Below are 288,358 nucleotides of genomic sequence, written 5' to 3'. Positions count from 1 at the left end.
GAGTCTTTGGTTAGACAACCTTCCATTCTTGTATTGGATGCTCTTCCCCACCTTACACTTACCTTTTCATTTTCCAATTTTAGAAACCTTGTAAGAAGGTTGGGAATACCAACCTATGAGATCTCACATCCTTTCCAAGGAGTTGGGAAATGTGAGGAGAGTCTACTTAGGTGAAGAAATTCAAACTTAGATTTTCATCACCCACTCTCCAATTTTGGAGACCAAGAATTGTTGAAGGGTTTTGCATTATGAGAAGAAAATTTTAGCTAAGGATTCTTGTCGCTCATTGCATTTTGGGCTTGGTTGGGATTGGAAGCTCCTCATCAAAACACAATCCATTGCAGCAGTTGAGGTTAATCTTGTATTTAATGTGACAATCCAAATGTAAATATGTGTTTAAGTATGTTTTTAGAGTTTTATGTTATTATGAATTAGGTTGATTTGGTGATTATTTTGTATGGCTTTCATTTGAATTGTTGTTTGTGGGAGTCAAGACCACACTCACCCTTGGGAGGGCACAATAGTCTTGGGGTGAAGAGAGTATGACAGTCATAGGGTATAGAGTCTCTCTTCCAAGAAGAGAGAGAAAACAAGGATCTGGTATCCTTGATGCAATTTATTTATTTTTTGTAAATTTTGGGGGTCATAAGGGTTTTGTGTTGGGTCATGAGAGATCAAGTGAGAGAGAAAGAAGAAAAAGAAGAGAGAGAAAGAAAATTGTTGTTTATGATGAAATTGATGGATAATGCTATGAGAGCATTTTTTAGTTCAGTTATATGGCATATCTCCCCTTGATGTTTGGTCCACCTTCACCCCTAATTTTAAATGTCACTTTGATGACTATATGTTAAGCTTGGGTTGGGAATTTTGTGTTGAATGCTTTCTCTATGTAATCTGGAAAATGTATGTGTGTTTAAAGGATGTGTGTAACTTGTTTGGTATCTAGTTCTCCCAAGCTCGGGGGTGGCCTCTTGTAGGCCTAGGTTGGTAGGTGAGCCTCCATGGTCACCTATACAAATTTTTGTATTGCAGGACTGCATGAAGATGAGACGCAAACTCCTAGGAAAGAGAAGAAAGTTTCAAATCTATGTGCAGAAAAAAAGAAAAAAAAAAAGAAAAAGAAAAAAAAAGAGAATGTTTATTATTCTATATGCCTAAATGATTTTCAGCATGTGTATTATTTCCCCTAAGTCTAAGAGAAAGTTGTGGTCTAAGGATGTAACAACCATTTTGCTTGTATTTCTACCTATACTTGCTTCATTTAATTGCAGAACTATATTGTGAAAATAAAGACACTTGTTACTCCATTATTCATATCATTGTGTTCACAAAAAAACTATGTATCAAAGTAATGTATTATCCTTACTTCTTGTTGTTGTTAAATCATCTATTAGTTAAAAAAAGTAATAAAGGGAATTAATTTTCTCTACTCTCCATCTACTGTAATCTTTAATTTAAAAGGAAAATAAGACTGAAAATGAAAAGTTGAAAATAATATTTCTTCTCATTAGCATTAGGTTGTTCATTTTAGATTTTAGTTTAGCAAAAGAGTTTAATGAATCTATAGTTTTATTGGACTAGAAGTATTATTTCATTTATGTGAAAACTTTTAGTTTGATTCAATTCCAATGGCAAACTTAGTAAGAAGAAAATATTTCCTACAAATATGCTTTTTCCATTAATGGGTAGTTAAGTTCTAGCTTGAAATAGAACCATATATAAACCTGAATATGCTCCTATGCATTAGTACTGATTTATTCTAAGATAGAGAGATTTTATTACAAAAAAATATAATGGGAATACATTTCACTTTCTGTTATCATTTAAAGCATTTTAGTTAAATATCTAAGTTAGAAAACTATTATTGCAAAACAAAACATTAGGAAAGAATGAGTTAACCTGAGCATTACACTAGTTGCACATGAGACAATAGTGAATTGGATTAAAAAAAAAAACGGAGCATAAATTCAATTTTTGCACTTAATGGAGTTAGTAGAGGGAAACATTTAAATAAATCAGAATATCATTTTATGAGAAGTCTAAAATAAACATGGTGTAGTACCCCTCCTTGATTGAATTTATTAGACTCATATTTTACTATTGTTTACTTTCAGTGGATACATTACCATTATGTCTTATTCAAACTTATATGACATTATTTCATGCTTTATCTAGATATGGGATGCATACTTTATTTACAGTATTTCAGTACTTGTAATTTGTGGTATTTTATGGATTATTGTTATGTACTGACACTTTACTTTATCTATGCAATGTGTAATTATATGTTGTGTGTCTACAAGTGTATTGGATGCGAGGGGGTGATTTTCCTTCACTCACTCTGGTGAAACAGGGAACGTCATGATTTTCCTTCATCGGTGTGTGTGTCGTGTATTCTATATTTGTATATATGCATGTGTGGCTCGATGATGTAGGACATTACAGGTACAAGTACTAGGTAGGTACGTGGTATCATCTCCACCTAGCTTCACAGGTCTGAGTGTGCCTTATTTGTCCAATGGGAGTGGAGGAGATAGTGGTTGACCCTAATTGTACCTCAGTTACACTCTTGTGAGTGTCGTCAGTCGGTCGTCCTTTTTGGTTTTGTTCAGTCGTCGAGTTGGTTTGTCTGACCTTTTCAGAGTCTTTGTTTGGGTCTTCTCGATTTGTGTGCCCTAGTAGATTAGATTAATTATTTGAGTTATGGCGTCAATTTATAGTTAGCATATTTAATTTATGAATTATAATGCTTTAGTAATTATGAATTTAATTAATTAAGTGAAGTGATTAAATTTAGTTGCAAATTGCATTATATTAGAAATATAATTTTATTTAAATTTAGTAGAAAATAAATCAATTGCATTTATTGTTCTCTATATTATAAAAAGAAAATTACTTTCCTTAATTAGTTTGCAAATTGAATTATTTTAGAAATATACTTTTATTTATACTTTAGTGGGAAAATAAATAAAATTAAATGCATTTATTGTTCTCTAGATTTAAAAAAAAAAAATAGAAATAAATAAAATAAAGTTAATTTACTTTCCTTAAATATTTTTTTTAGAAAGTTAACTAAACGGGCATGAGAAAAGAAAAAAAAAGGAAAGTAATGATTTTTGAGAAATTGCAGTTTCATTTGCTTTTTGTGGAATTAGAAAATAAAATAAAATCCTTTTAGTATTAAAAACTGGAATATTATATTTTGGAGAGAAAAATATTTTCAACCTAAAATGTTTAGATTAAATATATTTTTCAAAATTATTTTTGGGAGTTCACGGGAAGGAGGGGCAGTCTATAGGAAGAAAAAATTTAAAATTTCTTGGATGCATGTTTTTTTTTGGAGAAGGCAAATTCTGGAAATTGTTTGGGAAGAAGGTTGGGTTTTGGTTTGGAAATCTGTTGCAGGATAGAAGCTCTCCAACAAATTTCTTCCTGGAAAGCTCCACAGTTGGTTAGCCTCTACCTTGTTTGTTTTAAAAATCTATATTTCTTTCCCTTCTGGATGTTGTAAAAAAAAAATTGATTAAATGATTGCAGTGTTATTGAATTAGTTGTTATGAGGTTTATTGAGAAATTTCAGTCCATTTTTTATAAAAAATGCAAGTCCAATCTCTTTCTGATTTATTTCATGTTAAGTTTTTGGTTTAAAACTTATTCTTTCATTTTTGTTTATGAAAATAATTTGATTTCCTGTTTAGTGTAGTTTTTAAATTTGTGAAATTGGGGGAGTTATGCCAGCAAAATTTTGCCAAAATTTCCCCCTCGTGCTTCCATTTGATTAAAATTTCTTTCTGGTAGTTTTCAAATTTGGAGGAAATTTTGAGTTTAATTCCTCTTCTTCCATTCTTGTTTTGGCCCAAAAATCCAATTGGGGATTGTCAATCTATTTAGTTTCCAGCCAATTTGGTTTTGTGAAAGAAATTGTTTGGTTTATGGTGCTATTCTCCATCTCTGTTTTGTCTTGGAGATTGAGTTTTATGGTCAAATTCTTTGCCATTAATTATTTTTGTTATGCTAGTTTTATTCTTTTTAAAAACAAGTTTAATTGACTGTGTTTTTTTAGACTCTGTTGTCTCAGAGTGGAGGGAGCGGAGATTTCATTAATCACTGTTATTAAAAAAATAAAATTGAATATTAAAAAAAAATTTGATTTTGCAATGGGAGGGCGGCAGCCTACTACCACAGTAGCAGTGCTACCCCACGGTAGCAGTGCTATCGTAAGGTAGCAACTGCTACCGTAAGGTAGCAGTGCTACCCTAGGGTAGCACCTGCTACCGTATGGTAGCAGACTACCTTATGGTTAGCCAAGGGCTTTAGCAAAAAATAAACATTTGCCTTCCCCTTTTTGCGTGCCGGTAATTTATAATTCGGCTTTTATTTTTTTATATGTTTACAAATATCTCTCTCTCTCTCTATATATATATAGAGTATTTTTCTTTAGTTATAATATCTTATTTTGGAGTATTAAAATTTATTTTATTGGAAAATTAAATCTTCAGTTTATTATATATATTTTAAATATGATAGAATATAAACCATGTAATTATATTATATTATTATATATATTTTTAATTTGGAATTTAATTTATTTTATTGATATCATTTAATTGGGTTTATTTTCAAATGAATCATGAACATAAGATTAGGGGGTTACTTTTAATGTGATTTAATTTAGCCTTATTGGACAAATGACAACATTGAATTTCTTTTATTAATATAGTTGTATTTTTTAATTTTCTGGAATATCTTTAAATGCAAGTATTTTATGCTTTTGGCTGTTTAAAGAAAAGATTGTCTGTATTAGGATCTTAGTGTAAATGGTATTTATAGTCAAAGCTTATTTTCGTTGCAATTCTGGTTGAGTTGTCGTTATGTCATGTAGTTGTTATACCCCTTGGTTAAGTGTTGTTATGTAATCCTGTTGATGTGAGCCATTGTGTGTTTTATTCCATATGGTCAATCCTAGGTTAATGATTTGTGTATCCTTCACCTATAGTTTTGTCAGGATTAGATATGGCTGTCAATTTTGCCATAGAGTTCTCGTAGAGAGACCATTCCTGTTAGTGTCCTATGTGAGAGAGTGGCTTTCGAGTGGGGGCCGCACCCAAAGTGGATGGCAGGATAACCCCTCGAAAGTCAGTTAAGAAGTGATAACCTAATAATTGATTAGAGGGTGGGTAGCTGAAATATTTAATTAAGATAATGTGCCTCGCACATGGTTGAGTGCTTGTATAGGCTCAGGATGTTGTGAGAAGGCCTGGAATGGCAAACCTACCACCTTGTCTTCACGAAGGGATTGGTAGGGTCCGCATGATGCTTAGATGGAGCCAGGGGTTCGGGAGAGGTTACCAAGATAACCCAAAATGGGGGCCAAGACCTATGGAGGCCTACCTAGGGTAACTGATAATACAATGATGAACAGTGAGTACCAAACCAGTACTGAGAGGGGGGGGTTAATCAGTATAGATATAAAAACTTTTCTTGAACCGGTTTGACTGTAAACATTGAACTTGACTGGCAATCACTAACACCAGCCATAAACCAAATTACTACCAGTTAAACACAATGAGATTGTGAAGATACAAACCGGAAACACTTATCTTACCACCCAACCTAAACCCTCATTTCCACATTATCCTTGTGCATAAACAGGTAATCTATCATCAAAAATATAATAACATGCTAGATCAACATGATTCACCACTTGACAGAAAACAACAAAGCATCACATGAAAAGGACATCACACATGACACACATATTTTTCATGTGGAAACCTAACTGGGAAAACCACGGTGGGGATGAATACCCACAAGCTATTTTTGAACTCTTTAGAAATCTACTCTGTTAGGAGCCTTGTCCGGTTAAAGACTGTTACAACAGTTCTATTAAGAACCAATCCTGTTAGGGATCACCCGGTTAAGGGATGGCTAGAATATCCAGTTAAGGGTTAAACCCTGTTAGAGGTTACCTTGTTAGAGGATTTCATGAACCCAATGGCTTTGAGTCACCCTGTTAAAAGATTTATAGCAAGCTAGTTAAAGCTACCCTGTTAAGGGATTTTCCAATTGTCGAAGTGGTTAGAGATCAATAGGTATTACAATGATCTGGTAATAGAACTTCAATGCCAATTCAGATCCACTTTAGTTCCTTTCTTCTGCATACACACTCTGCAAGTATCAACCCTCTTATATGGTCTGGCAAGAATCACGTATCTTTGCACTTAGAAACACAAACAACATTTGCCAACAACTTCAACATGAAACATAACATCGACCTTAGAGGAAACAGATAGGTCGGTAACATAAACCCTAAACCCTAAACATTTAGGTTGAGCAATTCAGTCGGTTCAATCCTAACCATTGAACACTTTATATTTGAATACAACGGTCTTGAACAGATCTCAAGACATTCTCCATCGTTCGTTCTTCACCGCTTCTTGGAGGTGATAACCCATCATGCGTTCTCCACCGTTTGCATAGACTTCGCACATTCCCGAGGTAGATAGGATCAATCTCCTTCATGCAAGATCCTTCATGTGCACGAGGTTGACGTGGCAACATGATCTGATCTCCATTACAATGCTAACTCATCACACAATGCCATCGGTTGAATCACATAGGCTTGAAACACTTCAACTGGAAACTTTGAAGCTTCAACCGGAAACCCTGAAGCTGAGACTACCAACCAGTAGTCATACCATATTAAACCTTAATAGAAAACATTTCATAAACTGGTTCACTTGGACAAATGTACCGCTTCACCTTTTGCACATATACCAGTTCTCATCATTATACCGATTCACTTTGTCAGTTGCTTAACTTCAATAAACCTGTTCACTCTTCATCATATTATCGGTTCACTCTTCAGCATATTATCAGTTCTCTCTTTCAGCATATTGACATCAATGACAACACAATATCATAATGTCAACATATTCTGCACATATGCCAACAGTAACCACCTTAAGCCATGCGATGACACTCTCTCCTTAGGGTCACTAGTATTTTGTGAGTCGAACCACATGAGTATAGTGGAGTCTTGATGTACTGTTGTACTTGTCTCGTTTGCTTGCTTGAGGGTCTTCTTCTATCTCCTAGCACGGTGGGGTGGTTCCATTTTGGGATCACATGGTTGGGTGGTAGTGCCACTTCCCATCGGATATCTTTGTTCATACCTTCATGCGAGAATTGGCTTCGCTGGTGTTTCTTGGTTCATGACTCTTGTATCAGCTCATGTTCGAGATTATTGTATATTTGAGACCATGTAGTCATTGTATTAGTAAACCATGTAATTTTGGCATTGTAACCTATGTATTTCATTTGTATTATTGGAAGCCATGTAATTATTAATTATTGTAATATTAATTCATTTGAATGTATGCCATTTTAGCATTTGTATCTTTATGTGTAAATGAACCATGGAAAGTAAATGTATTGGAACACTTTAAATCTTTCATTGTGGGATTTAGTTTTATGGTTATGTTTTAATTTAAAAGCATTTAAGTTCCTAACTAGATGGATAATTGGATTAACCTTGATGTTATTATCATTATTACGAATTAATCTTCATTGGTAACCCTTAGGAAATCATGTGTTAAACTTCTGTTGTGTTAATAAACGTGCACTGTGATAATTAATGCACTTAATCTTTTTAAAAAGAAATATTTCACCCTTTAGTTGCCTAGTTGTGTTGTTTTTCCTTTAGGGTTCCTGGCGAGGCATTACATTTGGTATCAGAGCCCAAGTTTCAACACTGGGTACTCTGGGTTTGTAGTGAGCCCATTCAACTTGACCTTTTTGCTTAGGTCTTAATGTTGTGTTTCCCTTGTTTTATCCTTGCCGTAGATCTGAACCGTTTTCTCTTTTGTAGTGTTAAGTCATGGCTAGGAAAGCCAGGGGAGGCAGCCGTACGGCTGGTCGCAATAGAGGCAGAGGTGGAGGATGAGGCCGAGGTTCTAACCGTCACAGCCCTTCACCACCACCCACGCATGTGAGTGTCGAGTTGGAATAGTCCGTTCATCAGGATTCATAGCATGCAAGAGAGCAGGTTCCCGAAAGGGAAGAGCTGAGACAAATGTTTCAGGAGGTTCTAGCTAGGTTAGGCCCCAGGCCTGAGGTTGATCAGCCTATTCATGCTCAGGTTGAGGAGTTGCATCAACAGGTTCTAGAGGAGAGAGGGAGGGAGAGATCACCCAGGAGGAGGGAGATCCTAGCTGACCGAGATCTAGCTCCCGTGGGTCACATAAGGGACTTGATGAGGTCCAACCCTCCCTTCTTTGATGGTAAAGGTACCGGTCTCAAGGCAAAAACCTGGCTTATCAGTTTGGATTGGTTTTTTGCCATGTTCCCATATAGTAGCAACACCAAGGCGAGATGTGCTATCATGTGTCTCGATAGTTTTGCTTTGATTTGGTGGAGATTAGAGGAGGAGAAGATCAATGTGTGCATTAACGCCGTATCATGGGAGATATTTTTGGAGAGATTCAGGGCACAATTTCTCTCACCCCAATGGAGGCAAACTCGGGCAGACAAGTTCTATGCTTTGCGTCAGTATGGTATGTTAGTAGATCAGTTTGAACATAGGTTCTATGAGCTTAAACAGTATGCCAGAATTGGTAATGATGAGGCAATGCTTGTTCAACACTTCTTGAGGGGTCTAAATGACTGCCTCAGTGGAGGAGTGAGAGTGTTTGAGCTAGCTTCAGTTGAGGTAGTCATGGCGAAAGCCAAGTTGGTAGAGCAAAACCTTAGTCGTGCACATGGTGGTCAATCATTAGGAGTGCAAATTGGGAGTGTACCTTTCAATGGGTCCAGAGTTCTTGGGAACCAGTCCCAGCCAGCTGCACCATTTAGGAGTCCTCAGGCACCTGCTAAGGGTGAACAACAACAACAGCATCAACCACCGAGACCAAAACAATTCCAGGGCCAACAGGGTGGCAATTCTTAGCATAGGAGGAACAGGAACTGGCAGAGGAATAGACAGGGTCCTTCAGGGCAGTCCTCTCAGGGTGCATCTCACGCCCCTAGCAGGGGAAGCTTCCAACAGTCCAGTGGGCCGACAGGAAGTAGAGGACCAGGTAGGGGAGCTTGCTTCTCTTGTGGGCAGTTTGGTCACATAGCCGCTCAGTGCCCTCAGCGTTCCCACCAGTAGGTAGTCAGAGGCCAGCAACATCAGAGCCTACAGTAGGGGATGCAGGTAGATCCCATAGAGTGTTTGCAGCGGTTGATGACCGCCAGGCTGATCATCAGGGTACAGTTATTGAGACAACAGGTGTGTTGTGTGGAATTCCTATCTCTATGCTTTTTGATTCTGGTGCTTCGGATTCTTTCATCTCTTCATCCATTGTGGAGCGGTGCGGACTCACGTCTGCTAAGCAGGTAGATAGGTGGCAAGTACAATTAGCTATAGGTGTGCGTGTTTCCGTAGATGCCTTTATTCCTAGTTGTGAGTTGAACCTAGGTACCGTAGTTACTTCAATTGACCTTCGGGTCATTCCTTTGGGTTCTTATGGAGTTGTGTTGGGGATGGATTGGCTTTCATCTCACAGTGCTCATGTAGACTGTCGCAAGAAGATAGTGGAGTGTTTAGATGACCTTGGTAGGGAAGTGGAGATTGTTGGAGTTCAGAGACCAATATCCCTACGTATGCTTTCCAATATGCAACTTAAGCTGTGCATGTGTAGAGGGTGTCAGCTTTTTGCAGTTACTCTTGAGGATGTGGATGAAAAAGAGAATTGAGAAATCACTCTTGATGGTCACCCTATTCTTCGACAATATGTTGATGTGTTTCCGTTGGATATTCCTGGTATGCCTCCAAAGTGAGACATATATTTTTGCATTGACTTGGTTCTTGGTGCAGAACCTATTTCGAGAGCTCCATATTGGATGACTACTCAGGAGTTGAGTGAGTTGAAGTTGCAGATAGAAGAATTGTTGGCCAAGGGGTTCATTCGTCCTAGTGTTTCCCCTTGGGGTGCGCCTGTTATCTTTGTTAAGAAGAAGGATGGTTCTCTTCAGTTATGCATTGATTACCAATAGCTGAATAAGGTGACCATCCAGAATCGATATCCATTGTCTTGTATTGATGATATTTTTTATCAAATGAAGGGAGCCAAGGTGTTCTCTAAGATTGATTTGAAATTTGGGTATCATCAGTTGTGCATTCATGATGTAGACATTCATAAGATGGCGTTTTGTACTCGTTATGGTCACTATGAGTTCACAATGGTGCCATTTGGGTTGACAAACACGCCTTCAGTTTTCATGTGCCTCATGAATGGGGTTTTTTGCACCTACCTTGATCATTTTGTCCATATGTTCTTGGATGACATATTGATTTATTCTAGATCTATGGAAGAGAATGAGGGTCACTTACGACAGGTGTTACAGTGCTTGAGAGAGAATCAACTTTACGCCAATTTGGCGAAGTGTGACTTCTACCAGTCAAAGGTGAAATATCTTGGTCATGTGGTTTTAGAAGAAGGTGTATCAGTGGATCCTTCAAAGATCCAAGCCATTGTTGATTGGCCAACATCAACCAATATTTCAGAAGTTCAGAGTTTTATGGGTTTGGCCGGATATTACCGTCGCTTTGTTCAGGGCTTTTCTCGGATAGGGCACCTGATCACTTCTCTTCAGAGGAAAGGGAAGAAGTTTGTTTGGTCAGAGTAGTGTGAGTCAACTTTTCGTACCTTGAAGGAACTCCTTGTCAGTGCTCCGATCTTAGCAGTTCCTGATCCATCTAGAGATTTTATGATATGCATAGATGCCTCTTTAGAAGGTATAGGTGCAATGCTTATGCAAGATGGACATCTGGTTGCCTATGAGTCTCGCAAACTCAAGAACCATGAGTTGAATTATCTAGTTCATGATTTGGAGTTGGCAGTTGTAGTGCATGCTTTGATTAGATGACGACATTTTCTGTTAGGGCGTTAGTTTGAGCTGCATAGTGATCACCGCAGTTTGCAGTATATCTTCACGCAACCAAAATTGAATGATCGACAACGAAGGTGGATAGAATTCCTATGCGAGTATGATTTTGAGGTTCGTTATATTCAGGGGAAAGAGAACATGTTGGTAGATGCTTTGAGTCGCAGGCAGCATGAAGTTTCAACATTGTCCCTTGGAGTAGACTTGAGAGGGAGAATTCTTGGAGTCCTTCCTTAGGATACTTGGTATCGGGATGTTAGAGCCATGATAGAGTCTGGAAGGCCTTTAGAGGGTAGATTTTTTGGTTTTAGCATTAGGCAGATGGTCTTCTTCGTCATCTTGGTTAGATCTATGTACCTCCTTTGGAGGGTCTTTGCGTTTTGATCATGATTGAGGCCCATCGTGCACCTTATTTGGCACATCCAGGTGTCAAGAAGATGCACACAAATCTTAGCCAAATTTATCATTGGGCTGGCATGAAACGTGACATTGCTGATTTTGTGTTGAAGTGTTTGGAATGTCAGCGGGCGAAGGCGGAGCATCAGCACCCGGCAGGGCTTTTACAACCTAATTTGGTACCGGATTGGAAATGGGATATCATTTCCATGGATTTCATCATTGGGTTTCCTGTCTCTTCACATCATCATGATGCCATCATGGTCATTATTGATAGATTGACAAAGGTTGCTCACTTTGTTCCTATTCGAGCTTCCTATACGGCAGCAGTGGTGGCACGAGTCTTCTTGGAAGATGTGGTGAGATTGCATGGGATTCCAAGGCAGATCATTTCTTATAGAGATCTTGTCTTTACCTCAGCATTGTGGACCTCACTTCAGCATTCTTTGGAGACTCAGTTGAGATTTAGTTCAGCTTATCACCCAGAGACAGATGGTCAGACCGAGTGAGTGAATCGGGTTTTGGAGGACATGCTTCACATGTATGTTATGGACCAGCAGTCACACTGGGAGGATTATATTTATCTAGTGGAGTTTTCTTATAACAATGGATATCATAGCTTCATAGGTATGTCCCCCTTCTAGGCATTATATGTTCGTCCTTGCCGTACTCCTTTGAGTTGGGATTGGCTAGAGGATAGGGTGCATATAGGACCGGATATTCTTCGAGAGATGGAGCAGCAGGTTGAGCAGATTCGTGAGCATTTGGCAGCTGCACAAGATAGGCAGATGAAGTATGCAGATGCTCATAGGGTATATCATTAGTTTTCTATTGGTGACCGTGTGTTCTTGAGAGTGCGTTCATGGAAGAGTCCGATCCATTATGGAAAGGGTTCTAAGTTGGTGCCTCGTTTTGTTAGCCCTTTTGAGATCCTTGAGAGGATAGGACCTATTGTCTACCGTCTTGCCTTGCCACCGAGTCTATCCCACATCCATGATGTCTTTCATGTTTTAGTTCTTTGACCTTATCATCCTTATGTGACATATGTTCTTGATTGGAACACTTTGCAGGTCGAGGGTGGGCAACTTTCCATGGAGCCTGTGCACATTCTTCAGCATCGAGATTTGACCCTCAGAGGTCGTACCATTGACCATGTAAGGGTCCTATGGGACCCAAATGATGAGACCTCAGCGACTTGGGAGGATGCAGCGAAGATGAGAGAGTTCTATTCTTATCTGTTTTAGGCTTCCAGGAGTAAGCCTAGTTTTTGGGGGGAGAATGTAGTTACCCTCCTCGATTGAACTTATTAGACTCATATTTTACTATTGTTTACTTTCAGTGGATACATTACCATTATGTGTTATTCAAACTTATATGACAGTATTTTATGCTTTATCTAGATATGGGATACATACTTTATTTACAGTATTTCAGTACTTGTGATTTGTGGTATTTTATGGATTATTGTTATGTACTGACACTTTACTTTATCTATGCAATGTGTAATTATATGTTGCATGTCTGCGAGTGTATTGAATGCGAGGGGATGATTTTCCTTCACTCACTCTGGTGAGACAGGGAACGTCACAATTCTCCTTCATCATGTGCGTGTCATGTATTTTATATTTGTATATATGCATGTGTGGTTCGATGATGCAGGACATTGTAGGTACAAGTACCGAGTAGGTATGGGGTATCATCTCCACTTGGCTTCACAGGTTTAAGTGTGCCTTATTTGTCTGATGGGAGTGGAGGAGATAGTGGTTGACCCTATTTGTACCTCAGTTACACTCTTGTGAGTGTCGTCAGTCGGTCGTCCTTTTTGGTTTTGTTCGATCGTCGAGTTGGTTTGTCTGACCTTTTCAAAGTCTTTGTTTGGGTCTTCTCGGTTTGTGTGCCCTAGTAGATTAGATTAATTATTTGAGTTATGATGTCACTTTATAGTTAGCATATTTAATTTATGAATTATAATGCTTTAGTGATTATGAATTTAATTAATTAAGTGAAGTGATTAAATTTAGTTGCAAATTGCATTATATTAGAAATATAATTTTATTTAAATCTAGTAGAAAATAAATTAATTGCATTTATTGTTGTCTAGATTTTAAAAATAAAATTACTTTCCTTAATTAGTTTGAAAATTGCATTATTTTAGAAATATACTTTTATTTAAACTTTAGTGGGAAAATAAATAAAATTAAATGCATTTATTGTTCTCTAGATTTAAAAAAAATAAAAAAATTAGAAATAAATAAAATAAAGTTAATTTACTTTCCTTAAATATTTTTTTTAGAAAGTTAACTAAATGGGCATGAGAAAAGAAAAAAGAAGGAAAGTAATGTTTTTTGAGAAATTGCAGTTTCATTTGCTTTTTGTGGAAATTAGAAAATAAAATAAAATCCTTTTAGTTTTAAAAAATGGAATATTATATTTTGGAGAGAAAAATATTTTCAACCTAAAAAGTTTAGGTTAAATATATTTTTCAAAATTATTTTTGGGAGTTCACGGGAAGGAGGTGACAATCTATAGGAAGAAAATTTTTAAAATTTCTTGGATGCATGTTTTTTTTTGGAGAAGGCAAATTTTGGAAATTGTTTGGGAAGAAGGTTTGGTTTTGGTTTGGAAATCTGTTGCAAGAAGCTCTCCAACAAATTTCTTCCTGGAAAGCTCCACAGGTTGGTTAGCCTCTACCTTGTTTGTTTTAAAAATCTATATTTCTTTCCCTTCTGGATGTTGTAAAATTTTTTTGATTAAATGATTGCAGTGTTATTGAATTAGTTGTTATGAAGTTTATTGAGAAATTTCAGTCCATTTTTTATTAAAAATGCAACTCCAGTCTCTTTCTGATTCATTTCATGTTAAGTTTTTGGTTTAAAACCTATTCTTTCATTTTTGTTTATGAAAAGAATTGTATTTCCTGTTTAGTGTAGTTTTTAAATTTGTGAAATTGGGGGAGTTATGCTGGCAAAATTTTGCCAAAATTTCCCCCTCGTGCCTCCATTTGATTAAAATTTCTTCCTGGTAGTTTTCAAATTTAGAGGAAATTCTGAGTTTAATTCCTCTTCTTCCATTCTTGTTTTGGCCCAAAAATTCAATTGGGGATTGTCAATCTATTTAGTTTCCAACCAATTTGGCTTTGTGAAAGAAATTGTTTGGTTTATGATGCTATTCTCTATCTCTATTTTATCTTAGAGATTGAGTTTTCTGGTAAAATTCTTTACCAGTAATTATTTTTGTTATGCTAGTTTTATTCTTAAAAAAAAAAAGTTTAATTGACTATGTTTTTTTAGACTCTGTTGTCTCAGAGTGGAGGGAGCAGAGATTTCATTTATCTTTGTTATTAAAAAAAATTAAATTGAATTTTAAAAAAAAAAATGATTTTGCAATGGGCGGGGGGGGGGGGGGGGGGGGGCAGCCTGCTATCATAGTAGCAATGCTACCCCAAGGTAGCAGTGCTACCGTAAGGTAGCATTTGCTACTGTATGGTACCAGGCTATCTTACGGTTAGCCAAGGGCTTCAGCAGATAATAAACATTTGCCTTCCCCTTTTTCCGTGCCGGTAATTTATAATTTGGCTTTTTTTTTAATATGTTTATATATATATATATATTATTTTTCTTTAGTTATAATATTTTATTTTGGAGTATTAAAATTTATTTTATTGGAAAATTAAATCTTCAGTTTATTATATATATTTTAAATATGATATAATTATATGGTTTATATTTGAAGAATATATACTCATGTAATTATATTATATTATTATATATATTTTTAATTTGGAATTTAATTTATTTTATTGATATCATTTAATTGGGGTTTATTTGCAAATGAATCATGAACATAAGATTAGGGGGTTACTTTTAATGTGATTTAATTTAGCCTTATTGGACAAATGACAACATTGAATTTCTTTTATTAATATAGTTGTATTTTCTAATTTTCTGGAATATCTTTAAATGCAAGTATTTTATGCTTTTGGTTGTTTAAAGAAAAGATTGCCTGTATTAGGATCTTAGTGTAAATGGTATTTGTAGTCAAACTTATTTTCGTTGTAATTTTGGTTGAGTTGTCATTATGTCATGTAGTTGTGTAATCCTATTGATGTGAGCCATTGTGTGTTTTATTCCATATGGTCAATCCTAGGCTAATGATTTGTGTATCCTTCACCTGTAGTTTTGTCAGGATTAGATATGGCTGTCGGTTTCACCATAGAGTTCTCATAGAGAGACCATTCATGTTAGTGTCCTATGTGAGAGAGTGGCTTTCAAGCGGGGGCCACACCCAAAGTGGATGGCAGGATAACCCCTCGAAAGTCAGTTAAGAAGTGATAACCTAATAATTGATTAGGAGGTGGGTAGCTAAAATATTTAATTAAGATAATGTGCCTCGCACATGGTTGAGTGCTTGTATAGGCTCGGGATGTTGTGAGAAGGCCTAGAATGGCAAACCTACCACCTTGTCTTCATGAAGGGATTGGTAGGGTCCACATGATGCTTAGATGGAGCCAGGGGTTCGGGAGAGGTTACCAGGATAACCAAGGATGGGGGTCGGGACCTATGGAGGCCTACCTAGGGTAACCACCTTAAGCCATGTGATGACACTCTCTCCTTAGGGTCACTAGTATTTTGTGAGTCGAACCACATGAGTATAGTGGAGTCTTGATGTATTGTTGTACTTGTCTCGTTTGCTTGCTTGATGGTCTTCTGCTATCTCCTAGCACGGTGGGGTGGTTCCATTTTGGGATCACATGGTCGGGTGGTAGTGCCACTTCCCATCAGATATCTTTGTTCATACCTTCATGCGAGAATCGGCTTCGCTGGTGTTTCTTGGTTCGTGACTCTTGTATCAGCTCATGTTCGAGATTATTGTATATTTGAGACCATGTGGTCATTGTATCAGTAAGCCATGTAATTTTGGCATTGTAACCTATGTATTTCATTTGTATTATTGGAAGCCATGTAATTATTGATTATTGTAATATTAATTCATTTGAATGTATGTTAATTTAGTATTTTTATCCTTATGTATAAATGAACCATGGAAAGTAAATGTATTGGAACACTTTAAATCTTTCATGGTGGATTTATTTTTATGGTTATGCTTTAATTTAAAAGCATTTAAGTTCCTAACTAGATGGATAATTGGATTAAACTTGATGTTATTATCATTATTATGAATTAATCTTCGTTGGTAACCCTTAGAAAATCATGTGTTAGAATTTCGTTGTGTTAATAAACATGCAATGTGACAATTAATGCACTTAATCCTTAAAAAAAAAAAAAACAACCACCCTTTAGTTGCCTAGTTGTGTTGTTTTTCCTTTAGGGTTCCTGGCGGGGCATTACCCATGGAAAATAATTTAATCACACCCAAACCCAACTGATTATGGCAACAAATCAGATTTAAAACTCAGAAAAGAATAAATAAGAATATGTTTATTGTTATCATATTTACCAGTATGAGTATATACCTATATAAACATATATATATTTCAAAAAAATTGTTTTTTAAACCCACCATAAACTGAGAATCTGATAATCAAATCAGATTTAAATTTACACCTATACCTTCATATAAATAGACATATTTGAATATATATGTCTAACTGTTTTAAGACAAAACCCTGTGTAGATATAATGTGATATATATATATATATATATATATATATATATATATATATAATAAATAAATAACATATTGTAGGTCTGGCAGGTGGGGGAGCCATGGCTCCACCCCACCCCGCCGCAGTTGGGAGTGACCCCCAAGGGCGACGCGGTCGTCACTATGGGCTGCGACCCATAGTGGACGACACGACCACCACTATGGGAAACCCACAAGGGAGCTCGACCCCCCCTTCAAACCCCTTGTGCTTACACCCCACCATGAAGCATTTTGTTGCCGCCTCCCAATTTCGGCCATCCCTGCAAAAAGAAAGATGATAAAAAGATAAGAGATGACCTTACTTATTAAGTTAGGGCATAAATAAAAAGGAGACGCATTGTTTTAGGGTTGGCAATTTAAAATAAAGAAAACATATACATATATTAATATAAATGAAATGTATATGCAGACATATGGATATAATAAAATAAATGAGTATGGGTATATGTATCATATACCTAGTATATATATATAATAAAAAGAATATGTATATATATCACATACATAATGTATGAACTTGTATAGATTTAAACACAAGTAATAACAAATGACTATATGTAATGACGTAAATCGTAATGAAATGCATTACATATAGTTCGTTAATTAATGTGAGTTAGGATATTAATGTAAATTAATAGATGGCTAAGTACATTAATATTAATATTCATATAATGGAATTATATTAACATTAATATAGCTAGGTTGATAAATTATAATTGAAATCATTATTAGTATCATTTTGTATTGACATTATTTAATTGACCCATACTAGCTTGAAATAGAAAACGTGATTCGAAGTTAATATGGTTATAAATATAATTCATTAGTAATTATATTTAAAGTGTATTGAATGGTAAAAATCACTTTTTAAATTTTAACAGTCATATAGTTAATTAAATTGCTAGTCAATTTGGGTATTAGAAAGTAAGTCAGGATTTAAAATAAACTGAGTGAATAATCAATTTCACTTTTAGGATTTAGTGTATTTGATTTTAGTAAAGAACCTTATTTTACTAGAGGTATTATAGTGGGATGGATTAGGGGGTTAAATTTCCCCGCTTAGGCAAAAAATATTACACATTACCCAGAGTAATAATGAACTTCGCCCAGAATAGGTTTATTAATTAAATACTTTTCCTACTCTAGCTCATTACATAAATGATAGGGTATTTGGGCTTAATTAAAACCATATTTTATATTAGTCCAAGGAGAAGGTTAAAGTAGGGGAAAGAATTAAACTCTACCTTTAGAGGGTGCTACCCCTCTAGTCAAAGGTTAATTATTCAATCAAGACCGCACACATTTAAGTACGTATCAAGATGTCACTAGAGTAGGATCAAATAGTGACATTAAGATTTCATACACATCATAATATTCCCTATTCCACATCATAATTGTACTTTAAAAAAAAATTGTCGTGTTTTTGCCTTAAAGTTTGGGCACTACATAAATACATTTGCAAAGAATCGAGATATGATTGGGTTTTTAAATTCCAAATCTGAGTAGATCAAGATGGTAGAAAATAGAAAAGAGGAATATGATGGTTTAATTCAGGTCCACAAATAAAAGAGAAGATCAAGAAGGTGAGATCAAAGAGAACATGCACATAGTGCCAAGTTCAATTATTCTTTTTTTGTTACTATTTTAATTATAATCAATTAGGTCATAAGGTAGTAGATTGTAGGAGGTTTTTTGAAGGGAGGAATAACTTTGTAAGAAGAAATACATTTACAACTTTGTTTGATTTCAATGTTGTTTAGTATAAGTGCAATAATTTTGGACATATTGCAAGACATTGTAGAAGTATTTTTTTGAATCCTTATAATCCATCTAAGGGAGAATAGTTCAACATATCAAAAGGATTAAATTAATAAAGTACGGAAAAGGAAAAAAAGGAACAAAGGTCTAAAATTTTGATGGTTGAAGAAGAAGAAGAGCTAAATCAATTGAGATAATGAGAATTGGTTTGCATCAGGACACTCTCACAATGTGTATGAGTTCTACACTCTAGTTCACACACTTCATCACCTCTATATTTCTCTAAATTTAGTAGACAACTTGCACAAATTTTGTCACTTCCACCAACCACTCCCACACTCGATTGAATTGGATCTACATTATATATGTACTCTATTATTAATTTCATCCTCAAGTCAACCTAGACCATATTTACAACATCTACAAGTCAGCCACAAGAATAATCCTTAAACCAACCATGCAGTCAACTTGATTCTAAATCTGTGTTACACCATGAGTGTGATCACGTTATGGGTTCCTCAATGCGAACTTAACTTGTCCCAAACAACCTTCACAAAATTCCTCTAGCTAGCACACATTACCATCCTCTGGAACATCCATTAGAAACAACAACATAGTCAATGAACTGGTATTGTGACCATTTTGTCAACTATAACTTTCAATCTTCTTAAGCTATGCCTCAATAAATTGAAAAGATATTTGTTCTGGTAGAAATATCAAAGGAAATCAAAATAAATTTAGCATTATTAGCATTTAATAACTTTAAGGTATATTATATGGAAGTCAAGTCAACATTTTTGAATGGAGAGTTAAAAGAAGAGGTGTACATTGAGCAACTAGAATGTTTTTTAGTTATCATAGAATCTAGAATTTGTATACATACTAAATAAATCTCTTTATGGATTTAAGAAATCCCATAGGGTGTGATATTCAAGAATAGACAAGCATCTATGGAAGCAAGGATTCAAGACAAGTGTTGCAAACATTAACCTCTACATCAAAATTGAAGGTGATCATTAGTTAATTATTGTTTCTAATGTTGATGCCATTATTTTTGGAGGTAGGAGTGATGAGATGTATAAAGAATTTTGTGATGAGATGAAAAAATAATTTGATATGTCATTGCTTGGTGAGTTATCATTATTTTCTGGCTTACAAATATTTCAATCAAACAAAGATATAGTCATATCACAAGCCAAGTATGTAAAGGAAATATTGAAATTTTTTAAGATGGAATATTGCAAACCAATTAACACACCTATGTTTATCGAATGTAATTTGATTAAATATGATGAGTCTTCCCCAACAAATTAGACTTTTTGTAGACCATTGATTGAAATTTTGTCGTATGTGCCTACTTCTAGACTAGATATAATGCAAGCAATAGGTATGATGGTAAGGTTTTGAGTAGCACCTAAGGATACTTATGTAAAGGTAGTAAATGGAATATTTATCTACAAGAAGTATAGGTTTAGGGAGAGTGTTGACTCTGTACAACAAGAAGACTTGGTGGTCTTATGGTAAAGTGAAGTATGTAAACAATTCTCGATTTGTATCAATTGAGGGAAGAGATGCCTTAGTGCAAGGAACCATGTGAAACTTTTCCATTGATGTCAAAGGGGGGGAAAGTAATTTAAAATGCTTTGGAAAGAGTATCAAAGAAAGAGAGCCAAAATGTCTCAGAGGAGCAAATATTCCACATAAAGAGAGCATTCAACATAGTTTGAAGTATTATTCATAAGGGGATAATTGTTTTGTTTTCCATCAATGACAAAGGGGCAGATTGTTGAACATTATGTTGTCATTCATATCAAAGATGCATGACAAAGGTGTTCTCAATGTTTTCATTGGCATTAAGGTATCAACGAGTTTACAATCATTTTAATTACTTTTGTCACATGACATAGAAAATAATTTTAGAACAATGGAGGACAAAGCTTAGTAATGTTAATGTTATCATCATGAACTAGTTTTAGTTAATTGCAAGGTTTAGAAGTCTCTGCATTATGTTTATGAGTTATGTTGCTTAGATACTGTATGTGAACCCAATTGCATTGGCATGATGTTTGGTATGGAATTATACCATAGTGATTGTGGCTTGTGATTTGGAATACAAGAAAGGGTACACATAGATATTTTCAATTTCTAGAGGCGTAGCTTAAGAAGAATTAAAGTTATAGTTGACAAAGTGGTCACAATACTAGTTCATTGACTATGTTGTTGTTTCTAATGGATGTTCCAGAGGATGGTAATGTGTGCTAGCTAGAGGAACTGTGTGAAGGTTGTTTGGGAAAAGTTAAGTTCACATTGAGTAACCCATAACATGATCACACTCCTGGTGTAACACATTGGATTTAGGATCAAGTTGACTGCATGGTTGGTTTAAGGATTATTCTTTTGGTTGACTTATGGATGTTGTAAATATGGTCTAGGTTGACGACATGGCTTAATCGCCTCCTATGGATTCTGTAGCATCGGAAATAGGAATCATCACAAACAAGTGAAAACATTAATCATTATTAGCTCAATCACAAATGCATTCATTGCAATGAATCTATCCTAAGACACATTCAATAGAGACATGAGATAAAAAGCATTCAAAAAATGAAAGATTATGCAAACCATAGACATGACTTGAACACTCCTTCATGCGGCTCCATTGTTCTTCTTTCCTCTTCAAATGGTTGGATTGTGGATCTCACCTACAAGTGCACACACACAATTGAAAGCAAGATGGATATTGATGATTGATCAAGAGTACTAGAAGCATAAATTCAATAGCATAATTAGGGATTCGGGATTGATTCAAGAAAATCATCCAATTTATAGAAGAATTGGATAAATGACAAGATTAGCATGATGCAATTCAAATGGAAATTGCAAATCAATATGACAAATTATGACAAATTATGCACTTTCCATGCACAATTTGATTGATTGATAATTGATGACAAATTATGACACATTCTATGTCAAAATTGATTGATTATCAATTATGACAAATTTATGACAAATTGAAATGTCATTCCCATGGAATTAGGAGATGAAATAGGAGGGAAAAGAAATTAGAAATTAAGAAAATTAGAAAATTGAAATTGATGACAATTAAGAATTAGAAATTGATGGAAAAATAGGAAAATAGGAACTAGAAGAAATTAGGTAAATTAATTAATAATTTGTCATTTATTAATTAATTTACAAGAGGAAGAATAATTAGCCAATTAAATAAAGATTTAATTGTAATGAGAAGACCTAGGATTAATAAATAATTTAGTAATCCTAGAGGAAGAAATGACAAATTAGGTTAAATGAATAAATCATAAAACCCAAGAAGACGAATTAGGTCTTGAAAGATAATTGACTCGATTTGATTTGATTTTGGATTGATAAATGACCAATGTGATAAACGATTTGACTGAAAAATGCGCCAATTGACGAGGAACAATGACAAATTGATCCAAATTGACAAAATTGACAAGAGGACGAGGATTGACAGCAAACTAGATTGCAAGATGACAAGATCGAACAAGATGACAAAGATTGATGACAAAATAGATTGCAAGATTGACAGGATTAAAAAGAGGACAAAACCCTAATTAGGATTGACGATGTCCAAAATGATGACAAATAAGCATGCACATTGATGCGGCAGGATAAAATTGATCAAAATCATGATTGAAGATTGTTGTCGACAAGACCAAATTCAAGAGTGAGATAAAGGAAGAATGTAGAAGAATGACTCGATGTTTGCAAATGATAAAAACCAAGTGCGTGACATAGGAGAAATGTTAATGCGACGCAAAAACCTAAAATGAGGCAATGCGCAAATGTTAAAGTATGATCTTGCAAGCGTTGACCATTTTTAGGTGTCTACAGATTCTATAAGTCTTGTGGTTGTATCGAGCATTGAAAGGTTGATCTTTTGGTGCAACAACAACCACACTTGTAACAAGAGAGGTTGATCTTTTGGTACAATGACAACCGCACTTGTAACAAACTCGAGGATGAAATTAATTTAATAGAGTACATATATAATGCAGATCAAATTCACTCCAATGTGAGAATGGTTGGTGGAAGTGACAAAAGTTGTGAAAGTTGTCTACTAAATTTAGAGAAATATAAAGGTGAAGAATTGTGTGAACTAAAGTGTAGATCTCATACACACTGTGAGAGTGTTCTGATTCGAATCAGGTCAAATAAATGTTGAATCTTGAGTTGTAAGATTTTTATTATAAATATTTTGTATCTCATGCTTATAGTTGAGGTTAAAGTCTCATTATTTGACTTGGTGCTCAAATTATTAGAGTACGGGTTTGGTGTCTCCATCTAAAGTTGTAATTTTTGTAGGTTGATGCCTATAAAATATTGTAAGTTATTTATTATCTTTGTGAGGTTGGATTTGGGTAGTAGATCCAAGCATCTATTCTCATCGTGGTTTTTTCTTTATGGATTTCCACTTATATATGATGTTCTCATGTGTTGGTGTGTGATTATGTTTATCATTTACATATTTTCTTTAATGTTCTAAGAATGGTTTTAATATTGCATTGGATTGAGGTTAAGTTTGATATATATTGATTCAATCGGGGCCCTTCTCAGTATATCTATGTGCTTAGCAATCATGAAGTATATAGGAGACTTCTAGTTCCATTTATAGACTCTATGTTAGATTGTCAATGACACTACAAATCCCTTTCACGTCCTAGTTGAGTACCATTTACCACTATTTTCTCACATAATTCAATGTCTCTTTCACGTATCAATTGATATCTCAAACTTCTTCCATGAATTAATGAGCATATATGAAGATATGTTATATCAAGTTAGCTAGTATATATAAGGGGAAACTTATTAGAGTGGTAAGGAACCAATTCATCTCAATTTACTAGCATTAATAATGCACCCCATTACAAAAATAAAGCTATGACCCTAACCCGAAAGGGCACTTGGTTAAAACAATCAAGAAAATTTTTAAAAACAATCATCTTCAATTATTTGTGTTATAAATGTGTACAATTGAAAGTGACCCTAAATCAACAAATCACAAAAAATTGCACACACTCAAGATTAGGCTATTAGAAGATCAAAATAATACAAATTACTAAATAACAATTTATATCAACCTTCTAGTTGCATTATAAAAGTGGTTTTTTCATATTGATTGTAGACGTAAGTTCTTAGTTTTACTTAGCATAACATTACATTCAATATTGCTAATGGAAATTATTTGGATGGTTTCCATTTTATAAAATTTTGATGATTTGGATGGAGAGATGGACAAGTGGTAAGAGGGTAGAAACTTGGCTTTACCTCTAAATAGCACTTGTCATGTTCATGCAAGTTTCTAAAATGACAATTGTCATCCCCATATGCACATGATTGGGGATTAATTAAATTATAATGGAAAATTATGAAGGGATTATGGAAATGGAAATTAAATAAATAAGAATATTAATTAATTTTGCAAAGAGAGGGGGATAAGGTTCTATATGAATAGTTATCAAATAATTATTCAAGGGCTATACCTTAGGGATAAATGGGAAAATGATTTTAAACAAAGAATGGAGATAACAAGATTAATGGGGAATATTAATTAGATAATAAAAATATTATTTAATTAACAAAGAGTTGGAAACGAAGATAATTGATCAAATTTCAATTTTAGAAGAAATAATGAGAATTGCTAAGGTGTCAATTTTAGGTGTTTACCTTTTGTCCCTCTTTGAAATGGCATTAAATAATGTTATGTTTCAAAGAAATAAATATAGGTCACTTGAAGAATTATAGAGAGAAGATGCCTTAGTGAGGAAGAAATGAAAAATATGGTAGAAGGGTTATGCCCCCTTGAGAGGGTAGGTGGGTGAAAAAGGGCTGAGGTAATCTCTTGAAAGGATAAAATTATAGAAAAATAAATAGAGGGGAAATGAGGATGAGTGAAAGAAAAACGGAGCTAGGAGGAAGAAATAGGAGAAAATTTGGCAAAGGTGGGTGAATAAATAGGGTTGTGGGGTAGAAAATATTTATTTATGAAGACCAATAGAGAGACGATGGACATGCCAATCAATTATCATCAATAAAAGTGGGTAAGGTGGAACAAGCATTTGAAGGAGGCAAGGCCAGCAATATGTACCTTTAAACTTGTCATTTATTATATTTTTATGTCATTAATGAGGGGTTAAATTAGGTTAAAGATGCAAGCATTGAAGTGATTAAAATGTACAACAATGAATCTATTCAAGGTTATGGTGGCTCTAGAAGGGGTCATGGTAGTTCCAGATCCAATAAGTGGCTTTGAAAGAAATGGGATGATTGTAAATCCAGTTAGTGGTTTAATAGAAAATAGGGTGGTAGTAGCTAAATCAATGATGACTACATATTGTATGCCTTGAAGTGTGGAATCCTACAAATGAGAAACAAGTCAAGCACACCAATGAAACATTATGTTAGAGGTTAAAATCATAAACAAGTAAATGAAACAAAATCCTTAAGCACATTGTTGGCATATGTGCAGAGCTTGATGACATGATGATATTGTATGTTGTCATTGATGTCAATATGCTGAAGTATGAACTGGTATATTGAAGTAAGCAAACTGGAAAGAGAACCGATATGATATTGTGAAACGGTATATGTGAAAAAGTTAAGCAGTATGTTGGAATGAGAGCTGGTATATGAGAAGTTTTGTATCGGGGTTTCATTTGGCATGACTACCGGTTGGTAGTCTCAGCTTCAGGGCTTTTGGTTGATGCATTCCAAGCCTGTGTGATTCAACCGATGACATCTTGTGATAAGTTAGCATTGTAATGAAGATCAAATCATGTTGCCACGTCAGCCTTGTGCACGTGAAGGATTTCCTTGAGGATCTTGCATGAAGATTGATCCTATCTACCTTGGGAATGTGCGAAGTCTCTGTAAACAGTGGAGAGCGCATGATGGGTTATCAACTTCCTGAAGCAGCAAAGAATAAACATTGGAGAATGTCTTGAGATCTATTCAAGACTTGTATTCAATGCAGTATGATTAACGGTCAGGATTGAACCGATTGAATTGTTAAACCTAAATGTTTAAGTTTTAGGGTTTATGCTACCGACCTATCTGTTTCCTATAAGGCCGATGATGTTTTTCATTTTGAAGTTGTTGGAAAATGTTATGTGTGTATCCAAGTGAAGAGATACTTGATTCTTGCCAGACCAGAGAAGAGTGTTGATACCTACAGAAGCAAAGGAGCTAAATAGGATTTGCCTTGGCATTGTGTGATGTTATCAAATCAGTGTATTATCTGTTGACTTCTAACCATTTTAGCAGTTGGAAAATCCCTTAACCGGGTAGCTTTAACAGGATTTTGTATAAATCCTTTAACACGGTGACTCAATTCAATGAGTTCTTCAAATCCTCTTGCGAGGTAAACTTTAAACGGGGTTCTAACCTTTAACCGGGTATTGAGCCATCCCTTAACCTGGTGATCCCTAGCAGGATCGGTTCCTAGCAGAACCTATTGTAAAAGTCTTTAACCGGACTAGGCTCCTAACAGAGCGGACTTCAAAAGAGTTCAAAGAACAACTCATGGGTATTCATCCCCACCGTGGTTTTTCCTAGTTGGGTTTCCACGTGAAAAATCAATGTGTCATGTGCGATGCCTTTCATGTGATGATTTTAGTGTTTTATGTTAAGTGGCAATGAAAGTTGATTCAATGGTCATAAGTATTTCTGATGTATTACTTGCTTAAGCTTTTGGGTGAAGTTGTGATAAGGTATTAGATCTTGAATTCATCTTGGTGTTACTGGTTTGTGTGTGTTTCACAGTCTCACTATGTTGTTATCGGTAGTGCTCTGATTTAGACCGATGTTACTGTTTACCAGTTAAGTGCAGTCTTTGTAGTCAAACTGGTTCAGGGAAAGTTTTTGTCTATACTGATTCACCCCCACCCCCATCTTAGTATCAGTTTGGTACTAACTGTTCATCATTATTCATCAATTGGTATCAGAGCATCCTCCAGGTCCTCTATGTTGTAAGCTTAACCGCTTGACGAAAAGATCCTACTCTAATGATGAAGAGGGAAGGTCCAAAGTTTAACAAAGATAAATTTAAAATATGGAAGGACAGAATGAAGATATAGATCAAAATCATGGGTACTCAACACTGGAGCTATGTTTAGAATACTTATGTTGTCCCTACTGGTACTCTCACCAATGATCAAAGAAGAGAAATTCAGGAGAATGGACAAGTCATGGAGGCTCTTATCAGCAGCCTTTCTAATGTTGAGTTTATTGATGTTCAAGATAAAGACAATCCTAAAGATGTATGGGATACTCTGGAGTCTATCTATGGCGATGATGAGCATGTAAAGCAGGCTAAGGAAGAAATCCTTAGAGGGAAGTTTGAAGATATGCAAATGGTTGAAGGAGAGACCATTCAACAATATGGGATAAGGATTAAAACCGTTGTTGGAGACATCAAGAGTGCAGGAGGCACAATGGATGATTCCACCATTGTCAGCAAAGTTTTGATAACCTTATTACCGGTCTATGCAATAAGGGTTGCCGCTATTCAGGAGTTGAGATCTATTGACAAGACAAAGGTGTCCCTTGATTCTATCATTGCTAAGTTGACCGCTTATGAGCTAAATAGTTATGATGGTAGTGTTTAGAAGATTGAATCAGCCTTTAGAGCATCTGTTGCACCATCTAGAAAGGGAAAAGAAGCTAGTACCAGTTGTGAACCAAGACAAAGAAGAGAAATGGATGATGAGGAGATCCTGATGGAATTTGAAGCTCTTCTTGCCAAGAGACTTCCTAAGGGAATTGGTAAATACAGAGGTAAGCTCCCTTTGAAATGCTTTTCTTGCAATAGGATAGGACACATTGTTGTAAACTGTCCTAATGGTGAAAATAAGGACAAACCAAAGAAGTTCAAGAAGTTCAAAGGAGGAAAAAGGAGAAACTATTTTGTAGCAGTTGATGAAGGTGTCACTGATGAGGAATCGGAAGATGTAAAAAGTGAAGACATTTGTGTTTGTAGCAGTTAAGGAAGATGTGTCAGATAAGAAGGCTCTTGTCTCCCGCTTTGATAATTCCAATGAGTGGATTATTGATTGTGGTTGTTCTCACCACATGACTAGTGACCGGAGTAAGTTTTTGTCTCTAGAAGAGTATGATGGTGGTGTGGTCTGATTTGGTAATGATGCACCATGTATGGTAAAAGGCAGAGGGTCCATCTCTCTAAATGGAAAAAGCAGTGCTGATAATGTGTATTGGGTAGAAGGTCTCAGGCACAACCTTTTGAGTGTTGCCAGTTGAATGATAATGGACTCACTCTGGAATTCAAAGATGGAGTGTGCAAAATAAAAGGAAAGAGTGGTGAACTAATGGCCACTAGTATGTAGACCAGAGGTAACTTATTTCAGCTAAATGCAAATATCAGTACATATCTAATGGCTAAGTTTGATGATAGTTGGATATGGCATAGGAGACTCTACCATGTAAACTTTGATAATATTGTGAAGGCCAGTAAGATCAAGGCAGTTAGAGGATTTCTTGTGCTGAGCAAACTGGAGAATCCTTTGTGCAGAGAGTGTCAACTGGGGATAATGTCTTCATCAACCTTCAAAGGTAAATCTTTCACTACAGATAATTTACTTGATCTTGTGCATACTGATCTGTGTGGTCCTATGAAAATTGGGAGTGTGTAGGGAGATAGGTACTTTATGATTCTCACTGATGACTGCTCAAGAATGATGTGGGTCACATTCTTGAAATATAAGTCTGAAGCTTTTGGAAAGTTCAAATCTTTCAGAGCACTAGTTGAAAAGGAAAGTGGTAAGAGAATCAAGTGCCTTAGAACTGACCAAGGAGGTGAGTTCACTTCTAGTGAGTTCAATAAGTACTGTGAAGAAAATGGCATCAAGAGGCAACTGTCTGCCCCCTAGACTCCACAGCAGAATGGCCTAGCAAAGAGGAACAACCAGACTGTAGTTGAAGCAGCCAGCATGATGCTGATTCAAGGGATGGTTGCTCACACCTTCTAGAGAAAAGCGGTGAGCACTGCAGTCTACACTATGAACCGGGTACTCATCAAGAAAGGTAAGGATAAAACTCCTTATGAGTATTGGACGGTAAGACACTAGTGGTAAGCTACTTTAGAGTGTTTGGTAGCAAATGTTATATCAAGAGGAGTGAACATCAAAGAAAGTTTGATGTAAAATGTGATGAGGGAATATTCCTAGGGTATTCCACCAAGAGAAAAGCTCTCAAATGTTTCAACAATAGGACTTAGAGAATTGTTGAAAGCATCAATGTTAGAATTGATGAAACCTCTGAGAAACCTGAGGAAACTGACAATGAGCGAGTGGTAGATGAACCAGTTGTAACCTTCTGCAAACCGGTTGCAAAACAACCTAGTACCAGTAACAATTCTTCTACACTGGTAGATGTTGATGCTGATGAAGATGAGGATGAAGAAGAAAAGCAAGAAGAAACAACTAAGATCATTCTTAGGTATGTAAAGTTGAATCATGATCCAAAGCACAAGAAGAAAGGTCAGAGAAAATTCTTGCATGATCTCTAAATTTGAGCCAAAAATTGTTAAAGAGGCACATAAATATGAAGACTAGATCAAGGCAATGGAAGAGGAACTTGACCAGATAGAAAAGAATGGTACATGGTCTTTGGTACCCAGACCTGAGCATAAAAATGTCATTGGCACCAAATGGGTTTTTAGAAATAAGCTGAATGAAGATGGTACAGTGGTAAGAAACAAAGCCAAACTGGTGTGTAAGGGATATACTCAAGAAGAAGGAGAAGACTATGGAGAAACCTTTGCTCCAGTAGCTAGATTGGAATGAGTTCGTATGCTTCTTGCATATGTAGCCTTCAAGGGATTCAAAGTATATCAAATGGATGTAAAATCTGCATTTCTGAATGGAATACTTGAAGAGGAGGTGTATATAGAGCAACCAGATGGATTTTCCCTATCAAAAGATAGTGACATGGTGTGTAGGCTGCATAAAGCCTTGTATGGATTGAAGCAGACACCTAGAGCATGGTATGAACGCTTACACTCCCATCTTGTGAAGATTGGATTTTAAAGAACAAGTAAAGATAGCAATATCTATTTGAAGTCAAAAGAAGATCAGATACTGATATGTGAAGTATTTGTTGATGACATAATTTTTGGTGGAGATGACAAGATGAGTCATGATTTTGTAGATGAGATGAAGAAGGAATTTGAGATGTCACTTATAGGGGAGATTAAGTTCTTCATTGGACTACAGATTCAACAAATGAAAGATGGTATCTTTATCACTCAGTCCAAGTATGTCAAAGAGGTGTTGAAGACCTTTGGCATGGAAGATAGCAAACCGGTTGTAAATTATCAAAAGAGGATGACTCAGCATTGGTGAATGAGAAGGAAAACCGATCAATGATTGGTAAGTTTCACTATGTAGTACATAGCAGACCGAACATTGCACATGCAGTAGGCATTACTACACGGTTCCAGAAAAGTCCAAGAGAATCCCACTTGGTAGCAGTCAAGTGGATTCTTAGATATCTGAAGGGAACTATTGACTATGGATTATGGTATCCATACAGTAATGATTTCAACCTGAAAGTGTTTACAGATGTTGATTGGGCTGGTAATGTGGACGATCGGAAGAGCACAATCGGTGGTGCATTCTTTCTTAGTGGTAGACTAGTCTCATGGATGAGTAAGAAGCAGAGTTGTATCTCTCAGTCTACAGTAGAAGCAAAATATGTTGCAACATTTATGAACTACACCCAGACAATTTGGATGAAGCATGTACTAAGTGGTTTCAAAGTTCTTGTATTTGAACCGGTGAGTATATTCTGTGACAACACAAGTGCAATTAATATTTCCAAGAATTCGGTCTTGCATGCTAGAACCAAGCACTTCGAGCTCAAGTATCCTTTCTTGAGGGAGAAGGTTCAGAACAAAGAGGTTGTATTGGAACATGTTTCAAGTAAGGAGCAGTTAGCAGACATACTCACCAAGCCTCTACCAAAGGCTACATTTACCTATCTAAGAGGTGAATTAGGGGTGCTTCCCCTTCAAGAGGTGAACTAAAGGTGTGTGCTCCACATCAGTCAGATATTGTATTGATAAATCTTTTTTAGGATTGTGTGTTGAAGGATGCTACTCCTTAGGGGGAGGAGCATAGTGGAACATAGTTGTTTGTGCCTCCACTTTGGCATTGTTGTCAAAGGGGAGAAGATGTGAAGCGAAGAAGATATCTGCAGTATTGGGGAGAAGATGTGAAGCAGAGATATATCTTTGTATATTGCCATCAATGCCAAAGGGCGAGATTGTTGGCATATGTGCAGAGCTTGATGACATGATGATATTGTATGTTGTCATTGATGTCAATATGTTGAAGTATGAACCGGTATATTGAAGTAAGCAAATTGGCAAGAGAATCGGTATGATATTGTGAACCAGTATATGTGAAAAAGTGAAGCGGTATGTTGGAATGAGAATCGGTATATGGGAAGTTTTGTATCAAGGTTTCATTTGGCATGACTACCAGTTGGTAGTCTCAGCTTCAGGGTTTCTGGTTGATGCATTCCAAGCCTATGTGATTCAACCAATGACATCTTGTGATGAGTTAGCATTGTAATGAAGATCAAATCATGTTGCCACGTCATCCTTGTGCACGTGAAGGATTTCCTTGAGGATCTTGCATGGAGATTGATCCTATCTACCTTGGGAATGTGCGAAGTCTCTGTAAACGGTGGAGAGCACGTGATGGGTTATCAACTTCTTGATGCAGCAAAGAATGAACGTTGGAGAATGTCTTGAGATCTGTTCAAGACTTGTATTCAATGTAGTATGATTAATGGTCAGGATTGAACCAATTGAATTGTTAAACCTAAATGTTTAGGGTTTAGGGTTTATGCTACCGACCTATCTATTTCCTATAAGGTCGATGATGTTTTTCATTTTGAAGTTGTTGGCAAATGTTATGTGTGTATCCAAGTGAAGAGATACTTGATTCTTGCCAAACCAGAGAAGAGTGTTGATACCTGCAAAGTGTGATTGCAGAAGCAAAGGAGCTAAATAGGATATGCCTTGGCGTTGTGTGTTGTTATCAGGATCAGTGTATTACTTGTTGACTTCTAACCATTTCAGCAGTAGGAAATTCCCTTAACAAAGTAGCTTTAATAGGATTTTGTATAAATCCTTTAACAGGGTGACTCAATTCAATGAGTTCTTCAAATCCTCTTGCGAGGTAACCTTTAAACAGGGTTCTAACCTTTAACCGGGTATTTGGCCATCCCTTAACTGGGTGATCCCTAGCAGGATCGATTCTTAGCAGAACCTATTGTAAAAGTCTTTAACGGACTAGGCTGCTAACAGAGCAGACTTCAAAAGAGTTCAAAGAGCAGCTTGTGGGTATTCATCCCCACCATGGTTTTTCCTAGTTGGGTTTCCACGTGAAAAATCATTGTGTCATGTGTGATGCCTTTCATGTGATGGTTTTAGTGTTTTATGTTAAGTGGTAATGCAAGTTGTTCAATGGTCATAAGTATTTCTGATGTATTACTTGCTTAAGCTTTTGGGTGAAGTTGTGATAAGGTATTAGATCTTGAATTGATCTTGGTGTTACTGGTTTGTGTGTGTTTCACAGTCTCACTATGTTGTTACCGGTAGTGCTCTGATTTAGATCGGTGTTACTGTTAACTAGTAAACAGTAACACCGATCTAAATCAGAGCACTACAGTCTTTGTAGTCAAAATGGTTCAGGGAAAGTTTTTGTCTGTACTGATTCACCCTCCCCTCTTAGTACCGGTTTGGTACTAATTGTTCATCATTATTCATCACATGTTCCATTGTCCTCTATCTTTAAGGATTCCTCATATTCAAGGTGGCTCTCAGCTTGGAAGAGCATTTGATCTTGGAATGACTACTCAAAGAATGAGAGATAGTGTGTGATCTAAGATCTAAATGAATGCAACTAAGATCTTAGTGATGAGCTAATGATATGCAAAACTAGATATATTACCAAAATGAGAGATTTAGTGTGAGATTAAACTAGCATGAGAATGATATGAAGATGATATGGAACTAGCATGATATATTAAGACATGATATCCAAAAACATGATATGAAATCTATGCTATGATGCTTACTACAATGATCTCAAAGAGAGGATAAAATGCTAAATGCTATGTGACTATAGTGTAGATGCATAAAAACTTGGATCCTTAAAATGGAAGAAATGGGCTCTATTTATAGAAGAAATGATCAAATGGATGGTCAAGATTGAAATTTATTCAATCCTTGTGAGGTTTTCAACCCAATCTCATGTTGACAAGTGTCACCATGAGGAGGCCTGAGAGGATGTTAGGTAAGCATTAGATGCTTATTAAGCTTTGAGGGTTAACCTTAAGAGGATGAGTCACTGGATAAAGCTATTATCCAAGGATGAAGGCTATTGTCCAAGAGTTAAACTCTTGTGCAAAGCCGAAAGATGGTCAAAGGGACAAACCATCATGGGTTAGCATGGTGAAGAGATGATGTCTTGTAAGAGCATTAAAGGGTCTTTGAAGACTTTGGAGGTTAACTTGTTGGAAGGTAGATAACCTTCAAGGCTTTTGTAAGAGCCTAATTACAAGTTTGGAAGACTCAACAAGTTAACTTGTTGAAAAAGGTTAAGTCTTCAACTTCAACACATTTTGAAGACTTTCCCCAAATTTGGAGATGTGACTCCCTCGATTTTAGGGATGTGACATGATTAGAGGAATTTAGGCTAGTTAAGTGGGATTTGAGGACTTCTAGAAGAATTATTAGGAGGTTAATGGAAAATGTAGGAGAATGCAAGTGGGATAAATAGAAATTTTATTTAAAATAAAAAGATTTATTTCAACTAAAATCAATGCAACTTGCATTTGTAGGAAGATGCAAGTGGGATAAATAGGAATTTTATTTAAAATAAAAATATTTATTTCAACTAAAATTAATGCAACTAGCATTTGTAGGAAGATGCAAGTGGGGGGAATTTATAAATAAATATTGATTTATTTATTTGTAGAAAGGATTTTAATTAAATGTAAATTCAACTAAAATGGTGGAAAGTGAATAAATATAATTTATTCACTTAATAGAAGAAAGGGGATATCAATTAAATGTTGAATTTAATTAATGGCTGAAATAGAAGAAATGGTACATTAATTAAACCTTAGTTTAATTAATAGGTGGATAAATGATAATTAAACAAATAAAATTTATTTATTTAGGTGTGTTGGTTTTAGGTGTCTACATTTTGCCCCTTTGAAGTAACGTGTGACCACATGTTGATTCAAAGAAAATCACTCGATATGTCGCCAATTTTTTTGATTTTGTTGTCATTGCCAAAATTTTTGATATGATGCCCCAGATATGGATATGGATATTGATATGATGTTGATATGATAATAATGCCCCCTTGGGAGATGAATTAAGAAAAATTTTCCACTCGGGGAGATTTTGTTGATTTTTGACGATTTTTTTTATTTTTATTTTTTAATTTTTTGATATTGATCTACCGATAAAATGTGTTTACAAATGGTGAAAAATATAGTGCGAACATGGCCCACACGTCCATCTAGGAAACACACCTTGCCTACATCACCATGGGCTATATAAGCCTTCAAGGGTCCCATTCCAGCTCATTTGTGCACTTGGCATTTGGAGATTGGAGCTTGGAGAGGAGAAGAGAAGAGAGAGAAAGATGACACCTCCTTATCAGAGTCACAGATTTGAGCGAGTTCGATAGTATGAGAGGCCAGAAACGTATGGACCTCCAGTAAGTGGATATTAGAACCTCTTTTGTCTGATTTTTTAGCATTTTTGTTAGATTTTTCAAAAAAGTTATCCAATTTTTTTGTTTTTTCGTGCCCTAGGTTTTAGGTGCAATTTAGTGCATTTAATTTTTCTCAAAGTGCATTTGGTTTTTTACGTAGCACATTTGAAAAGTATCATAGCACATAGGATGTTTTGTGTAGCACATTTGATCTATTCTTTAGTGCACCAATTGACTATTGTGGCACATACGGTAATTGATGTGGCGCATTGGTGTACTTTTGTTGCGCATACAAAATAGTGAGCAATTTTTTATATTTTTTGAAAATGTTGAAGTTGGCAAATTTGATATTTGAGATGTAGATGATGTTTGCTAGTTCGGTTGATAATCAGTAGGTCTTGTTTTCATTGGATTTTGTCAAGAATTTGTTGAAGTTTGATATTGATAGGACTGGATAAAGTGTCCGTGTATTTTTGGATAGATAAAGTTTATGATCGAAACTCTATATTGGATAACGTGACTTGTGTCACTGATAGGAGAGGTATGCTTGAAAGTATATGATCGACACTCTAAGTGGTTGATAAGGTCAATGAAAGGATAGGTTGAGATGAATCTTCCCTCTTTGATAAGAGTTTAAGATCGAAACTCTAAAATGATAGCGTGAATGTCGTCACTGATATGGGTCAACTTCATTTTCGTTATGGGATAATTTGATTTTGATATGGGTTCGTTATGGATCTCTTGAGTCAATAGGGGTTCATTTGATTTTTGATATGAGTCGTTGATGTCGATATGGGTCCATTTGAGTCGATAGGAGATAAATTTTGTGCTTGATATGGGATAACTATGATTTGATATAGGTCACTTGTATGTCAATATGAGTCATCGAGTCACTGATATGGGTCAATTGATGTGATAGGATAAGATGAATTGACTAGTATTTAGATAGCGTGACTTGTGTCACTAATAGGAGAGGCCGGTTTGATAGTTGAATGACTATGTCACTGATAGGATAGGCTGAGATGAACCTTCCCATGTTGATAAGAGTTTAAGATCGAAACTCTAGAATGATAGTGTGACGGATGTCACTAATAGGGGATTAATGAGATTGTTTAAGATATCACATTGAGTAGATAGAAGATTGTTTGACGAACACATGTTGATTGATCAATTTGATAGATAGTGTATGCGGGAAAAGCGGGTCGATAGAACTCAATATGTGAAAATATTCCAAAAGACTTGTCCACACACACACACAGGACTTCTTGGTGCAAGCTATGGAGTCATGAAGTATAACTCAGCTTCCCAAGGTTGGTCCCATGGTTCTCTATCTTACAATGTCCCTCAAACCAATGTTTTTGCTCTCAGATCACTGAGAAAAATGGTTTAGGGATGGCAAATGCAAGAACGAGGGATGCTTTGATAGATTTTAAAATGAAATGCATCCTAAGCTATGCATGATTCTAAAAATGCAATGAAGTAGATTATAAAATGACAAGGTTAGTATAAATACTATCCTAACATGATATATTTAGTCTATGATTGAGCTAAATGATAAAGAAAGTATTCTAAACATGCATATTTAGACTAATTCCTATTGAAAAGAGAGGCTAAATGATGAGCATAAAATGAGATATGAAAGCTTGAATGTATTTGAGCATAAGTGTGATACTACAAATTTGGGGGATATTCAAAATGGAGGAATGAGAGCTCTATTTATAGCAAAAACAGGGCAATGGATGGTCAGGATTGAAAGAGTTGATCAAGGGTTGAGTTTGAAAGTTGGGGATCCATGTTTGCAATTTGTACCAATGAAATGGTGACAAGTGTCAACATAGGGTTGGGTTGAGAGAAGGGGTTGGAGACATTAAATGCCTGAGAAGACCTTATGGTTATCTAGAGATAAGGGTCAAGCTTAAGTTAGGCTTACCCATTGGATTAAGAGTTAATCCAAGGATAAACCCTTGTGCAAATGATTAAGAGATAATCATGGTCAAAGCATTAAAAGCTTGATGAGACCCTTAGGTTGGATGAAGGTTAAGTTAGGCAAAAAGTCTCTAACCATGTAAGAGGGCTGAATTAACCATTAATGGTTTGGGAGACTTTGGGGATATTAAGTGGTTGAAGACTTGAAGCCTTTAATGGTTATCAAAGACTTTAAGGTTTTGAGAAGTGACCTCCCCTTGCTTAGGGATGTGACAAAGTTTAGAAGATGGGTTAGGCTAATTAGAAATGATTAGAAGAGTCTAGAAGAAATTAGGAAGGGGTTTAGGAAGGCAAGTGGGAGATGTAGGAAAATGCAAGTGGATGGAGGGATAATAGGATTTAATTGAAATAAAGTTAATTTAATTCAATTTGGTTTCAATTTGGGGAGATTAAATAAATTAGATTTATTCAATTTAGGATAACTATTTAATTAAATTTGAATTTAATTAAAAAAGGATAGGGGGGGATTTAATTGAATAAAATGATTTATTCATTAAATGGGTATAGTGAATTTAATTGAGTAATTTACCTAATTAAATAGAGGAATGCGGGTAATTTAATTAAATTGGATTTAATTAAATAGAGAAATGAACATAAAATATTCATTTAGGAATATGGTCATTTTTATACATCTACAGATAGAATTGATATGGTGTTTGATATTGTGGTGTAGGCTTGATTGGGTGTACTGATGCTTCGGGAGAGATACCTGAAGACATTGGTCATGCGAGGAGCCTTGGTCGATGATGATGAAGCTATTATTGTTGCATGTGACTTGTCAGATATCCTGCACATGCCTTCTTATTGGAAGAACAAAGCTCTACTGACTGCATTGGAAGAGAGGTGGCATAGTGATCATTACACCTTCCATTTGCCGACTGGAGAGATCATAGTGATGCCAGAGGACGTCTATAGGATCTTGCAAATTCTGATCATAGGGGAGTTAGTTCAATATGATGTGGAGGAGCAGGGTAGGACTGCTGCATTGCAAGAGGTGTTTTGTGATCTGCAACTCAATGGTTATTCAATGGCATGGCAGAACATGGTAGATCAGTATGCCCCACTGCCATCTATATTAGCAGGTTTGATCAATGGATTCCATTGTCCAGATAGGAGGTCTCATGGATTTTTCAATTGGATGGGGCTGAATATTATGGTAGATAATTCTATAGAGGACACGATATGCATGGGGTATCTGTGTTTTGGCCCACTTGTATCATGAGTTGCACCAGGTGGTATATGATAGGGGTGCGAGCTTAGGAGCAAGAGTCACATTGTTATAGATCTGGGCATGGGAGCATATAGCAGTGACCCGTGCCATGGTGATATCACGACTGACAGGATTACCCTATTTATTTATGTACTGACAGACAGCTTCCCATCCCATGCTTGGGAAGTTGGATTACTGGAGATAGATTATAGATGACATGGATTTAGTGATCTGGAGACCATACATGGATTGTGAGGGCTGGGTTGAGGATGTTGTAGAGATCCCAGTGCTATGTCAGAGCAGGTACTTGATAGGGAGGACTCCTTATGTTATTGAGAGATTCATTTTGACACGTGTGTACCAACAATTTGGTCGTACCCAGGGGATGCCTCAGGGTGCGGCCATATATGCCCAAGTGCATAAGGAGAGAGTAGACTAGGGCCCTACACTGGATTTTGATATAGCACAAGCAGATTTTGAGGTATTGTCATGGGTATGGTGGGATATGTGAATAGGACTGGCAGATGCAGGTATGACTGGGCATTATGCTCAGTATTTTGCGGAGCATCCCTTCCCACGACTGATAGGACCTGGGGAGCTGATACCACCTTTGGAGGAGGTAGATGATGATGATGATGATGATGATGAGGGAGGTCCTAGAGGTCGGTGAGGTGGTAGGTGAAGGCGGGGGAGAGGGAGAGGTAGGAGAAGTGGTGGTGTGGGTAGAGCTCAAGGTTAGATTGGTCGAGGTGGAGGAGGTGATGGTGGGGGAGGAGAGGGAGGTGATGGAGGACGAGGTCGTCGGGTTATTTGTAGAGGAGGAGGATGGCGAGAGGACATTTATCATGGAGGGCCTTTGTAGCTAGAGGATTTGGTAGGGGGGGGGAGTCTGAGGAGGAGGATGGTTCATCCAAGGAGATGGATTCAAAGGAGTCAGGGGAGGAGGTGATGGGTGGGATGGGTGGGATGGGTGGGATGGATGAGGAGGAGGAGGAGGAGGATATGTAGCCTTTGATTAGGCGAAGGAGGATAGATATGCCTCCACCTGCTACCCTGCACAAGTTACAGTAGCACAAGTAGGTCAGGATCCACAACCTTCACAGTTGCCCATAGTTCATATTGTTGTGCCCCCCACCAGCAATAGGCACATATAGCTACTCTTCAGTCCATGGTGCGGAACTTACAGGCACAATTGGTTCAAGCACAAGGACGGATAGCACAGTTACAAGGTGTACAGGGTCAGCTAGTGTAGGCACATGCACAAATTGCTCAGTTGCAGGGGCAGGTTGCTAAGCTATAGGGACAAGTCCTCAGTTGACCACTAAGCGTGATACCGAGATACAGTGACGGGGTCGTACAAACAAGCTTGAACAAATAGTCCAGCAGACGGCTGCCCGAGGGTTGATCAGTGATACTATTAGGGATCTCATGCGACAGTCAGAGAGGGCTGAGCACTATAGGAGTTTGTATCATCAAGTCATACCACTAGAGCAACGTGCACCCTCATTTTTACTTAGCTCACAGCATGGGGGTTCTCAGAGATGAGAGGGCAGTCATGGAATGATGGGGCCTAGGAGAGATCTCGATGGTGATGGTATAGGTGTAGGTCCTGCAGGTGGAGGTGATCCCAGTGCCCGCCCGACAGATTCAAGTGGCAGTCACTCCTAGATTGTGCTCTGATGACATATTTTGCTCATGTAGATGACACGATGTATATTTTGATATTTTTTTGATCATTGGATATGATGCACTTATTGATGTATATTGATGATTCAGAGCTTCTTGTTGATGCTCATTTATTGCTTTGATATGATATCCAAGGACATTTGGACATTTATTCTTTCAATTTGATTCATTTTTTACATGTATCAGTGCTTTTCTTTTGGATCGTCATGGGTCACATATGCATGATAATATGCTACTGACATGCTTATATATGATATGGATGCATTTACTTTTGATGATCTAGATGTTTTGATATGCAGATCTAGATGATTTGTTGTAATGCTTACTTTTTATATGATTGTGTGTGATGATGTGATGAGATAATCTATATTTTTTGAAGGTGATATATGCCTATGTGATGATTTCTTTTATGATATGCAAATGTAAATGTAGATGTGTACATGTGATGAATAAATGTCCTATTATGCTTTGATGATATATGCATGTGTAGATGATATGAAATGCATATGCAAATATTTTAAATGATATGACAAATGCTTTGATATGGTACTAAATGACAAATCATTTTAAATGAATTTTTTTAAAATGGAAATGATGCTAAATGATTAATGATATGTAAAATGAGACTAATGCAAAGCTAAAATGCAATGATATGAAATGATAATGAAACTAAAAAATGCAACTAAATGTAATTGATATGCAATGATATGAGATAATAATGAAACTAAATGATATAAAATATAACTAAATGTAATAGTAAATGATATGATATGAAAATGCACCTAAGGATATGGAATGCAACTAAAATGATTAATGATATGAATTGCACTTTAAATGATATAAAAATGATAATGCAACTAAATGTGACGTGTTAAATGATATGAAAAATGACAATGCACCTAAATGCAAATTTTTAAACTATATGAAATGATAATGTACCTAAATGCCAATTTGTAAACGATATGAAATGATAATGTACCTAAGTGCAAATTTGAAATGATATGATAATGAGATGTATCTTGAAAATGAGATGCAAAACTAATATGATAATGCGATGATACTAATGAACTGATCGATGATATGCAACTAAGTGGAAATGACTTATTAATGCATGCTAATAGAGGTGGGAGTGCATGCATATAAATAGTTATATGCTTATGAGGATTTATGAGTGCTATAGAATGTTATGCAGGAGAAATTCGGATCATTAGAGACATGTGAGAGGAGATCTAGGGTCATGAGATTGATGAGAAATATGGGAGGTGGAGAAGACTACACTATGAGTTATGAGGGTTGACTATATCATAAGGATGTCATTGGAAAATAGGTGGTTATCTAAGATGAGCATCTTTTATCTCTAAGTGGGGAAGATGATGGTTACCCTTGAGGATGTGTGTAGGATACTAAAAGTACCAATCAAGACCCAACTAGTGTACACATTTGGGATGCTCCAAAATTTGAAATAAAATTTTGCAAATATCTAAAGAACACCAACTATCTTTGAGTCATAATAAATTCCTTTTAATGGGCATTTAAGGTATAGTTCTTGGTCAACACTTTTCTACTAAAATAATTAAAGTGATTCTAAAAGAAATCAAAATTATAATGCAATGAGAATCACCATAAATGCAAACTAATATTAGAAATTTTATGGTTCATGTAACTAATATAGAAGGATTATAGAAAATTTTAGTAAAATTGTAACCCCCATGTTTCCTCTTCTTCAAAAAGATGTTGAATATGTTTGGATTAAATATAAAAAATTATTGAACGAATGAAATAAAAATTGATCTCTTATCATAGAAGTAGTTTTAGGTAAGGAAGATGAAAGAAAAAATGTGTCATTTATTTTATCAATAAAAAATTGACCCCTATAAAATGAAATTATATGACCATAGAAAGATAGTTCATTGGTATAATTTATGCCATTATATTTTTTTGTGCCACTACATCATAGGATATTAAGTCGCTATTTATACAAATCATTCTCCCATCAAATACCTTATGAAAAATATTTATTAAATCGACATATCATTCAATAGATACTACTATTGAAAGAATTTAGTATGATAATAATGGAAAAACCATGATAATATAATGTTTTCACTAATTATTATCTTGAATAAATTTTGTAGGTGGAACATGTGAACTAGTATAGGATGATTTTTCAGAAAAACAACTATCTACTATCTTTGTTCACACCCCATGGTTCATAGATATAGAAAAATACCTTGTTATAAAGGATTTCCCGTCTACCTTCTTTGATGAAAAAAATGAAAATGAGTGCTAGGGAAAGTGCAACATTTAAATGCATAAATGGTATATTATTTAAGCCAATACATGACCATGTCTTGTGTAGATTTGTTAGAATAAATTAAACATACAACATTATTAAGGCATGTCATGATGAACTAGAATGAGGAAATTATTCAACCAAATGAATAATACATAATATCCTTGATACAAGAATTGACTAACCATCAATGCATTGAGATATGAAGACAAATGTTAGACAATGTGATCTATGCCAAAGAATGGAAAGACCACCATTGTCTATTGAATTGTCTCTCTACCTTCAAATAGTTATCAAATTATTTGATAAATGGGGATTGGATTCTATTGGACTTATCAATCCAACATATTTTAGAAATGAGTATATTTGAATATGTATTGACTATGTGTGAACAAAAATGTGATCTTCAATAGTTTCAAAGAAAGAACAAGTTGTTGAATTTTTGTACAATATAATATTCATGAGATTTTGAGCATCTAGAGGTATTTTTACAGACCAAGGATTTCAAGTGGAAAATACTCATGTACTTTATACTTTTGTCCTTTACTAACCATTATCAAGTGATTCATAAGAAGTCATTTCATATCATCTTATAGGAAAATGGTCAAATAGAGGTGACAAATAGAGAACAAGAGAACATCTTAACAAAAATAGTAGTATCCAAAAAAAACACTCATCAAGAAGATTGCAAAAAATACTATGGTCCTACAATACCACTTAGAAATCACCCACAAAGGTCACACCTTATGAGCTAGTTTTCAACAGAAAACAATGCCCTTAAAATTTGAGTGATATACCTTTTAAAAGGCCATGAAAGTTGGTCTAAACTATAATTAGGCTCAATAGGAATTAGTAATGCATGTAAAGAAATGAGGCCAACTATGATTTGAAGTAGTGTAATAAATAGAGATAGTTCAACAATAATAAAAATTACGGAATGACTGCTAAAAAACAAGGATTTTAAGAAGGTAGATAGTAATTTGATGTTTTATTTCAACTATAATAATATCAAAGGTAATCTTGGTACATGTAATTTAGATGTATATGTGTTAATCCTATTAGGATCTGGTTAATACTGAGAGGGGTGGGTGAATCAGTATTAAGACCAATTGAAACTTTAACTCAAAAACAAACTTAAATCATATCTGAAACCATTTAACAAATATCTCAACTTCTTTAATCAGGTCTAATAACCTCTTTATCAGATTTTCTTAACACATTAATCAAATCATTTACCACAACTATCAATACTTTCACCACCAAAGCAATCATATAAACTTGATCATTTACCAACTCGTTAACCTTATCAATTAGATCATAACTTTCTCAAACAACTCCTTATCAGTACCGATAACCTCTGATAAACTTATGATAAAACATCATAACCGGTGTCTCATAAATAATGCATGAAATGAAATATAAACAAGAACATCACATGAAAAACATTCCACACAGGAACACCATAATTTTTTGACGTGGAAACTGTCATGCCCAAAATTTAGGGCAAGAACGGGATAAATTTTATTTTTTTAAAATTCCAACTTAATAACATTAAATTGCCATTATGAAATGTACTATCAAGTTTGTCTTAACTAAGTGTGAGTTAACTCTAACCACTAATTCAAGTAATCAAATTAATTAAAATTATATGTTGGATTCTAATGGAATAGCTATATTGTCGCATTGCTCTTTTTTAAATAAAAGAGGTAAAAACTTTATTGAAAATTAAATAGAAGAATTACAGAGAGAGTCGGAGCCCTGAGGCCCCAGACACAAGCCACAAAACCAACCCCATCTTAACCAACTTCATAACCATTCATGTCCTCAGTAAGAATCTTTTGCAAGTCCGGGCTGTAATCCCTGGAGAGATGTTCCCAACCTTCAACTTTCCAATTACTATCCTGATCCAAAGCCCACTTGGCCAAGCAATCAGCTGCTCTATTCCATTCATGAGGGATGTGGATGAAAGACACCTGTTCCATTAAAGTACTAATTTGGAGAATCTGCTGGACAATCCCAGCCAACTACCACTGAATCCCACTAACCTTTTGATCATTCAACAAGTTAACAATCATTTGTGAATCCGATTCACAAATCACCTTCCTTCAACCCAACTCCCAAGCCCTCTCTAGTGCATACAGAATCGCAAATCCCTCCATAATGTTATTAGACTACTACCCTTTATGCACTGAAAAGAGGAAAACAACCTCCCCCCCTGTTGTTCCTGCCAACACCACCAACTCCAGTCAAGCCTGGATTCCCCCTTGATGAGCCATCCATTTTAACCTTGAGAATCCCTTCCAGGGGTGGAATCCACCTTCCCACCCTTTGCACCTTCTTCATAGCCCGTCTACCTCTCCTGACACAAGCTAAAACAGGAGACAACTCCTGTAGGCCAAGCCTACTCGCCATATCTGCCTCATCTCTACTCGGCGGAAAATTCACTTCACATTTAGCTTCCACTGGCTCTCGGATCATAGCAATGATTCTATTCCAAACTTGTTGAACTAACAATTTATCCTCACGAAAGATCCTCCTGTTCCTCTCGAGCCAGATCTGCCACAGAATGAAGATGGGCCCAGTATACTAGACAGTCTAGAGGAAGGGGGACAAGATAGGAGGTCTGCCCAAACTATTCCAGAACTCAACTAGAGAATCAGCATGGACACAAGGATGCTTCCATGCCCCCCACCAATAATGTCAAATAAGCTGGGAGAAAGGGCATCTAAAGAACAAGTGTGAGGAATCTTCTTCCCCATAACCACACAAAACACAGATAGAGGGTCCCCAAAATCCCCACTTGCAGATATTGTCCCATGTTAGACATCTATTCAAAGCCAAAGTCCAAGTGAAGCAATTACACTTCGGCCAAGAAACATTATTCCACACCTGTTTCTACCAGCTCACCTCTCTTCCCTCAAGTCTTCGGTTCAACAATTCCCGATATCCACTAGCCATAGTAAAAGTGCCCCTAGGATTTGGAAGCCAAGCAAGCCCATCCCTACTCTTGAGGGAGCTAAAATGTCTACTCACCAAAATGCCTTGCAACATAACACATTCCTCCTCCATCTCAACAACCGGCCACTCATTAGGGACCTTCCACCGCTCCAACTCCAGTCGACCACACCTATAAGCAAGCTTAAAGTCACTCACCCTTGACCATCCTACCTCCAAAAATCTCTGGCACAAATTCCCAAGGTTAGGAAACTGGTCCAGGATAGGAGGATATCCATCCCAAGAGTCGTTCTAGAAAAGGACCTCTTCCCCCCTTCTGCATATCCAAAAAAGTCCATCCTTAATGAGAGAGGCCTCCCTCTTGAGAGTATTCCAGATTGAAGAGCCCTTTCCCTCCAGCGGATATCTAGGTATTTCCTCCATCGGGATCCTCTGCATATATTTATTGGCCAGAATCCTAGCCCAGCCTCGGTCCTGCTCCACACACCACCTCCAGTAAATCTTAGCCGCCAACGCTTCCCCAAAAAGAACAGACTACCTTAAACCAAGCCCCCCCGACTGTTTTGGGCTACACACGAGGTCCCAATTGACCAGACTCCATTTTGAAGAGGAAAGATTGCCTGCCCATAAGAATTGCCTAGCCAGAGAATCCAATCCCTTCAGGAACCACTTAGGAGCTACATGGAGCATACATCGGTAGATCGGAAGAGCCTGAACCACCGACTGAATCAGTTGAACCCTTCCAGCAAAGGATAGCCATCTATGAGTCTAATGATCAACCTTCATGCAAAATTTATCCAAGATACCTTGCCAGGTCTCCCTAGGAGGGTTTCCAAGAGAAATAGGAATACCCAAATAAATCAGGGGAGAAGCACCAACTTGGAATCTCAAGATAAGGGCAATCCTTCTTTGAATAGCAACATGAGTGTTGAAAAAGAGGATTGAAGATTTATCCTCATTGATCAACTGGCCCGAGGCCGCAAGATAAACATCCAAGACCTTACGCAGATTAGTAGCTTCTCTGACCTGGGCAAGCCCCATAAGGGTCGTGTCATCCACAAACTGCAAATGAGATTGCGGCTGCAAGTCATTACCCCATTTCCATCCCTGAATAATACCTAGCACCACATTATGCTTGATCAGCCTTCCCAGACCCTCAGCCAGAAGAATGAATAAATAGGGTGAGAGAGGGTCCCCCTAGCGAAGACCCCTAGAAGCACCAAACAACTCCGTATGGTCACCATTAATAAGCACAGAAAATGAAGTAGACGTGACACGACTCATAACCCACTGAACCCACTCATCAGCAAAACCAAAGGCCCTGAGGATCTTTTGAAGGAAGGACCACTACACTCTATCATACGCCTTAGCCATATCCAGCTTGATAAATATAGCTTTTTCCTTGGATGACTCCATAGAATGAATGGTCTCTGTAGCAATGATCACACCATCCAAAATTTGACACCCTTCCACAAAACCACTCTGCTCCTCAGAGATAACATTCCCCAAGCACTTCTTCAATCTATCCGCTATCAGCTTAGAGATGATCTTATAAATCACATTGCAGAGAGATATAGGGCGGAATTGGCCCAACCGGTCAGCCCCCTCACATTTGGGGATTAGAGCGATGAATGTTCATTCAATGCCCTAAGCATCTGCTTATTCCTTTGAGACTCCTGGACTACATCCACTAAATCTAATTTGATAATATCCCAGAACTCTTGGAAGAATTCAACCGAGAACCCATCCGGTCCAGAAGCTTTTCCTTTCCTCATGTGAAAAACAATCCTTTCTAGCTCTTCCAAAAAAATAGGATACAAAAGCTTCTCATTCATCTCCGCTATGACCAGAGAGGGAATGCAAGCAAGAACCTGATTCTCCACCACCACTTCTCCCATGGACTCCTCCCTGAAGAGGGTCTGGAAGAAATGAAGCGACTCCCTTGAAATATCCTGTAAGGATAGGCACTGCTCACCTCTATCGTTAACCAGAACAAGGATGGAGTTTACATGTCTTCTTGCTTTCACTGAGTTGAAGAAGAAAGCGGTGTTCTTGTCCCCCTCCTTCAGCCAATCAATATGAGCTCTCTGCTTCTAGTACATTTCTTCCCTAAGCTCCCATTCCTCAACACCCTTGACAGCCCTATCCTCCTCCCTAAGCAAGTACTCAGACAACCCCTGCTCTCTGATTTCACTGGTGATCCCATTCAGCACACTTTGAGCAACTTTCTTAGCATGAAAAATGTTCCCGAAACCCTGACGGTTCCACCATTTAAGCTAAAACTTAACAAATTGCAGCTACTTGGCAAAAGAGTACATGGTTGTGCCAAAGGCCGGCCTCCCTTTCCTCCACCACTCCACTACGAGAACCTGCAAAGTAGGATCCCGAAGCCACATGAGTTGGAATTTGAAAGAAGGTGAGCGGGCAACCTGAGCCAAAGAAGACACCAGCTTGATGGGCTAATGATCTGACCCTCTCCAGTCCAGAATCTCAGAACTTGTGGACCACCCCCCCCCCCCCCCATCCAAAAATTAGATACCAAAAAATGATCCAACCTCTCAACAATCCAATACTCTCCCACCCTCCTATTGTTCCAAGTGAACAGCCCATTGCCAGGCTTAATGTCAACAAGGTGCAACAAGGATATACTATCCTAAAAAAGGTAGGAAGAAGGTTCCAACCTCATAACCCCCCCCCCTTCTTCTCACTCAGCTCGAGGATTGCATTAAAATCTCCTGCCATAATCCAAGGGTGAAAAGGGGCCAATCTTCACACACCTAAAATATGGGACCATAAGTTTTGCTTGCCCTGAAAGTCAGTAGGGGCATATATGTTAGAAAACAAGATTAGTTCTCCAGTCTCGAGACTAGATATAACCCTGGATACCGAAGATCTGGAGGCAACCCACCAGACAAGGCAAAATCTTAAAGGGTTCCAAAGGCAGGCCACCCCTCCAGAAGAACTAGCTACCCCAACACACTGACACTCACCTCGCCCCCACAGCTTGGGCACCAGACCCATCATACTCTCTACTAAAAGTTTAGTTTCCTGCAAAAATAGGACATCAGGTGAATGATTCCTAATCAAGGCCCGAACAACTTTTTGTCTAGGGCCACTGTTCAAGCCCCTCACATTCCAAGAAAGCACAATCATTTAGGAGGATTGGAAAAGTGAGTATCCAAAGTCTTCACTGACCCTGACTCAACCAAGTTCTCCCCCATCAATTTGATCTTCTCCAGATCTTTCTTTCTACCCACCTTTGAACTCTTCTCAGAAGCGCTTTTCTTTATATCTTTCTGATGCAAACCTAGATGAATGGAAGGCTTATTACTTCTAACCCCAGCCGGATCCAATTTCAGAGCTATCGGAGACCCCTCCCCCTCAACCGAGTTCACCTCAAAGCCTGGAGTGATTTCCAACTGGGCCCCTACTGGCTGATCCATCTCCATCTGCTGACTTCCAACCACAAACAAGGCCTGGGTAGAATTCTCAATCACCCTTTCCGCCCCCCCCCCTGAAGCATCTTGATCCAAAGGGGTTAACCTCGGATTTACTTCTTGATGGCTAAGGTCATCCAGGACTTCAAATCTATTGAAGGAATCCCCCTCCTATCGCTCTTGTAAGGGCCTCTTTTGTCCTTAGTTCCTATTCTTTGTCTTAACTGAGACAAACCCATCAGCACCCTCGCCCTCGACCAACATGGTAGCTTTCCCCTTCTCAGCCCCATCTAGGCTCGGGTCTGACCGCCAGCTTATATCTAGGGCACTTATGCTATAAATGACCATACTCGTGACATAGACGACATCGAAAAGGTAGAGTCTCATAATCTAACTCTTTAACCCAAGAATAAGAGCCTGTGCACATATCTATAGCATCTGGCAAAGGTTTACTAAGATCAATTTCAACACAGGTACACGCAAAGGTCATTACCTTTTTCCCTGGAGTTTGTGTTGATGAACCCACATGCCTCCCAAGTAGAGCGGCAAGCATCTGGAGCACATCCTCCCGACAGCATTCCATAGGAAAACATGGTAATTGAACTCACACTGGAACCCTATTTGGGAGCTCCTCAGAGGGATTAAACCCTGCATGCCAAGGCTTGATGAACAGTCCCACCTGGTTGTAAAAATACGGGCCCCTTTCAAAGACCCTATTGCGATCCTCTATGCAATTGAAAGTAACCATGAAGTAGTTATTGGCCAACAGCATGATCTCCATTTCCCCTTCCAGTGCACAAGTCCTCTGCGCCCAGTTTTCCAAAAACTGCAAGGAAACGCTCATTCCCAAAAACTTGCAGTATAGCGAGTGTTTTGAAAAATAATCAATGTCTTCCGCTATCATCTCTGGAGGAATAACCAACTTTGGCCGCTCGCTGCATCTCTCCAGACAACCATTAATCTTCATCATGTGAGAACCGACACCACTCCCTAACCCTGAATCTGATGCATACAGATTATTGTTAAAGGTCTTCATACTCTGAGGTGGGGGTTTTGAGCCCACCGCAGCACAAAAATCCAAGGTTGGAGCAACCTGTGAGGCCTCACCACCAAAACCCGACATCGGAGCATAAAAATAAAATGAGGATGCTTAAAAAAACCACCCCCCAAAAGGTTGTTCAAGATGGCTCGGAGCCCAAGCACCACCGAAGACCAAAGCCAGCCATCTCCCCAAGCTCACGGGAGACCCTTGAGCCTCCCCCAACCAGAGCCCCACCCGCAAGCCACCAAAACCCCACCCCCGCACCACTGAAACGCCATCCCCGCGCTGCCAAAGCTTCACCCCTGCGCAGCCTTAGCCCCCCCAGCAACCCCCACAACACCCCCTGTCGTTCCCAGCCCAACACTATCTACCCTACCAGACCCCCGACTCCCTGCAATGCCCTCCCCTACCACACCAGCAGCGACGCCACCCACGAGCTAGGGCCATGAAACCCTAGCTCAGTCGCACGCAGACGCCCAAACATGCGACATCCTCACTCAATCATCCATCTAAATGATCATTGTCGCATTGCTCTTAATCAATAAATAAATCAATTAAATAATGTAGAAAAAAATTAATCTCCAATATCCATTCATTGTTCTTAGGATCTAATTAAACCAGTCCTAGCACTTAGTTTTATAAGTGTCTTTATGTTACTTAACAATAATTAAATAGTAGATTAAACTAAAACAACTAAAGGGTCGATTTTATTCGTAAATACATATTTTCCTATCAAGTTTAATCACATGCACCTACGTCTAGGAGAGCTAGAAAATTAAACCCTCTAGTCCAATAATTTACATTTAGAATTAAATTCCCTAATTGTTTAATTTCAAACATCTAAATTTATTTAATTAAAATTAAATATTATTTCACAGATTTTTAATTCAAAAATAACTCAATCTATTTAAATTTAAAATTAAATATTAACTTCATTAATATTTAATTCATAAACATCTCAATATATATATATATATATATATATATATATATATATATATAAAGGGTCTTACCCATGCAAACCCTAACCTAAAACATGTTATAAAAAAATTACCTCTTATCTTAAAACTTTCTCCTTTACTACCCTAGCCAAATTCTTAATTTCAAAATCTTTTTTTTTTTTCATTCAAAAATCCTTGTCTGCAAAAATGGAGAGTGGGTGATTACCTCCAAAATATCTCATTCTTGCTTAAGAAGACCCTAGTGAGAGTTCTCACAAGTTTCTAAAACTGAAAAGGAAAGTAAGGTAAAATGGGAAAGGGAACTCTCATTCAAAAGGGAAGGTTAACAACTTAGTTCAAGCCTTCTAATTTCAATTTTCGCACAACTTAGAAAAGTCACTTTTTAAGGTGTCTAAAAGGTCACATGAGAGTTGGTACATGCCTAAAATTACTCCTAACCCTTAGGTATGCCTTATGGGCTTTTGGAAACTCTATTAAACTACCCCTAGGTGTCCATTTAACCCTTTTTAAACCCCTCCAAAGTTAATTTTCGGGTCAAACTTAAGTTGACCATCCCAAAGATTCTTTACCCAAGGCATTTATGGAATCATATTAAATTAATTGAAAAAACTATAGTTAAACAACTCCCTCCAAGAGACAAATTTTTAAAAAAACTCAAACATAAATCAAAACATGTGTCAAGTGACACAAAGAAAATACTTTTACAAAATTATACGTGAAATCTTGTCTCTCGTTGGATTTACACAAATAATCAAAATTCAATTTAACATTCATGCAACAATCACTTTCACGAATAAAATACGATACAAACGGGGTGTTGTCTCTCCAAATTGACAAACCCTGGTTTTACGAACATACATAGGTCTAGGTTTGGTTCTCCATAATATTTCCATGGTCACATGGATAATTTTCCTGCGCATCTCAATTACACATTAGTAATTTCAAATAACCTCATATAATTTAAAACACATGATTAAGAATACACATCAAACATGATAGTTCTAATACTTAATATAAGTACAGATCCAATAGCCAACAAGATGAGAGGGGGGAGGGGGCGAGGGCGAGGGGCAGGGGGGGTGGTGAATCATACAAACTTAATCATCCATAAAAACATCAGATTCAACCTCGGTAACATATATATCAGTCATATAACCAAAAACTGTCAAACATGTAAACTCAAAAGCATATGAACAATATGAACCTCATAACACTAGATTTAATGTGGAAACCCAAATAGGGAAAAACCACTCTGGGATTTCAGACCCACTGAGAAATATACTCTTCTAGAGTATGCTCGGTTAAAAGCAAATCCTGTTAAAGATTACAAACACATTGCTAGATGTGACCCGGTTAAGGGATTTCGCTCGGATCTGTTAGGATCTTCACTTTGTTATAAGTGACCTTGTCAAAGGATTTCAAACACTCAATCAGAATGTCACCTTGTTAGAGGATTTTCATATAAGACTATTAAGTCCACTCGGTTAAGAGATTTCCTGTTACTTTCACAAAATAACAGTAATACAATCTATCTGCAACTTCACATCTAAAATGCTAAAGAAGATTCCTATTTGTTCAATACAATCTAGACATAGAACTAATCTTGTCTATCTGTTGGGCATCGATACTCTGTTATTATAACAGGTCTTCAAGCTTCTGTGCTCGATAATCACTATGTAGCATCCCTGTGTATACACTTGCCCGCATACATTGTTTATCAACAGTTTCCTATTTATAAACAATCTTCTAACCGCTTAATCTCCTTGATCACATTTCCCATGATCAATCATAGCCATCAGATCTTCAATCTTGTCCAGGTTCATTGTATCTTTCGATCTGAAAATGTTTTACCCCGCCTTGGAACTTGCACATTCACCTTGGAACTTGTGTTAGGGTAATGCGGTTCAATCTGAGCTGTAGATCTTCTTGCCGACTTTCCATTGCCTTAGATTCGTTAACAAACTTCTTCTACAGCTTACCAATCATTGATCCGCTCCAGCTCATCAGCATCTTTCATTAAATATCACATGTAAACATTTAATGCATTCTGTTATAGCTTGGTTACAACTCGGTGAATACTAAACTTCACTCGGTAGACATTTTGTCTTCATTAACTGACTGCGATAACCTTAGGGTTTACCGACTAGGTTCTTTGTTTGATAACATAGTATAGTATTAACCTTTACATTTTACAACATATGTATGATGTTAAAACAATCTAAAACATCAAGATCTCATCATTGTCTGACTCAGTAGAGTTGCCCATTGAATAACTTATCCCTTTATTCATCATATTTTTTCCTGTGTCTTTACAGACTTATTTATAATCTTCATATCATATTTCTTAAGATATGGCAACATCATACTGAATTAGAAAATCAATTTCTTGACATCAATGACAAAATAATAATATCAAGACAGTAAAACATCTTTAATCAGTTATGTCCATAATCATCAACAACCTTCTCAATATCCTTATAATGTAATATTGCCAACAAAACACTCTACATACAATATACATTAAATCAATAAATCTTGCATCCAAATAACTCAACATAAGCAATTATCATATTTCTCATAATTTCGATCCTTATAAAACATGCATCCTATTTCTATCATCATAGGAAAGTCCTACAAATCCATAAATGACATACATCATCTCAAATTTATCTTGTTCTAGAATCATATAGAGTTCTATAACATAAAGCATATAAATGAAGCATCAACATATAGCAATGTTAATCCCAAAACATGGAATAATATAAGTTCTAAATCCATAATGCATAAAAATAAAGCATCCATAATAGTCTCAACATAAAAATTACTGAACTGCTAGACTGAGTCAGGGTAGGACCTCACAGAAACCCAAATAGGGAAAAACCACGATGGGAGTTGGCACCCACAAATATTTGTATTGTTTTGAAGTACGCCCTGTTAGGAGCTTACAATACGCCCGATTATGAGCAAACCCTATTAGGAGTCACCCAGTTAAGGGATTTGCCTTGTAGCCCAGTTAGGAGCTTGATGATCCGTTAGGATCAACCCTGTGAGATGATTTAACACTCTTTTGAGAGCTTCCTTGTTAAGGGGCTTAACTGTTTAAGGCCTATTAGGACCTACCCAGTTAAGGGATTTAACCTGCTGCAACTGTTAGGGAACAATAGTAAGAAAATGATCTGTTTACTTGCACTTATTTGCTTGCTTGATCAGATCTAGTTATACACAACACTCAAAAACTCTCAGGCAAATCTCACACTTCACTTGGATGGCTTAACACATTCTCCAAGACCACTGACACAATAAACATCAACTGTGTCATCCTAAATAGCCATCTCAACTAGGTCGACCACAAAACCCTAATTACACCATGAATTTACAATCCAAATCATAAGAGATCATCATAGATCGTTATACAGATCATTAAAACAAATTACAATGCAATATCAATCGTTGGTTGATCATAACCCATCACGAAAATCTGATATGTACCAAAGTCAAACCCTCAAAACACTCTACTAAGTGTTTCATTGATTCCCAAGAAATTCTTCCTTGAATCATGCCAAAACAACAATTAAATCTTTCACACAGGTTGTGTCATGTTACCAACTTCATGCAAAATCATTATCGATCACCGTTATAACAAAAATCATTACCGGTTTGATGATTTATTCACCAGGCTTAAACCCTACTAAAACCTTAGCAAAACTTCATCAAAAATTTGAAACACGCCTTTTGGTAATCTTCACAAGTTTCAGTTCCAGTCAGATACACCTTTCCATGATACAAGTTCACCATCCAAACCTCAAATCACCAAACATCAATGATCGTTTGATTCAATCAAAACAACTCTGCTTTACTGGTTAAAGTCCTATTTCACAAACTTTATCTCTCTACTGGTAAACCCTGTCTTCCGATAAACTAAATCACTAAGATGACAAAACAAAACATCAGGAACATCAGTTGGCATCAATTGCCATCAATAACAACACAAATAACTGATCATGTCATCTATTCATAGAATCTCAATCTCTTCATAACAAATAGACTTTTATCCTTTACCGATGCAGTCATCTAGCTTCAACTACATCACCTGTATTTGTATCAATTATGTCAAATGCCAACAATATGAACTTATAAAATCTTAAACAATGGAGTTGTACAAATGATACCCATTAATGTAAATACTAGAACAATGATGATCAATAAACATAAAGTGCTTAAACCAAAAGTTGGCTAGCAAGGATGAATTTATTAAAATAGTCCAAGATTAGTCAAATATTTATTGTGTGAAGAGATTCCCTCTTATTTCATGAGAAAATGTTAGAATTTCTATTTTTAAAAGTTGAAAACTAGCAATTGGTTGCTCTTCTAAAAAATATTTTCCAAATAAACTCTTCAACAATGCCTTTGGATACCTTCTTCAATTCAATGTCTTTCTCCAAAGTATCATTTCAACAATACTCTTGAATATGTTCTTTCGCTCTAGAGTCACCTTTCAAGGATGCACCTAGATATTTTCTTTCATTTCTCATTTCAATGATACTCTAAGACATATTCATTACATTTATCTAGAGTATCCTTCCAACAATCCTCCCAAAGATATTATTTCAATTTCTCTAGAGTATTCTTTAAACAATACTTCCAAATTCATTTCTCTAGAATATCCTTCCAATGATAATCTTGGAGCTAAAGTTTCATTTCTTCATAGTATTCTTCCAATTATATTCTAGATTTGTTCATATCGTCACTTCAAATCATCCTTTCAACAATACTCCAAATTCATCATTTCTATTTCTTTGGAGTATTCTTTCGATGGTACTTTCAAACACACTTTATTTTATTCCTCTGATTCATCCATTTAATGATATATTTGGAGTCATTTCATTCCTTTCTTAAATTTCTTTAAATAGTAGACATCATCTCTTAAATGGAAATTTTACAATATTCATAAATCATTCAAAGAGATTTTGTGATGTCCACATCTTTAACCTAGAAAGTTAACCAACAATAAGAAACTAGGTGATCAAGGATGAAAGCCTTCATTAGCATCTTCGATTAGCTAAGAGTTAAAAGATAATAATTTGAACATAGTAGTAATAGATAGTTGCATATTTATATCAATAATGATATATAAACATTGTAGAAAATTGTCTTATTCTATAAGACTTCACGATTTTCCTATCAAGTCTCCAAGAGAAGCGCAATAGATCAAGATGTAATGAAGACAAGCAAGTCGATATGTTATCCATTCATCAAGGGGGAAAGGCTTCCTAAGAATGCGCCATACCAAGTAAGTGATGTCAAATGTGATCCATACTGAATCAGTTTTCATAATACTAAGGATTCACAAGTAGTGATGAAGATCACCTATATAAATCCCTCTTTATCATGAAGGAAACACATATCAATGCCTCATCGACCATACATACATCCATTCCTTGTTATCATTGTCATAAGGTTTTAGACAAAATACTTTCAGGAATCAACCATATAAAGATATACGATTTTCTCACTATCACCATCATTGGGATTTAAGATCCAATTAAGGTTTGAATGATAAATAATCAATAGTTCAGTTAAAGACCTTAAAACAAGCTACCATCAATTAATAACTTGATTTCCTATAAAGGGTGTTTCATAATAGACTATTCTTTATAATTCTTGGAGTGAAATGATTAAGAAAGTGATTATAAACAATAATAATGATTAGAAAACTTAACCAATAATGATGGAAATGTACGATTTAGAAGCATTAATCACTATTTAAGACAAGAGACGATTAAGGCGATATGTCTCTTCACCACCAAAGGATGTTACCCTCCAAGTTTAAAAGATATATAATGGATTTATAATCCATTCTATCATTGGTTGAATCAGTCTTATTTCTTATTCTTATCCTTTTGGATCACTCCAGTTGAGCAGTTGACCAAGTGTCAATAATTGATTGCATATATAATAATATTTAAATCAAAGAGAGCACCACCATTGTTGTAGGCTTCTACAATCATATCAGAAACAACATTGTTAATTATTGTTGCAAGCATATAGTTTTGGATCAAGGACAACAACATATCACTATAAATGATAGTAGCACATACCTCTACATATTCATAAAGAGCTATAAGGAACAATAGACCATCATATCATTCTAAAGTGATATTTGGAATCATAATTGTAAGTTGTTATTGATATATCTAGAAAGGCTTTACATCAATAAATTTAATGGGGTGGTACATATTTCTTTTCATATTTATCAATCTTTGATATCTAAGATAGCAAGATAATCTATCATTATTGTATTAAGTAAACCAAATCATCTTGCATATGAAATTTAGAACCATATCAAAGATGGCAACCATTTTTCTTTTCATATATCTTATAACATCAACAATATCACTTACGATTTGTGATAAGAATCATTTGTAAAGTGGTATCAACTCTATTATTATTACCTTAAGCATTATTTGAGATTATTGAGGAAAGAAGTCTCTTACAATTGATCATTGATAGATAATTGTCCCAATTTCCTAAGTTTGACCATAAGCGAATATTAAAATTTTTAAATAATTTGTTAAACACACTTCAAGACTGAGAGGAGAGGGGGGATGAATTAGTCTTGGTCAAATACTTAAAACTTTATTCCACAAATCAATCTCAACTTAACCTTAACTTTATCAACAATAATGAAAGATGAAACAATGAACACCATGCACAAGAGAACAATAGATTTACATGGAAAATACAAACAGAGAAAAACCACGATGAGAGTCAACTCACAATATATGAAAAATATTACAATATTGTTTTAGGATCACTACCGAGGAAGCTTGCTTCTCCTAGAAGTACTTACAGGTTGAGGTGTAGTACCCCAGGGCAAGATACAAGGGACTTGTAGCCTGAGACTCATTGCCTTAGGGAAAGATACAAAGAACTTTCTCGGGAGACATTATCTTTGAGAAAGGTACATGAATATATGAATCAAAAAGAATAAACCTTCAACAACACTGCCTCCAGCAACCTCTAGTATGAAGTTGCCTTTGAACCTCTGTTTCAAGTGACCAACTTCAAAAACAGTCACCACACACTACCTCAACTTCACATCATATACACTGCAATTGATATGATCATGTAAGTGTACACATACTTTGATCCACATACATTCTACACCAATCCACACTAATGTGATCTTCTATATATACTATCTTTGGTGAAAGCAGACCAATCTAGGAGTTAGAGAGGGCCAAAAAACATCATATCACATCTTTTTAAGCTACCCCAAATATTTCACACACTCATACACATCCTCCAAAGTCAACAACAAGGTAACGCATAGATAAACCATGTAGCACATAACCAGTCGGCCCAAAAACATATCTTCTAGATGAATAAACCCAATGTGGATTCTCACATGCCAAAGTAGGACCCAAATACATCATAGCATAATCTCTAATGCAAGCGGAAACACCCAACGATACACTGCAAGCAAGAGAACAAATTCAATCAACCAAACCACAACAACCACCTTGGAACACAAATACCAATCACAATGCAACACTAAATAGATCATCTAGCATCATTTGAAGCATGTACAAACATTCCTTGAACATCCAACAAAATTCCCAAATACTTTTTTTCTCATTGTCACACCAAAAATATGCTAGCATAACACAACTGATACATGTCACTTAATTTTGAAGGGCCAAAATACTCAGTCATGAACAAATCATCATTATCAACTCTTCCAAACCACATCAACACTTAAAATTGAACTGAGACACAAAACAAATATTATAAACATGTCCTACAAGCTGCAACACCTAAAATATCCATGCACAAAAATGTAAAACACTTTTTGGACCAATACTGTGAGCCAACCAAACTACCAACCAACTGTAATCACCAACCACATTAGCTACAACACTAGGGACCTAAAAAGATAGGAGCATAATGTCCATAGAGCATAAACATTATGTCCAAATATGCAATACTATATCATCAGATGCAAAGGAATGCAGAGCATTCTTCCAAACAATCTTCAACATACATTCCTGCAACAACTTACTTCATCAAACTTACAAGGACTAGAATGTCCTGAAAACATAATCGCCATCCTGTAGAACAAGATCAATACAAGAATCTCCATTTTATTACCAAACTTATATTCCTCATCTTAATGCTTCTCAACACATCTAATCCTCATCTTAATATGATATCACCATCATCATGTTTCAATACATCACACTGAGTGTAGATGTTAGACACCAAGAAGGTGGACATCCACAACACAAAGTAAATGCAACCATCATCAATCTGTACTCTATATTAGTGACAACAACTTCCAGCAATCTCACAAACTATAGGTTAACATCAATGACAACAACACAACAAATACCAACAAACAAATGTAACACACATTGTCAGAGATCAGGTTGACATCAATGACAACATATATTGCCAGCAATATCCCCCTTTGTCATTGATGGCAATAATTACCAATGCATACTAAATGCAATGTTCACTCCTTCCATATCTACATACACTCCCCCTTTCTCTAGTATACTATTATCCAATTGAGTTGTTGTGACTTGTTGTATTTGATGTCAACCCTATCTTGTGTTGTCATTGATGTCTACCTATCTTGTATTGATATGGAAGTGAGAATAGTACAACATAAATATTAAATTAGCATAGATTTGAACATCCAAATAATATAATAATGTTAATATAGAAAATAAATTGATTCAAGCTAAATCTAACAGATTTCAATAGCTCGCCTTGTAAATCCCTCAAGTACTACAAACCTAGATTGTTCATAATTGCTATTTTATAAGGTAGATAAGAGATCAAGTATCTTAATTATAGAAGCGGAGGGCAAGATTGAAAGCAAGGAATGAAAAATTAGAGCAAATTTGGCAAAGGCATGTAAAATAGGAGAGGCTATGTTTTCTTGCAAGAAATCTTCTCAAGTGTACATGATATTAAGAGAATAAACTTTGAGGTCAAAATTACTCCAAATTTATTAAGGCCTACACATATACTTTAATTATGATGAGGAAATTTCACAAGATTTTAGAACTAGCTCTCTAAAAAGTGTGACATTTATTGTGTGAATTCTTTTCCCATTTCCTATTATTAGGCTATGATAAATTTTTTATAAACATCTTTATAGGTGATATACGAATAAGTGTTGGAATCCAATAACACTGAGAAGGGTGGGGGGGAGGGTGAATCAGTGTTATACCGAAATGATTAATTTTAGCCTTATTAAAACATGCATACACCAATCGGTATACCGATATATACAGAATTGAAAGAAGTAAAGCAACCAATAAGCCAATCACATAAATGAGAACCATAACATACAGATTTATACGTGGAAAACCTCACAGAGGAAAAACCACGATGGAATTTGTGACCCACAATATCAATCCACTGGCCATATGAAGAGATATTACAAAATATGAGGGGCCTGCACTTGCAGGAAGGCTTACAGCTTAGAGCACACTGCTCAATCACAAAACGAGCCTCACTGAGTACATAAAATTCCAAACTACAATCTGGAGAAGTGTTGAACTACTAAGATAGCATCTTCTATGCCAGAATACAGTTTCGGTTTAAGCTCTGTCTGTTCCGATCTGAAACCCTAAACCCTTACATAAATTTCCTCACATACATGATCCCTCTGATATATTTCGCATCATATTACGTTCGCATATCCATAATCTCCTATCGCATGTCTCTATCAAACTGACCTATATACCTCATACAAATTTACATGCCTTATGTCGACTTGCAAAGATATATACAATATCAAATTATATGTCAACCATATAACAGAAATGCATAAATATTAAAACCAATTGCCGATGTCGGATCCAAGATATTTCGGACTCCAAAACCTTTACAAAACCATGTCGGCCTACATTGCATTGTCGGTTACCAAAGAAATCCTTTCTGCCCTACCGATGTTGGTGTCGGTGCCAGTGTCGGTGAAGTATCTATGAAGTGCCTATTGGTACACAACTAAATAAAACATGAAGCCGAAACACAATACCATGTTTTCATCAATGACAACATAGTGAAACCAACCAATTGAGTGTCAATTGCCAACAATCTCCCCCTTTGGCATTGATGGCAACACTCATGTGAAAAATGGTGTCGGTTTCATCCTGACCTGTTCCCCCTGAGCTAAATATGCAAAATACTCCAAATCTCCATAACTCCCCCTAATGTATACAACTCCTTTTATTCTTTTTCAAATCTATATCACTCCCCCTTTGACATCAATGCCATCAAAAATTCTAAAAAGAATGTCAAAGAAAAAGAACTATACAATGAATATCCCAAAATGTCTTACCAGAGCTTAACAAATTTCAAAATTTTTGGATAAGCCTTCTCCAGTAGCTCAAGATAAGTATCCCAACCGGTTTTGAATGTGTTGGAAATAGATACAAGTTCACTCAATAAATGTGCAAATGACTCTTTCTCATCTACCTCTGCCAGTGTGGGCTTTCCCATCATATCCATGCATTCTTTCTTGTGTACACTCAGTGAATCCAACCAGGGACTCACCAAGCCTCTCAGACTTCTGGCTCTTCTTATTATTTTGTCTCTTTCCTTCTCAAGAACAAAAATTTGGTTCTCCAAAATCAAAATTTGACCATCAATTGATGTAGTCAATGAAATCAATCCGTCAAAAGAATTAGCTATACTTGCAATTTTCTCTTGAATCTCTTTTATCTTTTTATCCACATTAGCTGTAAGTATTTCAGTGTTACAACATACCCTATAAATATTTGTACATTGCTTGAAAGAATTTTCTATTAGTTTCAGCTTCTCATCAATCTTCTTCTTCTCAGATTCAATTACCTGGTCAAATGTAGCTCTCTTAGCCTAAGTAAACCTCTCTAGTGCTTTGTCGGTTTGAGATTTGTTGTAAGGATTGGAAATCCTTTGAAATATGCTCAGTGATTATTTTAAGCTTGCCAGATGGGATCGCTTCATTATCAATCTTACACTCCGGGACCAGTGTGTAAAACATTTATTGATTGATCAATAATCCCTTTATCTGTGGATCCCTCCTTCATTAGTTTTTGTGTTGCCATCATCATGAGTTCAGTAGGACTCATCTCTGTGATGTTTTTCTTTTCGACCTATGAGGTGTCAATTGACAACAATGATGGACCAACTACCGGTTCCCTGTCAAATTCCCTTTCTTCTCTTCTGAAGATTTATCCTTTATAACCTCCTCACTTGCACCGGTGGCTTCGCCACTTGGTGCAATCTATGTAAATGTCGGTTCCTTTGTAGGAACTGTAACCTCAACCTGTACATTTGTATTCAGAGGACAATTATCCTCAATATTAGTATCTTGTACAATATTAACTTGCTCACTCTCTGTGTTAACTGGTATCTCAATATTTGTCTGTACATCTATATTTACTGGGGGCTCAATTTCCACTATCTTAATATTTTTCAAAACTGAGGGTGAAGTACCCATAATCCCCTTTCCTTTTCCTTCAACCGAGATATCTACACTATTTGTATTGGTTTCCGGTGAAGTAAAGAATCCCCTATTTTCTCCAAGAAATTTAACCCATGCTTTTTGAGTCTCCTTTATTATTTCATTTACTCTTCCTAGCATCAGACTAGTTATCCTATGTTTGCTATTGAAAATTGTTTTGTCTGCCACCTCAAGTGTCTTTTCCATTTCATCTAGAGCAATAGTAACACAAATAGATAATAGCTCTTGAATTTTAATATGTTTATCTTCTTGCATAGCTGACAGTCTTCTAGCATCTAACATATTATACAATTCAGTCGGAATTTGATTTTCTATTTCTATTAAGGTTTTCTTATAAATATCTAGGTATAATAAGACTGTTTCCTCTACCTCTCTTTGTTCATCATCCTCTAAGTGTTCATAATAAAATTGAACATTCTTCAACATGCCATCTTTAGTGATTTCATCTACTAATTCTGCACAAGTTTTAGGTGGTATGATAGTCTCATTACCATATTCAATTGCTAAGTCGATGTCACTCTTCTTCTTCCTCCTCTTTCCTATACCGAATGCAGTTGAAGGTGTTGTCTTTGGTGCTTGCTTTTGTGTCGGTATTTTGATTGTAGCCTTCCTAACCAGTTGCTTCTTAGCTTCTACCTTTGTTTCCTCTATTTTCTTTCTAACAACCCTCTTAAATGTCAACAGTGTGTCATCCTCAGATTTTGATTCTGCAGTAACATGCTAAATGTGAACTTCAGGATTCTTCCTCTTCCTGTCTTTCTGTGGGACAACATCAATTAATGCTTTGATGTCCTTTGAGACCTTCTCCACAAATTTGTTTGCTTTCCCTTCCCGTTTCTCTCTTTTCTTTCATTTGAACTCTGTTTCAACCTAGTGTTTTCTGTTGTGCAATACTACAGGGCTTCTCTGCCTCATCAATTGGTTCATCAATCAACATTTTTGCATAGGCATCAAGAATTTGTGCATCCACCTCATAGCCCATTTCCTCAATCCAAAATTTTTGGGGCTTAACTGCTTCCATAAGTGTTTCATCCTTCTTTACCATGAAGCATATGTCTGTTGAATATTTTTCTACAATATGCTCGAGTACCCTTACCCTAGACCTCATAGATTTCTGGAATGCCTTGAAATATCCCCATACTTTATCATCTCTTTCACTTCCTAAAGCAACAATTGTCTGTTTCAATTGTCTCCCTACTATGATGTCAAATGCCCATTGCCTCTTACCAAAACCGGGTGTATCATTCATGAAATATAACATCAAGCAAACTATCAAGTTGCCATATCGGAATGTACCCTTCTTTTCACCCTTAATTTTTTCTAGGTTTATTAACAACCCATCTAGCATCCAACCACATAGATCTAATTTCACATTCTCTCTCATCATTTTGTATGCAACCAAAATGCATGAACTAGAAACAGAATTCAGTCGGTTTGACTGAGTTACCTTATACCTGATGATCATGCTACCAAATTTGATGTATGTGTCGGTAATAGTGCTCACTCTCATGGATCTCCTGTCAGATGTCGCGTCGGTGATCTTTTTCACGAAATCATTTGAAACCTTCTTGTCTGGATGTTGCCCAATTGATGGTAAACCAGTGATTGCCCGAATGGCTTCCTTGGTGATTTTGTAAGGTCTGTTTAACCATATAAATTCCCCATGTACTCTGCTCAAAACATATCTGATTATCTCATCCTCAAATTCTGGAATATCCAGAATGTCGATAAACCCTAGGTCTTCAATATGCTTGAATGTCGATTTGATTTTTCCAGATTCTCCCATCAGCTCACTCATATACATACCCTTAATCTCAAAAGTTCCCAAGTCCTCAATGTGACAATGAATATATGCCCTAACATCCTCTACATAGACAACTCCTTCTGGAACGCGAGAAAATGCTCCAACCGAATCTTCTAGAGTAGCCACATGTGGATACCGCTTGAAAATTGGCCTAGGGTGGTCCTTGACCTCTACTACAGTCAGGTTTGCAACAAAAATAGGAATAGATGATGATCCCCCTTCCATGTTTAAAAATAAATACCTTTTGATCGCTTTCGGTGAAAACCTCCAACAAATTCTTCCAGACGTCGATGAAATCGCTCAAGAAGAAATCTGATTGCTCTGAATTGCCTTTGCTCGCTCCTAGTTGCTCTGAATCGCTCTGAAATCACTCTGAATGCAAAGTGATCAGAAATGAAGTCAATTCGACCTTTTAACCTTCGAGAAAAACCCTAAGCTTCCATTGACATAAATGATTGCTGGTGAAAGATATCGGATCTCGCACAGAACATATCCATGTCGGATAATCATCTCCAATCTCTGTAACATCTTTCAGAACCTCTTCCTGAGTCATATGCAGCATCTTCATGAATTTTTCCTACCCTTAAGGCATCTGCCTCAATTACCGGATGAGCTACCTGTCGGTGCAGGAGCAGCCTCTTCTACCGGATAAGTAACCGGAACATTCCCATCTAATGATTGTCCTTCAGTCTTCCTAACCCATCTCTGAGTATGATCTTGCCGAATTTCACTAACCTTCTCCTTTCCTTTCTTATTTGATCCTCCATTACCAACCGGTGGATTTTTGCTTCTACAGAATTTAGCAATATGTCCAACCTCATTACATGCATAACATGTAACATTGTTCATTTGAATTGCTTTGCTAAAACCCGTATGTCCAAATTTTCCATAAGCATAGCATTTAACATTCATTCTGCAATCTTTTGTTTTATGACCATACTTATTGCATTTAGAACATTTACTGGGAGCAGAATCAGGGTTCTGATTTTCTATGTTTCTACATTACCTAGCCATGTGACCAAATCTATTACAAACAAAACATCTACCATTGAATTATAAGCATTAAATTGCCTTACCGGTACCTTATGGTTTTGATCTTCATTAGCAGTACCAAAACTCTGTCCTTACTCAAATCCAAGTCCACTGGAATCTCTAATCTGCCTTTATCTCTTCAATAATTCATCTAGTTGTGTTGAGCTAATCTTGATTTTTTCTTTATACTCACTTGCAGTAGTTAAATCTTCTCTCAGAATTATCATTTGTCTCTCAAACTCTTGTTCATTACTCTGGGATTGTATCAAATCAGTTCTCAACATATCATTCTCATGAACCAACCTACCACATATTTATAACATCAGTTCTAACTATATTTATTTAAACATCCTCATAGTTATAACTTGCATTTCATTTTTCATAACCATGTTCTCCTAACTCAATTTTTGACATTGTTCCTTAGGTGCATCTTTCTCTTCATCATCCTAACTTTATAAAAGTTCCTTCCTCCTAGCTTGAACAGATAATAGCCTCTCTTGAAGGACAAGAATGAATTCCTTAATAGAATTCAATTCATCTTGTAGCTTTAAGTTCTTCAACCTTTCAGCATCATAATCTTCAAGTGCCATCTCAAGTTGCTTTTCGAAAGACATATCCATGGTTCTGGTTTCAGGATCTTCCTCAAGTTGTTAAACTTCCTCTGAGGCACAAGGCTCACACTGAGAGGGGGGGGTGAATCAGTGTAATACCGGAATGATTAATTTTAGCCTTATTAAAACATCCACACACTAACAGGTATACCGATATATACAGAATTGAAAGAAGTAAAGCAACCAATAAGCCAATCACATAAATGAGAACCATAACACACAAATTTATATGTGAAAAACCTCAAAGAGGAAAAATCACGATGGGATTTGTGACCCACAATATCAATCCACTATCCATATGAAGAGATATTACAAAATATGAGGGGGTTGCACTTGCAGGAAGGCTTACAGCCTAGAGCACACTGCTCAATCACAAAACAAGTCTCACTAACTACATAAAATTCCAGACTACAATCCAAAGAAGTGTTGAACTGCTAAGATAGCATCTTCTATGCCAGAATACAGTTCCGGTTTAAGCTCTGTCTGTTCCGATCTGAAACCCTAAACCCTTTACCAGAATAACCCTTACATAAATTTCCTAACATACATGATCCCTCTGATATATTTTGCATCATATTACATTTGCATATCCATAATCTCCTATCTCATGTCTCTATCAAAATGATCTATCAAACTGACCTATATACCCTATACAAATTTACATGCCTTATGTCAGCTTACAAAGATATATACAATATCAAATTATATGTCGGCCATATAACATAAATGCATAAATATTAAAACCAATTGCCAATGCCAGATCCAAAATATGTCGAACTCCAAAACCTTTACAAAACCATGTCATTTTGCATTGCATTGCTGGTTACCAAAGAAAACCTTTCTGCACTGTCGATGCTAGTGCCGGTGTCGGTGAAGTATCTGTGAAGTGTCTGTCGGTACACAATTGAACAAAACATGAAGCCGGAACACAATACCATGTTGCCACCAATGACATCATAGTGAAACCAACCAATTGAGTGTCAATTACCAACAATAAGACCTTTTATTTTCATTTTTTGAAACTAAATAAGCTAACAAAAAAAAAATAAGGAATACTATAATGATAAAAAGACACATCAAAATCCTTAAGTGCATGAATTTCATGGAGCATTCATCAAATATTATAACATATAAGAAAATGAGAAATAAATATAGTTAGAGCCTCAAATTTGGTTAAGGCTATTTAGCATATCATGCAATCAATTGTGGCATCTTGTGAGGAAAGGCACACTCTTATCCTTGTATAGTTAAAAAGAAGTAAATTATCTCCCCCATTTATCTACTATGATCACCATAGAGAGCAATGTCTCTAGAAAAAAGAGTACAAATATGAACGGATTGAAATGAAGTTCAAATCCTCTCTTATTGTGACCCTTATTGTACTACTACATGTAATAATTACCCTATTTGATTGGTAAATTTCTTAGTGGGGAGCACAAATCAAAAGGTCTCAAATTTTTGTGAATTTTGACAAATAAGATTGGGAAACATATCTAAGATATTATGATTGCAATGCCATTTGAAAAGGGCTAAACAAAAATAATGAGCAAGAGGTAGTAGTGAGAAGATAAGTAGCATCCTTTTCTCAATCTAACCAAAAATAACTTCTATGAAGACCTACAAAAACTTATGTCGAGGATGAATGGGGCTACTTACTACCTCATAATTTTATTATTTATTTTAAAGTAAAATAAGATGTATATTTTTATTTAATATTTTTCTATTGTATGGAAGTCAAAATTGGTGATGAATTAAAGAATGAAAGTGTTGTATGCTAGAAACACACCCTTTTAAGAGAAGATGGAAACATGTTGAAGCATTAGATTCCAACTCCAAAAATGACTACATTAACCTTAGCAAGAATCATATGCCCTATTCCTCTTGTTGTGTAGCAATCAAGCCAACCACCATAGAATTTATTGTCAACTATAACCTCCAACAACAAGATTTCCAATTGGACAAGCTCTAGAACTCCATTTTTCATTTAATTGTTAAAAACATTTATGAACTCCATATATTCAATTTCAGTTGCAAGCTCCACTGTTTGAATTATAGTCAAATTGTAGTAGCAACATACACATTGCTTATTTTTAGGGAATTCTTTTAAGAATATAGAAGATATACTAATAAAAGGGATATCATATAACTTTCTTAGCAATTACAGTAGTTCTAATTCTTTTCCAAATATACTCTCTTTTTTTTAAATCATTTAATGAAGTTCAATACAATTCAACATTTCTTTTTCTATAGTTCATGATTAATAGATGTGACTATGGAGGATTGTTCTCATTCTTTATATGGAGCTACCACTCAACTAAAAGAAATGGTTTTGTTAAAACAAGTTCATGATCATATATGTTGTTCATTATCCATTTTTGTTACTATTTATCATTCATTTTATTAAAATTGTGATTATTTATCATTAAATGTGAAGTTATGTCAATTTTTTATTCATTGTTGAATGTATGATTATTCTCCATTGTTGAATTTTTAATGTTGCATGTAAAATAATTATTGAAATATTGATTTTTTGTTATGTTATGTGGTTGCGAAGACTTTTTTTGTTTTTTATTTTGTTTCGATTCAAAAGATATTAGAAATTCAATCTTTAAATGATGTTTTAGAATATTTCTTATATAAAAAATTTTAAATTAAAGAATAGTTCTTTTCAAAACATAGAATAGTTTGCCTTATAGATGTTTCATTTTAAAAACATATGTAGTTTGCTTAAAATTTTAGTTTCTAAGAATGATTTCAAAAAAACAAACTGAATTTAATTAGATTTGAGTATGCAAATTAATAAGAAAACTCCTAAATGAGATTCCTAACAACCCCTCTTGCACACAGCCTTTACACACCACTCTAGTTTGACAAAAAATATTTATTAATTAAAGTGAATGAATTCAATGATGTCAACTTTAATAATTTTCCAGCCCTCATTGCTAATCTTTTAGTAATCAATAAGAATAAAGATCAATTAGATACAACATATCAAAGTGATAAAACAAAACATGAAAATGGGCAATGCTCTATTAAACATTAAAGTTCAATCTAAAAGCTTTAAGATGGCTAAGGGAAAATTTAAAAAAAAAGGTTTTTACCTTCGTATAGAGGTAGTAAGGGATTATTCGTTTGCAATTACAAATAGCGATTGGATTAAACTTGCCAAAGACAAGACAATTAAACCAATTGGGGAAAAGCTAGCACGAAACATGTCTAAATAAGTTAAGCCTTCAAACATAAGTTATGTAAAAATTAAGAAGTTGAATTTCTTGAAGTTTTCAACAATAAAAATCAATGTTGAGCTCTAGGCATACATATAAAAAGAAAAGAAGAAATTTAATTGTCACAATCTTGCAAACGATTCTAAATTTGTTTAAGAGGAATGATAGTTCAAGTAGTATAGTTAGGAAACAAGGGAGTGTTTTAGCAAAGGAAGGTAAGTGAGCTTAGGAGCATCCATATGATAACTGCTCTAAAATCCAACCCATGGACAAAATTCTTGTGTTACCTTTTTTTTCTCATTAATGTCAAGAGACATACTAAATGTCAAGAGACATACTAAATAAGGGGTGGAATGTATATTGGAGTAAATATGTTAATCACCTAGTAATTAATTAATCATCAATTAATTACTTAGGCCCCCTTGTACTTTACTACAGTTAAGCTGAACTTAGGAGTGCTTTTTTATATTTAGATTGAAATATTTGCAGGTCATGCTTTCTCAACTCATAAGATGAGGACACTTGTCATGATCTAACTTAATCTTCATGTAAGGTTTCAACTAGGGTTTTCCTTTTATAAGAATTCATTCATGCATTGTAATCATCCAATTGTATCTAAATGTAATTCATATACATTTCAATATCAAATTCTTCAGTGGAACAATCTCTCTCAAGGCTGTGTAACACAATCTTGGTTTTTTGTCTTAGATGTGATAGGTGTTTTGGTTGCAAGTGATTTCTCGAAGTTGTAGAATTCACTATCAACTCCACATGGTATCACAACACTAGATCTATGAGTTCCTATCTAAGTTTTGAGAGATTCGACCTTGAAAAAAAATGGCTCATAAAAAAATATTACCTGGGGCTTTGGATATAAATGCTTGCATAAAACATAGAAACGTAATGCATCGAATAAATCACTTAAAGAAGCATTTATAAGGGTCACTTTTCAGAGGTAGTGAATACAAATTCAATCAACTACCTATTCGGTCAGCAATTTGAACCTTTGCACTGCACTCTATCAGGACTTGAGATCAAATCATTAACACATTAAACTGAATCTAGCTAGAAGGCATATCATATAGCACCTCACTTTATACTCCATGAAAATTGTTTAAGGTTGGTAACATGTGTTATGTTCTGCAATAAAAGGAAACAGTTATCACCTACTGAAGTGAACCCTATATGTATCTAAATCTACTTGTTTTTCAAGGAAGAGGAAAAAAAATGCAAATATCTATATAAAAGCAGACGGTAATATAGCCTGCGTGAATCACTGAGTTTCGCAACATTTACCCTATCACATTTCACCCAAACCTGATCAGATCTTCTGTGTGGCATTTTCTTGCTCAACATTATATTGAAATTGCAACTATATTGTAGTTTGTACCACATGTATATTATTAACAAAGCCACTTGGAATTTTGACTTTGAGAACACCTTTTATCCCAAAGATCAATGATGCGAAAAACAACTATGAGTCTTCTTTACTTGTATTTTCAACCAATTTCTTGGTACAATAATGAACCATTCTATGTTCTTTAATCAAGACTATACAATACAATCAAATAAAAATATAAGACCAAAATTTCAGATTTAAGACATATTTGTGAATAAGACCTTGTGGAAACATGTTTTATCATTGAATCAGGCTCAGTATCTTACCAGTCTTCCTAAATATGGGAAAGAATGCCTTGACATGAGCAAGACCTGGATTAAAAAATAAGAAAACTTTTAAAATTTGTTAACTAATAAATAGTTTTCAATGTTCATACAATTTCTTACATAATGCTGAATAGATGTTGCAATGGTATCAATCTTTGGATAGTACTATATGAAGAACAAGATCAAGAGCTGCACAAAACTCACAGCAACTCCAATCCAGACGCACTAGGCAAATAATTCACTGTAAACATCCCAGGCATCATTGGTTAACTTCTAAAGGTAGCTTATAGTTTTAAAAAAAAGGAAATTCAAATTGAAATTAATCAAGATGCTTCTTTGTTAATATACCATAGATGCATAGCAATACTAGCGATGAACCTGAAAAAACTTGACTCAATTTACCTTGATTTTCAATGACTAAGATATGACTCCAAATCTTCTAACCATAAAAAGGTAGCAATATGTTTTTCTACTCTTTAAGTAAAAATTACAACCCTCCTGTAATAAGAAAATAGTTTTTATCAATCAACACTTGCTGATTAGGTTGCACATTGCGTGCTGCTTATGAATGCACATGTTGCCCACAAAGCAAGGAATCTAATAATAACACAACGAAAAGCTTGATTTCAACAGAAATTAACCCTTGCATGACAAAAAAAAAATAGCCCAAAATATGTTAACAGAAAAGCATGGCATATTGAAAAACTTACAGTGCTGACCAATAAGTTGTAAGAAAGCGTGAACAAGAGTAGGAGCACTAGGATCATAATCTATATAATGCAATTTGTATGAAATTGCTACACAATTTTCTCCAAAAAGTTCTACAAATCGCATGAACAAGAGTAGCTCACTGCATCATCTTGTCTGGAAAATATTTTGGACCATTTTGCGGGGAGACTCACGTGCTGCACTTTCCAATTCAAAAATTTCTTCTGAACTAAGGCGCCAACCAAGTGCACCCAAATTTTCTTGTGCTTGTTTCAGTGACTTTACTCCAGGAATGGGAATTGTTCCTTTGCAAATACACCAGTTTATTGCAACCTAGAATACAGTGATCAGATAATATAGTCACATTCATTTTCCTGAAAATGTACATCCAAGAAGTCAACGCTATCAAAGATAGAATGAACTAAATAATATATATTTCAGAATAGACAAATTGACATTATACATGACAGTCTCTAAAATTTTCATAATGAGAGCATTTCCAGTTCCTATGGAAAGGGAAGCTTCTAGCCCTTACAGGTTTCAATTATTAGCATGCCATTTTCAGTGCTTTTAATTACAAGCACACCCTAAGGAAAGAAATTCATCTCACATATAGGGCTAGAATTTTTAAAAGGCCCAGATTTCACTAGCTAAGAAATGCAGTATCAACTCAGTTCTATGATACTATCAATTAATGGATGCTAGTTCCCCACACAAGCAACTGTATTTAAATGCACAACACATTTCATATAGGAACAAAGTGAAAAGAGAAGTAACCGTCTGTGTCATGACCAATAAGCATAAAGCTTCCAACTTAAAATCTTACAGAGAAATTATTCAGTAGCCAACTAATATTGAGATGATACCCATGAAAGAGAACTGGGAAAAGTATTTTTAAGGAAATTAGTACCTGTGAAACTGTTCTACGTCTCTTGTTTGCAATATCTCTTAAAGACACTAGCAAAGGTTCCAGGCCTGGCAAAATTTGGCCAAAGAGTATGCGGCTGCAGCATGAACAAAGGTGGATAACTTATTTGTAGAGATTTGGCATGTTGACAAACAGAGTCACTAAGATAACCAATAACATTTCTAACAATACCCAGAATCCTTTCTTGAATCGCTAGAAGATGCATTATTCCCCAAATCATGAACATGGTAATTGATACATTCTAATTTGAAAAATTAAATAATAAAGTTAAGATGTATTTAAAATTCTATGGAGGCTATCTAAATTTCAAGGAGGATTTTTTATAAGCAAAAAATGGATGGCAAGAAGGCTTTAATGTCCAGCTAGATAAAGGGAAGGAAGAAACTTCTATTTACCGGGGTCCTTGTGGAAGTCTGGAAGTTGAATACTTTCCTGTAAGCATACCCAACCCAAGAGGGCTGTATGCTATAAGTTGTATCCCAAGTGAATCACATAAACTCTTTAGTTCCATTTGATCTTTATCCATACTCAATAAGGAAAATTGCACCTGCAGTTATGGAAGCTCGGTAAAAAGAAAATGCTGGATGCCAAAACAAAATGCTTATCAGACAGTAGAACATTATCACTTGATATTTAAGAAGACTTGCCTCAAAGCATACCACACCTGTGCAGAACTTAAAGGAACCCCTCTGGATTTAAGATATTCATAAATTTTAATCAGCTGCTGTGGCCCATAGTTGCTTACTCCAACAGCCCGCACTAAACCCTGCTATTTTTCGGTCAATTTGAGAAGTCATTATTCAATTCTAAAACTAAATCAAATCTCCTATTATTAAGCACTTATAACATAATTTACATACTGCTAAATTTCAAATCCACTAGTCATATATCATGCTATCTCAGTATGAATGGTAGGTCTCCTCATATTATTAAAGAAGCCTATGCAGTTACACTGCAACTAACATGAATTCTAAGAAATGGAAAGCAGTGAGTTATTTCACCTTCTCGTACATTTCTGAAAGACCATTCCATAGGGCCCTTTCCTGTAAAGGAGCATAATTTGCAGTGCTCCAGTGCAATTGACCTATTGCAAGTTGTTCAATTTGTAACCTTCCTAAAGAAGACCTGCAGAGGATTCACTATTGTGATGAAACAACAATTGGCAAAATAAATGAAAAAATAACTGTAGGCAAAGAAAATATTCAGATTCTCTACATTAGCAATGGCTATTTATTCAGAAACGAATGAGTATTGCATGACTGAAATTATAAAGCATGCAATCTTAGGAGGGAAATTACAACATAAAACACTATATTGTAGAATGCTGCAGAACATGATGTTAAGTTATATTTGAAAAATTCAGCATCCAGAAGATATACTTGCAAGCTTGTACAAACTGCCCAGATGTCAAGCGCCAGGGATATGCTGCAAATTTTGTGGCTATATTGATGTTACTCCGCAGTTTCTTAGGCCCTGGAAAACAAAGACCATCTATTTCAACTTTCAAGACATACTCAAAAGATTGAAGTCTATCAACAAAAAATAACCATAGTGGGATGATCAATAAAGAGCTATAAAACTTCTAAATGCTAAGTGTGCCATAAATGAGAACAAGATGCAAGAGCACATAAATAAACCAATTCTGTCCTTGCAGAAGCATTTATGCTGGTTGGGAGAATCCCAACTAGTGTGGCTTTGTGACCATCATCAGTCATTCAGAAGATGCATAGCTTGTTGAATGCATTCCTATATTTTACAGCCTCTTTAAGTATGTATTGCTTGATTTATACAACTAAACTAGTCTTAAGTATCTGCCCCAAAAGATCATCCTCGGTTCATCAAAGGCTCCCAAACATACATGGTTTTGGCTTGGAAGCATGTGGCATTTGTAAGGAGAAGAATTTTTTTCTATATCTAGCATCTACTATAATATCTTTATTTGGAATAAGATTGAGATGTAGGACAGAAGGTGCTAATAAAATTATTCTGATGTGTTTTGGAAGTAGTCCTCCATTTGTCCAAACAGGAAGCATCCATCCTCTATCATAAACATCTAGTTTTCTAGCCATTTAATGTGTTATGCAATGGGTCCTGAATGACACAGTGCCTCTAGAAAAGCAGTTATTTGAAAATGAAAGTAACAATCATAACATATGAAGTCAATGCAAACATGATTTTGATGGTCGGAAAAGCTTATAGTTTATACAGAAAAAGTTAATCATACTCTAATATTCTTAATCGCTTTGAGAGACATCGTGCGCATTTGATCAACACATTATTGTGGGCATTCAAAATCAAATGTAGTCATCAAGAACATAGGTCCCAACACTATAGTAGGTTTATTTATTTATATAAAATAGCTAAACCACATTTTAACCAATAACTTTAACATTTAAAAAAAATGGAAGACAGAACAGCCAAATACATAGTATAGTTCCAGACTTCTAGTACAGCTGCCTAAAAGTGTCAAGCCATGCACAAAGCATTTCAGCCAAAGTAAAATAAGAAACTTGGAATCACAGAAATCACATGCTCAGAGAAGATCAGAACATTAGGCCTTGTTTTGGAATTTGAGTGTCGTGCCTTAAATTCAGCATACTGACAGGTACATTACTGAATGTTGCAGACAACGAATGAAGCAAATTTTTAACTTTGGGATGGGCCATCTCAAACATCCAGGCATCTATTTCAGTGAAAATCATATGATTTTTTGTTATAGGATGTGCAGATCTTGCATATTCCCATCTTTTGTGTTCAGCATCTAGTTGAAGGGTTATATAGCTTGTTTTTGTTTTGTTGTTACTTTTTTCCAGTATACAATGAAATTATGAATTATTATGAAGCATAATGCTACAAGTCCAGTAAATAGTTGGTTTCTACTTTCCACTTGAACAGATTGCAACTGAATTTTCAAAATCAACAATGAGAAAGGTAAGAAATGAGAGTTACTGTGATATTTTTATGAAATTTTAAAGAACCAATCAGAAGCAAATGTGTTTTCAGCCTATTTACTTGCACTTCTCTAAACCTGCACCAAATAAATGCCAAGATGATAACATTCTGTACTTATTCTAACATTCCATGCTTATTCTAAAATGCCACACTGTGTAAAAGATAATTTTTTCCTTAAAAGCATGCCAAATAAAGATTACAACAGTCTTCTATATGTAAACCACTGTTTTTTATAAGTTTCTGAGAGACTTCATGCCTTATTCTTCTGAGCCCCTCCTTGCATGTCTTTTCTCCCAATCAATGCTCATAACCTGGTTAAGTGCCTAGAGGCCCTCAATTGAATGTTGATAAACTTAAGTATAATAACTATTACTAAAATTATTTTAAAATGGCTTATTAGGCATTCTTGGCCCCAACTCAACAGCTCCTCAAAGATTGAAGCTCATCATGGATTTGAAGATGACTGAGGGCAGCATGATGACCCAAGGAGAGAGCCATCTGGATCTCATTGATTTTCTTGTATTGTTCAATAGGTGGTGGTCAAGATAATAATGTGAGGTATACTATACAAGAAGAAAAGTCAAGTGATGATCAGGAATCATCCAATGAGTAAATTTTGCAAGAAATTTTAATTTAGAGATCATGGGTTCAAGGTAAAGGAAAATCATGGACTAGCCAAATCTCTAAAGATTTTGATCGTATCTTGATCTATGAAAAGGGTGAAACTTCAAACAAAGGGGAAGAAAAATTGCAGAACCAAAATAAGAAGGGTTCTAAGTTCTAACCTACTCTAGATCATGCATTCACTTAAGGAGAATGCAGGATGTGCAGCAACACTTCTTGGAAACTACAATAGCTAAGCTAACCTATCCTAACCTAAACTGGCCAAGACCATGCATCCTATAACAAAAAATTATATGATATTCAATAAAATAGATGCTCGGAGGTTTGAGATGGCCATTTTTAAACAAAGCCATTGATTGGCTTATCAAGGTATCTTTTTTTTTCTGGTCCGCCTGAGATGCTTTTCATGTTCATGGACAACCAGCTAGGAAAGAAAATTGATAGGCATACCACAAGCTGTCAGAGTGCCTCCCAAAGGTTGAGAACAAAATAGCTCACCCACTTATGAATGTCATCCTCTTGGAGTGAATAGGCAAGAAACTCTTGCCCTCCTTGATGCTCATCTTCATGTTTAGAAACAAACATGACCCATGGCGACTTGCGGATCTCCAGCTGAGCTAGATGCCTAATGAGGCATACTCTTGACAGTACCAAGTCCGAGCAATCAGCATTGAACTTAATGCTACACTCTACTTCTTTGACATCTTGCTGACCAGCAAGGGCTGGCTCTAGTGGCTCAAAAGATGGTATGGGAACCTGCTCTTGTTGTTGCTACTCATAAACCTCTAGCTTAGGAGATGATGGCCTATTGTAAAGGTATGAGCAGGAATCTTCTATCTCATCCCAAAATAGGTCTTCATTAATCTACTCCTTGCTACTTTCCATGAAAGGAATCAGCCTCACCTCACAGTTGTCCTCATGAAGGTTTGAATAAACATCAAGCTTCTCCCTTGTTGACATGTTTTTTATGAAACCTCGAACACAAAACAAAATACCAAGTATTCTATCTTCTCTTGAACAAGGAAACCTCAAATGATAAACTTTGTGATCAAATAAGGCAACCCCAAGGTTTACAATGCGACTTTTATGTTGGATAGACTCAGTGATTGATGTGATTTTCTGGATACACAAAAGGAACACTCTGCTGGAACTGGAATTTGAATACTAAACTTTGGAAAATAAAAGACAAAAGAACAAGGTTAGAGAAATCTAATCTAAACCTAAGGACAATGATGATAATAGATAGTACTTGGATAGATGGATTCCACAAATCAAGATTTTCTTCGCCATGAGGAAACAACTACACAAAACTAGTGTAATCTCCAAAGGTAACGAAGGATTTTCATATTGTAAACATTCATCCAAATACCCAATACTGGCACAATTCAAATGAACACCCACAATTGAATTAGTGCTAAATTAGGTTTAGACTAACCATACACTACAATTTGCAATCAATAAACTACAAATGGTATGAACCGGAATTCCATCGAATATCATCACATTTCTCCATTACAATCAATGAACTTCAACTAAAATCTGAGAAGTAGAAACCATGCAAAATGTTGAAAAAAACAAATAAAGATCCACCATATCTTTAATGAAAATCGTGTATTAATTCTAGCATAGTTTTGGCAACAATTTCTTGTCTCCTCCTACTATTACTACTACTTGCTTCTAATTATGAATTACTAACCTTTACAAATGAGAAGGGCAAGCCTTTTATAGAGCTCTTCATTACAAATCAATGGCCCAAAATGATTCTAAATCAACGGCCAAGATCATTCAAAGAAAACCCTAATTGGGGTAGTTACAACAACCACCACCTTACATTTAATGTCACCCAATGGGAAAATTACATGTCTTGAATGTACGTCCTTTGAGGGAAAAGGACCAATGAGAAAATAGGAGTTGTTGCATTCTATTTAGTGCCTTCCACATGTATAGTTGTTGATGAGTCAAGTTTAACGAATATGGATGCCCTAGCTTGGAATTATTTGATTTGTTGATGAGTAGATGCCACCTCAGCTCGCATATCCTGTAAAGATTCTCCATCATCACAAAGAAGTCTTTGTATTTCTTGATACTCAACATCATCATCTGGTCTTTGACTGATTGTGATGGTTTATATTCCCAAATTGCATCATCTGGATCAAGTTTCTAACTTTGATCACCCGTACTGAAACTATCGTATTTCCCTAATCACATTTCACTTTCACATCTTCATGTTCGGGAATCCACCTTGTGATGTCCCTGTTTCACCTTTCCATTCTCATCCTTGGAATTCTTCTTTCTTGGACATTCTTGACTTTGATTTCCTTGATGTCCTCTTGAAATGCAGAACATGTCCTTAATTCTCCTTCATTATGTGGACTCTTTCGTTCATTTATCCTTCTTCATGTCGTGGACCTCTTGAAATGTCCTCTATATTTTGGAATTCTTTGTCTTGACTATCCTTGATTTCCTTGTCGCTGTTGTAGAGTCCTTGCATCAAAACCTGAAAAGAAAAAGGATACCTTAAATCATGAAAGTGAATGAAACCTTTATGTTAATGAAATGCAAGAGATTGATAGGGAAATGAAAATTTAAAATCTTGCATTCTTGAATTTTCATGACAATAATTGCTTAAGGGAAAGTTGCAAAACAACATTAACAACAGCATCAATAATTCATAAAAATTGCTCCATGAACCCCTCCCCAAAATCTGGAATTAACACCTTAGGCTTTTTTGTTTCAAATCTGGAAATGATGTTCCAGGTCAGGAAATTGCTTGTAAATAATGAAAGAAAATACTCCGGTCTGCTTATAGATGACTTGTTTTCTGCTGCAAATCGCTTTCTTTCACTTGTGATCTGTTTCTTCAACAAAGTTAGCCTTCTTTGCTCAACACCTCTTTGAGACCTGATGTTCCTTACTAGACTCATCTCTACCTCTGCAGTTGAATTTGCTGCATGTTTGCTTTGATATGATTGTTGACACAATTTGTCCTCTTTTAGGTCTGATTCACTTTCCCTTTAGGTCTGATTTCCTCTCATCTGCCGGAATTTACTTGTTTCACACCTGAGTTTCATATTCAAATTCGCCTCTTCTTGGCTACAATTCGCTCCTAATCCTGCTGGAATTTTTAAACTTGATGCAAATTTACTTGACCTTTGCAATTCGCCTTCTTTCTGATGTAGATTCGCACCAAATTCTGCTCATTAATGTGCTTGGATTTTGTTTGAATTGATGTTTTGTTTTCCATATATATGTGTTCTGCCTATTAGAATCACAATCCCTTTGATAAGGCCGACCTAAGTGACATTTTGTGTTTATTTTCAAATTGCAATTTCGAATTCCCTTCATCCTGATTCAGGTCAGCCAGCCCTTTCTCTTCGGATTTCATTGCATTTAGAGCCAATTCTCTTGAGTGAATTGTGTCTTCCAAATCAGGTCAGCTGAATAAGCATTTTCCTTGTCATTTTACCAGGTTGGCCTTCTTTGCTAATGCATTTTACCTTCCTTAAAGAGGTGTTAACATAAAGTCAAGGGCCCTATTCCCCAAACACACTTCATGCTTGTAAATACATTTATTCTCTGCTCTGCTCTGCTTCACAAATTTGCACCTTATCTGCTTGAATGTACATTGAATTGCTTGAATTGTTTTAAATGAATGGTGCTCTTGATTTATCATATGTATATATGCTCCACCCTTAAGGAATTTCACTTTCTTAACAAGGCCGACCTAGATAGAAAATGTTTGCATTTTAATTTGAATTTCTTGATAACAAGTCAGCTATACTTGCAACCATTCATTTTGCTTTTTAAATTTTGAATTTTTCCTTAAGGCAGCTGACTTAACCACCTTAACTCCTCCTTGGTGGGTTTAGCATGTGTGCAAGGACAAGTTGAGCACATCTTAGGTGTTGTGAAGGACAATAAGGCACTAGAGAAGAGGAGCTCTGGATTATAGGACTCATGGCACCTATAGTTCCGGACTAGAGGATGCAATCAACATGTGGTCAAGGATTAGTTCCGGACTTGACAAGACAAAATGAAACCCTCTCAAGAAAGGCTAAAAGACAAAAACTATTGCCAAGCTAAGTAAACCACTAATCTATAAAGTGAAAAAGTGAGGGTCCCTGATGTGACGTTTTCACACATCACCCCATTGCAAATGGGGACCCCCACCTTTTTTTCTTTTTAGCTTAGTGCTTTAGGTCTAGTCATCTTTTAGCTTGGTCCTAGTTGTTAACCTTTGCTTATGGAAGGAGGTTGGTTTTGTTGGCCCGAGATTGAGGAGAGCTGAAAAATGATTCTCCCCCACATCTTGTAGTAGCAGTATTACCATCATTCCTTGCAAGCTGAATGTCAAGGTTGCAAAATTGCAAAAGTTGTCAAGTTGCTAATATTGTCAAAGGATGTTAAAGTTGTCAATCTTGTTAGGGTTGCTAAAGTTGTTGGGTGAGTTGAGTTTATATGTGATGTCAGTTTGCTTGTAGTTCCATCAGGACTGCAAGCATATCACCTTGAGGTCATGAATTTCAAGATCTATGTTGTGAGACCAAGGAGGGGGAGAATCAGGTAAAAATTGACTAAGCCCTAGACATGCCCCCACTCATGAATTTTGTGTACTTACATGCACACTAAACACCCAAGCTTCAAGACCTTAAGTTTGCTCAAGGAGATCCAAAACCTATCCTAGACTCATTTAAAGCGACAAATTTATCAAAAGGGCTATGAGATTGAAGGCAACATTTTGGAATTTTAACTAAGTATGCACTTAACTGCATTGTGCATATGTACTTGCACATTGCGCCCATTGGAATGCTTAGACAATAATATTATAATATACATTGTGCAAGCAACCCTGCGCCATGTGCTCCATTTGTGCATGCCTATATGCACAATGCGCCCAACAATACCCAATTAACTTTTGTGCACTTGTGTATGCACAATGTGCTCTTCATTCATCCAGCCCAAGCGCTCAACAAGCAAACATTTCAAAATGGCACAAGCTGAAGTTGGCCTACATAGCATTCGCTTGGAATTTGAAACAATAAAAAACATTTTGATTGCCAACCTGTTGACGTGTATTTTGTACGCTGCCTAACACAGAATAAAATACCCAAGGGTACCTTATCCTCTCTTGAATAAAGCCTCTGATTGCTGAAGATATCGCGAAAAAGGATCAATCAGGATGACTCCAAGGTTCTTGTATGTAGGGTCTCTACGTGTGGATAAGCTCTCTGTGGTATGATGCGATTTGCTGGAATCACAAGGGGACTTACATTCGATGATTGAACGTCTGATCTGCTTTGAATATTGCTGGAACACAGGATTTCACTAGCTTTGATTTGCAAAAAATGGAAAAAGGATGAGGGCGAAGAGAGGATCTAATCCTAATACTAAGAATGTAGGAGCAATGATTGATCTTTGATGAAACTCTAACTAGGTCTTGTTTTGACATCGCAGGACCATCTCCACAAGGCTAGTGCGATCTTCGAAGGAAAGTTTTATGATGTTCAAATCATCACTGCAAGCATAGACACCATCAGGTTGATGCATATCGATGAAGAAGCGACAATTGAAGTTAAGCTTAAGCTGAATGATTCCAGTTGACTACACAAGGCAAGTCTGCAATCAACAAACTGCTAGTAGTATGGATATGCGAATTTCACCATCAATCAAGCATATTTCTTCCACTCATCTAATAACATGAAATCAAATAGGAGAAGTATAAAGACCATGCAAATTGTCGAATCGACCCATAAATTTCACCATTTCTTCAATGAAGTTACAAGTCTTTTACAACAACCTCTTGGCAACAATCTTTGCCTTCTCTCTCTACTCTACTCTAATTGCTATTCTATTTCTATCTTCTAACTATTCTCTATTCACTAACTAACTCTAACTCTCTCTAATTAGCCTTTACAAAATGAAATGCCAAGGCTTATATAGTGCCCTCAATACAATTCGATGGCTTAGATCCATTCGAGATCAATGGCCAAGATTTTACAATGAAAACCCTAATTAGGGTTTGTTACAACCATTACATAACATTTAATGCTCAACCAATGATAAAATTGCATTGCTTGGACACATGTCCTCTCTGGAAAAATTGACCAATGGATAGCCGGGGTAGGTACATCGGAGTTTGTGCCACCTTCCATGAGTTAGGTACATTGAATCTGGAAATGCTGAGGTGGACCACACTGACTGGATGAGCGATGACTGGGATGCCACCTTGTCTGACACTTGTAATTTGGTAGATATTCAACTTAATGTTATTGAGAAGCTAGCTTTAATTAATTCATCTGGAACTATTTGCTTCCTCAACGAACCCTTGTTCTAACTTCTTGTGTCCTTGATTTGCAGGATGATGATGTACCTCGCCTTGGAATGCTGGATTGGAAGAGGCCGCCCTTGTCCTTGCTTGATCGTCCTTGAGGAGACCGTCCTTGATCTGGCTTGATTTTCCTTGAGGAGAACCTTCCGACCTGCAGATCCTTCGAGCTTGGAGTCGCCATCTTGATACCTACACAACATTTCAAAATTAGTAATATATTTTGCAACATGGAAATATAGACTAGAAAGAGGATTTAAGTTTTAAATTAGGAAACCTCATGATAAATCTTTGAATTATCATTTCCTAAATTTACTAAGCCACTTGAGAATTAATTCTAAAAAAAGGATGCAAAAATAGGAGAATTTGCTAGGCAAAATGTAGATCAAGACCTCCCTTGGATAAAATGCACCTCCTTTAGCTTGGAAAAGAACTCCACCTTCCTCTTCAAAAATCTGGAAATTCGCCTTCAAATGTCTTCAAAAATCTGGAAATTATCCTCCAAACTAGCAAGAAATACGCCTCTCCAATAGCCTTCAAGATGAATTTCGCACCTTGTTGTTCTTCTCCAAATCGCACTTGGAATAATGGATGAATGAATGATTTGAATTAAAAAAACACCTCCAATATATAGAGCGCTCACCTTCCACTTACCCATGAGGCCGACCTTGCAAATAAGGCAAATAATAAACAAAATTTTAAATAAAAAGGAGGCCGACTTTATAAAAACATTAAATAATACCCCAAGCGCTCTTTCTTTTTATTTAATTTAATAATTAATTAATTTAAATGCCTTTGTAATTAATAATTTCGATTTTTTAAAAGGCTAAATTAATTAATTAAATGCCCATGCGTTATTGTTAAATGCCATCTTAATTAAATATTTCAAGTTTTTTTTTTTAGCGAATCTAGCATTTAATGCAATTTGAAAATGATGTTGGCGCCTAGACATGGGAAGAATAATGAATATTAACCTCATCGCTCTGGTCCCTAGCAGAGGGACAGGAGCGCCTAGGACAAAATAGGCTTCACTGGCGTCTTGCACACTTCAAAATTATATTCAATAGACTCGTTATGCCTCCTTTTACTTGCCTCAAACTTAAAAAACTCATTTCACTTCGCCAAAACTTGTCTTATAAGAAAATCGCTCTGGTCCCTGAGAGAGGGACGGGAGCTATCATTGAAATTCGCCCTGGTCCCTGGCAGAGGGACAGGAGCGATTTTGCTTCTAGGGCCAATTTTCTCCTTCGAGGTGAAACCAAATTATATTCAATGAGTAAAATGTACCTCCCTCGTTCTTCTCAAATCACGAAATCGTTCAAATCTTTCAAGGACAAGGCAATTTTGGATTTCAAGCTCCGGTCCTTCAGTGAGGGACAGGAGCGATTTTTGCTCTCAGGGCCAAATCTTTTTACTCTTCACTTCAAATTTCCTTCGCTGAGGAAAATATCACCTCTTTACACGCCATGAATAAAAGTTGGAGTCCAAAGAAGGTCTAAAAATGTGCATATGAATAAAATCGCTCTGGTCCCTTGGTGAGGGACAGGAGCGATTCGCCTTGGACCCTTGGAGAGGGACATGAGCGCTTTTCGCTCTGGACCCTCAGTGAAGGTCAGGAGCGAAATTTGACTTTTCGAACTCTCTACCAGGACAATTTTAATGGAATATAACATTTAAGTATAAGACTTATACTTTAAGTTATATTCCATATATACTTTCAGGATGTTTGAGAGTGGTTTCAGACCTCCAGGAGTTATATTGCAAAATCTAGTTTTTTGAGGTTTTTCAGTTTCCAGACTTAGTCAAATTCAGGATCAGGACATTCCAGACTTAGCCAAATTTCAAGATCAAGACATCACTCAAAATGCAAAGGCTAACTAACAAAACCCTAAAAGACCTAGAAAACAAACCCTAAAAAGCAAAAAAAAGCAAGGGTCCCCATTTGCAATGGGGCGATGTGTGAAATGGTCACAACACAACCCTAGGTTGGCTAAGGGGGTGAAGAGATGTGTTTTTCCCTTCAGCACCTAGCAGAGAGAGGTGGGCATTTCATTTGCTCACCCACTCCAATCAGATCAAGCAATCTAATCAAGATCAAAGCAGAACAAACAGCAAATCAGGAGATCTAATCAAGCAATAAGGGCATTAAGCAAATCCTTTCACCATTGGAGATGGACATCCTCAACAGCAAGTTGGATCAGAACGGGAGTAAACTTCATCATCTATTTGTGTGAACTTCAACATAGAACCTAATCAATCAGCCTCACAACAACATTTAAGCAAACTCTTCCAATATTGAGGAGAAGATTCTGGAGAGTTTGCAAACCTGAAATGAAACTACGGACCTGAGACATCACACTTGCAAACCCAAATATCAAATTCAATTCAGATGAGCCCATAAGGAGTAGATTCCAACTAGGTATTAATGTTGCAACTTTGTGTAGTGGCACCTGCACAGTGCACTCTCCTTTGTGCAGTAGCACTTGTACCATGCACCCATTCCTAGATTGTGCACACAACTACCTCAAATGCACCCACTTGCCTTGGTGTATTGAAACAAATTGCATTTGTGTAGTCACTTATGCAATATGCATCCAAATCGAGAGGAAGGCTAAAATTGACTTAGTGTCCAATCGGATTTCAATTGTGCATATGCGAATGTACAGTGCACCCACACGTATTGCAATTTGATTTTGTGCAACTACATATGCACAGTGTGCCCAATAGAAAATTGTACAAGACAACATGTAGACTGCGCTCATGAGAAGTTTGTGCAAGCACATCTAACAAATCTGCCCTACCTTTCCAAGTTGTGTAATCACAACCTTCAAGTAAGCCGCCTTGTTTGTGCATATGACTATCTCAAATGTGCTCCCTTTTATGCACGTATGCTTGTCAAACCCACCCTTAAGTTTGTGCATATACACGTTGTAAATGTGACCATCAACTTTGTGCATGCAAACATGTCAAGACATCTCAAATGTGCTCCCTTTTATGCACATATGCTTGTCAAACCCACCCTTAAGTTTGTGCATATACACCTTGCAAATGTGACCATCAACTTTGTGCATGCAAACATGTCAAGTGCATGTATGATTTTGTGCAACTAACTATGCATTATGCGCCCTATCGAAGGAGGAGGCTGAATTTAGCTAAGTATAGACCCTAGCACATATTGCAGATGCACATGCACAATGCGCTCCACTTGTGCAAGCATATTTGCACAATGTGCCCAAGACAGGAGGACAGGAAAAATGTGACTAAGTATCAAAACCTTGCAACTTTTTGTGCAAGCAAATCAACATAGTGCGCTCAACATCAACTTAGTGCATATTACCTTGCACTATGCACTCTACCAGACATCAGTTGTATACCTCAACTTGCATTATGCGCTCAGCAATTTGGAATTGTGGGGAGAAAAAATCATGCATCAGACCTTGCAAAACAATGAAATCTGACTTATAAACCTTAAACTCATACCTTAAAACATCACATGATCTAACATGACAATCAGAGATCAAAACACCTAGAATGTAGATCAGATCAAAGGTTTGTAAAATCAGTATATATCATGTGCATTTGATAGCACGTTTGTTTATTTTGCAGGTGAATAAGGAAAAGGTGAAAGTGCAGGCTACCAACAACTTCAAGGGAACGTTGCAACAAGATGGAAGGCTCTCTACAACGCTTCAGCAAGGTGAAAATAATCAAGACCGGTTGCATGAGGAATACAACATCAAGGAAATCAATCAACAATATCAAGGAGCTTATCAAGGCGAAGAGTTTTCAACATCGAAAGGTGTAGAGAAAGATTTCAACAAGATGGATGATCAAACATGCACAATGATAATTTAGAGATGTTTTGTCACAATCTTGAATTTCCTTTGGAAATCCAAGAATAAAAGCCACTACAAGGAGGAAATCTTGGATGAGAAACATTGCAACATGGATCAAAGTGAAGGAATTTGAGTCTAAAACATGGATCAATGCCAAGTTCAAGGTGGAAGGGAAATTCCCAGACAAGAAAATTAAAGAATGAAGTGTGATCAAGGAGATAGTTTCAGGAAAGTTAATCAAAGTTAGAAGGTCGACTTGATCACTCCAAGATGATGTAATCAAGCAGTTGGACAATGTTGAGTTCAAGAGATATTGCCCAATCACAAACACTTCATAATGATCTACAAGTTCCAAGATGTAGCTGAGGTGGCATCCTATTCATCATCAAACCAATCAAGTTATGCCACATCAAGATGTCCAAGTTCAATGTACCTAATCCATCCAAGGTGGAGCAAGTGACACATGGCGCTTTATCAAATATTATTTTTTTTACCTAACCTCAATTCCTATTGGTTTGAACTAAAAGTTGGGCATGTGTCCAAATAATGTAATTATTTCATTGGTCAAGGGGAGTTTGTTGTAACAAACCCTAATTAGGGTTTCATTGTATAATCTCAGTCATTGATCTTGAATTGATCTGAGCCGTTGAAATGTATTGAGCTCTCTATATAAGGCTCAATCTCTCATTTGTAAAGGTTAATAGTTATAGTAAATAGCAGAAGTTCATAATTAGGAAGCAAGTAGCAGTAGAGTAGGAGGAAAGGAGATTGTTGTGAAGGCTTGTTGTAATAAACATACTATTTTCATTGAAGTTATGGTTGATTTTGGTGTGCTATTTCAATTTGTTGCATGGTCTCTACTTCTCATAGTGTAAATGTTTGTTAGATGAATGGTGAACCTATGTTCATAACACTTGGAGTTTGTTGATTGCAAATTGCAGTGTGGGGTTAAAATGAACTTGATCAAAGGCTTAACTTCAATTACTTAATTCTCATTGTTCGTAATGTTGGTGTGCATTGGTGATATGAAAATAATTTGCTCATCCCTAGGAGATTGCACCATCTTTGTGTAGTTGTTCTCGCATGGCGAAACAAAGCTTGGTTTGGTGTCACTAATTCAACAATCATTTCTTACATTGTTAGAAGTATAGGCTTTCTAGCCCTTGTCTCTTTTGTCAATATTTTCCAAGTCAATTAGAGTCTGGTAGAGTTCAAGCAAAACATTAGTCCCCTTGTGATTCCAGCAAAATCACATCACATCACTGAGTCTATCCACAACATTTAAGTCACATAGTTTGCATTGTAAACCTTGGAGTCATCTCATTTGATCACGTTGCATAGCATATGAGGTTTCTTTGCTCAAGAGAGGATAGAATACCTTGGTATTTTATTTTGTGTTCAAGGTGCATAAAAAACACATCAAGAGTCCCCATTTCCAATGGGGCATATGTGTTTACAACACAACATCCCCTTGGAAAGAAGGCTCTACCATGATATCATGCACAAGCTAGTCAACAACATCATGTTGGCAAGAGGGACTATACAAGTTGAGTTAAGTACTTAAGGAATGTTTTGGAGTTGTCATTGATGGCAACTTAGATCAGAAATCATATTCGGTATATGCAAAATTGTTCTACTGGAAGTTTGATATCCATTTTGCTTAAGTCTAGAATGTGGAATACAATATGTGGCAGAGAATGAGTACATTGAGCAGAACTCAATTTTGGTTGCACAGTTTTGGTTGTGGTGGAAGAGGTAGTTGATTGGATGTTCAAAACAGCTTATTTCGTAATCCTAGCCTCCGGTATTGATTCTCGTGCAAGATTGAAGATCCAGTGTCTCTGGAAGAATAGAGTTATTTTGGTGTAGTGTGTTATGCGGAATCTTCGGGATGATTTTGTTGATTGGTGTCGTGTTCGCAGTTGTTGTGTCGACTTGTGTGAAGCATTTAATCAATTTGTTTTGGTCCCCATGAACATTGGTAATTGGATTGAGCCGACTTCTTGTTACACGTTTCATGTTGCGTGTTATGCGGTTTTTGGGCTGACATGGAATTGATTTAATTTGTTGGTGTGGATATATTAGACCGACCTATTTGAGCATTTTGGGATTGGATGTGAGTGTGTGAAGATAGTATGAGCGTTGGTGCACAGTTTCACGTGCGCTATCCTTGGATTGATGCTCCGGTATATGACAAAGTAGAGCAAAAAAAAGCAGTGAGATAGTTCAATGGAAGAAGACTTTTTGTGCTTAACCAGAACTGCATTTTGGCATTTGTAGATGCTATTCATCAGTTCAAACAATCTGCTATCATTTGTAATCATTTGTAGGATAGAGAGTCCTCCAGGGGTTGCAACTCTCTTATTTGTAGTTGAGCAGTGAGCTCTAGGCAGTGTATGTGCATTCCCCGCTTGTAATATTATTATACTCCTAATCACAGTATTATAATATTGTGGGTCTCAATCCCACTGTGGTTTTTCCCTTTCCGGGTTTCCACGTAAAAAATTCCGGTGTTATGGTTGTGTGCTTGTGTGTGTTAAGTTTCTACACTTTGCTTTTATTCCTTTGCATCCGGTGGTTTAAGAATCAATTGAAGAAAGTTGTTAATTGCAGAACTGATTCACCCCCCCTCTCAGTGTTCATTGATTCCAACACATCATGCATGTCAATTTTCTCATCTAGGAGTGTAAGACTGTCATCATGATCTTAATCTTCCTCGGGCCTACTCTCAAGCTCATGTGGTCCACCAAGCTCCTAAAAGTCCTCTTGTTGCTGCAATGTCATTGCTGATATAAGCATAGGCATTTTCTCTTCATAATTAATGAAGCAAAGGAGCACATAAAAAGAATTGGCCAATTTTCCTATTTCACCATCATTTCCAACTTGCTCAAAGTCCTGCTACAATTGATTTTCTTTGATTTCTTCTTGTAGCAAGTTAGACATTTCATTCATGAGAGCATGAGAGGGTTTGTGAATAGAAAGTTGCACCTTCCTCTTCCTTTGCTCATTAGAGCAATCAGCCTTCCAAACAATAGGGCCACCTTGCTTGAAGCTTGGGATTTTAAACTTGTGAACCCCCTTCGCGAGCTGCCTCATTGTTGCAAAAGGAGCTTGTTTGAAACTAGGAAAACGAAAAAGCTCATCAGGTTTCTAGCCTTTGAACTTGGACTAGTAATAGTCTCATTTGCTCTTGTTTAGCATCAATTTCCTTTGCAAGAGAATCCTCATGTTGACTTCTTTTTATCTCCGTCTCCTATTAGTATTGTTGTGCTTGATAAGCAAGTTCCTGCTGCAGATTACACTCCCGATATCTCTTAATAGCCTTCAACTAATCTTGAAAGTATAACATCATATCTTTAATACTCAAATTAGCCACATGTTGGACCTGATTATGGGAATAACCGTGAAGATTTGAAAAAAAACAGCCTCCTTGGGGATGATTATGAGCATACATAGGCTGTCATGAAATTTGAATAGGGGTGGGAGGGTGGTATACTGTATACATATGGATAATGTTGATCTCCTGATGTAGTAGGGCTGCTTGGGATGAAACTAGGAGCATTATTAGTTTCATATTGTTGATGGAGAGTCAAACAAGTTGCATGTTCATGATATGGAGGAGAAACGAAAATATTCCCATACTATGTCTCCACTTTTAAACAATTTCAAGAAGATAGAACTTTATTTGATAATGCTCAAAAGAGAAAATGGGTCTGCTCAACAAGAGAACTGATAACATACCAACAAATCACCAAAACTTGACTATAAAGCCACCAGGTGCTTGAGGCATGCCTCTTCAAGGCTTTAAGATGCTAAGTAAAGCACCAATTTCTTAGAAAATAACTTAAAGCTTATCAAATTGGTACCGCAGAATATGCCAGAAACTATTGTCACTTGAAATTGTACCTTGCTAGACCAAGTCTAGAATTCCAATGACATAATGGAAACAACCTCAAAATGTTGGACCTTTGCTCAAGTGAGGTTGAATCTTTGAAGGAGGCTATCTTACTTTCTAACCTAGATGCAGCAATATTGGTCCAACCCAACACCAAGGAACTCTACTCTAATCCTACTCCATCAACTTACAAGAGGAAAGGGAGAGAGAAAACAAAAAGTAAGAAGGGGTGGAGATGCATCAAGATTAAAATGTGCTGCTTCCTACTTAACACAACACAATGCACCAATGAAAATAGCCTAAATTCACAGTTCTCTATTCCACTAGCTTCTTAGTATATATATGAAAGTTAGTGTTTGATAGAGCACTGGAAGGAAAGAAGATATTCACAACCAACACCTACAAACGTAATTAGCACAACATATAAATACAAAAAATAGCAAGGACACATCTAGACATGAAGGTATGAATCATTTACACAACATATAAAAAAGAGAGGAGGTAAAACAACTATTTTCAATCGATACAAAGGCATAAGCTTGTTTACAGTTGCAAAGTATATAAAATATAATGTCTGCCATAGAAACTAGTAAGAAGCAACCTCCTGCAATGAGGCTTAACAGCCTATTCATCATTTGTCAAGTGCCAAAAGAGATTGAGCTCAAGAGAAGCAAGAAGCACTAGCAACACGCATCCTTGGGAAAATCTAACAAGAGCCTCCAACAAATCCAATCTTGGGCAATTGAGGAGGCCAGAAAGACATGCTTGCCACTCAATCACCTCATGACATTAATGACTTCTAAGTTGAGTGCAATAAAGAAGGAAATCACCCCTAAAATCCACAATCAAGGGAGAGACAAGAGACAAGAATCTGCACTAGAACAAATCAATGAGGTATGGGTGCCATCCATATACATGGATCTGTTGACTCTAATTTTTACGTTGGAAACAAACAGCCTTATGGGAAATTCAGTGATGGGGGACCTACTATGCGAGATTCATTGAATAACTTCCGGATTGAGAAGCCGACTTTTCCTTGGGGGGTCTGGGAAAAGGGAAAAGAAGGAAACTTAAAATAAAATGATTATGCTATTGAGGCGATGCGCCAGAACATTTCATAAAAAGCAGATAGCATATAAAACCAGGAAACACATGGTTTCAAAGCCCATTCAACAATCTACATGCCCAAACAGAACAGAAATTAAGATAGAATTAAGATTCCTCTGAAAAAACATAAAGAAACATATATCATGCATCCACCAGATAACAAGTGCGGAACATAGTTTAATCGGCAGAGTATTAGATAGATATCTCTAAAGTCATCAAGAATACAGGAAAATGCACAGAAAAGCCTATTTATGCATCCAAAAGAGGTAATCACGAAGGCCACAGGCACAATCTTGATCGACCTTCCTCTTGAGAAACTATAACAGCTCGAATTATCTAAGATCCTTAATTGTTTTTCCTAAAATTTCTGAACCCCTACAACGGGGAAAAAACAAGCATAAATAGAGCCCGCGGCTCTGCTAACAACTCCAAAATACGCCAAACATGCATAACCACCCCTGAATGGAAAAAACCAAGCCGTGTCACCCCACGAGGTCACACCCAGCAAAACGGCCCCGACGCTTTGCTTCTTGTCTGCGGTGATCTTCGTACCGGCCCAAACGGAAAAGATTTCGCTAACCACAGAAGAAAATGCGGCAGGCGGGGAGACCTCTTCTGAAAAACCTCTTCAAACAGAAATGCATCCGCCAGCATGAAGGTGCCAAGTGTCCCTTTCCTGCTTGTGCTACAAGGTGGGCCGCGAAAAAGGGCCCAGTCAACAAAACTTCTCCATTTGTCATCATCGCGCTACTCCAATCCTTAAACGCAAAACATGGACCGCTAGGGGCAATGTCGAGCTGACAATTGTCCTGCACGCCATGCATTGCTAGAAAGATGAGAGGGAAAAGAAGATACTCCGGCTGCAAACCTGCCCCGGGGATTTTAATGTGAACAGGATCCACATCAAAATGCATTCAAGATGATTTTGCAGTTCCTAGGGCTCAAGAAATGTTGACTAGAGAATTTGTTGGGCCTTAATGGTGTCCCTATATCATAAAATCATGCTATCGAGCTTATTCCTGCAAACAAAGAGATCGCAAGTATCCATTCCTTAATTTAGTATGTTGATCGTGAATCGAGATTTAGTGCAACTAGATCAACAGTGATCATGTGCTAGACTAGATTTGAATATTTTGGCTTGGAAGATGTGACATGTTGAGAGATCATGTAGAAGTCAACTTTACAAATCATTAGTCTAACTTCCACTACAAGAAACCTCCTCTAAACAGGGAAGCACACACGTCAATCTATTGCACTCTCGCGATCACCGCTAGGCCTAGCTCTTTGTATCCTACAATATGCCTAGAACACGTGATAGAATGTCACATGGACCACAATATCAAATCCTTTGTTTGATCAAGCCTAAACATACTAGCAAGCTTAGGACATCTGTCATGATCATGCACCTTTGCAACCTTGAGGTGGGCCAACCCATTGGAGCCTGCAATATACTAAAATTGAGTGATACCTCGCCAAGTGGTTCTATCATTACAAGTTGTCACCTATGAAGCAGCAATAATAGGTGGGCCCAATACACATGTCAACATTTCACATCATAAATATATGCCTTATCGACGACCAAGACCTAGCGATAAGCAAACAATGTCCGCTGCAATGAAACGACGACAATTGGATGCCAGTTCAGCACAAGGTGGGGACCACTATCAGAGTGATTACAAGATGACTTAAGGATTGAATAAAGCATATGAACAATTGTTGATAAGTGATTGCACTAGGAGCAAGAGGCTAGTCACTTGATGATATGCGAGGCTTAAATTGTAACTTATGTGACTGAGAACTGGTGATAGCAAGTCAATGGAAAATTAGAACGTAAAGCAACCAGAGCCATAAGGGTTTAGGGTTTTGACTAGGGTAGAGAAATAGACCATCTTGGTATGCATGAAAGACCCTAGCTTCACAAGATTTTATACCAAGATACATGAAATGTCAACATTTTGGCGACATTTGTGTTATGTTTGCCTGGTAAACATGGAATTCAAGGGCCTTATCAATCCGTTGGGTACAAGGAAATGAAGATTACTACAACAACATGTCTACCTTAAGACAAAAAAAGGAAAATCAACATGTGCTTGGCCTACACTTGGAGGAAAAACAAAACACCTAGATCATCAATTCCCTTAAGGAGAATGTAGGATCTTCTTAGAAAAAAACAACTAAGCTAACCTATCCTAACCTAAACTGGCCAACACTAAAAGAGTTTTTAAACAAAGCCACTGACTAGCTTATCAAAGTAGCTTCCTTTTTTTTATCATCCTAAGTTGCTTTTCATGTTCATGGACAACTAGCCAGGAAATGAAAATTGATAGGCATACCATAGCCTGTTGGAGTGCCTCCCAAAGGCTGAGAACAAATTAGCTCACCCACTTATAAATGTCATCCTCTTGAAGTGAATGAGCAAGAAAATTTTGCCCTCTTTGATGTGCATCTACATTCCTAGGAACGAACATGACCCATGGCGACTTGTGGATCTCTAGCTAAGCTAGATGCCTGATGGGACATCCTCTTGACAATGCCATGTTCCAACAATCAGCATTGAACTTAATGTTACACTCTACTTCTTTGACATCATGCTGACCAACAGGGGTTGGGTCTAGTGGCTCAATAGATGGTATAGAAAAATCCTCTTGTTGCCACTCATAAACCTCTATCTTAGAAGATGATGGCCAAAGGTTAAGGTATGAGCAGAAACCTTCTAGCTCATCCCAAAATAGATCTTCATCAATCTCCTCCTTGCCTCTTTCCATGAAAGGAATCATCCTCACCTCAAAATTGTCCTCATGAAGATTTGAAGAAACATCAAGCTTCTCCTCCTGGAAAGAATGCTCTACTATGATAATATGCACAGGCTGGTCAACAACCTCATCCATAATTTTATCATCTAGGAGGGCAAGACTGTCCTCAAGATCTACTTCACGATCTCCTCATAATCTTCCTTAGGCCTACTCTCAAGCTCATGTGGTCCACCAAGCTCTTCAATGTCCTCTTGTTGCTCTAAAGTTGTTGTTGAACTTAGGGATCTCCTTCACAAGTTGCTCCACTATTGCAAAAGGAGCTTGTTTAAAACTAGGAAAACAAAAAAAGCTGATTGAGCCTAGTCTTAAAGCTTGGGCGAGGAATAGACTCATATGCTCTTCTTTAGCAACAATTCCTTTGCAAGAGAATTCTCATGTTGCCTGGTTTGTATCCCCATCTCCTACTGGTACTTTTGAGCTTGATAAGCAAGTTCCTATTGTAGAGTACACTCCTACTCTCTCTCAATAGCCTTCAATTGATCTTGAAAGTATAACATCATACCTTTAATGCTAAAGTTAGCAGCATGTTGGAACTGATTACAAAAATAACCATGTGGATTTGAAACAAAACGGCCTTCTTGGGGATGATTTTGAGCATACACAAGCTGCCATGAAGTTTGAGTAGGGGTGGGAGGGTGGTAAACATATGGAAAAGGTTGATATCCTACTGAAAAGCACACAGTTATACTATGAGGGGGTTGGGGGGTGAATCAGTATAACAACAAATTTTACCAATTTAAACTTTTTCAACTTCAATCACAAGTATGTAACTGTGATGCACAAAAATGGAACCAAGTGACTAAGACCTAATCCCACTCTCATGTACACAGTGGAAAATGAAAGAGCCTAGGGAGATATCTCGCTTTGACTACATCTTGTAGGGAAGAGAGAGTCAAGGAATATCTCTTAGGGTTTCTATTCCTTTGTTGTAAATGAGTAGATATGCAAAATATGATGCCACAATCAACTATGCTAGGAGATGGGAAATGAAGCACACGCAAAATGAAAATGCAGATTCTGTCTAAACTGAAAGTGAGATACAAAAAGAAAGACTGAGAAATGGACTCAGAGGTGCACCTGCTGCTGAAAACTGATGCAGATTGGGCAGGACCAGGGCAATGGGCACCTTGGTCCTTATGCTGATAGGAGGTAGGAATTCTGGATCTGAAGTCCTGAGGGTTTGAGATGCAAATCTAGCACAGAAAGTTGCAAAACCTTGGGGACCAGGGCGCCACACCCTGGTCCTGTCCCAAAGCGCCATGCCCTGGTCTTTATAATCTGAGATCAAATTCTGGCACTGAGATTGTGTCTGTGTCTTCCGTTGGTCCCAAAATTCGTGCATCCGCTAGATTCTTGTACCTGCACCTGCAACTTGAAAAAGGTTGTATAGGTGGCTATATAGGGTTTTGCCTTAGTCAAACCCCTTGTTTTGGTGGTTTCCACCTCCACAAATAGCCAATAATGTACTGAAAATGTGTGCAAGAATATTGTGTGTATGCAAGATCCTAAATGAGATAAATAAAGAATCTAGAGTCCTACCCTACTCTTTGGAGAGCAAAACCCTAAATGCTTGTAAATGTAAATGCAAATGCTTCAAATCACAAATGAACTAGAGATCAAAAGTATGAATGTAAATCTGAAAATGAAGCTCATACAAAGACATGAAACCATACCAAACCCTAAGGGAGAGATACAAGCCAATCATCAATCGATGATCTATTATTCTTCGATGTCTTCAAAGCTCCTAATGGATGTTGAAAATGCTTGATGTAGACTTGGTGAATGCTTGATTTGTTGTTGTAGACTTCATATAACCTGCACTTTCACTTCACAAGAGGCTCCTTCAATCGCTAGATCTTAGATCCTTCAAATGAGGAAAGAAAGGCTTTATGAGGAGACCCTAACTTTGTTTTGAGTCATAGGCCGACCTAGAAATAATATTTTCCGCCAACCTCTTGGTTTTGAATAGTAAAATACCGCCAAAACATGCTCCCGAAATTCAGGGAGAAAAAGTCGGGAGTCCGAACACACGGTATTGTGATTTTAGAGCGAATTCCAAGGGTATATGGAAATTTGAGATGTCTAGATATGCAAAATCGGGCCTTGAAGGTCGAAATAAGACATAATTAGGGTATTTGATGAAATGATTTATTGGAAGAATAAAATAAAAGGGGCACAGTTAATGTAAAAGGGCCCAATTTTATGATGTGTAGAGGGATAAAAAAAGACTTTAGATTTAATTAAATTAATTAATTAAATGCTTAAAAGGAATTTGAAATGCAAAATGCAAACATACTAAGGCGGGTGCTAACCTAAGCGTGGAATTGTACCACCCAGTTAAGGGTGTACAATTTACAATGCTACAATAACTTATATCATTAACATATTCATTGCATACCAATGTTCATATGTGATCTATCTACTATGAACACAAATAGAACACAAGATATATACATGGAAACCCTTACAGGAGAAAACCACGGCAAATTAACGCTTTTATAAATATCTTCTTTTACAATGTTTGTAGGCACCAACCCCTAACTTAGTTCGTGAGCACCAACTCCCAAATCTGATTTTGTGAGCACCAACTCCCAAATCTGATTTTGTTTCCACCTTATAAATATTGCTACTACAATGGATGAAGGATCCACATTTTTACTATAAATCTCCTCCACAAATTTGTTACATTGTCTTCAATAAATCTGCTATAGTTCTCTTCTTCAAATTGTTACAATCACCTTCTCAAAATGATCACAAGTCTACCACAAAACTCTCTTACTATAATGTCCCCTACCTGATTAACATAGTTAATCTATTTCAATATACTAAAATTGATTGAGAGACTAATCACGAAGCCAACTATTGTTATTCTTCAATTTATTAGTTATTAACAAGTGCTTATTTATCTTCCTCATTAGATGATTAATTTCATTCTTCATAGTTCTTAATATAGATACCAGACCCTGCTACTACTTCAGTTTTAAGTGAGAAGGGTCTATGTATGTTACCAAAGCAATTAGAGACCAAATACAATAGGTTCTCTCAAAGTTTACAGATCCAAGCCCTTACCTATCTTGGGTCTATACCCTCAAGGCTTATGGGTCATTGATCCCTACCCTATCTTGCGACTTAACCTATTGCTTGGACTTAGACTGCCCCCTCTTTGGAACATCTCATTCCCATCTTCTTAAGTACTGACAGTAATAACATGATTTAGACTATAAGTATACTAATTTCTTATGTATTATGAATATTTATGAAATTAAGTATGACTGTCATACATATTGCAGTCCACAGTAATATTACTATTAATTCTGCATAAGAACATTAGCGGGCTCCATATATTAAGCATACTTATTAAACACATCCCCATGCATACCACCAAGAACAAGGGTATTACTGCCTGTAACTTAATAACAGTTCTGATCTGATCTGATTGATGGTGATGACACTAGATGCTTTGATTCCTTCCCTTTATATCTCTCAATGTGAGGGAGAGGTCACACCTCTTCATCATGCATGCCCTTTGGCAAGAGACACACCCTTTCACCATTAGCACATTTTGAAAGAGTGCAACTCTTTATTATTTCTACCCTTTGAAAGGGACGTAGCCTTTCATAATCAGATCTACACTTATTTAAATCAGATGTCCACTTCTGATTTCAAATTTATACCCCTCCCAAATGAGGTTATCTCCTCCCTTTTATATCTCATTGTTGAGGGAGTCACAACTTTTCCTTCCATGTCTTATAACCATTCATTAACTTAATTATATTTTAATTTAATTTTTTATATTTATATTTTATTATTATTATTTATTATTAAATTCTATTTCAAAGTGGGGACATTACAGTCCCCCCTTCCCGAAATTGCTTGTCCTCAAGCAATTATTGTTTTAACTAAATCTTCTCAATGTGTAGATCCTTAAGTTTAACTAACCCTAGCAATGGTGATCAAATCATATCAGAACTGTTATTAAGTTACAGGCAGTAACACCCTTGTTCTTGGTGGTATTCATGAGGATGTGTTTAATAAGTGTGCTTAATATATGAAGCCCGATAATGTTCTTATCCAGAATTAATAGTAATATTAATATAGAATGCAATATGTATGACAGTCATACTTAATTTAATATATATTCATAATACATAAGAAATTAGTATACTTATAGTCTAAATCATGTTATTACTGTTAGTCCTTAAGAAGATGGGAATGAGATATTCCAAAGAGGGGGCAGTCTAAATCCAAGCAATAGGTTAAGTCCCAAGATAGGGTGGGGATCAGTGACCCATAAGCCTTGAGGGTATAGACCCAAGATAGGTAAGGGTTTGGATCTGTAAACTTTGAGGGAACCTATTGTATCTGGTCTCTAAACGCTTTGGTAATTGTTATCACAAAAGCTTGCACCCTTGCTGAGCAACCTTGTGAAACATGGAAACAACCCCGAAGCGTGGGACCTTGCGCAAGGGGGTTGAATCTTCGGAGAAGGCCGGCTTCCTTCTCAATCCAAGTGCAAGTGTTGAACCAACTCAACACTTCAAAACTTACTCCTAAGCCTATCCTAACAACTTGCAGAGGAAAAGGGAAGAGATAAACGCTTAAAATAAAAGGAGGTGATGCACCAAGATAAGAGACTGTTTCTCTCCCTACCCGAAATGACACAATGAATCAAATGAAATACCCAAGAGATGCACAAACTTCAGTTGTATGAGTGACCCCAATGCATGTATGAAGGTTAGAATTCGCTGAATGTCAAGAGGGGAGAAGGTCTCCCACAAGTCACACTCAAAAATAAATTAACATAGCATATATGAGACAAGAGCCACAAAACATACACCTATGATGAAGGTAAGGAAATATACACAGCATACATAAGTTGAAGGAAGGCAAGAATGGTGATTTCAATTCATTATAAGGCCAATGGCCAAACTTACAGTTGCAAAAATGCAAGATAAATACAAGAGAAGTGAAAGAGCATAGAATAGCTCAAGCCAGAAGGGAGAGAACCCTTTACAATGAGGCTTAACAACCTTTATATAGAAAATTGCTTACAAGAGTGATCATGACCCTTGTGTGTGCAGGGAAATGTCAGTCTGGGAGTGCACCTGACTTTCTGTACATGCAAGCAACCTAGCCAACCCTAAAAATGTAACCCTGAGAAGGGTGGATTGACTGACCTTCCCTAGTCAGAGCATGCAGACATGACATAAGTTACCACAACAAGCATGGCCATGTACCTCTCTTGATGGAAATCCTGCCAAAATCATTAAATGCACCCCTGTGGCTCCACAAAAGAAGGTGCACAAGCCACAAAAGTCATCGGAGCATTTAAAGCTTTGAGTGTTGATCACGCCATCCGGAAGTGTCGCAAGCCGGAAAGAAGTCTGAGGACTCCAGAAACACAGGTTCCCGAAGTGGGGAAGACAAGGAAGGAAGGGATCCGAAGTTCCAGGGAAGGGGAAGGAGAACTTTGGAACCTTGGGGTTCCGGAAATCTGGGAAAGGGAAGAAGAGACTAAGAAAAAGAAAAAGGGGAGACCTAGCAAAGGAACTTCGTAACCTCGGGTTCCGCAGTTCCGGGGAATTGAAAAAGGCTAAGGAAGGAACTTTGGAACCTCGAGAGTCCAAAGAAGAGGGAAAGGCAACAAGGAAGGGACTTCAAAACCTCGGGGTTCCGGAGTTCCGAAGAACAAAGAAAAGGCAAAGAGAGAAGGAACTTCGGAACCTCGGGGTTCCGGAGTTCTGGAAAATGAAAGGGGCTAAGGGAAAGGAACTTCAGAACCTCGGGGTTCCAGAGTTCCGTGAAGGAGAAAGGAGAGGCAGCAAAGGGAAGGAACTTTGGAACCTCGGGGTTCCGGAGTTCCAGGGAAGGGAAGAAGACGAGGAGGGAACTTCGGGACCTCGAGGTTCCGGAATTCCGGAGAAGAAAAGAAGAGAAGGCAAAGAGAAGGAACTTCGGTACCTCGGGGCTATGGAGTTCCGAGAAACATGAAAGAAAAGGGAAGCAAAGGGAAGGGACTTCATCGAAACAAGACAACACTTTTCACCTCATAATTCTTTTGCTTTTCTCCTCGATCAACTGGGGCAGCGTTGGTCCATGGATCATATCTCTGATCGCTTCTTACTGATGGACAAAGGGTGTCATAAAATGACAACATTTTTGGCGATTTCTACGGGATACTTGCCTGCTAAGCATGAAGTATAGCAGCCTTGAGCATCCATTGGGCACTGAGTCATTGAAAAGATGCGCCATCACTTGGAGGAAAACTTGAAACTAGAGCGCACGGCTTAAGGAGAATACCGCAGGTGCACAAGCACTTATGAAAGCAAAACAACTTCTAGTCTAATATTTACATAGTTGTAGCGTCCTAAAATTGCGACACTTGCAATTTCGACTGCATTTGGGTCTTCACGATGGCGGCGCAACGTTGAACCTGAATGGAGACCCCGAAACCTGTTTATAACACCAAAAACTACATTTTTCTGCACCTTGGCATGATCCCTCCTTGCACCCTGCTGTCCCGGGAGGTGGGACCATGGCGCCCAGCGCCCTGGTCCTTCTGGACTACGGCGCCTAGCGCCCTGGTCCCCCAGGGCGATGTCCCTGGCCCTATTTTGGGCCCGGTCTCTTGTGGGCATCGGGTCTTTAAGCTTGGAAATTGGAAAATAATGTTTCCTGGTCGGCCTAAGGTCGGGAAAATCAGTCTATCAACCCTAATTGACAAGTATATAAACTACATTTCCCCTCCCATTTGAGGAGGGAGAGAAAAAGGAAAACATATGTGAGCAAGACGCGGAAGCAACATTCAAACATTCAAGCATTCAAGCATTCCTTCAAGCAATTGAGCATTCTAAGTCTCCATTCAAGGCTAGGTGTTGCATTCAAGACAAGGATTCAACCATTGAAGAGGAGATCACATACAACATACAACATACTACATACATTACACCTTCGCATGTAAGAATACAAACATTCTTACAACAAGGTATCAGTACTTGTTTACATTACAAACATTTACATTTACAGCATTCTCATTTCTTGGTTAATTCCAAAACCGGGGTTTGACCTAAAGGCAAACCCCTCATCCCTAACCCCCCAATCGTCCTCTCTTTTCTGTGTGTAGGTTGCAGGTACGCGGCTGTAATTGAAGATCTAGAATCCTTGTGCAGAGACGAACAGATCCCCCTTCGTTTCGCGGATTTTTCGGAGGACCGTGTGCACGCCGGGCGCCATCGTCCCGTCAACTTTCGCTCAAATTTGCAGAACAGCACCGTCTCGACATTTTACTGCTAATTCTAGGTCTGCAGCTTCATCCCATATCCCTATCTCTGTTTATAAGCGAATCTTTCCTACTTTACATGCATTCCTAGTTCAATCTTCCTAGCTATATTCTTTACAAAAGAGGGTATCCTTGATGTCTTAACCCTTGAAACTCATTTAGAATCCAATCTTGCATTGCGTGGGATTGGATCTTGTGGGTTTCAACCCCTCTTTTGAATGTAAAGTCTCTCCTAAGTGAAAACCATCAACCCTAGTGACTCTCCCTTCTCTCTCCTTGGAGTTGGGGAGGGGAGAACAACTAGGGTTCGATTTTTTCCGCTTTACAATAGTCATCAACACCCTCTTCAAAAGCAAGGCTTGAGATGAATCCCATTTACTGGGATTGGAAGAACTTCGACATCAAGCCTAGAGAGATGAAATGCATTGGCCTCCTTGAAACTAGTGATGACATATGGACCACTCCAGATAGCATCAAATTTGGAGTGTCACCCAGCTTTGGCTCTATCTGCATCCCACTTTAGAACTAGATCTCCCTCTTTGAAGACTCTATTAGTCGCCTTTTTGTTAAAAAAATTCTTGACCTGCTCTTGATGAGTCTCAAGTGTATGCATAGCCTGACTTCTAACCTCCTCCAGCTCCATCAGCTCAACCAGCCTTACTGTCATGGCATCATTTTCTGTCAATTCTAGCTGATGTGCTAGGTCAAGAGGGTAACTCTAGGGAAATTGGGAGTCTTGCTTCCTTCCCATATACTAGCATGAAAGGGAAGTTGCCGATCGCTCTCTTGGGTGTGATCCTATCAACCCATAAGGTTGTTGTCAACTTAGTATGTCAGGATCTTTGGTTGTCTTCGATCGTCCTTTTGATTATCCTAATGAGGTTCTTGTTGGAGGATTCAACTAAGCCATTACTCTGAGGGTAATAATTGGATGACATCTTCAAGTATACACCATGCTTAATTGCACAAGAACTAATTTGGGTTCCAACAAATGCCTTGGCATTATCTAAAATGATGGTGGAGGGGACACCGAATCTTGTCAAAATTCCATCAAGGAATTCCAACACTAAGGCCTCACTGGCATCCCTCAATGCAACTGCCTCTGTCCACCTAGTGAAGTAATCTGTTGCGGCCAAGATCCACTTGTGGCTAGCACTAGAAGGTGGACTTATCATGCCAATGAAGTCTAAACCCCATTGTGTGAATGGTTGATCTACTCAGATGGGGTGAACAGGTAGGGCAGCTAGTCTTTGCTTTCCAGAGAAGAGAGAACATTTCTTGCAATTCTTTACCCATCTATGTGAGTCATTGAATAAGGATGGCCAGTAATAACCAGCCCTCATTATTTTGATAGTTGTAGTCCTTGCAGAGAAGTGGCCCCCTAAAGAGCCATCATGAAATTCCTCTAACAATTTGCTGACTTGGTTTTGCTCGATACATCTTAGTAAGACTCCATTAGAGTCTCTTCGAAAAAGAGTTCCATTCACTAAGACATAGGGAATGGACTGCAACCTGAAATGCCTTCTTTTGGTCCTGTCCAGACCTTGGCGGTATCTACCTTCCATTAAGAAGGTGGTCATGACACTTACCCAACTGAATTGAGTGTCTTTGCTAGTTGGTTGATCCTCTTGTAACACAAGGGCAATCGTTGAAGTAGTCTTAGAAGATGAGACAAGTTGTTCACATAAGCCCCTGCCTCTTACAAACTTGGTGATCTTGATGTTGATGTCGTACTCCATGACCTTGGTTATCCACCTGTTGACGTGTATTTTGTACACTACCTAACACAGAATAAAATACACAAGGGTACCTTATCCTCTCTTGAATAAAGCCTCTGATTGCTGAAGATATCGCGAAAAAGGATCAATCAGGATGACTCCAAGGTTCTTGTATGTAGGGTCTCTACGTGTGGATAAGCTCTTTGTGGTATGATGTGATTTGCTAGAATCACAAGGGGACTTACATTTGATGCCTGAACTTCTGATTTGCCTTTGAAAATTGCTGGAACACAGGATCTTACTGCCTTAGATTTGAAAAATGGAAAAAAAGATGAGGGCGAAGAGAGGATCTAATCCTAGTACTAAGAATGTAGGAGCAATGATTGATCTTTGATGAAACTCTAACTAGGTCTCGTTTTGACATCGCAGGACCATCTCCACAAGGCTAGTGCGATCTTCGAAGGGAAGCTTTATGATGTTCAAATCATCACTGCAGGCATAGACACCATCAGGTTGATGCATATCAATGAAGAAGCGACAATTGAAGTTACGCTTAAGCTGAATGATTCCAGTTGACTACACAAGGCAAGTCTGCAATCAACAAACTGCTAGTAGTATGGATATGCGAATTTCACCATCAATCAAGCATATTTCTTCCACTCATCTAATAACATGAAATCAAATATGAGAAGTATAAAGACCATGCAAATTGTCGAATCGACCCATAAATTTCACCATTTCTTCAATGAAGTTACAAGTCTTTTACAACAACATCTTGGCAACAATCTTTGCCTTCTCTCTCTACTCTACTCTAATTGCTATTCTATTTCTATCTTCTAACTATTTTCAACTCTCTAACTATTATCTAACTATTGCTAATTAGCCTTTACAAAATGAAATGCCAGGGCTTATATAGTGCCCTCAATACAATTCGATGGCTTAGATCAATTTGAGATCAATGGCCAAGATTTTACAATGAAAACCCTAATTAGGGTTTGTTACAACCATTACATAACATTTAATGCTTGACCAATGAAATAATTGTATTGCTTGGACACATGTCCTCTCTAGAAAAATCGACCAATGGATAGTCGGGGTAGGTACATCGGAGCTTGTGCCACCTTCCATGAGTTAGGTACATTGAATCTGGACATGCTGAGGTGGACCACACTGACTGGAGAAGTGATGACAACCCTTGTTCTGACTTCTTGCGTCCTTGATTTGCAGGATGATGATGTACCTCGCCTTGAAACGCTGGATTGGAGGAGGCTGCCCTTGATGAAGTTAGTCCAAAGAAGGCCGTCCTTGTCGATGCTAGGCTGGATCGAAGAAGGTCCTCCTTGTCCTTGCTTGATCGTCCTTGATCTGGCTTGATTTTCCAACTCCGAGATCTCCATTTGATGCCTACACAACATTTCAAAATTAGTAATATATCTTGAAATCTAAAAATTAAACTTTAAAAGGAAGATTCAATTTTAATTAGGAAACTTCATGATAAATCTTGAGTTATCATTTCCTAATTTAGGATTTTCAAAGCAAAATTTAAATCTTCAAAAATGGTGCCAAGGTGATTACGCCATACCTCCACTTGGGAATTGATTCTAAATAATGATGCAAAAATAGGAGAATTCGCTAGGCAAAATGTAGATCAAGACTCCCTTTAGCAAAATGCGCCCCCTTTAGCTTGGAAAAGAACTCCATCTTCCACTAGCTTCTTCAAGATCTGGAAATTCGCCTTCAAATACCTTCAAAACATCTGGAATTTATCCTCCAATCTAGCAAGAAATACGCCTCTCCAATAGCCTTCAAGATGAATTTCACCCTTCCTCCTTGTCTTCTCCAAATCGCATGCAAAGGAAGTTTGAATGATGATTTGAAAATGAAATAACTCACCCCTCCTTTATAGGCGCTCACCCTCTCATTTACCTCTAGGCCGACTTTGTAAAAATAAGGCAATTAAAACAAATTTCAAATAAAAATCAAGGCCGACTTTATAAAATATAATCCAAGCGCACCAATTTTATTATTTAAAATAATAATTAATTAATTAAATGCCATCGTTTTTTTTTTTTTTATTAATAAACTCGATTTTTAAAAGGCAAAAAATTAATTAATTGATGTTTTAGCGCAATTTTTAAATGCTACTTAATTGAATTTTCAAACTTATCGATTTTTAGCATTTAAAATAAATTCAAAAAATGTTTGTTAGCGCCAAATTTAGAAAAGGTAAAGACACAAACCATTATCGCCCTAGTCCCTGACTAAGGGACAGGAGCGAATTACCATTTTGATCTTGATTCTTGTGCCTTTGACGTTTGAAACCATCATCTCCATGTTGAAAGTGGCATGCTTACAAGGAACTTCGAACTTGAGTGACTTGATTTTGTAAATGAATGCCTTTTGTGACTAATATCGCCCTGGTCCCTTGGTGAGGGACAGGAGCGATCCTGATGTTTTCTCCTTGATCTTGCATCTTCGATCACCAATCCTCGTCATAAGGCAAACAATAACGTTGTTTCTTTCATTCCACACATACTTGTCTTTTACAAGGCAAATTTGATATTTGAATGTTCATTGCCCTGGTCCCTTGGTGAGGGACAGGAGCGAACTTTGAATCCTAGCTCAAATTTGTCATTTTTTAACCTCAACTCCTTGTTCATCACCTTTCTAATGACGTTTTCAATCTTGTGTAACTTTGATTTGATATGATCCTTTAGAAAGAATGATTGATTTTATGAATATCGCCCTGGTCCTTGACTGAAGGACAGGAGCGAACTTTCCTCTTTGCTCAAGTTGGTCACCTTTTGACGTTTGGTTCCTTGCTTATCATCTTCTCAAAGGCATTTTCGACCTTGTGCAACCTCGCCTTGACGTAGTTTTTGAAAGAAATGACCAGTCTAATGAATATCACCCTGGTCCTTGACTGAAGGACAGGAGCGAACTTTGGTTTATGGTGCAAATCTTCCATCATATTGATATCAAATTGTCTTCAAGGTGTAGAATGATGTCCTTTATTCCTTCTTGAACATTTGAAACGAACGTGGCCTTCAAAGTTTAAGCATATTTGACTATTTCGCTCTGGTCCCTTGGAGAGGGACAGGAGCAAACTTCATTTTCTAGGCTCAATCACACTTTGCCCATGTTTAAAATTATCTTCAACAGACTTGTTGTGCCCCCTTTCACTCATCCTTGACATGTAATTTGCTTCATCTTGGCGAGAGATTTGTCTAAGGAAGAAATCGCTCTGGTCCTTGGGAGAGGGACAGGAGTGCCTAGGACAATATGGGCTTCACTTGGCGTTTTTGCAATCTTCAAATTATCTTCAACAGATTCGTTACGCCTCCTTTGCTTGCCTCAAACTTAACACTTACTTGATCTTCGCCCAAAACCTGTCTTATAGGGAAAATCGCTCCGGTCTCTAAGAGAGGGACGGGAGCTATCACTTTAAATTCGCCCTGGTCCCTGGCAGAGGGACAGGAGCGATTTTGCTTCTAGGGCCAATTTTCTCCTTCGAGGTGCAACCAAATTATATTCAATGAGTAAAATGTACCTCCCTCGATCTTCTCAATTCGCGAAATCGTTCAAATCTTTCAAGGGCAAGGCAATTTTGGATTTCAAGCTCCGGTCCTTCAGTGAGGGACAGGAGCGATTTTTGTCCTCCAGGCCCAAATGCTTCACTTTTCACCATGAAATGTCTTTGCTAGGGAAGATATCATCCTGCTTCATGCTATGAATAAAAGTTAATGTCCAAACAAAGTCTAAAAATGTGCATATGAATAAAATCGCTCTGGTCCCTTAGTGAGGGACAGGAGCGAATTTGACCTTCTAGGCAAAAACTTCATCATTTCATCGTTTTTGATCAAGTCTGGATGCTCTATCACGTTCATTTTGTCCTCCACCATGCCTTTGATGTCTCAATTCGTCCAAACAAGGTCAGGAATGGCTCAAATAAGTATTATCGCCCTGGTCCCTTGGTGAGGGACAGGAGCGCTTCGCCTTGGTCCTCCTGGGAGGGACAGGAGCGAAATTCGCTCTGGATCCTCAGTGAAGGACAGGAGCGAAATTTGACTTTTCGAACTCTCTATCAGGATAACTTTTATGGAATATAACATTTAAGTATAAGTTTCTTATACTTTAAGTTATAGTCCATATATACTTTCAGGGTGTTTGAGAGTGGTTTCAGACCTCCAGGAGTTATATTGCAAAATCTAGTTTTTTGAGGTTTTTCAGTTTCCAGACTTAGTCAAATTCAGGATCAGGACATTCCAGACTTAGCCAAATTTCAGGATCAGGACTCAAAATGCAAAGGCTAACTAACAAAACCCTAAAAAACCTAAAGAACAAACCCTAAAAAGAAAAAAAGCAAGGGTCCCCATTTGCAATGGGGCGATGTGTGAAATGGTCACAACACCACCCAGCCGTCTTCTCACTGATGTCCTTGTTTAGAAGGAAATCCTCCACACTTACATGTGGAACTAAGAGCTGGATCCTGTTGTTAGACATGTGTCTGAACTTTTTTAATGCCCTTACAACAGTGAGGATTTGCTTCTCTACATAGCTATACTTAAGCTCATAGTCCTTTATCCCCTCACTAAAGAAAGCAATAAGTTGCTCCAAATTATCATCATTCAGCTGTGTTAGGACAGCTGAGATGCTGGATTCTCCTTCGAAGGTATAGAGGATAAAATCCCTTTCATAGTTAGGATTGACAAGGGTAGGGGCCTGAGCAATTGCTTGTTTGATCTCTTCAAAACCGGCCCTCCCCTCCTTGGTCCAACTGAAAACCAAGTTTTTCTTCAACATGGAAGTGAGGGATTTTACCATGGTGGCAAGGTTGGGAATGAACCTCCTCACAAAGTTGATCCTACCAAGGAAACTTTGCAATCCTTTCTTGTGACAGGGGAGTGGAAGAGAAAGAACAGCCTGACCTCACTCTGGATCAATGGTCAAGCCCTCCTTGGATACAATGTGTCCTAGCAACCTTCCTTGATCAGTAGCAAATACACACTTGCTAGGGTTCAAGGACACACCATACTCCTTGCATTTCATGAACACCTGCTCAAGATGACTAAGATGGTCATTTGTATGCTTTGAATAAACAGTTATGTCATCAAGGTATACAAGCACAAACTTTGCTAATACCCCCTTGAAAGCCATGTCCATTGCTCTTTGAAACGTGGCACCTGCATTGGTTAGCCCAAAGGGCATTTTGCAATAAGCATAGGTACCTGTTGATGTGCTTTCATGCACATGCAAACACAGAATAAAATACCTAAAGGTACCTTATCCTCTCTTGAGCAAAGATTCCCGACTGCTGAAGATCTCATCGAAGGATCAGTCAAGGCAACTCCAAGGTTCTTGTATGTAGGTTCTCTACTCGTGGATAAGCTCTTTGTGGTATGATGTGATTTTGCTGGAATCACAAGGGGACTTACACTTGATGACTAAACGTCTGATTTGTTTTGAATATTGCTGGAACACAGGATTTCACTACCCTAGATTTTTTGAAAAAAAGGAAAAAAGGATGAGGGCGAGGAAAGGATCTAATCCTGACACTAAGAATGTAGGAGCAATGAATTATCTTTGATGAAATTCTACCTAAGTCTTGTTTTGACATCTTAGGACCATCTCCACAAGATTAGTGCGATCTTCGGAGGAAAGCTTTATGATGTTCAGATCATCGCTACAGGCATAGACACCATCAGGTTGATGCATATAAGCGACAATTGAAATTAAGCTTAAGCTGAATGATTCCAGTTGACTACACAAGGCAAGTCTGCAATCAACAAACTGCTAGTAGTATGGATATACAAATTTCACCATCAATCAAACACATTTCTTCCACTCATCTAATAACATGAAATCAAATCTAAGAAGTATAGAGACCATGCAAATTGTTGAATCGACCCATAGATTTCACCATTTCTTCAATGAAGTTTTACAAGCCTTTTACAACATCTTGGCAACAATCTTTGCCTTCTCTTTCTATTCTACTCTAATTGCTATACTATTAACTGACTATTCACTATTTCTAACTATTCACCTTCTAACTACTGACTAACTATTGTCTATTAGCTAACCATTAGCCTTTACAAATGAGGAGTCAGGGCTTATATAGTGCCCTCAATACAATTCAATGGCTCAGATCAATTTGAGATCAATGGCCGAGATTTTACAATGAAAACCCTAATTAGGGTTTGTTACAACAAACTCAATTCTAGCCAATGAAATAATTGCATTATTTGGACACATCTTCTCTAGAATATTCGACCAATGGATAACCGGGGTAGGTACATCGAAGTTAGTGCCATCTTTGATGAGTCAGGTACATTGAATCTGGATACGCTGAGGTGGACAAATCCGACTGGAGGAGTGATGACTGGGATGCCACCTTGTCTGAAACTTGCAACTTGGTAGATATTCAATTTGATGATGCTGGGAAGCTAACTTTAGTTAACTCTTTTGAAGCTGTCTGCTTCTCCAACGGACCCTTGCTCTGACCTCCTTTGTCTTTGATGTGCAGGATGGATGGTGCACCTTTCCTTGGAATGTTGGACTGGAAGATGTTGTCCCTGATGATGCTAGACTAGAGAAGGTCGTCCTTGTTGATGCTGGACTAGAGGAGGTCGTCCTTGATGATGTTGGACTAGAGGAGGTTGTCTTTGCCCCGGCCTGGTCTTCTTTCATCTGCAAGACAAACCAAAAGATGATTAAGGACACATAATAAATTTATTTCAACATAGCATTTTCTACCTTAAATCATCAACAAGAAGATGTTAAAATGAAGCTTGCTCAATATTCTCCCCAGGGACAGGCCCTATAAGGATTTCGCCCTGGACCCTCTGGAAGGGTCAGGAGCGAAATTTGCATTCCTAGCTCAAATTGTTCTCACTTTGCAACCGTACTTGCTTAGATACATGCCCAAGGACGCCCTCATTCTCAACCAACACCAATCTTGATGCAAATTTGGGGCAAAAGAGAGGTTTTTAAGAATTTGGCTTTGGCCCCTTTGGAAGGGTCAGGAGCGAAATTCACTTTTTAAGACAAAATCTATCATGTTTCCTCTCCAAAATACCTTCCAAGGCGAGCACACACTAGTTTTCCTTCCTCAAAAGCCCAGGGATCCACGCCTTGACGTCTATCATGAGCAATTTGAGTGAAATTGGGAATTTTGCTCTGGACCCTCTAGAAGGGTCAAGAGCGAAATTCACCTTTTAGGTCACAACTCTTCATTTTCTTCACTTCAATTCATCTTGCAGGGCAAAGTAACATCATTTCAACCTCAACTATGCCTTAGGACTCCTAGTCTTGACTTGACACAAGGAGGAAATAGGTAGATGAAGAATTTCACTCTGAACCCTTCGGAAGGGTCGAGCGAAATTCTCATTTTGAGCTCATTTCTTCGTTCTTTCAACCTCAATCAACTTCAAAAGGCAAGGACACACCTTCTCACTCCCATCCACGCCATAAAAACCAAAAGTTTCATTTGATCCAAGGAGAAAATGATGGATTTGAAGAATTTCGCTCTGGACCCTTTGGAAGGGTCAAGAGCGAAATTCTTGTTTTCGCTTAATTCCTTCCAATTCATTGATTACTAGCAACTCAAGGTCATTCCTGACGACATCTCCAATCTCAACTTACTCCGATCCACACTTGACTTAGCATAAACTTGAAATAAAAGAGAGTCTTGGAGGATTTCGCTCTGGACCCTTTGGAAGGGTCAAGAGCAAATTTCTTCCTCTAGCCCAAAATCATCATTTTTGGAGACAACAATCAATTAAAGGGCAATCTCAAGGGCATCCCTCACCTTAGTCTAGGCATGGCTTGGCACAAATTTTGGAGAAAATGATGGGTTTTAGGATTTTTGCTCTGGACCCTTTGGAAGGGTCAGGAGCGAAAATCTTGTTTTAGGCTCACTCCTCCATCATTTCAACTTGAATCCACCTTAAAAGGCAAGAAAACACTTCTCTCACATCGAAGTTATAGAAACCCAAGTTTGACTTGATTTTGCTAAGAAAATAAGGGTTTTTAGGAATTTCGCTCTGGACCCTTCGGAAGGGTCAGGAGCGAAATTCACTTTTTAGACCAAAATCATCATTCTTTCAAAGCCAATCTTCATTGCAAGGTAAAATCTCATCTCTCTTCGCCCTAGGAACAAGGTTTTAATTTCAAGCAAGGTAAAAAATATAGGCTTGTAAGGAATTTCACTCTGGACCCTTTGGAAGGGTCAGGAGCGAAATTTCCTTCCTTGGCTAAAACACTCATTCCTCAACTCTTTCAAACGTCCTTAAGGGTTTCAATATGCCCATTCTCTCTTTCAACATACCTTGGACATCAAAATTTGGCCAAATAAGGAAAGAAATGAGGTCTAGGAGGATTTTTGCTCTGGACCCTTTGGAAGGGTCAGGAGCGAAAATCTCATTCTTGACTTGATCCTTCATCTTTTCAACTCCAATCTTTTCTGGAAGGTAACAAAACATCATTCTTCACCCAGGAGACAAGGTTTGTGGTCTAAGCAAGGTCAAAAAAATAGGCTTGCAAGGAATTTCGCTCTAGACCCTTTGGAAGGGTCAGGAGCGAAATTCACCTTCTTGGCTAGAATCCTTCATTTTTTCAAAGCTTTCAAACATTTCCAACGTCCAAACATGTCCACTCTTCCCTTCAAGATGCCTTACAAATCAAAATTTGGTCAAATAAGGCAAGAAATGAGTCTTAGGTTGATTTTCGCTCTGGACCCTTTGGAAGGGTCAGGAGCGAAAATCACCATTCGGGCTTGATTGTTCATTTTTCAAACTTCAATTTTCTCCTGGAGGCAAATATAGATCGTTTTCCAACTAAGGAGCAAGGTTTCAAGCTAAAACAAGGGAGCAAATGAAGTTTATAGGGAATTTCACTCTGGACCCTTTGGAAGGGTCAGGAGCGAAATTCTCCTTTTGAGCTAAAATCTTGATTCTTCAAAGCTTCTAACTCCCTCTCAAGGCAAAAACATACCCATTCAACCTCCATCAAGCCAACACCTAGCCAAAATAAGGAAAAAAACAAGGGTTATAAGGATTTTCGCTCTAGACCCTTTGGAAGGGTTAGGAGCGAAAATCATGTTTTGACCTTGATTCTTGATTTTTCAAACTCTAATCTTCCTTGGGAGGCAAACATAGATACTTCCTCATGCATCTCCATCTTGATCCTGACTTTGGCTAAAGGAAAAATTAGTGTTTTCAAGAATTTCGCTATGGACCCTTTGGAAAGGCCAGGAGCGAAATTCGCTTTGGACCCTTTGGAAGGGCCAGGAGCGAAATTTGACATTTTGGACTCTCCGTCAGGATCATTTTATGGAATATAACATTTAAGTATAAGAAAGAAATGTCACTTATGCTTTAAGTTATATTCCATATATACTGTCAGGATGTTTGAGAGTAGTTTCGGACCTCCAGGAGTTATATTGCAAAATCTAGTTTTTGGAGGATTCTTCAGTTTTCCAGACTTAGTCAAATTTCAGGATCAGGACATTCCAGACTTAGCCAAATTTCAGGATCAGGACATTCCAGACTTAGCCAAATTTCAGGGCATTTGAAGATCAGGGTGACATTCCAGACTTCATCACTCACCAACTTGACCTAGCTCAAGCAGAGCCTGCTATCCAGGTGATCCCCCTGGCGACACTCGAAAAGCAAAGGCTAACAGACAAAACACTATAACCCAGAAAGCAAAACCCCACAAAGCGAAAAAAAAGCAGGGGTCCTGTTGTGACCATTTCACACATCGCCCCATCGCAAATGGGGACCCCCTCTTTTTGCTTGTTTTTCGCTCGTTTTCGCTTTCGTTTTTAGGATTTTGTTAGTCAGTTGGTTGTCTGGATTTAGGGTCAAGCCTTAGGGTTTTAAATTTTGCCTTTTCAAGCCAGAATCCAGTCGTTTTTTTAGAGCTTTTGAGCTTCTTTTCTAGAATGCAAATTTTGAATGCAATAAATTCGCCAAAGTGATCTAATTTTCAATTGGAATGTTCATGCAAAGCTTAAATTTGTCTAAGTGTTGACCGTCAATGTGAATTTTTGACCGATTGAATATTTTGACCAAATTTTGACTTTTTTGAATTTTGATCCTGGGCATTGGAATTGATTTGTTTTCACCTCGTGAAGTGTTAAAATGTGAAAAATCTTGTTATTTTGGCCTGTAGGAGCAAAATCGCTCCTGTCCCTCAGTGAAGGACGGGAGCTCATTTTCAAATACCTCATCATCCTTGCAGAGTCCAAACAAATTTTACGTTTGAAGTGATGGAGAACGACGAGATCTTTCTATTGAATATAAATTGAAGATTTTCGTGAGCACAGAAATGCCTCCAGGAGGAAAATCGCTCCTGTCCCTCAGTGAAGGACCGGAGCTACAATTCAAATTTCGCCTTGTCCTTGCAAGATTTCGAGAGCTTAATGATTTGAGGACGTCCGAAGGCAGATACTTTGCCCAATGAATATAATTTGAGATGCAAAAACGAAGGAGAATGACCTATATTGACCAAATCGCTCCTGTCCCTCTCCAAGGGACCAGGGCGAGGTACCTTGTAGCTCTCGTCCCTCTCCCAGGGACCAGAGCGATTTCCTTCATTAGGCAAAATCCAGACAAAGGTCAAGGCAAGTTTACGTTCAAAAACAAGGGAAAACATGAGATGAATGCGTTGAATATAAATTGAAAATTTTTGGGACGTCCATAATAGTGTTAAATGCCTAGTTCGCTCCTGTCCCTCAGGAAGGGACCAGAGCGATTTTTGATATAATTGCTTTTCTTGCAAAGTTACAAATGATGTCAAGGCATGGACGAATAGAGTGAAGAAGGACGAGTCCGTTGAATATAAACTTGGAACCTGGCAAAGTGAGATAGTGGCCACAAGGGAAGGATCGCTCCTGTCCCTCTCCAAGGGACCAGGGCGATACAATGATGATAATACTCCCTACGCAAGTTCAAGGTCGTTCCTCCAAAGTTCAAGGTCGACACAAGTCAAGACAAGGTGGCGAAGGACATTTCAAGGCATCTTCATCATGCGCAAACACTCAAGGGACGTTAAAATGAAGAAATTGACACCATATAACATAGATCGCTCCTGTCCCTCAGGAAGGGACCAGGGCGATGTTAGATGTATTGATCATTTTGAGCAAGATTTACGTAAGGACAAGATTTCGCAAGGTCTTAGAGGGTCCACGGAAAGGTAGAAAGGTGATGCATGAAGATTTCAAACGTTAAATAATGACCAAAATGGACCTAGGGACCATATCGCTCCTGTCCCTCTCCAAGGGACCAGGGCGATTTGCTTTGGATTCCTTGTTTGTTTCAAGTTCAAGCTAAGTCAAGACGTCCTAAGATTGCATATGGTCCAAGGCATCGTTTGAAGATAATTCGCAAGGGTTTTGAACGTCCAAACATCGCCAAATAATGTAAAGGCCTCACATCGCTCCTGTCCTTTGGACAAGGACCAAGGCGATATCATCAAAAGCACGCATAGGTCAAAGCCAGGCGAGGATAAGCAAGGTAAGGGACATCGTTGGGAAGACGTTGCAAAGGAGATCGAAGTTTAAAATCGCCAAGATCAAGGAAAAATCATGGATCGCTCCTGTCCCTCTCCAAGGGACAAGGGCGATGGTCTCTTTAATACGTCCAAACACATAATGAAGACAAATGGAATAAGCACGAAAGGAATGAGCATAGATGTTATTCGCCTTACAATGGAAATTCGAAGGTCAAAGATACAAGATGAACGTGAAGATCATGGAGATCACTCCTGTCCCTCTCCAAGGGACAAGGGCGATGTTAGGCAAAACACATGATATTCTTTGAAAATCACGTTAAGACAAGGACGCACAAGGTTTTAAATGACATTTGGAAGATGATACAAGGAAAGGATCGTACCAAAATGGAGAATTTCAAGCAAAAACCTTAGGATCGCTCCTGTCCCTCTCTAAGGGACCAGAGCGATGAGGTACGTCCCTTTATTTTCATATTTTTGGCGCCAAATTAAACAATACAAAATTTCCTTAAATGCTAAATCGATTTTAAAATTTGAAAATCTTATTTATCTAGCATTTAATATGGCGTTAAACATTTATTAATTATTTTGCCTCTATTAAAAAATTCGAAATTCTCATTTAAAAAACGCAAGGCATTAATAATTAATTATTTAATTAATAAAAAATCGATTTGAGCGCTCAATTAAGCAAGTCGGCCTTGTCATTTCATTGCAAATCATTTAAAAAATGGTTTTATTTTTATCAAGTCGGCCTAAGGGGTGAAGGATGAACGCGCTATATAAGGGGGGTAAAAACTATCATTTCTACATCATTTTTACCTTTCTTCATGCGAATCAAGGAGAAGCGAATATAGTGCGAAGTGTGTTCGAAGGTGGTGCGAGTTTCATTCATCCAAGGGTGGCGCGCTTAGTTATCAAAGGGTGGTGCGAATCCAAACCAAAGGTGATGCGAAGTATATCATCAAGTATAGAGTGCGAATTACGTTGAAGACCAAGGGTGGTGCGAAACTTGGAGATTTATTTGTGCGAATTTGGAGACCACACCAAGGCGAATTTGAAGATCCATTTGAGACCACGTCCAAGGCGATAATTGAAGATCACGTTCTCTCCAGAGGTGGCGAAGTCAATTTTGAGGAGATCATATTGAAGATTACTTTATATCTCAAATTTTGCCTAGGCAAATTTTGTTTTTGCATTCTAGAGTTAGCTCTCTATCGAGGTATGGCGATTTAATTGTTATTGCTTTATTCATTCATCGTCATATTTCAAATTTTGAAATTTTGATTCTTGAATTTCTCTTGGCTCAATCGTTGTATTTTAGGAAATGATGACTCTAGAGACTTATCATGAGGTTTCCTAAAATTTATCTCTCTTATTTACGTTATTTATTGCAAAATCTATTTCTTATAATGGAATGTTGTGTAGGTATGGCAACCCCAAAGGCGGGAGCATCCACCAGTCGCTCGGCTCTCATGAAAGAAGATCAGAAGACCGAAGAAGTGGAGACCAAGATCGTGTCAAAGTGGAGCAACATTGGAGATACCAACTTGGGGAACTTTAGCACGAAGAAGTTCCGAGAGGTCCCTTACATCGGCAAGCCATCACCTGTCGCCCGGAGAATAATAGAGAGTGGCATCATCAAGGCAGCCGGTTTTCCTCCAGCCATTCAGTGCCACGAGTTGATGATCGAGTGTGCCCGTCATTACAATCCACAGTCCAGGACAATTGTGTCCAACGAAGGAAACACTTTGGCATACCTTTCAGAGGAAGCCATAAGTGAGGCCTTCCATCTTCCAGAGCACAGGGACATGATATACAAGAGCATTGAAGGACCCAGATCAGTGTACGATGATGATCCAGATGCTTGCCTAAGCATAATCAACAAGAACTGGCTACTTAAGAGTCGTCCCCGTCTGAGCAAAGTACCGAACACACCACACAGGATTGATTTCCAGGAGGAGTACAGAGATTTGATTACCATGCTCAACAGAGTTACAGGAGCACCTCATGCCTTCTATTTTGAGAAATGGATGTTTTACTTCATCCAGGTGATTGTTCAAGGAAAGGGTACAATACATTGGGCTAGGATAATTAGCCATTGCTTAGACGTACAGTTGAGAAGACTCAGGGCTACTAAGTCCTTCCACATGAGTTCATACGTCATCTATGCCTTAATCAGGAGCGTTGAGTACGCAGGACTACCTCACAGAGGAGTGATTGGTAGAGGACCCGGCGAGGTCAGAGTTTGTGAATCCTATACCTACTTGCATCATCCACCAGGGAAGAACTACAAGTTAATCAATGATACTTTCACGATGAACATCACAAGGACGTTGCAAGGAGGGATTCACAACAGATTATCTCAGGATGCCCAGGAATTCATCAAGAGGTACGGTGCTTGGTTCATTCAGTTTCCCAAGTTCACTTACATTAGAGTGTATGGATGTCCTTTACCTCCATACATGTTGCCGAGGTACCCGACAGACAGAATTGTGTTACTTGAAGTAACAAGGCAGTTGGCAGCATATGTGAAGGCATTCAGACACAGACATCAGAATGGAGTTCAGGTACCTATTATTTTGGGTAATTCAGTTGAGGTATGTCCTAATGTCTTAGTCATGGATGATGCAGAGAAGGAGTTAGCCTTGTATCCTTTTTCATCTTTTGCTTGGAGGAATAGTTTTGATCCACTTGGACATTTAGAGAAGAAGGTCGGTAGAAGATTTAGACATGAGCACCAGATTGAAGATTTTATGATGAATCTCCTAGATGATCTCGAAGTGAAACAAAAGATGCATTCTAGATTGCCTTTGGATTTCATCAGGAAATGTAAGATTTACAGAGTAGCCGACCAAGCTCAGGACAACGGCAGGCACATCCAATCTTCATATGATAAAGAAAGCAAAACAATAAGTTTGAATTGGAATGAGCCCGAGGCCGTGGATTTAGATGATTTGGTGGCACCAGTCTTGTCTTGTACTCGCAGATGGGTAGACGTTCAGCATCAGAAGTTGAGAGAACAGGGCATAGCCATGTCTTTTACTTTGGAAGAGAAACCAGCCGAAGGTGGAGCCAGTGTTAGTGAAGGCAATCCTAATCCTAGGAATTCAGGTGAAGGTAACCTTCGATGTGCCAGTGAGGGCAATCTCCATTCGAGAGGTTCGAAGAGAAAGGAAAGATCAGAAAAGAAAGAGTCTTCCAAGAAAAAGCAAGGTGCCAACAAAGATCAAGCACCTGGTACTTCTTCCAGACCAGAAGATAGAACAGTTCGAGTGGAAGAGTCCATGGAATCGATGGTACAGAATGATAGACAGGAGGAAGGACAGGCACAGCATGTTTCATCCGATGGGTCTCTCCAAGACTATGATTTAGAAGATGATAATGAAGTAACATCTCCTCCCAGACAAGAAGAAATGGTACATAAAGAAATTCAAGTTCAAGAGACAAGATCGAATATCCCAGATTGGTTGAAGGAAAGATTGACTAAGGTGATCGTAATAGAGGACGAGGACAGTGCAATTGATTTAGAGAGCCTCGTGGGACGTTCACATATGACAACAGAGAAGAAGAAGGCTACAAAGATGTCCAAGATGATTCGAGATGAGACTGGATCTAGAAAACTGCAGATAGCTACACCGGCAGCAGACAAATATGAGGGTGAGATCCTAGCAGAAGACTATCATATACAGACTATTGAGTTAGGACCATCCACAGCAGAGCAGACTTTAGATGATGCCACAGACACATTTGAGGCATTGAAGGACAAGTTTAGAGAAGAAGTAGAAAAGAATAGAAAGCTTGAGAAAGAGGTCGGTGCATGGAGGACATATTTCAGTCACATCAATGAACCTTTGGGACGTCAAGATCCAGTTAGATCACCATTGCAGGCATTGCCCCTTCAATCAATCAATGAAGCAGAAAGATTCAGGAACCTGGTCCAGCGTACATGTAGTTGGATGGATAGGTCTCACACGGTGGCCATTGAGTTTGTTACAAGGATGTCGAAGATCACCCATCAGGCTATCCAAGTTCTTGAGATTATTCACAGATTGATGGCAACAGTAGCTGCATTTGCCCATACCAAGGACGTTGTCATCCCTGTCTTGAAAGTTATAAGACACACATCCAGAAGAATTTTAGCACAAGAGAGGATCTTAGAAGGTGATTCTCACAGTTTGTTTCAGTGGTCAACCTTGCTCCATATAAAGAGTGTTCTCTTCGAGGACATCAGTGTTAGATGTGGTCAAGTTGAGGAGGTGATCAATCCGATCCAGGACAGAGTATTTGAGGTACTTCGAACCATTCTTGGCAGAAGGATCGAGGTTGAGACAGATGTGGATTTACAAGAATTTGAGGATAGAATCAAGATCATCTTTCACAAGGACGCAGATGTTACAGATGAGCAGTATGATCAGATGTATGCCACCATGCTCCTGATTGATAAAACAAAGGAACTTGAACCTACTTGGGACACAGCTCTTCTAGATGCATTTGATCAGGTTATCCACTTAGAAGAGAGTATCAAGAATCTTCCCGAGATTCCAATCACAGAAATCGAAGGAATCGTGACAAAATTCATTGCATATGCTAAGAAAGAGAATTGGAAAGGGAATAAGATTCTAGATGAAAGGTTGTTACAGATGACATGACATCTTATTTCTCATTGGTTGATACCTCCTAGATTTTTGTGCCAAATTTAATATTTGGCTATGTATTTAATGTTGTTCAGTAAAAAGGAGGTCATTTGTAACAAACCCTAATTAGGGTTTAGGTGTCATGATCTTGTCCATTGATTTATTTTCAATCTGGACCTTTCATTGTAACTGGGGATGCTATTTATACCCCCATTTTTCATTTCATTTGGGAATAGAAAATAGTGAATAAGTGTGAGAGATAATAGTTGATGTAATAGAGAGATTAGAGTTAGAAGCAATTTTATTTTGTAGCAAGATTGAGTCTTGAAGAGAGAAATTCAAGCAATTGTTGTATATGATGACTTGGAAATCAATAAAATATTGAAGTTATGGTGTTTTGTTGCAAATTCCTTAAGTTATCTTCATGGTTGTTGGATGTACTTGAATCACGCTCAATCAAAGTAGTTGTTAATTTGAAAGACTAAGTGTGAGATTTGATATTTGGTAGGATTCGCTATCCAAACCACTAGCTTCTTGCTGATTGTAGGAACGCCTTGCGTGGTCGACTGGAAAACATTTTGAGTCCTTAACCTTCAAGCATTTTCGTATCTAGGATATGTACTTTCATAGTAGTGTCCTTGGTCTTTGATGCATTGAACGCCATTATTACCTTAGAAGATCGCACTAATTTCAATTGAGTTGTTATCTTATGGCAAAATTGAAGTTGGTTGAGTCTTGCCAAATCTCATTCATGCTAAGTCGTTCATAGGGTTAGGCTAGATTAGACTTACTTAAACCCTGTCCTTTTGCCATTTTTTGAAAGTTCCTTTTAGATTAGTAAAATCTTCGAGCCTTTGAATCCGTAAGACGCCTTGGAGGAAACAGCAAATCACATCATACCACTAAAAAAGCTTGTCCACACGTGGAGATCCCACTAAAAGAACCTTGGAGTCTACCTAACTGATCCTTTACGCGAATCTTCAGCAGTTAGAGACTATTTTCTCAAGAGAGGATAAGATGCCTGTCGGTATTTTATTCTGTGTATGATTGTGTACAAAATACACGTCAACAGGTCCCCATTTGCAATGGGGCGATGTGTGAATACGTCACAACATCTAGCGCCACCTTGAATAAATGTTCCTGAACATTTTAGAGATAAAGACTCAATTGACACTTAGAAGCTCCGGAAGATTCAACCCAACTTATCAAGTGACTAGAAAGTATACTCAAAGAAGAAGAAGAATCCCTAACCAGATCAAAATGCTTAGTCTTTGATTACGCATGTGTGTGCAAGTGCATTCATTCCTCTTGACAAGACAATTACGATCTCCGGGTTCCCCTGTGATTAGCTACGTAGTTTATCTGAACTTCATAAGCATCCTGGATAGAGCCTCGTTGCCAGTCAGACGTCTATAGTCCCGACGAGGTTATCGCCGCAAGCTCACGAACATTGTTCCATTGCCAGCCAGGTGTCCATAGGCCTGATGGAGTTATCCGTATATTCCCATTAGCCAATTTAGGTATTTCATTTCATTTCATTTTTTTTTCTTTATTTTTTCTCTTTCATTTCTCATTTTTTCTTTTTGATATTGCTTTTTTCATTCCGTCAATTCCTTTGGCTCGTAAGCAGTGAAGCTTACTAGGGTTTGAGGATTTCGGTGGCGCTGAAGTCAGATTTTAGATTTTTCACCAATCACAACTTTGCTTGAAAACCATAATGACTTGGAGTCTATTAATGTGTGAAGATATAGTAATCAACAAATGTCGGCATCAAGATACAGAAAATGATTCCCTTCCAAGTCAAATACAGGTCCTGATCAGATGACAAAGCTGGAGAGGAACAACCTCGGATTCCAAGCACTTCATGAATAGATATCTAAGAAATGAGTCTAACATAAGATCCAGGATATTGTCAGTGTGTGAGCAACAACACAGACGCCTTTCTCACGAATGGAGGCTCCTACTCAAGACACCCAAACTAAAGCAAACCGACCGACAGACCGACTCAAAGCAAACTAAACTAAAGCAAACCAAAAGCTAAGACACACGAAAGGAAAACCTACTCTAAAAGCTATATACAAGAGTCCTAGACTCGACACGACTCAAGGAAGCGAAATATGTACATGACTTTACATGATTTCTCAGGTTGTGCAACAGGAGCATGACAAACGTGATGGTTCTCAACCGAGCAAATTCATCCTTAAACATAGAAAAGCAAGCTCTCACCATGCATTTCTCATACTCAAGCAAGTTTTCACTCAAAATGATCAACTGAGGTAATTCGTTAGGACCTTGATCAATCCAGATGCAAGTTGTTTTCCCAAAATCCCCATAATCAAAATCATAATAACTTTCAAAGCTAGGATTACAAAAAGAGACAACCTGACGTATTTCAGGCTCAGATGGAACTCCATTGTTGGAAACGAGATCACCAGCTTCTTCAGGAGGTCGCCACTGATAATGAACTATTCCACGAGCATCCACAATGTGTTGATCTTGATTAGGAAGTTCCTCTTGAAACAAGCTCAGCGCCCCTTCGAATAGCTCAACATTCTCTGTTTTCACTAAGATATCTTGCATAAACCAGGCATCTTCATGAAATTTTGTTAGCATATCCTCAAAAATCAAGCACTCCCTGATGGATTGAGCCTCAAACATTTCCTCTAGTTGATCAAAGATAATCTCAGGTGACGTCTCATTCTCGAGCAATGTCTCGGGAGGTCACAATTGATGATGGATCGCATCACTCACCATAGCTTGTTTATCTTGAAAAAATTTTGGGAGTGATTCCACTTGTGCTTCCTCTATATGGTCCTTCAGTGCTTCCTCAAATAGTATGATGGTGATGAATCTTTAAGCGCCCCTTTGAATTGTTCTTCATACCTGGGCTCACTTATGATGATTTGTATTTCTTTGTTTAATATGTCAACTTGATTGTCTTCTTTAAGAATGCCATTTGAGACCTCTTGCAATTCACTCTCAAGAATCTCCCTTTGTAGCATAAGTGAGAATTCCTCAAGGAATGAGTCATCTTCTTCTTTGATTTCTTGTTCAACTCTTGGATCTTCCTTTATCACTGCTTGAATATTCTCAACTGCTTCTTCAACTTTTGTTTCATGGTATTCCTTTTCAGGTGCATGGCATGGCGAGCTATCCACTGTAATACATTGCTCCTCAGGTGCATTTGTATTGTCAACGTACAATTGGTCCTTCTCACAATCAGATGCTGGAGCAATGTCCGTTTCATAGGTTCTCCTGAATTCAACTGCAAGATGTGCACCCCAAGATCTGTTCATAATACATTCTTCCTCGGACAAAGTTGGCATTCCAAACTGGTTTCTGACTTGATTGATAGCCATTTCACATATTGAGCAAGTAAATTCAAGAATTTCGCTCTGGACCCTTTGGAAGGGCCAGGAGCGAAATTCGCTTTGGACCCTTTGGAAGGGTCAGGAGCGAAATTTGACATTTTGGACTCTCCGTCAGGATCATTTTATGGAATATAACATTTCTTCTTTCTTATACTTTAAGTTATATTCCATATATACTATCAGGATGTTTGAGAGTGGTTTCGGACCTCCAAGTTTTATATTGCAAAATCTAGTTTTTGGAGGATTCTTCAGTTTTCCAATCTTAGTCAAATTTCAGGATCAGGACATTCCAGACTTAGCCAAATTTCAAGATCAAGACATTCCAGGCTTAGCCAAATTTCAGGGCATTTGAAGATCAGGATGACATTCCAGACTTCATCACTCACTAACTTGACCTAGCTCAAGCAGAGCCTGCTATCCAGGTGATCCCCCTGGCGACACTCAAAAAGCAAAGGCTAACAGACAAAACTCTAAAACCCAGAAAGCAAAACCCCACAAAGCGAAAAAAAAACAGGGGTCCCCATTTGCAATGGGGCGATGTGTGAATACGTCACAACAGTACCCCACTTAGTAGTTAATGCAGTCTTGTATTGGTCTGATTCTTGGACCAAAATTTGATTGGAGCCTGAATACCCATCCAAGAATGAAAATCTTTCCGAGCCACTGACTTTTTGGAGAATCTGCTCCATAGAGGGAAGGGGATAGTGATCCTTGAGGGAGGCTCTATTGAGATCCCTAAAGTCTACACATAGTATGATTTCCCCATTCTTCTTTCTTACAGGGACAAGGTTGGCCACCCAAGAGGAGTGCTTGATAGGGAAGATGAAATTGGCTTTTATGAGCTTGGTCAACTCCTTCCTCATTAGTGGCTCAATCTTGGGGTTTATTGGCCTTTTCTTTTGTCTAATTGGCTTTGCATCCGGGTTTAGCTCTATAGTATGCTAGCTAAGCTAGGGTCAAAACCCTTCAAATCTTCATAGGTCCAAGCAACTATATCATCGTATTTTTGGCAAAGCTCAACAAAGACCTCTTGTTCGGTTGAGGAACACACCTTGCCCGAGTTTAGAAACCTACCTTCGGCGACAACAACTGGCTTGTAATCGCCCTTCTTTGCAGCCAGGTTCATCTTCTTCTTCAACTGATCATCCGAGTTGAAAATGCCCTCCAAGGTAACTAGACCTTTGGGCAGCTTGTTGGAGTTGAGCTGCATGATTTGATCTCCATACTGGTCTTGCAGCTTAGACTACTTTTTAGCAGAAAATTTTGTTTCATTTTGCAAGAAGTTGACAATTTGCTGATCACTTTCAAACACTTGCCAATTTACTTGATTGTCTGGGACAGCAGGCCTCACAACAAGCCTAATGTGTTGTTCCTTCTCACTTGCAACATGCGCTGGTATGTCGAATTGAACACCAGCCGCTACAAGCCTATCAGCATCCTTGTTTTGACCTCTAGGAACACTTTGTATGTTGAAGGCCTTGAATCCTTCAATCAAATCCCAAACCTTGTGTTTGTATGATTTAAGTAGGTTGTTCTTTGTTATACTTTGAGCTCGGATATGGTTAACAACCAACTCACTATCTCCAAATACTTGCAAAGATCTAATCTTTCTGCTTTGTGCAAGTTGGAGACCTTGGATCAAGGCTTCATACTCAACGACATTGTTGGTGCAACCAAACTGAAGCCTAAAAGAGAAGAAATATTTCTCTTGCTCAGGAGAAACAAGCATCACACCAGCACCTGCACCGTTCTTGTTTCTTGGACCATCAAAAAACATGCTTCATAACCTCTCTGAGTCTACTTGTGTCTTGATAAGGTTAGGGATAGGAGTATCCTCTTCATGGATACAATAGGTGTTGAGCCCAGTCTCTTCAATCTCAGCTAATGGATCAAACTGAAAAGCATTGGCCTATTCGTCCAACAAACAATCAGGGAACCTCCTGCAAAAGAGTAGCAGGCTCACGGACAGTACACTCCTCCCCCTCTTCGTGCATAGTGCAATTCATGTTTATAGGGCTGGGGGTGTAGGGCTCAATGTGGTTTTGCGCAAGGGGTTTTGCCCTTATGGTAATCTTGGTACCATACCTTGTTTGAAATAGCATGTGGGACCAATTAGAAGACAGATATCCACCTATCTTGGCGGTGAAGTCTCTAGACAGGCAGATGGCAAAGAAGGCAGGGAGGTCGATGATTGATACGTCTTGCAAGACAGTGCAACCAGGGCATGCATGCAAGGTTAACTTCAAGTTTTTAACAACCCCTACTGTCTTAATAGAAGTGCCATCTAATTGGACCACCCCTTTAGTCACAGGTTCATATTCTATGCCAAGAAGATCAGCTACCTTCTAGGCATGACTGAGCTACTAGCTTCTGAATCTATCATGCAGTTTTGAACCAAGTTATCTCCTATGATTAAGGAGAGACGGAAGGGGGGAGGCTTGTTGGTCTTGCTTGAATCCTCTTGCTCCTTGGGTTACACCAAATTGGTGGACACTGCCTTTCCGCTGACTATTGCCTCGTCACATGACTGGTCGACGTCCTTCAGTGCCTCCTTAAGAAAATCCCTTTGAGATGGGATGGAAAGGGCCTCCCACATAGTGACGTTGAGATTGGCCTTCTTCATCTGATCAGTTATGTTGAAAGGAACACAAACTAATTTTAGAGGCCCCTTTGAGGCTACAAGTTCTACCTTTGCTCTTTGGACGTCTTGGGCCTCTTCCTACCTCTTGCTCCCTTGCATGGTATTTTGGCTTGCATCCTGGACAGCTATGTTGGGCGTTGGAGCTTGGGCTGATGTCGAAGGTGAGGCAGCCTCCATGGCTCTCTTCTTCAACCTTGTATATTGCAGCATAGACTCACCATTTGTTTGATTTAAACCACAGAATTCTGCCTCCTGCCAATTGACAAAAGTAGAATCCCCTTGCAAGTAAGCCTGAGTGCCAACACTAGGCTGATTCGAGTCATATTGCTGGGCAGAAGTGGTCGGCTCATCCTGCACCACTAAGGCTTGGACAAACCCTCCATTTTGGCATGCGCCTTGGTTGTGTGGCTGATTGCATGGTTGACACCAATCCTGCTCTTGGGTGAGGTTATTTTGCATTGGAACTATCGCTTTTGAGTTGCTTGCAGCTGTGGCGTTCACACTATTCAAAGACCTAGCGTTGCTCCATTGGTTTTGCCCTTGAAAGGGTGGCCTATTCTACTGATAGTTCTGATTTTGTGATTGATAAGGCCTGCTATGTTGGGCTTGTTACCTCTTTAGTGTCACCAACTCATTGCTAATATTTTGCAATAGAGCTTTCACCTCATGGAGCTCATTAGAGGATGTAGAGGGTGTGGATGGTTGGCCTACGGGCGCCATGGGGATAGGAGCCAAGGTGGGTTGTTGAGTAGGAGCTTCTAGGAAGAGAGGCATTGGAGGCCTTGGAGCTATCTTCCCAGCCTGAATCAAACAATTTTCTGCCCTTATGGCTATGTCATATGCATCCGGTAAAGAGGCTCCACCCATTGATTGTACCATGACAGCTATATCGTTGTTGAGAGCTCTAAGATAATACAGGAAGGCATGATTTGGAGATGGCTTCACTAGAGAAAGAATTCTATTCCATGTCTTATGGAATCTGAAATTGAAATCTCCCATGAACTATGAGGTGCCCTCTTGATCGTAGTCAACTGCTCCACAAGTGATATGTGATCACTTTTGTCTTCGAAATGGTTGCACAACCTCTCCCCCAATTAATCCCAATTGTGAATGGAGCTAGACGGCAACCCTTTATACCACTGCAAAACTTTGCCTTTCAAAGATGTGGCTAAGAGTCTGACAGCAACATCATCCTAAGTGATATTATGGACAGAGCAGATGTTCGCAATGTCTTGAATGTGCTCAATGGGCGTAGTAACTGTTTCACTAGTGAAGTATGGTATACTCTTTAACGCAGCCACTGGTATATCATTCCATTGAGTCAAAATAAGGGGACTCCCCCTATTGAAGGTAACAAAAACTTGATTTCTAGCCATGTGAAACAATGGTCTATTGATGAGTGGTGGGAGCCCTTGACAGTAATGGTCTTGTAAATGGAGGGGTAGAATGAGACCTGGGAGATGGAGTGTTTACAACCCTGACCTCCCTAACTGGTGATAATGAAGGTCTACCTCTCCGCCTTCTAGAGCCTGAAGATGAGAGTTCTTCGAACTGGAAACTACCTCTAGAGGACGCCCTTGTATGAATTATGGGCATGAAATCAGCAACAAGTCGTGAAAAGTAGTGGACCTGTGAGCACAGGGGTCCGGACTTAGGCACTATGGAACCTAGGGGTTCAGGACTTCCAAAATTGCAAGAGTTGCGATGACTTGGGAACCTGGGGGTTCTAGGGTCCCAGAGTTAGAAACTAGTCACGAACAAGAAACTGAACTTGTTGAGCAGAGTCACCAAGTGTTTGAGAAATAACTACCTCTAAGAACAGCACTAAATCCTTAGCCTGTATGTCGAAATTGTTGTCCTCATTTTTGTTTCCAAAAATGAAGGACCTTTACATAAAATATTTGTGAAAAAAATGAAAATTTACTCTATGGCATGCTTCTCGAGGCAAAATTTCGACTAATCCTTGGACTGGCTTAATCCTCAGTCCATCCTCGAACTACGTTTCGAATTTCGTCGCATTTTGGATTCGTTTGCTATGTCTTTCCTTCAATTTCGGGTTTCTTCTCCCTTACTGCAGGTGGGAAATTTCTTTTGAATTGCAAGTTTTAATGATTTCCATTGTTTTGGCCTTTGTAGGGAAATTTTTGACTAATTACAAGTGCACTTTATTGAAAAATAAAAACTTGTAATTTGCTTTTTATTTCCCCCTTGATGCTTTTTGGCTTTTTCAATTAAAATAGAGATTTTTTTGGTTAAGTTATAAGTAAACTTGTAATTCTTTTCTAAAACCCCTACTTTAATGGCTTTTGCTTGTAATAGGGATTTTAAACCCCTATTACATATGTGCAAGTTATTAAAACTTGTTGTAGGGATTTTATTTTCCCTTTACAAGTGAAATGTAATTTGCACATCTCTCTCCAAAACCCGATTTTGCCTAGAATTGAAATAAAGTGACATTTAAAACTTGCTATTTTGCCGAAAAAACCCGATTTTCTCTATAAAGTGCATTTTGGAGGATTTTAAACATGTAATTGCCTTTTAAAACCCGATTTTGCCTTGTTGAGGAAAAAGTGACAATTAAAACTTGTTATATGGGAAATAAAACCCGATTTCCTCTATTACATGTAAATACATTAATTAAAACTTGTATTTTCTTCCCAAAAACCTAATTTTCTTCTCCTAAGTCAATTTTTCCACAAATTCTTCCCAATTTTTTGCAGAGAAATTCAAGGAGTAAGGAGACGATTTTGTAGCAAGGCAATTTATGAGGATTGAAGAACACGTTGCTGCTCTGTGGTGGTGATTTACCCTCATTCTTTGCAAAAAACGGTTTACCACGTGGTCCCTTGAATCCACATTTTGGAGGATTTTTACTTTGCAAATCAGTAATCTCCTAAATCGTTTTTACCTCTCTTACCTAGGCGTTGAAATTGGGAGAAGTTTTCAATCATTCTTTGGGCCATTTAAGATGCATTTGATGCCACGTTTTTACCACGTAATCCTTCCTAGGCTGCGTTTTGGAAGGTTTTGATGCCATGTTTTCATCTCTTCCTTAGGTGTTTTGCTTTGGAACTCTTAGGCGTGGTTCCTCTTTGGCATTTTGGCCCTCCAAACTTGCATTTGCTGCCACATTTTTCAGCTTACGGTGTTTTGGTAAAAAACGTGGCTAGGGTTTTCAATTGCGGATTGTCTCTATTTAAGAGCTATTCTTCTTTCTTCCAAAGATTGATCATCTTTTGGAGAGGCATTTTCAGATTGAAACAAGGTATGATTTCTTTTCTTTTCTTGTTTCATTTTCTTGTTTTCTTGTTTTCTTATTTTCCTTTTTAGTTGTAAATTTGTAAATATGTTGTTCTTGCCCCAAAAATCGGTTTTGTGACAAAGATTTCCCCCCTTGATATGCAATTTTTGAATTGCATTGATCTTCCCCATTTTCCCTCTTTACTTGTATTCGGGATTTTAAATCCCGATTACAAGTTGGATGAAAATCTTTGTTCTTCCCTTACGGTTAAAAGAATTTAACCATTTTTTGTTAAAATTCCAAGTTGCAAAAATGAAAAATACCCATCCTTTCAAAATCGGGTTTTTAGAACCGGATTACATGTTGAAAGTTCTTCACATTTTCATGAAAATGACATTCCTGGATCTTCCCATTTTTATCCATTCATGTCACCCATATCCGTACTTTCCATTTTCGTCATTTTCCGCAAATCTAATTCTCATTTTCCACCCATTTCTCCATTTACAAATTTACAAGTGTATTTGCATTCGGGTTTTAAAAATCCGAATGCATGTATGCTCTTTCCAACTTGTATAGTTGCAAAAATTTCCCCAAGATCCGAAATTGGTCAAAGTTAAGATTCCCCCATTCCCATTTATTTCCCCTCTTTCTCTCACAAAGTCGTGAAGTGCAAGAATCGAAGTTCTTCCCATTTGAAGAAGGAAAAATGTTAGTAGCAGCTAATTATGATGTTGCCTTAACACTTTTAAGTCTTCATCACAATATTCCAGGTTGTCCTTCAATGTCAGATTTGCCGTTATCTCCAATTCCAAAAAAGATGAAGTATAAATATGACAAGTACCAAAACGAAGTTGCACCTTCCCAAGTTTCCTCTACTTTGGATCGCATAAGAGATACAGAGATAGGGCATGTCGACATGTCAGAATTTGTCAAGAGGGTTGAGGATCCGCAAGATAGCAATATGTAGCGGCTGTTGGACAGCCATATCCATCACGCATCTTCTTTCCCAGTGGCTGCCCTAGAACCTGAATTTGTTCTCGCTTGCGCCCATCACTTTGACAAGGAGACAAGAATCATTAAAAATGATGATGGTGAAGCAATAATCCACCTTGACGTAGACACAATTGAGAAAGTCTTCAGAATACCTCCTGCACCTATTTATATGGAAATCTCCAAAGATAGTGCAGCTGAGTACTATGTGAAAACGGAGAAAGACTGCAAATGTCATATCAACAGGTGGATCCATGAGCCACGAGCCGCCTTCTCAGGGTAGGCTAAGATGTACCTGTTGATGTGTATTTTGTACACGACCAAACACAAAATAAAATACCTAAAGGTACCTTATCCTCTCTTGAATAAATCTCCCGAATGCTTAAGATATCGCAGAAGGATCAATCGAAGAAGCTTCAAGGTCCTGTTATGTAGGATCTCTACTCGTAGATAAGCTCTTTGTGGTATGATGTAATTTTGTTGGAATCACAAGGGGACTTACACTCGATGACCTGAACTTCTGATTTGCTGGAATCACAAGATTTCACTGACCTAGATTTTGAAAAAAAACGAAAAAAGATGAGGGCGAGGAAAGGATCTAATTCTGACACTAAGAATGTAGGAGCAATGAATGATCTTTGATGAAATTCTAACTAAGTCTTGTTTTGACATCCCAGGACCATCTCCACAAGATTAGTGCGATCTTCGGAGGAAAGCTTTATGATCTTCAGATCATCGCTATAGGCATAGACACCATCAGGTTGATGCATATCAGTGAAGAAGCGACAATTGAAATTAAGCTTAAGCTGAATGATTCCAGTTGACTACACAAGGCAAGTCTGCAATCAACAAACTGCTAGTAGTATGGATATACAAATTTCACCATCAATCAAACACATTTCTTCCACTCATCTAATAACATGAAATCAAATCTAAGAAGTATAGAGACCATGCAAATTGTTGAATCGACCCATAGATTTCACCATCTCTTCAATGAAGTTTTACAAGCCTTTTACAACAACATCTTGGCAACAATCTTTGCCTTCTCTTTCTATTCTACTCTAACTGCTATACTATTAACTGACTATTCACTATTTCTAACTATTCACCTTCTAACTACTGACTAACTATTCGCCTTTACAAATGAGGAGTCAGGGCTTATATAGCGCTCTCAATACAATTCAATAGCTCAGATCAAGTTGAGATCAATGGCCAAGATTTTACAATGAAAACCCTAATTACGGTTTGTTACAACCAACTCAATTCTAGCCAATGAAATAATTGCATTATTTGGACACATGTCTTCTCTGGAATATTCGACCAATGGAGGACCGGGGTAGGTACATTGAAGTTCGTGTCACCTTTGATGAGTTAGGTGCATTGAATCTGGACACGCTGAGGCGGACCAATCCGACATGGAGGAGTGATGACTGGGACGCCACCTTGCCTGACACTTGTAACTTGGTTGATGTTCAATTTGATGATGTTGAGAAGCTAGCTTTAATTAACTCTTTTGAAACTATTGTCTTCTTCAACGGACCCTTGCTTTAACCTCCTTTGTCTTTGATGTGCAGGATGGATGGTGTACCTTTCCTTCAAATGCTGGTCTAGAAGAGGTCGTCCCTGATGATGCTGGAGAAGGTCGTCCTTGATCTGGCCTGGTCTTCTTTCATCTGCAAGACAAACCATAAGATGATTAAGGACACATAATATATTTATTCTAACATAGCATTTTATACCTTAAATCATCAATAAGAAGATGTTAAAATGAAACTTGCTCAATATTCTCCCCAGGGATAGGCCCTATAAGAATTTCGCCCTGGACCCTCTGGAAGGGTTAGGAGCAAAATTTGCATTCCTGGCTCAAATTGTTCTCACTTGGCAACCGTACTTGCTTAGATACATGCCCAAGGACGCCCTCATTCTCAACCAACACCAATCTTGATGCAAATTTGGGGCAAAAGAGAGGTTTTTAAGAATTTCGCTCTAGACCCTTTGGAAGGGTCAGGAGCGAAATTCTTGATTTGGCTCAATTCCTTCAATTTTAATGTTTCCTAGCAACTTGAAGTTACTCCTAAAGACTTCTTCCATCCCAATTCACCTTGGTTTGCAATTGTCTTGTCACAAATTTGGAAAAAAGGTGGTTTTGGTGAAATTTCGCCCTGGACCCTCTGGAAGGGTCAGGAGCGAATTTCTTAATTTAAGCTTATTCCTCCATCATTTCAAGTTGAATTCACCTCAAAAGGCTAGAAAATACTTCTCCTTTCACATCCAACCCAAGTTTGACTTGATTTTGCAAGGGAAAATAGGTGATTGAAGAATTTTCGCCCTGGACCCTTTGGAAGGGTCAGGAGCGAAATTCTCATTTTGGCTCAATTCCTTCAAACTTGATAATTATTGACCATTCAAGGACATGCCTAAGGACTTCTTTAATCATGATCCACACTAGATTTGGCATGAAACTAAGGGAAAAGTTAGGTTTTACACAATTTCGCCCTAGACCCTTTGGAAGGGTCCGGAGCGATTTTCCTTTTCTAGCCCAAAATCATCATTTTTTCAATCCCAACCTTCTTTGCAAGGTGAAATTTCATCTCTTTTCGCCTTAGGAACAAGGTTTTAATCTCAAGCAAGGTTAAAAATATATGCTTGTAAGGAATTTCGCTCTGGACCCTTTGGAAGGGTCAGGAGCGAAATTTCCTTCCTTGGCCAAAACACTCATTCCTTAACTCCTTCAAACGTCCTTAAGGGTTTCAATATGCCCATTCTCTCTTTCAACATGCCTTGGACATCAAAACTTGGCCAAATAAGGAAAGAAATGAGGTCTAGGAGGATTTTCGCTCTGGACCCTTTGGAAGGGTCAGGAGCGAAAATCTCATTCTTGACTTGATCCTTCATCTTTTCAACTCCAATCCTCTCTGGAAGGTAACAAAACATCATTCTTCACCCAGGAGACAAGGTTTGTGGTCTAAGCAAGGTCAAAAAAAAAAAAAAAGGCTTGCAAGGAATTTCGCTCTAGACCCTTTGGAAGGGTCAAGAGCGAAATTCACCTTCTTGGCTAGAATCCTTCATTTTTGCAAAGCTTTCAAACATTTCCAACGTCCAAACATGTCTACTATTCGCTTCAAAATGCCTTGCAAATCAAAATTTGGTCAAATAAGGCGAGAAATGAGTCTTAGGTTGATTTTCGCTCTGGACCCTTTGGAAGGGTCAGGAGCGAAAATCTTGATTTAGGCTTTAATTGCTCATTTTTCAAACTTCAATCTTCTCCTGGAGGCAAATATAGATTGTTTTCCACTTGAGGAACCAGGTTTTAAGCCCATTCAAGGTAGCAAATGAGGATTATAGTGAATTTCACTCTGGACCCTTTGGAAGGGTCAAGAGCGAAATTCCTATTCTTGGCTAAAATCTTCATCTCATCCACCTTTACTCACCTCCTAAGGTCAGAACATGTCAAAAATCCCCCAAACATGCCTAAGGAACTATGAAAATGGTCTTGACAAGTGATAAATTGAGGGGCATAAGGATTTTCGCTCTGGACCCTTTGGAAGGGTCAAGAGCGAAATTCCTAATCTTGGCCAAAATCCTTCACATTTCTACGTTCCATCACCTCAAAAGGCAAAGACATGTTACTTCCTTCCCAAATTCGCCCATGGAACAAGGTTGGTATCCAAAACAAGGGAGCAAATGAGGCTTATGAAGAATTTCGCTTCTGACCCTTTGTAAGGGTCAGTAGCGAAATTCCTATTTTTGGACAAGATCCTCACTTTTCAAAACACTTCTCAAGGCAAGAACACATCAAGACTCACACACAATGCCTAATAAACCAACGCCCATCCAAAACAAGGAAGGAAAATGAGGGTTATAAGGATTTTCGCTCTGGACCCTTTGGAAGGGTCAGGAGCGAAATTCCTCTCCCAGGCTAGAATCCATCATCCCAAGGTCTAAAATCTCCTCTCCAAGGCAAAGTTGCATCAAACCTTCTCAATTATGCCTCAAAAGTCTACAAACTTGGTCAAGCTAAGGAGAAAAAAAGAGGAAATATGAATTTCGCTCTGGACCCTTTGGAAGGGTCAGGAGCGAAATTCCTCTCCCAGGCTAGAATCCATCATCCCAAGGTCTAAAATCTCTTCTCCACGGCAAAGTCGCACCAAACCTTCTCAATTATGCCTCAAAAGTCTACAAAATTGGTCAAGCTAAGGAGAAAAATAGAGGAAATATGAATTTCGCTCTGGACCCTTTGGAAGGGTCAGGAGCGAAATTCACCTTAGGCCATGATCCTGACTTCATTTTTTCGCATTTCTTCATTCAAACAAGTGCTTTTGCCTTCATTCAAGCCTAGGAATGCGTTAGTTCTAGGTTTTGGTCAAAGTAGAATGTCTTATGGAGAATTTCGCTCTGGACCCTTTGGAAGGGTCAGGAGCGAAATTTGACATTTTGGACTCTCCGTCAGGATCATTTTATGGAATATAACATTTAAGAATAAGAAAGAAGAAGGACTTTAAGTTATATTCCATATATACTTTCAGGATGTTTGAGAGTGGTTTCGGACCTCCAGGAGAACTTCAATCTTCTCCTGGAGGCACATATAGATTGCTTTCCACTTGAGGAACCAAGTTTTAAGCCCATTCAAGGTAGCAAATGAGGATTATAGTGAATTTCGCTTTGGACCCTTTGGAAGGGTCAAGATCGAAATTCCTAATCTTGGCCAAAATCCTTCACATTTCTACGTTTCATCACCTCAAAAGGCAGAGACATGTTATTTCCTTCCCAAATTCGCCCATGGAACAAGGTTGGTATCCAAAACAAAGGAGCAAATGAGGATTATAGTGAATTTCGCTCTGGACCCTTTGGAAGGGTCAGGAGCGAAATTCCTAATTTTTGGACAAGATCCTCACTTTTCAAAACACTTCTCAAGGCAAGAACACATCAAGACTCGCACACAATGCCTAATAAACCAACGCCCATCCAAAACAAGGAAGGAAAATGAGGGTTATAAGGATTTTCGCTCTGGACCCTTTGGAACGGTTAGGAGCGAAATTCCTCTCCCAGGCTAGAATCCATCATCCCAAGGTCTAAAATCTCTTCTCCACGGCAAAGTTGCATCAAACCTTCTCAATTATGCCTCAAAAGTCTACAAAATTGGTCAAGCTAAGGAGAAAAATAGAGGAAATATGAATTTCGCTCTGGACCCTTTGGAAGGGTCAGGAGTGAAATTCACCTTAGGCCATGATCCTGACTTGATTTTTTCGCATTTCTTCATTCAAACAAGTGCTTTTGCCTTCATTCAAGCCTAGGAATGCGTTAGTTCTAGGTTTTGGTCAAAGTAGAATGTCTTATGGAGAATTTCGCTCTGGACCCTTTGGAAGGGTCAGGAGCGAAATTTGACATTTTGGACTCTCCGTCAGGATCATTTTATGGAATATAACATTTAAGTATAAGAAAGAAGAAGGACTTTTTATATTCCATATATACTTTCAGGATGTTTGAGAGTGGTTTCAGACCTCCAGGAGTTATATTGCAAAATCTAGTTTTTGGAGGATTCTTCAGTTTTCCAGACTTAGTCAAATTTCAGGATCAGGACAATCCAGACTTAGCCAAATTTCAGGATCAGGGCATTCCAGACTTAGCCAAATTTCAGGGCATTTGAAGATCAGGATGACATTCCAAACTTCATCACTCACCAACTTGACCTAGCTCGGACCTTCAAGAATGATACCCACTCACAAAGCAAGACACAATTAGCAACAAGAGCAAAACCAAGCCCTAAGGAAGACTTTCAAAGAAACCCTAATCTGGAGCACCTGCTGACTCCCCTAGCTCAAGCAAAGCCTACCATCTTATTGATCCCATGGCGACACTCAAAATGCAAAGGCTAACAAACAAACCCTAAACACCTAGAAAGCAAACCCCAGAAAGCAAAAAAGAAAAGGGGTCCCCATTTGCAATGGGGCGATGTGTGAATACGTCACAACAGTACCGCTGTGACTTCAAATGGGAAATTGGAGACATCATAACCGTCCTTAGCAGGATAATGGGCCTTGAACATTCTAATGTTTTTGAGCCCTGGATGTACCAGTTCATCATGTTCATAAGACAGTCCTATCATATATCATGGGGAGAAGTCATCAGCGATGCCTTGTGTGAACAACTTTCAGCAGTCTCTTCCACCATGACTTTCTACATGAACTCGTATTTGGTGTACTTGGCAACATCACTAAGACATTTCCCTAGTCTTTTTACCAAGGGTGATCGCTCGCTTATAACGGTATGGGAATATTATGATCAGCTGCCTTTGAGACCCAGCAGATTGCATTTCAGAAGAGTTCAAGATGCATTCTTCGGTTACTTCATGTGCGAGTTTGACAGAACTCTGAAGAACAAAAGGGTATCAGATGAGGCATGGGAAAGGGTGAATGAGTATGGATGTTTGTTTCTTCAATTCCCAACCTTTACCTATATGAGAATCGGATGCTATAGTGGGCAGCCATACATGCTCTCTAGATACCCAACTAATAAGATTATTCTTATGGAGTTGGGAAGACAGATCATGGCTGTCCACGCTCGTCAGTCCATCAGACATAAGGTTGGAATGGGGATCTCTACAACAAACCCATTAAAAATTGGTCGGTATTCTCTTGTCACAACCGTCAAAGCCAAGGCTATGGAGACCGAAATGCAAGAAATTAAGCTCAAAAGGTTTAAGTCCAAAGCTGATTTTCATTACCAGGGTATGAAGGAGAAGATCAAAAAATCCTTCATGCACGTGCATCGCATTGAGGATATCTGGGTAGATCTCCGTACAGAGGTCGAAGTTCTGAAGATGGATTACTGCAGGCTCACTGTTGAGCAAGTTGTTGATTTGAACTTGGTGGATATTCCACAAGGGATGATTGACGATGGGCATGTACTTGATCCTGAATATATTTCACGAAGGGTTGAGGAAGCTCCACTTCCTTCAATCCAATGGTCATACAAGGAGTGCACATCCATCCTTGAGAGATTTCAGCCTATCTTGGCTAACACCAACACTTGGCTGAAAAGTAATGCTGTCAGACTCATTAAAATCAAGATTGGAAAAGAAGATGATTCTACGGGGCCTCTTGGACGTAAATCTCAGATTCAGATTGACAACAAGGAAGGCGCATCATCTTCTAGCACCCGAATCAAATTGTGAGTTAGTCGGGCAGTAGTGCTTCCTCTTAAGGAGGCGACAATTCGTGGGAAGGAAAAGTCACATTTCCATGTTCAGGTGATTGATCTTGATAATCCAAAAGAAGTGCAGCAATCTGATGATGCTCCTAAGTCTCCAGCATCGGACTCGCCTCATGAGATCCCTTCCTCAGTTTCCATTGAGACGCCCCCTTTCTCCTCCTGACTTAATGGTGGATGAATCTCCTCATAATGTTGTTCCTATTTCAGCATACGAGCCGCCTCCTGATCATCAACAAGAGAGTGCTGGAAGTTCCTGAAGATACTCCTGCATGTATCCAGCTATCAGAGATTGATACCTCCACTTCTGGTTTTGAAGAATTTATAAGGCAATCTTCATGCCCATTGGTTACTAAGCAAAACGTGGTCACCATCCAAACAGATACTCCTCCCAAGATGACCACGGTTATTCAAATAGAAACTGCGTCTCCTTTGCCTACAGCTGCTACTGAAGGAGAGTTGATGGCTTTACCTCCATGGCTTAGTTCTTTTACTCCAAAAAGAAAAAGCAAGAAATCTCCCCTGATGCCTTTGATTATCAGCAACTTAAACAGTCTAGACCCAAGGTTGCTAAAAAAGCCAAGACTATCTCCAGAGTAACTGTTGACAGCAACAAGATGAAGGTAGCTGAAATTGTTGAACCCATTGCAGATAAGCCACTTGAAGAAATGTCAGCTGCTGATTACAAAGTTACAAGGATAGAATTGGGTAAGCAAACGCATGAGGTGATTAAACATGATGCTCAGCTTTTTGTAGCTTCACTGGCACAACGGTGTGATGAACTTCTAGCAAAGAAAGACAAGCTAGAAGAGGAAAAACGACAACTTATTGCAGTTGTTCATAAAATTACAAAACCTACTGCTCAAGGGAGTAATCCCACAAGTTCTTCCAGTTTCCAAGAATCAATTCGTAGAGTTGAAAGGGCTGCTCAGAAGGTACAAGCATTGGATTCCTGGGTTGATCAGCTTCATGATCTATGCGCACAAGTGCTGAAAGACATTTTTCAGATGATGTCTAAGTTGGAAACCGTTGAAGAGAAATTAAGTCATACCTTCGATGCTTTTAAGAAGAATCCGGAAAGTGTTGAAGGTAGTTTGACAATCTAGCGTACTATGCTGCAACAACAGTTGAGTGTTCTACAGGAGCATGCCATCATCTCTTCCAGAGTCATGTACTTGGAATTTGAGGAGCTTCTGGAAAATAAGGCCCTTGTTCTTAAATCCCTCATTGAAGAGATTGGTGATGCAATGAGATTACGGGGTGAAGTTTTTCAAGATATTGTTTCTCATTGTGAAAAGGCCTCTTGCAACATAATAAGTCAGAATGGAGAGCTGATTCCAGAAGAAGAAGTTCTTGCTGATTTACAGATAAGGATTCATAATGAAAGGAGGAGCGAACAATTCTCAGCTGCTTCAATTCAAATTTTGATGAAACGCCAAATCTTTTTGCATGAAATTCAATCCATCTTGGAGAAGGACCACTCTACGCTCCTCCGATGCCATGATACCATTGTGAAGACCATGGTTGTTGCCAAGAACACCCATGAATCGGATCCTGATGAACTACAAATGATCATCCAGAAGTTTGAAGGATTCATCTCTTCACATGCTGCAACTTAATTGTTTTTCAACACTTAGTTGTATTTTTCCAAATTTGTAATCTTTTAGTTGTAGTTTTTCTTTTGACAAGTTACATGTAAAAGCTTTTTTGTAAAATGCAAGTTAAGTCTTTACTTGCACTTTTGTAATTACATGTAAGGCAACTACAAGTTGTGTTCAGTTACGACTGTAGTTGGAATAAGTCTTAGTTGGTTATTAAATAAGTCTTGGCGGTTGAGAGAATTTCTCAAGTTAGTTGCGATCCTCCCACCTTTTTCTCAAGACTCCTCTTCTATAAATACTTGAGGGGTCTATTGTAATTTTTATCTTTTGGAAAGCAAGCAAAAACTCTGCCAAATTTACAGCAAAGAAGTCTTTGAGCTTTCATGTGTGAATTCAAGAATTGAAAGGAATAGAAGGAAATTGCTCAAGGTTTGAGTCTTTGTGCTACATTCTTGAGTTTGTGTTCTATATTATCTTTCTTGCAAGTGTTTCTTAAAGAGCTTAATCGCATTTGATTTGCAGTCTTTGTGCTAAAGTATTTGAGGTTAATATAGATTAAAATAAATATTTTGTTGAGAGAAGCTGTAAATCTTTGTGCTTTCACTTGTTCTTAAGAGAATTTAGGAGCAGATTTTGTGAGAAATAGCTGTGAGTCTTTGAGCTTATACTACTTCCCATTGTTTTATGTAAAAAAGAATAAGATATTGCAGTCTTTGAGCTGTTATAATTTGTTCTTGGTAGCATTAGTATAGAAAAGGATAGATAGGACTTCACATAATCAAGTCTTTGAGCTTTATATTGTTGTCCCGTCCCGAAGGAAGCGGCGGAAGTCTTTGAGCTTTCAAGAAACTTCATTTCCTTTCTCTCATTTCATTTTGAAAGTTGTTACTGTTGTTTTATATCAAATCGCTATCACTTTTCTGTGAAGAGAAAAGGATATTGTCTTTCTTGAAAGAAGAAGAAAGATTGTTGTCCCATCCTATTTTATTTTCAAAGTTGTAGTTAGATAGGGGGAGCCTTCCCTTAATTAGGAGAGTTTTACTCACATGTGGTTGAAACCACAATTTTGTATATTTCCCCAAGTGTACAAAATTTTCAACCAACACATTTCCACCCGATGTCGCGATCCCACTGGAAGAGCCGATGTTTATCGGGCGGCAGCCAATTGACCTTGTGGCTTCCACTTCTAGTTTCTTCCCGATACCCAATACTCTGTTGAAGGCCGATGTCAGAGTATGAGAAGCTTTCAATTTCCTTTCTATCAATTTCAAAGCCGACCTGCATCTATGCGGGCACAATTTTCAAAAAACGAATCAAAAGGAGATTTGCAAGTACCATCATCAATGAGAGGTTAAACGGTTAAGGACACGTAAAGGTGGTGGCGTGAGCTGTAACTTTTGATATTATTACCTTTTTGCAAGGAAAATTTAAAGCACTACCCTTAGGAACTGATCAAGTAACGCATGCCATCATGAGTTTTCTTTACCAAAATGGTTTCGCCTCGTAATAATCAGTTGTCGATCGATAATCTTGACCTAAATTGGTCGGAAAGTGAACAGGGGAATATTATTCAAGAGCTGTATGCTCTTGCATGGAAACAACGAACTGATTTTTCTGAAATAGAAAGGTTATCATCTTATTGGGAAAGATTGCCAGGCAAGCCAAAAAACACGAAGAGTGTCTCCAAGAGGAAATAATTGCAGAAAGAACCCCTAGTATCTAAGTGTTCACACAATTAAGAAGATGGTGCTTAAAGGAAAGGGCCCTATGATACAGCCAAATGTTGAGCATATGCAAGACGACATTCTCTTTGACCTAATCGATCTCGCTCAGGACCTCATAGAAGATGAGGATGAGTTTTCAGCAGTTCTCTGGGTGCTTATCAAAGAGGAGACAAAGGCGGAGATGATCGACAACAAAATCGCTAGTCGGAACCCAATGCCTGATGAAGAAGAAGTATGAAGTTGGTAGATGTTTATAATGCGGTATTTAGTGCTAATGATGGGAACTTCTGGTAATTTTTGTTTTATCTAAAATTATGTTTAAAACAGTCATTTTCAAGACCGTTATTTTGGACGGAACCGTTTCTTAAAAACAGAAAAAGGGACTTTTAGATATAAATAGATAAAAAATAGATGAGCAGAAAAGGGGGGAATTTTTTGGAAAGACAAACTTTGTGTTGTTTTCTGAAAGACAAGTAGAATATGGATATGGATTGAAATTTGTTGTATTGAAACTTTGAATAGTTTATCTAAATGACTGGACTTTGTGCCACAGTAGATGAGTTTCGTATTTTTCTTATGTGAATGCATTTTGTTCAAGTTTTCGTGCAATGAATAATTTAAGGTTTGTTTCCCTCTAATGTTCACTGTTGTATGATATTCATCTTTGCATGAGTACTGAATGACAGTGGTTAATTGATGGTTGATTGGAAAGATTCTTTCATTTTCTCTACTGTTAGTTACTTTTGCCTTTCTTGCTTTCTGGTTAAAAGCACATCTAGAAAAACCCAAATTCACATCATAAAAGGGAGCTATACCTCTAAAGTTCAGAGGAAAGTTGCAAAGCAAAAGCAAGTTCTCCAGCTGTTGTTAATAGTTGGTTCCCTTGTCCAAGGCTATGACCTTCCATACTTTGTTGGAGTGCTCTACCACTGAGCTACTGGCCCCTCTTGGACCAGTCCATCGTCGGTCCGGGTGTGGCTTATTTCCAACACCAACACCCCCCCTTAAGCCACACCTCTCGTGTGCTTGGGGCTCCTAGCCTGGACTTGGCTCTAATACCATGTTGAGACATGGACCAGCTAGGACTCGAACCTAGGACCTTCCATACGCTGTTGGAGTGCTCTACCACTGAGCTATTGGCCCCTCTTGGACCAGTCCATTGTCGGTCCAAGTGTGGCTTATTTCCAACACCAACACGGTGCTTCTCTCGTTTCAGACATTTAATGGTGCCTTCTCAAAAAAGAAGGCTGGCGACTCTATTTGTTTAAGAATATCTCAGAAGAATGATTCGAGGCCAAACCAAGCCAAGAAACCAATTTAGAAAAAGATTTGTACCAATGGTTGAAGAAATAAATGCTAAAGATGACCAAGAACTTCAATATCTTTGGAACACTTTCAAAGAAAGCATCTGTGAAGCTGAAAGGAAAAAACTAAATCTATCCGAAGATCACAAATCTGCTCTACTGTTAAGGAATGTGCATCATAGATATTATCAGCTCAAGAACATCAAGCAAGGAATTTACCAGTTACATGCTATAGTAGAAAGATTAAAAGAGAAATCAGAAAGACGAGCCAGTATCTTGTAACTTTTCTAATCTTGGGGAACGAGATTTTATACCAGCATTGGTTGAGCCATCAGTGCCTTGGATTCAAAATCAGCAACAAGAAAGAAGTTTCCATAATGTTGAAGTTAAGAAACCCGAATCTTTTCCAACATGCATGCAGACCGGGCTAAGTGAGCAATCATTCAGTTCCTCTGAAGAAGAGACACAGCCAGATGGACGTAAGACTCTTTATCCCAAATTGGTTCTTAAAAGGTTCAGGCAATGACTTTCGGTGTGGAATTATGGGTGAAGATGGCCATATTACAGAAGTTGATGTGAATGCATTCACTTGTAACTCTGGTGATATTGAAAGAGGTATGAATGTACCATTATTAGAATCTCTTGATAAAAGGGCCAAGGAAAAGGAAATATTAGAAAAAGAAATGCATGCATGTAAAAATAGTTCAATTGAACCATCCAAAGGCATAAATAGTTTATACTCGTGACCCGCTTGCTTTCTCAATGAAGAATTTGTTTGTGCAAAAGAAAAAGAAACAATTCCTGTCAAATTTGACCCTATGCTTTTAGAATATAACACCCAGGGGTCACAATTAGCAGCATGCACAAATTTTGTTTCAGATGATAGGTTAAAGGAAGAACCTTTGATTTTTTATGCTCCTCTTGTATGTCCAAATGAAATCATGGTTAATGCTGCATGTAAAAAGAATGTTGAAGCGGTGATGAGAATAGAGAAAAATTGGGAAGACCCTGAGAATAAGATTACTTGGGGCAAACTCAATGCACTATACTTGCCAGAAAAATTATGTGATGAATCAAAGGTTAGAAACAATCCTCTTTTTGAATTATATGATTCTCCATCAACTGATGGAAACTTGTTTTCTTCTCTTGACAAAGATGAGCTGGGAAAATATATTTTTGAGAATAGTTCTGAAAATGATTGTTTGAAATCATGTAGCAAAGAGAGGAGAACCACTTGGATATTAAATCTGATATTTTTGACCGCTGTAAACAAATGGAGAATGGTCATAGTGTTGGTATTTCAAATCAGTACCTGAAGACTTCTATTAATGATGGCTTACTGGAAAGTGAAATTGTTATATCGAGCTTCCCAACCATGGTTGATGAATTTTCAGCTAATGAAGAAGAAGATGGGGAGTTAGTGCTCAAAGAAGATAAACTGGTTGAATTGGTTGTTGAGGAGCGTAAATAGTAAGTAATAACCCTGTGATCGACAATGTTGATGACAATCATAGCATTTTTTATCTTTGTCAAGGGAATGTTGATTTGAACCAAGGCATACAATCTGTGTTTTTTCAAGTAGATGGTTCTCAGTTATCTGAAGCAGATTGTGAAGGTATGGCTGGTTATGTTCGAGAGTTGTATCATGAAAAATGGTTGTTTGGGCATGAATGTATATGCAAGAAATTTTTGCATTCCATTAATCTGAGATTTGGCATTGAAGCTATCGCCAGGTGGCAGTTGTTTTTCATCGCATCATATGGCCACAATCCATTGTTCCGCACGGGTGCCTACTTTTCCCAGCCTGTTGATGGATTCATTTGAGCAACCTTGAGCATCTTTGAGGTAGGGCCTTATGGCCATGTATATATTTAGGTGGTTTTGGTGTGTGGTTAGTTTAGTTTCCTATTTGCCTTGTCTCCTTTTTCTTTGTGCCCAGTCACCCCTCCACCCATCGGCAGAGCAACGCCCTTTCCTCCTGCTATTCTTTTGACTCTGTAGCCCAATATTTAATACATTGGTCTTGCTTGAGATTTCGGGTCCCTTGCTTTGTCCTTCACAGTCCTCGTCCCCAGTCAGAGCCAATTGTTACCCCCACCCATTTTTCAAAATTGCTTGTCTATATTAATAGGCGGGTTTTCCTTTTCTTTCTATCGCTCATGTCCTATTGGGAAAACCCTGGCATATCGGAATCATGTTTCAGAGTTCTCAAGTTCCATTTCCACTCGATGTCACGATTCCAGAGGAAAAGCCGATGTTTATCGGGCAGTAGCCAGTAGACCTTACGGCTTCCACTTCTAGTTTCTTCCTGATACTCGATACTCTCTTTGGGAAAGATTGCCAAGCAAGCCGAAAATCACAAAGAGCGTCTCCAAGAGGAAATAATTGCAAAAAGAAACCCCGGTATCTAAGTGTTCACACGATTAAGAAGATGGTGCTTAAAGGAAAGGGCCCTATGATACAGCCAGATAATGAGTATATGCAGGACGACATTCTCTTTGACCTAACCGATCTAACTCGAGAGCTCATAGAAGATAAGGATGAGTTTTTGGCAGTTCTTTGGGTGCTTATCGAAGAGGAGATGAAGGCGAAGATGATCGACAACCAAATCGCTGGTCAGAACCCGGTGCCTAATGAAGAAGAGGCATGAAGTTGGTGTTAGGGTTTCAAGCAGATCCGAAGCAAATATGAACTAACAATTATATGCAGATTTAAATACAAAAGATAAAGAAATAAAACAGGACACAGATAACACAGAGATTTAACGTGGTTCACCCAGAATGGGTTACGTCCACCATACACAGCCGTCCAATCTTTCTTATTATCCAGCAAAAATAGTACATCAACCTTACAATGCCTTAAGCATCCCAGCCACTTATAACATGCGTTTTTAGGGCAACAAACAAAGTCGGCCTTTTTAGGGTTTTATTACAATGTCGGTTTTCATCAACAAAAAACGGCAAAAAAAATTTTCTCGGGGGCTGCCGCCCCCGAACCCCTGCCCGGGGCCCGGCCCGGCCCCGGACCCCGGCGAGGATACGTGCTGAGTGTACAGTACTTTGCTGATCAGTCGCCACATTTCAACAGTTGGTAGTTTTTTATAATGCAGGATTTAGTGCTAATGATGGGACCTTCTGGTAATTTTTGTTTTATCTAAAATCATGTTTAAAACAGTCGTTTCCAAGACCGTTACTCTAGAAGGAACCGTTTCTTGAAAACGGAAAAAGGGACTTTTAGATATAAATAGATAAGAAATAGATGAGCAGAAAAGGAGGGGGGGGGGGGAGGGAATTTTTGGAAAGACAGACTTTGTGTTGTTTTCTAAAAGACAAGTAGAATATGGATATGGATTGAAATTTGTTGTATAGAAATTTTGAACAATTTATCTATATGACTGCACTTTGTGCCACAATAGATGAGTTTCGTATTTTTCTTATGTGAATGCGTTTTGTTCAAGTTTCTGTACGATGAATAATTTAAAGCTTGTTTCCCTCTAATGTTCACTGTTGTATGATATTCATCTTTGCATGAGTACTGAATGACAGTGGTTAATTGATGGTTGATTGGAAAGATTCTTTCATTTTCTCTACTGTTAGTTACTTTTGCCTTGCCTGCTTTTTGGTTAAAAGCACATCCAGAAAAACCCAAATTCACAACATAAGAGGGAGTTGTACCTCTAAAATTCAGAGGAAAGTTGCAAAGCAAATGCAACTTCTCTAACTGTTGTTAACAGTTGGTTCCCTTGTCCGGGGCTAGGAGTCATATTGTCATATTTTGAAGGGAACAAAATCAGTTAACCAACACAAGACAAGATTCATTTTAATGATGAGGTCAAGGGAGAGATGCGAAGGATGAAGGACATCACTACATGAAGAGAGGGCTACATGCTCCATGAGGAGAGAGATTTTGTAATATCCCCCTTAATTTTTTCCCAGTTTTTTCCACAATTACATTCAACACAACACTTGTTATGGTTAGGAAATGAAAACCAAATGCTACTGAAAGTAACCCTCCACTTTTGTTCACCGAGAGCCCAATTTGGGAGGGTGAGAGCATACAATGTTGAGGGGATCGTTAGATGCCAATAACTGAAAATGATTACAATCTTCGGGCGGCAAGCTAGCCCCTTCCTCTTATACAACAGGATATTGAAAACTATGCAATCACCTAGCGATCAACCAGCCAAGGACAAGCCAAAGAACTGAAGAATGCAATCACTCAACCGCTTGTGCAGCGGGAGGACTAGAAATAGATATTAATATCAACTCCACCGCTTATTCAGCGAGAGGACAGAATTACAAACTCAAGATAGGCGACCAAGCCAACCTCTTCCACTTATGCAGTGGGAGCCAACTAAGAAATCCGAAAGATAGCTGTTAGTACTACTAACCAGCTTTACAAATTCATTACAAGATTTCTGAATATAAGAAATATTACTAATCTAAGATAGGCCGCTGAGCCAGCCTCTTCCACTTATGCAGTGGGACAGCAAAAAGACAAAATGTTGTTGTTAGTACTACTAACCAGCATTACAATAAATATGAAATTTGATAGCCAAGTGTTGATTATGAGCTGACAACTACAACAACACCTCCAATCATCATCTAACCACCCAATCTACTCACACTCTCAAAAGCACACCCAATGACCAACTTTCGAAAATTTGATATTTATGATAGCAAGCTGGAAATGCATAACCAACAACACCAAAACACACCAAAATGCTCCTAACTCTTTCAAAACCCACTCAAATCACCCAACAACACACCCAAACTAATAATAAGCATATAGCGACTAAGAACCAACACGAAAACAGCAACAATATAACCCCAAACACTCAACACGCAACCCAATGCACTCCCTAACAAAAACGTCTAAGCTGAAAAGTTCAATTTGCAATTAATTGGAAACTCAATACTAGGGGCTATAAACTTACAAATCTTATCGCTGGGAGCATAGAAATCTTTAGAGCCAATCAAGAGCCCGCACAGGAATCTAGTAGTGAAAATACGCTTCAGCCATGATGCCATCCAACAACCCGGAAACACACAAAAATCTCACACCAAAAACAAAAACCCAACTGAAGCAACCATTCCCAATATGCTCTATCTATTCCTCTGAGTGAGAAATAGTCTCTCCGCAGCTAGGTGTTATCTCTCAAGCACGAAACTGACATAGGCTAGGAAGCTCGCAACTTCGAAACACGAATCTGGCACCATTCTGGCAACACTTCGTTATACAAATTTTCATGGATGCCAAATGAAAGCCCAAGGCCTGTATTTATAACTTTTTGCCAGCCAAATTCAAATTCAAATTCAAATGCTCTCCAAATACGCCCAAACCAAATGACATTCCATTTCATCCACAGTTGGTGTTGCATTTCATTCCATTTCCTTGGACAAGTTCGCCCAACTCACATTCACCCAAAATCTCCCTTTTTAATAAATATAAGTGTATATGGTGAAAATGGATAACAACAATGTTGAAAGACTAAATGAATTCAACCACAAAACCCTAGCCTAACAACAACAAAGATCCACCATAACATATAAAGATTACCTAAGACAAATGCAAATCAAATGAAATCACAAAGATTATACCATCACATGTCCAATAGGGTTTGAATCTCCATTCTTCCTATCTCCATTGATCTTGCTTGATATATTTGCTCTCAGATTTTATATGTGCACAAGAGCTCAACAAAGAACGGAAATGTGGTTGCAAGTAGAATCGCATATGAAAGTGCAAAGGCGTAGTGTAGTCAATTGATCAGGTAGTTAGTTAGTTGGGGGTTTGATAATGAAGAAAGCATCTCCTTATATAGAAGACACTATAAGAAATGGAGGGATAAGATTGAGAGGTGTAAAAGATAAATGGTCGGCTATGATTAGAGGGTGGGTAGAGGAAATAAGAAAATAATAAGAGGGTAAGTAGTGTAGAAATTAAGAGATAAATGACATATGTCATGGGTAGAAAAGGTTAATAAATTAATTAAATAAATAAATATTTATTTAATTAATAGAGGAAGTGAGATCAATTAAATAAATAAGATATTTATTTAATTTAGGAAAAGGGATAATTTAAATAAATAAAAGTATTTATTTAAATGAGAAATAAGGCTAGAAGAGGATAAATGAATTAATTAAATAAATAAAGATTTATTTAATTAATAGAAGAATTAGGCTAAAGTAATTAAATAAATAAAGATATTTATTTAATTAGACATGACAATTTTAGGTGTCTACAATAAGTATCATAAAATAAAGTTTAAAGTGGGCGCCCAACTATGACTTCCAAATAAAAAATATTACTAAGGCAATATACTTAGAAAATCGCCCCATTTGCCTTGAGTTATAATTTAATTATTAACACCATGACGACCCCTTGAAGTCATATGCAAATTTCGCCCAAATAGACTTAGGATAAAATTAATATTTTCTCCCCTCCTAAGTCGTCCATCCATAAAATAATCAAATATTAATACCTCATGCCTAAGGTATTAATATATTAAAAATACCTTCTCAAATACTGATTATTGCCAAATTGAGTCAGAGACTTGTTGATGTGTTTTTCATGCACATGTGAACACAGAATAAAATACCAAGGTATCTTATCCTCTCTTGAACAAAGTTATCCGAATGCTGAAGATTTGCCTAAGGATCAATCGAAATGACTCCAAGGTTCTGGTATGTAGGGTCTCTACGTATGGATAAGCTCTTGTGGTATGATGTGATTATGCTAGATTCACAAGGGGACTTACATTTGAATGCCTGAGCGTTTGATTTGCTGGAGCTCAAGTCATATCTACTCACCGGGATAATAAAGAAAAAGCAAAAGGTGTAGGGTTTAGAGAGTCTAATCTAAGACCTAGAATGTAAGAAGATAGATGAATGACTAGGTGAAGTCCTACTGGGTTGGGTCTCACCATCAGTTTCAACAATCCGACACCAACTCAGTGCAATCTTCTAAGGGATGCTTCGAATATGTTCAAATCGTTACACCATCAATCATTGATCACCATTCAAGTTAATGCATGAACCATAGACGCATAACAATTTGAGATTAAGCTCATTCAATGCCAATTGACCACGCAGGGCGCCCTTACAATTACTAAGAGGCTAGTGGTATGGACTAGGCCGATTCCACATGAGTGCATTCAACAATTTTCTCCATTCAATCTAATTATCTACCATCTAAAATGAAGATTCAACAAGAAACCATGCATATTGCAAAGAAACAACACACTTCACCATAGCTTCAATGAAAATGGAGTTCATTTACAATCAAGGCAACAATTTCTTGCCTTTTCTTCCTAATCTACTCTAACTTATATCTATTCACTATTTCTTTGCTACTAACTATTCTACTGACTATTCATCAACTATTAACTATTAATCTTTACAAATGAAGAGCCAGAGCTTTATATAGAGAGCTCTTTACATTGCAGTGGCTCTAATTAATTTACATTGAATGGCTAGGATTTCAAGATGAAAATCCTAATTAGGGTTTTCTACAACAAACTCCTTTAGCCAATGAGAAAATTACATTCAATGCACGAGAACCAATAGGAAACAGGGGTAGGTACTGTTGACGTGTTTTTTATGACTACGTCGAACACAGAATAAATTGCCTAACAGTCACTTCACTCTCTCTTGATCAAAGTGTGATTACCTGATAAGATTGCAGGAAGATCAGACAATCAACTCCAAGGTTCCTTTATGCTACGGACGTGACTCAATTGGCTGATGTGATTGTTGGTAATCCAAGGGGCCTTACGTTTGCATCATTCTTTCACTTCTTTGTTGTGGCTGGAACTCCATTATCGGATATGGCAATTCTGCAATGTTGCTGCTTTGAACGGACTAAAACGAACTGAAAGAAAAGGGAAAGGGTTCAAAAGGATCTAAATCTACTCCTAAGGGCAGTGATAACAATGAATAGTGCTCTAGTGGACAAATTCCAAATAAACCAAGCTCTGCTTCGCCAAGATCAACAACAACTCCACAAGAACCGGTACAATCTTCTAGGGATGGTAGAGGATTTTCAAATCGAGAAAGTACATTTGAATACCCAAAAACGGCGCAATCCAAACGACTATCCACAATCGAACTCAGCACAAATTTAGGGGGCTTAGACTAACTTTACAATGCAACTTACAATCAGCAAGATGCAAAAAGTATGAACCATGGAAATTCATCAGACACCATTACATTCTCTATTGAAATCAAAGCAGTTTACTATTTCTAATCTAAGTGAGGAAGGTGAAACCATGCAAGCTTTGAAAAAATAATTTAAGTGGACACCATTAGAGAACAATGTTTCACTGTTATTATCTCAAAACTTATCGCAACAATTTCAGACAAAGCTCCCTCCCCTTTTACAAATGAGGGGCTCACCCCTTTATATAGGCCTCAAGCCATGATTACATGCAAAACCCTAATTAGGGTTTTTTCTAAAGATTCTCCACTCAAGATGCAACAAGGTGGGAATCTCCAATTAATAACCCATCATGCCCATATACAATTAATTCCATCCCATTACAATTAATTACATTCCAGAAGTGCCCACTATGCAATGAATGTACCCTCATGCAAAAATCACCTGTGATGCCATATATGCACCATCATCTTCTGAATGTGACGGCTGCATGCAGAAGGAATATGTCATAATGCCATAAATGTGACGGTTGCATGCAGAGAGATGCTTCATTAATTCAACGTCCTTTGACTCGGCTGCCACTTGGCGAGAAAACCTTGGAGAGAGAAAACTTCAAGAGAGAAGAATTTGATCCATGAAGAATTTTTCTTGAAGTTTCTCGAACTCTCCTTGCTCTAGAGGATATTTTCAACAATTCTACACCATCTCCTATTTTTTAGGAATTTCCACAATTTTAGGGTTTTGGTCCAAGAGAGAGAGAATCCTCTCATGTATCCATATCTTCAAAAAATTCTAAATTTGGAGGTGATTTGAGCCTTGAAAATGGATTTTTCAAATTTTTCCCTTGGGGGAGAAATTTCTTGTTCAGTTCATCCCTAATTTCTTCCTTGCCTTAGAAATTTTATCTTCAATTCATCCCTGGGTGTGATTTCTTGTTGTGGAGGAATTCTCCTTTTGAAAGGAATTTGTTCCTTACCCTGAGGAAGGAAATTCTTCATGCCTAAGCCAATTTTCATGATTTCCAAGAACTATGTCCTGAAGGAAGAAATTTCAAACACTTAGTCAATTTTTTACCTTTCTTGGAATTCTGTCCTGAAGGAAGGAATTTTCGACACAACGCCAATTTTTTCACTTTCTTGGAATTTCTTCTTCTTGGGCGCAATTTTGACTTGGTGGAGGATTCAGTGAATTTTGTGAATCATCCATGCCTCCTTGGTTTTGGCGCCTGTCCTTCATCTTGGGCGGATTTGACTTGGTGGAGGATTTAGTGAATTTTGTGAATCCTTGAGACCCTCATTTTGGCGCCCAAGTCCACAGTTGGGCGGATTTTCACCCCTGTAGAGGATTCACGAATTTTTTTCATTTTTACTTGCCTTCTCCATTCTGGCGCTCAAATCACTTCTTGGGGCGAAATTTTCACTATGTGAAGGATTCATGGAATTTTTTGTGAATCCTTAAGACCCTCGTTTTGGCACCCAAGTCCACAGTTGGATGGATTTTCACCCCTGTGGAGGATTCATGAAATTCCAAACATTTCCTAACCTGCCTCATCTAGCGCCCAATCATTTCCTTCAATATTGAAGATGCCACTTAAAGTATAAGTGGCATCTTCAATATGTCTTTTTCCTTTCTTATACTTTAAGTTATATTTCATATATATTGTCAGGATGTTTGAGAGTGGTTTCAGGTCCATAGGAATCATAATGCAAATTCTGGATTTTGGAAGATCTTTCAAGTTTTCAAACAATCAAATTTCAGGCCATTTTCGGATCAGGATGACATTGGTGGATTGATGTGAATTTCTGGACTAGGATGATTTTGCATGCTTTCCTCTTCTGGAATAGGAGTTCCAAACTTAACCATTTTTTGATCCAACTTGTCTGCCTTCTGACTCTTCCGGATTTAGACATGGTCTTCAGGAACGTTCAATCTTCGGCGTCTTCAGAGATATTCAGCTTTCAGTATTTTCCGGTGAAGATCCTGCCAAAAATAGATTTTCCCAAATAGTAAGTGTTTCAAAATGTCAAGGTTTGGGCAAAATAGGTCAGAAAAGCACTTACTAAAAATAGAAACTTCCTAAAAATAGTAAGTTTGATTTTTGGCAAAATGATGACATCCCGGGACTCAGAAAAATCCCTAAAAAATAGGGACTTTCTAAAAATAGAAAGTTGCTCTGTTTTGGCTCAAATTTTACTGGGAGCCTCCTTGCAGGGTCCTAATTCCAGTTGTATGCTTAGTTTTCCAAAACCCTAATAGAAACCCCTAAAATCTAGGACCAAAGGCGGAAACCCTAAAATTGACAAAACGAGCTCTAGACTTCACCAAATATACTCAAACGAAAAACAAATTTAATCAATATGACCCCCAAACACTTGCAAAGCGAAGAAATTGACGAGACTGCTATGAAAAGACCTTAAAAACAAAGCCAAAAGACCGGAAGAGCCTAAAAAGAAGGGGGTCTTCATTTGCAATGGGGCGATGTGTGAAAACGTCACAACAGGTACATCGGAGTTTGTGCCTCCGTGCGCAAGCGTGGTTCACTGAATCTAGACATGCTAATGTGGACCTATCTGACTGGAGGAACAGTGACTGGGATGCCACCTTGTCTTGCGTTTGTGCCTGGTCAAGCAACTTTGTATTTCTTGATATTCAATGTGATGATGATGAGAAGCTAACTTTGATTAACTCTTCTAAAACTATCTGCTTCTTCAACGTACCCTTGCACTGACCTTGGTTGATCCTCCTTCGTCCTTGATATACTTGAGGAGCGATGTACCTTTCCTTGGCTCTCCTGTGTTTGATGAGGCCTCTTCACGGTCAAGTCACTCCTCCTCTGGTAGCTCATATCGCCTTGAAATGTTTGTAAGATCCTTCCTCTGACATTTTGTGATTTCTCGATGTGATAGAATGAGGTCCTTTAGAATATCTTGCTCTATTGCTTGAACACTTGAAGTCTTTAACACTTTAGTCTTCTTCTCTGCACTTAAGGTGTCCTTGATGATGATGAGGTTTGAAGAAGTCATTCTTGTTCTGGCCTGATCTTCCTCCAACTTGATTTTGTTAATCTGCAAAACAAACAAAAATGGTGTTAAGTAAACATGATATATTCGTTCTAACATAGTATTCCTCACTTCAAACCATCAACAAGAAGGCACTATAATCAATTTCGCTTTGGACCCTTTGGAAGGACAGGACCTATAATAAAATTCGCTCTGGACCCTCTCCAAGGACAGGACCTATAATGAAATTCGCTCTGGACCCTTTGGAAGGGTCAGGAGCGAATTTTGCATTTTTGCACAAATTCTTCACTTTCTCATCATTTTTCTTTACTTCAATTGTTTCCAAGGCATGATAACGTCCTAGTTGAGGTTCCAAGGCATGAAATTAGTCCATATTTGAAGCAAAAGGGAGGGTCTTGGGAAAATTCGATTTGGACCCTTTGGAAGGGTCAGGAGCGAAATTTTGTCATTTAGTCTCAAATTCATCATTTCCTTTGCTTCAATTCACTTCTCAAGGCAGGTATACATCAATTCTCTCTCAATCACGCCATAGGGACAAATTTTTGACCTAAACAAGGAACAAATATGTGTTTTTAGGAGAATTCGCTCTATTCTTCCTTTGATGCCATTCATCATTACTTTGCCTTGAACTCAACCTTTCAAACCTCCATCTATCACCACCAAGTCAATTCGCCCTCAATTTAGCTTAAAACAAGATGAAATGGGGAGAATTTCTAAGGATTTCACTCTGGACCCTGTGGAAGGGTCAGGAGTGAATTTTGCATTTTTAGGCTCAATTCACACCCCTTTTCACTTGGCTTTATCTTAGACTTGACTTTTGAATCCTTTTCTTGCCATGCATGACCACCATTCAATGTCTCTAATGAGGAATTAGGTCCTTTGGAGGATTTCACTCTGAACCCTTTGAAAGGGTCACAAGCTTAGATGAAATTTGCTCTGGACCCTTTGGAACGGTCAGGAATGAATTTCTCAAAGTTGCATAAATTCTTTGCCTTTTATATCACTCAATTTACTTTGAAGGCATGGATAAATCAACCTTCCCTCGATCACACCATGGGAATAAGTTTTAGGATGCAAATTAGAAACAAGAAGGGAGATTTAAAGAAATTCGCTCTGGACCCTTTGGAAGGGTAAGGAACGAATTTGAGGAATTAGTCTTAGATATCATTCAAACATTCAAACTTCACCCTCATTCACATTGTTCTCACCTTAGGACATGCTAACAAATCACCTTAAGGAGGCGCCTAGTTCAAAATGTTGGATCAAAAGTACATCTTAACAATTTCGCTTAGGTACCTTTGGAAGGTACATGACCTCTAGAGGAATTTTGCTTTGGACCCTTTGGAAGGGTCAAGAGCGAAATTCATATTTTCACTCAATTTATCCTTCATTTTACTTTTGTTTTGACCTTGGTCTATGCTAGGAAGGCATCCTAAGGGTTTTCCTTGCTCAAATTTGGGATCAAAGCGCAATCCTTGGCAAATTCGCTTAGGTACCTGTTGACGTGTATTTTGTACACAATCATACACAGAATAAAATACCTAAAGGCATCTTATCCTCTCTTGAGAAAATAGTCTCTAACTGCTGAAGATTCGCATAAAGGATCAGTTAGGTAGACTCCAAGGTTCTTTGATGTAGGGTCTCTACGTGTGGACAAGCTCCAGTGGTATGATGTGATTTGCTGGAATCACAAGGGGACTTACATTGAACTTCCGATCTGCTTTGCTGGACACAGGCTCTTACTAACTTAGATTTGGAAAAAATGGAAAAAGGATAAGGGCGAAGAGAGGATCTAATCCTAATACCAAGAATGTAGGAGCAATGATTGATCTTTGACAAAACTCTAACTAGATCTTGTTTTGACATCAATGGAACATCTACACAAGACTAGTGCGATCTTCTAAGGGAGCTTTATGATGTTCAAATCATCACCGCAGGCATAGATACCATCCAAGTTGATGCATATCAATGAAGAGGCGACAAATTGAAATTGAGCTTAAGCTGAATGATTCCAGTTGACTACGCAAGGCAAGTCTGCAATCAACAAACTGCTAGTAGTATGGATGTACGAATTCCACCATCAATCAATCACATTTCCTCCATTCATCTAATTATCTACCATCTAAGATTGAAGACTTCAACAAGAAACCATGCAAATTGCAAGAAAACGACATATTTCACCATTACTTCAATGAAAATGGAGTTTGTTTACAATCAATGGCAACAATTTCTTGCCTTGTCCTCCTATTCTACTCTAATTGCTATTCTATCAACTATATTCTAACTCTTCCAACTATTTACAACTCTCTCTAATCATCTTTTACAAATGAAATGTTTGGGCTTATATAGTGCCCACAATACAATTTGATGGCTTAGATCAATTCAAGATCAATGGCCAAGATTTTACAATGAAAACCCTAATTAGGGTTTGTTACAACCATTACATAACATTTAATGTTTGACCAATGATAAAATTGTATTGCTTGGACACATGTCCCTTTTAGAAAAATCGACCAATGGATAGCCGGGGTAGGTACATCGGAGTTTGTGCCACCTTCCATGAGTTAAGTACATTGAATCTGGACATGCTGAGATGGACTTCACTGATTGGAGAAATGATGACTAGGACGCCACCTCATTTGACACTTGGAACTTGGTAGATATTCAACTTGATGTTGTTGAGAAGCTTGCTTTAATTAATTCATCTGGAACTATTTTGCTTCTTCAACGAGCCCTTGTTCTAACTCCTTGCGTCCTTGATGTGCAGGAAGATGATGTACCTCGCCTTGGAATACTGGATTGAAAGAGTTCGCCCTTGTCCTGGCTAAGACCGTCCCGGCGAAGACCGTTCTGGCGAAGACCGTCCTGGATCCGGCTTGATTTTCCTTGAAGAGACCTCCATTTGATGCCTACACAACATTTCAAAATTAGTACCATGATTTTGCAATACATAACATAAATTAGAGAGCAATTTTTTAGGAAACTTAATGATAAGTCCTTTATTAATCATTTCCTAAAAAACGATTGAGCTAAGGAAAAACAAAATTTCAAAATTAAGGCAATGACAATCAAAATTCGAAATTAAAACAAGAGATCTTGCCATACCTTACTTGAGAGCTTAACTCTAAAATGCAAAATGAATAAAATTCGCCTAGGCGAAATTGAGGTATAAATAGTCTTCAATGTTATCTCCTCAAAAGATCAATTTCGCCACCTTTGGATTTCAACGTGATCTTCAAGTCTTGCCTCTTTGACAATTCGCTCAAATGGATCTTCAAGTTCGCCTTAACAAATCCTCCTAGTCCCGCACCTTTGACGTGGTCTTCAATCCTTGACAAATTCGCTCCAACGAAGTCTCCAAGATATCGCACCACCTTGGATAACCTTGGCACCACCTTGCTTTGTAAACTCCAAATCGCACTTTGAACACAATTTCGCACCTTCTCAAATCGCATGTGAATGAAGAATGATAATGTGAAAATGAAGATTCTCACCCTCCCTTTATAGCGCTCGCCTCATACTTACCTTAAGGCCGACTTTTGTGAAATAAAGCAATTTTAAACGATTTTTAATTAAATAATAAAGGCCGACCTTGACAAAATAAACCCAAGCGCTCCCTTTTGATTTTTATTAAATTAATAATTAATTATTAAATGCCTTTATTTTTAATTAATAAATTTCGATTTTTTACAAAGGCAAAAAATAATTAATAAATACATACCATGCGCTATTTAAATGCTTTTAATTAAATATCGATTTTTTTCTAGCATTTAAATAAATTTAAAAAATGTTTGTTTAGCGCCCAAAAATGAAAAAGTGGGAAGATACGTACCTCATCGCCCTGGTCCCTGACTGAGGGACAGGAGCGATTTTGCTCTTGTGGGCCTCATTTCACTTCATCACCTTCGAAAATTATATTCAACGGATTCGCAATGCCTCCTTTCATTCATTCATGCCTTGAGATCGGTTGAAATTTGGCGAGAAAATCATCTACAACAAAAATCGCTCTGGTCCATTCCTGAGGGACAGGAGCGAACTTAAGCATTTTGGTCCTTTGTTGACGTTTGATAATCTTCAATTTGTCTTCAACGGGTTCGATTGACCTCCTTTCTTGCCTTCGAACATAAAATTTGCTTGATCTTTGCCCAGATCGTACCTTATGAAGAACTTCGCTCTGGTCCTTCAGTGAGGGACAGGAGCGAATTTGACCCTCTAGGCAAAACTTCATCATTTCATTGTTTTTTGATCAAGTCTGGATGTTCTATCATGCTCATTTCGTCCTTCACCATGCCTTTGATGTCTCGATTCGTCCAAACAAGGTCAGGAATGGCTCAACTAAGCATTTTCGCTCTGGTCCCTTGGTGAGGGACACGAGCGATTCGCCTTGGTCCCTTGGAGAGGGACAGGAGCGCTTTTCGCTCTGGACCCTTGGAGAAGGACACGAGCGAAATTTGACTTTTCGCACTCTCAATCAGGATAAATTTGATGGAATATAACAGTTAAGTATAAGAAAGAAGAAAGATAGAAGTTTCTTATACTTTAAGTTATATTCCATATATACTTTCAGGATGTTTGAGAGTGGTTTCAGACCTCCAGGAGTTATATTGCACAATCTAGTTTTTGGAGGTTTTTTCAGTTTCCAGACTTAGTCAAATTTCAGGATCAGGACATTCCAGACTTAGCCAAATTTCAGGATCAGGACCTTACTCAAGCCGGACATGTTATCCTGTTGATCTCCCCGACAGCGCTTCAAGTTATATTCATTTGATAAAATGCACCCCTTTGGACCTTTTCACATCGTCAAGACGTTAAAATCCTGCAAGGACAAAGCAAAATCGGATTTGTAGCTCCAGTCCTTCACTGAGGGACAGGAGCGATTTTTCCCCTGGAGGCATTTCTGTGCTCATGAAAATCTTCAATTTATATTCAATGGAAAGATCTCGCCTTTCTCCATCACTTCCAATTCGTAATTCATCTTGACCCTGCAGGAATAGTAAAATATTTGAAAACGAGCTCCCGTCCTTCACTGAGGGACAGGAGCGATTTTGCTCCTACAGGCCAAAATATCATGATTTTACACATTTTATCACTTCACAAGGCGAAAACAAATCATTTGAGATGCCTAGGATCAAAAATCAAAAATGTCAAAATTTGGTCAAAAATATTCAATTGGACAAAAATTCACATTTCATCTTCAACACTTAGACAAATTTAAGCTCTGCATCAACATTCCAATTGAAAATTAGACCATTCTGGCGAATTCATTGCATTCAAAATTTGCATCCTAGAAAAGGAAGCTCAAAAGCCCTCAAAAACGACTGGATTTTGGCCTGAAAAGACAGAATTTAAAACCCTAAGGCTTGGCCCTAAATCCAGACAACTAACAAACTAACAAAACCCTAAAAAAGCAAAGCGAAAACGAGCAAAACAAGCAAAAAAAACATGGGTCCCCATTTGCAATGGGGCGATGTGTGAAAACGTCACAACAGTACCTTTGGAAGGTACATGATCTCAAGAGGAATTCGCTCTGGACCCTTTGGAATGGTCAGGAACGAATTTTGCTTCTTAGCTCAAATTCCTCTCATTTTCCTCATCTCACTTGGTTGCAACTCACTTCCTAAGGCATGGATAGATCATTTTTCATTCACTCAAGGCGTGGCATGAAGGATTATAACTCATGTTAGAAGCAAGAGAGGTTTTTAGAGAAATTTGATCCTGTACCCTTGGAAGGGTCAAGAGCGAATTTATCTCTCTAGCTCAAATTCTCCAATTTTCCTCAAGTTTTCAAGTTTAAACTTCATGTCCTTGCTCCTTCGAGGGATAGGTAAGTGGATGTTGCATCAATCAAGGCCTTGAATTGGAGGAATCCATCCAATTCGGAGCAAGAATCTCTCACTTCAGGAATTCGCTCTTGAACCTTTGGAAGGGTCAGGAGCGAATTTGGTCTTTGCATCTATATTCTTCCTTGTCCATGACCAAAATTCGTTCAAATGTAGTCCCAAAAACACATCTAAGGTCAACTTCACTATAGTTGAGGCTTGAAGCAACAATTTAACTTGATTGAAAGGCAAGAAGGGAGGTCTTAAAGGATTCGCTACTGTACCGTGGAGAGGTACCTGAGCGAATATTCTCATAATGTGTCAAATTTCCACTATTTGCCTTCAATTTACCTTTCAGACTTCATGATTGTGCCCGATCTTTGCTTCACCATTCATCAACATGACCAAGTTAGACTCTAAAGGGGGTCCTTGACAACTCACTTCAACATTTCACATTCTTTATGCACATCCATGACCTATTCTAATTCACTTTCTTAAGCAAGACCACATTAAGACCTATCTAGCTGGACGCCTGGCAAGGTACAAAGATTCCTTTACTCTTAATCAAGACTTAGCTCTAGCACCATTTCTAAGCCACTTATTGATTCATCTCAACTCAACGAGAGCATCCTATCCAAATGAGCTCTATGGCAACTCTTCGATGCAAAGACTAATAGCAAAAGCCTAAACAACAAAGATAAGAGAACTAACCTAAAACGAAAAAAGAAGGGATCCCCATTTGCAATAGGGTGATGTGTGAATACATCACAACAAGACTGAAGTGCTGGAAATCACCAAAACTGAACTGAGTTGGAGCTCTGAACTGAACTGCTAAAAATAGTCATCTGAGTGAATACAGGATCCTACCAAAATAATACTGCCAGAAATAGCCACTAAGTTGAGTTGCAGAATCCCTGCCAAAAATAGTACTTGCTATAAATAGCACACTGCTAAATATAGTAAATGTTTCCAAAGTGATTTTTACCACATTCTGAGCAACTGCCAAACTTACTAAAAATAGTAAGTCCCGAAAAAGGTCCTCAAATTGGTTTGCATGTTATACCATTGCAGAGCTCTCAGAAAACCCAAAAAAACCTAGAGAACTGAACTACTTCTACCCTAACTTAATAAAAAAAGTTAAGTTGGTCAAACTCCATAACTTGCTATGCATGTACCCTCACTGCAAAGCTTTCTGAAAACCCAGAAGGAATCCAAAATCCAAACTGACAAATTCCAACATGTAAGCCTTTGAAATTGCAGAAACATCCTCCCAGAGGTAGGAAACCCTAATTTATGCTTCTGACTAGCCTACGGGTCTCTGGAATAGGCTAACAGTCCCCAAAACAAACTAGAGCGAAAAAGGGGACATTACATATTTCACCACGTGAAAAGGAGATCAAACCCCAGGCAATGCAAAGGACAACATCAAGATACTCAAGACATCACAACATCTTGAATTTCCTCGGAAATCCAAGATCCAAAGCTTAACATGTGAATTCACGTCAAGGAAATCATGGATCCTCAAGGATGATATGGAGAAGATTTTACCATGATGCTGAAAACTTGGGCAACATGCACTGCAACTTCAAGGAAATCAATCACATCAATGGGATATTCCATATTCAAGAGTTACACAAAGGAAAGGCAAATTTGCGTCATGATGAGGAAATATTCCACTAGTTAGGAACTACATCAAAGAATCCCTTCACATGAGGATAAAAATGCATCACATGGAAGGAAATTCCCAAACAAAAAGACGGAAAGTGAAATGTGAGCGAGGATGAATGATAGCTTCAAAAGAGTTAATCAAAGACTTGATCACAAAGATGATAAAATTTGGGAATATGTCCCATCATCATCACACTGGGCTTGGAAATGTTGAGTATCAAGAGTTATTGCCCCACAATAAAACACTTCTTTGTGGTGATCTACAAGATGTATATGCTGAGTTGGCACTTAGTCATCATCAACCAATCAAGGAATTCCAAGTTAGCACGTCCATGTACAATGTACCTGACTCATCAAAAAGCTACACATGTGGAAGGAACAAAATTCAATGTACCTAACCTCATTTCCCATTGGTTTGCATTAAAAGAGGGACATGTGTCCTAAATGATGTAATTTTATCATTCATCGAAGGGAGGTTAATTGCAACTAACCCTAATTAGGGTTTCATCTTGGAATCTTGGCCGTTGATTTGAGAATCGATCAAACCCATTCATTTGTAATGGAAGAGCTATAAAAGGCCTAACCTTTTCATTTATAAAGGTTAATAGTGGGTAGCAGTCGGCAGTTAGGAATAGCAGTAGAGTAGGAGGAGGAAGCTCGAAGTTGTTGCCAAGACTTGTTGAAGTTAATACGTGATTTTCATTGAAGCATGGTGGATTTCTATGTGTTGTTTCTACATGTTACATGGTTTCTTGTTACTTCTCAAGTTTAGATAAAGTTCATTGATTATAATGGAGAAATGTAATGATATGTGATGGAATTCCGATTCATACCATTTGTGATTTGTTGATTGTAAGTTGCAGTGTATGGTTAGTTTGAACCTCATTAAGAACTAGTTCGATTGTGGATATTTACTTGAACTATGCCAGTATTGGGTGTTTGAATGAATGTTTATGATATGAAAATCCTTCGTTATCCTTTGGAGATTGGATCAGTTTTGTGTAGTAGTTTTGCATGCCGAAGCAAGGCTTGATTATGGAATCCATCTATCAAAGCATCATCTTTTATCATCATTGTTCTTAGGATTAGCATAGACTTTCTTAACCCTTTATCCCTTTTGTCTTTTATTTTCCAAGTTAGCTTAGATTTCACGTTCCAGCCGTGTTCATAAGCGCAACTCCCTTTGTGACTACCAACATTATCACATCATACACATTGAGTCTATCCAAAGCATAAAGTCGACTATTCACATTGTAAACCTTTGAGTTGTCTCATATGATCATTTTTTTAGCATGAGGTTTCTTTGTTCAAGAGAGGATAGAATACTTAGTATTTTATTTGTGTTCAAAGTGTCCTAAAAAACACATCAACAGTACCAACAATAAACAACTTGACTCTAACAACATAATTTTGTCCCCAATTTCATTTTGTTATCATTGGTATTCCTTAAGGTTTTAGACATGCAACATGGTGTGTTGGTATTTTGGTATGGTTTTATCATTGATGTCAACACCTACTAAATACACCTACTTTGGAGATCCAGCAACATTCACCGGCAAGCAGTAATCTGTGCAACAGTTACTGGTATATGGTCAACCGGCAGGATATAATGTTCACCGGTACCTGGAATGACATGGAAGACACTTGGTAATGTCGAAGACATCATGTGGACACTTTATTCTGAAGTAATAATCATTGGTATATTCATATTTGCATATTTGCTTTTACCGGCAAAAAGGTCCAGGTTATCTAGGGTTACACCGGCAGGTTTATCTCTTCCAGATCAGCATGGCACGCTATGGAGATGATTTATTATTGTTGTAAATGCATTAAGCTGACATGATTAATCGGTTATTGCATCGGATATTATATTATTTGTAAAATGTTTTTATTGTAATATCTTGTAGAGCCGACCTACTAAAATTGGTCTTAGGGTATGGTATAAATGTAAGATCTTATTTGTAAGATCAAAGGGTGGAATGCGGAAAAAGATTTAAGTAAAGGTATATGCGAGATAAAGCAGAGGCATACACGAAGACATCATTTGAAGGTGAAGTTAGGTTTTTGTAGAAGCATATCAGCATTACACCGGTACTGAATCCAGCATATGAAGATGCTATTTTGTGCAGTACATTCTTATTGGATTTAACCATCCAACTGTAGTCAATGTGACTCCCATTTGTGATTGAGCAGTGAGTTCTAGGCTGTTGGCCTTTCTGCATGTGCAAACCCCTTTTTGTAAACTTACTATCTGCAGTAGTATCATCTAATTGTGGGTAAGGTTTCCCACCGTGGTTTTTCCCCTTACAGGGTTTCCACATACAAATATTGGTGTCATGTGTTGTGGATGACTTTGTGTTTATGTTTCATGCATTAATTTTTACCAGTATAGCAATTTACTGTTAACACTGTCTACCGGCATACTAAACTGGTTTACCGGTATTAAGTATTAAGTTGGTTAATAAGTTTTTGATTTAAATTTATTAGACAACTGATTCACCCCCCCTCTCTCAGTTGTCTCCGGGACCTAACATGGTGTCATAAAGTTGCTCACTAGATGCATGGGGATTTTATGTACCATTAGGATGCTACTAAAAATGGTGGTGGGTTCATCTATTGTTATCAAGGTTAAAGTTCAAATGAAACATTCACATATACATAGAAGTAATCCCCAGGTCATTCAGATTGCCTGCTAACAGGAATCAATATGTATCACATGTTGGAGAGCCTCTTCAATAACTGAGCTCAAAGTCAGGCTGCTAGTGAGTTTGGATGTAATGTCCTCACTATTTGGCCTTTCCAAGATCTGTGGAAGCTCCAATTTCCTTGGAGAATGTCAATCTTTTCAGGATGGATTTCCAGTAGTAGCAGTGAGTTCAGGAAATCAGAACGAGTACCATGGTACTTTCTGAATGCAGTTTAGACATTCTAGGAGCATTCCACATTTCTTGGAGGAATCTGCTATTTTGTAAAGCATCAAATTTCATTAAGTTTGATAATCTGCAAACTTAAGGTTATGTTCGCATGATCAGAAATCATGATTGGCCTATTCTAGAATTTTCAGCAACTTGATGGTTGTGCCAAAATATAATTAATTTTAATTATAAAGTGACTCGTATAGTTCAAAAGTAAAATAAAATAATAGTCACTTTATAAAGAGATAAAATATGGTTTTTCTAGAAAAAATTTAAATAATTATAAAATATAACTTCTAGAAAGATCCCAAGGGGTTATTAAAGGAGGTTGAGAGAAGTCAATTCCTCATTCTGATATTCTTGGCATTTGATATTTCTTGAGACCTTGCTTGTGGAGTTGAGCAGTCTTCTATTGCCTTATAACGAAAACCCTAAGGTGAAGATTGGTTAAGGTGAAGACATTTCTACCTAGCCAATGCAGATATGGATTCACATACAATTCATGATTGTGCTTAAGGTGAATTTATTGAGATTTGTGAACGAAAATAAATAACTTTGTGAAGCATTCAGATATATTGTTGTACATCTTGTGATATTGGGGTTTGGAACCCAGATAAGGGTTTTCCAGGTTCGTGTATCAACCGCCCAGTTTCTGTAGCTTATTTTATTTGCTGGCTGTCCCATGTTGGTTATAAGCTTTGGAAGAGGCCTTGAAATTAAGGAAGATTGTAAAAAGGAGGCACTTTAAGACGTTAACTTAAGGAAGGGTTTGACGCTATTCTCCAATTCATTCCATCTCCTATATGAATCATTTCATCCCTTGAATGCCAAGGCACAAGGTTGGTAGGATTTTGTGGCAGATTTTAAAGAATTTTTAAAATCATACTACAGCCGCAATATTAATTATGCATAGATTCATTGCGCAGCAGTTTGTGAGCAAAGTTAAGGGGACTGTGGAATCTATAGAAGGCCATATACAAGGCATATATTTCTAGAAAATTTTGCTGAGTACTAAAGAGGGTTTATTACACCATATTTGCTACAAGAGTTGCAAGAGATCTTGGTATAATCAGAAGGGAAATATAGTAGTCTATATAATTGCAGTTTATAATTTGCAGCAATAATATTGGGATTAGAACAGCGATATTTATCAAAAACCAAGCCTTCCATTATTCAAGCATTGTAACTGTGAGTTATGAATCTTTTCTGTAGTTTTAATACTATTCATGAACTTTATGAATTGTTTGATAAAATGCCTATGTATTTTCCTTTGAGTGTGAAGTGTCTATGAAATTGCTTATGCAACTGGAAGTTAGTATTAGCTGTTTTTAAACAATAAGATTCAGAATTATTGAACAAGCCCTTGAATCCAAACTGTTAAAAGAAATGCTTATGAGCAAAAAAAGTTAAAACATGTAAGATTGTCGAAAATTCTTGGCAGGGGCATTACACTGGATTTGCATTTGAGCTTTGAAGCATGAGCCCCTCCAGCTCAAGGTCGTTATTAACAAGTCAATCCATTTCAAAAACATTTCTAAGAGATAAGAGGAACATTTCTAAAGACATAATAGGCTTTTTCAACCTACTGGTAGAATTTGTCCAAAACAACATTATTTACAAGTTGTAATCAAAGGTGCCCTAATTCCATAAAACACATATGGAAAATAGGCACATTTCCAGATTGTACAGATTTTGGAGTTGCTCAAAATTACATTCCTTCAAATATTAATTTATGCATAAAGGGGGAAATAAAGAAAAAAATAAAGAAATAATAGGTTGGTTCTAAGCTAAATTACTTCATCAAAGTCTCGTGGAAGTACAAAGAAAATACATACTATAGATTTTGAGTAAGAGAATCATTTCAAAGTCAATCCCCAAACAAACAAAGAACGTATCATTTATCCTATCCATCTCTCATGTAACTTATAATTCTTGCCAATATGAGGTTAATCTTAATAACGAAGTGTTTAAAGCAATATGAAGGAATGAAAGAAATATACTTCAACGAGGTATCATACTGACAAACTATAAAGTTCGATTAAGATTAGTATTTGACTGAAACTTATTGCACATAAGAAGATATTCAATTTTGTTTGTTTGTCAAGATGCCATGTGTATAAAGCATGAATAAAGATGTCAAAAGAAAAGGTAAAAAGTAAAATAGAAATATTCACAGAGAAAATTAACCATCATTATGCATCAATTTCTGAATTCGTATCAATGAAGCACCTGGAAATTCCTGGATAAATTTACCAAGCAGCTGTTCACTGCGGCCATTCAATTTACCCGTTCCATAGGAATCAGCTGTATCAAAAAGATTAATGCCATTGTCAACAGCCAAATTAAATATAGCCTGCAGTTCATCATCCATTGACTCCTGATATCCCCATAATAGCTGGTTACCCCATGCCCATGTACCAAATCCCATTGGCGATACAGTCAATTTGGCAATCTTAACCTGCAAAATGAACCAAAACTGTTACTAACAAGAAATATTGACAACCAACTCAAATACTAACAATCAACTGACACTATATATCAGTCTTAGCAGAAGGAATATAGGAGATATGGGTTCATGTGACATCTTTATCATTAACAAATGGAAAAATGGAATAAGACAGAAAAAGGGACATTATATTCATTTTTTAAATGGAAAAGGAAACAAGATGAATTTCATTTAATAATATTTAGATTATTGTAATTAGTGTATTTCATAGATAACAGAATATATAAATAGTCTAAAATATTCTCATCCATAACATATATAGAAAGATTTACTACTGTTTGGCATAAAAATTGTACAGCCAAACCCTATATATATGATAGTTCTTAAAATTATAAATAACAATAATTATTATATTCATTTATCATAATAATTATAAAATATAAATATAAAGTGCAATTAGTAGACCAGCACACATAAATGTAATAAATATAAAGTGACAGATATCCTCATTACAAGATTAAAATTTTTGGAACAAATAGGCTCATTATCCTCCATCTTTGAATTTGAAAGTTGGGCAAACAAGGTGTGACCATCTTGGGTTGGTTTAAATCTTGCGAGAAACTTCTCGCTCATAGTTTCCCAACTAGTGACACAAGTTTCAAGATTGTGAAATCAATCTACCACATTTCCCACCTTCTCCCCAAACAAATGCATTGTGAGACTTCATGTGCTACACTCAAAACCTCGCATGCTGTTGTGCAGCCTAATATATGGTCATTTGGATGTTGATTTCCATTTCCATTAAACTTTGAGTAATTCTTCCTTGATAATAGTGTTTCCCCATGGTAAATGAGGAACATGCCTATTATTGTGATTTTGACCATTCCCACCATTGTTGTTGTTATCACCCACTATTAGAAGTGGCTCTTTTCCCAAAGCTAAGAAATTTCTACAGGCTTTGCAACTCTTCCAAAAGAAAAGCCCTCATGAATTAATGAAGGATACAATGCCTCAAAAACAAGATCCATGAGTCGTCTCCTTGATCTAGTATAGACTTTAAAATCCAAAATGTAAATCCGAAGTGAGAGGAAGTAGGACTGATATTTCTAATTTATAATTGCTTTCTTTTCTTCTTTGTTAAGGATAGTAGCTACCACACTCCAAAGAATAGGACTTTCTTTTTTATCAAAAATGAAGCACCTTAGAGTCTTAGACTATCCAATATATCTTCTTAATCCTATTTGAATGCAATTCATATAAAGCTACAAAACTGCCAAATTGTCATTTTTCATGAAATAAAGTTTTCTGCAACTTTTGCCTCATATCCCATTGTGGATGCCAAAAACTATTACCATTCTAGATTCACACCTTTCGATCTGGCACAAAAAAAAATAGCATCTACAGTAAATTGTTCTTCAAATCCCTTTGACCTGGGCTCTAAAGATTTTCAAGAATATACAATACACACAAACTTAACAGAAACCTATCTGTTGATGGTGTTTTTATGTACTATGCAACACAAAATAAAATACTAAGTATTCTATCCTCTCTTGAACAAAATCCTCCCAAGTGCTAAACTGCATGATCAAATGGGATGACTCCAAGGTTCTGTTGTGACCATTTCACACATCGCCCCATCGCAAATGGGGACCCCCTCTTTTTGCTTGTTTTTTCGCTTGTTTTCGTTTCGTTTTTAGGGTTTTGTTAGTCCGTTAGTCGTCTGGATTTAGGGCCAAGCCTTAGGGTTTTAAATATTGCCTTTTCAAGCCAAAATCCAGTCACTTTTGTGAGCTTTTTGAGCTTCTTGTCTAGAATGCAAATTTTGAATGCAATGAATTCGCCAAAATGGTCTAATTTTCAATTGGAATGTTCATGTAGAGCTTAAACTTGTCTAAATGATGACCGTCAATATGAATTTTTGTCTGACTGAATATTTTGACCAAATTTTGACTTTTTTGAAGTTTGATCCTAGGCATTGGAATTGATTTGTTTTCGCCTCGTGAAGTGTTAAAATGTGAAAAATCTTGTTATTTTGGCCTATAGGAGCAAAATCGCTCCTGTCCCTCAGTGAAGGACGGGAGCTCAATTTCAAATATCTTATTGTCCTTGCAGAGTCCAGACAAATTTTACGTTTGAAGTGATAGAGAACGACAAGATCTTTCATTTGAATATAAATTGAAGATTTTCATGAGCACAGAAATGCCTCCAGGAGGAAAATCGCCCCTGTCCCTCAGTGAAGGACCGGAGCTACAATTCAAATTTCACCTTGTCCTTGCAAGATTTTGAAAACTTAATGATTTGAGGACGTCCGAAGAAAGATACTTTGCCAAATGAATATAATTTGAGATGCAAAAACGAAGGAAAATGACCTATATTGACTAAATCGCTCCTGTCCCTCTCCAAGGGACCAGGGCGAGGTACCTTGTAGCTCTCGTCCCTCTCCCAGGGACCAGAGCGATTTCCTCCATTTTGCAAAATCCAGACAAGGGTCAAGGCAAGTTTACGTTCAAAAACGAAGGATAACATGAGATGAATGCATTGAATATAAATTGAAGATTTTTGGGACGTCCATACCAATGCTAAAGACCTAGTTCGCTCCTGTCCCTCAGGAAGGGACCAGAGCGTTTTTTGATATAATTGCCTTTTTTGCAAAATTCCAAATGATGTCAAGGCATGGGCGTATAGAGTAAAGAAGGACAAATCCGTTGAATATAAACTTAGCGCATGGCAAAGAGAGATGAAAGCCACAAGGGAAGGATCGCTCCTGTCCCTCTCCAAGGAACCAGGGCGATACAATGGTGATGATGCGTCCCTCCAAAGTTCAAGGTCGTCCCTCCAAGGTTCAAGGCCGATCCAAGTCAGGACGAAGGGTGGCGAGGACATTTCAAGGCATTTCCATCAAGCGCAACGTTGCAAAGGTCGTCACATGGAAGGATTTGCACTCTAAAGACCTAGATCGCTCCTGTCCCTCTCCAAGGAACCAGAGCGATATCTACATAATGGCGTAAATTTCAAAGGGCAAACAAGTTTCAAGTTACCAAGAGGGTCGAAAGGACATCATTCCACGCAATAAAGATGATTGCAAGTTGGTACAAACAAGAACAAGCATGTTATGATGAACTTCGCTCCTGTCCCTCAGGAAGGGACTAGAGCGATATTGATATATTAGATAAATCCATGCAAGATTTACGTAAAGACAAAGATACACAAGGTTATATATGCTCCAGGACATCGTTTGAAGACAATTTGCAAGAGTTTTTAACGTCCAAACATTGCTAATCGAGGTAAAAGTCTCCCATCGCTCCTGTCCTTTGACAAGGACCAAGGCGATCCTATCAAAACACCCACGTTCCTTCAAAGATCAAGGCGAAATGAGGATAGGAAATGCGAAGGACAACGTTTGAAGGACATTGCTAAGGAGATCGAAGTTTAAAAGTTGCCAAGATCAAGGAGAAATAATGGACCGCTCCTGTCCCTCTCCAAGGGACAAGGGCGATGGCCCCTTTAATGCATCCAAACACGTAATGAAAGCCAATGGAAATAAGCGCAAAGGACACGAGCAATGATATTTCGAAGGTCAAAGATACAAGATGAACATAAAAACATGGAAATCGCTCCTGTCCCTCTCCAAGGGACCAGGGCGATAATGGTCATGGGATGCACTTGCTCGCACAAGGAAGAAATTCAAGTTCAAAGGACCACCAGATGATCGATTTGGGACGTGGAAGTGAAGGAGTTGAACGTTAAAAACGCAAGAATCATGCCAAAATCATGGATCGCTCCTGTCCCTCTCCAAGGGACCAGAGCGATGAGGTACGTCCCTTTATTTTCTTATTTTGGCGCCAAATTAAAACAATTCAAATTTTCTTTAAATGCTAAATCAATTTAAAAAATTGAAAATCCATTTGTTATTGGCATTTAATATGGCGTTAACATTTATTAATTATTTTTGCCTTATTTAAAAATCGAAATTTGCAATTAAAAAAACGCAAGGCATTGGTAATTAATTAATTAATTAATAAGAAAATCGATTTGAGCGCTCATATATAGAGGTCGGCCTTGTTATGTCATTGCAAATCATTTAAAAAATGGTTTTATTTTTATTAAGTCGGCCTAAGGGGGTAAAGGATGCAAGCGCTATATAAAGGGGTAAAAGTTATCATTTCTACATCATTATTTTACCTTCCTTTATGCGAGTTGACAAGAGGCGAATATAGTGCGAGTTTCATTTATCCAAGGTGGCGAAGACACTCCAAAGGTGGTGCGAATTGCATTGAAGACCAAGGGTGGCGCGCTTAGACATTCCAAAGGTGGTGCGACTTCAAACCAAAGGTGGCGTAGACATTCCCAGGGTGGTGTGAGGCGTGCGAGGTGTGTTTAAAGAGGTGCGAATTGCATTGAAGATCAAAGGTGGTGCGAATTCGAAGACCACACCAAGAGCGAATTTGAAGATCCATCCAAGACCACGCCTAAGGCTGATTTGCTAAGGACTTGGTGATTTATTTGTGCGAAATTGAAGATCACATTCTCTCCAGAGGTGGCGAAATCAAATTTGAGGGGATCATATTGAAGATTATCTTTATACCTCAATTTTGCCTAGGCAAATTTTGTTTTTGCATTCTAGAGTTAGCTCTCTATCGAGGTATGGCGGTTTAATTATTATTGTTTTATTCATTCATCGTCATATTTCAAATTTTGAATTTTAAATCTCTTAGCTCAATCGTTGTATTTTAGGAAATGATAACTCTAGGGACTTATCATGAGGTTTCCTAAAATCTATCTCTCTTATCTACGTTATTTATTGCAAAATCTATTTCTTATAATGAAATGTTGTGTAGGTATGGCGACCCCAAAGGCGGGAGCATCCACCAGTCGCTCGGCTCTCATGAAAGAAGATCAGAAGACTGAAGAAGTGGAGACCAAGATCGTGTCCAAGTGGAGCAACATTGGAGATACAAACTTGGGGAACTTTAGCACGAAGAAGTTCCGAGAGGTCCCTTACATCGGCAAGCCATCACCTGTCACCCGGAGAATAATAGAAAGTGGCATCATTAAGGCGGCCGGTTTTCCTCCAGCCATTCAGTGTCACGAGTTGATGATCGAGTGTGCCCGTTATTACAATCCACAGTCCAGGGCAATTGTGTCCAATGAGGGAAACATTTTGGCGTACCTTTCAGAGGAGGCCATAAGTGAAGCCTTCCATCTTCCAGAACACAGGGACATGATATACAAGAGCATTGAAGGAGCCAGATCAGTGTACGATGATGATCCAGATGTTTGCTTAAGCATAATCAACAAGAACTGGCTACTCAAGAGTCGTCCCCGTCTGAGCAAAGTACCGAACACACCACACCGGATCGATTTCCAAGAGGAGTACAGAGATTTGATTACCATGCTCAACAGAGTTACAGGAGCACCTCATGCCTTCTATTTTGAGAAATGGATGTTTTATTTCATCCAGGTGATTGTTCAAGGAAAGGGTACAATACATTGGGCTAGAATAATTAGCCATTGCTTAGACGTACAGTTGAGAAGACTCAGGGCTACTAAGTCCTTCCACATGAGTTCATATGTCATCTATGCCTTAATCAGGAGCTTTGAGTACGCAGGACTACCTCACAGAGGAGTGATTGGAAGAGGACCCGGCGAGGTCAGAGTATGTGAATCCTATACTCACTTGCATCATCCACCAGGGAAGAACTACAAGTTAATCAATGATACTTTCACGATGAACATCACCAGGACGCTGCAAGGAGGGATTCACAACAGATTATCTCAGGATGCCCAGGAGTTAATCAAGAGGTACGGTGCTTGGTTCATTCAGTTTCCCAAGTTCACTTACATTAGAGTGTATGGATGTCCTTTACCTCCATACATGTTGCCGAGGTACCCGACAGACAGGATTGTGTTACTTGAAGTAACAAGGCAGTTGGCAGCATATGTGAAGGCATTCAGACACAGACATCAGAATGGAGTTCAGGTACCTATTATTTTGGGTAATTCAGTTGAGGTATGTCCCAATGTCTCAGCCATGGATGACGCAGAGAGGGAGTTAGCCTTGTATCCTTTTTCATCTTTTGCTTGGAGGAATAGTTTTGATCCACATGGACATTTAGAGGAGACGGTCGGTAGAAGATTTAGACATGAGTACCAGATTGAAGATTTTATGATGAATCTCCTAGATGATCTCGAAGTGAAACGTAATATACATTCTAGATTGCCTTTGGATTTCATCAGGAAATGTAAGATTTACAGAGTAGCCGACCAAGCTCAGGACAACGGCAGGCACATCCAATCTTCATATGATAGAGAGAGCAAAACAATTAGTTTGAATTGGAATGAGCCCGAGGCCGTGGATTTAGATGAATTGATGGCACCAGTCTTGTCTTGTACTCGCAGATGGGTAGACATTCAACATCAGAAGTTGAGAGAACAAGGCATAGCCATGTCTTTTACTTTGGAAGAAAAGCCAACCGAAGGTGGAGCCAGTGTTAGTGAAGGCAATCCTAATCCTAGGAATTCAGGAGAAGGTAACCTTCGATGTGCCAGTGAGGGCAATCTCCATTCGAGAGGTTCAAAGAGAAAGGAAAGATCAGAAAAGAAAGAGCCTTCCAAGAAAAAGCAAGGTGCTAACAAAGATCAAACACCAGGTACTTCTTCCAGGCCAGAAGATAGAACAGTTCGAGTGGAAGAATCCATGGAATCGATGGTACAGAATGACAGACAGGAGGAAGAACAGGCACAGCATGTTTCATCCGATGGATCTCTTCAAGACTATGATTTAGATAATGATAATGAAGTAACATCTCCTCCCAGACAAGAAGAAATAGTACACAAAGAAATTCAAGTTCAAGAGACAAGATCAAATATCCCAGATTGGTTGAAGGAAAGATTGACTAAGGTGATCGTAATTGAGGACGAGGACAGTGCAATTGATTTAGAGAGCCTTGTTGGACGTTCACATATGACAACAGAGAAGAAGAAGGCTATAAAGATGTCCAAGATGATTCGAGATGAGACTGGATCTAGAAAACTGCAGATAGCTACACCGGCAGCAGACAAATATGAGGGTGAGATCCTAGCAGAAGACTATCATATACAGACTATTGAGTTAGGACCATCCACAGCAGAGCAGACTTTAGATGATGCCACCGACACATTTGAGGCATTGAAGGATAAATTTAGAGAAGAAGTAGAAAAGAATAGAAAGCTTGAGAAAGAGGTCGGTGCATGGAGGACATATTTCAGTCACATCAATGAACCTTTGGGACGTCAGGATCCAGTTAGATCACCATTGCAGGCATTGCCCCTTCAATCAATCAATGAAGCAGAAAGATTCAGGAATATGGTCCAGCGTACATGTAATTGGATGGATAGATCTCACACGGTGGCCATTGAGTTTATTACAAGGATGTCGAAGATCACCCACCAGGCTATCCAAGTTCTTGAGATAATCCACAGATTGATGGCAACAGTAGCTGCATTTGCCCATACCAAGGACGTTGTCATTCCTGTCTTGAAAGTTATAAGACATACATCCCGAAGAATTTTAGCACAAGAGAGGATCTTAGAAGGTGATTCTCACAGTTTGTTTCAGTGGTCAACCTTACTCCATATAAAGAGTGTTCTCTTTGAGGACATCAGTATTAGATGTGGTCAAGTTGAGGAGGTGATCAATCCGATCCAGGACAGAGTATTTGAGGTACTTCGTACCATTCTTGGCAGAAGGATCAAGGTCGAGACAGATGTGGATTTACAAGAATTTGAAGATAGAATCAAGATCATCTTTCGCAAGGACGCAGATGTTACAGATGAGCAGTATGATCAGATGTATGCCACCATGCTCCTAATTGATAGAACTAAGGAACTTGAACCCACTTGGGACACAGCTCTTCTAGATGCATTTGATCAGGTTATCCACTTAGAAGAGAGTATCAAGAATCTTCCCGATATTCCAAGCACAGAAATCGAAGGAATCGTGACAAAATTCATTGCATATGCTAAGAAAGAGAATTGGAAAGGGAATAAGATTCTAGATGAAAGGTTGTTACAGATGACATGACATCTTATTTCTCATTGGCTGATACCTCCTAGATTTTTGTGCCAAATTTAATATTTGGCTATGTATTTAATATTGTTCAGTAAAAAGGAGGTCATTTGTAACAAACCCTAATTAGGGTTTAGGTGTCATGATCTTGTCCATTGATTTACTTTCAATCTGGACCTTTCATTGTAATTGGGGATGCTATTTATACCCCCATTTTTCATTTCATTTGTAATAGAATAGTCAATAGAAAATAGAGAATAGAGTTGAGAGATTAGAGTTGTAAGCAATTTTTATTTTGTAGCAAGATTGAGTCTTGAAGAGAGAAGTTCAAGCAATTGTTGTATATGATGACTTGGAAATCAATAAAATATTGAAGTTATGGTGTTTTGTTGCAAATTTCTTAAGTTATCTTCATGGTTGTTGGATGTACTTGAATCACGCTCAATCAAAGTAGTTTGTTAATTTGAAAGACTAAGTGTGAGATTTGATATTTGGTAGGATTCGCAATCCAAACCACTAGCTTCTTGCTGATTGTAGGAACGCCTTGCGTGGTCGACTGGAAAACACTTTGAGTCCTTAACCTTCAAGCATTTTCGCATCTAGGATATGTACCTTCGTGGTAGTGTCCTTGGTCTTTGATGCATTGAATACCATTATTACCTTAGAAGATCGCACTAATTTCAATTGAGTTGTTATCTTATGGCAAAATTGAAATTGGTTGAGTCTTGCCAAATCTCATTCATGCTAAGTCGTTCATAGGGCTAGATTAGACTTCCTTAAACCCTGTCCTTTTTCCCATTTTTTTTTGAAAGTTCCTTTTAGATTAGTAAAACCTTTGAACTTTTGAATCCGTAAGAAGCCTTGAAGGAAACAGCAAATCACATCATACCACTAAAAGCTTGTCCACACGTGGAGACCCCACTAAAAGAACCTTGGAGTCCACCTAACTGATCCTTTTTGCAGATCTTCAGCAGTTAGAGACTATTTTCTCAAGAGAGGATAAGATGCCTGTCGGTATTTTATTCTGTGTATGATTGTGTACAAAATACACGTCAACAGGTTCCGAATGTCAAGTCTTGATGTGCTCTTGGATAGACTCAGTTGTTTTGATGTGATATTGTCCGAATCATAAGGTGGACTTACGTTGAATCTTGAATGCTTTGAGTATCACTTGAACGTAGAAATTTTACTTGACTTGAAAAAAAAAAAAAGGATGAGGGTTGAGAAAGCTATTCTAACTCTAGGAATGTAATAGCAATGGACAATCTTTGGTGAAACTCAACTAAGCTTTGCTTTGACATGCCCCAAACATCTCCACAAGGCTAGTGCGATCTTCTAGGGGTAGCTTAATGATTTTCAAATCACCACTACAAGCATAGATACCCTCAAGGTGAAGCATATCAATAAAGGAATAGCAATTGAAGTTAAGCTTGGCTAAGATGGATCCAATTGACCACACAAGGCACTTTACAATCAGCAAGTGTTAGTAGTATGGATGTACGAATTTCACCATTGATCATACACAAAGTTCTTCCATTCATCTAAACAACATGAAAATTAAATGAGAAGTAGAGACCATGCAAATTGCTGAATCAGCACATAAAGTTCACCATATCTTCAACGACATTTACATGCTTCGTACAACAATGTCTTGGCAAAAATCTTTGCCTTCTCCTCCTACTCTACTCTAGCTATCTACTATTAAACTCTTAACTCTCAACTATTAACTATTATTGAACTATTCACTATTAACTATTAACCTTTACAAATGAAAGAGTGGAGCCTTATATAGCACTCTTATTACAGTAAGTAGCTGAGATTGATTCACAATCAATGGCCAAGATTACAAGATGAAAACCCTAATTAGGGTTTGTTACACCCATTACAAAGCATTTAATGCTTGACCAATGACAAATTTATAGAATATAAGACACAAGTCCTTCGCTGAATTATTCACCAATAGATGATGGCGCTAGGTACATTGAACTTTGTGCCCACATGGTGAAGAAGTTCGCATTAATTGCTATCCTCATTAATTTAAATGATGCTTGAATAACTTCGATCTCCAAACTCGTTGTTCTGATCGCTTTTCAAGCAAATTTGCACCTTTAGATCTTCTCCTTAGTCACCTGCAAAACAAACAAGAAGGCATCAAACACATATAATGATCAAATGGTGTCTTAAGGTCTAATCCTGCTTATTTCATGTTTGTTTCTTATGTTTGCTACAGGTCTAATGATGGAAATTCACTCAAGCATGTTGTTGTTGCTCTCAACAAATGGATGAAATAAACCTCTTTCTCAAGCTCAAACCTTCTTAATCAAGATCGTACCTCTTTGATGTGGAATTTGATCAATAAAATGATCAAAAATCATCTTATGGGCTCCGCACTGCTGTAGGTTCTTAATCAGATTCACTTAGCAATTTGCATTGAATGATGTTTGATTGACATAGGATACTACCTCTTATAGGTGCTAATGTGTGGAAGTGTGTCTCTTCATGCATAGCCGACTTGATGATTTCTATTTAAAGATTTATTTATTTCCTCCTTTCAAATGTGAAGGGCCGACTTGTTATAGCAATGTTTTATTTTATTTAAATCCTTTTTCAATGGTCTTGTTTCAAATGTAATGCCTCTCAATAATCGGCCTTTCCTCCCTATTGGTGCCAGCTCATATCATGCCTCTCCATCGTGGAATTTGGTCAGCCCAAGAAGTTTGTAGCCAGCATAAAATGCCTATTGTTATATTTGATAATATTTGTTATCTACCAAAGTATTAATTATTTGTATTAAGTGGGTTGTCACTCTCGGGTAGTTATGTGTCAGTTGGTTGACGGTTGTGTACCCCTCCGCAACCATCAGGTCCTTTAAATATGGCGTGTACCGCCAAGGAAGGTAGTACGGTATAGTTGGGCGAATTGTAATCCTTGGCCGACCATCTCTGGTCATCTTCTCTACAATAATTGCATATACGAATAAAGATATATTTTATTGTCATTTCTGGTATGCATTGTCATGAATAATATTATTTCATGTATTTAATTTATCAGATATACCAGCAAACATTTTGGCGTCATTGCCTTAAAGAAGTCGAGTTAGTCTTGAGTGATTCATGCCCGTAGACCCCAATAAAAGTGAGAAGAGGCCACAGGGTGGTCAAGACCAAGCGATTACGTGATCCGCCGACCCTCGGCCAAAGGGATCACAGGGACGAGTCAAAGCCTGGAAGTACTCGGAGTGTTGGAATGCTGGAGGTGGACATGTAGAGGACGCGCGTGTGGCCAAGAGTGCAAAGAAAGCACTGAAACATAGCGGTCAGAACAGTTCATCGAGGTCCAACACACTTGGAAGTACTCGGAGTGTTGGGGATGCTGGAGGTGGACGTGTAGAGGATGAGTGCGTGGCCAAGAGTGTAAGGAAAGCACCAAAACGTAGCGGTCGAAACAATCCCCTAGGTCCGACACACAAGGGAGTAAGCAAGCTAGAAACCAATTTGTGGGAACTTGTCCCTCGCCAAGGAACCGAGAATAAGGAGGCTTGAGCCGAAGACTCCTCCAATACCTTCCAAGTCAAAACAATGATGAACACCCAAGAGAAGCAGAAACTCCCTAAATTTACAGGGGATGGATCAGACGATCCCGTACGTCATTGTAAGACATGTATAACGATATGGGAGGTGAGTGGCCAAGATGACCACGATTATTGGTTGAAGGCATTTCCTGCCACCCTTCACGGAATTGCTATTGACTAGTACACAAACCTGGATGCTAAGGACAAGGCTGGGTGGAGTGAACTAAAGAAGACATTTGAAGAGGAGTTCAAACTCCTAAGAGATGATAACGAGATCGTGGTTGAAATCTATAATACCAAGCAATAGAAAAATGAGTGTACGTTGTTAGTTGAAAATTTTGTATACCTTGGAAGATGTGCAAAATTGTGGTTTCAACCACAACGTGTGAGTATAAAACTCTCCTAATTTAAGGGAAGGTTCCCCCTTTACTACTATTACTAACTAAACACTAATCTAATTTGGGTGGTGTTGTGACCATTTCACAACATCACCCCATCAAAATGGGGACCCCCTCTTTTTTGTTAAGTCCTACTCTCTTGATCTATTGCCTCTCTCGCAAGTTTTAGTGAGTGGTTAGAGAGGTCAAATGAAGCATACAGAGAGGTCAAAAGAAGCATACAGAGAAAGAGGTTTGATGGAGAAACCCTCAAAGAACAAGTCTAATCAATAATGCTAATGTTTCTTCGATCATTCGAGTGACTTATATGCATCCCAATGAGGGGTGATTTTTAGGAGCAAAATTTTGACTGTATATAAAATTTCAATTACTCCCTAGTAGGAGCGAATTTTGCTTCTATTGCTCCTCATTAGGAGCGAAATCCTTTCCAAGCTCTCCAAGTCACTCAAGATGCCTCTAATCATTGTGCAATGTCTCAATTCGAGCAAGGAATGCGATGCAAAATCAATAACCTTGGATCAAGTCAAGTATGTAGGCAACTTCAAGTGCTCCCTAGTTGGAGCGAAATCTGCCTCCATTGCCCATAGTTGGGAGCGTTAGTGGAAGTGAATTTCACTTCCACTGCCCTGAGATAGGAGTGAAATTTCTTCTTAGGCTTTCCATGAGGTGATTTTGGCATGTTTTCATAAATGAATGGTTGAAAGACCTAAGGTTTGAGTCGATGAAGCAAAGAAAAGTGAGTGAGAAAGAGTTAAATTACAAGTTTGAGGGTCACTTCAAGTGCTCCTCTTTTGGAGCGAATTTCACTTCAAGTGCTCCTTATTGAGAGCGAATTTCACTTCAAGTGCTCTTTGTTGGGAGCGAATTTATGTTCTTTTGCCTAAGGTTAGAAGCGAAATTGTTTATGAAGCCTTGTCTGAGGTTGAATTGACTCCTCCACATGCATAAATAGCAAATGAAATAGTGAGAAGCGAATTTGAAGTCATTGCTATTGCCTTCTCTTAGGAGTGAAATATACTTCTATTGTTCCACCTTGGGAGTGAATTCCTCCTTTTGACCATTGCAAGGGTAATTCAAAATACATTTGGCGCCAAAAGAACATAATTTAAAATTCCAAAGGAAAATATTTTAATAAAGCTAAGTCGACCTTCTTTAGGAAAGAGAAATCAAAATTTAATTACCAAGTCGGCCTTACCGTTGAAAGAACATATCCCTTCATTGAGCGCATATTTAAGAAGGATCAAATCATTCATTCAATCATCAATTCAAAACAAATTCCTCTCTCTCTAGTAGCGAATTTCACAAGCAGTCAGCGGATCTCATAAAGATTGGTGAATTCAATCAGCATCCAGGGCGAATTTAAGCATTGAGTTTGCAGCTTTAGTAGCGAACTTCATCCTTCAACACTAAAATCCATCAAAGAATGAAAGCGAATTCAATCATGAAGGTGCAGATCCCATGATTTAGAGGACGAATTTCATCATTAAGCAGCAAAATTCATCTTAAGTGTAGCAAATTCATCCTAAACAAGGTGAAATTGCCCAACAACAGCGAACACCTTGATATTATCAGTCACCTCTTTGATCAGATTTAAGGTTAAACATCAAAAATCAGAGGTAAGTATTGTATTTTGATTGATAGGAGGCTAAATGCAGGTCCGATTAGAAACAAATAGTGACAAATTTATTTGTAGAAATCAGTCTTATTGAGCATTTAATTTCAGATTCATTAGAATTAAAGATTGATTTGAATCAATATTGTGTTGTCATTCCTAACATTTAACAGGTTTAAAATTAACATTCCACACAATCTTCACCATATATCCCTAACTTATACATATCTTATAGGTGAAGAATGGCGGCATCTAAGCCTAGTGGAGCTATATATCGTCAAGCACTCGTCAAAGAAGATTCAAGGAGTGGTGCGTTGGAAACCAAGATCACATCTCATTGGAGCAGTATAGGAAACACCAATCTTCGGAAATTCGATATCAAGAAGTTCCGGAGCTGGTTGTATACAAATGAACCTACTGCTACAGCGAAGAAGATGATGGATAGTGAGATTGTAAATGCAGCTAGCTTCCCTCCTGCGGTGCAATGCTATGAGTTGATTGTTGAACGTGCCCGACACTATGATTCCCGTTCAAGAAGAATAGTGGCGAAGGATGGAAGAGTACTTGCTTAGCTTTCAGAGACAGCCATTAGTGAAGCATTTCATCTACCTGAGCCTAAAGACATGATCTACATGAGTGTAGACGGACCTAAGTCAGCCTATGATGATGATCCAGAAGCTTGTTTAAGGATCATCGACAAGTTTTGGTTATCAAAGAGTAGAGGTGGCAAGAGAAAAATGCCCGGCAGATTACATAGAGTGGACTTCAAGGACGAATTTAGAGAATTCATCACTCTACTTCATCATGTGGTGGGTGCACCTAAGGCTTTATACTTCGAGGAATGGATGTTTTTCTTCATAGAGACAGTCACTCATGGTAAAAAATGCAATCAATTGGGCGAGACTCATTAGCAACAGTATCGATGTGCAGCTGAGAAGACTAATGCGCACTAGGACATTCTACGTGATTTCCTATTTTATATACTCTCTTGCAAGGAATTACGAGTATGCTGGACTGGTGTATACAGGGGTAGTCGGAAGAGGACCTAGAGAAATAGAAGTGTATGAGTTTTATACACAGCTTCATCATCCAAATAAGCACCACTATAGGAGAGTGAATGATGCATTCACTATGCACATCACGAGGTCGCTTCAAAGTGGAATTCATCAAAGACTCTCTCCAGGAGCACAAGCATTGGTTCAACAATATGGTGCATGGTTCATTCAATTACCAAAGTTCACCTATATTAGAGTTCAAGGATGCCCTTCTCCTCCCTACATGTTGCCACACTTTCCGACAGACAGAATAGTGCTACTTGAGGTGGTAAGACAGTTAGCAACATATGTCAAGGCATATAGGCACAAACATGGAACCAGTATCTCTTTTCCTATTTCACTTGGAGACTCTATTTAAGTGTGTCCTTCCCTTCAAGCAGTTGAGAACGCCGAAGAGGAGTTCTCTCTCTATTCACTCAAGCCATTCACTCCTAGAGATTACTTTGATCCATATGACAAAGTAAGAGGAATTGTGGGAAAGAAGTATAAACACAAATGGCAGTTAGAAGACTATTGGATGAATGTTCAAGATGATGTAGTAGTGAAGACAAAGATGTATTCCAGACTACCTCTTGATTTCATTTGGAAGTGCACGATATTTAGTGTTGCTGATCAAGCATAGGATAGCGGCAAATATCTCCAATCCGCCTATGCCAAAGGAAGCAAGGAGATCAAGATCAGTTGGGTTGATATGGAGGTCGTAGATTTGAAGGAGTTGATCAAACAAGTCTTGGAATACACTGGCATATGGATAGACATCCAACATCGAAAATTGAAAGAGCAAAATATAACAATGATGTTCAACTCATAAGCAAGGATAGAGTCGATAGGCAATGAAGATGATGTAAGTGCAAGCGGAAGTGCTTCCCAATCAACTCACTCAAGAGGTTCGAAGAGAAAAGATAATCATGGAGAAAAGGAGTCATCAAAGAAGAAGCATAAATCAAATTCCGATCATCCTTCTAGTACTTCCTCCAGGTGTGAAGAAGAGTTGAATCAAAATGAAAGACATGAAGAACAAAGGATAGATAAAGAATTGAATCAAGGAGTAGATGAATCAATGGAATCTACAGTTCAGAATGATAAAGGCAAAGAAAAGTTATCACAAGAACAAAAGGATCTCACTCCTCACATTCAAGAGAATGATGAAGATGAAGAAGAAGACAATGACAAGACCACTTCCCCACCTAGAGATGAGCAATTGCTTGAAGAAACGCAAGTAGAAGAGGAAAGATCATCTATCCCTACATTGCTTAGAGAGCGGCTCACCAAGGAAGTGATAGCAGTTGACGAAGAACCAATATATGACTTAGATAGCCTCCTAAGTCGGACCCAAGGGACCACCGAAAAGAAGAAAGCTACAAAGATGTCTAAGGTGATAAGAGATGATTCAGGTTCTCGGAAGACACAAATAGCTACCCCGATGGTTGACAAGTATGAAGATGAAATCACAACGGATGAATATGATATGGAGACTATTGATTTGGGTCCACTCACCTCCGAGCAAGCCATAGGTGATGCGAGTGATTCATTAAAGATAGTTAATGATATGCTTAGAATGGAAGTAGAGAAGAATAAAAGGTTGGAAAAGGAGATAAGTGTGTGAAGAAACTACTTCCAACTGTTCAAAGAACCATTGAGGCAACATGATCCAGCAGTTACACCACCACCTTTGCTTCCTTCGGAATCAATTGATCATATGGAGAAGATGAGGAATTCAGCACAACTGATGGACACATGGATAGAAGACTCTTATACAAAAGTTAGCAAGTTTATGAGGGATATGATGAAGACACTTGATACAATAATAAAAGTCATTGGAAGGACTCATGTCCTCACAGAAGCTTTTGAAGCATTTGCTCATACCAAAGATGTTACCATCCCAATTTTGCAAGTAATAAGGAGAACACCTAGGGAAGTCTTAACAAGAGAGAAAATAAGAAGAGAAGGATCTATGCCTAGCTTTCTACATTGGAGTAGTCTACTTTGCACAAAGAAGATGATTTTTGAAGATATTGGTAATGGATGCAGTCAAGTTCAACACGATATGCATCTTATTCATGACAAGATAGTGGAAGTAGCATAAATCGTCTTGGAGAAGAAGATCGATCCTAAAATGATTATAGAAGCCAAAGAATTGGAGGAAATAATAAAAGTTATCTTTCATGGAACTGATGGAATGATCACCAAAAAGAAGTTGGATGATATGCTCGCACTCATAATGCTAGCAAGCAAAACAAAAGATCTTGAACCTGAATGGGAGAATGCTATAGTCAGAGCCTTTGCGGAAGTCATGCACATGGAAGAACAGACGAAGACTCTACCAGAAGTTCCAATGACTGAGATAGAGGGCATGACGACCAAATTCATTGAATATGCCAAAAGGGAAAAGAAGAAAGGGAACAAGATTCAAGAAGACAGTTTGTTATGATCCTATGTGGCAGATTATTTTCCTATTGGACGAAGCTTCCTCGATTTGTGTGCTAGCTCATATCATTTTCTCATTGGTTGATTTCATGATGATGTTTATCTTGATAGGGTTTTGTTTATATCAAACCCTAATTAGGGTTTAGGTGGCAAAATCTTCGCCCTTGATCTTCATTTGATCTTGGCCCTTCATTGTCTTTGGGAGTGCTATATAAACTCCACTCATTTCATTTGTAATCATTACATATTAGACAAGAAGAGACATTAGACAATAGACATTACCTATAAGAGATAGAATTTAAGAGAGGATAAGATACTTTTGGGTATTTCATTATGTCTTCGTATGTGCATAAAAAACACATCAACGGGTGTGTTGGTTGAAAATTTTGTACACTTGGAGAAATATACAAAATTGTGGTTTCAACCACAGCACACGAGTAAAAACTCTCCTAATTAAGGGAAGGCTCCCCCTATCTAACTAAAACTGAAATAAAAACAGGATGGTACAGCAATCTTCCTTCTTTTTTCAGGAAAGACAATGTCCTTTTCTCTTCACAGAAAAGGATAGCGATTGAATATGAACAACAATAACTACTTTCAAGTGAAATGAGAGAAAGGAAATGAAGTTTCTTGAAAGCACAAAGACTTATGTCACTTCCTTCGGGACGGGACAGCAATATCAAGCTCAAAGACTTGACTATTGGAAGTCCTATCTACCCTTTGCTATACTAAATTTTACAACGAATAAAAGATAACAACTCAAAGACTGGAATAATCTATTCTTTCAACAAAAAGACAAGAACTAATGCAAGCTCAAAGACTTGCTGCTATTTCTTATCAAACAGTAATTTTTTCTCAAGAATAGAGGCAAGCTCAAAGACTTGCTGCTCCTTCAAGAGAGTTTCCTATTTTAATTAATCTTCTCTACTTGCAGCTCAAAAACTTCAAATCAGATTGGACTAAGCTCCTTTAGAAATACTTTGCATAGAAGAAATAAAAAGATTCAAACTCAAACATGTAGCTCAAAGACTCAAAACTTGAGTAATCCTTCTTTATTATTCTTCAAAACCTCCAATTCACATACATAAGCTCAAAGACTTCTTGCTGTAAATTTCTGGCAGAGTTTTTGCTTGCTTTCCCAAAAGATAAAAATTATAGAAGGGGAGCCTTGAGAAAAAGGTGGGAGGATCCTAACTAACTTGAGAGATTCTCTCAACCACCAAGACTCATTCAATAACTAACTGGGACTTCATTAACTAACTAAGAGTTACTCCAACTAACTAAGACTTATTCCAACTACAGTCCTAATCGGACACAACTTGTAGTTGCCTTACATGTAATTATAAAAGTGCAAGTAATGTGTAACTTGCATTTTACAAAAAATACTTTTACATGTAACTTGTCAAAACTAAAGTACAACTAAAGATTACAAAAGAGGGAAAATTCAACTAAGTGTTGAAAAACACTTAAGTTGCATTTTGTGAAGACACAAATCCTTGAAATTTCTAGATGCTCGCTTGTAGTTCATCGGGATTCGGTTCATGGGTGTTCTTGGCAACAACCATAGTCTTCACAATAGTGTCGTGACAGCGAAGGAGCGCAGAATTGTTTTTATCCAGGATAGACTGGATTTCATGCAGAAAGGCTTGGTGTTTCACCAATGCTAGAATCGAAGCTGCCAAGAATTGTTCGCTCCTCCATTCATTATAAATCCTCATCTGTAAATCAGCAAGAACTTCTGGAATCAGCTCTCCATCCTGACTTACTATGTTGCAAGAGGCCCTTTCACAATGTGAGACAATATCTCAATAAACTTCACCCCGGAATCTCCTTACATCACCGATCTCCTCAATGAGGGATTTAAGAACAAGGGTCTTGTTTTCCAGGAGTTCTTCAAATTCCAAGTACATGACCCTGGAAGAGATGATGGCATGCTCCTGCAAAATACTCAACTGTTGTTGGGGCATGGTACGCCAGATTGTCAAACTTTTCTCAACACTTTCCAGATTCTTTTTGAAAGTGTTAGAAGTCTGATCCAGTTTCTCCTCAATGGTCTCTAGTTTAGACATTATTTGAAAAATGTCTTTTATTAATTGTACACATTGATCATGAAGTTGATCAACCCAGGAATCCAGTGCTTGTACCTTTTGAGCAGCCCTTTCCACTCCACGAATCGATTCTTGGGAACCAGAAGAACCTATGGAGTTACTCCCTTTAGCAGCAGGTTTTGTGATTTATGAATGGCTGCCATAAGCTGTCGGTTTTCCTCTTCTAGCTTGTCTTTCTTTGCTAGAAGATCATCACACCTTTGCACCAATGAAGCAACAGAAAACTGAGCATCATGTTTAATGACCTCATGCGTTTGTTTGCCCAACTCTATCCTCGTAACCTTATAATCAGCGGCTGACATTTCATCAAGTGGCTTATCTGCAATAGGTTCCACAATTTCAGCTACTTTCATCTTGTTACTGTCAACAGTTGCTCTGGAGATAGTCTTAGCCTTCTTAGCAACTTTAGATCTGGACTGTTTCAGTTGTTGATAGTCAAAGGCATCAAGTGAGATCTCTTGCTTCTTCCTTTTCGGGGTGAAAGAACTAAGCCATGGAGGCAAAGTCATCAACTCTCTTCCAATAGCAGCCGTAGGCAAAGGAGAAGCAGTTTCTGTTTGAATTTGCATGGTCATCCTGGGAGGAATATCTGTTTGGACAGTGACCACGGTTTGCTCAGTTACCAATGGGCATGAAGATTGCCTCATGAATTCTTCAAAACCAGAAGTGGAAGTATCAATTTCTGATAACTGGATGCAAGTAGGAATATCTTTAGGAACTTTCAACACACTTTCTTGTTGATGATCACGAGATGGCTCGTATGCTGAAATGGGAATTGCATTCTGAGGAGACTCATCCACAAGCAAATCAGGAAGAGAAAGAGGCATCTCAATGGAAACTGCAGGAATGGCTTCATCAGGCAAGTCTGAAACTGGAGACTTAGGAGCATCATCAGATTGCTGCACCTCTTCTGGATTATCCAAATTGATCACCTGAACATGGAATCGTGATTTTTCCTTCCCACGAATAGTCGTCTCCTCAGGAGGAAGCACTACTGCACGACTGACTCGTAACTTGATCCTTGTGCCCGAAGATGAAGCACCCTCCTTGTTGTCAATCTAAATCTCAAATTTCCGTCCAAGAGGCCCCATAGAATCATCTTCTTTACCAGCCTTGATTTTGATAAGTCTAACAGCATTACTTTTCAGCCATGCGTTAGTGTTGGCCAAGATAGGCTGAAATCTGTCAAGGATGGAGATGCACTCTTTGTGCGACCATTGGATCAAAGGAAGTGGAGCTTCCTCAACCCTCCGTGAAGTGTATTCAGGATCAAGTATATGCCCGTCATCAATCATCCCTTGTGGGATATCCGCCAAGTTCAAATCAATAATTTGCTCAACAGTGAGCCTGCAGTAATCCATCTTGAGGACTTCGGCTTCTGTGCGGAGATCTACCCAAATGTCTTCAATGCGATGAACATGCACAAAGGATTTCTTGATTTTCTCCTTCATACCTTTGTAATCAAAATCAGCTCTAGGTTTAAACCTTTTGAGCTTGATTTCCTGCAATTCAGCCTCCATGGCCTTAGCCTTCACAGATGTGACAAGGGAGTATCGGCCAATTTTCAATGGGTTTGTGGTAGAGATCCCCATTCCAACCTTGTGTCTAGCAGACTGAAAAGTGTGAACAGTCATAATCTGTCTTCCCAACTCCATAAGAATTATCTTATCGGTTGGGTATCTCGGAAACATGTATGGCTGACCATCATAGCATCCTATCCTCATATAGGTGAAGGTGGGAAATTGTAGAAACAAACACCCATACTTAGACACCTTGACCCATGCCTCATCTGATACTCTCTTGTTCCTGAGATTTCTGTCAAACTAACACATGAAATATCCGAAGAATGCATCTTGGACCCTTCTAAAATGCAGTCTGTTGGGTTTCAACGACAACTGGTCATAATATTCCCAAACTGGTATAAGTGAGCAATCACCCTTGGTAGAAAGACCTAGAAAGTGTCTAAGTGATGCTGCTAAATATACCAAATAGGAATTCATGAAGAAGGTCATGGTGATAGGAACTGCTGCAAGTTGTTCATACAAGGCATCGCTGATGACTTCCCCCCATGAAATGTGATGTGACTGCTGTATGAACATAATGAACTAATACATCCATGGCTCAAAGACATTGGAATGCTCAAGGCCCATCATCCTGCTGAGAAGAGTGATGGTGTCTCCTATCTCCCATTTGAAATCACAACGATACAACTTTGCCCACCTTGAGAAGGAAGGACGTGGCTCTTGGATCCACCTATTGATGTGCCGCTTGCAATCTTTTTCCCTCTTCATGTAATATTCCGCTGCACTTTCTTTGCTGATTTCCATATAAACAGGTGCAAGAGGTATTCTAAAGACCTTCTCAACTGTGTCCGCATCGAGACGAATTATAACTTCACCATCATCATTTTTGATGACTCTTGATTCCTTGTCAAAATGATGGGCGCATGCAAGAACAAACTCAGGTTCTAGGGCAGCCACTGGGAAGGAAGATGCATGATGGATATGGTTGTCCAACAGCCGCTGCAAGTTATTATCCTGTGGATCTTCTACTCTATTGACGAATTTTGCCATATCACTGTGCCCTGTCTCCGTGTCTCTAATACGATCCAAAGGAGAAGAAACCTGGGAAGGTGCAACCTCATTCTGATATTTGTCATATTTGTATTTCATTTTCTTTGGAGTTGGAGATGCCTGCAAATCTGACATTGAATGTGAACCTGGAATGCTGTGGTGAAGACTTAAGAGAGTTAAGGCAACATCATAGTCAGCTGCAAATATCATTCTTCCTTCTCCAAATGGGTACAAGTTTGATTCTTGAATTTCACGATTTTGTGAGAGGAAGAGGGGAAATATGTAGAAATGGGAAAATCTTGACTTTGACCAATTTCGGATCTTGGGAGAATTTTCGCAAGTATACAAGTTGGAAAGGACATACATGCAATCGGGGTTTTAAAACCCGAATACAAGTACACTTGTAAATTCGAAAATGGAGAAATGGACGAAAAAATGAGATTTTGACTTGCGGGAAATGATGGAAACGGAAAGTACGGATATGGAGAACATGAATGGATAGAAATGGGAAAATCCGGGAAAGTCATTTTCATGAAAATGGGAAGAACTATTCAACATGTAATCCAGTTTTCAAAACCCGAATTTGCAAGGGAGGGGTATTTCACATTTTTTAATTTGAAATTTTAACAAAAAATGGTTAAATTCCTTAACCATTGGGGAAGAACAAGAATTTTCAGCGAACTTGTAATCAAGATTAAAAATCCCGAATACAAGTAAGGAGGGAATTTTTGGGAAGAACAATGCAATTCAAAAATTGCATACCAAGGGGAAAAATCCTCTCACAAAAACCGATTTTTGGGGGGAAGAACAACACATATTTACAAAAATGCAACTAAGAAAGAAAACTAAGAAAGCAAGAAAATAATAAAATAAAGGAGAGAAAGGAAACAAGCCATACCTTTCTTGAAAATGCAAATGCTTCTCCAAAAATGTAACCAATTTTTGGAGAAAAGAAGGAAGACCGAAAATAGAAGCAATCCGCAATGCCAAAACCCTTAACACGTTTTTGCAAAAAATCCCCAAACTGATAAATGTAGCAGCAATCCCAAATTTGCAAGATCAAAGTGCCAATGAGAGAGCACACCCAAGAGGATTAGAACAAAACACCTAAGGAGGAAGTAGAAGAAATGATGACAAGTGTTTGCAAAGCGTAGCCAAAGGAGTCACGTGGAAAAAGCGCGGCCATCATTTGCACACCAAATGGCATCATTTAATAGCTCAACAATCCTCCTAAACTCCACGCCTAGATGAGAAAGGGCAAAACGATTTAGGAGAGTGGATTTTGTTGAAGATTTAATCCCTCAAAAAGTGGCATTTATGAAAAACGTGGTTGCTGATTTAGGGCGAAAAAACAGTCAATGCAACCTCCATTTGGCGTGAAAGATGTCCATGAATGCATGAAAATAGGGTAGAAGCAAAAACGCCTTTCCTCCCTAGAAAATCTCCACAAAAAATTGCTTTGAATTCTTCAAAAACCATTTTTTTTTTGCATTTCGAGTTTCTTGGAATGAAAGACAAGTTCGATTTTGCAAAAGGGAATTCAAATCGGGTTTTTGGGAGAGAATGACAAGTTTTATTTTCCACTTTTTCACTTACTAGCCAAAATCGGGTTTTTTGGAGCAAATGACAAGTTTAAAATTGTCAAAAAAGCACTTGCAAGGCAAAATCGGGTTTTTTGGAGAGGAATACAACTTTTAATTACTTGTATAAGGGAAATAAAATCCCTACAACAAGTAAGAAATACTTGCACATATGTAACGGGGATTTAAAATCCCTATTACATGCAAAAACCATTAAAGTAGGGGTTTTTTGACCAAACTACAAGTTTACTTGTAATTGGGCGAAAAAATCCCTATTTTAACTAAACAAGACCAAAAAACAATAAAAAAGACAAAAACAAGAAAGGGAAATTTAAAACAAATTACAAGTAACAACTTTTAATAAAGATGCACATGTAATAAGCTAAAAATTCCCCTACAACAACCAAAACAATGAATATCATTAAAACTTGCAGTTTGAAGAAAATTTTCCACCTGCAGTCGGGGTTTTAAAACCCGAAATTGAAAGAAAGACATAGCAAACGAACCCAGAATTTGACGAAATTCGAAACGTAGTTCGAGGATAGACTGAGGATTAAGCCAGTCCAAGGATTAGTCAAAATTATGCCTCGAGAAGCGTGCTATAGAGTAAAAAATTTTCATTTTTTCACAAAAATTTCATGTGGTGGTCCTTCATTTTTGGAAACAAAAATGAGGACAACAGGATGGGACGACGTCCTTTTCTCTTTTTTCAAAAAAGAAGATATTGTTTCCTCTTCCTAGGAAAGAAATAGCAGTTTTGAAAATATATTTGGCAGCTTAAAGAAATAACAAGAATGCTTAAAACAAAAGGGAAATTTTCGTGAAAGCACAAAGTCCTTCATCACTTCCCCCGGTATGAGAAAACAACAACTAAGCACAAAGTCTTGAGTTCCCACTATCCTATCTACCTTTTTCAGAATGATAAAACAAGAACAATATACAACATATGGCAGCACAAAGTCTACGAGTATGATGCAGCTTCGAACCACTTCAAATGAGAACAACCACAAGCACAAATTCTTGCAACTCTTCTCAACTTTTAACACTTAACTACACTAATTCAACCCTCAATATTTGTAACACAAAGTCTGCAAGAAATCAAATTGAAGCTCTTTTCAATAACCTTACTATAATGATCTCAAGCATATATAAAGCACTATGCCACTGTGACACAAGAACACGATGGATATAAAGTATGATTTCAACACAAAGTCTGAAACTCACAACCTGTTTGATATTACTTGATAAAAACAATTTGACTAAGTAAAAAGCTCAAAGTCTCTATGTTTGCAAATTTCTGCAAAGTTTTCTTGCTTGCTAAAAAGATGAAAATTACAAAGAGCACCCTCATGTATATATAGGTGAGGGACTAAGAGCAAAAAGTGGAAGAAGTCTAACTAACTGAGACTTTTTCCACAAGAAACTATAATTAACTGACTTATTCAAATTACAGTCCTATTGCTAACCAACATGTAATTTGTTTACATGCGATTACAAGTTACAAGAATGCAAGTAAAGTGACTACTTGCAATTACAACCTTTCACTTTACATGTCATTTGTCAAAACTAAATTACAAATGCATAATTGAAATTATTCTAAGTGTCTGAGACACGACTCCATTTACATCATCCTCTATCTAAGAGGTCTTCATGCTGCTACAAGATGTTGGCACTTGAAGTACTCAAGATTAGTGAAGGTATTTGTCCAAGAACATCAACTTGCATCATTGACCATGAATGGTAATGACGGTGACTTCATGAAGGTCAACCACTAAACTTAGAGCTAATTAACATTCTTTGTTGGTCACTGCTTTTTACCACATAGCTGCTATAATGCATTGTAACAACAATGCATTCCTCTGCTGCATTACTCCTCCATTTGTCAAGCTCTCTCTTATCATGGTTCGTGATATTTTGATCCTTTTTGTGCATATGACAGCGTACTCTTTTCATCAACATATGAAAGCACTGGCTTTTGCTTATTGTTTGTTCATTCATTGAAACCCCTTGCAATCGAGTCTTAGAAACCCAATTGCAAGTATTGATCTTTCAAAGGGAAAATGTGGAAATGAAAGTATGTGGAGACAAGGCGAATTTTGGATCTTGGGAGGTGGAATGCGAGTGCAAGTGGATTGCAGCGAACTTGAAAGGGTGGAAATGACCAATGCAATGTAGGGGAAAAACCTTGACACTTGCACTTGTAATCGGGTCTTGGAAACCCGATTGCAAGTGTACAAGCTTGCTTGTTTGCGACGTGCAAAATGGGGAAGAGATGCTAAATCTTAGACTTGCAATCGGATCTTGGAGACCCGAATGCAAGTAAGCATGCTTGTATGATAGTCATTAGCTTGCAATCAAGTCTTGGAACCCCGATTGCAAGTGGATACACTTGCAATTTGAAGATAAAGGGTTACATGCTTGCAAAGACAATAGAAAGACTTGCAATCGGGTCCTGGAAACCCAATTGCAAGTAACCACAACTTGCAATAGAAAAATAAGCACCTTCATACTTGCAATCAGGTCTCGGAACCCCCATTGCAAGTTGCAAAAGACTTACTTGCAAATCGGGTCTTGGAACCCCCATTGCAAGTTGCAAAAGACATACTTGCAAATCGAGTCTAGGAAGCCCCATTGCAAGTTGCAAGAGACTTACCTGTAATGAAATCAAAAAGTTCCTACTTGCAGTGACATTTACTTGTAATGAAATCAAAAAGTTCCTACTTGCAGTGACATTAAAAAGTTCCTACTTGCAATGACATCAAAAAGTTCCTACTTGCAATGACTGACTTGAAACCCAAAATTGCACAGAAAGGTAGGAAATGAAAGCCAAAACTAACCAAAACTTGGACAATGATGAGAAAATCACCCACGCATGATTAGACACCAGCCAATACAAGTTTTTACCTCGTAAAACATGCCTTAGAGAAATGAAACTATGAATTTTAAAAATTCATAGGGGTTGTCAATTTTTTAAAAATTCAAAAATTGAGACAACATGCGTGCTTACAATCGTAGGCTGAAGGAGTTGCTAAACAAGATGGATAACCAGCCAGTCCATGGGTTGAAGAAGAGGTGATTCACGGAGGGATTGATCCCTTCACTATGCAAGAAGATGAAAGTAGTGCCTCCGTCCTCGTACGCCGATGCTTACAATTGGGCGATGGACATCGAGAATGAAAACAAAACATCCTCCTGAAGGAAGAGGAAGACCGATGATGAGAGCACCGAAGGTAGCAGTGATGAAGAATCCAAAACCGTATAGGCCCTTCAACAGGATATGTTGAGAATGATGAAAGAATTGAAGGCCAAGAGAGGAACCAATAAACAAAGTAATGAACTATGGTGTACTGAGTGTAAAATAGAGGGGCACATGAAAGGTAATTGTCCTAAAAAGATGTTTTGTGAGATTTGCCAAGTGATGGGTCATTCAATAAAGGAGTGTCCATATAATTTGAAGACTAGAAGTACGCAAGTACTCTTCACACACGGAGAGTCTAGCCCATCGAAACCACAAAATGTATCACCTGGCGGCAATGGAAGTCAACTAGGGTGAAACCAAATATAATACGACTCCAGGGGACGCCCTATCATACAGTGCCGACAATGTAGTGAATGGGGACACTTTGCAAGAGACTGCCAAAATAAGAAAGACAACATACAACTATTGTACAAATGGTGTGGACACGAGAATCAGGAAGACACTGACTGCCCGAAGCGAAAGGGTATTAATATGCTAGATGTAGAGGAACAAGACGAGGCAATCCTGGCAATCACGAGAGCACAAATGAAGAAGGCAATGTACTCAAATGCTTGTACGGAGAAGAAACAGCTCTGAGAAGACAAAGCTGAAGTAGAACAAGTGTTGGCGAAGGAACGAGTAACCTCCAATGGAACTGCAGGTACGTCATTGCGGGAGTCAGAGAAGAACATAATCTACCAGGTGCTATAGACAACCATACCCATCAAGGTGGCAGACCTTCTTCAAACTACGCCACAATTGAGAATGGCAACTGCCAACACAGTCAGTGACGACATAGTCATACATAAACAATCTAAGCCACAAGAGGAGGAACTGACGGGAAAACGACCATCTGAAGGGAATGAGGCTAGTGATCCAATGTTGCTAACGATGAGCATCGGGAGGAAGTCGGCAGTCGTCGAGATGGAAATAATGGGGAAGTTGACAAACACCATTGTCGATAGAAGCTTGGGAGTAAACGTATTGCCAGAAGAAACTTGGAAATGTTTAGGGAAGTCGACGCTCTAGCCACCAACCTTCCACTTGGTAGGTGCCGACTAGCACAGCATCCAACCGTTGGGAACATTGATAACACAAAAAGTAATGATTGGGACAGCAAAAGCGTGTAATAATATTTTCTTCTAAAAAATTAATAACAGCATCAGCATTGCATTGTTTTAAAGATTGAGCCTTGGACCACCTCGTATAGTATTTGGAAGTGGTTGGAATGTGTAACGTCATAAATTGTACGCACTTGCTAAAGCGGTACAATTTAACACCTAGTTTAGCACCCGCCTTAGTGCATTTTACATTTTGCATTGCATTGCTCCTTTAGCACTTAATTAATCAAATTAATTAGGTCTAAGGTCCTATTTCATCATCCTTCACATCATAAAGTCGGGCCCTTTCGTTAAAGTGTGCCCCTTTTCATTTTATTCCTCCAATACATCATCTAATCAAAAACCCTAATTAAGTCCTATTTCGAACTTGGGGGCTTGATTTCGGGGGTCAAAACATCTCGAAATCACCTGTAACTTCGGGATTCTCTCTAAAATCATCATATCTGACGGCCCTGAAAATTTGGTGAAAAGTTGTCGGGACCGTGGCGCCCGGAGTGCACACGGTCCCGGACATTTTCCCGAAATTTTAGGAGCGCAATCCAATCATAAAATAAAGCTTAACCCCAAGAAATTGGCGGGATATTCAATCTCTAGGTCGGCCAAAAGACGAAATTGCGACCTAGGGTTTCATACATAAGAGCTCTCTTTCTTCATTTGAAAGGATGGGATTTTTGTTTCCAGGAACCTCATATGCAGCGAAAGAGCAGATCTTTGAAGACTTCAACATCTTACAACATCCCTCTATCAAGCATTTATCAATTCCATTCATCCATTTAGGGCTTGGAAGACATTGAAGAACAATAGGAGATTACTGACTAAAGATTGGCTTGTACCTCTCCCTTGAGGGTTGGGTATGATTTCATGTTGTTTTCATGTCTTTGCATAAGCTTCAATATCTCATTTATTCATGCTTTAGATCACTTTGCATCTTGATTTAGAGCATTTACATTATCATTTACAAGCAATTAGGGTTTACTTTCTAGGTTGCTCTAGTTTGCTTACTTGCATTTTAGATCTTGCACACACACAAGGTCTACACACACATTACTTTTACAATACAACTTGGCTATTCGTGGAGGTGGAAATCACCGAAGCGGGGGTTTGACTAAGGCAAAACCCTATATAGCCGCCCAAACACCTTTTTCAGATATAAGTGCAGGTTTCGGGACTCGGACGAGGCCACAGGATACAGATCCGGAGAGAACAGGTCGAGACAGCACTCTGCATCAAATTGCAGAGCAAAAGACTGGGACAGGGGCGCTGGGCGCCCTGGTCCTGCCAGGACAGGGGCACTGGGCGCCCTGGTCCCTGGGACAGAGGCGCTGGACGCCCTGGTCCTCCGGACAGACAGCCTTTTCGACAGTTTCCGACAGTGTTCCAGAGTGCAAAACAGCAGTTTCCGGTGCAGTTTCAGGTGCAGAATCAGGACAGTGGCGCCCGCGCCCCCGTCCCGAACATTTTCAGTCCGATTTTGACTTCGGGTACGCATTTGCATTCTTGTTTTATCCTTGTGTTTACAACTTTTCATTGTCTAGGTTCGATTCTGCAATCTTGTTGTTAGTTCATACTTGCATTTTAGGGTTAGGAATTGGACTTGCATAATCTTACCTTTCAATTACAACAAAGGAATAGAAACCCTAATAGGTAGCCCGTGGCTCTCTCTTTCACAAAAAGAAGTAGCCAATTGTGCGATACCTCTAGGCTCTTTCGTATTCCGTAATGTGTGACAAGAGGTAGGATTAGGGCATGATAACCTAGTCTCGCTTTTTCCCCCACACAGAATGTACCTGTGTTGCGCAGAGGAAGGTGGATTGATCATACCAATAAAGTCGAGCGCCCACTAAGAGAACGGTTTCACCTCCACGACTGGCTGTAGCGACATTGCTGAGGTTCATTCCTTGGTTGCAGCTACTTGGCAAACATGACAGGTCTTCACGTGTTCATGGGTGTCTCTAAATAGGGTAGGCCAATAATATCCTGCCCTTAATATCCGGTGGGTTGTTGTCAAGCCGGATCCATGCCTGGTTCCATACTTAGCGTGGAACTGCTCCATGATATGCCTTGCTTCTTCTCAATTTACGCACCTTAGGTAAATCCCCTCATGGTTCTTCCGGTACAATACAACTCCTTGCAACATAAAACGGCTGCTTTTCATCCTTAGAGCTCTTTTCTGCACTGGATTGAGGTGTGATAGACATCTCTGTTTGAGCAAATAGAACCTGATGTCATCATACCATTCATCAGGTGAGACCTGTTCAAGTAGGAACTGTTGATGTACAATCCCTGAACATTCTGATGCGAGGGTTTGCGTTAAAGCCTGACCTCTAATTACTTCATGGGTTGGATTTCAATATCATACTCCTGGATGATGGTCACCCATTTATCTCTCCTTTCTCCCAGCTCATTCTGCATCAGCAACGTTTTCATAGCAACATCTGGCACTATGGCATGTTTCTTACTCCTTAATATATAGTGTCGGAACTTCTTGATGGCCTTAACCAGTGCATAGGCCTTCTTTTCTATATTGGGGTACCTCAGCTTTGCATCCTTCAATAGGGTACTCATGAATGCTATTGGGTGTTCCCCTTCTTCTTCATTTCACTGAGTGAGAATTGCTACACGAGTATGCTCAAAAGAAAAAGAATAGATGTAGAATGGCTGTAGATAATCCGAGCTTACCAAAACTGGTGCTTGGATGATAGCTTGTTTGATCTCTTCAAAACCTCTTTTGGTCACCAAGGTCCATTCTATCTTGGCATCCTTCTTGAGCATGTCATTGAGGGGGCGGACGATCTCAGCAAATCCAATTATAGATTTTCTAACAATATTTATCTTCCCGAAATATGATTTCAGCTCCTCCTTGCTTGCGGGAAGGTTGATCTGTAATATGGCTTTGATTCTATCGGGGTCAATTGAGATCCCTCTATCTGAGATTAAATTTCCGAGTAACTTTCCTTTAGTCACTCCGAACATGGATTTTTAGGGGTTTAGAGATAACCCCGAATTGCCGGCAGTGCTGAAAAAATTTCCTCAGATCATCCACATGATCTTCTCTCCTTTTAGAAAATACTGTTAAATCATCCATGTAGATGATTATGCACTTGCCTACCAGGTCCTTGAAAGCAATGTCCATGACGCGTTGAAATGTTGCACCTGCGTTGATCAGACCAAAAGGCATCCGTCTGTAAGCAAACACTCCCCACTTGGTGGTGAATATTGTCTTCAGTGTGTCTTCGTACTCAACCATTCCCTGGTTGCATCCGGAATACCCATCCAAAAATGACATCATTTGGGATCAGTTGACCATCTGCGATACCTCTGCCCTGTTCAAATTGTGGAAGTCTACGCACAATCGGATTTCACCGTTCTTTTTCCTTACAGGGACAAGGTTGGCCACCCAGGTAGAATGCCTTACTGGAAAGATAATGCAGGCAGCCAGTAGCTTCTTCACTTCTTGATAAATCAGAGGCTCCAAGAGAGCATTTACTAGTCGTTGCCTCTGCCTAAATGGTTTTGAATTCGGCCTGAGTAGTATAGTGTGTGTTATGATTGAGGTATCATAAGTTTTCAGGTCCTCATACCCCCAAGCAATGATATCTGGAAATTCTCTCATGTTTTTGAGAATTTTGTCCCTTTCTTGGGCCGTGCATACTTTTCCAATCAGCACATTCTTATGATTATCTATCGTCCTGTTGACGTGTATTTTGTACACCATCATACACAGAATAAAATACCTAAAGGCATCTTATCCTCTCTTGAATAAAGTCTCTAACTGCTGAAGATTCGCATGAAGGATCAATTAGGATGACTCCAATGTTCTGGTTAGTAGGGTCTCTACGTGTGGATAAACTCCAGTGGTATGATGTGATTTGCTGGAATCACAAGGGGACTTACATTTGATGATTGAACTTCCGATCTGCTTTGCTGGAACACAGGCTCTGACTAACTTAGATTTGAAAAAATGGAAAAAGGATAAGGGTGAAGAGAGGATCTAATCCTAATACTAAGAATGTAGGAGCAATGATTGATTTTTGATGAAACTCTAACTAGGTCTTGTTTTGACATCAATGGACCATCTCCACAAGGCTAGTGCGATCTTCTAAGGGAAGCTTTATGATGTTCAAATCATCACCGCAGGCATAGACACCATCAAGTTGATGCATATCAATGAAGAAGCGACAAATTGAAATTGAGCTTAAGCTGAATGATTCCAGTTGACTACACAAGGCAAGTCTGCAATCAACAAACTGCTAGTAGTATGGATATACGAATTCCACCATTAATCAATCGCATTTCCTCCATTCATCTAATCATCTACCATCTAGGATTGAAGACTCAACAAGAAACCATGCAAATTGCAAGAAACGACACACTTCACCATTACTTCAATGAAAATGGAGTTTGTTTACAATCAATGGCAACAATTTCTTGCCTTGTCCTCCTATTCTACTCTAATTGCTTCCAACTATTCTCTAACTATTCTAACTATTTACATACTATCTCTAACAATTGCTAATTAGCCTTTACAAATGAAATGCCTGGGCTTATATAGTGCCCACAATACAATTTGATGGCTTAGATCAATTCAAGATCAATGGCCAAGATTCAACAATGAAAACCCTAATTAGGGTTTGTTACAACCATTACATAACATTTAATGCTTGACCAATGAAATAATTGTATTGCTTGGACACATGTCCTCTCTGGAAAATTCCACCAATGAATAGCCGGGGTAGGTACATCGAAGTTTGTGCCACCTTCCATGAGTTAGGTACATTGAATCTGGACATGCTGAGGTGGACCACACTGACTGGAGGAGTGATGACTGGGATACCACCTCATCTGACACTTGTAGCTTGCTAGATATTCAATTTGATGTCGTTGAGAGGCTATCTTCAATTAACTCTTGTCCTAACTCCTTTTGTCCTTGATTTGCAAGATGATGATGTACCTCGCCTTGGAACGCTGGATTGAAAGAGGTCGCCCCTGTCCTGGCTTGATCGTCCCAGCGAAGACCGTCCTTGATCCGGCTTGATTTTCCTTGATGAGATCTCCATTTGATGCCTACACAACATTTCAAAATTAGAAACATGATTTTGCAATATATAACATAGATTAAATTAATTTTTAGGAAACTTCATAATAAATCCTTGAGTTATTATTTCCTAAAAAACGATCGGGCTACTGGAATTCGAAATTTCAAAATTCAAAATTTAAGCTATGACGATCAACGTTCAAAATCAAAACAATAAATCCATATCGCCATACCTCTCTTGAGAGCTAACACTAGAATGCAAAACAAGGAATTTGCCTAGGCAAAATTGACGTTAGATGGCTTCAACGTGATCTCTTGTTCAAATTAGGAACTTCGCCACCTTTGATATGTCCTTGACGTGATCTTCAATGTCCTTGGCAAGTTCGCTCAAGTGGAAACTAAGTTCGCACTCCTTTGATGATATTAGCGCCTTCCTTTGCTTGAAATGAAATTCGCACCTCTAACACACAATTCGCACTACTCCTTTGTCTTCCTCAAATCGCACTTGAATGATAAAATGGTAATGTGAAAATAACAATCTTCACCACCCTTTATAAGCGCTTACACCACCAATTCACTTAGGCCGACTTTTATAAAATAAGACAATTTAAATGATTTTTAACAAATAATAAAGGCCGACTTTCATAAACCAAGCGCTCAACTTGATTTTATAATTAATTAACTTTATGCCTTTATAATTAAATTTTTTTTTTATTTTTAATAGGCAAAATTAATTAATAAATGTTATGCGTTATTTTTAAATGCCACTTAATTAAATTTTCATAACCTATCGAATTTAGCATTTAAAATAAATTCAATTGTTTGTTTTGGAGCCAAAATGGGAAGATGAAAAAATACAAACCTCATCGCCCTGGTCCCTGACTGAGGGACAGGAGCGATCCATCAACCTTGTCTCGATACTTGCACTTTTAACGTTCAAAGTCTTGATCTCCACGTTGATTTTGTCATTTTCGCTAGGGATCTTCGAGCTTGAGTGTCTTGCTTGTGTGAATGAATGCATCTCATGACCAATATCGCCCTGGTCCCTTGGAGAGGGACAGGAGCGATCCTGGTATTTTCTCCTTGACCTTGCATCTTTGATCTCAAATCTTCATTGTAAGGCAAAAAACAACATTGTTTCTTTACCCCACGCTTGTTTCTCTTGAATTCTATAAGGCATTTAGGAATTTGGAAGGATCATCTCCCTTGTCCCTTGGAGAGCGACAGGAGCGATCCATGTGTTTTCTCCATTTCAAGCTTAAATTGGTAACATTTTAACGTCCATCACCTTTCAAAAGACGTCTCAAACCCTTTGCAACTTTGCTTTAACGTGATCTTCGAAGGATAACTAGTAACTTAGCAAATATCGCCCTGGTCCCTTGGAGAGGGACAGGAGCGATCCTTATGTCCTGGCTCAAATTGGCAAACCTTTGATCTTTGTTCTTCGTTCATTGCTTTCCAAATGGTGTTCTTTACCTTGCCTATCCTTGCATTGTCTTGATTTTGAAGGAGCACGAGTGTTTTAATGAAAATCGCCTTGGTCCTTGTCCAAAGGACAGGAGCGATATAAGTTCCTTGGCTTAATTGATAGCATTTTGACGTTTGGAACCTTCGTATATCATCTTCTAAAGACACCTTAGACCTTGTATGACCTTGCAAAACATTGACTTAACGTGATTTTTGCATGAATTGGCCAATATAATCAATATCGCTCTGGTCCCTTCCTGAGGGACAGGAGCGAACTTCAACATTTTGAGCTTGTCCTTGTTTCGACCAACTTGCAATTACTTTTATCGTGTAAAATAAAGTCCCTCGATCCTTCTTAGTTGCTTGATACTTGATAAACCTTTAAAACTTTATGCCTTTATGCAAATTTCGCTCTGGTCCCTTGGAGAGGGACAGGAGCGAACTGGGATATTATAGTGCAAATCTTTCAATGTTGGCGACCTTTGATGCTTTGTGTTTGATTGAAACACCTCGAAACGTCCTTGCCACCTTGTTCTTTGTCTTGGAGTGTCTTGAATTTGGAGGAACGGCAATATAATCATCATATTGCCCTGGTCCCTTGGAGAGGGACAGGAGCGATATTGGTCCTGTAGGCTTCATTTCATCTTATCTCCTTCAAAATTTATCTTCAATGGTCTCGTAATGTACCTTTTCACCCATCCATGCCTTGAGACCCTTTCAAACTTGGCAAGGAAATCATCTAAGACAAAAATCGCTCTGGTCCCTGCCTGAGGGACAGGAGCGAACTTGGGCATTTAGGTCCCTTGTTGACGTTTGGTAATCTTCAATTTGTCTTCAACGGGTTCGATTCACCTCCTTTCTTGCCTTCAAACATAAAACTTACTTGATTTTTGCCTGAATTTTGCCTTATAAGAAATTTCGCTCTGGTCCCTGGGAGAGGGACGGGAGCTACAATGTTTTCGCCCTGGTCCCTGACTGAGGGACAGGAGCGATTTTGGCATTTTAGTTCATTCTCCTTCATAACGGCATTTAAAGTTATATTCATTTGATAAAACATCTCTCCTTGGACCTCTTCAAATCATCAAGTCGTTAAAATCCTGCAAGGACAAAACAATATTTGATTTTAAGCTCCGGTCCTTCACTGAGGGACAGGAGCGAAATTTGCTCTCTAGGCCAAATCGTTACAATTTTCATCAAAAAATGCCTTGGCTAAGGAAGATATCATCTTACTTAATGCTATGAATAAAAGTTAATGTCCAAACAAAGTCTAAAATTGTGCATATAAAGAAATCGCTCTGGTCCTTCAGTGAGGGACAGGAGCGAATTTGACCTTCTAGGCAAAAACTTCATCATTTCATCGTTTTTGATCAAGTCTGGATGCTCTATCATGCTCATTTCGTCCTTCACCATGCCTTTGATGTCTCAATTCGTCCAAACACGGTCAGGAATGGCTCAAATAAGTATTATCGCCCTGGTCCCTTGGTGAGGGACAGGAGCGCCTCGCCTTGGTCCTCCTGGGAGGGACAGGAGCGAAGTTCGCTCTGGATCCTCAGTGAAGGACAGGAGCGAAATTTGACTTATTTGAACTCTCTATCAGGACAATTTTAATGGAATATAACATTTAAGTATAAGAAAGAAGAAAGATATTCTTATACTTTAAGTTATATTCCATATATACTTTCAGGATGTTTGAGAGTGGTTTCAGACCTCCAAGAGTTATATTGCAAAATCTAGTTTTTTGAGGTTTTTCAGTTTCCAGACTTAGTCAAATTTCAAGATCAGGACATTCCAGACTTAGCCAAATTTCAGGATCAGGACTTTCAGACTTAGCCAAATTTTCAGGACATTCCAGACTTAGCCAAATTTCAGGATCACTCAAGCCGGACTTGCTTATCCATGTGATCACCTGGGCGACACTCAAAATGCAAAGGCTAGCTAACAAAACCCTAAAGACCCAAAAACAAACCCTAAAAAGCAAAAAAGCAAGGGTCCCCATTTGCAATGGGGCGATGTGTGAAAACGTCACAACACGTCCCAACGTTGATCTTGTCACATATGCATCCTTCGGAATCACCTTCCTTGCGAGACTTGAGATCATCCCAGTCAAAGATTCTCTCAAGTTGTACCATCCCTCTAGGAATAGTATTTGTTTGAGATTCAGGACACCTTCGATGTCAATTTCAGCCTCTTGAGGCTCTTCTTCATCAATAATTTGTGTTGTGAACACATCTGAACTTGTGATGAAGTCGATAATGTGTCTATCATCATCAAACACTTGAAAATTGCTGACATTATCAGGAACGGAAGGGACTAATGTCAACTCAACCGTGAACTTCTTTAAACTCTGCATTGACAATGGTTCTAATGAGCTTGCAGCTTGTGCCAATGAATCAGCAACCGGTTTTGTGATCAAAAAATGGTCTTGATGTTGAAGGCATAAAAACTTTCTATTATGTCCCAGACACGGTTGTGATAACAAATTAGCCTTTTGTCATGGCACATATGTTGTCTTCTAACCTGCCTAACCACTACCTCCGAATCTCCAAAGCAATGCAGTATTTGTGCTCCCTTTTTAATGGCCAACAGCAGTCCATGAACCAAAGATTCATAATCTGCTACATTATTGGTGCAATGAAATTGCAATTTATAGGCAGCCAAATAAGTTTCTCCATTGGGGGTTATCAATTCTATTCCTGCCCCAGCTCCTCGCTTGGATTTTGAACCATCAAATCTTAATGTCCAAGCCTGACTCGGATCCATCATATTGCAGGTTTGAGTTTCTAGCTTCTGTGCTTCATCCTTTTTATAATTGGGGACCTCTTTTTCAAGGCAAGTAGGTGGAGCAGCACATTCTTGTCTTGGCACGTGAGTTCTCAGTAGTCAGTACATCCGGGTGCCTTTTGCACACTTAATTCAGTGTTGTTCTACACAGCAAGCATGTAATTTCAGAATGTGCAGCATTATGAACTTTGCACCAATTATAGGTAGGAGCAGGTCTTCAATGGAAATTCCGCGATTCAAGTGTTGCACATGTTCTGCACATTTGTAGCAAAAGTCCCTGAAGCTACCGAACAACTCATTTTCATCTATTGATGATAGGACATCATCAAGTTCATTTTGTGTTTCAGCTTCTGTGATTTTTTCTAAATTTGGAACTGGTCCTGAACATTGAACCAATAAAACTTCATTGGTTGGGCTCGTATCAGGTCTATAGGTTCCCATATCTGTTTCCAAAAAGAGAGTCTCATTAGTCTGATTATATTCTGTGATCGTCAGCTTAAGCCTGGGTTGAGACTCAATTCGGATTTGGTTTGCCACTCCTCTCCATGGCATCCACATATAGGTAAAGCTTGAGTGCAGCCATCCATTGAGGATGCTAGTCCAATCTCTTCTTAGTAGCATACCATATGCCCCAGGAATGTCCACCACTTGGATGTCAATGTACATTTGGATGTGCGGATCCACTGCCAACTGCATATGGATATTGTTTAATTCACCCACCACATTTACTTCAGATTTGTCTAACTTTGTCACTTTCCTGTTGGTCTTAGTGGGGGTTAGGCCTAAAGCAGTGCATATAGATAGAGGCATAACATTAGCTGAAGCTCCTGAATCTATAAGGCAGATTTTTACCAAAAATCCTAAGCGTCAACAAGAAAGGTGGGGGTTCCAACTTTTCTATGAACAGATTAATGGTAGGCTCTATCGAGATTATATCATTTTCAGTCATCAGATTATCTTGAGCTCCCCCCAAGCTCTGACTTCAAAACCAGTCCCCATGGACTGATCGACTGGAGATTCCACTTGTGCCACATAGTTCACTGTCACACTTCTAGCATTTGCTGGTCCTCTTTCTCTTACTTCATTGTTGATTTTCACAGGTTGCTCTGGTGGAGCTCTCTGTCTTGAGTTCTCATCACCCATTTTTGTTTGAATTGGCGAACCTTCCCTAATGCTGCCTAATACTGCGTCTCTTACCTCGACAACCTTCATTAGTTCCACAAGCGACAGACTAATTTTGACCTTCTTGAACTCTTATGCGACCAATTGGCCCAGCCTATTGATTTCTGACTTATCAGAGAGCTGATCTACTTGAGATAGTTGAGCCCTTGTATTCTGGTTTGGGACAGCAGTTTGCAAGTTTGGGAAGACCAGTGCTTTAAGGGGAGCCTGTGCTTTCTGAGGTGGGCCTTGGTTCACATATTGCTGTGGCACCCGTGGGTAGCCTGGGTTATTATTTGCATTCTGGTCTAGAGGGACTTGAATGTCTTTTGGAGGTATGGATGTGGTATACGAGCCACTGTTGTTGTTCTGATTATTGTTGTTATAATACCCTTGGTTGCCTCGTTGGTACTGCTGGAAGGCATTCACCTCTACGGGCTGACTTGGATCTGCTACTTCATTTTCATCCTAATTGGGGAAGAAAAAGGGAGGAATGTAGGTTTCCAGAACCAAGGCTGTATCATACCTAGGTGACGGAACCATCTCATATCCCGTAGGGGTAGGTGTAGACTGAGACGCTGTATTTTCAACTTCCCGCTGAAATATGTTGGCTGCCACTTGAAATTCATCGCACTGTAATTCTGAGTGTGTGTTGGTGTTATGCAGCCTACACCAGTTGGATAGAGCAACCTCTGCCAGAAATACCTTGTTTGTTGGCATGTTTTCAGATGCAGGCGGGTTGCCTAATGGCATAGGAACTCCACCATTGTTAGGACGAGTATTCCATGTCCTATTTGGCCTCTGATAATTATGATTTTGGTACTGATTTTGGTGTTGGCCTTGGTGCTGGTTTCTCTGGTTATTCTGCAACTGATTATTTTGGCTGCACAAATAAGTGACCTCAGTCGAGAGCTTCCTCATTTGGTCAGTTAACTCACGCATTTCATCCTTCTCTTCCTGCGTCCTAGTAGATATTGCGGTATTTTGCAGATAAACAGGCTGGCTAGGAGGTATTTGAGATATGGGTGGTCCAGGATGGAGCACCAATTGGTTTGCGGGCTGCCGGGGGGTTGATATCCCAGTTGTGGGATTTGATTCATGATGGGCACTTGGCGAGCTAAAGCTTGGCTGATTCCCTGAATCTAGTTGGGCATAACAGGTGGTCCTAGTTGAAGTAAGGGTCCCGCAACACTCTGGCCCAAGCGCTTACTGATCTCCATGGCCTTGGCATAAGATTTTGTTAATGTGGTAGGGGTAGGCTGCAATTGTCGAACAAACATTGCGGTTAGGTAATCCAGGGCTGAATAATAGATTTCCCTTGCTGAAGCGTCACTTACCACATAAGGGTCTTGGAACCGGGTAAAGGCCTTGTGAAATCTGTTGTTAAAGGAGCTGATTGGTTCATGCTCCTACCTTTTTTCTTCTACAAACTATCTGTACAGCTTCGTTGGTGTGATGGGGATCCCATATTTGACAGTGAAGGTTGTTTTCAGCTTTTCCCAGGAGTCAATAGAAGATACGAGTAGATGGATAAACTAGTAAAAAGTGCCTTCTCCTAAGGAATAAGGGAAAAGCCTACACTCAACATCTGCATATTCAATCCGCTTGTTGCGGAGAGCATCCTCAAATATCTTTATATGTTCCTCTGTGGTTCTGTTTAAGTCGTTTGGATGAAAGACAGAACAGAACTTATCTGGGCTCTTAGGCATATCATGGTAATTTGTGAAGACCAATGGGGACAAGTTGTCAACCAACCAAGTCGCGCCATTTGGAGCAGGTTGATGTTGGGCCATTTGTGGTTGAATCGGTGGAATTAGAGGGGTTGTCTAAGCAATAACAATTGGGACTGTGTGAACAGCGCTCACAGGGACAGCAAATTGCTGGTTGACAAACTAGGTTCGTTTTAGTCTGCAACCCTACGGTAATTTTTACACTTGTAGAACTGAAATCCAGCAAATCTTTCTTGTTCAGGGGTGGATCTTAGAACCCTTTCGAACCTTTCCAAAGAGAAGGATCTGATTCTATCCAGCTTGGGCCCTCCTTCTAGAGCCAATTTTGTTGACGTGGCTAAAATCATATCGCTACAACTCTATCCGGCCAAAGCAGAATAGAATTTACTCGCTGAGTATCCTATCCTCTTGAAATAAGGAAATCCCTAATGCTGTTTAGATTGATCACTGGGGATGACCTCAATGTTTCGACTATCAGATCATGACTGCAGGATAGCTCAACGGTCTGATGTGTTTTGCTGGAAACACAAAGGGGACTTAAGGTTAGGTAGAATCGGCTCTGTTCGAACGGGTTCCCCAAGACTCTACAGTCTTGATTCCATCAAATTTTATCTTTGTCATGAAGCTATTTAGGCTTCAACTTTGATTAAAAAAAAAGAAAAAAGGAAAGGCAAAGAGAGAGAGAAAATATCTAATTAATATCTAAGATAGAATATTCAGGAAAATGGACGGAAACCTTAAAAAACCAGATTTTACTTTATCAGCTAATAAAGCACAATGTTGTAAAATCTAGTGCAATCTTCGAAGGGAGTTGGATTTTCATGTTACTAAACATAAATGCAGAATTTGACATCTATTCAATTGATGTTTAACAACCGAACTAAGCATATAAATTGGTTTAGACTAACCATGCAGGAGGAAATGGCAATCAGCCAATCCTTAATGGTATGAACACTAAGGTTCCTATCAAATATTATCCTAAAAATACTATCTGAAATCATAATACATAACAGGAAAATTAAATGGCGAAGAAGGAGACCATGCACTCAAAAGGAAACAAGACAGCTTTAATTTCCATTAATTCTGCATAAATTTCGCCAGAGTTTCAACAACATTCTTAGACTTCTCACAAAAAGAGGGAGAAACCATCCCTTATATAGATTTTCAAAAATGGATGAATGGCTAGCATTTAATCTTACAAGTGGCCCAAATTCATCCTAGAAAGTATGGCTTCCCATACCTATTAATAAGGAACAAAATATCCCCTACCAACTACCAATTAACTAATAACTACCCAATCATAAAGTTGCTCCCCAAAAAGTGCACTTGCACGGAGCTCGAAATTTGTAGTGACTTTGGGTAGTTGAAAAGAAGTTTTAGCTTGAAAAAGTGCATTTGGAATTTAAAAGAAACAAATATTTTTAAGAAAGCACTTTTTCCTTTCCCGAGGTAGATTCTTTCACCAAAAATTCAATCTCCTCCCACAAGTACCCTTTCCAAATGTCCCGGTTTGCCACGCACTCTTCCCGAATATATTCCTGAAACCTCATGCAAACCGGGAACAATTCCTTAGAAGGAATGGGAGGATTACGCATTTTGAACCTCGTGCCCCCCAGATGAGTGTTTACTATCCTCAATCGCTCGCGCCAATCTGATTGATGATCCTCAAAACGCAGTATATCTGCGTGCAGCCTGCTGATGCATTCAATGTCTTCCGCAGAGTATGTAGTTTTATTAGCCCTCAACTTGTCATTCCATCGTGACACTACATCACCATCTCCCATGCTATCCTTCCAACCAGTGACCAATGCCTTAAGGATATCTTCACCAGTGCTCTCAATACCAGACAAGTCCTCCTCGCACTCCTCCTGAGTTTTTTTACGATGTTTGCCATTTCCATCTTCATGCAGATAATCCAATACCATTCCTTGAAAGTGTTGATGTCATGGGGATCCAGGATAGTATGCAGCGTGGGAATCTGAGCGTGAGTCCAGAAGAGAGCCCTCATGAGTGGTTGAGCCATGCCAATCGTCTCCTAGATTTTGGCGTACTCTTTCTCTACCTCCACCATCTTTAGCCGGGTTGAATGTATTTTGAGTGTTACTTCAAATACATCATCGATGATTCTCTTCCCTCTTGCCTTAAAACCCCAGATCCATTCTCTGACTGCCTTGGCAGTGTCGCGCACTCCTTCAAATTCAGCTGTAGTTTTTTGTGCCAACGCGAGTGGAGGAATATGGGACTCAGCAGTATGTTGCAGCGGTCTTAACAGGTGGTCTATGTATCCCTCGGCTTGCTCAGTGCGAGCTCGATACATATCCCTTTCAACGGTTATTTCATCTAGCTGCCTGAGCACATTCTGCATAGAATCCTTGAATTCTTCTCTCTCTTGTTCTTTGGTTGCTCTCCCTATCGAGATGGATGTGATGCTATAGTCGGCTAATGCAACCTGATCTGTTGGTTTGTCTATGGGCGGAGCAGCAATATGAATCGTCCGATTCCTTTGCTCATCCTTGGTGATCCTGGAGTAAGTTCTTAGCTTTTTCTTTCTTTTGGCTTTTACCTCTCCTATCCGAGAGAATATGTCCTCCAGGTTAATTGGTGGCTTGACAGTCGCTTTCTGTTGTGCCTGGGCTATCAACCAATCATGAGGGATGGTTTGTCCTGATGTGACTACCAAATCCCCACTTTGCTCTTTGAATGCCTCAGTTGATTCACTGCCTATCCGTAACTGATCAAACATAGAAGGGGGATTGGGTGCAGTATCCGATCCTTTACTCACCATTTAGTTTTCTCCCACCTCACTGAGCAACTAATGTGTAGCCTCTAGTAGTGGTTGCTCCTCGTTTCTACTGGGTTCTTGGGTTCTATCTTCCTTTTCTCCCTCAATTGTGGTGTCATCCTTGTTGTCACCTTCCTCCTGCTGCAACTCATGCATGCTCCCTTGCGTGGGCTCTTGTTGGTTAGTCCCTTGATCTGGTACAATCTCTCCATCTTCAACCTGATTTTCAGGTCTCCCCAAACCAATGATCTGTGTCTCTATTTCTTGCTCACTTTGCATCTGCGGATCATTCGCCTCTGATGCAATTGGATCATTTTGTGAAGGTGGAGTTGGTAGATGATCAAGCTCGACTACATCATCATCCGAACTGGGATCCTTGGATGAGGTAGTAACTTCTGGCCTCCTGATTGGTATCTTTTCCCTTCTTGTCCATTTTGATGTCCAGGTTCCCCTACTGGCCCTTGCCTTCTTTCTTTTCTTTTCAGGTTTTTCAACCTCCTCCTCCCTTGGCGCGCTTGATGTCCCCTCGTCTTCTGAGGACTGGGAATCCAGAGTACCCATCATATTATAGGTAAATTGGATCCCCTCATGGGTTAGCCTCTCTATCTGCTGGGATAGCCAGTTGTCAATGTATCTTCTTTGACCCTCCATGACGGCCTCAAAGTCCATGATTGGGTCTTGAGCCCAATCAATGGTTGGCGGGAGGTCTTTGAGCCTCATACTCCTGAACTTGCAAGCAGTCCCCATAGTCTGTTACTTGATCTGGGACCTGGCGGTACTCATAAAGTCGCACTTGCTGAACACTCAATCTTGAGTATTCCCGTCGGCAGACCTCAAAGTCATCTAGACAATTGCTCCAGTAGTCCTCTATGGACGCCTTAGCCCTGTAATGCCTACCATAAGCCTTCTTTCCCAATCCAGCAAGATCAAAGTACTTCCTGGGGAAGTGCTCCTGCAAGCAATATGATGCCAGCTCGTCGAATGATTCCTCAGCTTGCACAAAATTCTTGAAGTGCACATCAAGGTTGCCTATGATCATTGGGAATGTGAATCCCGACTGTTTTTGTCTCTGAGTATGTTGCCTGCTAGGTGTGCCTGTCTTGCAACTTCCATGAGGACCAATCTGTCTGATGGCTAATGGGGAAGCCGATACAATGTTCCCTCAAAGCCGAATATTCTAATGTAGGAGAATCAAGGGAACTAAATGAACCACGCACCGTACTTCTGAATTAGTGTGATAACCTGCTTTGATGATCTTATGTGTAACCCCCCTTGCATCAATCTGACCATGCGCATTGTAAAAGCGTCATTTACATGCTCATACTGACCAATTGCATACGCAATGTTGTTTTTCTCTCTCTGAGTTGTGTTATAGTAATGCAGCTGAGGGTAGCAGTCATACACTTTTACTTGATTTGGCTTGTTCCCAATCTCACCCTTTTTGATCAATCCTGGTAGCGGCTGATGCCGAGCAAACATATAGACTAAGTAGGAGGTCATGGTGAAGTACGCCTCGAGCTCAACCAGCTGTGTATGGATGTTGTCGTTGATGATCTGAGCCCAATCAAATTTAGCCTTCCCACTGAAGGCTTGCTCGGTAAAATAGAACATCCATTCCTCAAATAGGTTGGAGTGGGGAAGTCCCATGACCCAGCTAAGCAAGGTAACCATGTCCCCATATTCGTTGTTGAACTCGCTTCTGCGGATCTTTTTGCCAATCCTAGTGCTCGGGACTTTTCTTTCTTTAAACCATTCCATTTATCAGTGTTTTGCACTGACTAGAATTAATGTCATAAGCGAGTTGGGCTTTGTCAATGGTTACTGCAGCGACGCGCTTAGGAAGCGGGATATCAAATGTTTCTCCAATAGCCTCAGGTGTGAAGTCAGCCATTACCATCCCTCTTACCACCACTAATCTCGTTTCAGGCTGGTAATGCTTGGCGGCTTCAACCACAAGCTCATAATTTTGCACGATCGGTGGGAAAGTAGTAGCCTGAGCAATACCACTTTCTAGCATCAGTCTAGGTTTGCCATATGCATTGGGAGAGTACACCCTGTTTCTGAAGTCCTGAATGTCTATGTGCCCGAGGTTTGTATCCCCTATATTGTCCCAAATACTTTGGACTTTTGACTCTTTGATCACTCCTCCCTGATACTAATATTTCATTTTTTCAAGCTTACGAGGGATGTCAACTCTAGAGGTCTGCAATGCTCTTGGCGTGTCGGGTGCCTTTGAAGATTCTGTCGCCTGTTTAGGCATTCATACCACACACCTGGACACGGATTACGAGAAAGGTTTTAATGTGAAAATATGGGTTAGTAGTGCCCGAAGACAGCGTTAGCAATAAAAAATTGTTAAACAGCCAGACAATTTTGAAATTTGAAAGCATTTTGAAACAAGTTTTTTAAACAACTTTAATTATGCGCTTTAAATACGATCGGGACACTAAAAATTGATCGGTTCTTTGGTAGTTGATTTCGAGCAGATTTTCAAAAAGAGTTGCTCCTGAATTGTTGATGTTCTGAAAAAGATGCTACGGTTCACTAGTTTGCACGAATAAGCTTTTAAGTTTTCGATTTTGTTTCGCGCTGACTGTTTTAAAGATGATCGTGCACGTTTGTAATTTCGGGCCTGAATTTCTAAATTTCACCTAAATTTGAAATTCGATTAAAAGGTCGATTTAGCAAATGATGTCTATTAAACGTTGATGGGTATTTAGTTTTCAAAATTAATTTGAATTTTACCTCGTAGATTAAACCCTAGGTTAAGCAACATGATCACTTTGCAAAAAATTTTAATCGCTTGAAGAAGAAATTTCAACTTACTTGGCAGCGATTAGCTTGCTAATTGCTTGCTTTTGGCTAGTCTTGCTTCTAAAATGACCAACAATGCCGATTTTAACTCCTTTGTACCTTTGGTTAATGAGGTGAATTGAGCCTCTGCGCGACTTTATTCCCTTGAATGACTTCGGCCAAAAAAAACCTTCTGTGCGATTTGGACTCCTCCCTTTTCATCTTATGGAGATATTACGCGACTTTGGATAGTTGAATGTTTTTCAGCCTCAATGTAAACCTTTGCGCCTATCTGATTTTGATTTAATTCTTCATTTCATTTTCGGCCTTTAACCTATTTGGCGCGATTATGAAGTCTCCACGATTTTCAGCTAAAGAGAGCCTCCTTGCGCGAACTGAACCTTTTGCGCAATTTTGCAGTTTATATCATCTTCGACATCTAACCTATTTAGCATGATTCGGTGCTATCGTTTTCGGCTTCTTGGGGGATTTTGCGAATTTCAGCCCTTATGGAGATACTGGGGATTTGAAGCCTTCTCTTTTTTAGACTAAAAGTCTTTCCTTTGCACAATTTTGGTTATTTTGGCAATCTTGACCTAAATGAAGACTTTGCACAATTTTGGTTATTAGCAATTTTCAACTTAGAAGTCGAGTTTGTGAGCTCTTAAAGTCTTTTTAACCTTTTCGGCTTCTAGGCCGATTTTGAGAGCTTACTTCGAACTTTGTACTAGCCTTTTCGACCTTAGAGCTTGTATTGCGCGACTTTGAACTCTAATACTTTTCGCCTTTACTTTTTCAGCTCATAGCCAATTTTGTGAGCTATAGAACCTTTACTAATTTCGGGCTTGTAAGTCATTTTGCTAGTTTATTCACTTTCGGCCCAAAACAAGGTTTGTGAGTTTTAACTTAAAGAAAATTTCGGCCTCTAAGCTGATTTTGTGCGAATGGGGTCTCTTCTACTCATTTTGACTCAAAAGATACTTTTGTGAGTTTTATTCACTTTCGGCCCATGGGATCTTTTTGCAAACTTGAGTTGATGACTTCATATTTCGGCCTTGCAAGCTGATTTATGAAATTCGTTCATTTCTTCCTTTTCGGCCTTGGAGTGTGTTGTCCTCATTTTTGTTTTAAAAAATGAAGGACCATTACATGAAACTTTTTGTGAGAAAATGAAAAATTTACTCTATGGCACGCTTCCCGAGGCAAAATTTTGACTAATCCTTGGACTGGCTTGATCCTTAGTCCATCCTCGAACCACGTTTCGAATTTCATCGCATTCTGGATTCGTTTGCTATGTCTTTCCTTCAATTTCGGGTTTTTTCTCCCTGACTACAAGTGGAGAATATTCCTCGAACTGCAAGTTTTAATGATTTCCATTGTTTTGGTCTTTGTAGGGAAATTTTTAGCTTATTACATGTGCACTTTATTAAAAAATGGAAACTTGTAATTTGTTTTAAATTTCCCCTTTATTGCTTTTAATGTTTTTTGACTTTTTCAGTTAAAATAGGGATTTTTTGGTTAAGTTACAAGTAAACTTGTAGTTCTTTCAAAAACCCCTACTTTAATGGTGTTTACATGTTATAGGGATTTTAAACCCCTATTACATGTGCAAGTAAATTATAACTTGTTGTGGGGATTTTATTTCCCCTTTGCAAGTGATTTTAAACTTGCATCTCTCTCAAAAAATCCCGATTTTGCCTTGAAAATGAAATAGTGACAATTTTAAACTTCCACTTTGTCTCCAAAAACCCGATTTTGCTTATATAGTTGCATTTTTTACATTTTAAACTTGCTATTTGGTCAAAAAACCCCAATTTTGCCTAACATGTTGAAAAAGTGAAATTTTAAACTTGCAACTGCATTTTTAAAACCCGATTTTGCCTTGTTGAGAGAAAAGTAACATTTTAAACTTGTAATATGGGAATTAAAACCTGATTTTCACTATTACATGCAATTTTAAACTTGTTCTTTCCCAAAAACCTGACCAGCAATATTGGAAGATTTTGTTGGAGATTTGAAGCAATTTTTGTGGAGATTTTTTGGGAGATAGAAGGCGTTTTGGATTCCTCCCTATTTTTATGCATTTTGAAACTCTTCTCATGCCATTTGGTGGATTTGTTCGCTGGTTTGAAGGCGTTTGAACAGCAAAAAACGTTTTTGAAAATGCCACGTTTTACTTCTTCAAATGCCACGAATCATACCTCTCCTAAGTCGTTTTGGCTTCTTTCATCTAGGCGTGGAGGGTGAAGTTATTATTTGACCGATTCTTCTTGCATTTGGTGCCACGATTTGCTGCAAATAACGTTTTTATTTTTAAAACGTGGCAAGGGTTTTGAATGCGGTTCATTGTTTATCTAAGAGTTTTTCTTTCTTCTTCCAAAGATTAATCATCTTGTTGAAGAAGCATTTTCAGATTGGAGCAAGGTAAGATTTCTTTTCTTCTTGTTTCATTTTTCTTGTTTTCAAATATGTTGGTTCTTCCCCAAAAAATTGGTTTTGTGAGAGAGATTTTCCCCCTTGATTAGCAATTTTAGAATTGCATTGTTCTTCCCCGTTTTCCCTCTTTACTTGTATTCGGGATTTTAAATCCCGATTACAAGTTGGATGAAAATAATTGTTCTTCCCTTACGGATAAAAGATTTAACCATCTTTTGTTGAAATTCCAAGTTGCAAAGATGAGAAATACCCATCCTTTCAAAATCAAGTTTTTGGAACCGGATTGCATGTTGAAAGTTCTTCCCATTTTCTTGAAGATGATCTTCCCAAAATCTTTTCATATTCATTTCCATCATCCGTACATACCATTTCATCCCACTCATTTCACACCTTCATTCATTTTTCCCATTTAAAGTCTACCTGCAGTCAGCCATCCAGAACCCGAAATTGGTCCAAAATGCACTCAAAAAACACTTGAAAATGAGTTCTAAAGGTCCAATTACAAGTGCAAACTTGTAGTTACCCATTACACATATGAAGTTGCATGTTTGTTCCCCGCAATTGCAAGTTAATGGTCTTGTTTTCCCCACACATGTAATGCAACTTCCAAAACCCGAAATTCACTTGTGAGCCCAATTTTGCATCAATTTCTCTCTTCCCTTGTCAGTCCGGTTTGCACACACGATCTACCAAATCAATGGATTAAGGCATGGGCCTTATTTTGCAAGCAAATTTCAAGAATGGAGGACGATACAAAAAAGTGATACAACAACAATTCATGGTTGCAAGCATAGAATGCTTTCAAGACAAAGCTGGTCATGACATGAAAAGAGGAAGGCAACCCTTTCTCTCCTGGAAAGATAGTACTACCTCAAGCAAGAAGACAAGGATGCAAGTTCCCATTCCGGTTCAAGATGTCTATACCAATCCAAAATACTTCAAGTTCTAGCATCCTGAAGCGACATGAAGATCATCACAAACAAAGGATGATGCAATTAGACTCGTGTCTTTAGACCCATGGAATAGTTTTAGTTATGCATTTGTAATTTTGTTTTGACAAGTTACATGTAAAAAAATAACTTTGTAATTGCAAGTTAACTTATTACTTGCACTTTTGTAATTACATGTAAAGCAACTACAAGTTGTGTTCAATTAGGACTGTAGTTGGAATAAGTCTTAGTTAGTTATTGAATAAGTCTTGGTGGTTGAGAGAATCTCTCAAGTTAGTTAGGATCCTCCCACCTTTTTCTCATGACTCCTCTCGTATAAATACTTGAGGGGTCTATTGTAATCTTTATCTTTTGGAAAGCAAGCAAAAACTCTGCCAAATTTACAGCAAAGAAGTCTTTGAGCTTTCATGTGTAAATTTAAGAATTGAAAGGAATAGAAGAAAATCGATCAAGCTTTGAGTCTTTGTGCTACATACTTGAGTTTGCGTTCTATATTATCTTTCTTGCAAGTGTTCCTTAAAGAGCTTAATCACATCTGATTTGCAGTCTTTGTACTGCAAGTAGTTGAGGTTAATATAGATTAAAATAAATATTTTGTTGAGAAAAGCTGCAAGTCTTTGTGCTTTCACTTGTTCTTAGGAGAATTTAGGAGTAGATTTTGTGAGAAATAGCTGTAAGTCTTTGAGCTTATACTACTTCCCATTCTTTTAAGTAGAAAAGAATAAGATATTCCAGTCTTTGAGCTGTTATAACTTGTCTTTTATAGCATTAGTATAGAAAAGGGTAGATATAACTCCATATAATCAAGTCTTTGAGCTTGATATTGCTGTCCCGTCCCAAAGGAAGTGAAAGAAGTCTTTGCGCTTTCAGGAAACTTCATTTCCTTTCTCTCATTTCATTTGAAAGTGGTTACTGTTGTTTATATTCAATCGCTATCCTTTTCTGTGAAGAGAAAAGGATATTGTCTTTCTTGAAAGAAGAAGAAAGATTGTTGTCCCATCCTATATTATTTTCAAAGTTGTAGTTAGATAGGGGGAGCCTTCCCTTAATTAGGAGAGTTTTACTCACACATTGTGGTTGAAACCACAATTTTGTATATTTCCCTAAGTGTACAAAATTTTCAACCAACAGAGTGCTTTTTGCATTACTTTGATTGCTCAATCAATTTCGGCCTATAAATGATTTTGCAAGATTACCATTCTTGGCAATTCGGCCCCTATGGTCAAAATGCGAGATTTTGCCTTACTTGGTTTCGGCTTAGACTTTGAACTTTATCTCACATTTTGACCTTGGAGGCCGATTTGTGAGTTTCACCTTTTATTTCGACCTTCGAGCACCTTGTGAGCCTTTAAGTTGTAACTTATTCGACTTCGCACTCTTCAGTCATTTTGCAAGATTTTGCCATATACATTGCAAACTTAAAATTTATGCCAATTCAGTCAAAAGGTGCAACTTTTTATTTACCTTAGGCATTCTAGCTTCAGGCTTCAAACTTGTTGATGAGCAATTTTGACTTGACAGTATTTGTGATTTCACCTGAGGTTCTTCATTCAACTTTCCTTTGCGAACAAAATCACGATCAACTTTCAAGGCATGAATTTTTCAGGACTTAGGACGTATCATCTTCTCAACGCTCAAATTCCTAACTGTTGCAACTCCTCTCTATGAATTTACCAAAACCCCTACTCGGGACCTCGGCGAGGATGTCATAACCCCACATTTTTGTAATTATTTATACCTTCCATTAATTATAAGAAATGATTCCTTGTTTATATTAATATAATAATCATGCTCAAATTATTAACTCTTAAATTAACCTTACCCTAAAATATTGTTAAAAATATATTTATGAATACATAACATTTATCATATAATGTGCTACAAAATAAATAGAAACTATAAATACACAATATAAACTTAATGCATTATAACTATTATCATTGTTATGAAATGAAATCATATCACCATGCGATATTACTTAAAAGAATCCATATTAATATATACAAACAAAAAAAGCTTATAAAATATAGAACACCTAAACAGATAAACGCGGGACCTTAACCATTATCGGGTATGTTGCAACCCGCAAATAACACTGCATACGGTGCGAAGGTTTAAGGCGGAACGGTGCGTCGGTTTAAGGCATCGAAAGGAATGGCGGGTGGAACCAGTAGCGGTGACTCCAATAGACGCCACCGCTCACCCCTCCCTCAAACAGCCACGACCCATGGTCGGGTCCACGCGAACCCCTTCCGGGGGTATTTAGGCATGATGCATAGCGGATGACAAGGAAAAGAAAAGGCACAGGAGATAGCGAACGGAGAGACTGACGGGAAGTTAGCGCGGGATAATAGCGAAACAACTAGGTAAGATCTATGACCCGCTAAATTTTCGTTTTGCAGTAGGAGTTAATAAATAAAAGGAAACTCAGGCAGAAAAGATAGGAAAGTAAATACAAAACAAATGTATGAATACATATAGACATTAAATTAGGCATTTTGTATATATAGGTATAGTCAGATTTCAACCATATATAAATTGAGGATAATACAATGGGAATTACTATGATTACATAATAATAATATTAATATTAATATATATATATATATAGACCATAAGGGTATTCCAGGATACAAATGAACCTCTATATACAATCAATTAGCAAATAAACCTTCAACTCCTATTTAAGGAATAAACAACATTATGCAATTAAGGACTAATAGGTATGATATGAGTTACTACCAAGATTATGAATAAAGCAATTGCATATCCAAACCCAGTGAGGTAGATGAGGAATTAGGCAACAGGGATAGCAGAAACTAGGCCTCTGCCAGGTAGGCCACCCACTGCAGTTGACAAAGGGCTTCTGACAGTAGGGCCAAGGGGGAGTATACCGCCCTTGGGCCTGATACGCGCTACGGGCATCCTATGGTAGCTAATCCTCTCAATCTCCTTAGGAATTAAATATGGAAATTGACTTATTGATAATAAGTGACTTTAAATGAATTTGGCTAATTACACTATAAATAAACTATTCATACTCAAAATAAATTATTGAAATCCACTGTTTATATGTCTCTTTAGATTGTGGAGTTGGGGACATTACAGAGGACCAAACGAAAAACAAAAAGGGGGGACCATGTCTGTGACAAGGAGTGTGTGCAAGGCACAACAGAGTGGAGGTGAGTTGTATGGATGAGGGAAGCGAAGACCGTACATAAGCAACATCAAAATGCCATATGAAGGGAAATCGTATGAGTTGAAGTTGTATGCCACAAATGTTCGTAGGGTAACTTGCAGTTCGTACAAAGAATGGCCATACGAGGTGGTTGAGGAATCGTCAAGACCGTATGGGGAATAAGTGTCAAGACTTTACGGGAACATTACACCGTACGAGGAGCAGATTGGAAGCTCGTACAACAAGAAGAGAATGAAACCGTACAAGGAAAGGAGGAAGTCATACGGATGAAGATGAATTGAGACTAGACCATACGCTGAAGGGATCGAGCAACTTGCCAAACCTGCCAACCTGTGCAAAGGGATACAGAAGTTTGAATCGACAGAAGTGTCAAACACTCTATACATAAGGAAGTCATACAAGAAAAGGGTACTGTACGGAGGGGTGACAACATACATAAGGAAAAAGCTTTTCGTCGTATGGCAAGAACACCAGCATGTCGTACAAACAGTACGAATAGGAATATACCCAAGCCATACATGGAGCCAAATGTGATGTGTCTACATCCTACTAGACCGTACGGAAGACAAGAGGGTGGGAGAACCCGTACAGGATGAGTAGTGGGTGGTCGTACGTGAGCACCATCAACTCGTACATGAATGTAGTCATATGGACACGAGCACGGGTGGAAGGTGGTCCGTACATCGAAGGGATCAAGCCATAAAGAACATACGTGAGGAGCATCAAACCCTGCGAAGAGTGCATCCAAATTTAGCTGTATGTAAGGGCAAACCTAGGTCATGCAAGTCAGCCATTGAACAAAACGTACATAATTTGTATCACACCGTACGTGATGCATATGAGGCCATACTTGAGGTGTAGGGAGTCGTACGTGGTCAGAAGCATGTGGTAAGAGCGAAATCTCTATTTTTTGGCTTCATCAACAATGTTTTTGGTGTCTTAAAAAATCCCGAAAATCATACCCTGGGACACCGCGAGGGGCGCTGCCCCTCGACCTTGTAAGGGGCACTACCCCTTGACCCCACTTGGGGTGCTACCCCCAAACCCCCATTTGATTTGGTAGGTACACTATAAGTTGGGGTTGTCCGATACAAATCATTGCCTACATTCTTGTCATTAGTCTTTCCAAATATTACTTGATGGTTACTTGTCATCTGGAAGACAACTTTTTCTTTTGGGGGGGATGATGTAGCCGGCATAAAATGCCTATTGTTATATTTGATAATATTTGTTATCTACCAAAGTATTAATTATTTGTATTAAGTGGGTTGTCACTCTCAGGTAGTTATGTGTTAGTAGGTTGACAGTTGTGTACCCCTCGACAACCGTCGGGTCCTTTAAATATGTCATGTACTGCCAAGGAAGGTAGTACAGTATAGTCGAGCGAATTGTAATCCTTGGCCGACCATCTCTAGTCTTCTTCTCTGTAATAATTGCATGTGCGAATAAAGATATATTTTACTATCATGTCCGATATGCATTGTCTTGTATATTATTATTTCTATATTTAATTTAACAGATATACCAGCAAACAAAGTTCATGCCTTTACCCAAGCAAAGGAGGTCCACACATTTGATAAGTCAAAGGAAATGCTTAGTTCGCTGATTCAAGGGTTGACTGGAAGTAACAAATCCTTAGTTGGTGTTTTGAGGGCCCCATTGAAAGTCATCACTCCTTAGTTCGCTAATTGGAGGCTTCATTCGAAGTCGAAATCCTTAGTTTGTGCTTTGAAGGCCTTAATAGAAATATTAGTTCGTTCTTTTTGGTGATCAAAGGAAGTGAAAGGAGAAGATTTGTGCTTTGGGGAAGACATAGGAAGTGATGATCTAGCTTCTATGGCAGCATCGTTAATGCCTTAAAAAGTTTTGATCTTCATCCCAAAGTTCGTAGGGCCCAAGCATGTGGCATGGAAGTAGATAATGAGTTGGAAGGGATGTGGGATGAAGGAGCGGTAAGGAAGGTATCGAGGGATGGGGAGTCATAAGGGATAAAGGGAGGTCGTGGCAAAGGAGTTGAAGGTGGGTAGTGGAAGGGTATGCTAAGGGAAATAAGGGGTAAGGGATGTGAGATGTGGGTTAGAGGATGAAGGAAAAGGAAGTTGGGAGGTATAAGCGATGGAAATGAGGATGGAAGAAGGATGGGTGGAAGGAAAGAAGTTGAAGGGAAGTTAGGAAGTGGGAGGATGAATGGAAGGAGGTGAGGAAAAGTGGAAATGGAAGGGGAGATGGATGGGAGAAGGTGAAGCGGAAGGGTAGGAAGGAAAGATGGATAGGTGAAGAATGTGGTGAAGGCATAAGGGATGTAAGGAAGGAAGTGGAAGTTGATCGGGGGTTTGAGCGCTGTTGACGTATATTTTGTACACTATCAAACACAGAATAAAATACCCAAGGGTACCTTATCCTCTCTTGAATAAAGTCTTCGAATGTTGAAGATGTCGCGAAAAGGTTCAATCGGGATGACTTCAAGGTTCTTGTATGTAGGGTCTCTACGTGTGGATAAGCTCTCTGTGGTATGATGTGATTTGCTGGAATCACAAGGGGACTTACACTTGATGACTGAACTTCTGATTTGCTTTGAATATTGCTGGAACACAGGCTCTTACTAGCTTTGATTTGGAAAAAAAAAGGAAAAAAGATGAGGGTGAGGAAAGAATCTAATCCTAATACTAAGGAATGTAGGAGCAATGATTGATCTTTGATGAAATTCTAACTAAGTCTTGTTTTGACATCCCAGGACCATCTCCACAAGGTTAGTGCGATCTTCGAAGGAAAGCTTTATGATGTTCAAATCATCACTGCAGGCATAGACACCATCAGGTTGATGCATATCAATGAAGAAGCGACAATTGAAGTTAAGCTTAAGCTAAATGATTCCAATTGACTACACAAGGCAAGTCTGTAATCAACAAACTGCTAGTAGTATGGATATACGAATTCCACCATCAATCAAGCACATTTCTTCCACTCATCTAATAACATGAAATCAAATATGAGAAGTATAGAGACCATGCAAATTGTCGAATCGACCCATAAATTTCACCATTTCTTCAATTAAGTTTCACAAGTCTTTTACAACAGCCTCTTGGCAAAAATCTTTGCCTTCTCTCTCTACTCTACTCTAATTGCTATTCTAATCACCTTCTGAATACTCTCTATCTGTCTTCTATTAACTGCTTCTATCTATCCCCTTTACAAAATGAAGAGCCGGGGCTTATATAGTGCCCACAATACAATTCGATGGCTAAGATCAATTTGAGATCAATGGCCAAGATTTTACAATGAAAACCCTAATTAGGGTTTGTTACAACCATTACATAACATTTAATGCTTGACCAATGAAATAATTGTATTGCTTGGACACATGTCTTCTCTGGAAAATTCAACCAATGGATAGCTGGGGTAGGTGCATTGAAGTTTGTGCCACCTCCCATGAGTTAGGTACATTGAATCTGGACACGCTGAGGTGGACCACACTGACTGGAGAAGTGATGATTAGGATGCCACTTCGTCTGACACTTGTAGCTTGGTAGATATTCAATTTGATGTTGTTGAGAAGCTAGCTTTAATTAACTCATCTAGAACTATCTGCTTCTTCAACGAACCCTTGCTCTGACTTCTTGTGTCCTTGATGTGCAGGATGATTGATGTACCTCGCCTTGGAATGCTGGATTGGAAGAGGTCGCACTTGTTGATGTTTGATCGAAGAAAGCCATCCTTGTCGATGCTAGACTGGAGGAGGTCGCCCTTGTCCTTGCTTGATCTTCTTGGAGGAGACCATCCTTGATCTGGCTTGATTGTACAACTCCGGGATCTCCATTTGATGCCTACACAAAATATTAAAGTTAGTCTTTTGAGCATAAAACCTCAAAGCATGAAATTTAAGACCTTTCAACGGTAAAACTTAAGATATTAATTTGAAAAAAGTCATGATAAATCAAGAACTACACATTTTCAAATTAAGAATGAATGGAATTTGGATCTTCGAGACTTAGACTTTACAAAATTGCAATAAGATCATAATAAGTCTGCAATGAGATCTTCAAAAAAAATAATTCTTCATACCCTCCCTTTGAGTATTTAAGTACAAAACCTTGAAAAATGAAGGAAGAGGACCGGATTTTGTTGGGCAAGATTTATAGTCCTTCCTTGGATGAAGTACGCCTCCTCTAGTTTGAAAAAGAATAAACTCCACTAGCCTCTTCAAAAATCTGGAAATTCGCCTTCAAATGTCTTCAAAAAATCTGGAAATTATCCTCCAATCTAGCAAGAAATTCGCCTCTCCAATAGCCTTCAAGATGAATTTCGCCCTCCTTAGTCTCCACACTTTCGCACTTTAGAAGGGATGAATGAATGATTTGAACTTGAAACAATGCCCCCCCTATTATATAGAGCGCTCACCTTCTTTCCTCCAAGAGGCCGACCTAGCAAATAAGCCTTAAAATAAAATATAAAAAACACTAAGAAGAACGCCGACTTGATAAATAAAGACAATATAATGCCTTGTGCGCTCAACTTTTAATTTTTTATTTCACAAAAATTAATTTTAAATGCCTTTATAATAGAAATTCAATTTTTTGAGGCCCAAAATTAATTTATTAAATGCCAATTTAATTAATTTTTTCAAATATTCCAAAGTTAGCAATTTGGCATCTAATGCGATTTGGAGGATATTAACGCCCAAATATGGTAAAAAATAATGAATGCCATTAACTTTGCTCTGGTCCCTTGGAGAGGGACAGGAGCACTTTTTCATTTGAGGCCTTGCATTCCTCATTTTCACGTTCAAAACTTCATCTAGGCATTTTAAAATGACATTTTGATTGGAGTCTTGAGTTTAATTCACTTGATCTTTAGAAGGAACATGGCCTTTAGGACATTTTCGCCTTGGACCCTGGGTGAGGGACACGAGCACTTTTTCACTTTTGTCCTCAATCCTTCATCTTTCATTTGTCGATTTTCGTTGTGGAGTAAGCAATGATCTCTTTCACTTGTTCCATGCATGCTTAACTCATTTTTGCAAGGCAAAATAAGCTCTCCCAAGATTTTCGCCCTGGTCCTCCAGTGAGGGACAGGAGCACTTTTGAGTCCTTGTGCAAATTCTTGATCACATTAATCTTCAAATTACCCTCAAGGCATAGAACATCATTCCCCACTCCTTGAGTCCTGGAAACAAAAATAGCATTTCAAAATGTAAGGCAAATGGGCATATTTGGAAATTTCGCCCTGGTCCCTTGGAGAGGGACAGGAGCACTTTTGCCAATTGTCGTCAAAATTTGCAAATCTTGCATCTCAATTCCACCTCGAAGCATTTTAAACATCATTTCAAACTTGCGCCTTGGCCTAGGTTTGTCCAAAATTGGAGAGGAGAGCAAGATAACATGTTTTTCGCCCTGGTCCCTTGGTGAGGGACAGGAGCACTTTTTCAACTTCAAGCTTATCCGTCCTTTGCTAGCTTCCCAAATTATCTTCAATGGGCTAATCATGTCCTCTTCCATTTACTTCAATCACAAACTTGCCTTGGCCTTGCAGGAAATTCACACTTTTTGGAAAATCGCTCTGGTCCCTTGGAGAGGGACGGGAGCACTTTTTACATCTTGGCATACTTCTTTGTTCTTTAAACCTCTCAATTGCGTCTAAGGCATAAAACATCATTAGTCCTTCCCATCCAAGTCAAGTTTTGCCATAAAATATCAAACAAAGAAGAGAAACTTGAAAAAGTGGCATGGTCCTTCAGTGAGGGACGGGAGCACTTTTTGTCATTTGGGTTGATTTACTCCTTTATGAACCTCTTAAATTATATTCAATGGACAAAACATGCTTCCCTTAACCTCTTCAAATCATAAAATCACTTTAATCTTGCAAAGGCAGTGCAAATTTGAAATTCAAGCTCCGGTCCTTCAGTGAGGGACGGGAGCACTTTTTGCCCTCTAAGCCAAATTGTCCAATAAAGGTCTAAACTTACTTCATCTTACTTCATGCTATGAATAAAAGTTAATGTCCAATAAAGGTCTAAACTTGTGCATATAAAGAAAAGTGCTCTGGTCCTTCAGTGAGGGACGGGAGCACTTTTGACCTTCTAGGCAAAAACTTCATCATTTCATTGTTTTCAATCAAGTCTGGATGCTTTATCATGTTCATTTCGTCCTTCACTATGCCTATGATGTCTCAATTTAACCAAACAAGGCCAGGAATGGCTCAAATAAGTCATTTCGCCCTGGTCCTTCAGTGAGGGACGGGAGCACTTCGCCTTGGTCCCTTGGTGAGGGACAGGAGCACTTTTTCCTTTAACCTTCAAAATTCGCCATTTTCATGCCTTCAAAATCTTCAAAAGTATCAAGTCATGTCCAATTATCATTCCGGAAGACCCTGCACAAAACAAAATAGAAAAGTCAGTGACAAATATGCATAAAATAATATTTGTGCTCTGGTCCCTTGGAGAGGGACGGGAGCACTTTTGTCCTTTCTGGCTAAAATATTCAAAATTTAGGTCTCCAATCATTTCACAAGGCAGAGTTAGGTCATCATCAAGGTCAGGAATCAGTTAGCAAGCCCTCGCAAAATAAGAAATTGCACTTAGAATGAAATTCGCCCTGGTCCCTTGGAGAGGGACAGGAGCACTTTTGCTATTTCAAGCATCATCTTGCCTCCGAAATTTGATCAAAATTTACCTAGGCAAGAATATACAATTTCATCTTCAAAATGCTAACACTTAGACAAAATTTGAATTTTACCCCAAAAAAACCTGACTAGACCTAACCTGAGACATATCTGACTTCCTGACAGACTTATCTTACTTCAATAACCAACCCTCGGAAGGACACTTAATAACTTTCAAAATTTGTCTGGACTCAGCTTAAAAAATATCCAAAAGAAACCCCTAAGGCTTAGCCCTAGCCCAGACAGACAACTCACTCATTCAAAACCCTAAAAGCAGAGAGAAGAACAGGCAAAACAAAAGCGAAAAGAGGGGGTCCCCATTTAAATGGGGCGATGTGTGAAAACGTCACAACAAGCGCCCACTGGCAATGTTGGGAGAGGCGGGTCAGAGATTTAGGAGGGTAAAAGAAATGTCTAAAGGAGGGTCGCAACTTTGCTTGAGCACTAGAAGTGATGAGTAGAAGATCACGCATTTGGACCCACACTAGATATCTTGGTTCGCACATTTGGGTGGCTACTGGAAGTCTTCTCAAAATGACAACTTTGCTAACTTAATCACTTTGCCTTGAGCCTTTTCATTATAATTTAGACTTCTATCCTATCTCCCAAGCATTGAAAACAATTTTCCTTAGCCAAATTTTAGCACTTCAATGCTGATTTTGCGAGCAAAAAATGATCAAATGGAATGATCATCGTGAATTGTTCACTTCGTAAGCCTTGCAAACTAACTGACCTCACTTCATCCCAAAGAGAGAGATTTGACTTGATTACCTCCTAGCCACCTAGGATACTACACCTCATCGAAGTGAAAGGCTAATAGCTAAAGACTCCACAACTAACCTAGAAAGCAGAAAAAATGGGGCAATGTGTGAAAACGTCACAACACTATCTTTTTGTTTTCTCAATCCAAAGTACAAAGCCAACCCCTATCTACGAAATTGGTATGGAATGATTACTTGGTCCACGTCGAAAGTATGGATCTGGCAAGAGGGGAATTCAAACATAACACAAACCAATCAAGTTAATAATATTATTGACTAAGGCAGTGATATATTACGATGGATATTCCAATCAAACAAGGAAGACTGAATATAATAATAATCGATAATGTTTGAATCGATATCTCAGCATCAATATCTATATAGCATTAATGATCGACTAACATCCATAATCAATATCATGGAGTTAACCGTGATCGATGGTAATATCCCTTACAATACAAAGACTATCTATCACTTCGTGTTAACATAAAGTTGACCATGGCGCGGGAGGAGAGATTATACTTTGCACCCATATTCTTTAGCGATCGATAGCCAGCGATCATTAGCATCAACATAATAAAAGTAAGCATCTGATCTGCCATCACGATAAGGATCAAATCATAAGGCCAATAATCAAGTAAAGGTGTAACGATTATCCTTATATGACACGGTCAGTAATCAATTAAATAGAGCATAAAACATTTCCCTTAGCACATCAGCGATTGTATATATGAATGATCGATAAGTCTTATAAAATACCAAGATAGCCAACTTGCATTAAGCCAGTGGTTAGTAATTATAAAGGAAGGAATATCAATACTAATTAGTAGTTAACATATGAAAAATGATTAATGGACCAATTCACTTATGTTGGAAGAGGCACGATTAAGAATAATAAGGGTAGCGATTAGAAAGAGACAAGGGACGTGTCTCTTAAGCCACATCCCTCCCATCATATAAGAAGTCAATCAAACATTTCCAGCAATCATCAATTTCGAATATATCTCTTTTATTTATCCCATTGTGGATATGCTCTATATTGAACGAATTGCCTTTGACATTATTGGTTGCATACTTATAAAACAAGATTCGAGACAGAACCTTGTTGCATAAATCAAAGGATTAATATCACACCTAACAGCATTATTCAGAATTGCAAGCATATCAACATAGCAAATATTGCTATAAACAATAAGTGTAATCAATTGCATAAATTGAAAGATTGTATTAGAGACAACAATTCAATCGCTATAAGCGATCATAAAACAACATTATAGCACATCCCCATTGTTAAATCAGAGAAAGCTATCAAGATCATTTTTGCATAATTGTATCAGTTTATATCAGATATAGCAGTGATCTATATTCAATATATAATTTATTCTTTGAAATAAAATTATCATTATCTATATCTTATCCATTAAATAAGTTTATAAGTGGTATCTTATATGTCATAGTGATATTTGAGACTTGAAGGAAAGAAATCTCTTGCAATTGATCTTTACAAGATAAATGTCCCTATTTCCTAAGTCATAAAATAAGTGGACATTACAGTTTTATCTGAGGAAGACATGCAAGGGAGATCAATTTGGAAAATAATTTATTATTCTCAAAAGACAACAATGGAGGGTGGTGACTCAATTTTTATGAAAGGGGGTGACCCTTCCACCAATAAACTCTAAAGGAAAAATCATTCCAAGCATTCAAGGATCAATTACCAATCATCACTCATGGATCCACAAAAGCAATCATCAATCGTCAAATCAAGCAAACAATCAATCAGAAAATCATTCTCTCAAACCAGCATTCATTACATCATCACTCATAAATCATATAATCAATAATCACTTAATCATCACTTATCAATACCTCAAATCATACAATTAAAGGCATTCATTCAATCAATCAATCACTCATACAAATATCAATCATTCAACAACAATCATCAAGTCTGATTTGGAGAAGAATTCAAAAATAAACCTAAATTAGAAATTATGAACAGCAGTCTATAATAAACACGAAAGTAATTGGTATGCAAATATTATTATATTAATCTCCATATAAATCTGTTAGGAAGATGCAGCTGTACTGGTCTTCCCTCATCAGCATGCCACCCCAAGTTGGATGGACTGGAGGTCCTACTATACTTGTGGGCCAAGGGGCCGAATGACTTGGAGGCTCATTTTGTGCCCTTGGGCTTGGTTGAGGAATATAGTCTCCGAATGTCCTATTGTGACGTTTTCACAAATCGCCTGATTGCAAATGGGGACCTGTTGTGACGTATTCACACATCGCCCCATTGCAAATGGGGACCCCTACTTTTTTGCTTTTTGGGATTTGTTTCTAGGTCTTTTAGGGTTTTGTTTGTTAGCCTTTGCATGATGAGTGCTATCAGGGGAATTGCTGGATAACAAGCTCTGCTGGAGTTAGGGTGAGTCAGTGGATGCTCCATGATAGGGTTTCTTTCAAGGTCTTCCTTTGGCTTAGCTTTGATGAATTATGTCTTGTTTGAGTGAGTCAATGAGTCAGTGTCATCTTTTCAGGCCCAAGGCAAATTCCTCCATTTGATCCTCAATTTTGGCCTTAGGCTTTGAGAATGAAGATTTTTGAGCTGAGTAAGAGGCAAGTTGGCTTGGAGATGATGGGAGAAGTCTTGAAAAGTTATATCCAAGGCAAGGAAAGGAGGCTAGAGGTGTGAAATGAGCTTAAACCAGGAATTTCGCTCCTGACCCTTCCAAAGGGTCCAAAGCGAAATCCTCAATAAACACCTTTTTTCTTCCTTGTTTGCACTACGAACCTTGTTCCTTGGACATAGTGGGGATAGATTGGTGTACTCTTTCCAAGAGAAGTGAATGAAGGCACTGAGAGGTGAGGATTTTGTCCAAGAACATGATTTTCGCTCCTGACCCTTCCAAAGGGTCCAGAGCGAAAATCCTTATAAACCTCATTTTCTCCCTTGTTTAGACCAGCATTCTAGTTTTGAAGTGATGGAATGTGAAAATGTGAAGGATTTTGGCCAAGAACATGATTTTCGCTCCTGACCCTTCCAAAGGGTCCAGAGTGAAAATCCTTATAAACCTCATTTTCTCCCTTGTTTAGACCAACATTCTAGTTTTGAAGTGATGGAATGTGGAAGTATGAAGGATTTTGGCCTAGAACATGATTTTCACTCTTGACCCTTCCAAAGGGACCAAAGCGAAAATCCTTGTAAACCTCATTTTCTTCCTTGGTTTGGTTAACTTTTGGTGTTCTTGCCTTGAAAGGTGGTTGGACGTATGAAAAAATGAAGATTTTTTGCCTAAAGGATGCATTTCGCTCTTGACCTTTCCAAAGGGTCTAGAGCGAAAACCTCATTTTGACCCTCTATTTTGCCTTGAGCACTAGAAGGACCTTGTTTTGAGCTTATTTGGTGGTGGATTGCCTTGATTATGGTGAAAGGAGGTTGGATAAATCAAGTTTGAAGGAGAATCGAGACAATGGAATGTGAAATCAACCTAAATTGGAAATTTCGCTCCTGACCCTTCCAAAGGGTCCAGAGCGAAATTCCTAGATGGCACCCATTTCTTCCGTGTTTAGACCAGGATCTTAGTTTCTAAGGCATATTGTGAAAGCTTGGACATGTTCTTGCCTAAGGAAGTGATTGAAAGCATTGAAATGTGAGGGTTTCTGTCCAAGAATGAAATTTCGCTCCTGACCCTTCCAAAGGGTCTAGAGCAAAATTCTTTATTAACCTTATTTTTTACCTTGTTTGGGCTTAAAACCTTGTTCCTTGGTCTTGGAGGTGAATTGGAGTTGAAAGAATGAAGGAATATGCTAAAAACAAGAATTTCGCTCCTGACCCTTCCAAAGGGTCCAAAGCGAAATTCCTAAAATCCACCTTTTCCTTTCATTTTGTGTCAAGCTAAGCATGGATAAAGATGAATAGAGCTTAGAAGGATCCCTAGGCATGCCTTGGAGTTGATTTTTTGCCATCAACAATGATGATTTTGAGCTAGGAAATGAATTTCGCTCCTGACCCTTCCAAAGGGTCCAGAGCGAAATTCAAATGGGTCCTGTCCTTGGCCATGGTCTTGAGCGAATTTCTCCTTCCAGGCCTTCTTGGGGGTCAAACAAGTGTTGTCTTCATGAGGAAGGAGTCCAAAGGTGAGAAATCATCGTATAGCAAGGGAAGAAGGAGATGGAATTGTGTCCTAATCTTGAATTTCGCTTCTAACCCTTCCAGAGGGTCCAGGGCGAAATTTCACAAAACCACCTTTTTTCTCAATTTTATGCTAAGCCAAGTGTGGGTCAAGATGAGATAGGATGGGAGGCGTCCTTGAGCATGAATTTGACTTGTTGGTGATCTTCAAACTTGAAGGAGTTGAGCAAAAACATGAATTTCGCTCCTGACCCTTCCAAAGGGTCCAGAGCGAAATTCCTAGGATCACCTATTTTCTTTGCAAGACAAGTTAAGTTTTTGGTTTTTATGGCCTAGATAGGAGTGAGACGATGTATCCTTGGTCTTGGAGGTGGATTGGAGTTGAGAGAATGAGAAAATAAGCTCAAATCATGAATTTCGATCTTGACCCTTCCAAAGGGTCCAGAGCGAAATTCTAAAATCCACCTATTCCTTTCATATTTGTGCCAAGCCAGGCCTAGACAAAGATGATAGAAGCCCTTGAGATTGCCCTTGAATGGATTGTTGTCTCCAAAAATGATGATTTTGGGCTAGAGGAAGAAATTTGCTCCTGACCCTTCCAAAGGATCCGGAGCAAAATCCATTATAGGTCCTGTCCCTGGCCATGATTTCTAGCGAAATTCTCCTTTCTGGTCATTTTGAAGTCAAACAAAATGTTGCAAATATGGGAGAAGGATCCAAGGATAAGAGTCCAAGTATAGAAAGTGAAAAAGATAGACCTTGGTGAAGGAATACAAGCAAATCATGAATTTCGCTCCTGACCCTTCCAAAGGGTCTAGGGCGAAATTCACCAAATGTCCTTTTTCTTCCAAATTTGTGCTAGACCAAGACAGTGATCAAGGTAGACTGGGCTTAGGGATTGCCACAAGCATGTCTTAGAAGGGGTTGTGAGTGAAAAAAGTGAGTGTTTTGTCCATGATCAAGAAATTCGCTCCTGACCCTTCCAAAGGATCCAGGGCGAAATTCTCAATTTCACCTAACTTGCTCATGATAAAGGTCAAAGCATGGATCCCTAGGCTTTGGAGGAAGGAAAGTTATCATATGTTTGCCTTGGGAGGAATTTTGGAGTAAACAAGTAATAGAATTATCCTGGAATGCAAAATTCGCTCCTGACCCTTCCAGAGGGTCCAGGGCGAAATCTTTTGAAACTCCTATTTTTCACCTTGTTTGGGCCAGGCGAAGAGCTAATTGTGAGATAATGTTGAAAAGAGGTCTAAATTGGGCAAAATAGCAAAATTCGCTCCTGACCCTTCCAAAGGGTCCAGGGCGAAATTCTTATAGGGCCTATCCCTAGGAAGGATTTTGAACGAACTTCATTTTAAAGTCTTCTTGTTGACGATTTTGTTGAAATGAATATGTCATATGTACTTAATCACCTTTTGGTTTATTTTGCAGATGGAGAAAACCAGTCCAGCATCATCAAGGACGACCACTTCCAGTCCATCATCGTCAAGGATGTTCCACGGGCAAAAGGGAAGACTCAAGATGCTTTGAAGCATTGGAAGACTATCTCCAAAGCCCTTCACTTCGCCACACTAAGTCACAAGATGACCAAGAAAGGCTTTGCCAGCACTCCCAGGCGCAGGTGTACTTCCGAAGGAGGATAACTTGACAATCAGGAAACTTCATCAGACACATGGGAGTCAAGGAGAGGTACTCCATTCATCAAACATACCAAAAACAGAGGAGAATCAACCAAGGTCGGTACCTGGGTCCGTTGAAGAAGCAGATAGTTTCAGAAGAGTTAATTAAAGTTAGCTTCTCAGCATCATCAAATTCAACATCAACCAAGTTACAAGTGTCAGACAAGGTGGCATCCCAGTCATCATTCCTCCAGTCAGATTGGTCCACCTCAACGTGTCCAGATTCAATGTACCTGACTCATCGAGGACGACACAAACTCTGAGGCACCTACCCCTGCTTCCTATTGGTCCTCACCCTTGGAATGTAATTTTCTAATTGGCTAAGGAAGTTTGTTGTAACAAACCCTAATTAGGGTTTCTATCTTGTAATCCTAGCCATTGATTCTAAATCAATCAGAGTCGTCTATTTGTAAAGGGTTTCTCTATATAAGCCCTGGCTCCTCATTTGTAAAGGTTAATAGTTAATAGTTGGTTAATAGAGAATAGATAGTAGTGAATAGTCAGAGAGTAGGAAATAGTTAGAGTAAAATAGAAAGAGAAGGCAAAGATTGTTGCCAAGATGTTGTAAAGGACTTGTAAACTTCATGGAAGAAATGGTGAATTCTATGGGTTGATTCAACAATTTGCATGGTCTCTATACTTCTCAAATTTGATTTCATGTTATTAGATGAGTGGAAGAAATGTGTATGATCGATGGTGAAATTTGTATATCCATACTACTAGCAGTTTGTTGATTGCAAACTTGCCTTGTGTAGTCAACTGAAATCATTCAGCTTAAGCTTAACTTCAATTGTCTCTTCTTCATTGATATGCATCAGCCTGATGGTGTCCATGCTTATAGCGGTGATCTGAACATCATAAAGCTTTCCCCAAAAGATCGCACTAACCTTGTGGAGATGGTCCTGGGATGTCAAAGCAAGACTTAGTTAGAATTTTATCAAAGGTCATTCATTGCTCTTACATTCTTAGTATTAGAAATAGATCCCGTTTCAACCCTTCTCCTTTTTTCTTTTTTTCAAAATCTAGGACCAGTAAAATCTCACGTTCCAGCAATATCCAAAGCAAATCAGACATTCAGGTCGTCGAATGTAAGTCCCCTTGTGATTCCAGCAAAATCACATCATACCACGAAGAGCTTATCCACACGTAGAGAACCTACATACAAGAACCTTGGAGTTGCCTCGATTGATCCTTCGGCGAGATCTTCAGCAGTCGGGAACTTTGTTCAAGAGAGGATAAGGTACCTTTAGGTATTTTATTCTGTGTTCGCATGTGTACAAATTACACATCAACAGGACCCTGACTTTTTTTTTTTTTTTTTTAGGGTAGATGTTTTGCTTAGATTGTCTTGGTTTAGTAGTAATTTCCTAGTGTTTGCCTTTGCTTATGAGAGGGTGTCATGTCAAAATGCAAAGGGTTGTTAAAATTGTTAAAATGATCCTAAGTGTCAAGTTGCCTTAGCAAAAAAGTTATCTTGTTGAGTGTTGAATTTCAATTTTTCCTTAAAAATTGAGCGAGAAATGATTAAAATGTTGCAAATTGATGTAAATTTTGTGTGGAAATGCCAAAAGTCCCTATAGAAGTCATTTTTCCACACCTAGGAGGTGAAATAAACCCAAAAACATGCATATTCCCGATGGACTTCTCTTTTCCACCCTTGAAATTTGGGAAAATTCGTAAATTCCCGATGGAAATAGAATTGCCACTACATAAATTGATGAAATTGGGTAAAAATGGACTTCAAAAGCATGAAAATCAACAAAGTCCCTATGAGAGGCGTTTTTCCACTGCGCAATGAAGATGAAAATTAACAAATTCCCGATGGAGCATGATTTTCCACTCCATTTTGAGCATGAAAGTGTTAATTTAATGTTAAGGATAATGAAAGTCCTGATGGAAGTCGTTTTTTCACTCTAGTACTGAGTTTGCAAGTGATTTTGTGGAAAGTCCCAATGACTTGGGAATTTCCACTCATGACAAAGAATGTGTCTTGATGGAGGTCATTGTTTGTTGGTACAACTGGTACATTAAATATAGAAAATAACAATGTACATGAAAATGCATACCAGACACGGCAGTAAAATATATCTTTATTCGCACATGCAATCATTACAGAGAAGAAGACCAGAGATGGTCGGCCAAGGATTACAACAGATCCGACAATACCGTCCCCCTTCCTTGGCAGATCACGACATATTTAAAGGACCCGACAGTTGTCGAGAGTTACACAACCGTCAACCAACCGACATATTATCAAACATAATAACAGGCAATTTATGTTGACAACATCATCCCCCCTAAAAGAAAAGTTATCTTCCGGACGACAAGCAAACATCGAGTGATATTCGGGAAGACTAACGACAGATAGTGACTTCGGCTAGACACCCCCAACTTGTAGTGTACCTACTAAATCAAATGGGGGTTTGGGGGCAACGCCCCCAATGGAGTCAAGGGGCAGTGGCAACGCCCCTTGCGGGGATCTAGGGGCAGTGCCCCCACCGCAACACCAAATTACAACCTTCAAACCCACACGGAACTCCATGGCGTGCATCAATTTTCTGCTTTTTAAAGACGTCAAGAACGAGGCCAATGAAGTCAAAATTCTGATCCAGGTGTATTCTCTCATACGGGTTTTGTGTTTTCTGACTTGTTCTCCTTCCATATGGACTTATCCTCCTTGCCTACAGACTTGTTCTTTCGTACAGGCTTGTGCTTCTCTCTTGGTTGTACGATGCATAGGTGTGCGGCTTAAGACTCCCTTCATCCAACTCAACACTTCCACCGTACGGTACGATACTTATGTTGTACGACTCAAGAATTATCTCGTACGGTGCAACTCTTCCTCTGTACGGCCTAGCAATCCTTGCATACAGTTCAACTTTTCTCTCCCATGATGCAACTCTTCCTCCATACGGCCTAGCAATCCTTACATACGGTTCAACTTTTCCTCCGTACGACATGTTTATGGTTTTTCTGTATGGCCTTCTCCACACTCGCCCGTCGTACGACATGTTTATGGTTTTTCTGTACGGCCTTCTCCACACTCGCTCGTACAATGTACTCACGTACGGCCTTCTCTTCTTCACGTACGGTATACTTATGGGTTTTCTATACGGCCGCCTTCACACTTGCTCATATGGCCACACAACTTTTTGAGCATAGCACTTACTCATACAAATTGGCCTACGGTATCAATGCTCTACAATTTGGCTCCCTTGACCATACGGATCTCCAGCACTCTGCTTCTCTAGTTTGTACGGTGCAGCTGGGGCTCTTAGCTTCGTGTGGTAACCTCATCACGTCGACGCAACCTGGACTCTCAAGAGCCAACTTGCTCTTGTCTGCTCTGAACCGTACAGCGTACGGTATGGACTTAGTCAATCGTTCGACAACTGTACTCTCCACGTACGATGAGAATTCTTCAAAAACTTTACTCTTGGCGTACAGTGACAATCCTTCAGCAACTTCACTCTTGGTTCCTGTGGACCGTATGCTCCATGTACACTTGACTCTTATGGGTTGTATGGTCAACTTACTCTTGGCTGATTTCAACCATACGAATGAATTACTTTCGGCTGATGTGAACCGTTTAGCGTATAGTATTAACTTCTTCGGGACATCTCCACCAGGCTCTACAGCATCCAATTTCTGATCCTCGCCCTGTGAATCTTCTTCGAACACCTTAGATACTTCCCCATTCCCACTCAACGGCCTCTGCTCATACCGTACAAGCTCACTTGGCAACTGTTCGTACAACCTAGACACACCAACACCGATTATGCACAGATGAATATCGTACGACAGACTTTGCACTTCCTCAATTCGGCCAATTTGTAGCATGTTACAGTCAGGGTGGAAGACTTCATAATCCTCCATCTGCCAGTGAAATAATCCATTCGGAGAACTCGTCTCATCCTCAGAGTAATCTTCTAGTTTGAGCACCCCTTCATCGTTGGGTTTCATGCCTTTCCTTCCTCCGTCCATACCTAACTCTCCACCCTCAGACTCAAAGTCCGAGGGTGCCAGTTCTTCACTCATCACTTGGTTCCTCAAGTCAATGACGTGCTTCCTCCCATCACTCTCGATAGAGAGTGTGTTTTGCTTCCAGTTATGATTCGCCTTGGCAATAACCAACCATCCCCTCCCGAAGAGTGCATCGTACGCCTTCTTCTGTAACCGGATGACTACAAAGTCCAAGAAAAATTCTTGTGTCCGAATCCTTACTTTTTGTGCCATCAATGTTCCCAACGGTTGGATGTCATGCTGGTCGGCACCTACCAAGTGGAAGTTGTTGACGTGTCTAAAGTCGCGGAACTACGACTTCATCCGGCCAATGCAGAATAGAATGCTAAGTATCCTATCCTCTCTTGAGATAAGGAAATCCCTAATGTTGTTTTAAATTTATCAATGGGGATGACCTCAATGTTTCGGTTGTCAGGTCTTGACTGCGGGATAGCTCAGCAGTTGATATGTTTTGCTGGAAACACAAAGGGGACTTACGGTTAGACGGGATTGGTTTCGCACAGGTTCCCTAAAATCTTACAGTCCTATTTCATCTGATTTGCTTTTAATTGATGCTACTTTAGCTTGACTTGCAGGTTTCTTTTTAATAAAAAAGGGGGAAAAGGGGGGAAAAAGGATAAAGAAAGAACAGCTAGCTAACTTAACTAGGACATTATATTTGAACACATAGACGGAAATCTTAAAATAACCAGAAATTACTTTGCCAGCTAATTAGCACAACTAGGTAAAAACCAGTGCCATCATTTAGGAATTTTGAATTTTCAAGCTGCCAAATACAAATGTTAGACTCTTACACCCATTCATTCAAATATAACAACCGAACTTAGCACAAAATTGGGCTCAGACTAACCATGCAGAGGGAATAATAATCAACTATTTCCTAATGGTATGAACCAAGATTTCCATCAAATACATACATAAACAAACTGTCTAAAAAGTAAATACAGTTGCAGAAATATAAAATAGATGGAGAAGAGGACCATGCACTCACAGTAAAAAAGACACAGCTTTAACATCCATTAAATTTTGTATATATTTTGCCAGAGTTTTTGCAACAATCTTTAACTTTCTGCCTGAAATAAAAGAGAAACTAACTCCTTTATATAGAGTTCTTAAAATGCATGAATGGCCAAGATTAAACTTAGACAAGTGGGCTAGATTCATCCTCTAATCAAAACTGCCCATGCCCAAAAATGGGAGGCAAAATATCAACAACAACCAAAAGGGGAATCAATAACTACCAAAAAGGTAATTAATAACTACCGAAAAGGTGCTCCAAAAAGTGCACATGCACGGAGCTCGAAATTTACAACAGCTTTGGTAGTTAGGAAAGAACTTTATGTCTAGAAAGTGCACTTAAGATTTTAAAAGAAACATATACTTTAGGAAAGCACTTTTTCTTTCCCTGTTGTGGACTCTTTTTCCACAAATTCGACCTCGTTGCAAAGTATTCTCCCCAAATATCCCGATCTGCTGCACGCTCTACCCAAACGTAGTCCTGGAATCTTAGGCACAACTCTAACAGTTCGGTTGCTGGAGGCATAGGAGGATTAAACATTTCATACTGAATACCCTCTAAGAGGCTATCTACATTCTCCAACTCTTCTCTCCAGTATGATCTATGATTCTCAAAACACAATATATCTGCCTATACCCCACTAGCAAATTCCAGGTCTTCCATGGAGTAGGTGACCTTGGTTTTCAACCTGTCCTCCCACTGTGGTTGTACCTCATTATCTATCATACTACTTTTCCAGTCAGGGACCATTGATCTGAGGATCTTTTCACCAAGATCCTTCACGTTTGACAAAGCGTCATCGCACTTATCTTGCATTTTGTTGATATTATCCTTCATGTCATTCTTCATGCTGAGAATCCAATACCATTCCTTGAAGGTATTGACATCACAGGGATCTAGCATAATATCAAGTGTGGGGATTTGAGTGCAGGTCCAAAATAGAGCCCTTATGAGGGGCAGTGCCTTGGCAATCGCCTCATGAGCGTTATAACATTCTTTCCTCAGCTTACACATTTTGATAAGAGTGGATTCCCTATGGAGGGCCATTTCTCGCACATCTTTGAAGATTTTCTCTCCCTTTTGCTTAATGCCTTAAATCCATTCCCTAACGGCCTTGGCGGTATCACGCACTCCGTCAAATTCAGCTGTGGTCCTTTGTGTTAATGCCAATGGGGGAACATGGGATTCAGCGGCATGCTGCAGCGGCCTTAGCAGGTGATCTATGTACCCTTCAGCTTGCTCAGCACGAGCCCGGTACATATCTCTCTCAGCGGTCATTTCGTCGAGCTGTCTGAGCATATTCTGCACGGAATCTTTGAACTCCTCCCTCTCCTGCTCTTTGGTGGCTCGCCCTATTGGGATGATCGCAACATTGTAATCAACTAATGCAATCTGATCTGCTGGCTTATCTGCAGGTGGGGTGGCAATATGAATCATGCGATTTCTTTGCTCATCCTTAGTGATCCTGGAGTAGGTCCTGGGCTTTTTATTACCTTTGGATTTTATTTCTCCTATTCGAGAGAAGATATCCTCCAAGTTGATTGGCGGCTTGACGGCTGCTTTCCGCTGCGCACGAGCAATTAGCCAGTCCTGAGGGATGGTATGTCCAGATGTAATTGCCAAATTCCCACTCTGTTCTTTAGAGGCTTTAGCTGGCTCACTGCCTACCAGCAATTGATCGGTCATAGAAGGAACGGATGCAGTATCCAATCCCTTACTCATGGCTGAGTTCTCTCGTACCTCGTTGAACAACTGTCAGGTGTCCTCCTGTGATGGTTGCTCTTCAGTTTTGTCGGGTTTATGAGTCTCATTGCCCTTTTGTTCTCCCTCAACAGTGGTGTCATCCTTGCCACCGCTATTCAATTGCAATTCATGCCTACTTCCCTGCGTGAGCTCATGCTTACCAGTCTCTTGATAGGTGCAATCTCTCCCTCCTCAACTTGATTTCCAGGTTCATCAGGGCCAACAACCCTTACCTCTGCATCTTGCTCACCTTGTGTATGAGGATTATTTGCCTCGAATGCATCAATATCACTCTGTGAAGGCGGGGCAGGTATGTAGTTAAGTTCAACCACATCATCCTCCAAACTGGGGTCTCTGGATGATGAACTAACCTCCAGCCTCCTGATAGGGATCTTTTCTCTCCTTGTTCTTTTTGATGTTCGAGTCCCTCTATTGGCTCTTGCCTTCTTCCTCTTCTTTTTGGGTTTCTCAACCTCCTCCTTTAGCGCGCTTGAGGTTCCTTCATCCTCCGAAGACTGGGAATCGAGACTACCCATTAGATTGTATAAATTGGGTCCCTTCATGGGTCAGTCTCTCGATTTGTTGAGATAGCCAGTAATCGGTATACCTCCTTGGAGCTTCCATGGCTGCCTCAAAATCTGTGATTGGGTCTTGAGTCCAATCAATGCCTGGCAAAAGGTTCTTAACTGCCTCAAATTCTCAGACTTGCAAGCAATTACCATAGTCCGTTACTTGATCTGGGACCTGGTGGTACTCATAAAGCCGCATTTGCTGGACACTTAGCCTAGAATACTCACGCCATCGGACCTCAACATCATTGGAACAGCTGCTCCAATAATCCTCTATTGACGCCCTAGCTCTGTAGCGCCTGCCATAGGTCCTCTTTGCCAATTTATCATGATTGAAGCACTTCCTAGGGAAATGTTCCTGTATGCCATAGGACGCTAATTCAGCAAACGACTCCTCAACGTGCACTGAATTTTTTAAGTGCACATCAAGAGTATCCAAAATCATGGGGAAGGTGAACCCGGATTGCTTCTTATCTCTGAGTAGACTGCCTGCTGGGTGTGCTTGTCTTGCAACTTCCAGGAGGACTATTTTGTCTGATGGCTAGCGTGCAAGCCGGAATGGTATTCCCTCAAAACCTGCTATTCTAATGTAAGTGAACCTAGGAAACTGGATAAACCATGCACCATATTTCCGGATCAAAAAGATAGCCTACTCTAAGAGCCTTATATGCAATCCTCCTTGCATTAATCTGACCAGGCGCATTGTAAAGGCATTATTGACACACTCATACTGACCAATTGCATAGGCAATGTTATTCTTTTCCCTTTGAGCAATGTCATAATAATGCAGCTGAGGGTAGCATTCATACACCTTCACCTAATTCGGCCCATTCCCAATCTCACCTTTCTTGATTAACCCTGTCAGTGGCTGGTGTCGGGTAAACATGTAAACCAAGTAGGAAGTCATGGTAAAGTACTTCTTTTCTTCAAGCTTGATCAGCTGTGTATGGATATTGTCGCTGATGATCTGAGCCCAGTCGAACTTGGACTTCCCAGCGAAGACCTGCTCAGTAAAGTAGAACATCCATTCCTCAAAAGGATTAGATTGAGGAAGTCCCATGACCCGGCTGAGTAAGGTGACCATATCACCATACTCTTTATGAAAATCACTTCTGGGGGTCTTTTTACTGATTCTAATGCTTGGGGGTCTTCTTTCTTTGTACCATTCTTCGTTTATCAACGTTTTGCATTTAGTAGGATTCATGTCATAAGCGACCTGCGCTTCATCAATAGTTGTAGCAATAGGATTATCTGGAAATGGGATATCAAATGCCTCCCCAATGGCTTCAGGTGTGAAATCAGCTAGGACCATCCCCTCTAGCACCACTAATCTGGTTTCTGGCTGATAATGTCTAGCAGCCTCAACCACTAATTCATAATTCTACACGGCCGGAGGGAAACCAGCTACCTGAGCAATACCACTCTCCATCATCCGTCTGGGCTTGCCATAGGCATTTGGAGAGTATACCCTGTTCCTGAAATCTTGGATGTCTATGTGGCCCAAATCTGTGTCACCTATGTTCTCCCATGCACTCTGGACCTTCGACTCCCTAACTCCTCCCCTTTGGTATTGGTACTTCATTTTCTCGCCCTTGCGGGGAATGTCAGGCTTGGAAACCCGAGACGTTCCAGTTGCACCAGGTGTCTTTGAGGATTCAACCGCCAATCTAGGCATCTATCCTGCACAACCGGACACAGATTACGAGACGAGATAAAGCAACAAAAATGGGTTAGCCAAAACAGAGGACAATGTTAGCGCTTAAAATCAATGATCAACGGGAACATCGAATTTGAAAAAAGCATGACGCTTCACTAAATAGAGCCTGATCATCCAGAAACTAAAGCCTATTTGAAGCAGAAAATTAAGTTGGTTTCGTTTAAATTCCGCTGCTTGGTGCAGGTTTTTAAAAAATGCTACTTCTGATCAATCATGGCCGAAAGAGCAAATGTTCTAGCCTGCGACTCAAGGTTTGGATGTTTTGATGATTGCCAATCTAAAATGCACTTGGAAAAGAGTTTTGCCTAAGTTCAAATTTAAAATTTTCAAAATTTCTCTAAGTCTAAAATTCCATTTCAACAGTTAATTTCCCTAGCTGGTTGTTGCAGCATGCTATGTTTAATGCTTTGTAAAATCATAACCTACAAAACTTCACTCTCTCATCCACTCTCTATCCCCTGCTTAAGCGTCACTAATTTTGCACGAATTAAAGACTTAAAAGAGAGAATCGAATCTTACCTGGCGGATTGCCCAACGTAGAATGATCTTCGGACAAAACGACCTTCTGCAAAGTGCGATTTCTTGAAACTTCGGAGACTTAGGCGGTTTTGCAAAGCTCTTTATAGGTCAAACGCCTCTCCTTTCTTCGCGCGATTTTGCATTTCCACATAAAGGAGGTGAATGCAAAATCGAACGCCTTCCTCACGACTTCGGACTGCAAGCGCTTTTTTGCAAGCTTGAAATTGTAACATTTTTCACATGATTTTAACGCGACCTCGGCTTGCTATTTTATTTCAGCGTGAATGCTTAATTCATGGTTAAATAACCTAATGTCTTTCAATACTTCGGCCCACTCGAGCGTTTTGAGAGTTTGCTATCTTTTCACAAGTTTCGGCTAGATGAGCATTTTTGCGAATTTTAAGAGAACAACGCTCTTCCATTTTCTCCCTTTCGGCCCAAGAGGGGTTTGTGCAAACTTTATGTTAACGCCTTACCTCTTCCGCTATTTTCAGGTTAAAACGCCCTTCATTTAGTGATTTTCAAAATTCGGCCTGGAAGGGAGCTTTGAAAATGTTTTAAAGTTAACGCCTTTTTCATGTATTGGCATTTTCGGGCTGGAAGGCATTTTGAAAAGTTATAAAATAACGCCTTCTCCCTATTTCGCGATTTTCGGCCTGGAAGGGGGTTTTGAAAATGTCGGAAAATTAAAACGCGTTCCCTCCACCACGATATCCATTTTCGGCCATTTCGCAAAGTTTGTAAAAATGATGCCTTACTCTTATTCTCCATTTTTCGGGTCAAAAAGCCATTTTAAAAAAGTTACCAAGTTAAAACGCTTCCCCCTAACTCGCATTTTCCGGCCTGGAAGGGTCTTTTTGCAAGCTTTTTTTAAGTTTTACGCCTTACTCCTCATTCTGAAATTCGGCCTAGAGAATCATTTTGGAAAGTTCACGCGAGGCCCTATTTTCGGGCTAGGAAGGTTTTTTTTTTTAAATGCCTTAAGTTAAAGCCAAATTCGACCTGAAAGGTCTTTTTGCAAAACTCGTGGATAACTGACATTTTTGCCTACTTAGCCAATTTTCAAACTCATGCGAAAATTAGTTTCCCTTGTGAGAATTTTGGATCATTCAAATTACAAGACTCTCTGACATTCACCCCTTGGCCCTGCAACTTAAATTAACAGACACCTCATCTCTTTGTAGGGTTCATGATTCAACCCTCTCATCCCGAACAGGATCATGCCTGACCTTTGATACAAACTCCTCAAGACTTAAGAAACCGGGCGGGCTCACTCTCCTGCAGGATCATTTCTTCATTACTACCTGTTGCATCTCAATGGTGAATAAAAATAAAAATCCCACACTAGGGGCGAGACGAAAACCAAAAAGAAAAAGTGGGGACCCTGTCGGCGACGGGGAGTGTGTGCAAAGCACAACAAAAGCTTGGCAGCCAAAGATTCGGCTTCCCCAGACATTTCCACGTGCCTTCTGGTAGTACGTTTACTCCCGAGCCTCCATCAACAATGGTGTTTGTCAACTTCTTCCCCATTATTTCCATCTCGACGACCTCCGACTTCCTCTCGATGCTCACCGTCAGCAACATTGGATCACTAGACTCATTCCCTTCGGGTGATAGTTTTCTCGTCAGTTCCTCCTCGTGTGGCTTACATTGTTTCTGTGTAACTATGTTGTCACTGACTGTATTGGCAATTGCCATTCTCAGTTGCGGCATAGTTTGGAGAAGGTCTACCACCTTGATGGGTACGGTTGTTTGTAGCACCTGTCGGACTATGTTCTTCTCTGACTCCCTCAATGACATACTTGCAGTTCCATTGGAAGTTACTTGTTCCTTTGCCAACACTTGTTCTACTTCGTCTTTTTCCTTTTCCGTACTAAAGTTTGAATACATCGCCTTCTTTGTTTGTGCTCTTGTGATTGCTAAAACTACGGCCTCTTGTTCCTCCACGTCCAACATATTAATATCCTTCTGATTTGGGCAGTTGGTGTGTTTATGGTCACCTGGTCCACACCATTTGCACAATAATTGTATGTTGTCTTTCTTATTATGGCAGTCTCTCGCAAAGTGTCCCCATTCACTACATTGTCGGCATTGTATGATAGGACGTCCTCTCGAGTCATACTGTATTTGGTTTTGCCCTTGTTGATTTCCATAACCACTTGGCGATACATTCCGTGATTTCAATGGGCTAGACTCTCCCTATGTGAAGAGTACTTGTGTACTTCTCATCTTCAAATTGTACAGGCACTCCTTAATTGAATGCCCCAACACTTGGTAAATTTCACAAAACATATTTCTAGGACAATTACCTTTCGTGTGCCCCTCCCTTTTGCACTCAATACACCATAGTTCATTACCTTCTTTGCTGGTTCCTTTCTCAACCTTCAATTCTTTCATCATTCTCAACATATCCCGTCGAAGGGCTCGTACGGTTTTGGATTCTTCGTCACTGCTACCTTCGGTGCTCTCATCATCATCGGTCTTCCTCTTCTCTCAAGAGGAGGCTTTATTTTCACTCTCGATGTCCATCGCTCGATTGTACGCATTGACGTATGAGGACAAAGGCACTACTTTCATCTTCTTGCGCAATGAGGGTATCAATCCCTCTGTGAACCACCTCTTCTTCAACCCGTCGGCTGGCCGGTTCTCCATCTAGTTCAACAGTTCTTTGAGCCTACAGTTGTAAGCGCGTACATTCTCATTTTTCCCTTTCTTAGTATTATAGATTTCGGCCACGATCTCGTTATCATCCCTCAAGAGTTTGAATTCCTCCTGGAACGCCCTCTTCAAATCACTCCATCTCGTCTTGTGTTGGGCATCGAGGTCTGGGTACCAGTCAATGGCGATCCCCCGAAGGATGGCGGGAAATGCTTTCAGCCAATAGTCCCTGTCATCTTGGCCATTTGTCTCCCAAATGGTTATGCATGTTTTGCAATACTATACCGGGTCCTCTGACCCGTCTCCCACGAACTTCAGCAGTTTCTGCTTCTCTTGGGTGTTCAACATTGTTTGCACTCGGAAGGTACATGTGTATTCACCTTGTGTGCCAGACCTAGGTGGACTGTTTCGACTATTACATTCTGGTGCTTTCCCTGCACTCTCGACCACGCAGGCGTCCTCTACACGTCCACCTTCAGCGTCCCCAACACTCGAGTACTTCCAGGTGTGTCGGACCTGAGTGAACTGTTCCGACCGCTACGTTCCGGTGCTTTCCTTGCACTCTCAGACACGCGCGCGTCCTCTACACATCCACCTCCAACGTACCAACACTCCGAGTACTTCCAGGCTTCGACTCGTCTCTGTGCTTCCTCCAGCCGAGGGTCGACGGATCACCTAATCGCTTGGTCTTGACCACCCCATGGCCTCTTCTCACCTTTGATGGGATCTACGGACATGAATCACTCAAGGCTGACCCGATTTCTTTTAAGGCAACGGCGCCAAAATGTTTGCTGGTACAACTAGTACATTAAATATACAAAATAACAATGTACATGACAATGCATACCAGACACGGCAGTAAAATATATCTTTATTCGCACATGCAATCATTACAGAGAAGAAGACCAGAGATGATCGGCCAAGGATTACAACAGATCCAACAATACCGTCCCCCTTCCTTGGCAGTACATGACATATTTAAAGGACCCGACAGTTGCCGAGAGGTACACAACCGTCAACCAACCGACACATAACTACCCAAGACTGACAATCCACTCAATACAATTAATTAATACATTGTCAGATAACAAATATTATCAAACATAACAACAGGCAATTTATGCCGACAACAGTCATTTTTCCACCAGGCCCACAAGAGTGAAATGCATCAAGGAAGTGAGTCCCGATGACCCACGTTTTTCCACTTGATAGCGAAATGACCCAGGTGAAGTGAAAGTTCAGTGTCCTAATGAAGTTCGAATTTCCACTCAAGGAAGAAAGTTTACAAGTCAAAACAAATTAGTCCTGATTGTTGGAAATGTTGTCATTGATGTCAATATGCAGCGATGAGTTTATAAGACAAGATAGTTTAAGTTTTGTTGGTGCCTCGCGAAAGTCCCTTGAATTATCTTTATAGATAAGGGTGATATTATTGGAACAAATGATGAACAACATTAATCATATTCAAGATACTAGTGTTCTTCATGTTCTCAACTGCATACCTGGATGACTTTCTTATTAACAACAGAGATTCTACATCAAAGTAAGGATCAAATTTATTACAAGTAGTGATCATTAAAGCATTGGAAGGACATAGTGTTGTGCGTTGCACACGCTCCTTGTCGCCGACAGGGTCCCCCTTCCTGTTTTGAGCTTTCCGTCTTTACCCTGCTGAGTTTTGCGCCGAGTTTCTCGCATCTCTTCGAGCGAGTCCTCGGCTGACCCGTAAAGTGATTAATGTTAGAGTAATGAGCCGAAGAATTTTCCCAGCTAGTCCAGCTCTCGGGCGTGAACGCCAAGAGTTTGTTCGAAGTTTTGAGAATCGCCTTGGGTAGGCGTAAGGTAGTAGGAATTGGCGAAGCCCGCCAAGCAAGAGCAATGCGACTAAAGGTCGCACGAAGACCAAAGTTGCCATTTTTCGCACAACAGCTATGAAGCAGACTGCATGAGGTTTGTCACCACGATGTTTATAAGATTTGAATAAGAGATGATTTTCGCCTGCTGATGAACGATCGAATTGCCTGGCCAAAATGCCTTAGAATTCTGAAGCCTCCTAAATCCAAATTTGTGGAATCTAGCAAAAGGCTAGTCTGAGGTCCGACGTTTCACGCAAGTTTTCAAAATTGCCTAAGGGGCAAATTTCGGACCCAGAGGCCCAAAGGGGTTAGAATTTCACTAAGTTAATCTTGCCAAATTTCGGACCCTGGGGCGAAAATTTCAAAGTCTGATGCTTCCCATTTGGTCCGAAAATAATGTAAAAGCCTTTAAGTGTTGCAAAAGATGTGTTTCCAACCCCGAAAATGCCTTAAAACCCCCCCTATTTTCTGACCCCGGCTCCGAAATTTGAAAAATGGCAAACATAAAGAGCACGCGCGTATAGGCTTTAGGTCCGAAGTTCGCCAGATGTGTTTCCAAGTCCGAAAACCCTTAATACGCCCTTTTTCGGACCTTGGAGCGAAAAAAAAAATGGAGATAAAGTGCGAAGTGTTCCAAAAACGCCAAAAGCCCGAAAATCACTAAGCAATTACATTTTCGGACCCTAGCGCGAAAAATAAAAAAGCGGTGAAATCGCAACATACTCCAAAAATACCCCCAGCTCCGAAAATCACTAAACAATTACATTTTCGGACCCTAAAAGGCATATGAAGAGTGCGCGAAATTTGAAAAGGGACGCACTTGGTCCGAAATTCACCAAAAGTGCCCCCCAGCTCCGAAAATCACTAAACAATTACATTTTCGGACCCTAGAAGGCATATGGAGAGTGTGGGAAATTTGAAAAAGGGACGCACTTGGTCCGAAATTCGCCAAAAGTGCTCCCAACTCCGAAAAGCACTTAGAGCTTGTTTTCAGACCCTAGCTCCGAAATGAGAGACAAAAAGAAAATCGCGAAAGATGCTCCCAGCTCCGAAAATCGTTTAAAACCTTGAAGTCCTCCTTTTCGGACCTGGGAAGCGAAAATTAGAAAGATACAAGTGTTACAACTTGCTAAGGAAAATTGCGAATTCATTCAATCCTCCGACGCTCAGGTCCGAAGCTCTTTATTTCCGAAGGAGGGCGAATGCTCCGAAGATCGAAAATGCCCTCAGGTCCGAAGTTCCAGGCGAGGCAAAAACTCTTGAAGTCGCGAAAATCGCGAAGGGTGGCATAGTTTAAAAAGGTTGGCAAACACGCTGAATCCTCTTAAGTTTTTTTTTCGAATCGCCAAAACCCTTCCTTGGGTAGCAAATGCGTCTAGCGTAAACTGCATATAGGCGTTGGAAGTCCGAAGTTTTTTTTACAAGCGCCGAGCTCCGGAATTCACCAGGTATCGCCAGAATCGCGAATTTTCCAAACCGCAGGAGGTGTCAATGCTTCGAAGTTAGAAGGGGCGAAAGCACGCACATATAGGCGTTCAGGTCCGAAGTTTTAAAAACGCGAGGTATGCCTTAAAGCCCAAAATTTCCAGAAATCCCCAGAACCGCGAAGGGTGTTGAATCCTCTGAAGTTTGCAAACAAGGAAGTGTTAGGTCCGAAGTTTTCGTCAAGCTCCAAGCTCCGAAATTCGCCAGAGGCTTGCAAATCGCGAAATTTGCAAAACTTGCAAGGAAGAGAACGCAGTTCAAAATTTGAAAACCCTCCGAGGTCCGAAAATAAGAAGGTAAAACGTTGCATTAACTCCCTCCTGATCATTTAAACTCAGATTGCCAATTACCCAGGGTAAGAGGAAAAACCCATTTAAAAATGATAAATTCTCTTTTGTCCGGTAATTGCGAAAATTTAAAACAAAGAGATAACCGTTGGAATTCAAACTTTGCAAGATCGTCCATTCATTTCGCGCGACAAGGTTGGGTAATCTCTCGCCATCCGCTCCCATCAGGTAAGTACGCTTTGTCGCGTATGATCATTTGAAAAATGCTTAAATCGAATAGACAAATGCGTGAGATTTGAGCACAATGCTTGAATTCTTGAATTCTGCATCTCTTTTGCTCATAAACGTTGTTCAAAGCACTCGAAAATTTAGAATTCACTCCTAAGGCTTCACCAGAAATTGCATCTCTTTTCAAACTTAGGAAAATTTCCATGCTTCACCTCTATTGAAAATTAATCCAAAATCCAAAAATGATAAGTATAAATGCGTAGTCAGAAATCTTCACGAATATTCTGGTTTCAAATTGATCAAGCTGTTAGCTAGAAATATTGCTCCATGTCCAAACTAAACTTTAAATTAATCCCGGCAGGCTGGAGCGTTTTGCTATCTAACCCGCATTACTTTTCTTGTATCACCTCGTAATCTGCGTCCGGCTGTGCAGGATAAATGCCTAAATTGGCGGTGGAATCATCAAAAACGCCCGCTGCAGCCGAAACCTCACGAGCATCCAAATCAGATATCTCGCGTAAGGTTGAAAAGATGAAATATCAATATCAGAGGGGAGGATTGAGGGAGTCGAAAGTTCAGAGCATCTAGGACAACATTGGTGATACTGACCTTGGCCATATCGATATTCAGGACTTCAGGAATCGGGTCTTCTCACCTAATGCATATGGCAAACCTAGACAGATGGTGGAAAGTGGCATCGCCCAAGCGACGGGTTTTCCTCCAGCAATACACTGTGCAAGTGATGAAGACTGTGAGAGAAAAGGCAGAGTTATATTCTCAATTTAATCAATGATTTAACATCCACATTGGCATCTATATTAATCGACTTCATCCATATTCTATGTTTGACAAAGTCGACTAAGACTGATTGATAAGAGCCGACTCTAGCAAAAAGGTCGACTACACAGAACAGTAATGTCTGACAACATGCTACTGAATGTTGATGAAGCATGGTAATACCGCAACGACGACTCATGAGAAAACAGTATCCTTCAAGTATCAAGAGCAGCAATAATAATATTAAAAAAGAAATATGTATATGACAAGAACAGCGACTGCAGATATTTAGACATGAATCATGTTTTGAACGATAATTAAAAAGGCAGTGACCTGTATCATTGGCAGCGACTTAATATGTCTAAAGAGTGACTAGAAAGTAATTCTATGAAAGAATATTTAAAGTTTGAAATGCAGCGATCTGAAGACTCAAGTGTGACGTGTTTAAGTGTACAGCAATTCATGAATACATATACAGCAATGAACAACTCAATGATAAAAACAAAAGCAGTGAGTACAGCGACTATGATAAGCACAACAATATAAGTTGGAAATAAAAGATTACGCCCAATGTGGAATATAAGTAATTCTATGAAAGAATATTTAAAGTTTGAAATGCAGCGATCTGAAGACTCAAGTGTGACGTGTTTAAGTGTACAGCAATTCATGAATACATATACAGCAATGAACAACTCAATGATAAAAACAAAAGCAGTGAGTACAGCGACTATGATAAGCACAACAATATAAGTTGGAAATAAAAGATTACGCCCAATGTGGAATATATATGCAGCACAATGACTGGAACAGCGATGGGTATGTCCAACATGGCCCGACATTCAGCGACTGCATTTGTTATAAATCAGTAAAAGATTTCATAAGAATAAAGTTTATTCATGAAGAGCAGCGATGGACAACAATAAAGGATTTAGAAGAGCCAGCAAATGACTATACATAATCAGCGATTATAAAGTCATTTAATGTGTTGAAGACATGGCAATGATAGATAATAAAAACAATGATTGTATTTGGGCAGCGAATGTTTGGAGTATGAACAATTCATTGTATACAGCGATTAGTATATGAAATAAAATGCAACGATTATAATTAAGGTAATATCAAGAAATATAATCGTGACCTCATATGATATAATAAACAGCGAATTTGGTTGATAAGGAAGACTACGTTGATAATAAAGGGGACAACGATTAGTCAGCAATAATAAAAGTAAATATATGAATGTTTGTTAAGAGGCAAATAGTGGTCAAACGCTCAAAATCAATATTATGAATTAGTTAAGGAAAAGTCAGCAAACCATTCATTACAGACAAGAATCGATTCACTTAAAAATTATTATTAACAAATGGTGGTGACTATTCATGAAATAAGATCGCACCTCTTGTGAAAGGGCATCTGCATGATATAAAACCATAAAGAGAAGAATTGATTCAAGAGTGTGAGTATGTGGAATAAATAAGAAAATCCTTGAGAAACTGTACGTAATGGTGTGAGCTGTAAAGAAATAAAATACTGTACACCAATAGTCCGTGTATGTGAATATTCAGTTTAGATTTAGAAGAGAAGAGTATACAGATTTAATGAGAAGAAATTGAAAGGAAAAGTGTAAATTTTGTCTTGAAGATTATTCCAGACTTGTGGTATGTGTGTGGAATAAAAAGATCTTTGAGAGTTAGTATGATATATTTAATTCAGATTTGCTACTGCTGTTAAGAAATACAATGAAAGTATATTTATGAAGGGTTACCTCTCTTAGTGAAAAGGTATGCTAAGAGTAATATATGAGGAGGAGAATGAGAAGTGGGTTTGTTCCTTAATGAAATAATTTATGCAGGTTTGAGTAGAAGAGTCTAAGCAGATTACTGAAGCATTTATAGCAGATTTAAGAAGGAAATTGTGACAGTTTGAAAAAGAGCTTGTGAAGTGAAGAGACATAGTATCCATCATCCATTGTTATAGCAACATTGTGAAGGTGGAAATTCAGATTTATATGAAGTGGGTTAGTGCTCACTAATTCTGGATTGGGGAGTTGGTGCTTCTATTGGGTTGGTGCTCCCAAAATTCAGATTTGGGAGTTGGTGCTTCCAGTGGGTCGGTGCTCACAAAATCAGATTTGGGAGTTAGTGCTTCCAGTGGGTTGGTGCTCACAAACAAACATAGGGGTTGGTGCCTACAAACATTGTAAAAGAAGAATTGTATAAAAACATTAATTTGTCGTGGTTTTCTCCCGTAAGGGTTTCCACATATATATCTTGTGTTCTACTTGTGTTCATAGTAGTTAAATCACATATGAATGTTGGTATGCAATGAATATGTTAATAAGATAAGTTATATACTTGTGGTTGAAGTTGAAAAAGTTTAAATCGGCAAAATTGTTGTTATACTGATTCACCTCGACCCCCCACCCCCTCCTCAATATAACCGTGTGCTCTTCACTGATGACCCACGTTTTTCCACCATGCTGGTATTTTATGATATTTATCCCGTATTCATTGTGGAGTGGAACAATATGAGGCAAGAATGAATAAAAATGAGAGCTGGAAGAGGAGGAGATCAAAATCGTCTAAGCCAGCAAGAAAGAAGGAAGAAGTGCGAATTCACCTAAGGCATTAAAGACACCATAGCTGAAGACGTTTTGCAACCCAGTTGAAGATGCCATTGCTGACTAAGAATAACATTACCAGCCCTCATCTCAAGGAGAAAATGTCTCATTTCCAGCCAAGCAAATACAAATTGCATCAACAATGAGAATCGCACAAGGAGAAGAATGATTTTCAGCTGATAAAAAAACGATTTTCAGACTTTGTCTCAGACTTTTGCACTCAGAAATCAGACCCAAACAACTGAGCTTTGCAGATTTATCATCTCACTTACTGAGTTAAGTAATTTCAGCAATCTGAGGCCTTTTCAGACATATTTTCAGACTTTTATACTCAGAAATCAGACTGAGACAGAGATCTAGGTTGCAACAGTATTCAATTTTCTGAGTTGAGAGGGCATTTTCAGACTTACAAACTAAAATCAAACCTTTCTTAAGTCTGAAAATCAGGTTTCCTTAAGGTGAAATTTCCAGATTTTGATCCAATCATTTGCATTTGCCAGAATTATGTTTCATAGCTTCAATTTTCTGATTTTAAGCTAATAAGTCTGGAAACCATTTAAAAATCAGAACCTAAGCTAATTCTGGAAAATTAATTGTTCAAATTACCTATCACAAGCTAGGGCAAAAGTTGGGAACAAAAAGTCCCTCTGAGGTTCGATTTTCCACTCAGGGATAACAATCAACTTACTGTTGTGACGTATTCACACATCGCCCCATTGCAAATGGGGACCCCTACTTTTTGCTTTCTAGGGTTAGTTTTCTTTGCTTGGTTGTCTGGTCTTGGCTATTAGCCTTTGCATTGGAGAGTTGTCAGTGAGATCATTAGGATAGCAGGGTTTGCTTGAGTTCAAATCGGTCAGTAGGTGGTCCAGGTCAAGGTCTCTTTGAAAGCCTTCTCTAGGTCGGGCTTTGCTCTTGTTGATAGGTTATGTCTTGTTTGAGTTTGAGGAAGTCAATGAAGGTTTGTGAGTGAGTATCATCAAGGATTTTCCCTTTGAAGGTTTGAGATTGGTCCAGTTGGTGAATGATGAAGTTCTAGGCATTGATTGATGTGAAGCTGACCTATTTATCCTTGAAAAACACCTAATGATCAGGTCTAGACATGAAAATTTGATAAAAAAGGTCAAGATTTGAGCCTAAAATACAAATTTCGCTCCTGACCCTTCCAAAGGGTCCAGAGCAAATCCTTAGAAATACCTAATTTGTCATCAAAAGCATTGAATTGACATCACCTTGAAGGCAAATGGACTTGATTAAGATGAAGGAAGAACCCAAAGGCCAAGTCTAAGACCAAACTTGGGGAGAAAATGAGAAAATTTAGCCTAAAACATGATTTCGCTACTGACCCTTCCAAAGGGTCCAGAGCGAAATCCCTGGATAGGTCATGTCCTTCCAGGGGTACCTAGGCGAAATGGTTGGCATGCACTTTTAACCCAATGTTTTGGCTAGACACCTCCTTAAAGTGATTTGTTGGCATATCTTGAGGTGAAAATTATGTGAATGAGGGTAAAGATTGAGTGTTTGAAAGGTATTCAAGGCTAGTTCTTCAAATTCGCTCCTGACCCTTCCAAAGGGTCCAGAGCGAATTTCCTAATATCTCCCTTCCTGGTCCTAATTTGCATAAAAAACCTTGTCCTTGTGGCGTTATTAAGAGAGCATTGATGTCTGCAACAATGAGAAGTGATGAAAAGTGAGGAATTTGAACATAATTGCAAATTTCGCTCCTGACCCTTCCAAAGGGTCTAGAGCGAAATCCTCCTAATAGCTTATTTCTTCACTAGGAGCATTGAATGATGGTTATGCATGGTACGGAAAAGGATCAAGGATCAAATCTAAAGCAAAGATGAGTGAAAAAGGATGAGAATTGAACCAAAAAGAGCAATTTTGCTCCTGACCCTTCCAAAGGGTCTAGAGCGAAATTCTTGGGAAGCCTTTTTTTTCCTCACCAAAACCTTAAACTGGACACCACTTTGATAGCAAGTTGGCTTGAATGTGACAAGATAAAGTGGAAATGGACAAGTCCTAGGCAATTTGAATGAGAATTAAGCCTTAAAATGCAAATTTCGCTCCTGACCCTTCCAAAGGGTCCAGAGCGAAATCCTTCGCTAGACTCTCTATTTTGCCTAATGCACTAAAGGACCTTGTTTTGAGCTAAATAGATGGCGAATTGACTTGATTATGGTAAGAGGAGATTGGATAAGTCAAGTTTTGAGGTGAGTTGAGAGGAAAAGAAGTGTCCAAAGTGAAATTTCTTAAAACACTATCCTCCTTGATCAAACCAAGATCTTTGTTCCTAGGACATGGTGGAGAGAGGATGGATATATACTTGCCTTAGGAACTGAATGGAAGTAAAAGCAATGATGAATTTGAGGTCAAAAGATAAAATTCGCCCCTGACCCTTCCAAAGGGTCCAAAGCGAAATTTTATAGAATCCTCCTTTTGCTTCAAATTTGAACTAAATTTTGTGCCTTGAAGCCTTAGTTAGGATGTTGTCAAGCCTTGCAAGCAATTGAGGGGTGAAAAGGTGGAAGAATTAGGCCTAAAATGCAAATTTCGCTCCTGACCCTTCCAAAGTGTCCAGAGCGAAATTTCCTATAACCCCTATTTGCTCCTTGTTGAGACCAAGATCTTGATTTCTAAGGCATGGTTGGGAAAGAATTGAAATGTTCTTGCCCTTGAAAGGTGATTTAAGGTAATGAAGTGATAAGAGTGAAGCTAAATCACCAATTTCGCTCCTGACCCTTCCAAAGGGTCCAGAACAAAATTCCTTATAGGTCTTGTCCTTAGCCAGGGTCCAAAGCGAAATTTCTTAAAACACTATTTTGCTCCTTGTTTGAAGCCTAGATTTTGTCCCTATGGCGTAAAATTGATGTATTCTTGCCTTAAGAAGAGATTTGAGGCAAAGAAATTGTGAAAATTGAGCTAAAATGCAAATTTCGCTCCTGGCCCTTCCAAAGGGTCCAGAGCGAATTTCACTATAGGGCCTGTCCCTGGAGAGGATCTTGAGCGAATTTCATTCTAATGCCTTCTTGTTGATGATTTAAGGTAAGAAATATCATGTTAGAACGAATATATCATGTATACTTAATCATCTTTTGTTTGTTTCGCAGATTAACAAAATCAAGTTTGAGGGAGATCAGACCAGGACAGGGGTGACCTTTTCCAGTTCCATCATTCATCAAGGACACTTCAAGCATATAAAAGGAGGACTCAAAGAGTTTCCAAGTTTAAGGACTTCAAGTGTTCAAGGGGTTGCAAGTAATAGACCAAGCTATCCTCAAAGATCTTCATTCTACCTCAAAGAGATCACGGGATGACAGAGAAGAAGGATCTTGTAAACATTTCAAGGCAAGATGGGCTACTAGAGAAGGAGTGACTTGACAGGGGAGGAAGCTTCATCAAACACATGGGAGTCAAGGAGGTACATCATTCATCAAGTACATCAAGGACAAAAGAAGATCAACCAAGCATAAACATAAGACAAGGTGGCATCCCAGTCACTATTCCTCCAGTCAGATAGCTCTGCATCAACATGTCCAGATTCAATGTACCTGACTCACTAGTGATGGCACAAACTTCGAGGCACCTACCCCTGAAATCTATTGGTCCACACTCATGAAATGTAATTTTATCATTGGCTTAAGGAGTTTGTTGTAACAAACCCTAATTAGGGTTTTCATCTTGTAATCCTAGCCATTGATTGTAAATCAATCTAAGCCATTGAGATGTAAAGATCTCTCTATATAAAGCTCTGGCTCTTCATTTGTAAGGGTTAATAGTTAAGAGTTATCTAATAAGAGTTAGTGAATACTCAGTAAAATAGAATAGCAACTAGGATAGATAGGAGGAAAAGGCAAGAAATTGTTGCCTAAATTGTAAATGAACTCCATTTTCATTGAAGTTATGGTGAAATATGTTGTTTCTTTGCAATACGCATGGTCTCTTGTTGAATCTTCATTTTAGATGGTAAATAATTAGATTGAATGAAGGAAGTTATTGAATGCACTCACATGGAATCCACTCAGTCCAAACCACTAGCCTCTTGTTGATTATAAGTGTGCCTTGTGTGGTCAACTGGCATAGAATGAGCTTAATCTCGAGTTGTTACACGTCTATTGTTCATGCATTATCTTGAATGGTGATCAGTGTCTGATGGTGTACGATTTGAACATATTCGAAGCATCCCTTAGAAGATTGCACTGAGTTGGTGTTGAATTGTTCAGCCTGATGGTGAGACCCAGCCCAGTAGGACTCCAACTAGTCATTCATCCATCTTCTCGCATTCTAGGTCTTAGAGTAGACTTTTTGAGCCCTGTATCTTTTGATGTTTCTTTATCTTCTAGCTAGTAGATAGGACTTGAGTTCCAGCAGATTAAACGCTCAAGCAGTCAAATGTAAGTCCCCTTGTGATTCCAGCATAATCACATCATACCACAAGAGCTTATCCACACGTAGAGACCCTACATATAAGAACCTTGGAGTCTTCTCAAATGATCCTTAGGCGAAATCTTCAGCATTCAAGGAAACTTTGTTCAAGAGAGGATAAGATACCTTGGTATTTTATTCTATGTTCGCATGTGCATAAAAAACACATCAACACTTACCCATCAGGAATGAGGACAAAGTAAGGAACATTGAAGTGTCTTGATGGGGTTCGAATTTCCACTCCATCAAATGGTGATCAAATCAACACAAAATTTTCAAGGACAATGAGTCCCGATGAGGGTCAGATTTCCACTTGAGGGGAGAATTACAAAGGAAGAGCATAAGTCATGAGGAATGAGGAGTTTCTGTGGAGATCAAATATCCACTCCAAAAGTAAGGCATCAAAATGAAGTGAAATTTGCTAAGAGCAAGAAGTCCCTATGACCTTTGAAATTCCATCATGAGAAAATGATCATGAAGACAGTGATAAATTTCAAGGACTGAATGAGTCCCTACAAGGATCTATTTCCCACCAAAGTTGAAACAAGGTTTATCCCATAGGTGTTTGATTCAATATTTGTTTGTTTTGCAGGTTTGCTACAAGGAAGGGAAGCACAATGATCAAGGCTTGAGGTGAAAGAGGATGCAGCTTGTAGGGATACCAAGGGCTCAACACTTTGAAGCAACAAATGATGAAGGATCAGCTCCAAGATGACTCTACAAGCATATTGCAAGGACACTATCACAAATGCAAATGAGGAAGATCAACATTTCAAGGATGGGAAGAGGATTTCAAGACAAGGATTTCCAAAAGCAAAGATGAGGACTAGCTCAAGCATGAAGAAAGCTTCACTATGAGGGTGAACAAATTAGGGAAAGACAAATCCAAGACATGATCACAAGGAATTCTAAACATCATGAAGAATGTTCAAGAGTTGATCAAGTCTACAAGGCAAGCCGAGGAGGCATCCCAATCACCATTTGTCCAATCAAAAGGGTACCAAGTCAGCATTCATTCAAGGATGGAACAAGTGACATGTGGCGCTACATCAAATATTATTTATCTTACCTATCCTCATCTCTCATTGACCAATCTAATGGTGGTTGTAACAAACCCTAATTAGGGTTTCTATCCTTCGATCTTGGCCATTGATATTGAATCAATCCCAACCATTCATTGTAATGAGACCTCTATATAAGGCTCAATGCTCTCATTTGTAAAAGGCTAATGTTAGAAGAGTAGAAGAATAGTTGCTAAGGCAATTAGGAATTAGAAGTTAGAGTAAGATAAGAGAACAAGAAATTGTTGCTAAGACTTGTAAATGAATATACTCTTTTCATTGAAGATATGGTGAAATGTGTTGTTTCAACAAATTGCATGGTTTCTACTTCTCGTTTGCTTTTATGTTGATCAGATAAATGAAATATTTTGTGGATGATTAATAGTGAAATTCGTATATCCATACTACTAGCAATTTGCTGATTGTAAACTTGCCTTGCATGGTCGACTAGAATCCTTATTCAAGCTTAACTTCAATTGGTACTCACATATTGATATGCATTGCCTTGATGGTGTCTATGTTGTTAGTGGTAATTTGAACATCATATATTTACCTTAGAAGATTGCACTGGCTTTGGGGAGTTGTTCATTGATGTCAAGGAAAAGTCTAGTAGAGTCTCACCAAGTCATCCACTACATCCTAAATTCTAGGAGTAGATTAGTCTTCCTAAACCCTTCCCCTTTTGTCCTTTTTTCAATTCAAGTTAGTTTAGGAGAGAAAGCATCACAAGATTGCAATATCAGATGATCAAGTTTCAGCAACATTCAAGCATTCGTGTACAATGTAAGTCCCCTTGGATTACCAGCAAACACATTCGCCATTGGGTTACCCACACGTCAAGAATTGATATTAGAAACCTTGGAATCGTCTTAGTTGATCAGATATTTAGCATCTGGGGTGATTTTCTTCAAGAGAGGGTAAAATACTTTGGTATTGTATTCTATGTTAGAGGTGCCTAAAAAACACATCAACACGTCCTAACAAGAAATATAAGATCAGTAATTATTCATTTGATTTTCCTACAAGCAATCGTATCTAGGATTAGTAAGGAAAATGGGTAGGGAGATGCAAAAATGTCGGTTCCCTCAATTAAGTAGCCCACCCCAAGTTGATTTTCTTGTGGGACAAGGGGTCAAATTGACTTGGATGGTTGTTCTATACACTTCGGCTTAGTTGTGGGGGACAGTCTTTGGGCGTCCTATTGTGCTTTCCCATCAAATTCCTAATATGGTTGGCTGTTGGAAATATGCTATAAAATGGATCCAATGAATTTAGGATACCTTGTTTTCAATAGGTACTATTTATGATCATAATGCTTGATGTTAATTAATTAAAATTTTCTCTAAGTTTACTTGCCATTATGTAATTTAATTATAGAATACTCTTTGTAAATAAGCTGTATTGCTGGAATTGTTATTTTTGGGCAAAAATCAGGTGTATCCCAAAAGGGGACATTACATTATGGATAATAATGATCAAATAAAAGAAAGAGTTTGTTATTATTGCAATCGTTCCAGTCATTTTGAAGAGAAATGCTTAAATAAAGAAGAGATATAGAGTGTATTAAGAGAAGTATGATGGCTGATGAAAATATTGAAGATGATGAAAGTCATAGATTACTTATAGCAAATTCCTCTAAATATATTCAAAATGATGATGTTTGGATTATTGATTCAAGAGCTACTCACCACATGACTGGTAATATTGATAACTTGAGAAATGTAGTAAAGCAATCAAGAGACATGATTACGTTGGGACATGATTCACAATTGCTTGTTAAAGGAGTTAGAAAGGGTCCTCAAGATGTTCCAACCCAAGGTAAACAATGTATTGATAACGTTTTATTTGTTCCAGGATTAAGGAAAAATCTTATTTCAATTAGTCAAATTATTGTGAAAAAAATGAAATTTATTTTTTTTAAAAGGAAGAATTTGTGAAGTGTTTGATTGTGAGGGAAAATTAATATGTGATGGATATATGAAAGGAGGCATATTTTATTTGAGGACAAACTCCTCTTTATTGGAAATATTGTCATTGATGTCAAGAGCAATTATTTAAGGATAATGAAAAACAATAATATTATAAAGAGAAGCAAATACATTTGATAAGCAGTGATTAGAAGATGACAATAAGCGCTATACTAATCTAAAGATTGTTTAACAACGGAACTGTGATTTGCATAAAGTGCAAGGATGGAATTTGGAGGTAGAGCAGCTCATTGACTTTAGGAGCATAATATGTATTAATGAAAAGATGACAATTAGATGTTAAGATCATGTATAGCAGTGGCATCGATCTAGACATACTACCCGAAAGATGCCAATACACATCTTGCAAGGAGACTAAGGTGTGATACAGCTGAAAGAAATTTAGGATCAGTCCTTGACTAATATTCCAGAGTTGTGAAGCCAGCATATGATGAATTTAAATTGCCATCAAAGAATTATGCAGATATTATCATTCCTCGTGGAGAAGATAACCATGTTGCTATATTGAGGTTGGCTTGTTGTAAGACATTAAGTGGTGTGTCAATAATCCATAGCGGTGAATACATGGAAGAAGCATATGACATCACAGGTGACGTTGATCAGGTGTCTCATAATCTTAATATATGTGTCAATCTCTTGAAGAATGATTAGCGATATTGATCTTGTTAAGAACAGCGATAGTATGCAACAATGGTGTTGTTTTAGTGACTAATATGCAGTGACTGGTTGTGAGTTTATATTAGATAGCAATGGAAGTTGAAAGACAAAGCATCTAATAAAGTCGATCTCCAATTGTTTTAATATGGCCGACTCCCACACAAGCCAGAGATCATGATAAGCAACAAGTAATCAAAAAGGTAATCATTAGAAAATTGTCAACTTCATTGAGAATTAAACAGCAACTCTCTTAAGTAAATGAATTAAGGAACGGTGACATCATAACAGCAAAGAATAACATTTTATATGGAAGCGACTATATTTGCTAAGGCAACAACTTCACTTGAGCAACAAATCATACAAGACAAAGAAGTATTTGTTAAGGCAGCAACTTCACTTGAGCAACAAATCATGCAAGACAAAGGCAGTGACTTATTATGAAACTTAACAATGACAAAGACAAGCATTACATAGAGCAGTCGACTTCAAGTGGACATCCGACTTCATCATCTTTAAGACAACTTTATAAACTTCGATGGGATGCAACTTGTTAAGGAAATAAACGTTTGCAGCAATCTACAGCAATACATTTATAGCATGATTTTACATCAAAGAAAGGAGCAATTTCATTAATATATCTCTACACAATAAAAAGAAAGTTTATTTACAAATAGAAGCAGTAATTTCTGAGAAAGAAAACAATTCATAATTGTTTATGTGCAGCGATTAATAACAGAATGCAGCAGTGTCTTGTTTAGAATAAACAACTTATTATAGTATTCACAATATAAAAAAACGATGATCAGTATTTGTCAAAAGTGGCAATTCTAATAACACGTGACTTAATCAAAGGCAGCGTGTGATTAAGGAAAGGACGTGATTAGGCACTCCTAAAAAAGTTTCAAAAAGGTGTGCTGAAGATAAAACTACATAAGGGATGCATTCGATCTATTAAGTGGTTTAATTATGTTAAGGCGAAGGTGGTTACTAGAAAGAAGTAAGATGACTCTTTAGTTTTAAAAGACATGTCCCTTTTGATAAGAAGATATAGAGAGAGAGAGAGACAGGTTGAAGGTTAGAAGTGTAAGGGTGTGTATGGTGTGTGATTCCAAAGACAACAAAACATATGCACCAAGTGTCATTAATAAGGAGATAGATTGCAGACTTTGTGAAGGAGGAGTATGAGAACATCATTTCAGATCTAAAGAGAAGAGTATAAATTCATAGCAGATCTTGAAGAAGAAATTATGACAGATTTAAGAAGAGAAAATAGCAGATTTAGGGAAGAGATCATAAAAGCTTGTGGAAGACGATATAGCAGACTTGTGGAAGAGATTTAGGGTAATCCATCATCCATTGATTTAGCAACATTAGTAAGGTGTAAATTTGAATGAGGGGTTGGTGCCTCTAAGAGAATGAAGGGTTGGTGCCTCTAGTGGGCAAGTGCTCACAATTAGAGTGAGGGATTGGTGCCTCAAGTGGGAAAGTATCTCACAAAAAGAATGAGGGGTTGGTGCCTCTAGTGGGTTGATACCTATGAATTTGTAAAAGAAGTTTTCTGTATATGAGGAAACTATTTTACCGTGGTTTTCTCCAATAAGAGTTTCCTGTAATTGGTGAAAAATTAGGGTTTCACCCAATGATGAAGTAAATTTTTGCTTAGGGACCAATTACATTAAAGAGAGGTGAACCTTATAGATCTAGCCTCAAATCAGCAAGGATAGGGCTGAGAATTCTTATTAGATTCACTGGATTGGAAATTGATACCCTCTTAAGTTGAATTGTGAAAATGTTGAAATTAGGGTAAGTGTATTGAAATTGGAGAGATTATGCATAAACAGTGAGCTACAATCATCAAACGGAGACACGAACCTAGATCCGAGTAATATCTGAGTATTCAGATCTGTTCCCAAAAGGTCATCCTAAATTGTCGGGACTAAAATGCCCTTCACTTTGGTCCTCTACACTTTTCGTCATCCAAAGGGGAATCATTCATCTCTATGAATTATGTCGATCCTAAAAGTTACAACTTTGCACTTGTTCCTGTGCACAATGAAGAAGGGAAAATGGTTGGGAATAGGGATTTGCCTAAGTCAAACCCCGATTTAGAAATTAACCTTGAATGAAATATTGCAAATACTGAAATAAATAATCAAAGGATGAATTATGTCGATCCTAAAAGTTACAACTTTGCACTTGTTTCTGTGCACAATGAAGAAGGGAAAATGGTTGGGAATAGGGATTTGCCTAAGTCAAACCCCGATTTAGAAATTAACCTTGAATGAAATATTGCAAATACTGAAATAAATAATCAAAGGATATACCTCAAATCTGCAATGGTTGATGATGATGCTTTGCTTCTTGAACGTAATCACATTTGTTGTATGAAACGGCATGAACATGACAAAACCCTGATCACACACACATGCTTACATATGAACGATGTAATTTTGCTCCACAATAGTTGAATAAGGATATGCATCCTTGAAGATCTCTGAAAATGCTTAATGAACACTTCACGGATGCTTTAGATCGAATGTAGATGAATACCTATGATGCTTGGATGAAATTAAGTTGATCAAATGTCTTTATATAGGGGCATCTAGGTCATTTACCAATTAGGTTGACCTCCAACGATCATGCAGAGCCACAAAGTTAATTTCCCGCCGGAGAGATAGGGCCCATCTCCCATTTTGAAATAGGTCCCAACTAAGAGGGACCAAGGCGTACCCTGGTCCTTCTCAATCAGGGATCTTTTTTCAGCCCCAGGGAGAAGGGTACTGTTGACGTGTATTTTGTACACGATCATACACAGAATAAAATACCCAAAGGCATCTTATCCTCTCTTGAATAAAGTCGCTAACTGCTGAAGATTCGCAAAAAGGATCAGTTAGGATGACTCCAATGTTCTTTTTGGTAGGGTCTCTACGTGTGGATAAGCACCAGTGGTCGTTGTGATTTGCTGTGTCCTCAAGGGGCCTTACGTTGCCGAAGATTTTGCTAAACTAAAGAAGCTTTTCAAAAAAGACAAAAGGATAGGGTTTGCAAGAGATCTAATCTAGTCTAACCCTAAGAATGACTCAATGTGGACAAGACTTGGCAAGATTCTACCAACTTCAATTTTGCCATAAAATAACAACTCAATTGAAATTGATGCGATCTTCTAAGGTAACAAATGATTTTTCAATACATCAAAGATCAAAGACACTACCACGAAGGTACATATCCAAGATACAACAATGATTGAAGGTTAAGTGATTCAAGTATTCTCCAGTTGACCACGCAAGGCGTTCCTACAATCAGCAAGAAGCTAGTTGTTTGGAAAGCGAATCCTACCAAAGATCAAGTCCAACACTTTGTCCTTCGAATTAACACACTACTTTGATTGAGAATGATTCAAGAAAATTGAACAACCATGAAGATAACCAAGAGAATTGCAACAAAACACCATAACTTCAATATTTCATTGATTTCAAAGTCATCATGTACAACAATTGTTTGAATTCTTTCTTCAAAGCTCAATCTTGCTACAAAAGTAAATTGCTTCTAAACTCTAATCTCTCTAATACATCAATAATCTAATCTTCTTCTCACATCTAATTATGAAAATGAAATGAAATGAGGGTATAAATAGCATCCTCAATTACAATGAATGGTCCAGATCAAAAAGCAGATCAACGGTCAAGATCATGACACCTAAACCCTAATTAGGGTTTGTTACAAATGGCCTCCTTTTTACTGAACAATATTAAATGCATAGCCAAATATTAAATTTGGCACAAAAATCTAGGAGACATAGACCAATGACAATTAAGGTCATGTCATCTATAACAACCTCTCATCTAGAATCTTATTCCCTTTCCAATTCTCTTTTTTAGCATATGCAATGAATCTTGACACGATTCCTTCGATCTCAGCAATTGGAATCTCGGGAAGATTCTTCATTCTTTCTTCCAAGTGGATGACCTGATCAAATGCATCTAGAAGAGCTGCGTCCCATGTAAGTTCAAGTTCCTTAGTCTTTTCAATCAGGAGCATGGTAGCAAACATCTGGTCCTATTGCTCATCTGTGATATTAGCGTCCTTGCAAAAGATGACCTTGATTCTATCTTCCAATTCCTGCAAATCCACATCTATCTCAACTTCGATCCTCCTGCCAAGAATGGTACGTAGTACCTCAAATACTCTGTCCTGGATCGGGTTGATCACCTCCTCAACATGGCTACATCTAGTACTGATGTCCTCAAAGAGAACTTCCTTCATCTGGAGTAAGGTTGACCATTGAAGCAAACTATGAGGTCCTCCATCCATGATCTTTTCCTGCGCTAAGACCTTCCTCGATGTTTGTCTGATTACTTTCAAGACAGGAATGATAACCTCTTTGGTATGAGCAAAAGCAGCTACTGTTGTCATCAAGTTGTGGATAATCTCAAGAATCTGGATAGCCCTATGAATAGTCTTCATCATCCTTGTTGTAAATTCTATGGCAACTGAATGAGATTTGTCCATCCAAGTACTCATACGCTGGACCATACTCCTGAATCTCTCTGCCTCACCAATTGATTGAAGGGGAAGTGCCTGTATGGGTGATCTTGCTGGATCCTGACGTCCTAAAGGTTGATTGAGATGGCTGAAATATGTTCTCCATGCACCAACCTCTCTCTCAAGCTTCCTATTCTTCTCCATTTCTTCCCTAAGTTTGTCTTTCAAGGCCTCAAATGAATCGGTGGCATCATCAAGTGTCTGCTCAGCTATGGATGGACCTAGCTCAAATGTCTCTATATCATATTCCTCTGCTAAGATCTCACCTTCATACTTGTCCACTGCCGGTGTAGCTATCTGCAACTTTCTGGATCCAGTTTCATCTCTAATCATCTTGGACATCTTGGTAGCCTTTCTCTTTTCTGTCACTTCCTACGAATGTCCGACAAGGCTCTCCAAGTCAATTACATTGTCTTCGTCCTCAATCACGATCACCTTAGTTAATCTTTCCTTCAACCAATCTGGGATGGCAGATCTTGTCTCTTTAACCTGTATTTCCTTGGGCAATTCTTCTTCTCTGGGAGGAGATGTTACTTCATTATCTTCCCCATCTTCATGCAACTCATTGTCTTGAAGAGATCCACCTGTTGCCTGTCCTTCTTTATCATTCTGTAACATTGACTCCATAGAATCTTCCACTTCAAGTGTCCTCTTCTCAGGTCGAGAAGATGTCCGGATGAACGATCTCGGTTGGCCCCTTGCTTCTTCTTGGAAGATTCTCTCTTTTCAGGTCTCTCTTTCCTCTTCGAGCCTCTTGGATGGAGATCGCCTTCACTTGCACTTCGAAGGTTGCCTTCACTTGCATTTCTGGGATTAGGATTACCTTCGCTTACACTAGCTCCACCTTTGGCTGGTTTCTCTTCCAAAGTGAAAGTCATAGCTATGCCTTGCTCTCTCAACTTCTGATGCTGCACATCAACCCATCTGCGAGTACAAGACAAGATTGGAGCCATCAAAGCATCTAGATCCACGATCTCGGGCTCATTCCAATCTAACCTTACTGATTTGCTTTCTCGGTCATAGGATGACTGGAGATGTCTGCCACTGTCCTGTGCTTGGTCGGCCACTCTGTAAATCTTGCATTTCCTGATGAAATCCAAAGGCAATCTAGAATGCATCTTTCTTTTCACTTCAAGATCGTCTAAGAGATTCATCATAAAATCTTCTATCTGAAATTCATGCTTAAACTTCCTACCGACTGTTTCCTCTATATATCCATGTGGATCAAAGCTTTCTCTCAAGGCAAAGGATGAAAAAGAATACAAAGCTAATTCCTTCTCTGCGTCATCCATGGCTAAAGCATTAGGACATACCTCAACTGAATTGCCTAAGATGATAGGTACAGGAACTCCATTTCCATGTCTGTGTCTGAATGCCTTCGCATAAGCTGCCAACTGTCTTGTTACCTCAAGTAACACTATTCTGTCTGTCGGATATCTCGGCAACATGTATGGAGGTGAAGGACATCCATGAACTCTGATATAAGTAAATTTCGGAAATTGGATAAACCAAGCACCGTACCTCTTTATTAGTTCCTGTGCATCCTGAGATAATCTATTGTGAATCCCGCCTTGCAACGTCCTCGTGATGTTCATCGTGAAGGTATCATTAACTAACTTGTAGTTGCTTCCTGGCGGATGATGCAAGTGGACATAGGAATCACAAACTCTGACCTCGCCGGGTCCTCTTCCAATCACTCCTCTGTGAGGTAGTCCTGCGTACTCAAAGCTCCTAATCAAAGCATATATGACGTATGAACTCATGTGGAAGGACTTGGTAGCTTTTAGTCTCCTCAACTGTACGTCCAAGCAATGGCTAATCATCCTAGCCCAATGAATTGTTCCTTTTCCCTGAACTATCACCTGGATAAAGTAGAACATCCACCTTTCAAAGTAGAAGGCCTGAGGGGCTCCTGTAACTCGGTTGAGCATTGTAATCAAATCTCTGTACTCCTCCTGGAAATCAATCCTATGTGGTGTGTTCGGGATCTTGCTCAGGCGAGGACGACTCTTGAGTAACCAGTTCTTGTTGATGATGCTTAGGCAAGCATCTGGATCATCTTCGTACATGGACCTGGCTCCTTCGATGCTCTTGTATATCATATCCCTGTGCTCTGGAAGATGGAAAGCCTCACTTATAGCTTCCTCTGAAAGATATGCTAAAGTGTGTCCTTCCTTGGACACGATCGTTCTGGACTGAGGATCATAATGACAAGCACACTCGATCATCAACTCATGGCACTGAACTGCTGGAGGGAAGCTGGCCGCCTTAATGATGCCACTTTCAGTTATTCTTCGGGCGACAGGTGATGGCTTACCAATGTAGGGGACCTCTCGAAACTTCTTCGTGCTGAAGTTGCCCAAGTTGGTATCTCCAATGTTGCTCCATTTAGACACGATCTTGGTCTCCACTTCTTCGGTCTTTTGATCTTCCTTCATGAGAACTGGACGACTGGTGGATGCTCCCGCCTTCGGGGTCGCCATACCTACACAACATTTCATAATAAGTAACTAGATATTGCAATGCATAACATAGATTAGATTAAAGATTAGGAAACTTCATGATAAGTCTTTGAGTTATCATTTCCTAAAAACGATTGAGCTACTGAAATTCAAAAATTTCAAAATTCAAAATTTGAAGCTATGGCGATCAACATTGAAAATTCAAGGGATCCTCGCAATACCTTGTTTGAGAGTTTAACTCTAAAATGCAAAACAAGAAATTCGCCTAGGTAATAATCGAAATTTGGTGACTTCAACGTGATCTCTCTTCAAATGAACGTCTTCCTTATCAATTCGCCACCCTTGGGGTCTTTGATGTGATCTTTAATGTCTTTGGCAAGTTCGCCTTACTTTAACTTCAAGTTCGCACTTCCTTGATGATGTTTGCGCCTTCCTTGGAATGGAAATTCGCTCCTTGTAAATACAAATCACACTTCTCCAAAATCGCATATGGAAGATGATAAAATGATAATGTGAAAATGAAAATTTTCACTCTCCTTTTATAAGCGCTCACCTCTCATTTACCTCTAGGCCGACTTTGCCAAAATAAAGAAATTAAAATGATTTTTAAATAAATAACAAGGGCCGACTTTTGCAAAATGAGGTAATTTAAAACAATTTTTTAAATAAATTTAAAGGCCGACCTTTGTAAAATAAACAAATAAACACCAAGCGCCCCATTTTATTATTTAAAATAATAATTAATTAATTAAATGCCATCGTTTTTTAATTAATTCGATTTTTAAATAGGCAAAAATTAATTAATTAATGCTTATGCGCAATTTTTAAATGCTATCAATTGATTTATCGATTTTTTCTAGCATTTAATAAAATTTAAAAAATTGTTTTAGCGCCAAAAATTGGGAGAAGGGAAAGATACGAACCTATCGCTCTGGTCCCTGACTGAGGGACAGGAGCGAACTTCATTTTGGCCTTGATTCTTGTGCTTTCGACGTCCAAAACCATCATCTTCACGTTGAAACTAGCATATTTGCAAGGAATTTCGAACTTGATTAACTTGGTTTCGTAAATGAATGCCTCTTGTGACCATCATCGCCCTGGTCCCTGGCTGAGGGACAGGAGCGATCTTGGTGTTTTCTCCTTGATCTTAGCTTCTATGATCACCAAATTTCATCATGAGGAAGAAACAACGTTATCCTTTCGTTCCATGCTTGTTCTACTTGTCGTTAACAAGGCACTTTGATGCTTGGAGGATTATCGCCCTGGTCCCTTGGTGAGGGACAGGAGCGAACCTTGTATCTTAGCCTAAATTTGTCGTTTTGTAACCTTTGTTTCTTGTTCATTGCTTTCCAAACGATATCCTTGATCTTGTGTATCCTTGCCTTGTCATGATTTTGAAGGAAGATGAATGATCTTGTGAAAATCGCCCTGGTCCCTGACTGAGGGACAGGAGCGATGTTGTCTCCTTGGCTCAATTGATCACCTTTTGACGTTTGATTTCTTTGCATATCACCTTCTTAAGACACCTTAGACCCTGTGCCACCTTGTACAACCTTGACTTGGTGTGATTTTTGAAGGATTTGGCCAATATGGTAAATATCGCCTTGGTCCCTGACTGAGGGACAGGAGCGAATTTGGGCATCCTGGGCTCAACCTTGTTTGTATCAACTTGCAATCACTTTCACCATGTAGAATGAGGTCCTTTGATCCCTCTTAGACCCTTGAAACTTGATAAACCTTCAAAACCCAAGCCTTCATAGAAATTTCGCTCTGGTCCCTGACTGAGGGACAGGAGTGAATTTGGGCATTTGGTGCAATTCTTTCAACTTTAGCGGTCCTTGTAACTTTGTTCTTCGTTGAGACGCTTCAAAACGTCCTTGTCTTCATGTATCCTGACTTGGAGTGGTTTGAACTTTGAGTGAAAGGCAAGATAATCATCATTTCGCCCTGGTCCCTGGCTGAGGGACAGGAGCGAATTTTCATGTGCAAGCTCAATTACACTTTGCCAACCCCAAAATTTATCTTCAACGATCTTGTTGTGCATCCCTTCATTCATCCATGGCTTGGAATTCATTCTAACTTGGCAAGAAATTGACCTAAGGCAAAAATCGCTTTGGTCCCTGACTGAGGGACAGGAGCGCCTAGGCCAATTTGAGTCTCTTATTGATGTCTTGTAATCTTCAATTTGTATTCAACGGGTTCATTTCACCCTCCTTTCTTGCTTCAAACTCAAAACTTGCTCAATCTTCACCCAAATTTTGCCCTATGAGGAATTTCGCTCTGGTCCCTGGGAGAGGGACGGGAACTACACTGAATTTTGCCCTGGTCCTTGACTGAGGGACAAGAGCGATTTTTCATTTTGGTCCATTTTCCTTCACGAAGGCACTTCTAAATTATATTCAATTGATAAAACATATCTCCTTTGATCTCTTCAAATCGTCAAGTTGTTCAAATCCTACAAGGACAAGGCAATGTTTGATTTTGAGCTCCAGTCCTTCACTGAGGGACAGGAGCGATTTTTACTCCTGGCACATTTCCATGCTTATGAAATTCTTCAAATTATATTCAACGGAAAGATCATCCCTGCCTTTATCACTTCCACTCTGAAATTCGTTTGGATCCTACAAGGACAGTAAGATTTTGAGAAACGAGCTCCGGTCCTCCACTGAGGGACAGGAGCGATTTTGCTCCTACAGGCCAAAATATCATGATTTCGGGATTACAATCACTTCACAAGGCAAAAACAAGACCTTTCCAATGCCCGGGATCAAATATCAAAATTTTCAAAATTTGGTCAAAATCACTCAATTGGACAAAATTCGCAATTTCATCATTCACACTTAGACAAATTTAGACTCTTCATTCAAAATTCCAATTGAAAATAGACCAACTCACTTAGCCTCTGGCGAATTCACTTTATTCAAAATTGCATCCTACGAAAGGAAGCTCGAAAAACTCTCAAAATTGACTGGACTCTGGCCCAAAAACGACAAAACAGAAACCCTAAGGCTTGACCCTTAAATCCAGACAACAGACAAACTACCAAAACCCTAAAAAGCAGAGAAAAAGAACAGGCAAAACGAGCAAAAAGAAGGGGGCCCCCATTTGCATGGGGCGATGTGTGAAATGGTCACAACAGGTACCCCTCCAGGAAATCAATTGGTAGGTGTACATGGCATAAAAATTGGAGTTAAGGCATTGAACAGACCTGGATAGGAGATGAGGAGGGAACACACTAAAGTAGGGGCACAAACATGAGGTATAAATTGGCCCGATGACAATTTACAACGCTACATTTCCATGCATATATCCTGTGTTCTACTTGTGTTACATGGTAGTTAAATTTCACGTGAATGTTTATATCAAATGAATATGCTTTGGGATTAAGTTATGTGCTTTTGTTATCAAGTTGAAAAAGTAAAAGTTTGATGTTATACTAATTCACCCCCCCCCAATTCTCAGTATAACCGTGTTCTCAACATTCTCAAACCTTATTTTCAAATGTTTCATCAAGAAATCAGCTATGGCATGAAAGGCTTGGCCATATTAACCTTTAATCACTAAAGGGAAATGTTTGACCAAAATATGGTACATTGTCTTCCATCCATCACTACAGAGAAGTGTTTTTGTGAAGCTTGTGTCATGGTGAAACAACATAGAGAAAAATTTGATTCTGGAAAAGCTTGGAGAGCCTCCAAGAAGTTGAAATTAGATCATTTTGATCTTTGTGGACCTATGAAAACAATTACTATAGGAAAATCTTGACATTTCATATAATTTATTGATGACTTCACTCGAAAAGTTTGGGTTTATTTATAAAAAAATAAATTTAGAGCATTTTATTTTTTCAAAGAGTTTGAACATCAAGTTGAAAATGAAAGTAATAAAAGAAATAAAATGCTACAATCTGATAACGGGAGGATATACTTTAGATGAATTTGCTAATTTTTGTAAACAAAAAAGAATTAAGAGGCAATTCTCAGCTCCATATACTCCACAAAAAAATGAAGCAACTTAAAGAATGAATAAAACGCTTCAAGAAAAAGCTAAGTCCATGCTCAAGGTTTATAATGTTAATGAGAAATTATGGGGAGAAGCAATTCATACAGCAGCTTATTTGATCAATCAAAGTTTCACTGTGTTGTCCTCATTTTTGGATTCTCAAAAATGTGACAACCCCTATAAATTTTTGCCTAAAAAGTGTCATTTTTGTCTCCAAGCCACATTTTACGAGGTACAAAACTCACATTTGATAGTGTCAAATCATTGGGGGGTGTCTTTGCCATCATTGCTCAAGTGTTGGTGAGTTTTGGTCTTCCTTTTCCTAGCTTTCTATGCAATTTCGGGTTTCAGAACAGTCACTGTAGGTTGAAGATTTTACTCTATGGCACGCTTCCCGATGCAAAATTTCGCCTAATCCTTGGACTGGCTTAATCTTCAATCCATCCTCGAACTGCATCTCGAATTTCATCGAATTCTGGGTTCGTTTGCTATGTCTTTCCTTCAATTTCGGGTTTTAAAATCCCGACTGCATGTGGAGAATTTTCTTCAAACTGCAAGTTTTAATGATATTCATTGTTTTGGTCTTTATAGGGGAATTTTTGGCTTATTACATGTGCACTTTTATTTAAAAGATGTTACTTGTAATTTGTTTTAAATTTCTCCTTTGTTGTTTTTATCATTTTTATTGTTTTTTGGTCTTTTTTAGTTAAAATAGGGATTTTTTGGCTTAATTACAAGTAAACTTGCAGTTTGGTCTAAAAACCCCTACTTTAATGGTTTTTACATGTAAAAGGGATTTTAAACCCCTATTACATATGTGCAAGTTATTAAAACTTGTTGTAGGGATTTTATTTTCCCTTTACAAGTAATTAAAACTTGCACATCTCTCTCCAAAACCCGATTTTGCCTAGAAATGAAATAAAGTGACAATTTTAAACTTGCTATTTGGTCCAAAAAACCCGATTTTGCTTATAAAGTGCATTTTTGACATTTCAAACTTGCTATTTGTCCAAAAAATCCCGATTTTGCCCAACATGTTGAAAAAGTGAAATTTTAAACTTGTTATATCCTCCAAAAAAACCGATTTTCATTGTTTCATGCATTTTAAACTTGTTATTGGTTCCAAACAACCCGAATTGCAAGGAAAAACGTTTTTTTTTAGGATTTTAGGCAAATTTTTGTGAAGATTTTTTGGGAGATAGAAAGCATTTTGGATTCCTCCCTATTTTTATGCATTTTCAAACACCTTTCATGCCACATGGAGGTTAAGATTGCTGGTTTTTAGCTTTATAACAGCAGCCACGTTTTTGCCATTTGGAATGCCATGAATCAGCAATGTTATGAATCGTTTTGGCTTGGTATGCTAAGGCGTTGAGGTTAGAAAGAGTCTTGGCCATTTTCCATGCCATTTCTCATGCATTTGCTGCCACGTTTTTCAGTTTTGGGCATTTTTTCAAAAACGTGGCTAGGGTTTTGGAATGCAGTTAATTTCTTTTTAAGAGTTCTCCTTCCTTTTTTTCAAAGATTAATCATCTTGTTGAAGAGGCATTTTCAGATTGGAGCAAGGTAAGATTTCTTTTCTTCTTGTTTTCAAATATGTTGGTTCTTCCCCAAAAAATCGGTTTTGTGAGAGAGATTTTCCCCTTTGTAAAGCAATTTTAGAATTGCATTGTTCTTCCCCATTTTCCCTCTTTACTTGTATTCGAGATTTTAAATCCCGATTACAAGTTGGATGAAAATAATTGTTCTTCCCTTACGGATAAAAGATTTAACCATCTTTTTTTTAAATTCCAAGTTGCAAAAATGAGAAAAACCCATTCTTTCAAAATGGGGTTTTTAGAACCGGATTACATGTTGAAAGTTCTTCCCATTTTCTTGAAGATGATCTTCCCAAAATCTTTTCATATTCATTTCCATCATCCGTACATACCATTTCATCCACTCATTTCACACCTTCATTCATTTTCCCCATTTAAAGTCTACTTGCGGTCAACCATCCAGAACCCGAAATTGGTCCAAAATGCACTCCAAAAACACTTGAAAATGAGTTTTAAAGGTCCAATTACAAGTGCAAACTTGTAGTTACCCATTACACATATGAAGTTGCATGTTTGTTCCCCACAATCGCAAGTTAATGCTCTTCTTTTCCCCACACATGTAATGCAACTTCCAAAACCCGAAATTCACTTGTGAGCCCATTTTTGCATCAATTTATCTCTTCCCTTGTCAGTCTGGTTTGCACACATGATCTACCAAATCAATAAATTAAGTGTAATGTCCCCATTTTGCGAGCATCAGAGTTTGTAAGAATTAGCCTATCATTTGACCCTCGTAGGCTAATAATTATTGATAGAGGGCCTCGTGTGGCAGTTACTTGGTGATTAGAGACATTACTCTTCAGCTGGATTCAGGTTTTGGCCTTTGCACAGGTTTTTTGACTCAGATTGGCACACTTACTATTTATAGTAAGTTACTATTTTGGGAGAGTCAGGGTTCCTATTAATAGAAAGACACCTCAGCAGAGCTTATTGGCAGTGTCGACCTTGATTGGGCCTTTGCAGCTATTTCTAGACTCAGTTCCATATACTTACTATTTATAGTAAGTCACTATTCAAGGTTTCTATTTTTAGACAGGCATCCAATCGCATGGAGAACAGGGAGAGTCGACTCCTGGCTCAGACGGCTTAGCAATCGAACAAGTACATCAAGAGATATTAAAGTTTAAGTGACTTAAGTGATTTATTTAATATTTTAATATTATTATAAAGTTCTAAAGTAACTTTATAATAATAAAGTCACTTTAATATAATAAAGTGCGTTAAGTGAATAATTTAATGTGGGAATAAATCTTTTATCCCACATTGGCCAGGAAGGTGTTTGACCTCTCTTAAGGAAAGAATAAAAAGAAAGGCAAGAGTTCATTCTCGGCATCCAGTTGATGAATAGTATTTTGATTGATTTTTATTGTGGAGCCTAGGGCTTTCGCAATTTTCTTCTTTGATCATAGGAAACGAAAACTTCCTATTGATAGCAATTTTGAAGGTGTGAAATAACACCTGAATTATTGCAGTTGTGGGAAAGAATACTTCAGTTCTTTCATTTGTGCAAATTGGTGAAGTTTTCTACAAGGGTTTGAAGTTTATTGTTGAAGAACATTTATAGTTGGTTGTGAATCATCCTCCTTTGGCACATGGAGTTATATCATTCTTGTTGGGAGAGATTATCAACAAGTTATTCAAGGTTTTAAGAGCAGATTGCAAGTTTGTTCTTGCTGCTACAGTGTGCATGAACAATGCGCGTGAACAGTAACTCGTGAATAGTGAAACGCTACAGTGATACGTGAAAAGTAAAATCGCTACAGTATATTGCATCTTAGTTGAGTCTACTCAAAGGTTCTTCAAGGGTTTTAATTGCTGCTCATTTCCAGATTAGTTGTTGCTGTGATGACATTGAAATTTGGGCAGAATTTATAATTGTTGGAGGCCGTACCATAGCAGCAGCAGCCACACATGTTGCTTCACAATTTACATGGTATTTGAGTTGCTACACTACCCACAACGTAGGCGCTTCATTGGATCAGGTTCTCTTGCATTTAATTTAAGTATTTAATAGACATTCAAAGTTGGTTGTATGCTGCCATTGTACTCAGACCTGGGTATTTTGTTTCATATCATATTCAGCTGTAAGCCAAGAGTCTTGGTCCTTTCATATCTGTGGTAATTGGGACATCAATAAAAAGGAGTTGCATATGATATATTTGTAGTATTTATTTCAGTTTGCAAGATAACTATTTGTCTTAATGTCCCTAGCTGAAAGTCAACATTTCATAATAGGAATTGCATGGCAAATGTTCGATAAAATGCTTATGGCTGTAGCTCTCATTTCCATACTCTAGTTTGCATGCCAATTGTATGATGAAATGCCTAATGGCTGTAGGTGTACTTTGGGATGCATGACAAGTGTTTGTCTTAATGTCTACTAGCTGTGCTAGTTAATTTCAGTCATTTCATGTGTGTGTACGCTCTAAAACAGCTAGCATATCATTTCTATAACAACTTTGCATTGTTAGAAGCTTTCCATAACTTCATTTGCAGCCTACAAACCCAAAGAAGACAAATAAAGAATTCACTACAGCGGCTTCAAACATTGTATGCCAAGTGTTTGACAATATTCCTTGGAGGTTCAATAAGCGAAACAGGGTTAGTTTGGGCAAGGGATATTACATTAAGGCATGGGCCTTATTTTGCAAGCAAATTTCAAGAATGAAGGATGATACAAAAAAGAAATACAAACAACAATTCATGGTTGAGAACATAGAATGCTTTCAAGACAAAGATGGTCATGACATAAAAAGAGGAAGGCCGACCTTTCCCTCTTGAAAAGCCAGTACTACCCCAAGCAAGAAGACAAGTATGCAAGTTCCTATTCCGGTTCAAGATGTCTTTACCAATCCAGAATACTTCAACTTCTAGCATCCTGAAGCGACATGAAGATCATCACAGACAAAGGATGATGCAGTTAGAGTCGTGTCTTTAGACACGTGGAATAATTTTAGTTATACATTTGTAATTTCATTTTGACAAGTTACATGTAAAAGTATTTTTTGTATAAAGCAAGTTTCACATTACTTGCACTTTTGTAATTACATGTAAGACAACTACAAGTTGTGTCCGATTAGGACTGTAGTTGGAATAAGTCTTAGTTAGTTAATGAAGTCTTAGTTAGTTATTGAATAAGTCTTGGTGGTTGAGAGAATCTCTCAAGTTAGTCAGGATCCTCCCACCTTTTTTTAAAGGCTCCTCTTCTATAAATACTTGAGGGGTCTATTGTAATATATATCTTTTGGAAAGCAAGCAAAAACTCTGCCAAATTTACAGCAAGAAGTCTTTGAGCTTATGTATGTGAATTGAAGGTTTTGAAGAATAATAAAGAAGGATTACTCAAGTTTTGAGTCTTTGAGCTACATGTTTGAGTTTGAATCTTTTTATTTCTTCCATGCAAAGTGTTTCTAAAGGAGCTTAGTCCAATCTGATTTGAAGTCTTTGAGCTGCAAGTAGTGAAGATTAATTTAAAAAGGAAAATCTCTAGAAGGAGCAGCAAGTCTTTGAGCTTGCGTCTATTCTTGAGGAAAAATTATTGTTTGATAAGAAATAGCAACAAGTCTTTGAGCTTGCATTAGTTCTTGTCTTTGTGTTGAAAGAAAAGATTATTCCAGTCTTGAGCTATTGTCTTTTATTCGTTGTAAAATTTAGTATAGCAAAGGGTAGATAGGACTTCCAATAGTCAAATCTTTGAGCTTGATATTGCTGTCTTGTCCCGAAGGAAGTGACGGGAGTCTTTGAGCTTTCAGGAAACTTCATTTCCTTTCTTTCGTTTTCATTTGAAGTTGTTACCATTATTATACATTTTCTTGCTATCACTTTTCTAAGGAGAGAAAAGGATATAGGCTTCCTTGAAGAAAGAAGGAAGACTGTTGTCCCATCCTGTTTTTATTTCAGTTTTAGATAGATAGGGGGAGCCTTCCCTTAATTAGGAGAGTTTCATACTCACACACTGTGGTTGAAGCCACAATTTTGTTTGCTTTCACGAGTGTACAAAATTTTCAACCAACAGACTAATAGCTTAGAAGGAATCTCTCCAGAAGAAGCATGATTGAGAAGGAAACCAACATTTAGACATTTAAGAATTTTAGGGAGCATTGCCTATAAGCATATCCCACAAGAGAAGAGAAGAAAATTTGATGATGAGAGTCAAAAATGCATCCTTGTAGGTTATGATTACTCTACTAAAGACAAACAAATTTCAAATCTCTAGAGATGTCAAAATTGAAGAAGAGTGTCAGCTTCCAGCTATTCGCCATGATGATCTATTAGAAGAGAAAGATGATAGTGGCACTTCATCATACTCACCCAAAAATGTTGAACTAGAATTAGAAAGTCCTATTGAATCTAAAGAAGAAGAGGAAGAGATTAATGAGCCAATTCAAGCATAATGTCCACTCCATAATCTAATGTTCCTCTAAGGAGATTAGAATAAGCTAAGAGAACACCTATCAAGTTGCAAGACTATGAGGCCAATTATGCATTAATGTCAAGTGTTCTAAGTGCTCATTAACCAAGCACTTTTGATGAAGCAATAAAGGATGAAAAATGGAAAAATGCTATGAATCAAGAGATAAATTCAACCATCAATACCATACATGGGAGTTGGTTTCTTTACCTGTTGGAAAGAAGACCATTGATTGTAATTGGGTATTCAAAATCAAGATTAAATCTGAAGGTTCAATTGACAAGCACAATGCTAGATAGGTATCCAAAGGCTATAAGCAAATTGAAGGTGTTGGTTATGAGGAAAGCTTTGAAACACTTGCAAAGATGATCACAATTAGAATGTTGATAGCAATTGCTTCCCATCATAGCATGAAAATTCACCAAATGGATGTCAAAAATGCATTCCTTAATGGACAATTGTCAAAGGAGGTATGTCTCGCACAACCTCCTGGATTTGTTGAAAAAGGAAAGGAACACATGGTGTGTTGATTTTAAAAGGCACTATATGGTTTGCAACAAGCCCAAAGAGCTTTGTACTCAAAAAGTGATAAGTACTTTCTTCAAAGAGGATTCCAAAAATTTGATGTTGATCAAAATCTATACATTAAGAATTTTGACAACAAGGTACTATTCATTGTGTTATATGTTGATGATTTTCTCATTACAGGGAATAATCAATCACTAATACAAGATGTGAAAGAAGATATGAAGATCCATTTTGAGATGTCTGATCTAAAATTACTTCGTTACTTTCTTGGAATTGAAGTTTGGAAATCACCTAAAACATGTTTCTCCCTCATTCTCACGTAATTCAAAATGCAAGAATCTAAAGCTTCATTATCACCAATGGAGACGGGACTAAGTTCAAATGATAAATCAACTAATGAAACCCTATATGGGAGTTCAATAAGAAATTTGTTTTACTTTACTACTACTCGTCCAAACATATCTTATGCGATTGGAATCTTATTTTGATTCATGGCTCGTCCCAAACAAAGTCACTAGTTAGCTGTATAAGGTGTTTTGAGATATCTTCAAGGAACATAAAAAATTGGATTGGAGCATTTGAAAAATGAATATTTCAAACTTGTAGATTTTTCTGATTCAGATTAGGCAGGTTGCATAAACTGTAGAAAATCCTTTGGTTATTGCTTCAATCTTGGATTTGCTACTATCTCATGGAGTTGTAAGAAGCAACCTAATGTTGCTTTGTCATCCACTAAGTAAAGTACAAGGCAATTATTGCAGCAACTTGTGAATCAATATGGTTTATAAGACTCACTGAGAATCTTCAACATCCACAACTTGATCCAACAATTATATACTATGAGTATCAAAGTGTGTTGAAGATGTCTAAGAATCCAATGTTTCATGCTCACAAAAAGCATATTACAGTACACCATAACTTTATTCATGAGCATGTTCTCAATAAGGAAATTGGACTAGTCTATACACCAACCAATGAGAAGCTCGCATATATTTTTACTAAACCTTTGAGCAAGGATTAACTTTGTATACTTTCGAGAAGCTATTGGTATAAAATCTTCATGATAAAATAAAGTTTGGGGTTGGAAGGGTGGTTAAAAATAAACTGTATTATCACACTCAACATAATTATCTACAGTCATGCATCATGGAGTAGAGACACATCTCTTCATGAGTGTTATCTATTTAAAGATCTCTGTGATCTATTTATTGGATAATAGAGCAAATCTATTCACTCTCCAATTTACACTAGGATTGTCTGATTTTCTCTTGAAATTATTCTATTTTCTTCTATCCTTCAACAATGTCCTGTCATTTGTTTTTCAGGTCTAAGATATGAACTTGGCTTGTAAATTTTTTCCTAAAGAGCAATAGAATTGTAGTAAAATCGTAAAGTGATGCATCCATAAAGAGCATGACTCAAGTTCGACTCCTCACATCACAATAAGACCACCCTCACGTAAGGCTTGGTCTGGGCGGCGTTATTCCCAGATACCCTTATCAAACAAAAACTTAGAACTGATTAAAAAAAATAAAAAATCACAAACAGATAAAACTGTCTGCCATTTTTAAACCTTTCATCTCCCTATAGAGAATTCGGCATGCAAATAATGTCAGAAATTTCAGATATTACAAAAATTTCTTAATTAATAGTTAATACTTAAAATGTCAAATTATCCCAACGAATTTACTTTTATTAATCATAATAACAAATGTTACAGGGCCGGTAATCGCCTTCCTTCCTTAAATTCCGTTAAAATGAATTTTGCTCAGGCTTTACAATGTAAGTATTTAAGAACGGAGCAGGGAAAAGAAAAGTTAATCTCGTTCCTGTCTGTAATGTAAATATTAATTAAATCAAAAAAATTAGTAGAAAAGGGAAAAGATGAAGTAAGTTACAGTTTCCCAAGGCCAGTATGCTGGTAGGAGCCGAGGAATTCGTAATTTTGAGGGAATCGAACCCTTGACGTTCAAACAGGTGGGAATGGTAGCCATAGTTACGGCAAGCGCCATCGTGTCCGCCCCGGGATTCGATCTCCAGTTTTGATTCACAATATTTTAAACGTAATCCTTCGGCAGCTTGTGGTTTGTAACGTTGGAGGACATATATATATGTATATATTAATCACGTTAATATATATTTTATTTTTTCACTAAGACTGAGGTCCTATGGACGGAGCTAGGGAAAATTTATGCGCACGTGTTTTTAAAACAAATTAATCGTTTTTAACAATTAAGTGGCTTCATATAATGTTTAGATGAGTATTTAATAGTTAAACGGCTCTTTGAATTTATTTTTTAAATTGAATATTGTTAAACATTATAGATATTAAAAGAAATAAAAAATATTTCAAAATTTATATAAAGGTATTTATTGATATTATATGGATAAAAAATATTAAATTGAAAGTGAAATTTCTAGTTTAATAAGAGGTTCTAATTTTTCAATATGTAAAGGAGTTATTGTTACAATATTATTGATTGTAAATGGTATATATACAAGTATAGATATCTCAAATATATCTATGACATTGAGAGATATCAATTTCAAGGTGCTAATGTTGAAATTGTTATTGAGTATAGATAGGTGCCTTGAGAATATTATCTCTCCACATCCAATGCTGCATTGATGCAAAAGAAGACAATAATCAAGTCCTATCACAATGGATCTACACATTCAAGCCTAGTTCATCATTCTAAGCACATTACTCTTTAAGCCTAATAGATGCATATTCATTTATCTTGATCAATCTTATGTCAATGATGGCTTGCCAAGCCCTTTACCAAGTCATTTGAAGGTCCACAAACCATTACTACTATTGGACAATTCAAAACAATGCATTATTTCATCAAACCCTCGATCACCTAGGTTCTTTCATAGTTTTACCACAACATGAAACAAACAATCTTGCATAACTCACACATATAATCAAATTTTTCAATTTACTTTGGTGGAAACCTAGGCAGCAATGCAAAGAAGGTTTTCACCAAGTTATATCATTTTTTAAGGGTTCAATCAAAAGATATGAATTTTTCTTTCTTATTAGAAACTCTAAGCAAGGTTTGGGACTGTTTTCACCAAAAATGCTCTAACTTTTGCAAAACTCAATGAAATGACTTCAAACGAAAACCAAAAATTTTGTACTTCATAGATACATCATCCCTGTGCCTACCCTTGACCATATCAAGTCATACAAAACCATACCAATCAAGTTTCTTGTTGTAAAACAGTAAAAATATAGAAATGGCAATCACTAATTTGATCATAACTTTCACAAAACATAATGAAAATCAATAAAACAAAAAGAATTTGAAAGATAACAAAATTTTCCAACTTTTCTAATTGGTTTCAAGCCAATATCAATCTATACCAGTTTGTACAATGCAAACTACAATCAAATTTCACAGAAATTACAAGGAAAAAGTAGTGAAAATGATGTATCTCTTTCATTCAAACTTCTCCAACCCCAAATTCGAGTTGGAAGGGTACATTTATACATTTTCCATCAATTCCAACTATTCTCGGCCACCTTTTAATTATTTTTTTAACAAGACACTATTTTGACAAAATTGCTTCACAACTTTTTGAGCAACATTAACAATTTTTGTGCAACTTTTACAATTTTCCAACATCTTGATCTCAAACCCTTCAAAATGGATCAAAATGATCCCAAATGGTTTTACATGACCTTATTAGACCCAAAACACCTAAACACACTAAAAACCAAAAAGTGATATAATGCATGCTTATGAGGCTCTTGATGCCCTTGTGTCATACATGTATTTAATATATGTGAACTAGATATGTAACACACACACATACATGTGCGTGTGTATACATACATACATATATGCATAGTTACATATGTCTATGTATATGCATATATGTATATATATGTTATATACATATGTGTACATGCATAGTATGCATATGTATATAAAATACATACATACATACATACATATATACATACATACATGCATACATATATACATACATACATACATACATACATACATACATATATATATGATGTATATGTATGTATATACACATATACATCATATAAATGTGTGTGTGTAACTCACATATTTAAACATTATAAAAGATAATGAATCGGACATTTCACATTAAACCAAAAATATTAATAGAAGAATTATAGTTTATAATTTATACATTACATGAAATTATTGTGTTTTCAAATATTCGAGTCTTTCTTCCTTAATTTTCTTTTTGGTGAGTTGCTTCCTTATTTACATATTTTCATAACAATCATATGAAATGGTGGTGAGATTTTGAGTCCATCCAAAGACTTAACACGAGATATAGCCACAAATGTTAAGCATGCTCTTTCTGTTGGTCCTACATCAATTGTTGCCATGGGAAGAGTCAATCCTCGTGACTTTTGGATTGTTAATGTCCAAGCTAATCGTAAGGGCAATTAACATGTGCACCCCCTTTGTATTAGTAAATTTAGAACTAAATTTGGAGGTACATCTTTAAATAGATTTCCAAAGTAATTGTCAAATTCAACCATAACATATGTTGGTGGACTATTGATGTGTGTTTTATGCACATAACATTTCAGAATAAAATACCAAGGTAATTTACCCTCTCTTGAACAAAATCACCTCAGATGCTAAGGGTAAGATCAACTAAAATGATTCCAAGGTTTCTACATGTCAGGTCTTCACGAGTGGGTAACTCAATGGTCGATGTGAATTGTTGTGTTCACTTGGGGACTTACACGAATGTTCGAATTATCTTCTTTGATCATGAAATATGTGGAATAGGTGTGCTGACAACTTAGTATTTAGCAATGTAGTTTTGGACTTAATTCTTACTAAAAATGGGCAAAAGGAATAGGGTTCAGGAAATCTATTCTAAGCCTAGGAATGTAGGAAATGATGAACAAATTATGTGGAATCAAACTAGGCAAGGACTCACAAACAGGTATTGACACAAGCTTAGTGCAAACATCTAAGGTATACTAATGGATTTTCAAACTATTACCATCAAACGTTGACACCATCCAAGTTGATGCTTGTCAAGGGACGCATAATAATTGAAGTTAAGCTTCCTCAAATTTACAGTTGACCACACAAGGTGCACTTATCAACAGCAAGAGACTAGTGGTATGGATTAAGGATTCCACACAAATATATTCAACAAATCTTCCACTCAATCTAACAAACATGGAAACAAATTATAATCTAACTTGGAGGAATTGAGAACCATGAATGCAAAGACAACATTTGAAGAGAAAAATCACCAATAAATTGAACAATGATTTAGATTCAAATAGCTGGAGCATATACCAACAATTCTACAGAAACTCTCTCTTACAAATGAGAGACAATGAGGTATATATAGAGTCTCATACAAAATGGATGGCCAAGATTAAAACTAAATCAAGGGACTAGATCATGCCAACAAAACCCTAGAATTTCCCTAATTAGGGTTTACATCAAAAATGGTGCCACCAACATATGGACCAATTAAAAGATACCTAGTCACCAAAAAGGGAATCTTCTAGAAGATTCCTCCTTGCATCTCTCTCCCTCCTAGCATACTCCAAGAATCTAACCAATACAAAATCTAACTCCTCCATGGAAATGCTAAATATGTGAAGCAGTCACCGGTGAGGACGGACCTCAAAGAGATCAATCTGGACCGGTCAGCAAGAGTAAACACAACAGAAACACGAAGATATGATGGAGGCAATGTAGAACATATTGTTTTATTGCATTAAATTTGATTACATCCAACCGGTAACAACCGAGTTACAACATATCGGCTCACAGGCCTGATAGAATAGGTCACAACAGGGACCTTGAATCTAATGATCTATCTTCTCTGCACTGTCTAGCTACTTGATTCTCTCCTCTATTACATTCTAATACGTAATTACAAAAAAAAATATTGATCCAAAGGATCCAATCGGCCCAAAAGGGATCAAAACCTGAAGAACAAGACCTGACGTGTAAAATAACAAGGTCGGCCTCCGCCAAGAGATTCCTCTGAAAAATCCAAAGGATGAAACGTAGATCGCGGGAAAAGGTCAGCCACACGCTAAGGAACATCGGAATCAATGCCCAAAGATCCACGAGCTTCAGAAGGGGTTCTGGTAGATCACCAGAATAGATCCAAGCAACCGATAACAAAGGAACAACCGGTAACAGTAAACTGTCATGGAAACCGGTAGTGATATCTTGTTGGAAAATGATCCAAATGCGATGCGGTGTAGAAGCAAGAAAGATGATCAAGTCTTCAAGTAGAATCCAACTCCACAGGATCCGGTGAGCCAAAATCGGGACACACAGAAAAGAAAACTGAAACTACAAATAGAAAGCAAAATAGAAAGGAAAATGTTTTTGGTTGATTCAAGATTGCAATGAACCGGGGATACTCCTGCATCAATAAGGTATCTTGTTGTAAATCAATCACATCCAATGTATTCGAGCAAGCATCCAAATTTTTCTCCCAATCTGGCATGAGCTTCTGTGAACTATGAACATGAATCAACAAAGAGACCAAATCATCTATCTAACTCTTCTTCAAAGAGTCCAACTAACAAAAATACATAAGTTTCATCTTGTCTCTTAATTCGGCTAAGTGTAAACCACTAGCATCACTAACATCAACACCCAATAACTCCTCAATTGAGGCAAGGATCTTCAACTGAATATCCTGAATTGATCCTTCCATCTCTGTACAACTTAGTTGGGCATTCTCATAAGTTGATTTCTTCATGGCCAATGAACAATACCAACCATGGAAAATGTATATGTCTCCACTATGCACAATATTCTCCCTAATCAATGTGGTCTTGGGAATATTCTTCAAATCTCTGAGGCATGGAATAATCCTCTCCTGGATAGGCCAGAATTCTTCCCAAACTCCCTCCAAATACTGGATTCTAAACATGAGCCTTGTTGTCCTATCATATGCCTGGACAAACCGAGTGAGGAAATCATCTGCCTGTTTTCTTGCGCTTTCAGTCCATTTCTCCACCTCCGAGAGTGTATCTCTCATTGCCTCATAGTGTGAATGTAGTCCATGATCAACTACAATAGGGGAAACAAGGGTGGGATTCTCACGCCTTATCCTTGCAATGTACTCTCTAAGTCTGATATTCTCTTCTCTGTACTTCTCCTTCTCCTCAATCTCTCTATCCAATCTCGTGTTGATCACCCTAAGGTTATCACCAACCTCCTGAAATTCTTTCTTTCTTGTAGTAGGACCAAGGGCAACTGAAGTAATTTGGAAATCCATAGGAGTAGCAATGTTCACCGTCACACCTTCAATAGGAACAACCACCTACGCAATCTGCATTCCTGTCTCATCTCTAGCTATGTGCGACAAGGTCTCAACTCTCTTAGGTTCTGGCTCCTTATTGCTCCTAGCTAAGTAGTCATCAGTGTTATCAATAGGTTGTACCTCTATCATTTTCTTACTCTTTTCCATACTCTTCATCAGCCAATCAAGAATAGCGGCCATCTCCATACCCTCATCGAGACACATCTCTCAATCAAGCCCTCTCAATGTTGAGATAACATCATCATCATCATCATCATCAAGATTTCTCCTGGTCAAATAATATACCTCATTTCCCAAACTAACCTCCAAAAGGATAGTAGGGGATCCCGACTGATCATCATTCTCATTCGATGGAGCAGATGTCATTGTGGCATGTAAATCTTGAATATTCTCTGGTAGTATCACTATGTTGGAACATTGTTGGGTCTCCTTGTTTTGTTCTGTCATTTCAACTTCCTTGATTGATGAGACACTGAGAGGTGGTGAAGGAATGATTGGCGAAGGAATGATAGTCTTTTGCTTCTTCTTCTTGACCTCCTCAATCTTCTTCCCTCTGGCCTTGACTCTCCTCATTCGTGTGAATCCTGACATCACTGATAGTCCTTTGATCATCCTCAAAAGCAGATTCTTTCGACTTCATCTTTTCATAAGTGAAGGAAACACCCATATCAACTAACTTATTCATCTAAATATCAACCCATGCATGGGAGAAACTCAAGACCTCTCTCATCAATATCTTCAAATCTTTGACTCTGACCAATTAGGCAATAAGATTGTCTTCTTCATTTCATTTTCATATTGTGGATGCGTGTGATCTCTGTCATCTAACACCTGATCAAGAATGAGGAAAAGTCCATACTTCCTCATGAAATCCACTAACATCCTAGACCACATTCATCTCTTCACTGTCTGCTCGTCCATCAGGTTGGCCCAATAATCCTCTATGTCTATCTTGTGGATGAATTTCTCTCCCCTGATCCTTCCAACTTTGTTATCTAGATCAAATCTTTCTCTTTTCTTGTATGTTGCAAATCGATAGAATGCAAGCTCCTCACTCGGAGTGCTAGTGGCTAAGGTAGACTGGCAAACCTCCAACATCTTCCCAACTGAAATAGTGAATGCCATGCATGTCCTGTGCTTCTCTTTCTGAATGGAATCAAACTCTATAAGTTGTCTCACCACTTCCAACAAGATCATTTTGTCGAAAGGATACCTAGGAAGTCTGTAGGGTTTGGATTGAAACCCATGAATCCTAAGGTACGTGAAAGTGGGAAACTATATATACCACGATCCATATTTCTCTATCAGCTCTATTGCCTCCTTGGACAACCTCCTATGGATTTCGCCTTGCATCATCCACGTGATGTACATTGTGAATACATCATTCACTCTCTTGTAATCTTTAATTCAATGCATGTTCAGTTGTGGATAGCACTCATAACTCCTGAATTGTCCTTGTCCATTCCCGACTTTACCTTTGCATATCAATCCTTTGTATGTAACAAACTGTGCAAGTAGGTATACCAAGTAGGAAGTCATGGAAAATGACTTGGACCACTCCATATTCCTCGACTGAAAGTCTAGATTGTCACTTATGATTCTAGACCAATTTATCAATGTTCCTCTTAGACAATCCTGGATGAAATAGAACATCCATCCATTGTATATTGCACCATGTGGCATCCCCATCACTCGGTTAAGCAAGAATACTAAATCACTATATTCCTCTTTGAAATACGTGCACATGAGTGTCTTGGGAGCCTTGGAATGATGAGGCCTAGGCTCGATCATCCACTCCTTATTCACCATGGTCTTACACGCATCCATCTTCTTCTTATATCGATCTTCATATTCATCTTTAGTTACATCCTTCATGTCTGCTCCACGTGGAATTCCAAAAACATTAGCAATCACATCCTCAACAAGGTAGGCAATGACGACACCCTTAGGAGTCTTGATCATTCGGGAGTGAGGATCATAACATTGTGCACACTCCAAGATAAGCTCATTGCACTGTATGGACTGTGAAAATCCAGCGGCTTGAAAAATGCCACTCTTCATAATGTTCACATACGCTAGGGAAGGAATCTGGCTTTCAACTCCAAACATCCGCTGTTGCATTTGGTTCAGGTTCAATAAATGCATGTTTGTGTCCATTATCTCCTTCCATCTGGATGACATCCTGGATTCTGGATAGAATCTAGTCTCAAGTATCTTCTGTTCTTCTCTCCTTTCCTTAAGTCAGAACTTCGACATCGCACTTGTACAAAGCTTGGAGTTAGAACTTAGGAAAATATAAATATTCTTAATAAAATTCCATGCCTCTCAATGATTTAGACTAATTAGGGTATGGAAATCAGGAAAATAATTACACTCTAGATATATTTCAACAATTTAAATACAAAATTTGACAAGATTTGGGTATGAAACCCTCATGAAATCAACACCTCCTTATACTTGGAAATTTTGTGCAAATTAAAGTGCAAAGTAGTACATCGGATCAAGAGTGACTAAGGAAAGATGTGAAAGGATGTGCTTTCACACAAAACTATGTCTGAGGACACCTTCCAAAGTCAACAATGGCCGCCAACAAATCTGAAGACAACCTGCAACTATACAAATTAACCTCTCAAAACATGTTGCAATCATTCAAAATATGCACAAATTTGATAAAAATTAGTCATGATGGTGAAATCAATCAAACTTGGGAACATAGGTATGGTTGGTATAACATAAGTTTTATGAGGACAAGCAACCAAAACGAAGTTGCAGACCTCTGACAACTCTCAAATGGTCTAAGGATTGACTGAAAATGATCCCCAAAATGCTTCCAAGTGTAAATCGTTGAAGTTGTGGTTGGCTGGGCAATAAAGTATAAGTCTAAAAAATTGATGATCAGCCAATAATGGAGGTCGCATCAGTTGTAAGAATGGTGTCAAGACTCAAATCTGCGATGATCACAGCAAGTAGGAACAATGTCAGCCACCAAACATGAAGGGAATCCACCAAAATATGGCACCAAACCCTTGCAAAACCAAAATCAAAATTTCTCAACTATGGCGCCAAACACATAAATCTGAAAAATGTCCTCAAATCATACTCGAACCTGCCAAATCAATTATGAGAACAACAAGCAAGGATGGTGGCATCAAGGAAATTTGCCCAAGTTGGAGGTAGAAACCCCAAACACAAAAATCGCCCTCCTTAGCAAAATTGCTACCTTACCAAAAATGGCGTCGTCTCTCCAAAAATTGTGGCACAAAGTCATCAATGGAAGCCACCAAAAGTTACCAAGCTTGAAAAAATAAATGGAAATGAGGAAAACAATGGCAGCAAGAATAGTCTTCAATCAATCACTTTACTTGACCACTTCCTCCAAAATCACCAACTAGAGAGAAAAATGCCCAAGAATGGATATACTTGGCAAACTCAATAATAAAATAATGTTGGATATCTCTCTATTTGAACTCACTTTCATCATCAACTCTCACCACACAAGCAATGTGCGATAAAACTCTTGTTCTTATACTTGCTTGGTAGAAACCGATTTGCTTCTAGAAGGTTGAAAACATTAAATGCTTATTTCAAATCATTAATTGTTTTTTTTTTTTTTTTTTTAAATAATCGTTGCCTTTCACTAAAAAACAATTAAATAGGGCTCACTTTATTAAAATATTTTAATTTAAATCTAAAATGGGCCAATTGGGGAAAATCGATCTAAGGATTAAAAAATCCTAACAAAATCACTTAAAAATCATCAAAACATACTCTTAGGGGAAAATCGATCCCAATAGGGATTAAAAATCCTATTGAAAATCATCAAATGTGCACAAAATGGGGTCTAGGGGAAAATCGATCTAGGTCTGGAATAAAAATTCCATTCAAAATTACGTGATTCACACAAAAATACCCCTGTGATTGAAAACGACCCTAGTCTGGATGAAAATCCAAACTCGAAACATTGAAAATCTCTCTCAGTGGAAAATCGACTTGAGTCGGGACTGAGTGTCTGCACAAAAATCCTCAAAAACTTGTCACAAAAGACCTGGTGGAAAATCGACCCAGGTGTGGAATCAAGACAAATTTCATCTGCAATCCTATCCATACTCTCTGGTTGAAAAACGTGGGTAGTCGGGATAAATCCTAACACTTAGTCAAAATTTAATGCATCCAGGGGAAAATCGATCCTAGTATGGATTCACAGTGGTGGAAAAATGAGGCAAGTATGGATTTCAAGGGAAATCCATGTCCAGTTTGGATTTTGAGTGGGGAAAACCATGGGTAGTCAAGAATATGAGGGGAAAAGCACCTCTAGTATGGAATTTTTACCTTTAACCCTTAGAATATGGATTTTCATCCGGAAAATGATGATTTTTGTACTCAAAACCACTAGGAAACTTCAAAACTCAATAAAACTCAACTGGACTTAGGCAAATTTACCGAAAATTGGAGCGTAACACAAGTAAATCTATCGGGATAAAGTGTGAAATCAATCTGAATCACTTCCTAGGAGTGAGAAAACAATTCCAAAAGGTCTAAAAACACCTTAGCACTTAAAATCACTGGCGTGGATGTTCAAAACACGTTACTGCTCGAAAGGTCTACACTTAGACAAAACTAGGATCATTTTAAAAAAATCACAACTTTCACGTGCTTGATCCTATAACCTCAAAAACTCTAAACAACACTAGGCATGACCAAAACTTCAAGACTTGGGGCAGGAAACACAAAATTGCCCACTAAGCTGTCGAAACCCTAACCTAAACACGTGGAAAGCAGGAGAAGAGGGGGTCCCCGTTAGCAATGGGGCGATGTGTGAAAAGGTCACAACATGGACCTAGTGGGGCACTTTCAAATTTGTATATGATATTCAAAAAATATCCTAATGCTCCATTCACACGGCTTGCTTCTATTTAAAGGTTAACCTGATCCTTGCATCCTTAGCAATTAATAATTCAAATATTTAATTCATCATTCTAATTGTTTGTCATTTTATGCCCACCTTACGCCCATCACTGATAACTGACCTAAGAAATCAAAAAATGGGCTATAACCCTACAAATGGCTAAGTGTTAAACCTCAGAAAGCTAAAACCTTAAACCCTATGCATATCCCTTAGCCATTTTAGACCAATGTTATAATATTTTATTGATCGACTACTCTGATCATCGCCCCTTAACCTCTCGATCGAAGGCCACTCTATTGTTCAATTGATTGGCCCCTTCCTAGCACACTTTGTTGCCTTATCGATTGCATATTTAATCCTATGGTAAGCCTTTCCTTGCAACCACACATAGACCAAGTCCTTCACCTTGTTTGACCTGCAGGTTGGTAGGGTCCCCTTCATGCTTTAGTTGTAAACTACTTCCCCGCCCCTTGTGCGGTCACTTCCCTTTAGCATTTTGAAGTTACAGGATGTCAGGGTAATCATGGTGCCTAACTAACAATGCCACCCTACACCCCCACATAGTCCCTTTCATTTAACTACTTGATTTTGTGGGCCTATGGGGCAACCTTATGTCTAATTGTTTGCTTGAGTGACTTGCCCCACGTCCCCATGAGCCTATCTTGTGGGCCCCAATCTTCTTTGCGAGCTAGTGAGGTGCTATTAGATGAGGGTCAACAACAATTAACATGGTGTCTATGTGGCGATTGTGGGCCCAACTCAAGGGGCATTATGAAGAATTTTTCAAGTGCAATCTTGACCATCCAAATAAAGATCGACAACAACGTTTTAATCAAACATTCAGAGGACTCCTTTGGCACATCTCGATCATTCATTCATGTATGAAGATAAAGATCAGTGGCCGAGGTTTAAACTTGCACACGAGGTTTGAATTTTAATGGCTATGTGATAGTAGTTGTCGACAGAGGAGGCCGAAATTGAATGCTTAGTAACCCCAACCACTCTCAAACCTAATCTATCAATTCCAAATGGTATCATTACTCAATCCAAGTTCTCTAGATGCAATCTAGGACATTGGCATGCTCATTTATGACTGTTAGAGGGCCTCTTGTTCTGACAGAGAATGTTGAAAATGCATTATAGTGATAGGGCCACCCTAACTTTTAGGGATTTCATTTACCTTGCTTATAGATTCATTCAATTTAGTCTTTCCCCTCTTTGAGAAGAACAACTTGCACACTCTA

The 288,358-nt window shown here is 38.4% G+C and overlaps 1 protein-coding gene across 1 annotated transcript; it reads right to left on the bottom strand.

The window, feature by feature from the left end:
• Positions 1-69,881: 69,881 nt before the first annotated feature.
• On the bottom strand, positions 69,882-276,977 carry LOC131067191 (pyridoxal reductase, chloroplastic). The gene is made up of 10 exons (XM_058002143.2): positions 276,787-276,977; positions 164,196-164,424; positions 72,992-73,085; positions 72,614-72,737; positions 72,277-72,378; positions 72,008-72,159; positions 71,595-71,688; positions 70,687-71,017; positions 70,379-70,474; positions 69,882-70,217 (listed from the first exon to the last, which is right to left on the bottom strand). Exons 1-8 carry the CDS (start codon positions 276,898-276,900, stop codon positions 70,832-70,834), a joined length of 1,095 nt encoding a protein of 364 aa, XP_057858126.2. The 5' UTR covers positions 276,901-276,977; the 3' UTR covers positions 69,882-70,217; positions 70,379-70,474; positions 70,687-70,831.
• Between the last annotated feature and the right edge of the window lie 11,381 nt (positions 276,978-288,358).

The sequence above is a fragment of the Cryptomeria japonica genome, chromosome 5, assembly GCF_030272615.1.
Source record: "Cryptomeria japonica chromosome 5, Sugi_1.0, whole genome shotgun sequence".
Taxonomy (NCBI): domain Eukaryota; kingdom Viridiplantae; phylum Streptophyta; class Pinopsida; order Cupressales; family Cupressaceae; genus Cryptomeria; species Cryptomeria japonica.
This window is presented reverse-complemented; position numbering and strand designations above follow the sequence as displayed.

Coding starts and splice junctions, on each gene's coding strand:
- LOC131067191 (XM_058002143.2), bottom strand. CDS start 276,900: ATGGCGCTTGCCGTAACTATGGCTACCATTCCCACCTGTTTGAACGTC. Junction 164,425..276,786: donor CATACTGGCCTTGGGAAACT/GTAACTTACTTC, acceptor TTCATTTTGCAG/GTTAAGATTGCCAAATTGAC. Junction 71,689..72,007: donor AGACTTCCACAAGGACCCCG/GTAAATAGAAGT, acceptor TTCATGCTGCAG/CCGCATACTCTTTGGCCAAA.